General features: G+C 45.5%; 5 protein-coding genes across 12 annotated transcripts; 3 read left to right on the top strand and 2 right to left on the bottom strand.

The window, feature by feature from the left end:
- The first annotated feature begins 45102 nt into the window (after positions 1–45102).
- On the top strand, positions 45103–166559 carry ITGA11 (integrin subunit alpha 11). Its single transcript, XM_084816385.1, has 30 exons — positions 45103–45157; positions 46840–46951; positions 95851–95960; positions 97201–97292; positions 97968–98082; positions 99278–99405; positions 100828–100976; positions 103883–104027; positions 106776–106941; positions 107701–107771; positions 112336–112480; positions 113126–113274; positions 114264–114404; positions 118837–119040; positions 119690–119820; positions 123151–123317; positions 124332–124474; positions 126210–126320; positions 126986–127071; positions 127737–127944; positions 136334–136432; positions 148949–149025; positions 151075–151164; positions 151359–151449; positions 151555–151668; positions 157513–157599; positions 158422–158532; positions 159963–160058; positions 161905–162018; positions 164710–166559. The coding sequence occupies exons 1-30, from the start codon at positions 45103–45105 to the stop codon at positions 164779–164781; spliced, it is 3579 nt and encodes a 1192-aa protein (XP_084672511.1). The 3' UTR covers positions 164782–166559.
- A 3721-nt stretch (positions 166560–170280) lies between these two features.
- On the bottom strand, positions 170281–177009 carry FEM1B (fem-1 homolog B). Its single transcript, XM_084817536.1, has 2 exons — positions 176093–177009; positions 170281–173459 (listed from the first exon to the last, which is right to left on the bottom strand). Exons 1-2 carry the CDS (start codon positions 176338–176340, stop codon positions 171824–171826), a joined length of 1884 nt encoding a protein of 627 aa, XP_084673662.1. The 5' UTR covers positions 176341–177009; the 3' UTR covers positions 170281–171823.
- A 10516-nt stretch (positions 177010–187525) lies between these two features.
- CLN6 (CLN6 transmembrane ER protein) lies at positions 187526–201466 on the top strand. Of its 6 annotated transcripts, none has more exons than XR_014785428.1 (8): positions 187526–187696; positions 188787–188907; positions 191503–191601; positions 194594–194782; positions 194874–194929; positions 196995–197120; positions 198620–199929; positions 200010–201460. XR_014785428.1 is itself a non-coding variant. In XM_084817537.1 (7 exons), exons 1-7 carry the CDS (start codon positions 187638–187640, stop codon positions 198909–198911), a joined length of 942 nt encoding a protein of 313 aa, XP_084673663.1. In that variant the 5' UTR covers positions 187526–187637; the 3' UTR covers positions 198912–201466. The 6 variants fall into 6 exon arrangements, 4 of the variants coding, with proteins under 4 accessions (XP_084673663.1, XP_084673664.1, XP_084673665.1 ...); XR_014785429.1 differs by having other exon boundaries at positions 188790–188907; positions 200010–200274; XM_084817537.1 differs by having other exon boundaries at positions 198620–201466.
- Positions 201467–203280: 1814 nt separating this feature from the next.
- CALML4 (calmodulin like 4) lies at positions 203281–218805 on the top strand. The gene is made up of 5 exons (XM_084817542.1): positions 203281–203369; positions 203491–203521; positions 205528–205668; positions 213357–213545; positions 214700–218805. The coding sequence occupies exons 1-5, from the start codon at positions 203367–203369 to the stop codon at positions 214795–214797; spliced, it is 462 nt and encodes a 153-aa protein (XP_084673668.1). The 5' UTR covers positions 203281–203366; the 3' UTR covers positions 214798–218805.
- Positions 218806–219348: 543 nt separating this feature from the next.
- PIAS1 (protein inhibitor of activated STAT 1) lies at positions 219349–287938 on the bottom strand. Of its 3 annotated transcripts, none has more exons than XM_084817534.1 (14): positions 287545–287938; positions 258492–258936; positions 239051–239135; positions 237561–237608; positions 235404–235494; positions 234683–234817; positions 230642–230747; positions 229784–229857; positions 227590–227750; positions 227250–227380; positions 226901–227075; positions 224082–224224; positions 223145–223182; positions 219349–219864 (listed from the first exon to the last, which is right to left on the bottom strand). In XM_084817534.1, the coding sequence occupies exons 2-14, from the start codon at positions 258931–258933 to the stop codon at positions 219571–219573; spliced, it is 1923 nt and encodes a 640-aa protein (XP_084673660.1). In that variant the 5' UTR covers positions 258934–258936; positions 287545–287938; the 3' UTR covers positions 219349–219570. The 3 variants fall into 3 exon arrangements, with proteins under 3 accessions (XP_084673660.1, XP_084673659.1, XP_084673661.1); XM_084817533.1 differs by lacking the exon at positions 287545–287938 and adding an exon at positions 287160–287191; XM_084817535.1 differs by lacking the exon at positions 287545–287938 and adding an exon at positions 271582–271604.
- Between the last annotated feature and the right edge of the window lie 420 nt (positions 287939–288358).

Below are 288358 nucleotides of genomic sequence, written 5' to 3'. Positions count from 1 at the left end.
CGTGAAGGTCTGGCAAAACAACCCATCATGGAAATACATCTGTTGCCAGGGATCGGTTTTAATTCTTGTGTTGGCAGTTGGCAGCTCAGAAACATGGGATAAACTCTTCAGCAGGAGAAGGCACTCACTTCATCTTTTTGCTGCACTTTGTCCCAGAGAGGAACAGGCAGAGAAGGAACTACCAGAATGCAGGATGATAGTTCACTGGGAAAGTCTAAGCTGGAGACTGTATTGGCTCATGGACAAACAGGAGCTTGGAATCTCGAATGGTGGTTTCTGGAGAGCCCTGGGTTTCCTTGAAAGCTTATTGGTGGGGTCGCAGGTAAGATCAGTGATGCAAACCAGCTGAAAAGCAGCATGGCAGCCATTACCCATTTCCTCCTGCCATATGTTGACCCAGGACCATGTGAGATAGAGAGTCACCATTTTCTTTTACTGCTCATTTCATTCATTTGTGCTTCGATCACACCCTTCCTACAAGGAGCCAGGGGTGTCCACACAGCTTCCCCCCCCTCCCACTTGAAGTTTTATCCTCACAACACCCCTGTAAAGCAGGTGACGCTGAGGGAATGTGACTGGCTCCATGAGGATTTGAACCCACATCTCCCCAGCCTAACCACTACACCTCACTGATGCACATGACCTGGCATGCAGATACTAAGCAGACAGAGCTTGTCCTGCCCCATTATCCCCATGCTAGGGATAGCTTCACCCAACGCATTGCTACATGTCAGCATGGGGGTTTCTCCATGATAATGGAAGGAGAAACACATGGAGGATTACCGGATTTTTTCAAGGAATTGGCTTTGGTGCACTTTGGTCCATGGAGGGCACCACGAGTGAGTGCACTGCACCGGTATAAGTCTCTTCACAGAACATACTTCCAGGTAGGGTGGGGATTAGAGTAAATATCGTCAGATTGGCAGGGGCTGCTCAACGAATAAGAGAGTCCCCCCCCCAATCCAGGCTGTCCTTTCTCCTTTCACTGATATTCCCATAATGCGATGGATTGAAGCTTAGCACTCATTACTTCCTTACACCAGCAAAGCAAACAGTAAGGAAACACAGCTGCAGATCCTTTGTTACTTCATAAAATCCTGAGAGGTCTCCTCCCATGAAAGGGTCTTGCCAAAAATCAATCTATTTCTCTTCCCCCCTGCCCATTAATTACTTCCTTTCAACATAGCAAACAGTAAAGACACGCAGCGTGGATATTTACGGAACAAGCCTCATTGACCACAATGGGAGTTACTTCTGAGGAGACACCTGCTTCCCCAGGCTATGCCCGATTCTGCCACTTTCTTTACCCCGCTTCCCTAAAAGCGCGATCTCACTTTGTCACTATTGTGCAGTTGTCCAGCAACATCTACACACCTATCTCGTTATGCCATTATCACAGAATTGCTCTATCATGCAATTGCTCCTCCATGCAATTGCACAATTGAGCAATTCCATGATAGAGGAATTGCGTGATAGAGGTATAGTGAGATGGAAGAAATCACCCATCCTGAAAGGAAGTAGTTAAACAAATCACACCTACAAAGGGGTTTTGAATGTCACTGTGTCACTATCATGCATTTGTCCAGCAGTACCCATACCCCCATCTCACTATCTCATATTTGCCAGCTATTCCTATACCCCCTATCTCACTATCGCACAATAGGTATTGCTGGACAAATGTGCAATAGCGAAAGAGTGAGATAGTGAGACGGGGTGTAGGTATTGTGGACAAAAGTGCTATTTCGCTTTAATGCTTTTTAAAAAAGTTGCAGGCTGCCTGGAGCACACCTATACTTTGCGGGGATGGCTACCAGAGTTTAGAGGTAGGCAAGGTGAAGTAAATGCCATGAGGTAGCTCAGAGCTCTGACAGCCAGCCGTGAAATGGCAGAAACATCAGGGAAACACAGGCGGGGAAAACATTAGGGAAACACCCCTTGACTGGGGTCAGTGAGGTCACTGTGAGGTGAAAGACACACCCCTGGGCAGATCTATCATGCCGGAGTGAATGCAGAGAGTGGTGCACACCACAACAGAAGCACAGACAAGCCAAATTCAGGAAAACAATTGGACTAAAAATAGTCTCAGAAGAACCGTTTTTCTGCGATAAGCTCTGGGGTGGCTGCGGGATGGCCACGATGTCATGTATGCCTAATGACCTCCAAACACAGCCAGCTCGGAGTCAATTGCTCGTGGAGATACCACCCCTGCTGCTAAAGGCACAGGAGCTGGCTAGTAGGGAAAAGGGGAAGCCCTGATTTGGATATGTTTCAGGGGAATTCTCAGTCCACAAAGGTGATGGAGAGGGTGGATGGGAACCAGATGGGTGTGCATCCTCGCATGTGCACCAGAGATGCCACATCAGAAGCACAGAGACTCTGCAGCCATCAGTGCTGACCTCGAGCTCTGGAAGGATCCTTTAATTAATGTATCCAGTTTACTTTATTCATTAATGGGAGTGACTCTCTATTTCATGTGCATAACACACCGACCCACCTTATGAAGGGCAAAAACACACCGTAGAAGTCAATGCACATTGATCTGGCCTGGGAGGGCTGCCCTTAAGATGGCCGTCTGAACTGAGATCTGACCCATGCTCAGCACTTCTGGGCATTTCTGACCATGAGGATTGTTAGAAAGACTTGAACACTGACTGTATTAGCAGCTAGGCTAGAGATCTCTAAGCACTGAGAAACACAGAGGAGCTCCACATAGGGCTTTTATGCTGCCATCGAGATTGGCTACTCACAGAAGTTTACAGGTCCTTTACATGACGTCTTCAATCTCCAGGGCATCTCCCATGCTAACTGACCTTTGTTCTGTTTTTTTAAAGATCGGAGATAATGCAGCAAGGAACTGTAATCCGCTATATTGGCTGTGTGTAAATGTGCAGTACCACTGTACCACAGCACCATCTAGTGGCTGTATAATGAAACACATAGATCTTGAAGACACAGGAATCAAATTACATGTTCACCTGTGTAAAGGAGCCGATCTTAATCCCGCAAAGAATCCAGAAGCAAAAGTCCTGGTAAAGGTGTGGGATTTTAGGCTCATGTAGAAAAGCTCACAGATTCACTTTAATTTCAGAGAATGAGGAAGCTTGCTCTAGTGGACAAATCTAAGCAGCTATTTCATGTACTTTATTGTGTGACATGGAATGGCCACTTTAGTTCCCATTCATATCATATGCTAAGAAGAATCTGGCAGTGCAACTTTTTCTTCAGGTTTCACACCACATCAAGAAAGGATGTGATCTCCTCTTGATATTCAGGCACATGGGTTTCTCTTTACCTACATATTTTCTAGAAAAGTGTACTGTTCTTAGGATTTGGGGGCTTTGTGATGCCACTGCAAGTGGCAACAGCAGCAAATGTGTTGGCAGTCCCCATTTTACATCCTTCACCATGCCCCATAGCTTGTGTCCTCCAAAGGCATTGTGTGTGTGTGGGGGGGGCACCACAAAAACAGTGAGGAAAAAGTGGTGGTGGCCAGGGCCCCATCTACCCAGGGGATTACTCCGGTGCTACTGCACTTCACACACTGTCGGAGCGGAGCACATGATGTTCCCCCCTCCACATTTTTGCAAGGTGTTTTGCGATGGATGTTCCTGCCATGCTGGCCTCGGCGCCTTTTGGGAGTCTGTGTGACCTCAACTCGCAATACTGGCCTCAGTGCTGGGGGTATGGTGCAGCACTGATAGGAGGAAGGGGAAGCCGCATCATATCCAGAGGAACAGACCTGCGCAGGATCGAGCCTCAAAGCCAGCCCTTCCATCCTGAAAACAGCCCGCTAAACATGTCTACTGTGACGTAATTCCCACTGACTTCCACTGCGCTTACTTAGCACAGCACAGAGTGGAGAGCGCCTATTGTCTTAAATCTGTGGTTTTCTGGAGGAATGTACCTCTGCATAAGCTTACTGACTTTAAAACGTGATTGTGCTTTCTTTCTCCCCAAATGAGCCTTAAAGCCAGCATGTTGCTATGGGATGACATTTGTTCTTTTGAAATCTCCACCTTTGCCCTGAAAACAGCCCACTAAACATGCCTATTCAGAAGTAGTTCCGACTGACTTCCATTGCACTGTGCTTTTCTGGAGGGGCGGACCCTAAGCCTAGCCCTAACCCTTCGCATAAAGTTAGCTGCTGCTTCTTTAAAGGAAGCTTGTTGATGCCGCAGGACTCCACTCACATATGCCCAGAGCAGTGCTGTTTCTCGTGCAGTCCGCCATGCAAAAGTAGTTAGAATCATAGAATAGTAGGGTTGGAAGGGGCCTACAAGGCCGAGTCCAACCTCCTGCTCAATGCAGGAATCCAGAGCATCCCTGAGAGATGGCTGTCCAGCCTCATCTTGAATGCCTCCGGTGTGGGAGAGCCCACAACCTCCCTAGGGAATTGGTTCCATTGTTGTATTGCGCTTACAGTCAGGACGTTTTTCCTGATGTTCAGCTGGAATCTGGCTTCCTGTCACTTGAGCCCATTATTCCGTGTCCTGCGCTCTGGGATGATCGAGAAGAGATGCTGGTCTTCCTCTCTGGGACAACCTTTCAAGGACTTGAAGAGCGCTATCCTATCTCCCCTCAGTCTTCTCTTCTCAAGGCTAAACATGCCCAGTTCTTTCAGTCTCTCTTCATAGGGCTTTGTTTCCAGTCCCCTGATCATCTTTGTTGCCCTTCTCTGAACCCTCTCCAGTTTGTCTGCATCCTTCTTAAAATGTGCTGCCCAGAACTGGACACAGTACTCCAGATGAGGCCTAACCAGTGCTGAGTGGAGGGGAACTAGTACCTCCCGGGATTTGGAAGCGATGCTTCTATGAATGCAGCCCAAAAGAGCATTGGCCTTGTTTGCAGCCACATCCCATTGTTGGCTCATATTCAGCTTGTGATTGACAACAATTCCAAGATCCTTCTCGCTTGTAGTGTTGTTGAGCCACGTATCCCCCATCTTGTCACTGTGCATTTGGTTTCTTTTTCCTAGTTGCAGAACGTGGCATTTCTCTCTATTAAATTTCATTCTGTTGTTTTCTGCCCAGCGCTCCAGTCTATCAAGATCACTTTGAATTTTGTTTCTGTCTTCCAAGGTATTAGCTATCCCACCCAATTTTGTGTCATCTGCAGATTTGATCAGCATTCCCTGTACCTCCTCCTTCAAGTCATTAATAAAAATGTTGAAGACCACTGGGCCCAGAACTGAGCCCTGCGGTGCCCCACTCGTTACCTCTCCCCAGTTTGAGAAGATCCCATTGATAAGCACTCTTTGAGTCCGATTCTGTAGCCAACTGTGGATCCACCGGATCGTTGTTTCATCTAGCCCACTTTGAGCCAGTTTGCTCATCAGGAGATCATGGGGCACTTTGTCAAAAGCTTTGCTGAAGTCGAGGTATATTGTGTCCACAGCATTCCCACAGTCCACAAAGGAGGTGACTTGATCAAAAAATGAGATCAGATTCATCTGGCAGGATTTGTTCTTGACAAATCCATGTTGGCTTCAAGTAATCACTGCATTGCTTTCAAGGTGCTTACAGATGGATTGCTTTATCATCTGCTCCAGAATTTTCCCAGGGATTGATGTCAGACTGACTGGTCTGTAGTTCCCAGGTTGTTCCTTTTTACCCTTTTGGAAGATAGGGACAACATTAGCCCTCCTCCAGTCATCTGGCACTTCACCCGTCCTCCATTTCTCAAAGAGAATAGACAGCGGTTCTGAGAGTTCTTCTGCCAGTTCCTTTATTACTCTAGGATGCAGTTCATCTGGCCCTGGAGATTTGAACTCATCCAAAGTAATTAGGTGTTCCTTGACCATATGCCTATTGATCTCAAGCTGCAATCCTGCCCCTTCAGCCTGTACTTCGCCTTAGCCAGGGGGATCATAGACCCTCTTTTGGGAGAAGACTGAGCCAAAGTAGGAATTGAGCACCTCTGCCTTTTCTTTGTCATCTGTTATCGTTTTGCCATCCTTATTTATTAGCTGAACCACCATTTATTGCCTGTGTCTTTTACTTTGCACGTAGCTGAAGAAAGCCTTGTTGTAGCTTTTAGCGTCCCTCGCTAACCTCAGCTCGTTCTCAGCTTTAGCCTTCCTGACGCCATCCCTGCAATTCTGTGCTACCTGCCTGTACTCGTCCTTTGTTGTTTGGCCTTCTTTCTTTGTTGCTTGGCCTTCTTTCTTTGTTGCTTGGCCTTCTTTTGTACATGCCGCTTTAATTGGCAGTGTGGGCCACGGGAGGAGCAAATTCATGCTGATTTTTAAACAATCATGTTGGAAAGCTTCTCCATGTAGATGGGACCCAGGCATGCAGGGTGTGTTTCCTCTTCCTATTATACATCTCTCCATAGCTTTGCAGCCTCCCTGTACTTCCTGATCCTAAAAAGGCCCATGAGATGAATTACCTCATGATGTCTTCCCCTAGGCTTTAACTGAAGTGCGGGAAGCCAAGGCGGCTGCTGGCTGCCAGAGAGATGGATGGACAATGACAGACAGGACACTCGCACCACCACCCCAGCCACGTCATCAGCGAGGGAAGCACAAGAACATTGAACCCACCCCATGAGAATTTCTCTCAGATTTTCCTCTTCAAATTTCTTCTTGAAAGCAATTTTTCATCTATCAAATTGAATGAGAACTGTTGAAAAAAATGTGGAACACCTTTTTGGCACAGCACTAATGAGCAGCTTTTGACCGGCAGACCGTGCTCAGCCCTAGTCCAGCCTCTTGGTGGAGAGGTCAGGTTGCTGTGATGACGGGGCCGTGTGGGAGTGGCTGTGCAGCCCAGCATGACTGAGTGCTGTGGGGGAAATGGGGATTTGTCTGTCTTGGGAGGGGTCTGGGAGGGAAATGCATGTTCTTTGGGGGAAGTGGTTGAAGGGGAGATAAATATGGGGAGGGATCTGTGTGGTAACTGAATCCTGTATATAGAGAATATATTTTTGCCGATGTGAAGCATAAGAGTGATAATTGAGAGTTTGGCTGTTGCATGAAATGTAAGCAGATCAGATCCCTGCTGGGTCAGGCAGAGGTCCACCTAGCCCAGCGTTCTGCTTCCAGCCAGACGCCTCTGGGAACTTACAAGCAGGGGATGCAAAGGATGGCCTTCCCCAATTGTTTATCCCCCGAATGATCCTGCATTCTGGGGTAGATCACCTCATCCATGGAGTTTTCATTGAGTGACCATGGCTAAGAGCCATTTCCATGAATCTGTCTACTTTTTAAAGGCCTTCTAAACTAGTGGGCATCACCACCCTTGTGGCAGTGAGTTCCATAAGTCAATTGGGGAGCAATCCTATGGCCCCAAGAGATTGTCCGAGGGGACATAGGATGTGGCAGGAAGCTCCAGAGCATGGGCACCACTACAGAGGAGGCCTTTCCCCACATCCCTGCCAAACATACCTCTGATAAAGGTGAGACACAGAGGAAACCTCTCCAGATGACCTCAGAGACTGGGCCATTCCTATGGGAGAAGGGAGCCCCTTAGGGCTTTAAAAAGGGATAACAAGCTGTCAGGGGTTAAATTATATTGCCTTAAAAAGGGTACGTTTTTTGACATTTACTTCAGCTTGGTCAACAAGGCCCTCACGTTCCTCCCTCTCTCCCTTCCTGAGTGGGGAATATCCTGATGCAGAGCAGGGCCACTATGCCAGCTTCACAGGCAGAGCTTTAGAATTGCTGGACCAGGTTTTGTGCAAAGGGTCTTCAGGTAGAGTTTATTTATTTGTTACATTTCTATACCACCCAATAGCAGAATGTCTCTGGGTAGTTCACAGAGTTAGCTGGGTAGGCTACATGAAATCTATGACATCCATGGACTAGAACAATTTTTGTATGTTTGAATTGATTGCAGTGTTGTGTAGGCTTGTTAATAAGTCAAAATGGTTGTTTAAAATGTAGCTTGTGTGGTTCAGTCCAAGTGGATTCTTGTTGGAAAGTCTGGTGTGACTTACAGCAGAGTTGTCTTATACAAAGAAAATGTGGTAACACATCTTTATTATTAGAGGGAATAAACACAGGCTAGAGCCAGGCTAGAAGAAGTTCAAATCAACTTTTATACACATCATCAGAGAAGGCTATCTGACATTGTTCAACTACCAGCACCCCTAAAGCTGGTGAGTGAATGTAAGTAAGCAAAGCCATGAGATATGGTTACTTGCTTCCCTTGGGGAGAGTGCACATGTTGCCGGCTGCAGAGGCAAAGAGGAAGAGGAAGGGGGGGATAGGAGAAAGGAACCAATCAAGTTACAAGATGACAAGGGGGGCGAACAGGACAAGCGGCTGTTGATACAACATGCTCTCTATCGCCCCCCAGTGTCTGAAAGCATGCGGACTTGTTCCTATTATCCAACAGCAAGAAGTGCACGACGGAAGACTCGGCCAGTCCTGGGAAGAACAGCCACTTTCCCCAGCGCTGAATCTCCCGCTGCCCGTATCCCTGCTATTATCTCCGATCTCAAGAGTGGGGATTCCTCCAGGGGGTGGGGCTTGCAGGCCAAACCCTTCTCCCTGAAGAAACCCAAGGAGACTTCACAGGCCAGATTGGGGGCCCAGTGGGTTCTACACCCCTGTACCAAAGGATCTGCTCTGCTCAGCAATCTTGTCGCTGCATTTTGAGACAGCTGGTGTTTCTGGACACTTTTCAAAGGTAAACCTATGATGAACATATTAGAAATATGTTTTGTAGCTAACTAAATATGAAACACTATGGCCAGATGTGCCTTTTCAAGGGGCAGACAGAGGTGGCACATCAGGCTTAGCTGGGTGAATGCGGAAGAGTTCGTAGCAAAAGCCAAGTCAAGAAGCACTTCCAAACTGAGAACCCAGTTCTTCAAGGGGAGTGCAGCCCCATCCCAAACAGGGTGAAACCCTTTCCCCAATCTGCATGTTGATGGACCAGGAGCACTTCCATCTTGTCTGGATTAAGCTTCATTTTTTTTTGCTCCACATCCAGCCTTTCACTGATTTCAGACACCAGTTCAGACCTTCCAGTTTCCCTGGTTGTTGTTGTTTATTCGTTCAGTCGCTTCCCACTCTTCGTGACTTCATGGACCAGCCCACGCCAGAGCTTCCTGTCGGCCGTCGCCACCCCCAGCTCCCCCAAGGCCGAGTCCATCACCTCCAGAATGTCATCCATCCCTCTTGCCCTTGGTCGGCCCCTCTTCCTTTTGCCTTCCACTTTCCCTGGCATCAGCATCTTCTCCAGGGTATCCTGTCTTCTCATGATGTGGCCAAAGTACTTCAGTTTTGCCTTTAATATTCCCTCAAGTGAGCAGTCTGGCTTTCTTTCCTGGAGTATGGACTGGTTTGATCTTCTTGCAGTCCAAGGCACTCTCAGAATTTTCCTCCAGCACCACAGTTCAAAAGCATCTATCTTCCTTCACTCAGCCTTCCTTATGGTCCAGCTCTTGCAGCCATAGGTTACTACAGGGAATACCATTGCTTTAACTATGTGGACCTCTGTTGTCAGCGTGATGTCTCTGCTCTTAACTATTTTATCAAGATTTTTCATTGCTCTCCTCCCAACAAGTAAACGTCTTCTGATTTCCTGGCTGCAGTCAGCATCTGCAGTAATCTTTGCGCCTAGAAAGACAAAGTCTGTCACTGCCTCCACGTTTTCTCCCTCTATTTGCCAGTTATTAATCCAGCTGGTTGCTATAATCTTGGGTTTTTTGAGGTTTAAGTGCAACCCAGCTTTTGCACTTTCTTCTTTCACTTTCGTCATGAGGTTCCTCAGCTCCTCCCCGCTTTCAGCCATCAAAGTGGCATCATCTGCATATCTGAGATTGCTAATGTTTCTTCCAGCGATCTTAACTCCAGCCTTGGATTCATCAAGCCCAGCATGTTGCATGATGTGTTCTGCGTACAGGGTGAATAGGTAGGGTGAGAGTATACAACCCTGCCGTAGTCCTTTCCCAATCTTAAACCAGTCCGTTGTTCAGTGGTCTGTTCTTACCGTTGCTACTTGGTCGTTATACAGATTCCTCAGGAGGCAGACAAGGTGACTTGGTATCCCCATACCACCAAGAACTTGCCACCATTTGTTATGATCCACACAGTCAAAGGCTTTGGACTAGTCAATAAAAGAGAATTAGATGTTTTTCTGAAGCTCTCTGGCTTTCTCCATTATCCAGCGGATATTGGCAATTTGGTCTCTAGTTCCTCTGCCTTTTCTAAACCCAGCTTGTACATCTGGCAATTCTCGTTCCATGAATTGCTGGAGTCTACCTTGCAAGATCTTGAGCATTACTGGCATGTGAAATAAGTGCCACTGTTCGATGGTTTGAACATTCTTTGGTGTTTCCCTTTTTTGGTATGGGGATATAAGTGGATTTTTTCCAATCTGGTGGCCATTCTTGTGTTTTCCAAATTCGCTGGCATATGGCATGTATCACCTTGACAGCATCATCTTGCAAGATTTTAAACAGTTCAGCTGGATACCGTCGTCTCCTGCTGCCTTGTTATTCGCAATGCTTCTTAAGGCCCATTCAATCTCACTCTTCAGCATGTCTGGCTCTAACTCACTGACCACACCGATAAACCTATCCCCGATATTATCATCCTTCCTATACAGACCTTTCATATAGTCTTGCCATCTTTTCTTGCTCTCTTCTGCTTCTGTTAGGTCCTTGCCATCTTTGTTTTTGATCATACCCATTTTTGCCTGGAATTTACCTCCGATGTTTCTAATTTTCTGGAAGAGGTCTCTCGTCCTTCCTATTCTATTATCTTCTTCCACTTCCGCGCATTGCTTGTTTAAAAATAATTCCTTATCTCTTCTGGCTAACCTCTGGAATTTTGCATTTAATTGGGCATATCTCCCCCTGTCAGTGTTGCCTTTTGCTTTCCTTCTTTCTTGGGCTGCTTCCAGCGTCTCGGCAGACAGCCATCTTGCCTTCTTGGTTTTCTTTTTCTTTGGGACGTTTTTTGTTGCCGCCTCCTGAACAATGTTGCTAACTTCTGTCCATAGTTCTTCCAGGACCCTATCTACTAAATCTAGTCCCTTAAATCTTTTCTTCACCTCCACCACATATTCATTAGGAATATTAGTGAGTGCATATCTAACTGATCTGTGGGTCTTCCCTATTCTCTTTAGCCTGATTCTAAACTGTGCAATAAGAAGTTCGTGATCTGAACTACAGTCAGCTCCAGGTCTTGTTTTTACCGGCTGTATAGATGTCCGCCACCTTTGGCTACAAAGGATGTAGTCAATCTGATTTTGGTGTCAACCATCTGGTGAAGTCCATGTGTAAAGTCGTCTTTTAGGTTGTTGGAAGAGAGTGTTTGTTATGCACAGTGAGTTGTCTTGGCAAAATTCTATCAGCCTATGTCCCGCTTCATTTTGCTGTCCCAGACCATGCTTGCCTGTAATTCCAGGTGTCGTTTGACTACCCACCTTAGCATTCCAGTCTCCTGTAATGAAAATAACATCTCTTTTGGCGTATTATCCAGTAGGTGCTGCAGATCCTCGTAGAACTGATCTACTTCTGCTTCTTCAGCATCTGTGGTTGGGGCGTATATTTGGATCACTGTGACGTTAAGTGGCTTACCCTGAATTCGAATTGAGATCATTCTATCATTTTTTGGATTGTATCCAAGCACTGCTTTAGCTCCTTTATTATTAATTATGAAGGCTACTCCATTTCTTCTGTGGTCCTCTTGCCCACAGTAGTAGTTCTGGTGGTCATCTGATGTGAAGTGGCTCATTCCAGTCCATTTCAGTTCACTGACACCCAGAATGTCTATATTTAGTCTTGACATCTCCCCAGTAACTACATCCAATTTGCCCTGGCTCATAGATCTTGCATTCCAGGTTCCTATGGTCTGTTGATCTTTAGAACATCGGATTCGTCATTCACCACCAGCACCGTCGGCTGCTAGCCGTCCTTTCAGTTTTGAGCTAGCTGCATCATCACATCTGGGGCTAGTTGAACTTATCCTCTGTTCCTCCCCAGTAGCATTTTGACCATCTTCCGACCTGGGAGTCTCATCTTCCAATGGTATACCGACATATCTCTGGTTGTACTGAACTATTTAGTTTTCATGGCACGAATACTGGGGTGGGTTGCCATTACCTTCCCCAGGGATCGTATTTAGTCTGATCTCTTTGCCATGACCTTCCTGTCGTTGGTGTCCCTTCACGGTTTAGTTCATGGCGTCATTGAGGTGCTCAAGCTCCAGCACCACGAAAAGGTAACAATCTCCTTTGCTGGAGAATTTCCCTGGAGTCAGATGGAAAAGAGAGCGAGAGGTGAATGTTACCAGCCTACTGATGGCACTGCACTCAAAATATCCAGACGACATCCCTTAAGAATTCCATGTAGATGTTAAGCAGCCAGCATCCAGAAAAAATATCAAACCTTGTAGGGTGCTGTAGGCCAAGGCCACAGCCTGGAGCAGAAGTCCTAAATTCTGGAATCTACCCTTCAGGAAGAACTGGAGCCACCATAATATGAGGCCCCCAATTCCCATCTTGGAGATATGGGCCAGCACAATAACACAGTAGATGGTGTCAAAAACCACGGCTGTTTAAATCAATCCAAAAACAGGGCCAGAAAACAGACTGAGAAGGATCCATATAATCCAAATCACCAGTTTCACCCAGAAATCCCACATGTTGGCTCACCGTGTGTAGTATCCCCACTTATTCAAGGCACCAGCTGCCCTTGGAAATAACTATAAGATGGTGGCAGTGTCTGATCTCCTTACTCAGTTTGGAGGTGCATGGTCTGAAGAAGATAAGCTCCCTTCGAAGTTGAGAATTCATTGAAGAAATGCCTGCTGGGCTTTATTGGAATGCAGATGCTTCCACAATCTTCAGGCCATATGATAAAGGTTAAACATTTTTAATTTCTCCCTCAGATTCCCAGGCATATGCGTTCTTGCATTCTCTGTCTTTCTCTCTCTCTCTCTCTGGCTGAGTTCACACAACACACTAATCCACAATGGTTTATTTTTCAGAGTAACCCATGATGGGTTAGCATTTAATCTGTGAGCTATTTTTCCCACCCATGGTGGGTTAGTTCCCCTAAATAACCCACCTTGAGAACCCACCTTGAGATCTGCCTAGCAACAGATTGCACTGCCCTTTCGCTGCCCAGCGCCTCCCTCCCCCTCCTTCGGTGATGCGCTCTGCAAAGTTCAAACGTTTCTTTTGCCCACACGGTTGCCAAACAGTTTCACCTGCGATTCAATCCTCACTTTTCCAAGGAAAAGCAAAGCCATTATCCAGTAGTGCATTGGGGGTCTCCCCACGCAGAGACCCGGCATATTAAATTTTGCCACATGTCCGCTACGTTTCGAGGAACTGAAGGCCTACCAACCCTTTTTGTTGCAAATGAATGCATTTTTAGAAAAATTAAATCTGGCAATTTAGAACTTGACATGCTGTTTTTCTTAAAAGGGCACACAATAGACAAAACTCAACAGCACCTATTAATGCATTATATAGTGCTGTATAATTAGGAGGGATTTTTTAAAAGCTGCATGCAAATTTATATTGGGAGAACTGACTTGAGATATCTTTTTTGCTCTTAAATTTTTGTTTGCAGATCTTGACAACCAGGGAGGGGGGATCCCAGCTCTTGGGGTGGCCCTTCAAGGGTGCTGGGAATTTGCATCTCGCCTGGCCCTCTCTCCACTCCTCTGCTGCTGCTCCTCCTACAACTTATTCCCTCCCCCTTCCTTTCAAGGAGCTGCTTCTGTCAGGGAGTTAGGAAAGGGCTGTGGGATCAGCAGAAAGGGTTTCCGAGAGTTGGGCTACCAACTGCCTTGGTGCCTTTAGCGGATGGTTTGAGTAGGATACTGCCAGCAACCTTCAGGACTCACATGGATTTCTCCAGAGGGCTGGTGGTAGCCTGGGCTCTCAGCCTCCTGCCAGGTAAGCCTGCTTCTGCTTCTGAAGCATCTGCTGAATATCGCAAAGGCTGAGCCACGCAGCCTGCAGCTGGCGGGGCAGCGGTTGCAGCGGGGGGAGCAGTATTAGGGAGGGAGAAAGTGCTATGTCAGCAATAAGATGCAGTTGCTACGTTCTTTATGCAATGAGAGATGTACATCAGACATAAATATGAGGGTCGAGTAGGGATGTATTCTTTTCTTAAAAGGTGAGACGAAATCTTGCAAAGATTTGAAGGAAGGAAAAAAGTTCTATGTATCTTACGTACTCTCAGCCCTCCTCAAGTTTTGGCACAGGGACCCAGTTTTGAATTTTTTAAAAATTTGTTTCCTTTTGTGCTTTCTTTGGCACAAGGAGCAAACTGAAGAATTTCTCAACACAGCTTTGTGTGAGTTTTCCTAGTTTCGGAATCTCTGTTTTTGCAAAAGGGATGAGAAGGGGGTTAGAGTGGAACTACGAACCTTTCGATGCCAGCGTTCGTCGGTGCTCGTTCTGTTTTTTAAAGATGCAGCCTAGCCCCCACATATGGTTTGATGCGTGGCTGAAGGCGGTGTATTGAGTTACAGGGAAGGAGGGAGAGGGTGAAATCTCAACTTATTATTGGCTGCATTCCTGCACATTTAAACTCTATTATATAGCGAGGGGGGCTTCTGGAACTAGACCATTTTGCTTCAGTTGTGTTTGACATCTTTCTGTGCCCAATTCCAGCTCAGAAGCAGAGACTGTTCTCTGAGGTTTTAGAACAAAAGGGAAATTTTTCTTGCTCGTGAATAGAACACTCCTTCTGTAACAAACTAAGCGGTCATCATCATGCTGATGCTTTGGGAGGGTTTGCAATCCATGAATATTTCTGGGAATGTTTCGAAGGTGATGTGCACCTTACCCCAATTGAACAAAATTGGAAGGCAAAGTGAGGCGAATTGTGGCTTAGGGAGAGAACTGCCTGGTATGTGCCCCACACGTGGACACATCGCTGTGTTCTGCCTGCAGCCAGGCTGAGCACAGCAGTGGGCTGGCCCTCTTCCTCCTGGAGGAGGCATTTCCGTATAGTCTTGGTGCTGTTTGGAGCAGTTGCATTGTCACTCCAGCACACAACAATAATAACTGGATCAAGTTGCACTGATGTTTTAAACTGTTTGTTTCTTCATGCGTGCTTAAAAGTCCATAGCCTCATTTCAAGGGATCAACTTACAGAACGTAAGTGGATTTGCATCCATCCACCCACCCACCCACCCACCCACCCATCTATCTATCTATCTATCTATCTACCTACCTACCTACCTACCTACCTACTTATGTCCCATTAGTTAGAATTGTAGCCATTCTGGAGGCTGAGTAAAGAGCTGAATCTGATGGATTGGTAGAGAATCACCCAGGACTAGCCAGGACCCTGCCTATGGGCTAGGAGTGAGACTGGTCCCTTTCAGACCCATCATTCTATGACTGCTGGTCCAGAAGGTACCTGAAGGTCATCCAGTCAGACCTCCTGTGAAGGAGGCAGGATAATCTGGGCCCAAATATTCCTATCTGGAGGCCTTTTGTTCCCACGATTATCTAGGGGGTGCAATACCAGAATTTAACTCCTTAGAAATTTAAATAAATAAATAGCAGAACCTCCTCCTGGATCTGCAGAGCACAACAGTGCAGGCAACTCACAGCTTCTTCCTCTTTCTCCTGACAACACATAGTGAAACAAAACATGCAACATGGAGTCGTGGCATCCTGAGTTTCCCTGCCCCCTCCACTTCACTGGTGACAGTGGTGGGAAAACCCAGGGGCACAATGATATCATGTCATGCATGTGGGGGAGAGAGGAGGAAGACATCTGGTGCTGATGCTTTTGGTGGCCTTATCCTAGAGCTGGAAACTTTTGGCTGAGGGAGATTTGAGGACTGCTTCATTATAGCTGTTACCAACATTAGATGGACTCCTCTTCTGAGAGAGAGAGAGAGACAAACACACACACACCATCAGAGGATGATAATCAGTTAGAGAAAGGGTGTTCGGTGCCCCCTGCCCCCATTAAATTGCCTTCATGATGTGGTAAGTGAATCATTTAGAAAGTCTCGCCTGAGTGAATGGAGCCATCACAGACAGAACTTTCATGTTGCCTGAGATGTAATATTCTCCAAAAGAGGCAGTGCACACCTTCAGCTGGATTACCTCCCAAGCCATGGGATATAAAATGGTACCACCTACCTATGGCAAAACGGGCAGCAGCACCACTGAACTGCTGCCTACCTTGCCCCGGTAGTGGAGCCAGGTAGGGCCTGCCACTGACCCCTGCCCTATCAGCTCTTTCCTCCTGCGCTTCATTTCCACCACAGAGTTTTCTTTTAGCTGCGCCTTTGAGTCAACTTCATGGAATCCTAGAATCATAGAGTTGGAAGGGGCCAGTAGGCCATTGGTCCGATGCCTTGCTCCGTGCAGGAATCCACTTTAAAGCATCTTCACTAAGGGCATCTCTACACCAGCCTAAAATCCTGCATTTAAAATGGGGCTTCTGGCTTCCGTTTTAAATGCAGGATCACCACTGACTCCCTTTACGCACGCTTCCTTCCCTCCTCCCCTTCCCCCATCCTTCTCCCTGTATCGGAGTCTTTCATTGATCTTGCTCCTCTTCTTGCTGCTTTAACTCTTTTCATGGAGGAAACTGAAGCCGAACACAACGGGGTAATTTGATAGCTCATTAACTGCGATCTATTTAAACATGGAACAAAGGGCATCTAGTGCAGGAGACGCCTTGAATGATCACAGCGTTGTGTAAAGAGCCCGCTACCTTCCGTGAAGGAGCCATCTCAATTGCAGGATAAAAGCCCCATGTGAAGGAGCCCTCAGTCTTCTAGTAAAGGCATATGTTAAAGAACAAATGATTTCCTGTCACCTCTTTGATAAGTGAGTATTAGGTATGAGAGGCTAGCAAGACACTCTATCAGGGTTTCTTTAAAAAGAATGGAATATTCTTATGAAACACCCCCATCCTCCCCACAAAAAAACAATCAAGCATAAATCACGAATAAAATCTGTCTCTGCTACATTGGCCTAGAGATTAAATCAGTTTGTAAAATACATATATTTATCTGTCCCATCTATTCAACGGTCAAAACCAGCATTCCACAACCTCACACCCTCCAGATGTGTTGGACTACAGTGCCCATGGCCATGCTGGCTGAGGATGATGAGAACTGTAAAAATATCTGGAGGGGGCCAGGTTGGGGGAAGCTGCTCTAAGCTAACTACAGCAGGTTTTCTTACATTACCTATCTTTATAAACGTAACTTTAACCATTTCAGCTGTTACAATGGGGACCTTCCAATTTAAACTTAGTCATAGGGAAAACAACAAAGAGAGGGGAGGGAGGGCACACAGGGAGCGGGGCAGCATGTGAGGCTGGAGTGGCTGAAGCCCAACATGGGAAACCGGGGCAGGGGAGGCGCGGCACTCAGGGGAGCGGGAGGCAGCTGTTTCAGCGGCACGTGCTCCGGCAGAGTGACGGGCAGCCACTGGGACAAGGGGGCTGGGCCCAAGACACCACAGAAAGGGAGGCCAGAGAGATGGCATCACATAGGTGTTCCAGGAGGCAGCTTCAGGCCTCTGGAGCAAGAGCGGAGAAAGGGCAGAGTCTTTCGAGGGAGGAGGCGCCCTTCAGGGAGCTGCCGGTGATGGAGCAGAGATCACAGGCACAGATACACTGGGATGTGACCTGGGCGGGAGGGCAAGACCGCGGCGGTCTTCGGAGGCAGGGACAAGGAGTTTATGCTGGATCAGAAAACTGGTTGAGGAGTCCAAGGAGGAGGCATGACGTGATGAGAGCAATGAGAGGGTGGATGATTTCACAGGAGAGTGTTGGGTAGACGTGAGGAAACCACAGAGGAGAAGGCTGCAGCAGTCTAGGCGAGGGATGGCCACAGTGTGGACCAGAGGGGACAGAAGGAAGGGCTGAATTTGTGCCGTGTTGTCAAGGAAGAAGCAACACAACTTGGCTATGGACTGAATCTGGGGAATAAAGGAGAGAGAGAGAGGCATCAAAGATAGAGCCACAATTGCCCCCTCATCTCCATCTTCCTTTAATTTTTACACCTTTCCACTAACCTTTTGCCACCTAACCACCCATGCTTCTGCCTGGGGCTGCTCCAGGTTTGATGGGGCTCCTGCCAAATTGCCCTGTCAGGGGCCCTTCCTATGTGGGTGAGTCCTGGCAAGCTTACTGGACAGTGGTAGCAGCACCAGGCAGTAGCAGCTCTCTGATAGCACCAGAAAGCTGTGAGCCACTATGGACATTTCCCACTACTGCCCTTGGCCATTGGTGTTCAGCTGGTAGGGTGGGAGCCTCAACTGGGTCACAGTCTAACCTAAGGTGGGCTGCACCAGCAGCACTACCACAATATAAATGTATGGCAAACAATTAAGAAGTGAGTCCAAAGATGCATGCTTTGGCTAATGGTGGGTCTCAGATCGGAAATAGGGTGAAGACTTGCCCGAGAGTGATGTTGTTGTTTATTCGTTCAGTCACTTCCGACTCTTCGTGACTCCATGGGCCAGCCCACGCCAGAGCTTCCTGTCGGCTGTCACCACCCCCAGCTCTCCCAAGGTCGAGTCCGTCACCTCCAGAATATCATCCATCCATCTTGCCCTTGGTCGGCCCCTCTTCCTTTTGCCTTCCACTTTCCCTGGCATCAGCATCTTCTCCAGGGTATCCTGTCTTCTCATGATGTGGCCAAAGTACTTCAGTTTTGCCTTTAATATCATTCCCTCAAGTGAGCAGTCTGGCTTTCTTTCCTGGAGTATGGACTGGTTTGATCTTCTTGCAGTCCAAGGCACTCTCAGAATTTTCCTCCAACACCACAGTTCAAAAGCATCTATCTTCCTTCGCTCAGCCTTCCTTATGGTCCAGCTCTTGCAGCCATAAGTTACTACGGGGAATACCATTGCTTTAACTATGTGGACCACTGTTGTCAGCGTGATGTCTCTGCTCTTAACTATTTTATCAAGATTTCTCATTGCTCTCCTCACACAAAGTAAATGTCTTCTGATTTCCTGGCTGCAGTCAGCATCTGCAGTAATCTTTGCGCCTAGAAAGACAAAGTCTGTCACTGCCTCCACGTTTTCTCCCTCTATTTGCCAGTTATCAATCCAGCTGGTTGCCATAATCTTGGTTTTTTTGAGGTTTAAGTGCAACCCAGCTTTTGCACTTTCTTCTTTCACTTTCGTCATGAGGTTCCTCAGCTCCTCCCCGCTTTCAGCCATCAAAGTGGCATCATCTGCATATCTGAGATTGCTAATGTTTCTTCCAGCGATCTTAACTCCAGCCTTGGATTCATCAAGCCCAGCATGTTGCATGATGTGTTCTGCGTACAGGGTGAATAGGTAGGGTGAGAGTATACAACCCTGCTGTACTCCTTTCCCAATCTTAAACCAGTCTGTTGTTCCGTGGTCTGTTCTTACCGTTGCTACTTGGTCCTTATACAGATTCCTCAGGAGGCAGACAAGGTGACTTGGTATCCCCATACCACCAAGAACTTGCCACCATTTGTTATGATCCACACAGTCAAAGGCTTTAGACTAGTCAATAAAACAGAAATAGATGTTTTTCTGAAACTCCCTGGCTTTCTCCATTATCCAGCAGATATTGGCAATTTGGTCTCTAGTTCCTCTGCCTTTTCTAAACCCAGCTTGTGCATCTGGCAATTCTCGTTCCATGAATTGCTGGAGTCTACCTTGCAAGATCTTGAGCATTACCTTACTGGCATGTGAAAGAAGTGCCACTGTTCGATAGTTTGAACATTCTTTGGTGTTTCCCTTTTTTGGTATGGGGATATAAGTGGATTTTTTCCAATCTGGTGGCCATTCTTGTGTTTTCCAAATTTGCTGGCATATGGCATGCATCACCTTGACAGCATCATCTTGCAAGATTTTAAACAGTTCAGCTGGATACCGTCATCTCCTGCTGCCTTGTTATTCGCAATGCTTCTTAAGGCCCATTCAATCTCACTCTTCAGCATGTCTGGCTCTAACTCACTGACCACACCGATAAACCTATCCCCGATATTATTATCCTTCCTATACAGACCTTCCGTATATTCTTGCCACCTTTTCTTGCGCTCTTCTGCTTCTGTTAGGTCCTTGCCATCTTTGTTTTTGATCATACCCATTTTTGCCTGGAATTTATCTCCAATGTTTATAATTTTCTGGAAGAGGTATCTTGTCCTTCCTATTTTATTATCTTCTTCCACTTCCACACATTGCTTGTTTAAAAATAATTCCTTGTCTCTTCTGGCTAACCGCTGGAATTTTGCATTTAATTGGGCATATCTCCCCCTGTCAGTGTTGCCTTTTGCTTTCCTTCTTTCTTGGGCTACTTCCAGTGTCTCGGCAGACAGCCATCTTGCCTTCTTGGTTTTCTTTTTCTTTGGGACGTTTTTTGTTGCCGCCTCCTGAACAATGTTGCGAACTTCTGTCCATAGTTCGTCCGGGACCCTATCTACTAAATCTAGTCCCTTAAATCTATTCTTCACCTCCACCGCATATTCATTAGGAATATTAGTGAGCTCATGTCTAACTGATCTGTGGGTCTTCCCTATTCTCTTTAGCCTGATTCTAAACTGTGCAATAAGAAGTTCGTGATCTGAACTACAGTCAGCTCCAGGTCTTGTTTTTACCGGCTGTATAGATGTCCGCCACCTTTGGCTACAAAGGATGTAGTCAATCTGATTTTGGTGTCAACCATCTGGTGAAGTCCATGTGTAAAGTCGTCTTTTAGGTTGTTGGAAGAGAGTGTTTGTTATGCACAGTGAGTTGTCTTGGCAAAATTCTATCAGCCTATGTCCTGCTTCATTTTGCTCTCCCAGACCATGCTTGCCTGTAATTCCAGGTGTAGTTTGACTACCCACCTTAGCATTCCAGTCTCCTGTAATGAAAATAACATCTCTTTGGCATATTGTCCAGTAGGTGCTGCAGATCCTCGTAGAACTGATCTACTTCTGCTTCTTCAGCATCTGTGGTTGGGGTGTATATTTGGATCACTGTGATGTTAAGTGGCTTATCCTGAATTCGAATTGAGATCATTCTATCATTTTTTGTATCCAAGCACTGCTTTAGCCCCTTTATTATTAATTATGAAGGCTACTCCTTTTCTTCTGTGGTCCTCTTGCCCACAGTAGTAGATCTGGTGGTCATCTGATGTGAAGTGGCCCATTCCAGTCCATTTCAGTTCACTGACACCCAGAATGTCTATATTTAGTCTTGACATCTCCCCAGTAACCACATCCAATTTGCCCTGGCTCATAGATCTTACATTCCAGGTTCCTATGGTCTGTTGATCTTTAGAACATTGGATTCGTTGTTCACCACCAGCACCGTCGGCCACTAGCCGTCCTTTCGGCTTTGAGCTAGCTGCGTCATCACATCTGGGGCTAGTTGAACTTATCCTCTGTTCCTCCCCAGTAGGAGTCCCATCTTCCAGTGGTATACCGACATATCTCTGGTTGTACTGATCCATGTAGTTTTCATGGCAAGAATACTGGGGTGGGTTGCCGTTTCCTTCCCCAGGGATCGTATTTAGTCTGACCTCTCTGCCATGACCTTCCTGTCTTGGGTGCCCCTTCACGGTTTAGCTCATGGCGTCATTGAGGTGCTCAAGCTCCAGCACCACGACAAGGTAACCATCTCCTTTGCTGGAGGAGAGTGATGTACTGGAGGAAATTAAAATGGCAGCTCCCAGAGCTGGCCACCCAGCACTGATTGGTGTGCCAGGAAACAAAGTAAGGGGTGGATCAAGGCTTCTGCATGTTGATGCCAAGCCTGCTCTCTGCCCCAGATTCCAAAATTATTTTCCACCATTGAGTGCAGGACTATTACATCTGCCAGTCAAGGGCAATAGTCTAAGTTATTCCCCAACCCATAAAATATCTGCATATTGGGGGGGGGGGTTGAGAGGCAGTGTGGTGTAGTGGTTAGAGTGTTGGACTGGGAAGACCCAGGTTCTAGTCTCCCTCCACTAGCCATGAAGCTCACTGGGTGATTTTGGGCCAGTCACTGACTCTCAGCCTAACCCATCTCACAGGGTTGTTGTGAGGATAAAATGGAGAGGAGGAGGATCATGTATGCCACCTTGGGCTCCTTGGAGAAGAGGCGGGATATAAATATATTAATTAATTAATTAATTAATCCTACCAATAGAATTGTGAATCCCTATCCTATGTGCATATTAACAAATTAAAAGAATCATAAGTCAACTCAATCATATTTAAAATCAACGCAGAGTTCACTTTGTCACAGGGAGTGCTAGCAAAGAGGGAGTTTCTTGTCCTGTGCAGAGGTCATTCACTTCTTTCCAAGGCAGGAAGGAGGGCCACCTCAGGCTCTCCTCCATGAGCGATAAGAACTGGGGTGGGTATGACATCTGGGGCCTGGCTCTTGAGGCAGGAGAGGAGCCCCTGGCTGACCCCAGGAAAGCGGGGATGACATCTGGGGAAAGTGGGGAAAGTGGGTATGACATCTGGGGCCTGGCTCTTGAGGCAGGAGAGGAGCCCCTGGCTGACCCCAGGAAAGCAGGGAAGCAGAGCTCCTGCTGTGCCTTTCATTGTGGGGAAGAAGAGGCGGCTTGGGCGGTGCTTGTTCTCATGTTCTGGCACATGGCGTGCAGTGTCACGCAGCACCCCTTCTTTGAATCTGGTCACCTCCCTCTGAGTTCCATTTTTCTGCCTCCATGGGAGAGAACAGCCTCCATTTCTTCACTAGTCCGCTGTGTCATCACAGCCGTCTACAGATGGATTTGCATCTGTGCGAATGCCTTGTGTGTTTAGACACACCTGGGTCGGAGCGTGAAGGCATGCACGTGCCTGAGCATGAGAGAATAACAAGTGGCATAGACTCCTCCATGTCTTAGGGTGCAATCCTATGGGGATAGGCGGCTGCCTCTGAACTTGGAGGCGACCGCCTATCCAATGGAGAAGCATGGAGGGGATCACTCCCTCGGCGCTTCTCCTGCCCTGCATTTGCAGCTAGACAGCCAATTTCAGCTGTCTAGCTGCAGGAAGGCGGAGCAGGAGAGGAGGCTGCTGGATGACATATAGGATGTGTTGTATCGGCATTTCCGCCTTCCCCACCCCAGAACACCCCATTTTGGCTGCTCCGCACTCCTCTTCTAAGCGTGGAGTGTGGGGCGGTTCCATGCTGCCTAGGAGGCAGCGTGGAAGGGAGGCAAAGGTCAATTCTCCAGGAACTGACCTCAGAGTGTGGGCTCTGAGGTTGATTCCCGGAAACCCACATATCCCATGGCCATCTAGCTGCTGACTACCGGCCATAGGATCGCTCCCTTAATCTCTCTCTGGACCTTCGCACACAACCGCCAAATCCCTATCTGCACCTCCTCCATGTGTGGCAAAGGGGAGGGGCAACAGGATTGTTTGGCTGCCCCTGCCCCTTCGGCATGGTGCATTCAGCGATGGGGCGTCTGCTCAACTACAGCCATATATGGGCACAATTAGTCCATATGACTGGGACTGCTGAACAATTGGGGATTCCTGGTCACATGGATCACCTCCATTCCTACAGCTGTATGCAAGCAGGCACTGCTCTGAAGACACTGTGCTAAATACATGCACATCAAAAGAGTCGGGCCAGAGGCCCAGCCCTTCTCCGCAACTCCCTTCTCCACGCAGTTAACATACCCATGGAGTAGGTCAAACAGGACTTGACGGTGCACTCAACTGGGAACCAGAATCAATGCGGGATGGTGTTCAACCAGTTCTGAACAGGGCTGCCCTCCCCTGGAAGGAGCACAGGGTTCTCCTGGCCTCAGTGTCATGGGGTGCCCTTTATCACCTTTGCCTCTGCACCCATGGAACTCCCTGCCCCTGGAAATTCATGGGGCTCTATCATCAGTTTAAAAACAAAAAACCTCTCAAGACATTTTTATCTCAATCTGCATCTTATTAATTGCTGTGCTTTGGATTAGTTTATACTGTTCCTTTTTAAGGGTGTAATATGTTTAAACTGGTGGCTTTATATATTATTTTTATTATGGAATTTGTAGAATGCCTTGTGAGGACTATTATGCCCTGAAAGATGACCTAGAAATCCATCAGTACAAACAAATACATAAATGTGCTGATTTGCCAGCTGCAGCCTGTCTTGGGCAGAGACAGCCTGGCCGCAGTAAATCTGGCATTTAGTCTCAGGACCGGAATACTGCAGTGCTTTCGATGTGCGACTGCCTTTAAAGATGGTTCCGAAGTGTCAGTTGCTACAAAACAGAGCTGACAGAATTTGACTGGCACAGTTTATTCAGATCATATCTTGCCAATGGTGAAAGAGTTCCAGTGGCTGCCTTTCCACTTCTGAGCCCAATTCGAAGTGCTAGTATTAACTTATAAAGCCCTGAATATCTTGAGGCACAGGCAGCTGAAGCAGCACCTTCTCCCATACATCCTGCGCTCTGAGATCATCTTCTGAGGCCCTTCCTGCTCTGAAACAGTGACAGCCAGAGGGCTCTTTCACCTTATCCCTTGGATACCTTGCCAAGGGAGACTCACCTGGCGCCAGCACTGCTTTCTTCTAAAGGCCGGGCAACCCCTTTGTATTCTCCCAGGTCTATACAGTTCATTTGCATTTTTAAATATTATTAATAGCTCTATTTCATCTACCAGGTTTTTTTATAATATAATTCATTGTATTTTGGTATTTTTAACTTGGTCATCTGCCCTGAAGCCAAATTCTGTCAGTATAATTTGGCAGTATATTAATATTTCAAAACAATCCATCAGTCAGATTCCTGGTTGCCTACCTGATGAGCCAACCTGTTTGTTGCATTCATGTTTAAAATTTTACTAAAGAGTCATAGGCGGAGGAAAATTCTGAGAGTGCCTTGGACTGCAAGAAGATCAAACCAGTCCATACTCCAGGAAAGAAAGCCAGACTGCTCACTTGAGGGAATGATATTAAAGGCAAAACTGAAGTACTTTGGCCACACAATGAGAAGACAGGATACCCTGGAGAAGGTGCTGATGCTAGGGACAGTGGAAGGCAAAAGGAAGAGGGGCCGACCAAGGGCAAGATGGATGGATGATATTCTGGAGGTGACGGACTCAACCTTGGGGGAGCTGGGGGCGGCAACGGCCGACAGGAAGCTCTGGCGTGGGCTGGTCCATGAAGTCACGAAGAGTCGGAAGCGATTGACCGAGTAAACAACAACATAGGCGTACACCTAAAAATGCAGTCTATGAAGAGGCCCCCTTTCTCTGTGGCTGTCATGGGACCAGCTACACCCTGGCTTATGAGTAGAAGGGAGACCGGGCCAAATAGAGTGTTTGCCCTTTCCTTCCTAGTACTTTCCACTAGCACCAGGTGGAAGTCTTTATTTTCCACAGCTGCTCCACCAAACAGCCTTAAAATCCTCTGTGTTTCTTATAAACACCTTTAGGTAGTGCAGAGTTTGGCTTAGGTGTGGGAGTGGGTGCCCCAACAAGGAAAGGGACCACAAAGTTTAAACAACATATTTTTTTAAAGATGACTGAAAATATATTATTAGAAAAAGGTTTTCACACCTGAATAATTACAACACACGAACACCTACCTGTGAGAGCAAAAGGGTAAATGCATCCAGCTAAGCCAAATTAGACTGCGTCTCTGTCTTCCAAGCTTTACCCAGCAAACATCTTACTGTCTCAGCTTTTCCAAGCATTTGTTTTCTCCCCAGCATTCAGCTTCTCCCAAGCAGTTCTCTTATTTTCTTTATCTTTCTGATCCTTCTTCCCATCAAACTTTCCTTTCTCGAAAAACTGCCTTTTTTACCTCAACTATTTACATGTTACAGCCAACCTATGCTCTTGTAACAGAGCAATTGGGAGGGCTTACCTTTACCCTAAATTCCTTCTGCTGAGCACTGCACACATTTTTGCAAAAGGCCATCCTTTTCCCAGAGCAGACATTTTGGCTCCAAGAAGCTGAGCAAGGGTCCTCACCGGAAGCTGAACCTCCTGTCCCCTTCCTTGCTGTCTAGACTTACTGACAACTGCCTGCAATTTGGACCTTTTGATTTTTGCAACCACAAAAAAGGAATTCACCACATAATATCCAAACCATACACAACATTATAAGACAATTCTGCTCCGTCACAGTGGCTAATTTTAAAAATAGCCATGTCGTTTAGCCTAGAAGTATCATTATCATCCTTTGTGATTAACAGTCTACATAAAGATTATGTGTAGTCTGGATAACTGGAAGTGGTATAATATTTTCAGATTTCAGGATATGCCCATGAAAGGTACATGTCTAAGCAGAGCTGAAACAGGTCTTGAACTAAGGAGTCATTTCCCACAGTAGTTCCAATATTTGCAAGTGTTATGTCATAAGGAATATTAACTTGGGTAAACTAAATACAGACTTACCAAAATTTGAGGGAGTGTTATGTAAATGTTTAGTGAGGAAAATCTAATATCCAAAATATATGACATGCTACTAAAGTTGGATGAAACTTGGGAAAATATGGATTACACTGATGGAACCAGTGTGGCCATTTATTTTCACTGAAGGGCCAAAATTATTGAATTGTTTAAACATTACAGAAAACCATTACGAAGTATCATATTATTGGTATTTAGCATTGGCTCGCATAAATACGGTCTAGAAGAATGGGCTATTCTGAAGATGTGCTCAAAAAGTGCACATTTTTGGCACATTTGGTGGTCATATCCATGTTGCCTTTTGAAAGGAGATCTAGTATATAATTAGTTTAGGCCACAATCCTATGCATGTTTAGACAGAGAAAAGGCCTACAACTCCCAGGCAGAGACATTTTCTCTGTCTAAGCATGCATTGGATTGTGCCCTTAATGATTGAAATATACAATAATGTCATATCCTTAAAACTACACTGCTATACAGGCTTACCTGGGAGTAGGTTCCATTAAACTCAGTGGAGCTTAATTCTGAGTAGATGTGCATAGGATTGTGCTGTTAGTCATGATATTAAGTTACGTAAATGATGAGGTGAAGGTGTGAAATTATGAATTAGTTGGAATTTCCTGGCAGCAGCAGAAATTTGGTATTGCTAACAAATGGAGAAATAGTAATATATCCTCCCTAAAATGCGATTATCTAAGGTGTGGTGTATTGCAGAGAAGGAAAAAATGACTGAATAGATCCAATTAAGGGAGGAAAGGCAATTGATAGGAACATTTTATGAGAATTGGCTGCCATTCAACAGTTTTATGAAGAGAAGGTATAATCTGGGCATTGATAGACACTGTGCATTTAATCTGGTATGAAATGTTGTTGGGTGAAGGGTTATTGATGAGTTGTGTATTTATCTTGGATATATTATGTGCCTTTTAAAACATTAAAAGATTTTATATGTAATAGTTGGTATTTAGGTATGGAATGTAGTTATGGTATTTATGGTATTTATTGTCAGTAATGTTATTTATATTTGTGTGGGCTAATTTGATCATTTGAATTAATGAAGATACATCCATTTTTCTTTCTCAATAGCTATTTTCTAAATATTTTCTTGTAGTGATACTTTTGTAATGTATTGAATGTTTGATTAGCAGTATTTATGGTAAATTTTGTACATTAAAATAAAACGTTAAAAACAACATTGTACCTTTTAGAGCCCCAAAGTTTCTCACTCCTAATATATGATTTTGCAGCAACTCCCAGCTACAAACAACTGTGCAGAAGCCGAGCTGCTGCTGCCGCAGCATTGAGCATCTCCATCAGTCTCTCCAGCCTGGGGCCCTTTAGATATGTCACACTACAACTTCCAGCATTCCCCAACATGTCCGCATAAATTAATCCCTCCAGAATTTCCACCAGCTCGCCTGGCCCTATGTGAAATCTAGAACTCCTGATGGACGAAGTCATTGTCCATAACGGTGTCTGTTCCTTCCTACACTGTGTGCGGTTCCTCAGTAGCAGCATGTACTTGTGGCTGAAGAGTTGCTATGGTGATTGGTTAATAAATACTTAAGTTCCAACAATTACGTAGATACTATTTAAGAAAGGCAAGCAACATCCCCCTTTTCATAAGCTTAGTTATTTACTCCATTAAATTGTAGGCGTTTTCTACTGAACTGTTCAGAATTTCTGAAGGAAAACAAGAGATCTAGAAAGGGGAAGGATGATTCAGATTCACATAGGGAAGTCTATGAGTGAATTGGAACAGAGGGAGCTACCTCCTACGGAGTCCGACCATGGGTCCATCTGGCCCTGTATTGTCAACACTGACCGGCAGCAATGGCTCTCCAGGGATTCAGGCAGGATTTTTAATAGCTCCACCTGAAGATGCTGGAGATCGAACCTGGGACCTCCTGCCTGCCAAGCAGGCGCTGTACCACTGAGCTACGACCCCTCCCCTATTTCAGCACATCAGATTGAAAGTCACCGGATTGGAATTCTGGTGATCAAGATATAAATTATTAATTTTAATGAGTTAGATTCAGTGGGTGTCCTTAACATTCCTGTAACTTTCACTTTCGAATGACTGGAGGTGTGTCAGTTTTATATGCAATTTACTCCTGAGTGCAGAGGACTAGGCCCCCTGCAAAGCCGCCACGGGGGTCTTGAACCAGGGATCCTGGCTATCCATGGCCGCACTGAGAAAGCTTGTCTGGGGAGGGAGTGGCTGGTCTGCCCTCAACTGTGCTTAGGTGCCTCCAGTGCTGCGGGCCAGAAGGCAGTGGTGCAGCGATAGCTCAACAGCTATCAGGTGATACAACTGGCCAAGAGGATTCCACCCAGCCCTATAAAGCCCCGGATGTAGGGCTGGCTCCTTAGTCTGAGTTTCTTGTTGCTTGGGTGGAGACCAGGCTGCTCTCAGAGCGTGCTAAGTTTTGCCTCCAGACAGCCAGACCTCTTGTGACACCCGCCCCAACCCCTGACTGACATGAATGTAAAATAAGAATGGTTAACCACTTGCTTCTCTTTGCAGCACAGTCGCCGCTTGCTCACTCACCTGCCTGCCCAAGCAGGTGAGTGAATAGTGCCTCAGCTCATTCACCTGTCTGCTCTGCTTGGCCGGCGTTAGGGACCGGAGCCAAGCAAATGAAAGCAGGACGGTGGCAAAGAGCAGCTGCCTTCTTCAGGCATTCACTCCTCTGGCCTCTCCCTCTGCTGGGACAGCCCTATCCCTGCCCAGAGGGCAAGACCGGGTGAGTGGACGAACGGAGGAGGCAGCTGCTATTGCCACCATCACCCGCCCCTCTGCTCGCTCACTCAGGTGAGAGGAGGAGGAAGAGGAAGGGGCCTACCAAGGGAGCTCCTGAAACAGGGAACCAGCCCTGTCTGAAAGCACAGAGCACGGTTTGGAAGTTCCTTCATGGCTATAGTCAAGCGCAGTCATAGTGATCCACAGTTCAATGCCTCTGTGCTATTTTTAAGCAAACAAAAGTTGTGCCTGTGGCATACATAGCTTGCAACCACGCAGGCCGATGTATGGGTTTTGACAAAAGTCATTCCGTGTGGAGAAGCAGAAGCGGAGATGCTCCTGGGAAAAATAATCACATGTGATCTGACGAAGCCCAGGCATGGGGCTGCCCATACCCAACCTCTGCAACTCTCCCTGATCTCTCCACCGGAAGGGAAAGGAAGGAGAGCCCTTGTTGCTTAGGGTCAGAAGCTGCCTCATACCAGTTGAGAGCACTGATCTAGCCCAATATTCTCAAAAGTGACTGGCAGCAGCTCTCCAGTGTTTCATGCAGGATGTTTTCCAGCCCTACCTGGAGATGGTGCCACAGGCCGAACCTTGAGACCTTCTACATGCAAAGCAGGTGCCCTACCACCAAGCTACATCCCGTCCCCTAGGTGGGGCAGGCAACTGCTCACCTGGAGAGGATGGCAGGCTCTCCCTGCAAGAGAGCGGGTGGTTCCCTGGCCCTTTAGACAGGCCAGCCCCATTCCAGAGACCGAGGAGGGGTTTCAGAAAGTCAGAGGAAAATATACAGGCTTATCCTTGTGCTGACTGCCAATTCAGCTGCAGTTTAACCATTCTCATCTCTGAGCCAAGTCCATTCTGCTTTGACAAAGACCAGGCACTGCTTTGGTCTCTTTTATTTCCACTATATTATAAGACTGCAATGATACATGGCAGCAAACAGCCAATCCAACATTCTTTTGAACCTCTTCATCCATTGTCAATGCTAACTGCTTTAAAGATAACTGGAGGAGGAGGGGAAGGGCAGGGCAATATCCCCAGTTTCTCCGAAATGATACACAATCTGGAATGATACAGTGGCGAAGTGTGTAAGCTGTGAACCACACAGGCCCTGGCTGAGATCTCACCAAGGCAGGAGCGAGGGGGGCATTAATAAGGAACTCTTTTCTCATCCCCCTCCCTCCATATGTGCAAACGGAGTGGGGATAGGGAATGCTGCTGCTGCTGCTGCTGCTGCTAACACTGGAACACTTACAGGGTTTTGTAAAGATTACTGGGATCCTGTGGTGCCAGGAGTGCTTTTACCCAGCTGCTGCACCAGCTGTGTGTATTCCTACTAGTATGACCAGACCTGGCCATGGTCCTACATGCATTAGTCACATCCTGACTGGACTATTGTAATGCACTCTATGTGGGGCTGACCTTGAAAACCACGTGGAAATTGATGCAGAAGGCTGGCGGTATAGTCTTTACTGCAGTGAAGTGTCAGGATCATGTGACCTCTTTGTTGTACCAGCTGAACTCATTGTCAGGTTGTTTCCAAAGGCAATTCAAGGTGGTGATTGCCTTTAAAGCCCCTTTAACCAAGCTACTTGAAGGACTGTCTCCCTCCTGTGAATCTTCCTGTCGCTTAAGATCAGCTGTGGTGCTCCTCCTGTGTGTGCTGAGGCACAAGCAACAGCCAGTGTGGTGTAGTGGTTAGAGTGTTGGGCTGGGACTCAGGAGACCCAGGTTCTAGTCCCCACTCAGCCATGAAGCTCACTGGGTGATGTTGGGCCAGTCATTGACTCTCAGCCTAAGGATAACATGGAGAGGAGGAGGATCATGAACTCCGTCTGGGGCTCCTTGGAGGAAAAGGCAGGATGTAAATGTGACAAATACATAGATAGTGGCAAGGCTGAAGAGAACTTTCTCAGTGCTGGCACCCTGTATGTGAAACTCCCTGTCTCAAGAGGTTCCCTTCCTCTCCATTTGTGTTCTGCTGGAAACTAAAGGCATTTCTCTTTAAACAAGCTTTTGATTCTGTTGTTAGCTTGGACTCTTTGTGCTCATTCTTTTTGATGCTGCTTTTAGTCTGGTAATTATTTTGATGATGGATCATTGTTAGTTTTATGCTTGTTTTTATATTTTCAGCTCCCAGAAGCCCCTGCCAGCCTGGCCAATGGTCAGGAATGCTGAGAGTCCTACAGTCTGTTATCAACCATTCAAATTAGCCTGACTGGCACATGAAATGGCAGGCTGTGCACTGTATGACAACTTAATGCTCGCACACAAGCATTTACATGGGTGTGCATTAGAGATAAGGGCATGCATTACCTACTCAGACAAATGTTTCAGTTACAGCATTTAAAGCAGACTTCTCCAATGGCAGTCAATGGCCATGCTGGCTGGAGGTGATGGGAGTTGTCGTCCAACACATCTGGAGGGTACCAGGTAGGGATGGGAAGAAATTTGTTCAGTTCACATTTTAATGCTTGCCTAATTTTGCACTTTCAAACCAAGACCTAGTAATCCTTTGAAATTTGCTATTCTCCACATTTTGCAATGGAGTTCTCCAATCAAAAAATGTGTATATTATGGAAAATGCTGAAAATGCATTACATTAGGAAACATGTTTGCAAAAAAAGGTGTACATTAGGCAAAAATGCATGTATTCGCAGAAATATGCACCAAAATGTTAATGCATTTTCATGCAGACTTTTAAAGTTCAGGACGAGCTGGATTTAAGACTGGATAAATTCTCAAAGTTTGAGACAAATCAAACTTAAGATTGGAAAAATAAGAGACCCAGGGGAGAGGGCTTAACCCTGGAAGAAAGACAGCTTAAGCAACTGATCATGAATTTTAGGAAGGCATTCTCCACAGGGACACTGGGTTGTTCCACACTACAGCACAGCTGTGGAATTGTTTTTCTGCTGTTAGTTGGACCTGGAATTAAAACAGGTTTCACACAGCACTTAATATATCCCAGTATCATCCAGCAATTCCCTCCCCATGGCCAGGATCCTTCAATTATGTCTACTCACAAGTAGTTTCACTCAGCAAATAGCCTTTCTTCAGATTATTGAAACTCTTTTGTTTGCAGTTTCACCCCATTTTATTTCTTTCTGCTTGTCCATGTTGGGGGATTAGTGATAAACAGCCTCTGATTTGTCCCTTGAATAGCCTTTCAGAATTGCCCCAATGTCAGTGTGTTGTCAGTTGGAGGCTTTAATTACAGATTTCCTCCCCCCCTTTCTTTTCTCATTGGTGAAATAGCACTATTACATCACTAAAAAAAAGAAAGAGAAAAAGACTAATGAGAAATAATAAAGGTTCCCCCTCTCCCCACTTTTGGAAGAAAAACTGAAATTGGGGAACTATCAGAGAGCCTATTCAAGGGGCACATCAAAAGCTATTCATCTCAAATCCCCCAGCCGGACAGTGACACAGGGGGAACACGCAAAGAATGTTCAACTCAAAGGCACAGTTGCCCCAAAAACCTCACTGCCACTTTGCCCATCCACAGAGAACAGCCTGGCACTGCAGTGGCCTTTGGTTACCTTTTGGTCTGGCTCACAAATCAGGTCTGAACGGGATTGTCATAATTCAGTTCCCTAAATCCTTGCACATTTTTCAAATTATATACTAATTATGCAAATTGAGTGGTTGGTTGGGAAAGGTTAAATATTCCACCCCTCGTTTCCCACCCCAAATCACTCCTTTCAAAATTGCTTTACATGGAGGAACAGATGGTTGGGTTTTATTTGGGACTTTTGCATGCAACATGAAACCCTCAATACAAATTAGGACAATTATATATTGTAAGAAGTCTAAGACTGTATATCCTTGCACACTTTCCTGAAAGTAAGCCCCACTCAACACAGTGAGCCTTACTTCTGAGTAAACATGGGAAGGATTGCACTTAGTCTGATAAAGGAACCCTCAACTGACTTGCAAAGGCTGCAGGAGCCTTCATAATATGTCCTCCCTTTTCTTATGCACAGAAATTCCTAACTATATTCCTCTATGCGTGCAGTTTGGTTTGTTCTTTTTTTGTCAGTCTTAATACTTTTAGGTGGCATTTTTATCTCTGAGTCTGATACCTCTGTCGTATGAGTCGTAATAGCGATAATAATAATGTTACTAAACTTGATGCAAACCTTCCCCTTGCCTTTTAAAACTATTATTCCTCCGAGTACAGTGTACTTTAGGGCTGGTGGTTAGGATGGAGGGAAAGTGAGATCTTGGGTTAGGTGGGAAAGAATGGTGTTGGAGATGAGGATTGGAGGGAATGGGATCTGGGGGGAGGAAGAGGGAGGCAGAGCGTGTGCCTTCCTCGGGCGTCTGGAAGAGCAAGCTGATCTGGGGAGTCAGCCAAAGGCTCTCTCCCTGCCCTCCTTGCAGAGCACGCAGCCTGGACACCAGAAAGGGAGCCTGGTGTCTCCTGAGTCCCACGGAAGAGCCTCGCCAGAAGACGAAGCTGCACATCTGGAGGGCCTTTCCTGTGAGACGGGGGCCGGGGCATGACCTGCCCTAGGACATTGGGCAGGAGTGAATCAACAGTCCACCATGAATAAGCAGCTGCCACTTTTGCCCCAGGAAGGCATGTTGGGGGTCTGTGCGAAACAAAGGTCAGCTGCAGACCCCCAGACCATAGCGGTCTTCACCACTTCACCTACTGCATCCCTAATATTCTGTGACGGAAGTAAAACAGCTTATCACAACAGAAGTAGGAGAAGGCAAGGGTGTGACACTGCTCAGTTGAAGGCTTGACTTGGTGGGGCAAAAGCGCGACGTGGCTGCGACTGCAGGCAAGCCAGTGGAGGCTGAGCCTTCTGCATGCAGCTGGGGGCTGGATTTGGGCTGTGAAGGGGCCTGAGGAGGACAGTCAGACCAAACTCCTCTGTGACGCGTGGTCTGTTTCCTCACCATGGTTGGGAAGGCAATTAATCAGCCTTCTCTCTCCTTCAAAGCTGCTCCTACAATCCTCTTCATGGCCCCCGCCCCAACTGCACTTCCTTAAAAAGACTCGGCATGCTGGGAGACTGGATAAGAACACTGGACTGCAATGCTGGGTTGTCACCCACGACTCTCTCCGAGTCCCCCCACGCTCCAGCAGCATCATGACGACAACTCTGGGCCACTTTGCAGGGCTGACATAAGCCAAGCTCAAGCCCAGCCCCCCAGCCCTACAATATGGATATACTCATGGGGGACTTTATTTGCATTGGTGGGGTAATTTTTGAAACGTTTACAAGCTCAGGAAAAAAAAACGTTTATTTTCTTCTTCTGGCATGGCATAAGACATAAGCCGGAAAGAATATGAACTCTTGTATTTGCTGCTACCTTTTGTTTTGGGGTGGCCAGTCACACCTACACTTAAATTCTGGATTTCTCAGTTGTTTTCTATGGAAAGAAATCACCTCCACCAAGAAAGACAAAAACGAACATTGGCTCAAAATGAGCCAGGAAATCTTTTTCTACAGACAATGGGTGTGTTGTATCCTTATCTCTCTAAATGACAATCATAGCTGTGGCTTCACTCATTGGCTAACAATGCTGAAAGGTGGTAATCAGCTTGTTTCTCACAAAAGAGTTGGGCAAAATAGTGATTGCACATTTTGCCTCTATCTCTGGTTCTGGTCCAAAGGCTAGACTCCAGCTTCAACCAACTTGCAGATAGATAGATAGATAGATAGACAGACAGACAGACAGACAGACAGACAGATAAGCTGGGAATCCAAGACAGCTAATGATGCAAATTGGCACTGGGTGGCATAGCTAAAATCCAGGTGAAACCCAGCAAGCCGGACAATATGGCAGCCCTAGTGCCTGAAGCCATGTGAGATGATTGCATTCCAGCATTCTCTAAGTAATGGACTAACAGTGGTGCCATATGTAAAAGAGAGTGAACAAAGGATGGCAATTCCAGAGGATGCACCCTATGATTTACCAGGCACAGGGACCGGAAATAGGGTCAGTTGGAGTATATGGGAACTGGGATGCTGGCAGCCAAGAAGTTGTTGTTTTTCCGTTATAACATAGGAGCTTAGTCCCAGGTAACCAGTAGGAAGCAGAAAAGTATGGGGATGTGGAAAGGGAGGGCAAGAGGTGGAGTCTTGGAGGGCCAGTTGCAGGGGCTCAGCAGGCCACCTGCTGTGCGAGTTGTGCATTCAGGCCCTTTGCTCCACGTCCCCGTGTGCTTAAACAGATGGCAGACATGAGCAGTGTGCACAAGGCCTACTATTACGGCTCCCACTGGCAGCTTTCTGGCTGTTTTCATCCTATGGAGGCTGGACTATTGTGCTTGCTTCTGAACATGCTACATCTAGTACTCTGCTTATTCAAGAACCCCGTTAAATAGATGCCGGCTGTTACCAAGATCAAAATCAAGAAACCTCCATCATGCAGCAGCTGCCTCTGATCGAAAAGCCTCACAGCCAGCTCAGTGTTCTTCCTGTGCAGGAAGGAACCACACGCCACGAGCATCAAATAATGGCGATAATGCCGCTCTACAAAAACAAAATGGATAAACCCCAGATTTCTGAGATTCCCAAAAGACAATCCTGGCTCTGTTTGATTCAGAAAAAAAAAATTCTGATGAAGCAACCCCCGCCCCCCAAAGGAACTTTATCTTCTATCCAGTGAAAATTCCATTCTAGATTTATAGCACTAGCTAGACCAAAAATACTATCAACAGCCCTTCTTTTTCAAGTTGCAAGAATTATCCTTTTATTTATCACCAGTGTCTAGAAATGCGATATGCACAGAAGGGGAAAATGGTAGAAACTGAGTATAAACAAAGCCAAGTAGCACTCCCCCCCCCTCTCTTTTTATATGCTTGCTAAATGATTTGGCACAGATGAGGACTTTTCAGGGTCTGGCCAATGAGAAAGGAAAGAAGGTATTGTCCCATCCCGTTGGAGTCCCATTCTGTTTACATTCCAGCCCTCTTTCAGGCTTGTACACAACAGTGAACCACATCTGAGAAGAAAATCATGCAGTGCACAAGGCATCAAGTGATTTCCTCACATGTAGTCGGAAAAAGTGGTTCCCTTAAGCGGGCACGGCCAGAGTTTGATCATCCAGTTCTTAGTGCTTTTATGAACTACCATTTTTGTGCAGCTGAGCATCTGTGCATGCCTCTGCAGCTGTTGCACACTTTGTGGCATTTAACTACATTACTATCTGTACACTTGCCTTTGGGAATCAGTGCAGACGCTGGGGGCTAGAGAGCTGGAAATTAAGACCAAGGGAGAATCTATACAACAAATGTAAACCAAGTCGAATCTTGTTTGACCACTGTGGCTTTCCTCAGAAAATCCTAGGAAGCAGTAGTTTGGCAAGAGTTCTTGATGTTCTGTTGTAGGGCTACAGTTCTTCGTGGTCTCTATAGAGTCCCGCTATTGTAAGTTGAATCCATCACCTGGCTCAGATCCTTTGCCTGGATGACTCCTCTCATCCCCATGTTTGGGATCAAGTGAACATAGTTTTAATTGGAAACCATGTGACAAATGCAGCTGTCCTGCCCTTTTTCTCCAGAGATGTGTGCTTTACCACAGATGGCATTCTGCCACAGCTTGCTGGAATGATTGCGATGAAGGAGATTGGGATACTTACTCACAAGCAAGCTTGAACTGCCTCCAAGAGATACCTGCCAGTTCTGAGACTCCATAGAGATGGAGTTCTCCCCATCATCCTTGGCCCCAGAGTAGCATTCCTCTGCAGCCTGACCTGGGCCACCACTGCTACATCCTTGAAGGTGCCTCTCCCCACCGTGTTGCCAACCCCAAGGTACCAGCGCCTGAAGACACTCACTGTCTTTTCTGCACCAAATCCAGCATCCATTCTTCAAGCAACTTTGAATCAGGTTTGGAGGATGATTCTGGATCCTCCCTTGATGATGCAGACCTCAGGCCACATTGTCAATAATACTAAGCCATTATCTCCATCAGTAGAGTCTATGGGCTTCTTCACATGGAGCTTTTATCCTGCTGCTAAGATTAGCTACTCACAGAAGTTTGTGGGTCCTTTAGATGATGTCATCAACCTCCAGGGCGGCCCCTGCACTAAATGACCTTTATTCCATTTTTTAAAATATTGGAGATAATGAGCTATCAAATTACAGTGCTTGAGCTCTGCTTGAGTGCCTTCTGTGGAAACAGGAAACCTGCAATAAGAGGAGCTAGACCACAGCACCATCTAGTGGCTGTATAATGAAACATATGGAAGACTCCGATAAGGGGGGAAAGGAAGCGTGTGTAAAGGGAGTTTGTCGTGATCCTACGGAAGCAGAAAGCCCAATTTTAAATGCAGGATTTTAGGCTGGTGTAGAGAAGCTGTATTTGGGATGCTACAATCTCTATTTGGGATGCTACAGGCTACAATTTCAACAAGCTCCACTACCTATTAAATAATGATCCAGTTTTCCAACTAATCTCATCTGACCCAGCAACTCCTGAAGGCACTGAGATGGTAAATCTGGGTTGTGCTATGTCATCTGTGCTTCCATCTGTGTTCTGGTACAGCCAAGGCATAGGTTTACCACCTTGGGGAGAACTTGGCCAAAGCTATGAACACTACAGGAAGCCAAGGACTCGTGGGACAAACCACTGTCTACTCCATCTATGCCCTACCAATGGAAAACATGTATAGGTTACCAGAAAGGATTGTGTCCTCCTCTTCTAGCATCCAGCTCCAAATGTGTTGATTGTGGAGTACTCACAAGGAATGAAATAGGCCTGACCAGCAAGGAGGGTAGGAAATTGAATGTGGTGACTCAACGTATTTTATTTTTTAGCTACTCTTGCCCTGCATATTTCAAATTTCCAGACAAGTACAGCACAGTGCCATTATTTTTTGTGGGAGGAAGGTTTCCTGCATTTTTAAATGTTCTTCATAGACCTGTCCTTACTCATACAGACAGCCCCCATCACCTATAAGTGCTACTCCCCAACAACAATAGGTTACAAAACAGAAACACAAATACAGGGACAAGATCCTGCAAAGCCCCATCGAGAGCATCTGGGTTAAAATAAATGGAGCAAAGAATAAAAGGAACCTGGTGGTCAGAGTCTACTACTGACCACCCAATCAAAGAGAAGACGATGATGAAACTTTCAAAAAGCAAATTGCCAATGTTTCAAGGAAGCATGATGTAGTAATGGGGGACTTTAATTTTCCCAATGTCTTTGTTGTTGTTGTTCAGTCGTTCAGTCGTGTCTGACTCTTCGTGACCCCATGGACCATAGCACGCCAGGCCTTCCTGTCCTGCGCACTCTCCCGGAGTGTGCTCAGGTTCATATTCATTGCATCGGTGATGCTATCTAGCCATCTCATCCTCTGCCGTCCCCTTCTCCTTTTGCCTTCAGTATTTCCCAGCATCAGGATCTTTTCCAGAGAGTTTTCTCTTCGCATTAGGTGGCCAAAATATTTGAGCTTCAGCTTCAGTATCTGTCCTTCCAATGAGCAGTCAGGGTTGATTTCCTTTAGGATGGACTGATTGGACCTCCTTGCAGTCCAGGGGACTCGTAAGAGTCTTCTCCAGCACCACAGTTCGAAAGCATCAATTCTTCAGCGCTCAGCCTTCCTTATAGTCCAGCTCTCACAGTTATACATTACTACTGGGAAAACCATAGCTTTGATTAGACGGACCTTTGTTGGCAAGGTGATGTCTCTGCTTCTTACTATGCTGTCTAGGTTGGCCATAGCTTTCCTCCCAAGGAGCAAGCGTCTTTTAACTTCATGGCTACAGTCACCGTCTGCGGTGATCTTGGAGCCCAAGAAAGTAAAATCTGTCACTGCTTCCATTTCTTCCCCTTCTATATGCCAGGAAGTGATAGGGCCAGATGCCATGATCTTAGTTTTTGTAATGTTGAGTTTCAAACCAGCTTTTGCACTCTCCTCTTTCACCCTCAACAAGAGGCTCTTTAGATCCTCTTCACTTTCTGCCATTAGGGTGGTATCGTCTGCATATCGGAGGTTGTTGATAATTCTCCCGGCATACTTAATTCCGACCTCTGATTCTTCCAACCCCGCATTTCTCATGATGTACTCTGCATATAAGTTAAATAAGCAGGGTGACAATATGCAGCCTTGTCGTACTCCTTTCCCAATTTTGAACCACTCGGTTGTTCCATGTCCAGTTCTTACTGTTGCTTCTTGACCCTGGTACAGGTTTCTCAGGAGACAGGTAAGGTGGTCTGGTACTCCCATCACATTAAGAATTTGCCACAGTTTGTTGTGATCCACACAATCAAAGGCTTTAGCATAGTCAATGAAGCAGAAATAGACGTTTTTCTGGAATTCTCTTGCTTTCTCCATGATGCAGCAAATGTTGGCAATTTGATCTCTAGTTCCTCTGCCTCTTCGAAACCCAGCTTGTACTTCCGGTAGTTCTTGGTTCGCATACTGCTGAAGCCTAGCTTGTAGGATTTTGAGCATCACCTTGCTGGCATGTGAAATGAGCGCAATTGTGCGGTAGTTTGAACACTCTTTGGCATTGCCCTTCTTTGGAACTGGAATGTAAACTGACCTTTTCCAGTCTTGCGGCCATTGCTGAGTGTTCCAAATTTGTTGGCATATTGAATGCAGCACTTTAACAGCATCATCTTTTAGGATTTTAAATAGCTCAGCTGGAATACTGTCATCTCCGCTAGCTTTGTTGTTACTAATGCTTCCTAAGGCCCACTTGACTTCACTTTCGAGGATGTCCGGCTCAAGTTCAGTGACCGCACTATCATGGCTATCAGGGACATTCAGATCTTTCCTGTATAGTTCTTCTGTGTATTCTTTCCACCTCTTCTTAATCTCATCTGCTTCTGTGAGGTCCCTGCCTTCTTTGTCCTTTATTTGTCCTTTGCACAAAACGTTCCCTTGAGATCTCCAATTTTCTTGAAGAGATCTCTAGTCTTTCCCATTCTGTTGTTTTCCTCGATTTCCTTGCATTGTTCATTTAAGAAGGCCTTCTTGTCTCTCCTTGCTTTTCTCTGGAACTCTGCATTCAGTTGGATATATCTTCCCCTTTCTCCCTTGCTTTTTGCTTCCCTTCTTTCCTCAGCTACTTGTAAAGCCTCATCAGACAGCCACTTGGCTTTCTTGCATTTCTTTTTCTTTGGGATGGATTGAGTTGCTGCCTCCTGAACAATGTTACGGACCTCCGTCCATAGTTCCTCAGGCACTCTGTCTATCAGGTCTAATCCCTGAAATCTACTGGGAGACAAATTCTGCAAAACATGGCCCCTCCAGGAAATTCTTGACTTGTGTCTGCATTCTACGTGGGAAAAACTGGCCACAAACAGGTGAACTGCTAGGAGACTGGTGGCAGGCAAATATTGTCTCCATTTTAAAAGGGGTTGGGGAGGATCCAGGCAAGTAACCACTGGTCAGCGTGGCATTTGTTCCTGGTCTTGAAAAGGTTCTAGAATAGATAATTAGGGAGACAGTCTGTGAGCATGTAGAAAAGAACACTGTGACTGCAAAGAGCCAGTGCAGGTTTCTCAAGATCCAGTCATGTCATTCTCTCTCTCTCTCTCTCTCTCTCTCTCTCTCTCTCTCTCAATAGAGATATGCATTTGGTAGACCAGGGGAATGCTGTGGATATAGCATAGATTTTGGCAAGGTGTTTGAGAAGACCTCCCACAGTATTCCAGTGAGAAGCTGGTAAAATGTGGGGCAGACGATATTCAGTGGATTTCTAGCTGGCTGAATGGCCATATCCAAAGGGTGCTCGGCAGTGACTCCTCATCAGCCTGGAGAGATGTGACCAGTGGTCCTGTCCTAAGCTCAGTGTTGTTCAACATCTTTATAAATGATGTGGATGAAGGAGTAAAGGGGATGCTCATAAAATCTGCAGATGATATCAAACTGGGAATGGTAGCTGTGATGTGCCTCGGGGGCCCATAGAAGGCCCTGTCCCCTAGAAATCAGTGGGTCCAGACTTTTCCTAGGACTTCCCAAAGCACCAGCTGCCAACAGCTACTGATTTATAGAGAGTCGTAGGACTCTCCTGTTTAGATCCTTAGCACATGGGATGAGATATGCCAATCTTCAAATCTACCCAGACCAGAACATAGGTATTTTAAAAAATAACACGTATGTATGTATGTATGTATGTATTTAACAGGTCATCTTTCAGAACAAACAATAATTGAGAAATAGAATCATAGAATAGTAGGGTTGGAAGGGGCCTACAAGGCCATCGAGTCCAACCCCCTGCTCAATGCAGGAATCCAAGTCAGAGCATCCCTGACAAATGGCTGTCCAGCCTCGTCTTGAAGGCCTCCAGTGTGGGAGAGCCCACCACCTCCCCAGGTAATTGGTTCCATTGCCGTATTGCTCTGACACTCAGGAAGTTTTTCCTGATGTTCAGTCGGAATCTGGCTTCCTGTAACTTGAGCCCATTATTCCGTGTCCTGCACTCTGGGATGATCAAGAAGAGATCCTGGCCTTCTTCTCTGTGACAACCTTTCAAGTACTTGAAGAGTGCTATCATATCTCCCCTCAGTCTTCTCTTCTCAAGGCTAAACATGCCCAGTTCTTTCAGTCTCTCTTCATAGGGCTTTGTTTCCAGTCCCCTGATCATCTTTGTTGCCCTCCTTTGAACCCTCTCCAGCTTGTCTGCATCCTTCTTAAAGTGTGGTGCCCAGAACTGGACACAGTACTCCAGATGAGGCCTAACCAGTGCTGAGTAGAGGGGAACTAGTACTTCCCGGGATTTGGAAGCGATGCTTCTATGAATGCAGCCCAAAATAGCATTTGCCTTTTTTGCAGCCACATCACATTGTTGGCTCATATTCAGCTTGTGATCGACGACAATTCCAAGATCCTTCTCGCTCGTAGTGTGGTTGAGCCACGTATCCCCCATCTTGTAACTGTGCATTTGGTTTCTTTTTCCTAGGTGCAGAACTTGGCATTTGTCCCTATTAAATGCCATTCTGTTGTTTTCTGCCCAGCACTCCAGTCTATCCAGATCACTTTGAATTTTGTTTCTGTCTTCCAAAGTATTAGCTATCCCTCCCAATTTTGTGTCATCTGCAAATTTGATCAGCATTCCCTGCACCTCCTCCTCCAAGTCATTAATAAAAATATTGAAGAGCACTGGGCCCAGGACTGAGCCCTGCGGTACCCCACTCGTTACCTCTCCCCAGCTTGAGAAGGTCCCATTGATAAGCACTCTTTGAGTCCGATTCTGTAGCCAACTGTGGATCCACCGGATCGTTGTTTCATCTAGTCCACTTCGAGCTAGTTTGCTCATCAGGATATCATGGGGCACTTTGTCGAAAGCTTTGCTGAAGTCGAGGTATATGATGTCTACAGCATTCCCACGGTCTACAAGGGAGTTTACTTGATCAAAAAATGAGATCAGAGTTGTCTGGCAGGACTTGTTTTTGACAAATCCATGTTGGCTTCGAGTAATCACGGCATTGTTGTCAAGGTGCTTCCAGATGGATTGCTTTATGATCTGCTCCAGAATTTTCCCAGGGATTGATGTCAGACTGACTGGTCTGTAGTTCCCAGGTTCCTCCTTTTTACCCTTTTTGAAGATAGGGACAACGTTAGCCCTCCTCCAGTCATCTGGCACTTCCCCGGTCCTCCATGATTTCTCAAAGAGAATAGACAGCGGTTCTGAGAGTTCTTCTGCCAGTTCCTTTATGACTCTAGGATGCAGTTCATCTGGCCCTGGAGATTTGAACTCATTCAAAGTAATGAGGTGTTCCTTGACCATATGCCTGTCGATCTCAAGCTGCAATCCTGCCCCTTCAGCCTGTACTTCACCTTTGCCAGGGGGGTCATAGACCCTCTTTTGGGAGAAGACTGAGCCAAAGTAGGAATTGAGCACCTCTGCCTTTTCTTTGTCCTCTGTTATCATTTTGCCATCCTTATTTAATAGCTGAACCACCATTTCTTTCCTCTGCCTTTTACTATGCACGTAGCTGAAGAAAGCCTTTTTGTTGTTTTTAGCATCCCTCGCTAACCTCACCTCGTTCTCCGCTTTAGCCTTCCTGACGCCATCCCTGCAATTCTGTGCTACCTGCCTGTACTCTTCCTTTGTTACTTGGCCTTCTTTCCACTTCCTATATGTGTCCTTTTTTGTTTTCAGGTCATCCCTAAGCTTTTTGTGAAGCCACATTGGCTTCTTCTGTTGTCTTCCTCCTTTTCTTCTTGTTGGAATTGCTTGTGATTGTGCCTTGAGAATTTCCTTTTTTAAAAGTTCCCACCCATCTTGGACTCCTTTTCTCGCTAGCATCGCTTGCCATGGGACCTTACTGATCATTGTTCTGAGTTTATTAAAATCAGCTTTCCTAAAATCCAGGGTACGCGTTTGAGTACACTCGGCTTTTGCTTCCCTTAGAACCAAGAACTCAAGTACAACATGGTCGCTTTCCCCCAGAGTTCCTGTAACTGCTACTTTATCCACTAAGTCATCTCTGTTGGTTAGGATCAAGTCAAGGATAGCCGATCCTCTAGTTCCTTCCTCTACTTTCTGTAGGAGGAAGTTATCCGCCACACAAGTCAGGAATTTCCTGGAGGGGCCATGTTTTGCAGAATTTGTCTCCCAACAAATATCAGGGAAATTGAAGTCCCCCATTACTACTACATCATGCTTCCTTAAAACATTGGCTATTTGCTTTTCAAAAGTTTCATCCTTGTCTTCTCCTTGATTGGGTGGCCGGTAGTAGACTCCGACCACCAGGTTCCTTTTATTCTTTGCTCCATTTATTTCAACCCAGATGCTCTCGATGGGGCTACCAAGCTCCTCCTCCTGTCTTTCTGTGCAGAGATATGTATTTTTCACATACAGTGCAACCCCGCCTCCCTTTCTGTTCCTCCTGTTCTTTTTGAACAAGTTATATCCTTCAACTGCTGTATTCCAGTCATGAGAGTCATCCCACCAAGTCTCAGTTATACCTATCAAGTCATAATTTCCCTCCTGTATTAAGAGTTCAAGTTCGTTCTGTTTGTTTCCCATACTCTGGGCATTAGTATATAGACATCGAAGACCATGTGCTTCATAGTCTGGCTTTCTTCCTACATGTGTCTGAAGACTATTATTGGACGCTATCAGAGCTGTTCTCTCCATTGCAGTGCATGCGCCTACGTCCATTGTTACCCCCAACATTACATCTCCCTTCCCCGTAGGATTCAGTTTAAAGCCCTCCTGATGAAGTTCTTCATGCTGTGGCCAAACACATTCTTCCCAGCCTTTGTGAGGTGCAACCCATCCCTAGCCAACAGCCCATCTTCCAGGAAGTATAGCCCGTGGTCCCAGAATCCAAATCTCTCTCGTCGGCACCACCTTCGTAGCCAGTCATTCACCTGGAGTATTTTTCGTTCCCTTTCTATCCCTCTTCTAACTACTGGAAGGATGGATGAGAAATAATAAAAATAGTAATAATAATAGTTCTGAAAACCTAACACTACATCTCTGCTTTCAATAACTTCTCTCTTTTCCTTCTCGTTCACATCCTGTCTCTGATTCTACTCTACTTAACTAACTCTGGCCCCTAATTCCTCTTACTGTCTCTCCATCCTAACTCAACTCCCTCCTCCTGAGACCCTTTCTAACTGTCTTCATCCTCCTTCTAACCAACTTCCTCCAACTGCTACTAACGCTACCCAACTTTCCATTCTGGCTTTGGCTGTCAAACTCACTCTTCTGTTACAGTAACTAATACAAAGATAGGATTCAAATTCAAGATGATCTTGATAGGACAGAGAACTGGGCCAACCTAACAAAATAAATGTAGACAGAGTTAAATATAAAGGTCTGCATTTAGGAAGGAAAAACCAGATACACAAATATAGAATGGGTGACACATGGCTTGACAGCATTACATGTGAAAATAATTTAGGGATTTTAGTAGACCACAGGCTAAACCTGAGTCAGTACTGCAATGCGGCAGCTAAAAAGGCAAATTCAATTCTAGGCTGGAGCAACAAAAATGTAGTGTGCAGATCGCAAAAAGTAATAGTACCACTTTATTCTGCTTTGGTCAGACCTCTCCTGGGAGTACTGTGTCCAGTTTGGGATGCCGCAATCTCAGAAGGGCATTAAGAAACTGGAATGTGTTCAGAGAGGGTAACAAAGATGGTGAGGAACTGGGAGACCAAGTCCTATGGGGACTATGGGTTGAAGGAACTGGGTATGTTTCACCTGGAGAAGAGGCAATTGAAATGGAATAGGACAGTCGTCTTTAAATATCTGGAGGCCTGTCATGCAGATAATGAAGCAAACATGTTCTCTGTTGCTCCAGAGGGGAGGTACCAAACCAGTGGGTTCAATTACAAGAAAGAGGGTTTTGACTAAACATTAGAAAGAATGTTTCCTGATGATATAGCTATTCAGCAGCAGAACAGACTGCCTCAGAAAGTGGTGGGTTTTCCTTCACTGGAGATCCTTAAGCACAGGCTGAATGGCCACCTATTAGAGATGCTGAAGCGGCAGAGTTCCTGTATCAGCAGGGAGCTGGACGAGATGACCCTCGTGCTTCCTTCCAACTCTATGATTCTATGCAAAAGAATAAATGGACACAAATGTGGTATTAGAAAGGGCAATATTCCGAAACCACTGGGAGAACATTTCAGTCTCCCAGGACACTCTGTCACTGACCTTATAGTAACCAGTCTTGAACAAAGGAACTTCAAAGGGAAATTCTAGCATGAAATCAAGAAGTTCTGTTCTATCACCAGTAGCCTGGATCGAGTTCATGTGTTTTTATCCCACTGCAGGTGTTAATTAATTGGTGTTAATTACCGATGCCAGAATGTTTGTGTTACCAACATTGCTTTGTTAATGGTTGCTGTGCTTATTTTACATACATTTACGTTTTAACATAATTGTCAGTCTGTACTCTTCATTTCCTCCTGCCAACCTAGCAGTTCGAAAGCAAGAAATTGCAAGTAGATAAATAAGTACTGCTTCGGCGGGAAAGGTAACAGCGTTCCATGCACCTCGGTGTTCAGTCATGCCGGCCACATGACCACGGAAGCATCTTCGGACAACGCTGGCTCTTTGGCTTAGAAACGGGGATGAGCACCGGACTCTAGAGTCGGACACGACTGGTTGGGGACACCTTTACCTTTACCTTTTACTCTTCATTTCTCTTTGACCTCCTTACTTACAATTTCCCCCATCCCTCTCTCACACACACGAACACGTGCCTCACAGTCTTGTGTATATATACCTGACAACATAGGATAACACTTCAAGCATGTGATGAAGTGGGCTCCAGTCCACAAAAACTTATGCCATGATAGTTTTTTTAGTCTTTCAGGTCTTGTCTTCGTAGGACTGCTAGGGATGCTGATAGAAATATTGGACATTCCTATATAGAATATATTGATTCTGAAGGCTGCAGACAAACTGGATTGGGTTCAAAGGAGGCAATGATAATTGACAGGGGTATTTAAAATGGATCCTATGAGGAAAGGTTGAAGGGACTCCATATCTTTCGCCTGAAGACCAGGAGCGGGGTGGGATGATAGCACTCTTCAAATACCTGAAAAGCTGCCAGATGTTAAGAGAACAAATATTTGTTCTCTCTGCTGACCCAGAGGGTGGGATTAGATCTAATGGCCATAATGGAAGGTACACTTTGGTTGAACATTGCAGTCCTAATTATTGCCCTACATTTTTTAGTCACTAAGGCCTGAGGTACAATTTTTAAAAGAAGTCCCTTGGATGTCAACATTGAAATTTCAAAAGTTAAATGCAAAATTCCAGACTTATTTTATTAATGTTTATTTTATTCATTTTGTCGATGCAGAATGGCCATCTTGCCCCTTCCCTGCACAACTTAATTCTGTTCATATTTGTTTGTCTCAGGATTCTGTGACGCCTTCAACATCGACACAAAGAAGCCACGAATTATACCAGGCTCGAAAGAAGCTTATTTTGGCTATACAGTTCAGCAACATGAAATCAATGGGAAAAAATGGTAAGTGAATACTATCTTGTTCCTATACTGAATGTTTATATTGTGATGTCACGTCCTATGTTTAGGGCAAATCATATGTCTTTTATGATTTCTTTAATGCTACTCTGAGGCAACACCTAATATATGGATTTTTAGTTACATCCTGAGATAATGGGAGGGTCACATCTGAAATATCAGTGCTAAGAGTTCTTGTTTTTCCAAACAGCACCAGGTATGCTTTAATGAAAGATGTAAAGGAAAGGCGCAAGTTCAGTTCATGTGCAGAAAAACATGAGCTACTTTTTAAGGAAAGGTGTAACTCTCATCCCAGAGTGCAGGACACGGAATCATGGGCTCTAGTGACAGGAAGCCAGATTCCAGCTGAACATCAGGAAAACCTCCTGACTGTTAGAGCAATATGACAAAGGAACCAATTACCCAGGGAGGCGGTGGGCTCTCCCACACTGGAGGCATTCAAGATGAGGCTGGACAGCCACCTGTCAGGGATGCTCTGACTTGGATTCCTGCGTTGAGCAGGGGGTTGGACTCGATGGCCTTGTAGGCCCCTTCCAGCCCTACTATTCTATGATTCTATGATAGTGCAGAGCCTTCCCACGTTTGGGGCCTTATTGCACAGAACAAAACTTGGAAAATAGTACTAGAGGGGGAAAGGAAAGGAAAGGAAAGGAAAGGAAAGGAAAGGAAAGGAAAGGAAAGGAAAGGAAAGACACAGGCTCAGACGCCCAAGAGGAAAGAAATCGAAGCTCCAATGAGGTGTACAATTGCCGGTTTGTAAAACCGCAGATGCGCATTCCCCAATGTTCTACCAGCTGCATTTTAAGCTTTGTGGTGGATCGCTCCACCACTTCGATAGCTTTCCAAATTTTCTGTCCCTACCTTTGTGCATGCGAAACAATATCGTCTCTCCCCCCCCCCCGCCTTTTCCCCTGGCACAGTAGCCCTACTACCTTCTCCCCTTTGTCAATTTGAATTCCCTTGCATTTCCATTACTTTTTTTAGTGCTGAAATTATCCCAGATATCTTATGTGCATCATATAAATATCTGTTGTCTTGGTTATATAAAATGACAAGCTGTGAAATCCATGAAGAATCCCAGACCATGTACCTGCAGATGCCCTCCACTAGGTTTGGGCAGCCTTCAGGTACAGGACGTTGTAGGTCGCTCCCTATTTAAGCTGCTGAGTCCTGCGCTACCACCTTTGCCCAGGTGTCCCACTTGCCCTGCTCTCTACCCACACTTATTTAACCCATGAATGGAATTTACTCGAGGAGGAGGGCCACCTTCAATGCTCCAGATGAGCAGGCTGTGCAGGGAGTGCTTGCTGGCTGAGGGATGCCTAATAGTTATCCCTGCTCCAAAATGGCGGAGGAATTTCTGGAAAACACTGAGGTGAGGGGTTGGGTCAATGAGGTCACTGGCAGGTGAGTGACACTCCCACAAGGGCTGGGCTAAGACAGCGAACCCAGTGCGATTATGGAAACAGGTCAGTAACGGAGCCACCATACACGGGAAAATTCGGACTATAAGCAGTCTCAGAAGAAGCCATTTTTCAGCGATAAAATGCATCACTGGGGCTGAATGGCCACGACATCATGCAACCACATAGACCCCACAGCGCAGCCAGGTTGGAGTAAATGGTGGTTGGAAACACAGCCCATGTTGCATGGGTGTTTGTGGACCTGTCTAACTTAGCCCTGGTTCACACATGCATTGGTAGCTGTATATGTGAGCTGACTATGTGACTAAAGTGTTAAACATTGTCTTTAAGGTAGTATGAAATGTTCATTCGGGATGTTAGATCTGTGGCAATGTTGCAGTCTTCAAGGAATGGATATCCATGTGTGAGCCAGCCCTGAAACTATTTTCCTTCTCTTCAAATGTCTAAAACAAATACACAAAAATAAAACAAGTAGCTATTTTCTTTTAATTCCACCCCCACCCCCCACCCCAAAAGAGAGAAGCTATTGTAAAGCCACCATGACTCATGCTGGTTAAACTATGAATCACTAAGCAAACAAGCCATCTATACTACAAAACCAACAGACGTATGTTGCACTACCAAAGAATCCAACTGCATTATGATTTGTGGTGCCCAGCATCAGCCAGCAATGCTAGGTCTGAATCTGGCAGACAGCAGACCCAGTGGAAAAAAAGCAAAAAGCACAACCACAATTTGATGTTAAGGGGGAAACTGGATGACCATCCCAGAATGTCAACCTGCAAAGATTACAGAATTCTAGCGAAAGGCACTGGGAAGGAAAAGTCACCCTGAGAAACCAATTGGCACTGTGAGAAATGCTGGGCTGTGTCAGAAAGACTGATATAATAACAGCCCTTACTAATACTGGCATCCCACCAAATATTTAACTAGGAATTTAAGCTCACTTAGCATCTTGGATTGTTTCTGGGTCTGTCTTTTTCCAAAACCATACTTTTTTTAGTGCTGAAATTATCCCAGATATCTTATGTGCATCATATAAATATCTGTTGTCTTGGTTATATAAAATGACAAGCTGTGAAATCCATGAAGAATCCCAGACCGTGTACCTACAACTGCCCTCCACTAGGTTTGGGCAGCCTTCAGGTACAGGATATTGTAGGTCACTCCCTATTTAAGGTGCTGAGGCCTGGAGTGACCCCTTCATGCCCATAGCCAGGTTGATGTTGGCAAGTGCCATTCCTGCCTTCTGCTTCCCAGCTGGCTGCCATCTTGATGATTACATCTGCCTCCCTTCTGCTCTCCACTCTGGCCCATACTTGCGTTTCAGAGTCGGGCACCTGCCTGTAGACTGGGCAGAGTTCTTTCACCCTGCCAGTTGCTTTGATGATCTTTATTCCCACCCAACTCTCATCAGAGGCTTCCCTCAAGACTTTCCCTGTCACCAGATGCAGGCTGGGGGCCAACTAGGTATCTCACTATCGGTCGGCATTCAAGCTCCCTGCCCCCATTCCTCTGGAATGCCCAAATATGCTTTAGTGAGATACTCAGAATTCAAACAATGTCCCTTCAAAAAATGAAACCAGAGCCGTGGCAACTATTAGCCCGAATTAGGGTCCTTTGCCTTTTGAATCAGGAATTGCCACTCCTATGCTTATTTTTCTGAATGTCTACAGGCAAAATTCAATATTCATTATTTAGTGCCAAAGTAGACATAGGCCCCATCTACACGAGCCTTTTACTCTGGGGCAGCTGCGAATCAAGGTCCTTCAGGACGGATGACGTAGTCGCCCCTTCGCAGCCATCCATGGTTTTCTCCCGGAAAATGCAGATTTCCAAAGAGGCGTTTTGCTGTGATGTTTTTTGTTTGCTGCGGGTTTCCCCACAGTTGTGAGCCATCTGTCCCTTCCCCAAGATGACTTCGCATTTTGCAGTGGGCATGTTGTAGGTGTGCGTCGTGTTAGCATCACTCTGTGACTCCCCTTTACTCCCCCCATCCCTTTGCAGCTGCGCAGTTACAGAGGCACAGAGAGGTGTTTTCATTTATTTCATCACACTTTTGCACATTTTTGCAGCTTCGTATCTTTGCAGTGGTTGCTTTTGGACTCAGTGCCCAAAGGCCGGGGGGGGGGGCTTGAGGGAGGACCAGCTTCGCTCCTGCCACCATTTTGGAGCGATGGGTAGGCACGTACTGCTCACGCCTTGTGAGTGTGAACCATCGCGAGAGTCTCAGGCTGGGGAACTGACAAACAGATGGTGTGGAAATGAAGGAGCACAGAACACCCACTTTTTACCTAACGAGGGATGGACAGACACAACAGAACCCCTAAAATACAAAACAGCCACTGAAGTGTCGCACCCCCATGCTCACGGGACTGCACAGCTGCGCATTAAAGTATAATGGCAAAAAAAAGGGCACGGCGGAGTCTGTTAGGGAAGCACACAGTAAATCATGAGTGTATCGCAGGAGAAGCTAATTCGAAGCTGCAATGCTGCACAGTTGCGACGGAGTGAAGCATGAAAGCAGTGCCATGTAGACAGGGCCTTTATGTCAGAGGTGCGTGAATGCATCGCTAGGTGATAACACTTTTTTCTTCTTTGCTTAAAACAGCCAGGGGTGTGGGGGAGGCACTGATTTGGATTGGGGCCACAGCATGGTTTAACCCTGCTGGTTCCCCAGTTCAAATCATCCCTCCTCCTGGAGCTCCTACTGTGCCTATATGTTTTTGTGGTTTTAATGTTCTATATATTTTAAATTGTTTTATTGTGTGCTGTTTGGTTTTAATTTTTGTGAACTGCCCAGAGAGCTTCAGCTATTGGGCAGTATAGAAATAAATAAATAAATAAATAAAATGTTTTCCTCTCCAGTCCCCCACAGGACTGCTTTTAGCCACCACAATCCCACCAAAACAAAAACAAAAAACAAGACATCAGGAGAAGTATTCATGCACCTCCAGGAAGGGGCATTTAGTTTGACCCCATATCATTGCAGTCTAGTAAGTGTCTTAACATCATATCCATGCACATAACCTGGCCAGGGGGCGATCAACATTGTGCCCGCCATCACAATGAATTCAGTGTCCCATTGGGTTAAATGCTCTCGCATTAAAATGTGATTATTCACACTCACCCATTTTCCCCGTTGCAGTGCTTCATCGAATGCGTGAGCTCGCTTCTCACTCGAGCGCTGTGCTGTTTTCCTGCTGTTTTCCTGCGCACGCTTGTCTGAACTCGGATGCTAAGTGGGGTTGGCCCCGGTTAGTAGTTGGATGGGCGACCACCTGGGAATCAGGCTTCCTGCACTGAGCAGGGGGTTGTTCTATCCCTTCAAATGAGACTAAGTTTTACCCCCTCCTATCCCCCGCTCCAGATGTTTTTTTTTTTTAATTAAGGCATTATCCTCGCGGAATCGGGGCTTCTCCGCCATGTTTTTTTTCTAGTTGAGGCATGATCTTCCAAGCTTCACAGCTTCGAATCTTGGAAGATCATGCCTGAATTAGAAAAAAAACATGGCGGAGAAGCCCCGATTCTGCGAGGATAATGCCTTAATTTTTTTAAAAAACATCCTAAGCGGGGGATAGGAGGGGGTAAAACTTAGTCTCATTTGAAGGGATAGAACAACCCCCTGCTAAATGCAGGAAGCCTGATTCCCAGGTGGTCGCCCATCCAACTACTGACCAGGGCTGACCTCGCTTAGCTTTCAAGATCAGACAAGCACACACACATCCAGCCCTTTGCTTGTTGCTGAGGAAATGGGGGCTGCTGAGGAAGCTATGCGATCGGTAGCCGGAATAAGACATGGGGCCATCAAGAGCTCTGATTGGACAGGAGGGAAATACAAACACCGCAGCATATGGACAGGCGAGGGAGGGGACTATGACCGGATACGGTAGCGAAGGCGGAAAATCAGAGCACATTAAGGGGAAATACCGGGATATCAGGGTATTGAAAGCGGGAGCACGGAAGTGGGAAATTCCGGTTCCAATTCAAGGCAGCTACTGCGTAGTGTGAAAGGCAGGTGGTGAATCCTCATTGGAAGCGAAAAAAGGCGGTAAGTGTAGATCCAGCCCAGGTTGCAGACAAATACGTGTTGATATCAATTTTGGATTTTCTAACCATTAGGCTTGTAATTAGGAGAAACTCTTGGTTTTAAATGGGTTAGTTTTTTGGTCAAAATGTATTGGGTTTCAGTACCACAGAAGAGGAATCTGGAGGAAGGAGGGAAGAAAGCTGACAAGTATATTTATATTCACTCCCTGTGTCTGTGTAAGTGTGTGTGCATGGATAAAGATCTGAGCAGGGCTGCTTTCTTCATTCTGAACTTTCAGGGCAGATGGCCAAGTGTCACACATTTGAGGGGAGCGGGCTTCAAGTGTGACCATGGTAGTGGAAAGTCTGAAAGGAAAGACTCCAGATTACCAAATTCCAAGGGGGGGGGGGAATAATTGACCCTGCTCTCAAATACAGCCAGGACATTAGATCATCCTCTCTTCATTGTCTTTCCAGATCAGCAATTTAAGCTCATTCTTTCCTAATTTAGTGAGCTTGGCTCCCCTTTTCCTTTAAAATAAGCACACATTTCCCTCCCTTTTTCTTTCACAGCGAGCTCATTGCTGGCTGTTGGTATAAAAGGATTGCATCAGACTTTTTCGTATTATTTATTGCTTATTTTTTATTTATTGGTTTAACTATTGAAATAGTCTGAAACTCTTTAGCAGGTGTGTTGTCTGTCAAAGCCTGAGTATTGCATTCAGGCTCTACACAGAGATTGGTAACTTGACAGCTTTATTTACATTTTACAATTCTCTGGCACGGATCCTAACACAGGCCTGCACAGGGCTTTCCCTAATCTAAAGCACAGGGGAAGGGGAAGAGTAGAGTGCTAATTCAATTGTGTGGAGATGAAACTTCTTAGTTTTATTTATTATTTTTTTATTTACATTATTTATATACATCAAAAATTTTGGAGCAGTGAACACCAAGATTAAAGAAAAAAGAATAAAATACCATATTAAAACAATTAAAACATTTTAAAAGAAACAGATTCTGAACTTAATAAACTGTGGCTGGTCACTCGGGGAAGGTCTCTCAAAATAGCAGTGTCATAGACTCATAGAATAGTAGGGTTAGAAGGGGTCTATGAGACCATCAAGTCCAACCCCTTGCTCAATGCAGGAATCCAAGTCAGAGCATCCCGGACAGATGGCTGTCCAGCCTCCTCTTGAATGCCTCCAGTGTGGGAGAGCCCACCACCTCCCTAGGTCATTGGCTCCATTGTCGTATTGCTCTAACAGTCAGGAAGTTTTTCCTGAAGTTCAGCCGGGATCTGGCTTCCTGTCACTTGAGCCCATTATTCCGTGTCCTGCATGCTGGGATGATCGAGAAGAGATCCTGGCCTTCCTCTCTGGGACAACCTTTGAAGTACTCAAAGAGCGCTATTCTATCTCCCCTCAGTCTTCTCTTCTCAAGGCTAAACAGGCCCAGTTCTTTCAGTCTCTCTTCATCGGGCTTTGTTTCCAGGCCCCTGATCATCTTTGTTGCCCTCCTCTGATCCCTCTCCAGCTTGTCTGCATCCTTCTTAAAATGTGGTGCCCAGAATTGGACACAGTACTCCAGATGACCCCTTCATGGATCACTGCCTTGTTGTGGCGAAGGGGCTTGCGTAACTCAGTGAAGCCATAAGCTATGCCGTGCAGGGCCACCCAAGACGGACAGGTCATGGCAGAGAGTTCTGACAAAATGTGGTCCACTGGAGAAGGAAATGGCAACCCACTCCAGTATTCTTGCCAAGAAAACCCCATGGAATGTATCACAAGGCTAAAAGAGATGACACCGGAAGATGAGCCCCTCAGGTCAGAAGGTGTCCAATATACTACTGGGGAAGAGCAGAGGGTATTTCCAAGTAGCGCCAGAAAGAGTGAAGCGGCTGGGCCAAAGTCGAAAGGACACTCAGCTGTGGATGTGTCTGGTGGTGAAAAGAAAATCCAGTGCTGTAAAGAACAATATTGTTTAGGAACCTGGAATGTCAGATCAATGAATCAAGGTAAGTTGGAGGTGGTCAAACATGAGATGGCAAGATTGAACATCGACATCTTGGGAATCAGCAAACTAAAATGGACAGGCATGGGCGAATTTAATTCATGTGACCATCATATCTACTATTGTGGGCAAGAATCCTTTAGAAGAAATGGAGTAGCACTCATAGTCAACAAAAGGGTGGGAAAAGCAGTACTGGGGTACAATCTTAAAAACGATAGAATGATCTCAGTACGAATCCAAGGCAAACCATTCAACATCACAGTAATTCAAGTCTATGCCCCAACCACTGATGCCGAAGAAGCTGAGGTTGATCGGTTCTATGAAGACCTACAACTCCTTCTAGAAGTAACACCAAAAAAAGATGTCCTCTTCATCATAGGGGATTGGAATGCTAAAGTCGGAAGTCAAGAAATCACCAGGATAACAGGCAAGCATGGCCTTGATGTACAAAATGAAGCAGGACAAAAGCTAATAGAGTTTTGCCAAGAGAACATGCTGATCATAGCAAACACTGTTTTCCAACAGCACAAGAGATGACTCTACACATGGACATCACCAGATGGTCAATATCGAAATCAGATTGATTATGTCCTTTGCAGCCAAAGATGGAGAAGCTCTATACAGTCAGTCAAAACAAGACCTGGAGCTGACTGTGGCTCAGATCATGAGCTTCTTGTTGCAAAATTTCGGCTTAAACTGAAGAACGTAGGGAAAACCACTAAACCATTCAGGTATGACCTCAATCATATCCCTGATGAATATACAGTGGAGGTGAGGAATAGATTTTCAGGGATTAGACCTGATAGACAGAGTGCTTGAGGAACTATGGACGGAGGTCTGTAACATTGTTCAGGAGGCAGCAACGAAATCCATCCCAAAGAAAAAGAACTGCAAGAAAGCCAAGTGGCTGTCTGATGAGGCTTTACAAGTAGCTGAGGAAAGAAGGGAAGCAAAAAGCAACGGAGAAAGGGGAAGATATATCCAACTGAATGCAGAGTTCCAGAGAATAGCAAGGAGAGACAAGAAGGCCTTCTTAAATGAACAATGCAAAGAAATCGAGGAAAACAACAGAATGGGAAAGACTAGAGATCTCTTCAAGAAAATTGGAGATCTCAAGGGAACGTTTTGTGCAAAGACGGGCATGATAAAGGACAAAGAAGGCAGGGACCTAACAGAAGAAGATGAGATTAAGAAGAGGTGGAAAGAATACACAGAAGAACTATACAGGAAAGATCTGAATGTCCCTGATAGCCATGATAGTGCGGTCACTGAACTTGAGCCAGACATCCTGGAGAGTGAAGTCAAGTGGGCCTTAGGAAGCATTAGTAACAACAAAGCTAGCGGAGATGACGGTATTCCAGCTGAGCTATTAAAAATCCTAAAAGATGATGCTGTTAAAGTGCTGCATTCAATATGCCAACAAATTTGGAACACTCAGCAATGGCCGCAAGACTGGAAAAGGTCAGTTTACATTCCAATTCCAAAGAAGGGCAACGCCAAAGAGTGTTCAAACTACCGCACAATTGCGCTCATTTCACATGCCAGCAAGGTGATGCTCAAAATCCTACAAGCTAGGCTTCAGCAGTATGCGAACCAAGAACTACTGGAAGTACAAGCTGGGTTCCGAAGAGGCAGAGGAACTAGAGATCAAATCGCCAACATTTGCTGCATCATGGAGAAAGCAAGAGAATTCCAGAAAAATGTCTATTTCTGCTTCATTGACTATGCTAAAGCCTTTGATTGTGTGGATCACAACAAACTGTGGCAAATTCTGAAAGTGATGGGAGTACCAGACCACCTTACCTGTCTCCTGAGAAACCTGTACGAGGGTCAAGAAGCAACAGTAAGAACCGGACATGGAACAACCAAGTGGTTCAAAATTGGGAAAGGAGTACGACAAGGCTGCATATTGTCACCCTGCTTATTTAACTTATATGCAGAGTACACCATGAGAAATGCCGGGTTGGATGAATCAGAGGTTGGAATTAAGACTGCTGGGAGAATTATCAACAACCTCCGATATGCAGACGATACCACCCTAATGGCAGAAAGTGAAGAGGATCTAAAGATCCTCTTGTTGAGGGTGAAAGAGGAGAGTGCAAAAGCTGGTTTGAAACTCAACATTACAAAAACGAAGATCATGGCATCTGGCCCCATCACTTCCTGGCATATAGAAGGGGAAGAAATGGAAGCAGTGACAGATTTTACTTTCTTGGGCTCCAAGATCACCGCAGACGGTGACTGTAGCCATGAAATTAAAAGACGCTTGCTCCTTGGGAGAAAAGCTATGGCAAACCTAGACAGCATAGTAAGAAGCAGAGACATCACCTTGCCGACAAAGGTCCGTCTAACCAATGCTATGGTTTTCCCAGTAGTAATGTATGGCTGTGAGAGCTGGACTATAAGGAAGGCTGAGCGCCGAAGAATTGATGCTTTCGAACTGTGGTGCTGGAGAAGACTCTTACGAGTCCCCTGGACTGCAAGGAGGTCAAATCAGTCCATCCTAAAGGAAATCAACCCTGACTGCTCATTGGAAGGGCAGATACTGAAGCTGAAGCTCCAATATTTTGGTCACCTAACGCGAAGAGAAAACTCTCTGGAAAAGACCCTGATGCTGGGAAAGACTGAAGGCAAAAGGAGAAGGGGACGACAGAGGATGAGATGGCTAGATAGCATCACGGATGCAATGAATATGAACTTGAGCACACTCCGGGAGAGAGCACAGGACAGGAAGGCCTGGCGTGCTATGGTCCATGGGGTCACGAAGAGTCGGACACGACTGAACGACTGAACAACAACAACAACTCCAGATGAGGCCTAACCAGTGCTGCTGAGTAGAGGGGAACTAGTACTTCCTGGGATTTGGAAGCTATGCTTCTATGAATGCATCCCAAAAGAGCATTGGCCTTTTTTGCAGCCACATCCCATTGCTGGCTCATATTCAGCTTGTGATCTACAACAATTCCAAGATCCTTCTCGCTTGTAGTGTTCTTGAGCCATGTATCCCCCATCTTGTAACTCTGCATTTGATTTCTTTTTCCTAGGTGCAGAACTTGGCATTTATCCCTATTAAATGTCATTCTGCTGTTTTCTGCCCAGCGCTCCAATCCATCAAGATCACTTTGAATTTTGTTTCTGTCTTCTAGCTATCCCGCCCAATTTTGTGTTATCTGCAGATTTGATCAGCATTCCCTGCAACTCATTAATACAAATGTTGAAGAGCACTGGGCCCAGGACTGAGCCCTGCAGTACCCCACTCGTTACCTCTCCCCAGTTTGAGAAGGTCCCATTGATAAGCACTCTTTGAGTCCGATTCTGTAGCCAACTGTGGATCCACCTGTTGGTTGTTTCATCTGGCCCACTTTGAGCTAGTTTGCTTATCAGGCTATCATGGGGCACTTTGTCAAAAGCTTTGCAATGATAACGCAATCGTACTTACTTCTCAGTAGACATAGGATCGTGGTGTAAGTCTGCAACCCTTGGCACTCTTACTTGGGAGTAAGCCCTGCTGAAGCTAATGGGGTGCTCTGAATCAACAAAGGACACTGATTCTGAGCTTGGTGGGGTGGATGATCATATCTATCTATCTATTTATTTATTCATTTCATTTCTATACCGCCCAATAGCCGAAGCTCTCTGGGCGGTTCACAAAAATTAAAACCAAACAACACACAATAAAACAATTTAAAATATATAGAACATTAAAACCACAATATAACAATACAACCACAATAAAACCTAGCAGCGGTGCAAGAGTTTAAAATACAGATTTAAAACAGCAAAGATAAAATTTAGAAATTTTTATCGTTGAAATTTAGAAATATCTCTCTTCCTTTGTTGCAGGGAGGCATTTTACCTTCTTCTCCTTCCAATTGGCCTGCAATTAGAAAAATGTGCTCAAGCATTTCCTTGGCATCACACACTGCCAGTATTGCGCCATTGACTTTTATTATTAGCTTATCTCTGATCTTTTCGAATGCGGGATTAAGGGGGAAATGTGTGGGATATGTCCTGGAGGTTGACAACGTCATGTAAAAGATCCGCAAACTTCTGTGAGTGTAGCACACCCTCGTTGTTGTTTTAAAATGAGATAATAAAAAGAATTAAATTACAAATTAGACCTGGGTTGAAAAGAGCATGAATGCCTGTCTTTGTTGCTGCCTTTCACTGGGGGAGGGAGGGACACTCTGCTACCCAATCACAGCTGTGCTAAAACCTTAGACATCTTTTTTTGTACAGATAGCTCTCTCCTCTGCCCCACTCTCCTGCTATGGAGGAGGAGAGAGGAGACCAAGCATGACTTCTAAAGTCAAGGCATAAGTTGAGCACTGTGTGTGAATCTAGCTGTGGTATGGGGGATATGGGGCATGGGTGATGGCTGGGGGCTGTACTTAAGGGACAGGGGGCAGTTCATTTCCTGTGGCCGAGCCCATAACATATTGGTGGAGACGTTCATTCTTAATGAGTTGGGGCTGCAAGACCCGGGAATCATGAAATATACGAGAGACGACTGTGGCACAGAGATTCTCTCAAAGGGACTGGCAGGTCCATGTTTCAAGAAGTAGCTCGAGACCTTTTTGGCACTCACGCAGGAGCTAAGCAAAGAGGGCGGGGGAGGAGTGGTACCATTACCATGTTAATTTTAATAATGCAGCCATTCCACCCTAGTTTCAAAAGGGATGGATTTCACCCCACAAAGCCAGATTCTCCCTTCCAAACAAGCTAAGTTTTATTTAAACAAAGCCTCTTCCACAGAGCTCTCTCAGGCTCCCTCTTCTCAAGCCAGAACCCATGGTGCTTGCCACATAATTCACATAACATGCAGTTAGACCCTTAGATCCCTTTAACTGGAGCTTCCAGGATACTGAAGTTGGGTGCTCTACAAAGCACTCACCTCTACCAGTGTGCTGTAGATCTTGTTGAAATCTCTGGCACTTGCCCAGTGCTCAGCCTTGTCCCAAGGCAAAGGTAATTCTTCTGCACCAGGCCTGACAGATGTTATTTATTTATTTATTACATTTATATCCCACCGTTTTTCCTCCTTAAGGAACCCAAGGTGGCGTACATAATCCCCCTCCTCTCCATTTTAGCCTCACAACAGCAACCCTGTGAGGTAGGTTGGGCTGAGAGTCACCCAGTGAGCTTCTATGGCCGAGTGGGGACTAGAACCGGGGTGTCCCAACTCCCAGTCCAGCGCTCTAGCCACTACACCACATTGGCTCTCCTGTTATAGATATAGACCTGGTTTGCACGTAACAACAGCAAATCATGAGTTAATTAACCCAAAATTTGCCTCTACCCAGAAAGTCTGCCCAGAAGTAACCCATTTCCCTCAAATGCGCTTTGCCTACAGGAGCAGAGGGGGCGGGAGAATTCCTTTGCCAGCCCTTTTTCTTAGAACTGCTCAGTCGCTGCCTCGCCCTCTAAATAGTCATTCATTGAGCGCTGGGCAATCGTGCTTACTCGCAAGTAGGGAGAGGCGAACTGAGCTGTACTTCACCAGGGCTTCGGGGCGCTGCCACAGCGGTGCCTGTTATCATCATCATTGGCAGGACTGCTGCAGCTGCCGCCAGCTCTGCGTCCCCTGCCCCAAACTCTTGTTTCTGCAGGAAAGCCGCCGCCTCCTCCCCCCACCCCCCAAGCATGAAAACCACACACACAACAGGGGAAACTGGCCAGTATTTCTGCCTGAAGAAGGTTAGTGCGCTCTGTCGAAGGGGCGAAACACCGCCATTGCAGGGTTGCGAATGACGGAACCGGGGATGTGATTGTGAATGGCTTAATCAGAGGCTAGTATGTATGAATGGAAAAGGCTAACTAAACCTTCACGGCCTGGTGAAGGGGAGAAAAAAGTGGGAAAGGAAGCCTGCGTCCAAAAGCACCCTGGGCATGTTTACTCAGAAGTAAGTTTCACTCCCCAGTAAGAAGGGATGTACGAAAGTCACTTACCTGTGACGAAATTTGATTCGCGGGGGGGGGCGCTCCGTCCCTCCCCCCGGAATTTTGGCCAGGGGGGAGGTACCTCCCGCCTCCCCCCCGAAATTCTGGCCGGGGGGGAGGCGCCCTGTCCCTCCCGCTGCGAATCCTGGCCAGCCGGGACTGCAAATGACGGCGGCCATAGCCACCGCCGTTTGCGTCCCTGCAGTCAGCTGTGATAGGCTATGTAAATGTTTACGTAGCCTATCATGGCTGAGTTAAAAAAAACAACAACGCGCGTACGCAAATGGCGGCGCCCATGGGCGCCGCCATTTGCGTTCCTTATTTTGGCACATTTAGTCTACGTAAACATTTACATAGACTACGGCGAAAATAAGGGGAACACAAATAGCGTAGCGTCTACGCTATTTGCGTTCCCCTTATTTTTGCTGTAGTCTACGTAAATGTTTACGTAGACTAGACGTGCCAAAATAAGGAACGCAAATGGCGGCGCCCATGGGTGCGGCCATTTGCGTATGCGCCGTTTTTTTTTTAAGTCAGCTGTGATAGGCTACGGAAACATTTACGTAGCCTATCACGGTATTTTTTAAAAATCTAGCCGTGATAGGCTACGTAAATCTTTACGTAGCCTATCACGTTTTTTTTTTTTTAACTTGGAAATGGCGGCGGTGGCAGCCGGTCGGAAGACCAGCCGCTGCCGCACCGCCGCCAGAGCCACCACCACCAGGGAGATTCGCCCAAGGTAAGTCCCATCCCAGGGGGGGCGGGGGGGCAGACTGTTTTGCCAACGATTTCGGGGGGCCAAATGCGCTGGCATTCGGCCGTCCCGAGATTCGTGGTGAAATTCTCGGACATCCCTAGTAAGAAGTAAATCTAGCTTCCGTGCAGTCTCAAGAAGGGATTTATAAAGTTCAGCTGGATCCCATCTTTCTCAGTGGATGCTGACTTGGAAGTAAATGTCACAGGGGCCAGTGGGACTTACTCCCGGGTAACTATTATGTTTAGGATTGGGACTGGGACTGGGAAGGATGAACCAAGGTTTGCTTTTTCTTGATGATACAGGATGGAGATTCACCCCAATATTGGATGAGAGGAGAGAGGTGTGGGGTAAACTACAGGGGCTTAATTTAGGACTTCCAGTAAACTTCCCTGAGCAGGGGAGTGTTGACAGAGGCAGGGAATAAGCCTCTCTCATTTGCAAAGTGGCTCCCATGGGGTTGGTGACGTTTTTCATGATGAAATCAGTTTTGGCCCATGAGTGGCACACCAAGCAAAAAAAAAGCTGGGTTTTCGGTAGTGCATACTTGGCTTTTCTTGCTTTGTGTGCCACTGACGGACCAAAGCCAATTTCAGCAAAATGCGGAGAAAAGCTGAACACGCCTCTTTGTGTTTCTGTGAAGACTGGCTCTTGGATTTCCTCTTGCCGGATGAGTGTGCTCCAGGAAAAGGGACAGGCTCCTTGGATTTTCTTCCTCGCCTATCCCTGAGCTTTCAATTCACATGTGCGCTTCTAAATGCTGACTTAACCATGTTCTAATTCTGGAAGATCATCTATTTTTTAAAAAAGCCAACTTAATTGCAGACTTTACCCTCAGATATTTTGCAACAGCCAGTGTTTCATCCCCAAAATGACATCTCCTCACCAGAGCAAAGCAGATGGTGAAAAAGAAACCCATCCTGACCCCCAGAAGGTCAACGGAACATGATCCCTAAGGAGTTTTTAGGCAAGGCTGACTAGCTGTGATTAGATTTCTGCTGCTGTTTTACAAAAATACCAAGATTGATACAGCAACTGGCCAAGGCATGAAAGGCTTATCCCCACCCCACCCCTCATCCACACCAGCACCATCTCCCTGAGCCATGTTGCACATTATACAGGAACCAACCTGGCTTGAGTGCCCACCGTGGACTCTTACAGGAAGCTGCAGCCAAACAGGGTCTCTGATGCGTGTGCCTGTGTATGTCATCTGTTTTCAGTTGCAAAATAGCCCTTTTCAGGCACTGAAAATCTGTGGATATTTAACATTCATGGGGTAGGGGCTGCTCATGACAGGCTCCAGGGGTCTTCCATGGAGATTCTAATGAACAAGTGTAGGCTGGGGAGGTCATGCCTTACTGCCCACTGCCCCTCCCTGTACACATACACATTCACTAGCCCAGGGTTTTGAACACCTGAAAAGTAAGGATGGATAAATCAGGCTACTTCCACTCCTTGCCACTTTAGCATGTGTTCATCCATAACTTTGTTCTGGCCCATTTCTGCATTAACCTGTAGCTTTTTTTATAGCTGCATAAAAATCACATTTTCATATGTATTTTAAAACATATTTTCTCTCAGAAAATATGCATTTCTAAACATTCTCTATAAATATAGATTTTGACAGGGGTTTTTGAGCTGAGAACTGCCCCGCCACATTCAGGAAGTGTGAAAGCCAAGAACTGTGACCCGATCTGCCTATTAGAGTGGGGGGTGGGGGGTGCCTCGGGTCAGTTTGCACAAGGGTCGAATTCATCAAGCATCCCTGCCGAAAATGGCTAATGGGGACTGTACAGAAGTCTTTGCAGTGGCTTGCATGAGTTCTGGGACCGTTCCTTGGCTCCCAGGGTGTTCAGAGCTGTGGAGGCAGCCATGAGGGGGAAAGAGGGGTCTGCCACTGAGACGTTCCCGGTATCACCTTGAAGCACTCATTTTGCCTTTGTGAATTGCCCTGTGCAAGGTAATGCACGAGTTAGCCCCTCAGAGGCTTCAGCTGCAGCTATTTCCACAGTCATCAGATCTCGGGGTCCTCAAGGCCCCTTTATCCTCTGTGCCACAGTGGCAGCTTCCCAGAGGCTGTGCTGAGGCGCCCCAGAGATGCAGGCCCCAGAGATGCAGCCCTCCAGCTCCTCCTTCCGCAGTTGTCAGGTGACACACCAGCAAAGCCGGGCTCTGTCGTCTGAGCATCTCATGCCTGAGTGGAAGCCAGGCTGGCGGTGCGCTTGCCCAGCCGCGCAGCGCTTGACCTCGCCTCCAGATAGTCGGACATCAATGCTGCCATGCCTAAAATCTGCGGAGTGAGAGAGAATATGTTGCTATACTTTGCAAGACTTTTCAGCCATCCCTAACACTACTCCCCATGCAAAATATTTCTATGGGTCTCTTGTCTCATTCGTGCTTAAAACAACCTGGTAAGGCTTTGTGGCTGAGCAGGAACCTGAAGGGGGCCTAATCCAGCCAAAGAGGCACAATCCTTCCAGCCCTGTGTTCTTAGTTACCACATGAGCGTGGAGAAGATGGCAGCAAACCCTTCTATACTTGGGGTAATAACACTTCAGGAGCAGACATGACGTTCTCCGTCTTACTGTAATGTGAAAGAGGGGAAGGACTCAGGGGAGGCAGCATCTGATCTAGGCTGAAGATTTACAGCAGTTCTTGTGCAGCTCTGGAAAAGCAGTTAGTCATTTCCCTCAGCGTTCTTGGCTGAGGGTCTTCGGTGGTCCAGCTAGTGGCTGGATGCACCAGTTGGCATCTGTTTGAAGGGGATGGGTGGTGGTGTGGGCCACTATACCAATTCCCCCCCCCCCACGCCCTGGTAGTCCTGTGAGGTGTTCTGGAGTGCAAATACAAGTGGAATTTCTAGCCCAGCTACATGTTCAACAAAACCACGCAGCAGTGTCCTTCTGGAAATGTACCACTGCAGATGGGGTGGACGGCATGTTGTTAATAAATAAATAAACAAACAAACAAACAAATAAAGCATCTCCAGATCAAAAACTCTCTGTATGTAGAAAACTTGTACAGAGACAGAAATTCTACCCTATCCCTTTCTGTGAGGGAGTTTATTTTGTAATGAGAATTTTTTAAAAATGCAGCATATGATATTGCTGAAAAAGCAGTCCAGCCCTTAGATTAGGACCAAACTTCTTATGCTATATTGCCAAAAGATGTTAATATGAGGAGAATTCAGAGAAGATGACACCAAGCTAGTCCACCTCCCAGTTGCTTAGCTGATTGTGACGATGCCTTTAAATACGGTTGGACCCACAGGGGAAATGTGGTGTCCGTCAATCAAGGATGAAGGACATGATCCAGAAGCTGGGTTTACAGTGTCTAATGTCCTGTATCCTAGATGGTGGCCAGATAAGGCTTAAAGCAATTCTTGCATCAGTTGTCATGTGAATGTTGGCCAAAAAGCTCATTGATGTCACAAATTCTTCCCTTCCACTTTCTCATGAATATTAATCAGACTTTCACAAAAATAGTGCAAAAGAAGCTGGAAGGCAATTTAAGCCTTGTGTATATTTATAAAAAACAGCCATAGCTCAGGGTGCTTCCAGACAAGGCTTTATTGCATTTCCTCTGCCTTATTCATGGAATGTTATGGATGAGACCACATTCCGCTCGTAATCTTCCTGTGTTTCCCACTGCTTCTCCCATCTTTTTCCTTACTGCAGAAAATTAGTTAAAGAGAAAAAAATGGAATAGCTGCACAATGGCTTCTGATTGGTAGCACTACGGGCTGTCCGTCTGGAAGCGCCCCAAGGGCCAATCCACACTTACGTTTTTTTCCGCTTCCGATAAGGTTTCACTGCTCGTCTTTCACACCATGCAGGACCCGCCTCCAATTGGGACCGGAACGTCCCACTTCTGTGCTCCTGCTTCCAATACCCCGATATCCTGGTATTTCCCATTCATGTGCTCGGCTCTTCCATGTTCATTACCTTATAAGGTCGTAGTCCCCTCCCACGCCTGTCCATATACAGCGGCATTTGTATTTCCCTCCTTTCCAATCACAGCTCTAGATGCCCCCATCTGGTCTTCCAGCAACTGACAGCATAGCTTCCTTAGCATGGGAAGTTTAATCATCAACCAACAGCAGGCTGGAGGTGCCAGCTCTTGTCTGATCTGGGAAGCTCAGCCAGGTCAGCCTTGGTCAGAATTCTGGATGGGTGACCGCCTGGGAATCAGGCTTCAGGGGGTTGTTCTCTCCCTTCAAATGGCGCTAACTTTTACCTCCTTCTATCCCCTGCTTTGCCTTAAAAAAAAAATTAAGGATCACAACTGAGTGCCTTTACACACACTGCCTTCCCCCCATTCTAGCTTAACTGGTGCTGTAATGTTTTCTCATGGCCCCAATCCTGGGCACTCACTTACTCAAGAGTAAGCCCCATTGAACTCAGTGGAACTTACTACTGAATAGACATAAGATCACCCTGTAAGTGATCTTTTTCTTTTTTTAATTAAGGCATTATCTTCAAATCCTCAAATCTTCAGATCTTCAAAACTTCGAAGAATAGTGGCTTCTCCAGCCTGATTTCCCCACACACAAGCATAATTTTTTTCACTGGGCAGTCTTCGAAGATGCAAGCAGCCCCCCCAACCTCAACCTGAGCATCTCCTGCCTCTGCATTTCTCAATCAGAAGGAGAAGAGGGTAAACTGCCTCCCTGCAATGAAGGGAGACACCTCTGATCCCTCACCCCACCAAGCTCAGAAGCAATGTCCTCTTTTGTTCCAGAGCACCCTATGGGGCTCAATGGGGCTTACTCGAGGCTTGAAGACTTACAGGGTGACCTTATGTCTACTTAGTAGTAAGTTCCATTGAGTTCAATGTGGCTTACTTCCAAGTAACTGAGTGCCACAGATTGGGGCTACGAGAAAACATTGCAGCACCAGTTAAGCTACTGGGAGAATGGGGGGGAAGGGCAGGGGAAGGCAGCATGTGTAAAGGCACTCAGTTGTGATCCTTAATTTAAAAAAAAGCCAATGTAAGGTATAGAAGGAGGTAAAAGTTAGTGTCATCTGAAGGGAGAGAACAACCCCCTGCTCAGTGCAGGAAGCCTCATTCTCAAGCGGTAGCCCATCCAAAATTCTGACCAGAGCCAACCCTACTGATCTTCCAAGATCAGACAAGAACATGCACCTTCAGCTGTTTCCTGCTGGTGATAAAGCTTTGAGTGCTGAAGAACCTATACAATGTAATCTCATGGTCTTCGAAGCTGTGCAGCGTTGAAGCTCCAAAGATGCTGGCAGCCCCCCCCCCAAACCTGAGCGCTGGGTGCTGTTGCCCCTCTTCCTCGCACTGGCTGGAAAGGGCTGGTGTGGGGAAAAGAGCATTTGCAGACACCCCGCAGCCTCTCGCCTTGGCCTCCAGCAGGTGGGGGGGGGAGGATAGGTGCCTTCATCTTCCCTCCACCCCTACTTGCTACAGCGGCGGCAGCAGGGGACAAGCTCTCACTGGGCTTTGAGCCCCAACAGGATGCTTGCACTATCCCTACACACACACACACACACACACACACACACAGAGGGATAGAGGAAGAGAGGGGCGGTGGGTGGGGAATCAGCAGAAACAGGAAGAGTTTCTGCTCCTCCAATGAGAGCCACCATCTTTAAGAGCAGGAAATCAGCACAGCTCTGGAGTGGGAACCGAGCTCGCGCATTCGACAAGAACTGCAACGGGGGAAATGGGTGAGTGTGGATGATCACGTTTTAATGCAAGTGCGTTTAATCCGACAGGACCCCGACTTCAGTGCAATGGCGGGCGCAATGTAGATCGGCCCCAAGTCTATTGAGGGTGGTATGATAAAGGCAACACTTCCTGCAGCAAATGTGCTCAATTCTTTTGTCATCTTTGGTCAAACAGATTTTTGAAGGGTTTTGGAGTGCTACCAACCCCCCCCCCCAGTGTCCCTCTTTGACCAGAGTCCATATCAGGAGGAGTTTCTGTGCCATGGGCAGTGATGCCTCTGCTCAGTGATGCCACAACTTTGACTCTAAAAACGACTCATGACGTAAGAAAAGCCCCAAGACTGGATCTCAACAAGGTGGGTCTGTCATCCACCCTTCTCAAACTTGGCACCCTCCAGATGTGTTGGACTACAGCTCCTATCATCCTTAGCCAGCATGCATTAGCCCTCTTGGCTGAGGATGATGGTAGTTGTAGTGCAGCACGTCTGGAGGGCATCAGGTTAGGAAAGTCGGGTCTAGAAGCAGCCCTCAGAATTCACCTGCAAAATCTAGTTCCACCCTCAGAGTCTAATGCATCTGTAATGTATAATGCATAAACCAATGGCCATGATAGTTGGGGATTATTGTAGTCCAGCTCACCAGGAGGGCACCATGTAGGGGAAGGCTGATCTAGTCCTACATGCTGTTCTCAGCATTGGCCAGCCAGATGCTTCTGGAGAGCCCACAAACAGGACACAAATGCAAACGCTTTCTCTCCACTGTCCCCCCTCCCCCTGCACTGGTGTGTCAGGCATACTGCTGCTGAATGTGGAGGTTCTATTTAGCAATTACACCTAATACCTATTGACAAACTTTATCCTTCTCTAGGAATTTGTCTAATCCCCTTTGACAGGTGTCTAAACCAATGGCTATCAACAGAGTTTGTGGCAGCACATTCTGTAAACGTGTTGTGCAAGAATTCCTTTCTTTTGCCAGTCCTGACCCTGTTGCCCTCCAGTTTCACTGGGGGTCTCCAGCCTCAGCTGAGGAGCCTGCTGGTGATGGGTCTTTATGAGTAAAGGGTGTGTTGCAAGGATGCCTCCCCCTCAACTTCAACTTTCCCCACTTGCAAGTATCTGTGGCTGTGTGTAATCTGGGTCTAACTTGCCCAGTTTTGATGCTTCATTCCTTGAAAATTCTGGACAAGCATGAATGGCCTGAGCTACTGGCTTTGAAAGCAGATTACTGAGTTGTCCAATGTAGAATCCTACCTCATCTTTCCGAAACCAAAACAAAGCAGCCTTTTCCTGGGGCCCATCTACATGAGCAATTTACTCCGGTGCTGCTGCGTCTCAGCTGCACTGGGGACACATGACACAGCCACCACTTCGCAGCGACGGTGTGGTTTCCTGTCTGAAAATTCACATTTTTACAAAGGCGTTTTGCGACAGTTTTTCTTCTTGCTGTAGCTCTAACGTGGTTCGTGCCACATGTGCCATGATTCCCCAAAATAAATCTGGCTCCGTATGGTGGGCATGCCTAGGGGTGTGTTCAGGTCTTATGTCACCACTATGAGATGCCTGTTTGTTTTTGTTTGGTTTTCCCCGCCTCATTCATTTGCAGCTGCATGGAAATTAATGCATTGTTTCCCCCAAATGAGCCCGTGTTTTGGCGTGACTGGTAGGGATGGACGGACGCTCCCGTCTGGGTTCTCCAGGCACCTGCCCAGACACTACCCCCGCTCGTGCTCCCCCAGGCCTGCTCACGCCCCCCCTGAGCTGCCAGTACCTACCTGGAGCCATTCCTGAGTGCTTGTTGTTCCCATGGTCACCATTTTTTCTGCAAAAAAAGGCCCTATCTATGCAAGACTACATTTACACCTACATTTACAGGTGTAAATGGCCCATTTATGCCTGAAATATTGCATAGATAGGGCCTTTACAGCTGCGATGTGCATAATATTATGTTTACACAAGTTCCCGAGTCACCATTTTGGGGAAAAAATGCCGACTGCAGGAACGACAGGCGCTCGGGAAGGGCTCCAGGTAGGTGCCAGCGGCTCAGTGAGCGGGGGGGAGCAGGGGGAGCAGCTCAGTGTAGGCAGCCCAGAGGGATGAGCTTGGGGGCAGGCATCGGACGCCCGGGCTCAGCCGTGCGCCTGCACCATCCCTACTGACTGTTGTTCCTTTGTGGTCTCCACTTCTGCCCTGAGAACAGCTGGCTGAACATGTCTATTCAGAACTAATCCTTATTGACTTGCACTTCGTAGCTACCGAATTGCGGAGGCATGTGTGGGGGAAGTAAAAAGAAAAGGGCTCGGGGGCTGCTGAATCCTCCTCCTCCTCCCAGGGAGGGGCCTCTGTGGAGCCTGGGGCAGCGCCACTGCGGGGGAGAGGGGCGCCGCTGCGCATCCTCCACTGAGCGCCCCTCTCCTGGCCCCCAAGGCTTGGCTGCATGTGCCGAGCACACTGCTTAGGGCTGCTGGAGGGAGGGAGGTACATGCAGGTGCACATGCACACATTCCTCCCTCACTCTCCCTGACAGATGAAAAGATCAGAGGGGAGGAAAGACAGTTGCATGCATAAGTGCTTTTCCAGACATGCACAGGAGCGAATGATCGGGGCTTTGTAAACATGTCTTCTCAGATGTATGGAGCTGAGACAAGGGGTGGAAGAAGAGCCCTGTTAGGAGGAAGGGAAAGTTGTGATCGCTGCTTGGTAAACATACCCAGATGTAAGGAGCAAAGGTGAGAAGGCAAGCAAAAGGGGCAGCGAAGGGGCGTCGTAAGGAGCCGCCATCCTGCCACCTGTCTTCCCCGCCACCTCCCTGCCGGTGGGGCTCCCGGCGCTCTGCCGCTGTCTCCTTGGTGGTGGTGGTGCTTGGCGGGGTGTCTTCCATTGCATTTCACCGAGCACAGGAGCAGGGAAAGGGGCGCGGTGCAAGCCTCCTGTTTTAAATCTCCACTCTTATGGGGGAGCAAAGGAATGGAAAGAATTAACCTTCGGATTCACCCTATAGTACCGTGGGTGGGGTGTGTGTGTACGTGCGTGTGTGCGCAAATGTGTTATCTCCTATCCACACACCTTCCAATATGAATGGACTGTTCTCTCCTTTCTCCCTTTTAATTTCTTTGCCTCAAGGAACAACAAGCTGGCATGGATAACCATGTCTACTCAGAAGTAAATCATGTTTTTTCCAATGAGACTTACTCCTGATAAAGTCAGCAGGGTGCTTTTGGATTCCTTTTGTAAACAAAAAAATCTCCACGGAGCATCGCCTCCGGAGACTTACTGAATGGCAAAAAAACGAAGGAAACGTTGATCCTGCCCCTACCCCCACCCTGCACAGAGAGTAGTTTTTCATTGATTCCTGCAATGCCCACCCCGCCTTCTCGATTCTCTCATTTCTTTGCCTCAAGGAACAACTGCTGAAGTAAATCACATACTGTTCAATGAGGCTTGCTTTTGGTATGAGAAAAATGCCACTCTTTCTTACCAAGCTTAAAGAATGTAAAACCCCTAAGGAAGGAAATTCGTTGATCACATGTTGTTCAGTTTTGGGACTGAAACAGTGCAGTTTCTACTGCTGACATTTGGCCCAAGACAATGGTATTTCCCCAGTATACACCACATCAGCTGGCAACACGTGCCATGGGAGGAGGAAATCTGAAATGGCGAAAATCCAGTGTTACATAGAATCATCTCTGAAAGCGTCTCCATGTGGATGGGGAAATGGACGCACTATCCGGACTGGGGGAGAGCCAGCTTGCCTGCCAGCGCTGCTAGTCCAGCAGCACCTCGCCCACCACTGCCCCTGCCAACAAGACCCTGAAGATGCCTCATGTTGGGCTTGCTTAATTTGCAACACACAATGCAGTATTATATTACTTAAATAATAGATGTTAATGTGCGTGTGGTGCTTTGCCCACTGTTTTTTGAAATGTGGACTGTGTCGTGCTTTGACACACATTGTTTTCTTGTCCATGGCAGAAGTGCGCGCGCACACACAGAGACACCTGAAAGCAAAAGCAAACACTGAACTACCTACAAGCAAAGGGAAGGTGAGGACTATAATCCTAACAGAAGAGAAAAGGGTTTTTTAGTTTTTTTAGAGAAAAGACAGAGATCAAAAATGGGAAGGGAAGGAATGCAGGAATCAAGGAGGGCGGGTGGTGGTGGAGGGGAGCCAAGAACAGGGACAAGAAAGTACTATATTTGTGTGTGTGTGTATGTTAAAAAATCTAGACAGAATGAAAGTAAGGGCAAACTAATGGTTGAGAGAGAATTGAGAATGGTGTGTGTGGGGGGAAGCTAAAGAATGAGGCGAGGCAAGTAAAGTTAAATTCTCTGGATTTTCAAATGAACAAACAAGAAGAATGAAAGGTAAAACCTATGAGAGAAGGGTGGGATAGGAGGAGACAAAGAATGGGGAGGAAGCTCAAGCTGAGTACTAAATGTTTGGTTTTTTAAATAAAGAATCTACAAAAGAAAGAAAGAGAATAGTTGAACTGGGAAGGAAGAAGAGCAGTACAAACACACGCATGTGTGCACACACACCTCTAGCCAAATAAGTTCAGACAGAGCCCTCTCCAGTAACACCACCAGAATGATCTTTGTCTCTCACAATGCGCAAACACAACCGTTTTTCTCCAGGTTCCCACCACCACCACCACCACTGTTACTGATTGGAGACTGCTAGGACTGTTCAGCCCTAATTTGGCAACTAGAGTTGCCATTCACCAAAGCTCCCTCCCTTCTCCTCCTCCTTCTGACCCCTTCCCCCCTCCCTCCTCCTCCTCTACCCCTTCCTCATCTTTCGCAAGTTGATACATTTTGGCACCAGGCTGTCTGGGCTGCTCAAAAGGCATCAGAAGAGCTTTGAACCTCCGAGGCGGAACAAGCCTCGTCGACGAGCCGCTTTGCTTTGGGGCACCTCGGTGCTGTTCTGATCCACCTTGTATCATGCCAAGGCACCTCCAAAGCAGCCCGCTTCATCTCATTATTTGGCTTTAGACCGAAGCGGTGCACAGCCCTAATTAGTATACTGTTTTTTAGGAATCCCTCATTGTGTGCTGATTTGCATAGATCAAGGGTGCAGAACCTCAGGCCTGGGGGCCACATCCAACCCGTCTGTGGTCCCAGTCTGGACTTCTGGGGTTCCCCAAGTGGACATGGCTCTTCCCCTGGCCCCACCCCTTTTCCCCTGACCACTGATCACTTGCTGGTTTCCCAGCTTTTGTGCAGTTTTTCCCCATTCCAAAGGTTGAAATGCCCCTCCTGAGTCTTAGCGACTGGCAGTAAGAGCTTGAAGCCACAATATGTTGGTATGTTTGATGTTTTTGGTATTTTGGTGCCACCCCTTTTGCCTTTGTCCTCACCCACCCTGGAATGCAGCCCTTGAAGCTTCTCGGAAATGGAGTTCAGCCCTTGAGCTGCAAGAGGTTCTGCACCCCTGGCATAAATGTATGGCTAAAAACACATACAATTAAAATGCTCCTTTTTCGAAACCTGTTGCTGTTTGCAAAAAGCATAAATGTATAGATTTGTTAAAATATGGGAACAGACCCCCTACAAAATAATAACATTTTCATGCCTTCTGACTGCCCTTCCTAAAGTCACAGAAAATGGGGGGGCACTTTCATAGGGGCACAAAAATGCTTGTGAACTACTCCCCAAGTTTTGCTCTGGACTAATTATACTCGATAGAAAGGAAATCCTGCAAAAACCAAGCTTGTTCCTGAAGTTGTTTCAAGTTGTGGGAATTAATGACACATTTCCCCCACTTTGGAAATTCTGATGATCCAAAAAACTTGGTTTTGTCTCCTTGGCTTTATTGTGATTTCAGTCCATACTCACCACAAACTACGATTCCCATCATTCTCTTAAAAGAAAGGGAATGAGGGTTCCAGGGCTTTGCTGGGCCTTGCTTCAGAAGTCAAAACAAACTAGGTATTTTTCATCACATTGGGACTGCACAGGATTCTTAGTTCTGTGACATGGATGCCATAATGTTGTACACAATTGTGGGTTCCTAGTGTTGGGTTAGGCAAGTTTCCCTATCATCAATACATCAAGTTGGCCCAGTGTAACTGGCAACCTGCTTTGGGGCTGTCAATCTACATTGCCCTGAAAAACCCATTTTATAGATCAATACTTTTCTTTAAAAGCAAGAGAGCGATGATTCAAACAAACCTTTCTATGCCAAGCTGTGAATTAGGAGACATGCTGCTTAGAAGATGCTATGTAATTAGAACTATCCCTTCCAGCTCCAAAGCCACAGTCACTGAGAACATCTGTTCAAATTACAGTTGTGTCAGATTTGGATGAGAGGGCTTGATATAAAACAGGAAGAAAATACTAATTATGATTTGGGGAAACAAAGCAAGATCACCTCATTGCTTGTTAAAGATTAAAAGGAATATTCCTATGGGGTATCCCATTGGGAGACACATTTTTTTAACCTATAGAATTTTCTAAGGAAAAATATGAGCCACTGGAAGACAGCCAGTTAGATCTGCACTCCAACGTGGTGCGCATGGGCACCAATGTGCCACGGACCTCTCTCTTGCTGCCTGTCAGGCTCCCTATCTCTCCTGATTTTATATATATATATATATATATATATATATATATACACACACACACACACACACACACACACACACGTGTTAACTTGGAAATTGGCATGCTGCAAAGCAAAGTACTGCCCTCTAGTACCATCTTTATTTGGGTTCTAAAGCGTGCTTTTGTATTTTGGAGCTCATATCCCTCCTCTGCCTTGTTCTTGGGCATAAGTTACTTTTCTTTTACTCTCACCCATTTGCATTTGGGGAAATGAGTATTTTGTGAGTGGTCATGACCACCATGGCAGCCATTTTATAAATGTGCAACCCTCATCCATGGCAGCCATTCCCTCAACATTCCAAATGTGCCCACGGGCCCAAAAGTTTGGGGACCCCTGAGCTAGATCCACTTGAGTTGTCACTGAAATGAGAAGAAAGAACTCTCATGTAATGGTTTGCACATCCTCTATAAAATGTCAGTTTTGTATGTAAACAACCCAAGTATGTTCAAAATAGAGATGCTAAACAAGCATCGAGCTGTAGTAAGGTGATACAAGCACTTATTGCTGTGGATGGGTATGAATGTAAGGTTGTGGCAAAATGCACTCCTCATCCTACATGCTTCAAAAGGCAAGATCAGAATGCGTTTCAGAGTCCTCTTCAGACAGAATTGCTTGGGCTATTTGTGGAGCTGGTGTTGATACTGTTGGTACCTCTTTTTTTCTTAGAATCTAACCACTGATTTCCCCCATTCTGAAATGGAAATAACTGCTTCCTTATCCATCAATTCTGGCTCCTTCTCGCTATCAATATGAGCCTAAACTTACTCGTGCCTGAACAAGGAGAGGCTAATGTATCTTCCACATGGGTTTGGTCTGGTTTCAAAGGTGTTAGAGCAGCTCAGACATTGTTTGCTGGATCTGTGGCAGTGAGACAGCCTGCAACCTTGCTCCCCTGCCCCAAGGCCTACAGCTCTTTCATCTTGTAAAACCCCAAACCATTTTTCCACCCCCTCCCAACCCACAAGTAGATCCTTTACTAATAACACTGCAAAATGTGTCAAGGACAGCAGGCTCCATTAAACTCAGTTGGACTTACTTCCAAGAGTTGGGCTCAAATACCATAAAAAGCATGGGCTTGAAACTGGAGCAAAAAACCTACATGATGGAAAACCAAACTGCTTCGAGCTTATTAGAAGGGGGGAAAGAAAGGAAGACAATGAGAAGCCATTAAAAAGGAGAGCTGTGATGGCTGCCCAATACACTGTGCATTTTCTGTGTATTAACAAAAGCTCTCCTTGAGACAGGCAGTAAGATGACTACTTAATCCTAATGCAATTGCCAGAGAGGAAGCTGTAGGGCCTCTTTCTAAAATTAATCATCTGTTTAAGAAATGGTTGCATTTGATATATTATCCTGAAAAGTAATATTTGGTAGAATAATACTCTATAGCAAATTAGACAGCACCTGCTGCTCCGGACAGATTTAAATGAAACAAGCACTTATGGAACTTCAAGTTCAAAACCCTAAATCACAGTGATGTACATTTTCTTAGGGGAGAACTTTGGGGAAAAGTGATAAATCCCAAATGCACTTTTGAAATCCATCCTGTGAATGCCGCAGAACATGATACCCTGCTCTGGGATCCTCTTTGCAACGCCCATTACAAGAATTTAATGTTCTGTCCCAGTTCGTTGATTTTTAGAAGCCCTGTATTCTGCAACTTCTAACAGTTCTTTTCTAGCATCACGGCCAAAGAGCGTGTCTTGTTCACCTGTGCTTGCTGTCCCTATTTTTGGCTTTGGGCGACGCCTTAAATGTTTCTGATTCTGGGTTGCTAGAGTTGTCGGTCTTCAGTTTTAGCTTCTTTGACAGGATCTCTTCAATCTCCAGTGGAAGTAGTGGATGCCTCTTGTCTCTAGTGCATACGGCTGTCAATGTGTGCGCATGAGCACTAAGACACCATGCAGTGCACAGCCTGTCATTTCACACGCTGGCGAGGCTCATTTTGAATGGCTGATAACCTGTTGTAGGACAAAAGCTCTTTCAGGTGTGTCTTGAACCAAAAGAACAAACGTCCTGAGATTCTCATTCAGTGTGGGACAAACTATTGCGGAGTAAACAAGTGCACAGGTGGAGCAGTCTTCAGCAATGTGTAGAAGTGTGTGGTGGGGACGGCGGGGAGCTCAGGCAGTGATCGTTGGTATTGGAACTGGAGTCGTACAAAAGTATCCCTGTATCTGTGAGATGTTGGAGGGTACAGCTTAGTAATCCAGTAACACTAATATTATTACTGTTCAATCTTTGCAGCAGTGTGATTGACTCTAACATACTACTTTGAAACATATTTCTTTCACAATTCCAAAAAAGAAAATATTCTGAAAAGAAATGGAAAATGAGAGGGTTTTTCCCCCCATTTTCACCCTAATCTCCATTCTTTTTCTGATCTTCCCCCACCCTTTTTTTCCATGGAGTGTCATACTGCTATATTGCTAGGTTCTACCTGGTAACAGATGTGTTGGCTTTTGAGAGTTGGCAGCCTTGTGACATAACCAACATTCACCCAGGGCTTAGGACACTGGTGAAGTGGCAATCTATTGTCACAAGCCTTATGCCACAGGCACGGACAGAATTCTCCCATCAAGTACAATAGAGTCAATCCAGTAGCATCTACCTCTGAATCAAAGGCTGGTTCGCAAACGCAAGCACATTGTGATTTTTTAATACAAAATGTGTGAATTTCTCCATTGCAAAACACTGGATTTGCTGTAATGTGAGATAATAAGCAACTTGTATTTATAGTACAGTAGGTCTGTATCCACACATACACACACATAGGAATGCAGAAGTTCCACCACAGATTATGAGGAAACACCAGTGAGCTTGATGCTGCCTTTTTTAATGTTTCCAGAATATCAACTAAAAGGGAAAGGTGCAGATCCACCCTGCGGCCAAACGCATGAGCTGTCTTTACATCTGGAGTTGGCACATCTTGCTAGCGGAGCCAATTTCAGAACATGGGGAGGCTGGGGATTAGCCAGGGCTGTCTATGTGCCGGGGCTGCTTGTTGTGAAAACTACAGTAGAGATTTTTTTTAAAGCAACATTGTCATTATATTTCATTAGCATAGAATTATAGTGCTGGACGGGACCGGGACAGTCCACAAGATCTTCTATTGTGTTCTAACAATACTCTTACAAGTGTGTCCTCAGCAAGCTGCTGGGGACACAATTTAACTACATTGACCTTTGCTGCAGCTAGAAATCCAAATCCGCCTCAGTCTCACCTCTGAACTGTGATACTGAAAGTGGACTACATTGCAGAGCTGTTGTCATCCACTGCCTCTCAGCCACAGCAGCCCACTCCCCGCCACTGCTTTATGGAGATAAGGGCTTTTATTTGCATTGCCATTTGCAAGGGCACTTTTTTTTTACTATAGGTAAGAGACATCTGGGGGTGATTTCGGGGAGGGTCACAGCTGGGAAGAATCACAGAATAGTAGGGTTGGAAGGGGCCTACCAGACCACTGAGTCCAACTCCCTGCTCAATGCAGGAATCTAAGTCAGAGCATCCCGGACAGATGGCTGTCCAGCCTCATCTTGAATGCCTCCAGCATGGCTGTTCTATCCCTTCAAATGAGACTAAGTTTTACCCCCATTTAAATGTTGTTGTTTTTAATTAAGGCGTTATCCTCGCAGAATCGGGGCTTTTCCGTGATGTTTTGTTTTTCTAATTCAGGCATGATCTTCCAAGATTCGAAGTTGTAAAGCTTCACAACTTCGAGGCTTCAAAGATCATGCCTCAACTAGAAAAAAAAAAAAAAAACATCGCGGAGAAGCCCCGATTCTGCGAGGGTAATGCCTTAATTTAAAAAAAAAATCTGGAGCAGGGGATAGGAGGGGGTAAAACTTAATCTCATTTGAAGGGATAGAATAACCCCCTGCTCAGTGCAGGAAGCCTGATACCCAGGCAGTCGCCCATCCAACTACTGACTGGGGCTGACCCCGCTTAGCTTCCGAGATCAGACAAGCACGCACACATCCAGCCCTTTGCTTGTTGCTGAGGAAATGGGGGCTGCTGAGGAAGCTATGAAGAAGAAGATATGGGACCATTGAGAGCTGTGATTGGACAGGAGGGAAATACAAACACCACCGTACATGGACAGGCGGGGGAGGGAACGACCGGATACGGTAGCGAAGGCAGAAAATCAGAGCACATTAAGGGGAAATAATGGGATATCAGGGTATTGGAAGCGGGAGCACGGAAGTGGGAAATTCCAGTTCCAATCTGAGGCGGGTACTGCGTAGTGTGAAAGGCGGGCAGTGAAACCTCATTGGAAGCGAAAAAAGGCGGTAAGTGTAGATCCAGCCTGTATTGTTTTCAAGGTGCTTACAGATGGATTACTTTATCATCTGCTTCAGGATTTTCCCAGGGATTGATGTCAGACTGACTGGTCTGTAGTTCCCAGGTTCCTCCTTTTTACCCTTTTTGAAGAGAGGGACAACATTAGCCCTCCTCCAGGCATCTGGCACTTCCCCCGTCCTCCATGATTTCTCAAAGAGAATAGACAGTGGTTCTGAGAGTTCTTCTGCCAGTTCCTTTATTACTCTAGGATGCAATGCAGTTCATCTGGCCCTGGAGATACAAACTCATTCAAAGTAATTAGGTGTTCCTTGACCATGTGCCTATCGATCTCAAGCTGCAATCCTGCCCCTTCAGTCTGTACTTCGCCTTTGCCAGGGGGGTCATAGACCCTCTTTGGGGAGAAGACTGAGCCAAAGTAGGAATTGAGCACTTCTGCCTTTTCTTTGACATCTGTTATCATTTTGCCATTCTTATTTAATAGCTGAACCACCATTTCTTTCCTCTGCCTTTTACTATGCACGTAGCTGAAGAAAGCCTTTTTGTTGCTTTTAGCATCCCTTGCTAACCTCAGCTCGTTCTCAGCTTTAGCCTTCCTGACACCATCCCTGCAATTCTGTGCTACCTGCCTGTACTCTTCCTTTGTTGCTTGTCCTTCCTTCCACTTCCTATGTGTCCTTTTTTGTTTTCAGGTCATCTCTAAGCTTTTTGTGAAGCCACATTGGCTTCTTCTGTTGTCTTCCACCTTTTTTTTCTTGTTGCAATTGTTTGTAATTTTGCCTTGAGAATTTCCTTTTTTAAAAGCTCCCACCCATCTTGGACTCCTTTCCTTGTTAGCGTCGCTTGCCATGGGACCTTACTGATCATTGTTGTGAGTTTATTAAAATCAGCTTTCCTAAAATCCAGGGTGCGCATTTGACTACACTTGGCTTTTGCTTCCTTTAGAACCAAGAACTCAAGTATAACATGGTTGCTTTTCCCCAGAGTTCCTGTAACTGCTACTTTACCCACTAAGTCATCTCTGTTGGTTAGGATCAAGTCAAGGGTAGCCAATCCTCTAGTTCCTTCCTCTACTTTCTGTAGGAGGACGTTATCCTCCACACAAGTCAGGAATTTCCTGGAGGGGCCATGTTTTGCAGAATTTGTCTCCCAACAAATATCGGGGAAATTGAAGTCCCCCATTACTACGACATCATATATTTATTTATTATTAAATTTATTAATCGCCCATCTGGCTGGTCACCCAGCCACTCTGGGTGATGTACAACATACAATAAAACAGTTTAAAACAATAAAATTCTACAATAAAAACATTTTCTAAAATACCCTAACCTACCCCAAATGCCGGCCTGAACAACCACATTTTTAATGCACGACGGAAGCTCATTAAAGAGGGGGCATGACGGAGTTCCCTAGGGAGGGAGTTCCACAGAGTGGGGGCCACCACAGAAAAGGCCCTCTCCCTCGTCCCCACCAGTCTAGCTGTCCTGGCTGATGGGACAGAGAGAAGGCCATCCGAGGCTGATCTTGTTAAGCGGCCTGTCTGGTGCTGCTGGAGGCGCTCCTTAAGATAGGCTGGGCTGGAACCATATAGGGTTTTAAAGGTCAAAACCAACACCTTGAATTTGGCCTGGAAAACAACTGGTAACCAGTGCAACTCCTTCAGCACTGGAGTGATGTAATCTCGCTGGCGGCTGCCTTTAATCAGACGAGCCGCCACGTTCTGTACCAGCTGCAGTTTCCGAACCGTCTTCAAGGGTAACCCCACGTAGAGTGCATTACAGTAGTCTAAACGAGAGGAGACCAGGGCATGTACTACCAATGGGAGCAGATGGTTGGGATGCTTCCTTGAAACATTGAAACATCATGCTTCCTTGAAACATTGGCTATTTGCATTTCAAAAGTTTCATCCTCGTCTTCTCCTTGATGGGTGGCCGGTAGTAGACTCCGACCACCAGGTTCCTTTTATTCTTTGCTCCATTTATTTCAACCCAGATGCTCCCAATGGGGCTACCAAGCTCATCCTCCTGTATTTCTGTGCAGAGATAAGTATTTTTCACATATAGTGCAACCCCACCTCCCTTTCTGTTCCTCCTGTTCATTTTGAACAAGTTATATCCTTCAATTGCTGTATTCCAGTCATGAGAGTCATCCCACCAAGTCTCAGTTACACCTATCAAGTCATAATTTCCCTCCTGTATTAAGAGTTCAAGTTCATTCTGTTTGTTTGCCAGACTCTGGGCATTAGTATATAGACATCGAAGACCATGTGCTTTATAGTCTGGCTTTCTTCCTACACATTTTTGAAGACGATTATTGGGCGCTATTAGAGCTGTTCTCTCTGTTTCAGTGCATGACCCTTCATCCATTGTTACCCCCAACTTTATATCTCCTTTCCCCGTAGGATTCAGTTTAAAGCCCTTCTGATAAAGTTCTTCATGCTGTGGCCAAACACATTCTTCCCAGCCTTTGTGAGGTGCAACCCGTCCCTTGCCAACAGTCCATCTTCCAGGAAGTATAGCCCCAGAATCCAAATCTCTCTCGTCGGCACCACCTTCATAGCCAGTCATTCACTCGGAGTATTTTTCGTTCCCTTTCTGTCCCTCTTCTAACTACTGGAAGGATGGATGAAAAAACTATCTGGGCCCCAAAGTTCTTGAGTTTCCGTCCCAAAGCTTCAAAGTCTGACGTGATTTCTTCGTAGCTCCGCTTGGCAGTATCATTTGTTCCCACATGGATGAGAAGAAAGGGATACCTGTCAGTGGGCTTTATGAGTGCAGGCAACTCTTCAGTCACACCTCTAATCCATCCTTCCAGGAGACAGCGTACTTGGCGAGTCCACAGGTCTTTGCAACATACTTGGGTTTCGATCCCACACACCAAGGAGTCTCCCACTACTACTACCTTTCTCTTCTTGTTGTTGTAGGCCTTGGTTTCATGGCCTCTGCTTGGCAGACCTTCAGCCTCTTGCTCGCTTTCATGCCGGTTCCCCTGTAATTCTTCCTCTGCAGGCTGTCCTTCAGTCTCATCCTCAAATACCTGGAAACGGTTCCCTAGTTCCACTGCCTCCACTGGTGCTGAGTGTCTTCTAGTTCTGCTCTTAACTGTCACCCTTTTCCAAGGGGTATCCTCTGCTGCATTTTTCCTCACCTTAGCATTTTCCTCTTCTGCCTCAGCTTGCTGTTGCTCTTCAAGCTTCTGTTCTTCACTTTGCTGCAGTAGTTCCACCATTCTGTCCAAGAATTCTTCATGTTCTTATTCCCTGGAGAGTCGACACTTGCCGCTCCAATCCTCTTACTTTTTCTTCCAGCAGCGTGATCAACTTGCACTTGTTGCAGGTGTAGGCCATGTTGTTCTCAGGCAAGAAAACAAACATGGCACACACCTTGCAGGTCACCACCACTGGAGAGTCTTGTCCTTCCATAGCCTCTTTTCCCTTTTTGTGTCTAGCTTTCTGGTTGTTCTAGAGTAGCCTGTGCCTGGTCCTCTACTCACTGGAGGTTAAAAACAGAGTCCCACTGGTATGGAACAAGACAAATATATATATATTTTTAATGTAAAAAAAAAGCTAAAATAAAATAAAATACTTTTTTAAAAAAATGTTAGAGGCCTCCGCCTTGACCTCCCCTGGCCAACTCTTGTTTGCTCTCCCTGTCCGCTTGCTCTGACTGCTCGCTCTCTGGGAGATTGCTTGCTTCTGTAGTCCCTAGACCAGCTGGAACAGCTTCCTCTGCTCTGCTCTGCTCAGCTGGGAGGCAGGAAACAGACTGAAGCTTCCTGCCCACACAGCTTCTGGGAGTACTCAGGCCACACACACCCAATTCATTCGGAGCTCTCAGGAGCACCTGGTGAGCTCACAGCCACTCAGCAGGAAAAGGACAGCCGTCTGGGCTTCCTCCAGCTTCCTCCAGCCCACTTACCTCTTTGCCTTTGTCTCCTTTGTCTCCTCTGCAACTGCAACTCCCCTGGCCAACTCCTGCTTGCTCCCTGTTTGCTCCCTCTGATCGCTCGCTCTCCGGGAGCTTGCTTGCTTCTATAGTCCCAAGACCAGCTGGAGCAGCTTCCTCTGCTCTGCTCAGCTGGGAGGCGGGAAACAGACTGAAGCTTCCTGCCCACACAGCTGTTGTTAACCAGGCCCATCTTGAATTAATTTGATGCTCTGAATTTGTGTTGGAGATTAACTGTTCCATTTATTGCAGAGAACTGTGTTGATTCCCTTGCCTTCTTTTTCCAAAAATACCCTTTTTCCCCCTGATGTCTTTCAAATTATCCAGAAAAATATTTATTTGGAAATATGATCTTTAAAAAAAAAAAGTGTAACTAGTTCCCTGGTAACTTTATTATTTCAGTGGGCAGCTGATTAGATGTAGAACTGAGAAGCCAATAAGTGTGTAAGATTTTAAAAATATGTTGATGAAATTCAGGACTGTTGTGTTCTTGCTGGTTTTACTTCACCTCATCTCTGGCAACTAGGTATCCAAATTTGTCTTCCTTCCTTCACATGTAAATAAAAGGAATATGTAAGAAGAATACTCATTGCGATGCAGCAGTTAACATCAATCAAATCTGCCCTCAGCAGCATAGGCTTCTTTTCCCAAAGCTCTCCTCACCCTCACCCTCCAAAGAGTAGTTATGAGCATGAATACATATCCTTGTCAGCCAGACATGGTGTTTCGGTCACTGTCACAACGCAGTCGTTGCAGCTTTCTGGCAGTGGTTTTAGCCAGAAGAACCCTCTATGGAAATGAACGGGAGCCTGCTCATGTGGATGCGCTGTGTGTGCACTGGAGTACATGCGAGGGTCTGGGTGGGTGACTATTGGCCGAGCAGTCCTGACCTGAAGGATCTCAGGCAGCTGGCAGCTTGTGCCCTGCCAGACAGGAGGGAACTGCAGAGAGTTCCACTAAGGAAGCTCCCTTACACCAGCAGGCCACACAGGTTAATTACTGGTCTTCAACTGATGGGTCGTGAAGATGGATCAGTAGTCAATATGTGTCAGTTGTCACAACAGCAGCGATACTGCTATACAAATATAGGGTAAAATATTAAGAAGTGAGTCCACAAATGCATGTTTTGGGGCTAAACGTGGTCCCCAGGTCTGAGAAGACTGAAGACTCCTGGGTTCCTCTAAAACAGATTAGACTCGCTCACTGGCCCACACAGCCACATCTGTGGCTCTCTGAACTGCCCATTGCCCCCTTTGCCTCTGTCTACCACTCCATCCACGACATGACAAATGACAGACTCAGATTTTGCTCTGTGTTTAAATGTGTCTCATTTGAGAACTAAACCAGGAGGTGAAAAAGTAACCAGTGCCTGCATGTTAGTGCAATTATACCCTGGCCTTTGTAGAATGAATCAATTTTTGTCTCGCGTTATAAGCCTTGAGTATTTATAAAATATTGCCTACAGCTTTAAAACATGGAAAGGTTGTGTTAGAATTGCATAGATCCTGCGTGAAATGCAGTCCTCTTGCTTTGAAGTCCAGAAATGCAAAATGAAGGAATGGTTTTTCTTCTGCCCCATTCCACATTGCAGCTGGAAAAATAGACCTAGCACAGCTGGTTTGGTCTTATTCTAGGTATTTAATGTTTTTTTTAAAAAAACTATGCTTGTTCTGAAAAAGCTTTAAACAGTAATGCTTTAATTTATTTAGAGCAAAAGAATATGGTTTTGTATATCAGACACTCTGAGGTGTCTAATTAGCAAGTGAGTTTTATAAATGAGCATCTTTTCTGTAAGACTTGCTTGGAAGATACAACAACCACTATTTTTCATCAGCAATCCACAACTCAAGCCTAAGAGAAATTCAGCAAAATGCCTAGCAGTCTCAGACTTCTAACTAGTTATCTACATTTGCCCAACTTTATTTTATTGTTCACAAGTAGTGCTATGATAATTTCTAGTCAGGGTTGGAAGCAGAATAGCAATATGTATTTATTATATATATACTGCATTTTCATCAATGATTTCAAGGCAGTTTACAAAAATTAAAACAATAAACAATTCAATAATCAAAAAATCTGCTGGTTTAAAAGATCAGACACTAAGGCTATCTCATGTTGGTCCAAACTCCACAAAGCCAGGGAATTGGAAATTAAGGCGGATGCCTTATCTGATGTGCCCCATGATCAGTCATGATGTTGTGAAATTTATTTATTTATTTATTTATTTATTTCATTTCTATACCGCCCAATAGCCGAAGCTCTCTGGGCGGTTCGCAAAAATTAAAACCAAACAACACACAATAAAACAATTTAAAATATATAGAACATTAAAACCACAATATAACAATACAACCACAATAAAACCTAGCAGCAGTACAGGAGTTTAAAATACAGATTTAAAACAGCAAAGATAAAAATTTAGAAAGCTAAAATGCTAAAATGCCTGGGAAAATAAAAAGGTCTTCAGCTGGCGCCGAAAGGAGTACAATGTAGGCGCCAGGCGAACCTCACTAGGGAGCTCATTCCAGAGCCGGGGTGCCACAACAGAAAAAGCCCTCCTCCTAGTAGCCACCCGCCTCACTTCCTTTGGCAGGGGCTCATGGAGAAGGGCCGCTGATGATGATCTTAAGGTCCGGGCAGGCACATATGGGAGGAGGTGATCCTTCAGGTAACCTGGCCCCAAGACGTTAAGGGCTTTAAATGTTAACACCAGCACTTTGAATCGGGCCCGGAAATGGACTGGCAGCCAGTGCAGCTGGAAAAGTACTGGCGTAATATGAGCTCGCAGGCCAGTCCCTGTTAACAATCTTGCTGCCCTATTTTGGACCAGCTGAAGTTTCCGGACCATTTTCAAAGGCAGCCCCATGTATAACGCATTGCAGTAATCCAGACGAGAAGTTATCAGAGCATGGATAACTGTAGCAAGGCTATCTCTGTTCAGATAAGGGCGTAGTTGGTATACCAGCCTAAGCTGATAAAAAGTGCTCCGTGCCACTGAGTTCACCTGTGCCTCAAGTGACAATTCTGGATCCAAGAGCACCCCCAAACTACGAACCTGATCCTTCAGGGGGAGTGCAACCCCCTCCAGAACAGGTTGAATATCACCTAGCCGGGCAGACGAACCACCCACTAACAGTACCTCCGTCTTGTCTGGATTGAGTTTCAGTTTATTGGCCCTCATCCAGTCCATTACCGTGCCCAGGCACTGATTCAGAACAGCCACTGCCTCACCTGGTTTTGATGAGAAAGAGAGGTAGAGCTGGGTGTCATCTGCATATTGATGGCACCTCAGCCCACACCTCCGGATAACCTCCCCCAGTGGTTTCATGTAGATGTTAAACAGCATGGGGGATAAAATAGAGCCCTGTGGAACCCCATGGCACAATTGCCATGGCACAGAGCAATAATCCCCCAGCACCACCTTCTGGAATCAGCCATCCAAGTAGGAGCGGAATCACTGTAGTGCAGTGCCTCCAACTCCCAACCCAGACAACCTATCCAGAAGGATACCATGGTCGATGGTATCGAAAGCCGCTGAGAGGTCCAGGAGAATCAACGGGGTCGCACTCCCCCTGTCCCTCTCCCGGCAGAGGTCATCCCACAGGGCGACCAAGGCAGTTTCCATTCCAAAACCAGGCCTGAAGCCCGATTGAAATGGATCTAGATAATCCGTTTCATTCAACAGTGCCTGGAGCTGTCCTACAACCACCCGCTCAAGCACCTTGCCCAGGAAGGGGATGTTGGCCACTGGCCTATAATTGTTAACATCCTCTGGGTCCAGGTTAGGCTTTTTCAGGAGTGGTCTAATTACTGCCTCTTTTAAAGCAGCAGGCACCACTCCCTCTCTCAAGGAGGAATTTACAACCTCCTGGACCCAGCCAGACAACCCCTCCTTGTTTGATTTAATAAGCCATGAAGGGCAAGGGTCAAGCACACAAGTGGTCGATCGGACTTGGCCAAGCACCTTGTCCGCATCCTCAGGCCTCAGTAACTGAAACTCATCCAATAAAACTGGACCAGACGGTGCTCTGAACGCCTCTACCAATGGAACTGCATTAATGGTGGTGTCCAATTCATGACGAATCTGAGCGACTTTATCCTCAAAGTGCCGCGCAAACTTGTCACAGCGTGCTACCGAGGGTTGCACCGTCTCTCCCCCTGGCCCAGAATGTAACAGGCCACAAACCACTCGGAAAAGCTCCGCTGGACGACACTGAGAAGATGCAATGCTGGTGGAAAAGAACTGCCTCTTTGCCACCCTCACCGCCACAGAGTAGGCTCGATAGTGGGCTCTTACCTGTGTTCGGTCAGACTCAGCACAAGTTTTCCTCCACCTGCGTTCTAGCCGTCTCCCCTCTTGCTTCATTGCCCTCAGCTCAGGTGTATACCAAGGAGCTGGCCGGGCTCTGCTCAGAGGGAGAGGGCGCTTGGGCGCGATCGTGTCAACCGCCCGAGTCATCTCTGCATTCCACAGAGCGACCTGGGCTTCGACAGGAGCACCAGCCATACCAGCAGGAAAATCCCCCAGAGCCCTCTGGAATCCATTAATCTCCGGGGGCGGACCATTTTAATAGGTCCCCCACCCTTGCAGAGGGGAAAGGCTGCCAGAAGTCTAAACCTCAGCAGGAAGTGATCTGACCATGACAAAGGGACAGATGTTAATTCCTCCACTTTCAGATCACCATCCACCTGCCCAGTTGAGAAAACCAGATCAAGCGTGTGTCCTTTTATATGTGTTGGGCCGATGACATGTTGGGACAGCCCCATGGTTGTCATGGTGGCCATGAAGTCCTGAGCTGCCCCGGATGCAGCGGCCTCGGCATGGAAGTTGAGATCCCCTAGGACCATCATCCTGGGGGTCCTCAACACCAAGTCCGAGACCACCTCCGTCAGCTCAGGCAGGGAGTCTGATGGGCAGCGGGGTGGGCGGTACACCAACAGAATCCCTAATCTGTCCCGGGTACCCAACACAAGGTACAAACACTCAAGATCTGCACTCGAATGAGCAGGAAGCCTGGAGAGGGAGATTGAATTCCTATAGACCACGGCAACCCCCCCTCCCCGACCCTCAAGTCGGTGTTGGTGCTGCACCGAGTACCCAGGAGGGCACAGCTGGGAGAGAGTGACCCCTCCCAGTTCCCCCACCCAGGTCTCAGTAATACATGCCAGGTCAGCCCCCTCATCCACAATCAAATCATGGATGAGGGAGGTCTTATTTTGGGCCGACCTGGCATTCAGCAGCAGCACCACCAGACCCGAGGGCAGACTGGTAAGGCTGCCAGGAACCATCAGGTTGGGGGAAGAACCAGAAGAGGGGACAGCTGTAAGGTGTCTAGCCCCTCTTCTCCTCAGCTGGCTTCATAAGATGCCTTATGAAGCATCTGAGCCTTACTGTACTGCTAGGGTAATCCTACTGTGAGGTGACCAATGCCTGTTTGTTACTTACATTAGTAGCTTGCAGAATGGGTTCAACAGTGATAGGGAGCCTTCTTCTTGCACCTCTCACCATCCTTATATTATTTTCTTCTGTCACTACAAGGTAAGACTGAATTCAGGTTTTTTATTCTGGATTTTGAATTGCACCTTCATAAATGAGACAATCGCATTTGTCTCATTTATGAGATTTCCATCAGCAGGCATGTTTTGGGGGTTGCTTTCTAATATGAGATGTTTGGTTGTGATAGAATGGATTTGGAGTCTGAAAGGAAAATATTCGTTCTCTACCACATTGAGATTTCCACCAGCACGCATATTGCAGGACCTACCCATGGTTGCTTTGGATCTTGAGATGCTTGTGCATGGTGAAAATAAACAGTTTTGGTGGTACGGTGTTGTAGTTTAAAAGAAGTGATAAGTGGAATCTTCCAGCATTCTACTTGTTGTTTCAAATAGCATCTTCCCAACATCACTTCAACCCAGAAAAGATATGTGGATTCAGGTTTGTGAGCTCAATTGTCTAACTTTATATTCTATGTAAGTCTCTGTGAGCACCTTTTAAAAGGCCGGCGGTACTGCTTTACAAAAATACTTCAATTTAATAAATTTAGCAACTTATGGGAGCAGTCGCTGTAGAATGTGGATCTGAAGGGAGTGGTGAGGCTGTGTCTTTGGCAGACCCAGCCAGGCAACTCTATGGCCTTTTAGGCCCTTCATTTGGTAACCTGCAGGAGCACCTGCCTCATGAAGCAAATGGGCACATGAAAAACAGCTATTATGGTCTGCCAGTTTGTTGGTCTATAGTAGTCTGGGGTCCAGACTTCTTCAGAAGGGGGAATAGTGTTATGTGGTCGGGATCAGTATAAATTATCTCCAGGGCTCCCTTAGTCAGTGCCTCTTATCACAAAGAGACTGAGGATTTCCCCCAGCTCTGTAATTCTTAAGTTACTAGGCCTGTTGAAAATATATTTTATAACTTAAGGAGGAAAACAGTGAATACTCTTTTAACTTATGAAATGAATGAAAACATGCCACACAAGCAGTCTTAAGATATGAATGGTTTATAAAGAAAAGTAAATGCAAAAGAACATCAGATACAGAAGGAAAATGTGAAACACGTAATGATTACAAAGAAAATCCATGTGTTCACTATGCAAAATACACTACAGTTTAACTGTTGCTAAGACCTATTAAAAAAAACAATGTTAGTAGGCCCAAAACAACGTTAGTAGCCCGGCAGCACTTTGAATTGTTACTTAGCTCTGCTTAAACTTCCATCACTCCAACTAGTTAAATGCAGTGTTCGAAGCTTTCAACATTATAGCAGTATGGTCCAAACTTTTAGAGAAAAGGAAGGGAGCGGGTGGGGGCGGGGAGACTAAAAGGAAAGCAGAGATCTGAAGACCTGGCCTTCATGGACCCAGAGGAAGTTTGAAAGAGACCTCTCTTAGAATCCAGGGTGTAGAACTCAGCAAAGTCCAGGTAGGGAAAATTAATCCAGGTAGAAAGTGAATAAAATATTTTAAAATATAAGGTGTTGTGAAGCCCAAGCTTCACCAGTGAGCAAAATAAAATAGCAGGCGAAAACTACACCAAGCTGCTGAGAGATAGGTGCCTGGCTCAGAGAAACTGCCTTGGCGAAAGATAGCCCAAAATAGTCTCAAAGCCAAGGGAGAACATGTTCAAAAAGGGAAAAGCAGACTCTTCTTCTCCCCAAAGGGAGGCAAGAACCAGGCTGAGTGCCAAAAGGCTCTCAAAACAAACCAAAATCTGCTAAAAAAAGTTCACAGTTAAAACAAAGGTAAAAATTAAGCAAGCCAGGTTGGAACAAATGTGGGTCTTGTGTTTTTCACAGGGTGCTGTTGCTTTCTTTAATCCCCTGACACCCCTCCGTTTTCTGCTTTTTGACTGGCTCTTTTCCCTAGTTGCTAACTGGAAAATTTGATTCTGGATTGAGGAATGACATATTGATGGGCAGAAACCTGCAGGGGCAGTTTCTCATTGTTTTAGGCAGCTGATGTTACTCTAAGCCTTATCAGGGAACATGGGAATACTCTGGACTCATGGAGTTGCTAGCTGCAGGGAGTAACAAATGTTGTAACCTTTTCTCATACTGGTCCATTGTTCCACGGCTTGACCACTGCTTTGTCAGCACAATTGCCTGCTTCTCAGACTTCAAGCAACAAAACGTTCTGCCCACAAGGAAAGACAGGCCTGCATATGAACCAAAGTTTCACTCCCATTCCATTCCCTAGCTTCCTTCTAAGCCCTCTGTTCCCAGCACTTGAATCCAAAAAGGGACCTTAGTAACACAAATTATTAAGGCGAATGGGTGGGAGCTCAGACCAGTAAACAGAAGTGGTGGGGTCCGGTCACACTGAAGGGATGCGTACACACACGCGTGTGTGCGCACACACAGGTCCACTGCTGCTGCAGCAGCTTTTCCTCCACGTGGTAGTTATTCCCCACCTCCACCGTCAACATTCTGAGCACCACATTATGAGACTCCCATAGACTTTCATCATAAATTTAAAAAAAATTAAAATTAAGTAAATTTAATAATAATAAAAAGAAATCCCATTCCACCAACTACAATATAAAGGGAAAACATCAATTTTTAAAATAAGGCGCCTAGAGTTTTTTCACAAATGATGGGCACAAAGAGTTGCCAACACATGTTTTCAGGAGCACTTTTGCGTAATTGAGTATTTATTTTTTTCTGTTAACTGCCTTTTCCCCCCTCAGTCTTTAACCAACTTCCTGAAATTTTCAGGTTATATAATATAGTAATTTATTTCTGGCACATGCAAATTGCAGGAAGTTTGGTGAAACCCTTTCAGTTTTATTAAGATTAAAACAACCCCCCCCCCCTTATTTCCATTTAACATCATGGAACCCTTATTCAACTGATTGCTTTATCTATTGGAGCCACAACTGTGCCTCCAATAATACAAACAAACAAAAAATAGCAGATACAAGCAGAGAGTTTTAAATACTTTAAAATGCCTGGTGAAATAAAAAGAAAAATTTTGCCTGGCAGCAAAAGAGAGCAAAGTTGGCACCAGGCATTTCTATATAATAGTGAAGCCATCTCACAACACCTGGTAGAGGATTGTAGTGACTGGCCTTGAGAATGTCCAGACATGTGGTGAGTCAACTGTTCACCTCATCTTAGTTCAACTCACATTCAGAATGTTTTCCAGGACCTGGTGATGAAGGTCAGAGCATTCACAAGGCCAGTCATTTACATCAAAGAAGTGATGTTAACTTCACCACTGAAAAATGTTGCATGGATTAGCTCTCTGACCTAGCATAAATTCGGGAGCCTGTAACAGGGGAGTGACTCAGGCCTTAGAGGGCCCAAGGAGGATGGACAGCACACTGCACGGGAGTGGTAGGAAAGCTGCACAGGGTGCAAAATATTATTATTTACATTTCTATACTGCCCAATAGCCAAAGCTCTTTGGGCAGTTTACAAAAGATGAAAACCTTAACAATACAATACAAAACATAATATATAAATATATTATTTACATACAAACTTCTTTTTAAACACTCGACAATAAAAATCCCAGGAACGATTAAAACCGTATCATATGCTGTCAAATGCCTGGGAGTAGAGGAAAGTCTTAACCTGGCACTGAAAGGATGACAGTGTTGACACCAGGTGGACCTCAGTGGGGTGGGCATTGCACAATGGGGGGGGCACCACCAAGCAGGTCCTCTCCCTTGTTGTCATCTTCCATATCTTCCTTGGAGGAGGCACCTGGAGGAGAGCCTCACATAACAATCGTAGTGTACAGGTAGGTTCATACCGGAAGAGGCAGGTGTTTTGGTCCAAGCCATATAAGGTTTTATAGATCAAAACCAGCACCGTGAATTGGGCTCAGAAACACACAGGCAGCCACTGCACACAGGCCAGAATTGGTGTTATATATTCAGACCTTCTAGTCCCCTCAAGCAATCTGGCTGCCACATTTTGCACAAACTGCAACTCCTCTTCTGAATGGTATTCAAGGGCAGCCCCATGCAGAGCACATTGACCTAACTTTTCTCTGGCTAAGCTACTTTATGAGACCCTGGGGAGTCTATTATCATCTTTAGCCTGCGTGTGTGAATATATGTGATAATAGTGATTAACAAGAATTACGATATGTAAATATGTACCCATTTAATTCTCCCACACCTTTATGCTAAGGCACAGTGGGATGGATACCCATCACAATTCTCTGGTTACTTCTAGAATTTTAATTACCCTTTCCAAGTAAACCTAAACATCTCCCACCCAGTTCCAATGACATCATGATTCCAAAGCTATATAAAGCATTAAACAACCCATCATTCAAGCTCAAAGCTATGGAGGAAGCCAAAATCATAACAGACAGGACAATGGAATGTGGTAAAATCTTGAAAAGAACAGAAGCTGCTATTTTTGTCTTTCTTGGATAATGACACATTGTTTTCCTTTGGGGTTGAATTTTAGATTGTTAATGAGCTGCAGCAATTGAGACTTATGGAAATTTGGCAGCTATGGAAATATTTTCCCAGTTACTTTAAAGGTGGATATAAGGATTAGTTATGGCAGATGTCTGAAAACTGACTACTCTCCAGAAGAGAAGCTCTCATGAGATGCAGCAACTGGCTTGTTGAAGGGTGGCTCTTCTCACCTTCTTTGGTTTCCTGAATGCACTATTTGCAATTCAGAAATAAGATGCCTTTTTCCATTATTACCTTTGTAGAGTTCTGGCATTTCAATTGGGCCTAAGATAAGGTTGAATGTACCTTCTCATTAAAGGTACTTAATGAGACTTGTCAAAAATGGGGCAGCCTCAATCACAGACCTGAAAGAAACCAAAATACTATCTGTCTACTAACCCCCTACCAACTACAGCATGTCGCAAGCACCAGACAGGCCGCTTAACAAGATCAGCCACGGATGGCCTTCTCTCGTCCCATCAGCCAGGACAGCTAGACTGGTGGGGACGAGGGAGAGGGCCTTTTCTGTGGTGGCCCCCACTCTGTGGAACTCCCTCCCTAGGGAACTCCGCCATGCCCCCTCTTTAATGAGCTTCCGTCGTGCATTAAAAACGTGGTTGTTCAGGCAAGCATTTGGGGTGGGTTAGGGTATTTTAGAAAATGTTTTTATTGTAGAATTTCATTGTTTTAAACTGTTTTATTATATGCTTTGTACATCGCCCAGAGTGGCTGGGTAGACCAGTCAGATAGGCAATTAATAAATTAAATAAATAAAATAAAATAAATAAAAAGCAGAGTGCTAGGGCATTTTCAAAGGAAATATATTCAGGGTGTCTCTACATTAAGCAAAAAATCCACATCCTTACCAGGGCTTTTTGCTTTCGGCTTCTTTGCCGAATTAGGATGGGCTCCTTTACATGGCAGACATGTGCTCCTTTACATGTGCCTCCCTCCCTCTCTGGCATGTGCGCAAAGGAGAGGGGTGGGGGGAGTTCTGTTTTCATCGCTTAACATGTGCTATAAGTCTGCAATCCTAGACACACTTACTTGGGAGTAAGCCCCATTGAACTTAATGGGGTGCTCTGATAAAACAGAGGACGTTGATTCTGAGGTTGGTGGGGTGGGAAATCAGACCTGTCTCCCTTTGTAGCAGGGAGGCATTTACCCTCTTCTCCCTCTGACTGGCCTGCAATTGAAAAATGTGCTCAAGCATTTACATGGCAGACACATGGTTTGAATCAAGGAAAGTCCTTCCTCGGCAAGTTTATAGCACTATGCCAGCATTACACACTGCTGATATGGTGCCATTAATTTTTATTACTAGCTTATCCCCGATCTGTTTGAAAGCATTATGAAGGGGAAATGTGCGGGAGATGTCCTGAAGGCTGACGATGTCATGTCAGCTGATATATTTAGATCCCAGACTTTTTTACTCTTGCCAGTTTTTGATTCGGGTGATTTGAAGAAGATCTCTGTTCCAAACAGGAATTAGTCATTGTTTAGATTTTCTTATGATTCCCGGCTGTTGTGGGGAGCTGCTGGAGTCGAATGAACTCTGTCCTGCTCCATGAGTGTGGTTGGATGCAGAGAATGAATCTCCATTCAAACACCCTCTATAGCATGATGTGAGGTAACAAATGAATCAGCAATAAGAACATGTCCAAATGTTAAGGAAATTGCAGACTCACCTGGATGGGATGCTCAGTGCACGGGCAAAATCCAGGCAAGCAAGTCTAGAACACTTGCTGCCCCCTGCCAGCAGTTTCCCTAGTAAAACCCCACAAGGTATTTTAAATTCCCCTCAGTTTAAAGAATAGTTTGGTGTTAGATCTGCTGTGCTGGAGATTGTCTCCAGGGTGTGCGCTCGCTGTTCATGTTTCAGTGAGTTTCCCACCTGCAGCTCCCACTGAAGAGCCCATTGGAGTTCATACAGAAATTTGTAGACTCATGGGGAGGGGACACAGCTCAGTAGTAGGGCCCACATTTTGTACTGCTGTGCCTGTGACTCTCTGCCAGTCAGAGGAGGCAATGAGCTTCTCCACACAGGCGTTTTTTCGTGTGGTTCTCATCCTCCAGTCACGGTATTTCCCGCATGCAATCCACAACGTTGTTGTCCTCCAGCAGCAGTCCTGCGTCTTCTCCCTGTTTTCCCTGTGACATTCTGTGGTATTTATGTGTGTGGAAAATGCCGTATGTTTTTCACGTCGTGCCATCACACCACCACCACCTGCCCTGTACTTCTGCCACGGTGCAACGAGCCACTTTGTGTGGGTAGTTGTGGTTATGGTGATGCCGCCAGTGGCAACCATGGGGTAGGAGTGTCGCCCCACCTCTTTACCATTCCGCTATGGGCTGCCTGCAGAGCACGACTTGGTAGGAGCGTGCGAGCGCGGTAGAGCAGCACTGCCTCCTCCTCTCCTGTCCGGCACCTTGGCTGCAGCTGCCGCCGCATCCTCCTCCATTGCTCCTTCTTGCTTGCTCCCACCTCCACCACTGATTTCCCTGGGAGGCCCAGCAGCACTTACGATGGGATTGGAGCCCATGCATCAGTCTGCTCTGCTCAGCAATTGCTGCTTCCAGGCAAATCGGCTGTGGAGGAGGAAGGCAGGCAGGCAGGCAAGCAGGCAGGCAGGCAAGCAGGCAGGAGCACGGGAGTGAACTGGCAGCGTGTGAGGGACAGGAGCAAAATGGAGCCCAGCTGTGCTCAGCCTCCTGTCTCAGGGATGCCTAAGCAGATGGGCAGCAGAAGGGAGGGTTGGTGGTGTTGCAGTGGCCCCTACATGATGCAGGCAAATGTGAGCACATGCAACCTCTTTCCACTCAATCCCCTCTCCCGGTACAGACTCCAACGAGGAAAGTGCTACTGCTTGCTTTTACAATGGCATACTGTCTTACACACGTTGGGTGGGGGGGAGCCCTTCGGCTGCAGCCCTTGCTGATCCCATCAAGGCAGGCTTCTGGGCAAACAGGTGGTGGCAGGAAAGAAAGTGTCATTGAGTTCAGTGGGCCTTCCCTCCAGATAGCTGGGAGACCGCTAGGCAGCCTTAGTGCCTTTCGCTCGGAAGTAAATCTCGCTGAGTTCAAGGGGCCTACTCCCAAGAAGTCCTATTGTCTCTTCCACAGTGGCCACCTTTACTTGGAAAAAAGCGAGGCAGGGATCAGAGCGGAAGTGAAAGGCAGAAGCAAGGAAGCTGAAATGGAAAAATTCCACTTCATGCTGAGAGCGGGGAGGGCCTACGCCAGAAGGGGTGGACAGTGGGGATGGAATGCTGCTGACATCCGGTAACATCCCGCCAGGCTCCACCCACCAGTGTAAATGGCAGGTGGCGTTATGCAGTAAAAGAAAAACCAGCTGTGTAAAGAGCCAATTTAAATCCCGCAAAGACTCTCGAAGAAGGAGATGCTGTAAATCGCAGTATAAAAGCCTCTATGTGGAGAAGCCCAATACTAGACTAGATAGATAAATGGTGTCACTTGGTTTAAGACAGCACCTTATAAGGTAATGGCTGTATATCCTCCACAGAAGTGAAGGAAATATTAGACAAATGTTCCTCTTCCCAGTATCCCCTTCAGCACTTGCATTCAGTGGTTTTCTCCATGGGGAACACTAAATCTTCATTGGGGGCACTGCTTTCCAAGATCTAGTCTCTACTCTCACCCTCCACATTTTTCCTGTACAATTTGGTAACTCTTGCTTACCACATATGCAACTTTTTGCTATGGTTTCTTCCATCTTTTCCTGTCTTTACTTTTACCAGGCCCAATTCCAGCTTCACATTATATTCTAGCTTCATTTTACAGTATATTATTCTGCCCTTTGCTGGGAAAATCTCTTTTTCAATATCTCCACCCCCACCCCTCCACTATTTTAAGGGAGCCTGTTTATTCATTCAGATTTTTTTTCTTGAAATCATCCAAAATGTTTCCTTCAACAGATCTATCATGCATGTCCTGTTGTTGTTGTTGTTGTTGTTGTTGTTGTTGTTGTTGTTGTTCAGTCGTTCAGTCGTGTCCGACTCTTTGTGACCCCATGGACCATAGCACGCCAGGCCTTCCTGTCCTCCGCTCTCTCCTGGAGGGTGCTCAAGTTCATCATGCATGTCCTACTTCCTGCTAAATTCTATGGTGAATACTTGGTGGGTTGGGGAAGATCACAAAGAAACTATGTAAAGAATTCTTAAGCTTCTGTTCAATGTGGAGCACCTCAATTTTTGTGATGAAATACATAGGCCACTAAAAGACCTGGAAAAAAAGACAATTTTTTCCCCTCTAGGCTGGTGGTAGGAGCCCCATACGAGACCAGTGGGCAACAGAAGACTGGAGATGTTTACAAGTGTTCGGTGGATGGCGAAGCCAACGGCACCTGTTCCAAGCTCAATCTAGGTAAAGCTGTGGGATAAAAGGCATCATAAGCAACTTCTCTGTGTGCCGCACTGAAATTATTAAGGGTTGCACAAAGGTACATCCATATTCAAATGCAAAACTCTCAGTAACTTCCTTATTCAGGTGGTTCTTGTCCATTGTTTGTAAGTGTTTTTTGAGGATGATGCCAATTTATAAGGACTTATAAAAAGTCAAACTCCATCAGAGAATGCTGTGTGACTCACCCAGAGCTATGGGGAGGTGCTGTAGTTCTGTGGTACAGCTTTCCGTGCAAAGATTATCAGTTCAGTCCCTGGCATCTCCAGTTAATGGAGTTAGGGTTAGCTTAGTTAGTTAGTTAGTTAGTTAGTTAGTAATGGGTTAGCCCTGCCATGGGTGGCAGGGCTAACCCAAGATAGAGTCATTGGCCTAGATGGACTCAATAAAATAGGGGTGGAAAATCTCAGGCCCGGGGTCCCAATCTGGCCCTCCAGGGTTCCTCAGATGGCCACACCCCTGTCCCCTGACTCCACCCTCTTTCCTCCAGTCACCTGTGATTTGGTGGTTTCCTGGCTTTTGTGCAGGTTTTGCGTATTCTAGAAGGGTGAACTGCCTTTTCTGAGACTGAGTTACTGGCAGTCTGAGTTTTAGGCTACAATACACTGGTATGTTTTGTATTTTGGCTCCACCCCGCTTCCCTTTGGCCCCATGCACTGCTGGAATGTGGCCCCCAAGAGTTTCTCCAAAACTGAGTTTGGCCCTTGGGCTGAAAGAGGTTCCCAACCCGTGCAATAAAAGGTAGCTCCTAATGACCATTAATTTTTATTTAAAAGCAAAGGACTATGTTATATCATCACAAGACCAGCTCTGGTTTGTCTTTCAATTTTCCCTTATAGCCCTGGGACATTGGACCATTTCTAAGTGGAAAATGAAACCAACTGGCCTGCATGAAATGGTGAAAAGCCAACACATGGGTGGCCTAATTGCACAGTGGAAACAGCTTTTAATGTTTATGTTAGGTGTCAGAATCTGATGTGTTACAGTTAATCGAGATCACAAGAGAATTGGGGAGAGTAAGGGAAGGTGATTTTCCCCTACAGACACACACACATACAAACCTGGAAAACAAAGCATTATAACTGCTAGTGGGAGAGGATTGTGATAAAAGTTGAGATGCTCTATAAATGCTGTATGAAGCAATCTGTGCAGCGGCTGATGCCTCTTTCTGCATCATGCTTAACTTTGACATTCTTTTCCCAAGGAAGAGTAACTCTTTCCAATGTGTCAGAACGCAAGGATAATATGCGTCTGGGGCTGAGCTTGACCACAAACCCCAAAGATAACAGCTTTCTGGTAAGAAATTATTTGCAGGCCCTTTCCATGCAAACGTACAGATGCTCTTTTGGCTGGTGTTATCTTCAGTCATTTCAGGCTTGGGACCCATTATTAACCCTAACCTCTAACATGGGATCTAATGTTTTGCCATTTATGCCCATCTTTTCCTTTCTCCTACTCTTTCCTCACTTTCTTAAAAACAAGTTTTAAAGTAAGTAAAATTATATATGGTGGTGACGCTGCAATCCACTTTAAGTTTGAATACAACCCACATATGGGCCTGACCCACCAGCTGAAGATTAGGTTTACTCATTGTACACCGTCCTGGTCTCTGTGAGGATAAAGGGCTGTTTAAAAAATATGTTTAAACAAATTGCCTTATCCTCATGACAAGCTATTTCCTCATGGTGTTCCTCATTGCCTCTGTGTAACATGACACAACTTGTCACGTGATTCTGCCACAATGCATGGAAACATTCTGCGCCAGTGACAGCCACCTTCCTACGCAAGGATTCTCTTCTGTATCACTTTCAGCTGTTTCTTCCTTCTGGATCTGGATAACACACCTAAAAGAGGCTTCTAGCATGCACATCAGATAAATGCCCTAGCTGCTGAAAGAATTGCCCAGGCAACCGTTGCAGTAGCACTCCTAAAACCTCTCCTGGTATTCCATTCTTTTCCCCCTTCACACAGGCTTGCAGCCCTCTCTGGTCTCATGAGTGCGGAAGTTCTTACTACACCACAGGAATGTGCTCCAGGGTGAACTCCAACTTCAGATTCTCCAAGACTGTGGCTCCAGCTCTCCAGAGTATGAGAAACAGCCCTTCTCTCTCCTGGCATGATATGGCAGCCAGAGAGAATTTTTGGTCTCTGATCACTTCAATCTCCCTTAGGGAAAACAAACTAGAAATCTGTGCTTGAAAGTAGGCGTGACAGCAAAGGGAATCCATCCAAGGGGTATTATATGCAGACAGTAGTTAAAATGCTTCCTTCTTGAATGACGGCAGTGGCAAGGCAAAAACACATTTTCCTTCCAGACAACAAGACGTGTGTTTGATCTGTGCCTTCCTGTCAATGTTAGGGAGCAAAGTGAAATTCAACCAGTGTTCTAGATTATTGATTAAATGAAAGGTGCCATCATCTAGAATCTCCCAAAGCTACTCAGGTTTTCAGTCTCCCTCTCAATGCTCTTCAGTTTGGGGAAAACTGCAGCAGCTCCCCCCCCCCCTTTAAACCTCGTAGGGATGGGTGCTGGGAGATAATTTGTCCTCTCCCCCTCTGCCCCTTTCTACTCCATGGGCTCACACATATCACAGAGGCCCAGTGCAGAGCCCTGATATCGCCTCTTCCAGAAGTTTCTAGAAGCCAGACATAGCCAGAGCAAGACACTCTCACTCTCTTCAGCTCCACAATGACCGCAGCAGCTGGCACCATCCCATGAACACAGGCATCGCCGCACTTCTCTTCCTCGGTGGTTGTGGCAGCTCTGCCATGGCTGGGGGCAGGAGGCAAGGCGAGCAAAGAGGCTTGACTGCACAGGCCTTGCTTTAGCTGTAGCTCATAGACAGGCCCCATGGCAGCCTCAGGCCTCTTGCCATTAGCTCACTTTAACTGCAAATAGCATTGCGTAGGATAGTCGCACTACAAGCTTCTACCAGTTTTCTATCAGTTTAACTGTCATGGCTTGAGGTGTTGGGAAATCTTGATCCCTAGCCTTTCCAGAGTTCCTGCAGGAGGAGTATGCCTATTTCTAAGCCAGTTAAATGTGTAGTATAGCTATATCCCTAGGGAACGTCGATAAAGAATAAACACACCAGATTTTGTGTTTATTCTTTATCTTTACCAGGGGAAAAATTGGAGGGAGAGCATTTAAAAGTAGGAGGAGAGAAAGATTGGCCTAAGCATCAGGACGCTCTTGCTCCAAGGGGAGAAATTGGCAGGCTCGCTCCCCTTCCTATTAGTAGCCAAGATCTCCTAATGATCTCTTACTGGTTCTGTCACAGGATGCCAGACATACATGGATATAATTATCGTACTGGATGGATCCAACAGTATCTACCCCTGGGTGGAAGTTCAGGATTTCCTGATAAAAATCTTGAAGAAGTTTTATATCGGACCAGGCCAAATACAGGTGAGAAAACACATGTGGGAGATTTCTCTCATATCAGCACACATCCTCTGTTTCATTTTGCAGCTTTCCCTTGCTGATTTGCCAGGACATCCCTCCCTTGCCAATCACTGTGCTTTTCTTCAATAATAAATCTACATGGCTTGTATTGTCGTGCATTTCAGGGGTTTCAGCACTTACTCAGTTTCCGTAGAAGGAGGTAACTGGAGATTTGTGGCATTTCTGTAATATAACATTTATTTACACATATATACAGACTGAGCATAAGATTACAACTCCAACAGATTTCTGCTCAGATGTCATGGGGAATCCATGGTTCCATAAATTTTCTGCAAAGTCAGCTCTCTACCTCCTTTTCAGATCCCCTTGCAGCACAGACTGACTTCCTGCAATATGCACAGCCCTCACTCGCCCCCTCTGCTTGGTCTAGTAGGATAAAAGGATGGGTCATCCCCGCCCCATCACCTATTTTTTCTTGGCCCATCTTAGCTCCCATTAAAACACATCATCAGAATATTATCACCTATCACATGTCTGTTATCAGGTCTTTGAGAAGTGTTGCCTAGCATCTACACTGATAACTCTACTTACTGAAATCTTAGAATAAAAAATTATGGAGTTGGGAGGGATTCTGATATCTTTGCAATCAGAGGCACTGGGCTGTAAGAGACCCCTAGAAGGTCATTTAGACCAGGGGCAGGCAGCCTCTTTGAGCCACCCTTGCTCCACCCCAAAAAAGGTTTGGCACCACCCCAAAATGACTGCCATGGGAGGTGTGACAAAAGACAAGTAGCCTGCCCAAAACATTGAGTGCAAGGCAGAGGTGCGGTCTGAGCCTCGACATAATAAACCCCTCCTTTGAACCCACAGCTTTCTGCACCAACAGAAATCTGCTTCACAGCCATCCCAACTGCCAATAAGAAAATGTGTTCACTCAAGAAAAGGTGTGTGAGTTGGGCACCTTAGGGGTAGAGCCAAGAAAGGTGTCAGGGGTGCATTAGTGCCCATGGGCACCTTGTTGCCTATCCCTGATTTAAAAGCAAAGCTGGCAGAAGCGATAAAATACATCGGACTGCTTTTGAGGGGCCTTGGCCTCTGACATGTGGTCCAAGTCACGTCTTGGGGCTGGAGATCACCAGCATTTAGTGGGCATGGTGACCTTGTTTCACCCTGCTGAACATGGTTCTTTATCGGGAAACCACCAGGTTATAAACAGTGTTTATCTTCTGGCAAGACAAGAGAGAGAAATGGTCTGTCTGACAGATTTCTTCAGAAGCTGATATATTATTAATAATCTGTACTATGCACTAAAGTTTACTGAATATGTATTGTATTAATGTTGTGTTGAAAAGAAATCTTGAAAATAACATCTACTAAATATATTTTTTAAGTGTTGTCTCCTCAAAAACTTCTTTTTCATCCTAGGTTGGAGTTGTCCAGTACGGAGAGGATGCTGTGCATGAGTTTCATTTGAATGACTACAGGTCTGTGAAGGATGTAGTAGAAGCCGCTAGACACATAGAGCAGAGAGGGGGTACGGAAACCCGAACAGCGTTTGGAATAGAATTTGCTCGGTGAGCATGCTCCCCAACATAGCACAGATGAAAAGAGGGTCACTCTTAGGCATGAGTGGATTGGGCGTGGGTGGACAGTGGTGGGCTAATAAACTGTGGCATGGACAGTGGTGGGCCAATACAATCAGGACTCATAAGAACATAAGAAGAGTCCAGCTGGATCAGACCAAGGGTCTATCCAGTCCAGTATTCTGTTCACACAGCAGCCAACCAGTTGCTCACAAGAAACCCATAAGCAGGGCATGAGTGCAACAACACCCTCCCACCCATGTTCCCCACCAACTGGTGCACATAGGCTCACTGCCTCTGATCCTGGAGGTAGCACATAGCCATCAGGACTAGTAGCCATTGATAGCCTTTTCCTCCAGGAATTTGTCTACCCCCCCACCCCGGCTTTTAACGCCATCCAAATTGGTGGCCATCACTACATCCTGTGCTAGCGAATTTCATATTTTAACTATGCACTGTGTGAAGAAGTACTTCCTTTTATCGTGCTGAATCTCCCACCAATCAGCTTCATAGGATGACCCTGGGCTCTAGTATTTTGAGAGAGGGAGAAAAATGTCTCCCTATCCACATTCTCCACACCATGCATAATTTTATAGACCTCTATCATGTCACTCAGATGTGCTATAGAGCTTTTCTACCTGAGGCATTTATTGTGGACTCATGATTTCTTCCTCATGGTTGTTTATGGGTTCCTTAGACAACGTTGTGACCCCCCAATTTTTAAAGAGCACTTTCGGGGGGGGGGGGTTCAACCTGGGAAAATGGAGTATTATTTTTGAAAGCAAAAGAAAAGGTATTTTCCTACTTGTGTAATTGCGATATTTCGCTACAGCACAGTGCCACCTAGAGGTTATGTAGCAGGAAAGGAAAAGCTCTTTGTATAGAGCTCAGATCACAATTCTGCAACAAAACCAAAAGTAGATACAGCGCCTCGTGTAGAAAACTCATATGGAGAAAGCAGTAACTAAAAGTGCATGCAAGCAGATGGCTCCAGAGTCCAGATGACAATAGCAGTAAGGTAAACCACACACTACAACACAAGGCAAACACTTTAAAATACATAGATATACGCTAATTATTTGTACCATTTAGAGGACGTTGATCCCATTTCGCAGCTGAGGAACACCAAGGCACAGTGATAACTTGACTAGCCAAAGATCAGTTAGTGAATCTGTGGCAGCCAATTCCTAAGCACAAAAGTTATACTAAAGACAATGCCCCCGAGCATATGCAGAGTGCTTTCCCTTTCATCACTGAACCCTACATCCCTACACACTCAGAATGAAGAAACAGAGCTTACAGAGTGATGGTTTGTCTCCCACGCAGATCAAAGCCCCAGCACCTCTTTCTTTAGAAATTAAACACCAGCTCTGTTGGGAGTTACTACAACCAGAGAGCAGAGACATTCTCTGCCTCTCCTCTCAACAATCCACTCTTCATTCCCCCCCTTCAGCAAATCCTTGCAAAAGCAGTTTATTTTTTTCTTTACAACTCCCCCTCCAGTGCGTGCGCGCGCGCGCACACACACACACACACACTTGTTATTGGCAAACTCTTAATGCCTCTCTCTCTCCCTGACTTAGCTTGTGCCAAGACTTCACCAGCCTAGGAATTTTTTTCATGAGCAGCAGTTGCTTCAAAATAATATCATTTGCAGGCTCCTTTGTGTCAGATCAGACACAAACTAAAACTGATGTTTGGCTTTCGCCTTATCTCCCATAAGCATGTGGGATGGGGTAGACAAAAGAGAGAGATAAATGCTTCTTTCCTGAAACTGGGATGTTTGGAGGATGGTGGTATCTCTGGGACAATTAGGTGATACAGCACCATATTATTCTTATGGAACACTTCTGTGGATCACATTCTGCATTTATTTTTATGTGTGTCATAAGCCATATATAATTGATATACTGGATTAAGTTGTCAGCCCTAACATATTAGCATAAGTCTAGAGTGCTCAGGGAAAAATCAACCAATGTAAGGCATGTTCCTTGTAGGCATCTTCTGTGGGCATTGACTGTTGTTTAGATAACAAGACTCCATATACATCTCATTCATCCCATCAAAACACAATTGCTTTTCAACAAGATTGGGGGGGTGTCACACAACCACCACCACCCGCATTGAAATAATGCATGAGGGGGGCTGTAAGGGCTAGCCCCACTCCCACTGTGCCCCACATGCCAAAGGCATTGGAAGGGGCTGTACGCACATAGTGGAAGTTTTTATTCAGGCAGGCCTTTGGCATGTAAGCTGGCCACTTGCCGAAAGGGGTTCTGTTGGATTGGTGCTGTTTATTTCTTTTATAGTTGTGTTTTTAATTTATTTGTTTTTTATGATAATTGTAATTAAGTTTCACTTTTAATCTTGGACTTATTATTGCTAGCTGCCTTAAGTATCTTTTGTGGGGGGAAGGTAAGATATAAAGTTCATGCAGAGTACAGGGTAGCATGACCACCGGGCACATGAGCAGCAGGCATGGCAAGTCCATGCAACCCTTTCCATGGGTGAACCCCCTAATGTAAAGACAGCAGGGGGCATTTTACAAGCAATGGGATATTTTTGTCTCAGTAAGTCCTTTGCTGCAAAGGACGTGAGCTAGAATATAAACTAGATCAAATAGCTAGATTAAAACATTTTCATTCTAAAATATTTGTTTCAGTGTTGTAGAAATGCCTTCTAGGTGTTAGATGATCTCTCTTTTGCCTCTTGCTCCCCTTATCTATTCCCAAGATGAAGACCCTGCTGCTTTAAAAAAAATCTCTATAGAAGCAAGACTGGCCCCTGAAACCAGTGTCATGGAGCACCTCATCAAATGACATTCTCATTTTATCTGCAAGGGAACATCTGTGAAATAATGTGTTGTTCACTCCACCTCTGCATCTCTTGAATTTCAGCTCAGAAGCATTTCAGAAGGGTGGGCGGAAGGGTGCCAAGAAAGTGATGATTGTAATCACAGATGGAGAGTCCCATGACAGCTTAGACCTTGAGAAGGTGATTGAAGGCAGCGAGAAAGATAACGTCACCAGATATGCTGTTGCGGTAAGTCACCTTTGGCTGTGATGCACCATGCACTTTTGGCAAAATTGCATTGAAATTAATGTAAAGTCACTGGTGAAATAATCTAGGGCAGCAGAGAGGTTTTAAAACTTGCTACGCTTAGGAAATGCTTTCGACATCTTTTGTCTGCCACAGAAACCCTGCATCTTACAGAAGACTCTGGAGTATATGCTAAAGAACACTTGATTTGCCTGAGTTGCTGGCCTCATTATTGCCATAGAACACACTCACCACTCCTCTGCAGTTGTGCATTTCAGGGGGAGATTGGCAAGGTGCAGGCCAGCTATCTTTCAGAGAAGCCAGCTTCCGGCTGAACATCAAGAGAAACTTCCTGACTGTCAGAGCAATACAACAATGGAACTAGTGACCTGGGGAGGTGGTGGGCTGTCCCACACTGGAGGCGTTGAAGACGAGGCTGGACAGCCATCTGTCAGGGATGCTCTGACTTGGACTCCTGCATTGAGCAGGGGGTTGGACTTGATGGTCCTGTAGGCCCCTTCCAGCCCTACTATTCTATGATTTTAAGCATGATTGCCATAACCAGTCTTTTCATTCAGGGGCTGCTGTGCTGATAAGCTTCCAAGGAACATCCTGGGTCCATGAGAAACTGCTTGTAAGGCACTGGCCTATGACACACCTAGGCTGCAGAAGGTGCTTTGTAATTAGCCATTGGGTGCTGCATGGTTCTGTGTGTCAGTTCTGGCAAAGAAAGCACCATGTCGCTTCCTAGCAATTGCAGCACATGCTCTTTAACCATTTCCAGGTCCAAGTTCTTCCTCTCTCCTTTCTCATCTACAGCATGCAATAATACTCGTCAGCTGGCCAAAACTGACAGAGGCATACACCTGGAGAGTAGGGATGCTCCAGGATTTCATTTGGTCCACATTGTGAAGTGAATCGACCTATTCTGCACTGCTCAGACTAATGTGCAGATTAGAATGCAGTTATCTTTCGGATTTTGCATTTCCCCCAATTCGATTATGCCATTCTCAGCTCAAAAAATGTACCAAAATGCATATACAAATGCATGTCTTAGGATAAAATGCTTTTAGAAATGCATACGTTGACAGGAAATACATTTAGAAATGCTTATTTTGTGAGAAAATAACGTTCTAAAATATGTTTTTAAATACATATTTAAATACGAATTTTCATGTGTGTTAAAAATGCAGATTAATCCACAAATGGAACAGAACAAATTTATGAATGAACACATGTGAAATTGACACAGACTGAAAATGAGACTGATCCATCCCAATTGGCAAGTGAGGCACAGACTCTGTCCGCGCTTCCTTTTTCAGGTCATCCAAGGAGTTCAAGCTTGCCCAGATCAGTGCTGTTCTCAACTTCCATATCACTGTACTTTGGTTGTAGACAGTCCCAGACTCAGTGCTCAGTATCTCCAATTAAAAGCCTCTTAGATGAAAGATACTTTTCCTGAGGGAGCTGCTGACAGTCAGCATGGGCTGTGCTGAGCTAGATGGCCCATTGGATTAGATCAGGATCATGCAGCTGCCTCTATGTCACATTGTAGCGCCATAACGCATGTATCAGAAAGCCATGGGCAGGATCCAAGGGGGGGCTCATGCCCCCACCAATCCTCTTGTGCCCCACAGATGCTGTTGCGCAAGTAGTGGGTCCTACTTATTCCGTTGCATGAGTGGGACCCTCCACTTGCCCAACAGAGTTTTGGCACTTCCCAGAGGGAGCCCTGAAAGGAACGGAAATGCTCGCTTCTCTATTGGGACAGGTGGGCAGAGTTCCCTCATGCGAGCTCTGCCGACCTGCCCCATTCCAGAAGTGAGCATTTTCGTTCATTTCCAGTTGCCCAGAAGTGCTAAATCTTCGTTCTGCAAGCAATTGGTGCCGCTTGCAGATGGGAATGGCAGGGTGCAAGAAAACTGGCAGGGGCGTAAGTGCCCTGTTGGATTCTGCCCCAAGACTCCTTCCATCAGAGCAAGATGAGTACTCATGTGCAAGCAGGTCCTCCCTCCCCAATTATACAAGGGGATTTTCTTTTAGTTAATTGAGTGTTGCAGGGAATCAAGAGGAGACTGGTCCCCTAGCTTTCCATCTGATTGGTTGGGTTCTCCCCCAGCCCTCCCAATGAATCTCCAGAGGTACCAAGGGTAAGTTTCCCAATGTTCTTTGAGTCTTCCTGGAATGCAGCCTTTCCGGTGCTGGGATGACCCAGGCTGTTCTGCGTGAAGTTACTATCTGCCTTGGATATCATATACTTCAATTACTGGATATATGTTTTCTTTCTTTTAATGAAGCTTAAGTGTTCCTCCATTCTCTTATAGTGATTAAATAAATCTGCTATTTTAATTTGAGTTCTGAAGTTGATTTTTTAAATACATATTTTTGCATAGCAATTGGAACTGGTTTTACTCATGCTGCCTTAGCCATTTTGCACATGCTCCAAGCTTTGAAGGAGAAGTCCTGGGAATTACAGATTGAACTCTGGCTGCCTATAAACCAGGCGGGAATTTATGAAGAATGTTCCCTCCTCTGAGATCACCATAAACACCACAAGTCTTTCCTGCCCAGACCTTGGTCGTTTCAATGGGAAATGCATAAGCAACTCCCCAGGTGTAGGTAACACAAAGAGCAACTCTTAGCCTGGCCAGTCTTGGAGGAGGGTGAACGTGCAGGCGCTCCTTCATCATTTTGCATTTGAAAACCTCACCCTTGTATGTTTTGGACAAATCTTTCTGTTTTCCCATCCAGGTTCTTGGTTATTACAACAGAAGGGGAATCAATCCTGAAGCCTTTCTGAAAGAAATCAAATATATAGCAAGTGACCCAGACGAAAAACATTTCTTTAACGTCAGTGACGAAGCCGCTCTTAAAGATATCGTAGATGCTCTTGGAGAAAGGATTTTCAGCTTGGAAGGTGCACAGCTATCCAACATCCCCAGTCCTGCATGCTTCTCTAAAGCGCCTATCCCATTTTCAAGGGCAAGTCACACTTCAATCCAGCCAAAGTTAAGCATTTTTAAGCCCCACTGATTTCAGTGGGGGAGTTAACCATGTGGTTAATTTTCTCCAACTTAATTCAGTGGAACTTTAAACTGCTTAACTTTGGTTAGATTGTGTCCTTAAAGAGCAAGATTCTAACTACAGTGTTCAGATTTGTGGCTTTCAGGTCCAAATACGTAGGCTAATCCAGAGATCCACGTGCACTCAGAGGTGCATCCAAATCCCTTATATATGTTAGGGTCCTCATTCATTTCAGCTGCAGGAGTTTAGCCCTCATATGTAAATGGCCAAGCTCTTTTCCTTGAGATGAATGAGGAAGTCACTACAAGAAGTAGGGAAATTTCATGCACAGAATTCCCATACCTGAAACTGATGATTGAACCGAGGTGTGTGAATTTATGTGCAAATTTGTTCCAACTTTTAAAATGTATACTTTTAGATTTGATTAATGAGAGTTTGCTCATTTCCTGTTTCTCATTTGCTGGGACCACACTGGATTCACAATTCTCCATACTAGATGGCATAAAGTTTGTATCAAGCACTGAATGCCACAAAATTACAATGGGAAGCAGTAGTTCATTATGTTTCCTTTGTTTTTTCCTTATTCGGCATCTTGCTGTTCTTCCTTAGAGAGGGTCTGATAATTCTTCAAATGCCTCCATTTTGTCTTCAGGCACCAACAAGAATGAAATATCCTTTGGCCTCGAAATGTCCCAGACTGGATTTTCATCACATATTGTTGAAGTGAGTGAATAACACTCTTGTTTTTGTCATTTCCACCCATGATTCATGTGTCTTTGGCGTGTGGCTGATATTAGTGAGCCTAGAAAGCTTTTGATTTCTGATGTACGAGTCCATCAGAAGACCTATTTATGGTAGCAGAAGATACCTGGATTATTTGTGTATCAAGAACTGGAGGCAATTCAAGATTCCCAACTCCTCTGCGGGCTGAGAGAGCTAATTTCCTGATGCAATTTGAAAGAAAAGCTATGAGCAAGTATCTAGAAACTCTCAAATGTGTTTGTATTCCACTCTTTATGGAAAGCGATACCAAGAAATGGCTCCTCCATTTGTTTTTGACAATGTGTTGACTGAAAATTGAGATGAAACCATTCTTTGGCATCTCTGGGCTAGATTTGTTGCTGGAAGAACTGCAGCACAGGCAAACCTTGCTAGGGCCAATTCTACAATGAAGCAGCACGTCAAGAGAAAATGCTTGGCTGTTTAATTTACTGTTTTTTGTTTGTTTATTAGGGGTGGGGAATCTCCATTTGGATTTTCAGCCACAACAAGCATCTCTTAGTAAACTTGTTGGTTGTACGCGTCCCTCAGTGCCTATTGGCAGAAAGGCAAGGTATCAATATAGTTAATTAATTAATCGATTGATCAATTAATTAATTACTACGAAGTGTCTTCCAGAGAAAGTCTGAATTCTTCTGAAGTGGGACCCCTCCGTCCTGTGCCACACATAGGCAAGGGTGCTGGGGAGCAACTCTTGAATCAGCCCTTGTAGCTGCATGACATGCAGAAATTCAGCTGGTGTATCTTTCCCCCATGACTGCATCCCTTTGATAGATTAAGCCATACTGGTGGCACTTTTGCCTGGCATAGTGCTGCTAAAGACACTGGAGTCCTGGCCATATTGACAGGAAAGGTCCCAGCCCTACTTTCAGCTGATGGTACGTTTTGGCCAGAAGAGTAGCTTTGAATTGAAATTGATTTACTTTGCTGTTTTCACAAGGACAAGGCTGCTGTTTTTTTTTAAAGTTGTGCTGCCAAAATTGAGAAGTCTAGGGGAATTGGCAGGTCCTGGAATATTTCACTTGCTGACTTGGCAAGGACTTCCTTGCACATTCCCAAAGCCCTTTAAATACTGGATGCTTTTCAAACTGTAGCTAAAATACAGATTATAGCCAAGTGTGCTGGGCAGTTCTAGGTAACAATACCAAGAGCAAATGCCAGTGGTTAGATGCCAAAGGAATCTATGCGGGTGGTTTTTCCTTTAGAGTGACAGTCTGAGACTGGGGTGGGGTCTCCATGAATGATTCACTCCGAGCCTGCTGCGTATTGAGGTCATTAGGGATACATGACGTCGTGGCCATCCAGCAGCTGCCCTGGAGCTTACCAAGGGAAAAACCAGATTTCCTGAGACTGCTTAAAGTCCAATTCTTTTCCTCAAGTCGGGTTCTCCCTGGTATGGTTGCTGTGTGCCCCAACCCCCGCGTTGACCTCGGGTATGCTAGCCCTGCCCAGGGGTGTGCCTTTCACTGTGATGCCAGTCAAGGGGTGTTTCCTGTTGCTATGTTTCCCAGCACAAACCAATTAGTGTCTACTCAGAAGTAACTCCCATTGTGATCAACGAGGCTTCTCCCCTGAATGCCCACATCAGAACTTACAGAGCTCCCCCTCAATTGAGATAGCACAGTTTAAAGCCCAAATTCCCTAAGTGCTGTAAAGCGTCATCTCGAGGCTCCGATTCTCGATTGTTTGGTTTATTGCCTTAGGAAGTAACTCCTTCACACCCTCGTTATAGAGATCCTGGGCAGCATCGGGGGCTGGTTTCCCATCCCTGTGCTCTCCCCACTCCCCTTCCCAGCACAAGCATTACTTCTCCTTGGAAGTAACTCCCATCGTGCTCAATGAGGCTTGCTCCTAAAATGCAGGTGCATCTGGAGCTTCAGGGGAAAGGAGAAAGTGGGGGAGAGCAAAAGCCTCTCTTATTGGTTGAGCAGCCCCTGCCAGTCAGATGATGTTCACTCCAGCCCCCACCCCCATCAGGAAGTATGTTCTGTGAAGCGATTTTTACTGGTGCGAAGCACTCGCTCATGGAGCCCTGCGTGGGCCAGAGTGCAGCGAAGCTGATTCCTTTTTAAAAATCCGGTACTCCTCCATTCACTTCTACTTCCGTTGTTGTGGAGACATGGTCTGGGACATGAAAGATTCAAGATAATTAAAGGAAAACTGCCCAACCACTCCCAGAATTACAGATCTGATTGTGTGTAGGATTTCAAGAAATTACAAATCTAATAATGCAACCACCTAAGAGGGTGAGGAGAGAAAGCTTTTGCATGGAAAGCCTTTGTGAGGTGTTGCCTAGCAACAGGAGAGAGTAGGCCTAGCTGGCTCCCTCAGAGGAGAAGGGTGAGCAGCTCGAGGATTGAGGAAGACAGCGAGCCCTGTTTTAGAGTTGTGCGTGGTTCATTAAACACGCCGACGACCCAGCCTCGCTGCAACTGCCCGGTACAGCTTGAATATTCAAAATAGGACGCGCCACGACCCCTCATGGCTTATTTAAGCCACTGTGGGCTGCAGCGATCGTGCGAACCTGGTCAGAGAGAACCTGCTCTACACAGCACAGTGAGGATGTAGAATTTCTTTAAGAAATCTAAACTCCACTTTTCCCCTCCAAAAAAGAAATCTCTCAAAACATCTTACAAAATATAAAAAGTGTAAAAACAACAACTGAGAATTAAAACACATTTACAGCAGCTGAAAGCAGCAGCAAAGACAAATTCCACAAAGAATGGCTACCAGTCATGATGCCTATATGGGACCTCCGGTATCAAGAGGCAGTACGCTTCTGTATACCAGTTGCTGGTGAGCACGAATGGGGGAGTTGCTGATGTCCTGCTTGTGGGCTTCCCATTTGGGCAGCCGGCTGGCCACTGTGGGAGCAGAGTGCTGGACTACATAGCCTTTTGGTCTGATTCAGCAGGACTCTTCTTATGTTCATAACCAAAACTAGCAAATAGTAAATAAAATTAAGCAGCAGCAGAGTAAAATGCTTGTCTTCATTTGCGGGCAGAACACAGATAAAAGGAAAACATCCTAACTTCTTAGGCAGGGAATCCCATGTATGGGGTGCTGCCGCCGAGGAAGCCCTTGTGCACATTCCCACTAACCATGCCTCTGAAGGCACGGGCACACGTGAGAGGAGTGCACCGGCTGATCTTAAAGGACAGGCAGGTTCACAGAATCTTGAGATGACTGAGTAGATGGTATCATGTCAGGCAGCAGGTGGGGGAATCACATTGCTCCTCTGTGTTTGTTTGTTAAAAACTCCCTGCAGTTAGAAACTAGAACAGGAGACCAAGCCTAGAACGTTTCCTTGCAGAGAGGTTGGTTTTGTTTTGTTTGCAAGGGAAAGCATTACAAAAAGGGATCCCTCACCTGCAGCCTGAGGTAGTACAGTCCATTCTACTAACTCAGGACTCTACCACCTCATTTGGCTACAGGTGTAAGCGAGGACTTCCCTGAGAAAGCTGAGGTGCTTGGTGCATTTCAGCTTGGGCTAAAGTGCTGCTCTCTGAGGAGTTGCCCATCCTGTGTCCACCAAGATAACAACCCTGGAGAAGGAGTTGTCATAATTCTTGCTGGGCATCCCTCCAAAACCATGATGACTGGTCCCAAGACACCACTCATCTCAGAGAGAAAGACAATTTGTCCCACTTGGAATGCTCCACCCGAGAGCACCTGCTGACACCCCCTCCCCCCATGGGGTTGGAAATAATGCCCAGAGACCAAAGGAATGACCTCTTTCTTCCTCACACCTTGGTTTTGGGAAGTGTTTTAGACTGTTGAGATAACCTCATGTAACATGGTTTTGTTTTGCCCGGTTGAAATATAAATACCTATTTCCAAATTAAAATCAAACCATTGGCTTGAAATGGCAGTTCTCATTTGGGGAACCAATTGCTTTGTAACATAAGAACATAGAGCAGCCATACTGGATCAGATCAAGGGTCCATCTAGTCCAGAATTCTGTTCACACAGTGGCCAACCAGCTGCCCACAGGAAACCCACAAGCAGGACATGAGTGCAACAGCATCCCCCTAGAAGTGACCACTAGAACACACCTGATCTGCTCTGCATCCTGGGGAAGATAGTTTTCTAGACACTAACACGCTAGGCTTCAGGAATGACAGAAGCCTCTCTAGAGCTTCATTTATCCTGCCACTGTTGTTACAACCATCGCCAGGTCATGCAAGTGAATGAGGAAGCGGGGCAGGGGTGGGGAGTTCTTTTCTGGTTCAGATTATAATCTAGGTTGGAGAATAACTGGGGGTGAGGGGTGGGATGGCGCTTATTTGGGGATAGTTTACAAGTTGGAAAACTTTGTATCTTGAACCACCATGACCCAGTTGTGAGTGGCATCTCTAGTTGAACTGGGAACATTACAGTGTAACGCCACTGTGATGCAGCAGAATTTTAGATTTGTATCATGAAGAAATACCCCTACAAATGTCTTAGGAACTGCCAGTAGAAGGTTGGCTCCTTGTCCAACTATCACCTTTTCCCCCATGAGTAGGATGGGATTCTGCTTGGAGCTGTAGGTGCATATGACTGGAATGGAGCAGTGCTCAAGGAGACCAGTAGCGGCAAAGTTGTTCCTCACCGAGAAGCCTACCTCCAAGAGTTTCCAGAGGAGCTGAAAAATCACGGGGCATATCTAGGTAAGAAGAACAGCTAGAAACTGCCAGGCAAGAGAAGAGTGGCAAGCTGCTGTACACAAGCAAGGGCTCCCCTTTGCGGCTCATGCCACACTGTTGCTTAGGCAGGGGCTGAAATGCCAGCAGTTTATTGTCCAGAGTACACAGGCCTCTGGATCATGGCGCCCAACATCTGCAGAACATATCCAAACATCTGCAGTGTCTGAGAGATGGAGCATCTATGTGCTGAGGACTGTTTGTTTATTTATCCATTTGTTATAAAAATGTATATCCCATCTGCTCCATACTGTTAGCCAAGCTTGCTAACAACTATAAAAACACAATGATATGTCATATCAGAAATATTGCAAAAATGTAGGAACAAATAAAAAACAGCAGCCAGTCATAACTAAAAGCTAATAAACAGAATAACAGAAAACAAATACATGACTCAGACTAAAACAAAGGCCGGCCCGAACAGAAAGTTCTTTGCAGCTTGGTGGAAGGCCTGTGAGTGCACCATACAGGCCTCCCTTGGTCTTGATTGTAGAATATAGACCAGGGGTGGTATTTTTTTAATTGTTATTATTTTGGTAATGGACCAGAATTACACTGTCTTTAGCTGACTCCCTCTGCATAATATGCTGTACTGTTGTCTGTGTGTTCCAGGTTACACTGTCACCTCAGTAGTGTCAACAAGACTTGACAGGATGTATGTAGCAGGAGCGCCTCGGTTCAACCACACAGGGAAAGTGATCATTTTCACAATGCACACCAACCGGAATCTCACCATCCACCAGTCACTAAAAGGAGAACAGGTAAAGAATGCCATTGGGGACCGTTGCTTTTGGAGTGGATGGGGCTGATGAATGGGACTGGGGTTCTAAAGGGTTCAGAATATCCAAACAGTTCAATTAGTCCGCTAAAAGGTGGATTGCTTCACAGGAGATGTGTCCACCATAGCAATTAAAATGCAAAGCACAGAATTTAACATCTGTAGAATCTGCAGTACCATTTTTAAGCAAGCAGATTTCTCGCCTTCATAGCTGCTGAGATAAGCTTGCAAATGTGTGGGCCAATTCCTGTAGTAAACGGGGGCAATGAGTTCCAAAGGTTAATTGTGGATGCGTAGTGGGAGCCACCAATAGGACCTGTCCTCCAAGTATTGATTTGATGGTTTTTAAAAAGCCTTTTATGTTTGTGGACATCACAGTTTCCTGCAGCAATGAGTTCAATTGGTAGGTTATGGGTTGTATGGAGAAATACTTCCTTTTGCTTGTCATAAGCCTGTTATTTTTAGGTTTCAGGGGGTGACCTTGAGGTTTTGCATTTTGAGAAGCTTGAGAAAGCGAAATTGGGTTAGAAAGCGGTGCCAAATCCTTCACATAATTCAGTATAGACACAATTTTGTCTCTAAAGGAATGCCACGCTGGAAGTCAGTCAAGAAATTGTAGACTTATAGACTGTCCTTTACTTGATGCAAATAGGCTTGAATCCCATTGTAAATAAATTAATCATTCTTGCCATAGACTCTGGGCAAGAAAAGATTGAATAAGCAGAAAGTAATATCATAGACAGAAGCAATGAATATGATCCTTAATCTTCCAGGATCAAATTTTAATCTATAACTTTTTTCCAGGAGAGATGTCTAGACAAGGCGATGATGGATTGTTTCCGTTTAGAAATACCTCTCGTTCCAACAGTATCATTCCAGATACCATTAATTTCTTGGAAGCATGTGAAAATATCGAAAGAGACAACACTCTAGTAGCACTCATTCCACACATATTTTTCTATCTTTTTTCAGATTGGTGCCTATTATGGAAGTGAAATCAATTCTGTAGATATTGATGGTGATGGGGTCACCGATATTTTGTTGGTTGGAGCCCCAATGTATTTCAGTGAAGGAAGAGAGAGAGGAAAAGTGTATGTCTACACTCTAAAAGAGGTAACGTACTTGGTCTTGTGCCCACATAACAATAAAAGTCCTTCTTAGATTTCCCACCTCTGTAATGTGAGGGCCAAACAAGACATGAAGTTACTTGCATAAATGCAATTAATGTGCACATTTTTGTAATATAGAGTGCAGTCTCTGGACTGTGGGGAGTGGAAAAAGGGGAGTTTCAACTCTCTCTCCTGCCTCTCCAAAGGTGTGATTTGCATTTCAAGGGAAACCTCCACTGCAAAAAGGGAACAAGTTAAACTCTCCCTCTCCATCTGCTTGATTCCAAGGCTGCTCAAGCTTCCCCACAACTATTAGTTACATAACAAAAAATGTGCACATTAACTGCATTCACCCAATTAACATAATGCCTACTTTGGCCCTGAATGTAAAAAACTACATGGATAGAATGAGTATTTCATTTTAAAATGTGTGTCTAACAATATGCATACTCCATATTAGGACAATACCTTTATTAGGCCAACTCTCAGGTCACCAAAATTATGCATCTTTAGACATTTCCAGATATTTTTATCAGATGTTAGAAAAAGCAGGGGCAGGGGGTGGGGTGGTATGAAGAGGAGTGGGGGACAGGCTGACTTGATGGTGAAGTCATGCAGCCTGCAGGGTCAGAGTTAAGATGAAATGTGGGAGGAGGCTGCAGACATTTAAATTAGAACTCATCAGGTGCTGTGATGGTTTCAGGATGTCCCTGGGACTGTCCCTAGGACTGCCAGGATGGAGAAGAACAAAAAAAACAATGGCTTAAGAAGTTGCCCCATTTTTTTAATTATAAAATCAGGCCGTCACTCAGAACTCTCTCCATCCTCAGGCAAAACACACTGGTTGCTTGGTAGGTAGAAAACAGAAGGAGAGAGCAACTAGAAACTAATTTTAGATGGTGAGCTAGCTAAAAAGTCTATAGGAACCACATTGGGTAGCTTTACCTAGTAGCTGCAGGGGATGAGACCTCAGAGCATAAAGAATCACCTTAAGGTGGTATAAAATCCTCTGCCTCCAGCGTTGGATCCCACTACTGAACAGTTACATTCTGCATTTTCCAAGTCACACCAAAAGCAAAGGCAGGTTATTGGCCATAAGAACGAAATCCAAAATCTGTATTATGGCAATACCTTTATTAGGCAAACTCAGAAGTCACCAAAAATGTACAAGCAATCTTGTATCTTCATCAGGCAAGGTGTTACCAAAAAATCTTCATCAGGCAAGGTGTTACAAAAAAATGAAATGGAGAGGAGGAGGACCGTGTAAGCCACCTTGAGCTCCTTGCAAGAGGAAAAAAGGTGGGATATAAATGTAATAATTAAAAAAAAAAAGACAGGTTCAGGAAGGAGAGGAGAAGAAAGGGTGGCAATGTTGAAGTTATGAAGCCTGCATGGTGAGAGTCTTAAGATGGAATGAGGGAAGAGGTTACAGACTTTCAAATTAGGTTGTACCAAGTGATCTGCTGGTTGCAGGTTGCATCTGGGGGGCTGTCTTCATGAGCAATTTAGTGCGAAATTAGAGCAGTCTGAGTTCCTTTGCAACAGATGATGTCATCACCAATCCATGCCAACCAGCTGCTTCCCTCTTGAAAAGCCGCATTTTTTGAAACTCCCTTTACTCTGAATTTTTTACTGAAAGAGGCTCTCTGGCGGTTTTGCCACAGTGTGCCACGTCCTTCCCACATTAAATCCAGGGCATGCCTCTGTGGCATGACAGTGACATGGTCAAGGGGGTGGGATGCCCCATTCCCTCTTGTTTCCCCAGTGGAAGCCATTTTTCCCATTGAGAAAATCCCCAGGAGTGCAGCAGCGACCCCTCACATTACTGCAGTACTGGGGATGCGCATTAACCTTAGGTAGCCTGCTTTTAATCTTTAACATATCGCCCCTTCTGTACATGTTTACTCAGAAGTAAGAAATAAATCTCGCTCCCCTGCAGTGAAAGGGTTAAAGGCTAACTTTAGTAACTCCCCCTAAAGCGCTATTTTGCTTTTCTGATGCTTTTTCTGATGCTTTTTCCCCCCTGAGCTTTTTCTTAAATCACTGTTTTGATGCTGTGCTTCTTTGACATTCTGTACTTTCTCTAATGTAAAGTCGTTTCTCTGTTATTATGTAAAGTCCTTTCTCCGCTTTATTGCAATCACAATCTTTCAGGATTAAAGGAGCTTCTCATAGCAAGCAGGGAGAAGGAGAAAGGAAGAAGGGGGTGGGGTGGGGTTGGAAGCAATAACTCCAGGGCAGAGTGCTGGAATGGGGCAAAATTGAAGGGCTGAGCTGCTCTCAGGAGGGGCCTTCAGATGCTGCATTCAAGTGCTAGAATGCGGCGAAATTGGGGTGGGGGGAAGCTCCCAGGGGAGCCTTCAGATACTGCACTGGAGAACTGGGGATTTTGGCTTCTTCGGGGAAATCTGCACACATGGGGAAAATTAGTTGCTCTCTATTCATAACAATGTAGTAGCAGGGGGGAGTCTGGAAAGGGGAGGGAAACAAGCCTCTCTCATTGGTTGAGCAGCCCCTGCCAGTTTGATGACATTCAGTTCTACTCCCCACACCCCACCCGGAAATATGTTCCTTTCAAGCGCTGTGTAACTCCTGAAAATCAGATTTTAAAGGTACGGTACACTCAGCTCATCTTGATACCGCCAAGCGGAGCTACGAAGAAATCATGTCAGACTTTGAAGCTTTGGGAAGGAAACTCAAGAACTTTGGGGCCCAGATAGTTTTCTCATCCATATGTCCAGTAGTTAGAAGAGGGATAGAAAGGGAACGAAAAATACTCCGGGTGAATGACTGGCTACGAAGGTGGTGCCGACAAGAGAGATTTGGATTCTGGTCCTTAATGTTTTATTTCTCCCTTGGCCTCTTGTGACTGCTCTTCCAGTTTGCAGTATACCTGGGCTTTCTTCACATCTAGCTTTTATCCTGTGATTGAGATTGCTCCTTCACGGAAGTTTGCAGGCTCTTTACATGACGCCGTGACCCTCCAGGCCATCTCCTGCACTAAATGCCCTTTGTTCCATTTTTAAATAGATAGCAGATAATGAGCTACCAAATCACCCCGTTGTGTTCTGTTCGAGTTCCCTCCATGAAAAGAGGAAAGGTGGCAAGAAGAGGAGTGAGAGCAATGAAAGACAATGGAAGACTCAGATACAGGGAGAAAGGGGGGGAAGGGGGGGAAAGGAAGCCAGTGAAAAAGGGAGTCATCGTGATCCTGCATTTAAAACGGAAGCAGGAAGACCCATTTTAAATGCAGGATTTTAGGCTGGTGTAGAGATGCTCCCGGACTTCCTTTTCTCCTTGGAGTTCCTTTCTACCTGGCCATTGGCTTGCTCCCTCCGCTGTTTTATTCAAGCAATGACTCAAAATGTCTGCCTTCAGTCAGGGTTATCCTGGTTGATCTCCCCATGCTTTTCTGTCTTGTCTGTTTTCAGTTCCTCCAGGGGTCTTAAGGCCTGACCTGTACAGATTATTTGGTAAAACCATTCAATGGACTGTAGCCCTTCAGACTGCCAGTGGGTAAGGTGGCCAAATACAGAGGAGGACAAGGTTCCTTTACCTTTAATAGTTGTTTAGAAAACTGGTCTATACAAACAGCAGATAACTTGGTAAAACCATTCAGTGGATTGTATCCCTTCAAGCAAGTGTAGCTTGTCAACAAGCAATGGTAGGGAGCCCTGTCCGCTTTTGCACTTAGCCACCCTGCCGGTGGGGGGATTGCAGCTTTGAATGGTTCCCCATCTAAAATAACCCTTCCTACACATCGATGTTTGCAAGAAAAGGTACAGCCTGGCCTTTGCTCTAACATGCTCTTTTTAGAGGTTTTAAAAATCTTATTTATGTATTCATTGAAATAATTATTCTCTGCCTTTCCATTTGAAAATAACTCAAGGCAGCTTACAACAAATATTAAAACAATACAACACAATAAGAGCATTTTAAAATGTCAGAAAAGGGAATAGCAGATAAAAAATGCCATACAAAAATTCATTATCAATAAAACAATTATCAATCAGCGGGCCAAACACCTGCTGGAAAACAAAACGTCTTCATGAGATGGCCAAAACCCACCAGAGAATGGGCAAGGTGAACCTCTCTGGGCAGGGAGTTCCAAAGCCTCAGCATGGCCACAGAGAAGGCTCTCTCGCACATACTTGCTAAGACCTCTTCACTTTTATGTGCTTTACAGCACAATCCTATGTTATTTACTCAGAAATAAGCTCCATTGCTTAGGACTGCAGTGTTATTATCAGGGGGCTCACTGCCCTGGATGCACCCCTTTCTTCATCTCTTGTCTGTTTTTTTCTGAGCAGAAACATAATTGCACATTTCATTTTGTACATTTTGGTTAGGAGATGGGGTAACTGTCAAGGGTGATTTGCGAGCTTTCCCACTATTTGCTGGTAACTTCTTTTCTTCATTTTGTCCTGTCTTTGAAGGACCGATTTGTTTCCAATGGGACTCTGAAAGATTTGCCAAGCTACCAAAACTCCAGGTTTGGTTCCTGCATTGCATCTGTCTCTGACTTGAACCAGGACTCTTACAATGATATTGTTGTAGGAGCACCTCTTGAGGAGGAACATCAGGGAGCAATATATATCTTCCATGGCTACAAGGAAAACCTCCTACGGAAATATAAGCAGGTAGAGTTAATCTGTAGGCTGAAAAGAGAAAATAATAATATTGTTAAGAGTTTGGGGGCTGGACAAGAGTTCATGAAATCCATGGCTTGTTCTAGGTGGCTGGGTGGTTTGTAAACCATCCTAGCTACCCACCCTCGCCAGGTTCGGACATCATGACAACCTGGGCCCAGTGAGGGTAATTATGCTAATTAGGTGCCTTGTGACTGGCACACGCGGGGAGGGAAAATAACCCACTGTCACTTATTTTCCCTCTATGATCATGCAAACCCTCCCAATATCTGGCATCGCCCATCAAAGGAGCTCAAGCAGCAGGGTTGGAAAGCATCTCTGCCTGAGACCCTGGAGACTGCAGTCAGTTAGGATAGTCAGCACTGGGCTGAATGGGTCAATGATCCACCCCGGTGCAAGGCAACGTTATGAATTAATGTATTAATCAAGTAGGCTTGGTTAATACCTACTACATACTTCCTACATGTTATATGCTGGGGGGCGGGGGCGCGGAATGCTAAGGAATCTTTCCTTCAACAGCACACAGATGAACATGCAGATGTATTTTGGATACACCCTCTTGTGACAACAAGCCATCACTTTTGTACAGGTATGTTTGTGTCAGAATATTGAACAGGTTTTTCCTTCTGTAATTTTGCAGAGAATAGCAGCTGCTGACCTTTCTCCAGGCTTAATGTATTTTGGGTGCAGCATCCATGGGAATTTGGATCTGAATGAAGATGGGCTCATAGACCTTGCTGTTGGCTCACTTGGAAGTGCCATACTATTATGGTTGGTTATGTTGAATTTATGGCTGGTTAGAGCAATTTTTGAAGTAAAACTTGTTTGCAGAATCTGGCTACCTCTCCAGTCTCCAGTCTCATAAATGTGCATTGTTGAGAATACACAACTCCAAGAGATCAGAGCAATGCCCTCTGCCTGGCTAGGCTGTACGGAGTGTTTTAACTGTTCTTATTAGGGCTGTCTCCCTGTTAACTCTTAGTTGATTAATCATATTAATTTAATTAATTAAATCTGCATATATTTTCCTATGAATATAGTAATAGTTTGGAAGAAAATGGCATTTTCTCTTTGGTTTTTGGTGATGCACATCTGTCACAGCAGGCACCATCTTAGAAGAGCCCTTTCTTTCCTTCTGCATCTCACTCACTGGGGGGTCTTTGGATGATCATGGGAGTAAAAGAAGCCATGGTGGCTTCTCCCCCTGCGTGTGGGGCACGCACAGCTGCGATTTGCATAATTACCTGTGCAGTGTCGCACAGGTTGTCAAGCCATCCAAACTCGGCATGGTGCACGGTGGGGGTGGGTTCTTACCCACACCACACATGTGTTGTGGTGTGGGTAAGATGCCACCCCCGCCGTGCACTGTTCTGGGTTCGGACAACATGGCAACCCTCACTACATCGCGCGGGTAATTACACAAACCGTGATCGTGTGCACAGCATGCGGGGGGGGGGGGGCAGAGGGAGAAGCCGTAATGGCTTCTTCTACCCCTGTGATCATCCGAACCCAGTCATTGTTTACATGTTTTTCTCTCTATACCCATATGGACATAATGACTGGGTTTGCACAATCACAGAGGGAAATCATGGTTGCTTATTTCCCCTCCCCACGCATGTCGGGGTGATAAGCATACTGCAGACAGCACATTTAAAAAAACACAGCCACTGAGCTCAGCTTGGCACCCCCCCTTCACATCAGTTTGGCACCCCCCGACCAGCTCATCACCCCAGGCAACAGCCCAGCTCTCCCATCCCTAAAGCTGGCCCTGTCTACTCAGAAGTAATCCCCACTGAGTTCAATAGGGTTTGCTCCTAGGTAAGTACATGGGGATGGGATTGCAGCCATAGGCTACAAGCTTATACTCATTGACCTGAGAATAAACTCTGTTGAACTCAGTGGTGCCTATTTCTGAGTAGATAGGTATAGGATTGCACTGCTTGTCTTTTAAGGTTCCACAAGACACTTGGTTGTTTTTGCTGCATCAGGCTAACACAGCTGTTACTGCCCTTCTGGAAATTCCATCCTGTGTGTGAGAGAAAGAGAAAGCCTTGTTCTAAGGGCCAGGCTACATGCTCTATTAAACACACTTTTATATTTTATCTTGAAGGAAAGGCAGCTGTGTAGGCACATCAATTTCCTGCTGAAAATTGCCCGCCCACCCATCGGCTGCTGTTTGCCCCTGAAGGTGCCAGTTATTGCAAACAGCACGTTTGGGGGTAAATAACAGCCAGGGGCAATGTTCAGAGGGAAACCAGCATGGGGACCCAGTCCAAATCAGAAGGACAATCCAGACTGGGGGCTTGTGAGGCAGCTTTTCCTTCATAATAAAAGTGGTCAGCTTATGCACACTTTTTAAAAAGTGTAAGGGAGCAATCCTATGGCTGCTAGACAGCGGTTTCATGGCCATAGGATATCTGGTTTTCTGGGAACTGGTCTCCCACCACTTCCGCGCTGCCTTGGAGGCAGTGCAGAACAGCCCCGTCCTCCATGCTCACAAGAGGAGTGTGGAGTGGCCGAAAAGGGACATTCCTGGAGGGCGTTCTGGGGCAGAGAGGGCAGAAATGCCTGTATGATACATCAGTGTGTTGTACAGCAGCCTCCTCCCCCGCTCTGCCCTCCCGCGGCTAGACAGCTGCAATCAGCTGTCTAGCTGAAAATGCAGGGCAGGAGAAGCGCGGAGGGAACAATCCCCTTCGTGCTTCTCCTGCCCTGCATTGGGTAGGCGGTCGCCTCCGAGTTCGGAGGCGGCTGCCTATCTGTATAGGATTGCGCCCTAACATACTGTTTACTTTGGCCCTAAGACGGCACTTGCCGTCTGCAGTTCTTAAAAGTACTCCCTCCCTCCCTCCCTCTCTCTCTCTCTCTCTCTCTCTCTCTCTCTCCACGCGCGCGCACACACACACACACACACACACACACACATTTATCAATTAATTGGGGAAACTTTTTAATCAGTTGAAAAGTTTTAATAGATTAATCAAACTGATAATTAGCTACGTGCTGTAACCCTAGCTCTTACTGTACTTTCTCAGTCATCCTCAGCATATCCCTGTGAGATAGAATAGTCTTAGAGAGTGCCTTGCCCAAGGTCACCCAGTGATCTTCATAGCAAAGTGGGGATTTAAACGTGGATTTCCCTCATCTAAACCAGAGGTGAAATTAAATTGGAGGGGAAATTATTCAGCAAGTTTTGGTAATGTTACGTCTGCTTGCAAAGATTTCATTTATATTCTAATTAAAATGTCATTACAACATTTCCAGCAGTGGATGATGCTGCATTTTAAATACTTTTGAAAATCAGGGTGAAGAATACTGACTTTTGCAAACTAATACTTAATGCAAAATTTGCCTTAATTCTAAAAATTAGCCAATTATGAACTGATGTGCACTCTAATCCAGACACATCATCCTATCCACTGTGCCATATATAATCACATTGTTAAGGTTACTGAGAAATATTTGGTGAGTAGCACAGGTGTAACTGACCCAATGCCTTTAGAATGCTCATGCTGGAATAACACTTCACCATGGTTAGCGCTATGGTTTGTTGCCTTATCCCTGATTAAGATTCCAAAGGCACCATAGTTTAGATGGCTGAGTTAAGCCCTGCCTTCAGAGCACATGTGTAGGAAGACCCCACTGAGATCTCCCTGTCCTCTTGCAATCAGAAAGCTTGGAGGGCTGAAGAAATTGCCTTAACCATGGTTTACTCATTACAAAGATAAGACTTTATCATGTTTAATATAAAGCCACTTCAAACCATGAAATAATTCAAAGGTTGCATTCATGATGAAGACTATGAATATGTATTCCATAATAAATGTGTTAGTCATGCTACAGGACTCTTTGTTGTTCAAACCATGGTTTCATGTATTAGTTTCCACTAAAGGAAAATATACCATGGTTAAGTGTTACATCTACATATAGCCTAGGTGACTTTTTCCCCGCCCAGTTCTGTCCTACACAACAAGAGCTTTAAACAACGCTGTGTATCTTGCAGTGGTGACTCTAATTGAAGTACCAACCCTGAGCCACATATCTGTACTGGTAATGAATTTCTGGGATGGCTCAGGACAGACTTTGCTTCTTTTCTGTAAGGTCCCGCAGTGTTGTCCAAATAAATGCCAGCATCTGGTTTGAGCCATTCAAAATCAACATCTTCAACAAGGACTGCACACGGAATGGAAAGGACGCCACTTGTCTGTCTGCCTTTGTTTGCTTCACCGCCATTTTCCTCTCAACTCATTTTCAGATGGCAAGTGTGGGTAAGTGACAATCCCTGCTCAACCACGTAGATTTTGCTCTCACCACAAAATGACGGTGCTGCTAGCCTCCAAAGAAATGGCGGTTTAATTTCTAATGCACCCCTGCTCTGGAGACTCAGAACAAGCAGGTAGCAAGAGACAAAACATGCACAGTTAGTTAAAACTCAGTAATACATCTATAAGAACTGGTATAGCTAAGAATGTGAGCTGGGAAATCTCTCATTCAAATCTTGCCGAGACCAGTGGTTTTAGGTAGCCACCATCTGTCAGCCTCCGCACTCCAGTCCCTGTCCCCACATCGGTGGGATGGGGACAATAATACTGGTTGCATTGATTTCAGTTGGAGCCCTCACAGCTCACACTCTTATTCGCTACACTACGCAAGATGTGTGAATGAACAGTGACTATTTATTCCCACCCACACCCCAGGAAAACAGGCAATTTAATCATAACTTGCTGTGAGTACAGACATGTTTTATTACATAAGAATATAAATGCTTCTAAAAGGCAGTTGTAACAGCACCAGAAATACTATCTTCCCACCGCATAGATGATGTCCGAATTTGCTGCACAGTATGCTGCACAGTTCCAGATGTATAGCAAAAGACAACTAGAGATGGAGTGGCTATTCCTCGTTTGTGCATTCCAAGCACCTGTGCTTCTTAGGGATGCAAGGTGCCCTTTGAGTATTAGAGAATATAGTTTAAAATGTGGATTCTAGGCTCAGAATGGTTCTGTAATTTACTGTGTTGTATATATGCTTTTGATATGCTTTTGTCCTGTGAGCTGGTACGTCGGGTTGGATGCTGGTTTTATTCTTATTTTTTTATTATTGTGCTCTTATTTGTATTTTTAATGCATTTGTTCTATGATTGTTTTAATTTTTAGCTTAATTTTTTACTTTTATTGTCGTTAGCCACCTTGAACACCATTTCCTGGTGAGGTATAAATTAAATAAATGAATGAATGTATGAATAAATATGTAAATATCTTTGAATCAATCAATTATTTCAGCATTGAATTACAACATCACCATTGATGAGCGACGGTATATCCCACGAGCCCACCTAGATGAAAATGGAGACAGGCTCACCCACAAGGTGGCCACATTGTTTGCAGGGCGAGAACACTGTGACAGGCTCAATTTTCATGTCTTGGTAAGTGCTTGGAACACTAAAAGAGGGACGTTTTGCCAGCATGGAAAGAGAAGAATAGATGAGTTTAAAATAAATAAGCAAATTGCTCCTATTTTGATGGAGGAAGAAAGATTACCTTTATACCCAGCTTTCTGTAATGTGTCCTACAAATAAGTCAGCAAAAGCTACTAGCTTTTTACTAGCCAGTGTGCCCATACATACTTGCGTTTAGCCATTTGTGACCTACAAGAAAGGAATAAGCAATATATCTCAAGTTTCCTGGGGGGTGTCTCCACGGTCAATTTGCTGCAAGCTGGCTCCATTTCAAGGTTGTTTGGGGCACATGACATTGTGGCCATCCCGCAGCCGCCCTGGAGCTTTTTGCAAACAAACTGGATTTCCTGAGACTGCTTAAAATCTGACTGTTTTCCTCAAGTCAGGTTCTCCTAGTATAGTTGTTGTATGCCCCAACCCCCACATTGACCTCGGGTATGCTAGCCCTGCCCAGGGGTGTTCCTTTCACCATGACCCCGATCAAGGGGTGTTTCCTGACCCTGTGTTTCCCAGCACAAACCAATTAGTGTCCACTCAGAAGTAATTCCCATTGTGGTCAATGAGGCTTGTCCTCTGAATGCACACTTCAGAATTTACAGAGATCCCCCTCAGTTGAAATGGCACATTTAAAAGCATATTCCCTAAAGACTGTAAAGCGCTTTCTCAAAGCTGCGATTCTCTGTTGTTCGGTTTATTGTTGTTCAGAAGTAACTAATTCGCACCTTCGACCCTGCACTGCACTGGGTTAGAAAGGAGGCTGGTTTCCCATCCCTGTGCTTCCTGTCCTGTCTTTCCCAGCACCAACATATGTGTGTCTACTCAGAAGTAATTCCCATTGTGGTCAATGAGGCTTGTTCCTGAAATGCGCACTCCAGAAGTTACCGAGATTCCCATGCATCGAAATAACACATTTAGGAGCCTTAATATTGAAGCTGCATGTCTTTGATGTTTGCTTCCTTGCCTTTTGGAAGTAATTAATTTGCAGCTTTGATCCTTTGCAGCACTGGGAGTTTCAGTGGAAAGGAGAAAGGGGATTAGAAAGGGGGCTGGTTGGAGCCACGGTGCTTCAAGTATTCAGGGGGTTCACTTTCCTAAAGGCTGCGAAGCACTATGTTGAAGCTGCTTTCTCAGCTGTAAGGGAGTAAGTAATGCAAGCTTCAAAGCTTCGATTGTTCACAGCATCAGGAGCTTCACGGGAGAAAGAAGGCTGCACCTGTGTTTCTTCAATGTTTGGTTTGGAGTAATTAATGCAAAGCTTCAAAGCTTCAATTGTTCGCAGCTTTGTCAGCTGTAAAGAAGGACCAGGGAAGCCTCTTGCATTGGCGAGGCAGGGGGGAGCCTCTCACATTGGTTGTTCAGCCCCTGCCAGTCTGATGATGTTCACTCCAATCCTTCCACCTCACCCAGAAATATGTTCCTGTGAAGGGACTTAGAATGGTGCAGTTCACTCGTTCGTGGAGCCCTGCACCGACCAAAGCTGGCTCCTTGAAAAATCCGGGTAAGCCACCATTGGCTTCTCCTTCCACTGTCATGGAGACACCCCCCTGGTCTAGTTGCCTGGGGGCAGTTCTTACTTGGCAAATACCTTTTTGCAAGCTTGATGTTTAACTTTAGCTATATAATATCCTTTTTTTTTTTTCATTACTGGGCTTGGCTCTTTGTCCAAACCGAGGATAATGATGATTACTTGTTCCTTGCCTAGGATACGGCGGATTATGTGAAGCCTGTGACTTTCTCCATTGATTATGCCCTGAATAGTCCTGACAATGGTCCAGTAATGGATGACGGGTGGCCAACCTCGCTGAAAGTTGCTGTACGTAAAAGTTCATTACATTAGAGTGAAGGTGGAGGCTTGAAAACATTGTGGTGAATCGTGTTCACTGACCGCTTTGAGCAGCATTTCCCATTGTCCAGGGCCAAGGGCTCTTTCAACAGAAGAGTTTGGCCTTCAAGAGCCAGAAGCCTGAGAGCAAGGATGGAGGTGGGCTGGTGGTGGGGGTGGTGGGGGTGCTGTTCAGGGATGTGTTGTGCACAAAGGAACGCGGGGCAGCAGAACAGGGGCCAAGGGGTGTCTTTTGTACAGTGTTAAGTGTACTTACAGGAAAAAGTGGCTTAACATTTGTATAAACCACGAAATAGTAATTTGGCAGGCTGCCCCTGAGCATATGAAATAAGGGTATGCCTATTTAGAGGTCTCCTGGCTCTCATTTTTCACTCCAAGGGAGAACTAACTAAATTACCAGTGGTCTTTACAGATCAGTTTGAGTAACCAAAAAGCAAGAAACATGCTTGGCCCCTGTCTTTGTGGGCAGATGACAATCCCAAATCTTTTGTACCATTTCAGTGTTTTAAGGGGTATTGCATCGCATTTTGCACTTTGGGTTACTCAGAGACGTTAACGATGCCTAGTTTATAAAAATCCTCTTCATTGTGCCATGTACAAAATGAGAATCGAAACATTTTCCCTCTATCCCATAGGTACCTTTCTGGAATGGATGTAATGAGGATGAGCACTGCATTCCCAATTTGGTCCTTGATGCTAAAACCGATATTCCCACTGCCATGTGAGTAGATAATCTGGATTAAGGATCCAGGAAATAATGCCAATGAATGTGAGGGATTGGGAAACCAGATTGCAGGTTTAGTTTAGGTCTTAGAGATTATTGTGAGAGGTCACCCTGAATTTGGGGATCTCTTTCTTTTCTCTTTGCCCCTGAGCAAGTATAATCTTGTTTGCAGTAAACAGCATATCCAGTGGCAAAGAGCAACATAGGAAGGGATTTGGGGTGAGAAACTGGACTGGAAGCACAACACTGTATCAGGGCCCCATAGCTGCTTTTCTTTCAAAATAAAAGTGGCAGTGTTAAGCAAGGTGTTTTTTTTAAAGCATTATTCATGTAATGTGTAGTTTAGGCTCATCTCGATATCCAGCTTGCAGAAATACATTAGGTACACCCTTCTAGTTAAAAGACCCCCAGGACCACAGCTTCATGTAGAATCTGAATACTCATACCTTCCTTGCTCCACTCCCACCCTGCAGCCAGCTGGTACTGCACCACTGCCCAGCTCCTGGGCATGCCCGTCTCTTGGTCATGGTGTGTGAGACCAAGGCACTTCGGGCATTGATAGGCTGGCCCTGACTGACAATGGGAACCTCCTTTGCAGATCGCTGTGGGAAGGGCAGGCACTGCTACTTTGGCTGCTGCTTTAATGTTTGCTCTTTTCATAGGGAGTATTGCAGACGTGTCCTGAGAAAGTCGCATTCGGATTGCTCCGCCTACACGCTGTCTTTTGATACCTCCATTTTTGTCATAGAGAGTACCAGGAGGAGGGTGGCTGTAGAAGCTACACTGGAGAACAGAGGAGAAAATGCATATAACACCGTTCTAAACATTTCCTTCTCAAGAAACTTACAGTTTGCAAGCTTGATCCAGAAGGTAAGGAAACCCTTAAATACTCTCTCACAGGGTATCTCTCACAACCCTTAAATACTCTCTCACAGGCTTTCACATTAGCTGGACGAAGGGCTAAACTAAATGTCATGTTATCTGCATCTTTCCATTTAATGACCGGGTTTGGACAATGAGTCACAACGCCCATGGGCGACAGATTGAATATGCAACCCCCACTTGGGGGTTGTCGTGTTGTGCGAACCCAGCGAGCATGGGTTATGCGAGGGTTAAACAACAGACCATGGGTTACGCGGGGGTTGTTTAATCCTCACATAACCCACGCTTGCCGGGTTTGTACGACATGTCAACCCCTGAGCAGGGCTTGCATATTCAAAATGGTGGCCACATGCGCCCTGCCTATCCTGTAGCCCCACCATGGGTTAAATAACCTATGGTGGGCTGTTGTGTGAACAACCCCATTGGGTATGTTATTAAAAATGCAAGTAACAACCAGTTTGGGGGCTGATAATTATCAGAATCACAGCAATTGAGGAGGGGACATTTAACCCAATAGTGCTGCAAACAGCAGCTTCAAATAATAAATTTTCATCAGGGTTAAATTTCTCCTCCCCACCAGCTGCAGTCTTGATATTTGCTTTTTTAACAACATGCACATTCACTGCAAAGATGCATTTAATGTCACATTCAGTTTGGCCCTGAATGCTTCATTACATATTACACATCAATGCATGGAATGAAAACCGAAAGGCCACGTCTTTCCCTCCACTCCATGGGGGAAAAGAGACAGGTTGGAGATGGTTGCAAGGGAACAATAGCGGGTGGCAAAAATATTAAGCTCCCCCACTACTGCGTGTGTGCAAATCACCCTCTTCTGGAGCTATTTTGTCCAGAATAGCCTTCCCCTCCTGGTGTGCATGGCAGGCAGCGTGGCATTGGCCAAGCTGGTTGAGGTTAATGGTAGTTGCGGTCCAATGTATCTGGAGGGCAACAGGTTGGGAAGGGCTGGTCTAGAAGAAGCAGCCATCAGGTTTTCATTAGAGGAATTCATCTGTAAAATGTAGCCCCACCCTCAGAACCTAAAGCATCTATAATGCATCAGTCAGCCCCTCTGCATAGTTCTGCATGTGGCACTGCTCTCGTACCAGAAGTGTTTGTCCTATCTTGTTCTTGAAGGAGGGTGTTGTCTCTGCTCTGGTGTAAGCATGTCCAGCAAGCCCAGAGGGGGCCTTCGCCACTGGTGTGTGTGTACATTGCCCTGACTTTCTGCAGTCTCTGGTCACCTTCAGGGTTACTCAACTTTGCCCCTCATTTTCCCCCACCCAACTTCATTCTTTGCCTATAAGCTGTGTCTCAGTTATCCAGTCCCAAAGAATAGATGGATCTCCTGGCAACTGACCTTGCTCAGCACTGGAAAAAAATAATTAGTTCTTCCCATGGCCTTGTGACTTGATCACAACTAATCATTAATTTATGGAATTCACTGCCACAAAATACAGCAGTGATTTTTTGTCAAAGGTTTGGACAACTTCATATGCCATATACTTGTCCCAGGAGAGTGCAACTTTCCTCATGAGAAAAGTCAGTGGAAATCTCTCATTACCCAGTGATCAGTCTTGGAGCAAAAGATCTTCATGGAGAACTAGTTTGAATGCTTGTTCATAGAGGCTGTGTTTCCACCAGTGATTTACTCCAACCTGCCTGTGCCGTGGGATCTCTGTGGTTCCATGACGTCGTGGCCATTCAGCCCCAGTGTCACATTTGATCTCTGAAAAACCACTGCTGAGTCTGACTTTTCCTGGTTATGGCGGCTCCATTACTGACGTGTTTCCACAATCGCACTGGGTTTGCTGTCTTAGCCCTGCCCGTGGGGCGTGTAGCCTGGCCTTTGTGGGTGTGTCGCTCTGACCTCAGAGACCCAACCCTTTCCCTCCCTGTTTTCCGGAAGTTTCATTGCCGTTTTGGAGCAGGATGCCGGGGGACCAACTTTTAAAACATCATTGAAAATAAGCACCAGAACACAGCCCATGACCCCAGTCAAGGGATGTTTTCTCCCATTGTGCTGAATGAGGCTTGCCCTCTCAATGACCATAGAAATGACAGAGAAGCCCCTCAGTTGACACGGCACATATCAAAGCCCTCAGTTCAAATGCGGTTAAGCGCGATCTGGAGGCTTCGGTCCATTGCCCTAGGACCTAACTCCTTCACAGCTTCCAAGTAGAGATCTTGTGCATTAAAATGGGGGCTGGTTTCTGTCTCTTTCCCACAACTAGCCCATTAGTGTCTCCTGAGAAGTAACTCCCATTGCTGTGGATGAGGCTGAGATTCCCCCTCAATTGAAATGTCACACATTAAAGCCCAATGGTTTACATGCATTTAAGCAACCAAAGACCAGGTGGAGGTCCGGTGAATTGCCTTAGGACAAAAGTACTTAGCAGCTTCGTTATAGCTATTCTGCAGGTTACAATGGGGGCTGGATTCTGTCTTTGTCTTTACTACTCTCTTTCCCACAACAAACCCATTACTGTCTTGTCAGAAGTAACTCCCATTGTGGTCAATGAGGTCCTCTGGGTTAAAATGGGGGCTTGTTTCCCTCTTTGTGTTCTCCTCCCCGCTTTTCCCAGCACAAGCATATGTGTGTCTACTCGGAAGTAACTCCCAAGCCGCATTTCAGGCTTGCTTGCTCCTGAAATGCGGGAGCATCTCGACTTTCAGGGGAAAGGAGAGGGGGCGGGGAGAAGGGGAAAGCCTTTTTAAAAATCCCGTAATCCTCCATTAGCTTCTCCTTCTGTTGTCCTGGAAAAACGGCTGAGGAGGCGGGAGCACTGAAGGTGTGTGAAGGAGAGGGGGAAATGATCCTGGAGGGAGCCGTCAGGCAGAGATGAACAGATGCACACATAGCACCATTTTAGGAGCAAGAAAGAAAGTTTAAAGGGGTGTGGGATGCTCCAGAACAGCACTTTGATTTTTCGCCACTTCATTAATGCACAATTGTGCTTTAAATCCCCGTTTCGGGGGCAACAAGGAAGGTTTAAAGGGGGGGATGCTCCAGACACAGTGCTTTGATTTTTCGCTCCTTCTCTAAAGCAAAACAAAAGGGCTGGGAAGGCAAGGAGGAGACTGGCCAGAGAGGGAAGCTTCAGCGTGGCAGAGGGAGCGAGGGAAGGAGGAATCGGAAACAGGATGCAGGAAAGCAGACGGGGTAAGCAGACCAAACCCACTCCAGAAAGGCTCCACCCAGCCATCAAGAGAATAATGCAATTAGGGCTCCATGGAAACCGCGCAGCCCGCCAGGGTACAGCGCTGATAGACCGGGTCCTTTTGGGACATGGAAGCACGTGCGAGAAAATGCGCTTGGGGAAACAGCGCAACAAAGTTGGAAAAGAAGTGAAGGCGATGGTGTGGAAACACACCCAAAGCAAATTTTGTTCTGTAATATCCATTCCGTTGAACATGTAAAGGACCCAGCTGCCTATCCTGGATCAGATCAAGGGTGGGTCTGTCTATTCCAGCGTTGGCTAACCAGATGTCTTTTAGAGGTACAAGTGGAGCATGAAGGTGGCGCTCTTCCTGTTTGTTCGCAGCATCCAGTACTGAAGTTGCACTTCATTAGGGACACAGAGCACTCTTGAGTATAACTGACTTTATGGCTGAGCTAATCATAGCACCTCCAGATCCATGTCATCCTCTCCAAAGCTTTACATTTTCTTCCCCTCTGTTGTTTTGTTCTTTATAAAAAAAGATGAATAGACTGCAGAAGTATTTCCTGTATCTTCTGAAGTCCCAGAGCCAGTAAGAGCCTTGCTTGCAGATGCATTAATTGAACAATATGGGACAAATAAAAAGCACAGCAGTCTCCAATTCCTATTTCTGCTCTCATGAATTTAGGCACGGTGCTCGCCCAAACTCCAGCTGTTTGTTCCTTAAATGCACAGCTTAAATGGGGCCTCCAGAGTGTGTCTGAGGTCCAAAGGGAAGAGAGCTGAACTGGCCAGGAAGACTGAGCCTCACTTTCAGACTCTGCTAGTGGCCTTAGGCAAGTCATGATGTCTAAATATTTTCCATCTATAAAATGGGAAGAATAGTGATTTGCCTCATAGGGTTGTTGTGATAGCAAACACAACAGAGAATGGCAATCCCTTAATAAATTCAAAGAGTGCTATAAGCGCTATGTAGTTACCAGGCATCCATATGCCCGTAGGTGTTTATGTATAGAATGGGAATGTGGCAGAAAGTCGGTCTTCAGATGTTTTGGACTTCAGCTCCCAGTATTCCTGACCATTGGCCATGCTGACCATTGGCCATGCTGGCAGGGGCTTCTGGGAGTTGAAGTCCATAAGGCACCTGTAACTACCTTATAGCAGGAAATTTACCTTGTGTGTGCATGAAATGGTCCTTAGTTTTATCAGCATGTGCACATTTGCCCCATGGGAAGCACCATCCACTCCAAGCACATTTTCGGTTGTTGCCCATCTCAATAGGTTGCCGCCTGACTTTCTGTTGTAGCTTCAACTGCATCAACTGCCACATTTTCCACATGCCCAAGTGAGAAGGCTTCCTGTGCTGTGGAAGGCGGAAAGAACATTGCTGCCCTCTGCCATCTCCACACTCTACCAGCCTTCCCACTTGCAACGTCACAAGATAGCTAGAGCAAGGTGTCTGGCATTCTCCGTGCCTCAGGAGAGTGTTTAACTCCAATATATTCAGATGATTAACAACTTCATCCATTTTACTTGTGGCTTTCAAAAGCATCTCTCCCTACTCCCCCCCCTCTCCCCAGCCACATATGCTATTATGGCCAAGTTTCAGTCAGAGGTGAATTTTTCCTGCTGAGTTATTGTTCCTCTGAAAATGAGAGGCTTAGACTGGAGAGTGAGCTCCGGTTTTGAGCTCGGCCAGCTGATGCCACAGCAAATGCTACATACTGAATGGAAGATGGAAGAAGGTGTGGGTTTGCCAAGCATCTGTTCAGCACTTGGGGGACAGCTAGGACTCTGCTGACAGCCAGCCCTAGAAGCCAGCCAACGTCTGGGAATGCTTTATTTAAAAATGTCTCTGGTTTATCATTTTCATATGGCACCATCCACGTCAGCTCCTTTGTCATCCTGGGTCTTGCATGTCTGGGCCTTGGTGAAGTCTGCCTTCATAGAATCATAGAATAGTAGGATTGGAAGAGGCCCACAAGGCCATCAAGTCCAACCCCTCATCTCTGGTTTGCATCAGACAGAGCCTTCTGTCCCAGCCTCAGCCCCGACGCGTTTGTCATTCTTACAGTGCTGCTGAAACCACACACGGTGCCTCCGATGCGGGTGTGAGAGCAACGAGAAGATGCTACAACAGCTAATTGCACTTCAAGGGGGCCGCACGAGGGGCTCATGTTTTCTGAGGAGGGGGCACCCACACATATCAGGTTGTGATGCTGAAGCTGCTAGTCAACAGCCTTCCCAACCTGAGCTAGTTTAGTGCTGTGCTGATTCTTTTCACTGCTACTTTTTGTTAGCATTACTTTTGTGCGAACCATGTGCCATGCACTGTACAGGACACAGAAGCGTCTGGCCCTTTCCCAGAGTGCCTAGAACTAGTCAAGTTAGCTTACAGCCGGATTCATGGCAATGTTACTGAACGCCATCCCATCTCCTTGGCTGCTGCGGATGTTCTTTGGGGAAGACGCTCCTCTGAGATTCTCTCATGCAAGAGACCTGAAATGGCTGTTGCCTCTGATAAATGCCTCTGCTCCTATATTCAAAATGCAGCAGACTTTCTGGAGTGCATAATAACAGGCATCACCGTACCTTTGGAAGCTCGCTTCTTGCGTGGGTGGACTTGGGCATCTCCTACTGCCCTTTCTCTTCAGCTGCGGTCCCATGGAAACACCACATTACTGCATCCTTGGTCTGGTATCCACCACACCCTCGTTTTGCATCCGGTTTTTCAACAGATCTGAAGAACATGGCTATGCCTCCACATGGGATGGTGGCTGCTGCCCCTGGAATCCCCTTTTTAGTTCGGCTTGTGATGCCAATGCAACAGCACAGGCTGTACTGTGTGGCAGTCAAGCTTAAACATAGATTAACTAACACACCATTTGGTTATTATCATACTCATATCTTGCCATTTTTATCAAATTCATGGAAAATTGACCCATCATTGGTTAATTAGCCATGATAGCCTATGATGGAACCCGAATGTGCAGAGCAGATGCTGGGGAGAAGGAGCGGGGGCAAGGAGGTGTCACCTTCAGTTCCCATTTGCGTGCTTCCCAAAGACACCTGCTTAGTTGCTGGGGAAAAGTGACTGCTGGACAGGACGGGCCCGCTTGGCCTGATCCATCAGGATAGTTCTTATGGCATTGTTATTTGCAGCCATCCTTTAAATCTCAGTTGTGATGACTCCTGGAGTTCTAGTCCTGGCCAGACCTCAGAAATATCCTCCCACTGTTCAAGCCTGAATTGTAGTAAATAGCGACGGTGCATGTAAGCATTTTGCTGCGTGGTTTGGACAGACTGTGCTTTCCATCCCTCTTTGTTAGTCAATATGTAGGGATGTACGAAAGTCACTCACCTTTACGTGGACTGTGTTCGTGGGGGGGGAGGTGCTCTGTCCCTCCCCCCAGAATCCTTGACAGGGGGGAGGCGATCCGGTCCTCCCCCCCCGGAATCCTCGATGGCCGGCTCTGCTCTGCAGCAGTTCCATGGAGCAGCCAGCCTGGGCCGTCCGCAGCTGGATTTCCGGCCGCGGACTGGCTAGTGCGGATGCAAATGGCAGCCGCTGTAGCGGCCACCATTTGCATCCAGCCAGGGAGCCGTGATAGGCTACGTAAGTCTTTACATAGCCTACCACAGCTGGGTAAAAAAAACACAAAAAAACAGCGTATGTAAATGGCAGTGGCTACGGCGGCCAAGATTTTTGTAAATAAAAAAGGAACACAATAAAATAAAAATAAAAAAGGAACGCAAATAGCGCCCACTATGCTATTTGTGTTCCCCTTTTTTTTCGCTGTAATAGTCTACGTAAATATTTACGTAGACTAAAACGGTGAAAAATAAGGAACACAAATGGCGGGCACCGTAGCCGCCGCCATTTGCATACGCCGTTTGTTTTTTTAATTGGCTTGCCGTGATAGGCTACGTAAAGACTTACATAGCCTATCACGGCAAAGACCAAAATGCAAATGGCGGCCGCGGCAGCTGGTCGAAAGACCAGCCGGAGCCGCCGCCATCCGGAACATCCTCCCCAGGTAAGTCTCGTCCCCAGGGGGAATCATTGGGGGGGCGGGGGGGCAGGCCGTTCCGCCATGGATTTTGGGGGGCCGAATGCCAGTGCATTCAGCCTCACTGAAATCCGTGGCGGAATTCTCCGCCATCCCTATCAATATGCTGAGCTTGCTGCTGAGGCCTCGCTTATCCACTGAGCATCGAGTGTCCCCCTTGTGTTGGTTTAAAAAGCTTGCCAGTGGAAAACTGCAGGAAGGGCTGCCTGCAAAACAGGGAAAGTGCAAAAGTTTCTCTCTTTGCTGACGGATTACTTCAAACTAACCAAAGAAAGACATTAGGAGATGGAACCAGAGTAAACACAAGGGCAAGGGATTAAAGGAAATATTTTGTCCATTTATAAAAACAGATTGGAGGCTCCTAGTTATTCCATATGAAGCAAGGACTCTCCTATAACTATGGGGCAGTGGAATTTCATGGGGGGAGGGGCACACAGTTCCAGAGAAGGGTAGAATCCTTCAACAGCAAACGCACTCTCCCTGCACTAGCCAGGCTTTGGTTAGATGGAATGGCCCCTGGCAAGGCGGGGTGGGGGGCAGCAGAGGAAGCGTCCCTGGTGCTCCATTATCCCAATGTGATTTGGGAAGGTGGATGCTCAGAAAGAGCTGCTGCTTTGCTATTGTGTTTCCCTGCGCATATTTGTAGGATCAAATCTGGGATCACATTTCCCATGTCGAAATGGTTGTATAAATCACCTTTTATTTAGGGAAGAATATAGCAGCTTAAGTGGCTTCTCACAAACATCCACTGTCATCATTGAACAATTAGAATCCAGAATTTTCAGATTCCACAACAAAGCTTTGTCATTTGAGTTGACTGGAGTCATCTTTTGGGATGTGATTAATATGGCCAATTCACCTGCAGGTAAAAAATATTATCAACAGGGTGCTGTTTCTCATGCCAATCTGTCTGTATGCCTTCTGGCAAGAGTGGTTTTCTGGTCCTGTCCTTCCATGGGGTGGAATTGGGGCTACAATTGTGTCTAGAAAAAGCAACCTAGTTTTGTGCCATACAAGAAGGAGTGACATACCAAGCAATGACACTCCATTTTGAGCTGCCTTTTAAGGAGAAGTTTTTGCAGTCTAGATTTCATGCAAGGCTTGCTGTAATTTGCAATCTACAACATTCTTCCACTTTCGTTTCAGGATGACCTGGATATTAACATAGAATGCATGTCTGAAGAGAAGCAACCAAACAGGAGGATTTGCAATGTCAGCTACCCATTCTTCCGGGCCAAAGCAAAGGTAGGGATGAGGGCACATAGAAGAACCCATGAAAACAAAGAAGCATCAGTCAGTGTGGAAGAGGGAGAAACCGGGGGGGCTGTCTTCACGAGCAATTCAGTGCAAAGTTACAGAAGTCTGAGTTCCTTCGCGGCAGATGACATCATCACCAATCCACTGCCAACCAGCCGCTGCCCTCTTGAAGAGCTGCATTTTTGGAAACTCCTTTTAGCCTGCCTTTTTTTTTTTTTTTTTTACTGAAAGTGGCTCCCTGGTAGTTTTGCCACAGTGTGCCATGCCCCCCCCCCGCATTAACTCCTGGGCATCCCTCTGTGACCTGGCAGTGACATGGTCAAGGGGGTGGGACACCCTATTCCCTCTTGTTTCCCTAGTGGAAGTAGCTATTCCCACTGAGAAAATCCCCAGGAGCACAGCAGGGACCCTCACATTACTGCAGTAGTGGGGACACTCGATCACCTTAGGTACCTGTTTTTAGTCTTTAACATATCCCCCCCCATGCATGTTTACTCAGAAGTAAGAAATAAATCTCACTGCCCTGCAGTGAAAGGGTTGAACTGTAGTAACTCGACCTAAAACACTTTTCTATTGTTCTCTTAAATCCCTATTGCATGTTGCGCTTCTTTGATGTTCTGTAGTTTCTCTGATGTAAAGTTGGGAGCTTCTCACTGCATGCAGGGAGAAGGAGAAAGGGAGAAAGGGGAGGTTGGAAGCAATAGGCGAAAGTGCACACATGGGGAGAAATGGGGTGGGAGCGATAACTCCACTGCAGATCGCTGGAATGCGGCAAAATTGGGGTGGGGGAAGCTCTCTGGGGGAACCTTCAGATGCTGCGCTGGAGAACTGGAGATTTTGGGTTCTTCAGGGAAATCTTCACACTTGGGGAAAATTAGTTGCTCTCCATTCATAATAATGTAGTAGCAGGGGGGAGCCTGGAAAGGGGAAGGAAATAAGCCTCTCTCATTGGTTGAGCAGGCCCTGCCAGTTTGATGACATTCAGTTCTACTCTCCACACCTAGAATTATGTTCCTTTCAAGCACTGTGTGACTCCTGAAAACTGGATTTTAAAGGTATGGTACACTCAGCTTATCTTGCTTCGTATGTCCCTTACGGACCAAAGCTGATTCCATTAAAATCCAGGTAATACTCCAATGTACTTCTCATCCCGTTGTCATGAAGATCCCCCTCCCCCCTGGGCAACCTGGGGTCACAGCATGCTTTAGGTCACTGAGTGGCAGAGAGTAAGCTGGGACACAGAAGAAATAGGTTCTGGCATAATCAGGAAAGCTAAGGGTAAATGGGTAGGGAACAGACATGGAAACCAGGCAAGATTCAGGGCAGATTCAAGGAGCATCAGAGCAAGGCAAAGGAAATGAAGGAAGCAACAAGCAAAATCCAAGGCGTACCTTTAAGGTGAGGGAAAGCCATGGAGCTCCACACAGGAGCTGCTGACACGCCAGCCTGTCAGCAGCCTCTTCCTGCTTCCTGTTAGAGGGGCTGCTGGGAGGCTGGAACCAACAGGAGCAGGGAAGCTCAGGTAGTCTAAGGCAGTGGAGGCTGGTGGCTCCAATTTCGGTGGAGCCATGAATCCATTCTGGGTTTCACTCAGAACCAGCCAGAACTCTAAGGGAGCTATCCAAGGTGCTGAACCAATTTGGGGGCTAGGGTTCAGCATCTTTGCTAGCCCCTTTAGAGTTCTGGCTGGTTCTAACTGAAACCCAGAATGGATGCACAGCCCACTGAAATCAGAGCCACCAGCCTCCACTGGTCTAAGGTGAGCTTGCAGGTTAAGTGGAGGTAGGGCTGAGGAGCGATTCCTCACACCAGGAGAGTGACCCCAAAGACTAAACAAAAAGCTTGAGAACAACACCACTGATGACCACCAGTTTTGAAAATCATTTTTGAACTCTCACACTTCATTAATTGGAGGGTAGGAGGCTGTGAAACGCTTGGCAACTGTTCATGCCTGTTTCTCACACGTTGAGAAACATTGGCATTATAGGTGAGGCTCAGTTATACGTCTCTGTTCCTCAAGAGGTGGCCTGTAAGCTGCATCAGACCCACAGAGCTGCCCCACCTGGCCCAGAAAGTCTCTCCTTCTCCATCCTACCTGCACTGACTCAGTGCCTTTCTCTCCTGGGCCTGGCCACCCAAGTCCAGAAACCTCACAGCCCTGGCTCCTTGCACACATCTCACCCACTTTGTAAGGAAGCATGGCTGCTAGAACTGGGATGCCAGCAAGCACTATGTGGCGCGTGCCTGTGTGTGGCAGATGATCACTCCAGAGCTCGAAGTTTAGAGAGTGGGTTGGATCTCCCCCAAACACCACTCCCCCGGTTTCTTGCACCATCCCGTCTTATCCCAGTTGCTTTTCCAGTGCAGTTTTTTGAGGGGCACACATGAATGATTGGAACGTTAATATTTTTGACTTTTCAGGTCTGCATAACAGTTCTGGAGAGTCAACTTAGGACATAATTGGTCAACTAAGAGGTTTCACCCCTTCATGGATCGCTGCCTTGTTGTGCCGAAGGGGCTTGCGTAACTCAGTGAAGCCATAAGCTATGCCGTGCAGGGCCACCCAAGATGGACAGGTCATGGCAGAGAGTTTTGACAAAATGTGGTCCACTGGAGAAGGAAACTGCAACCCACTCCAGTATTCTTGCCAAGAAAACCCCATGGAATGTATCACAAGGCTAAAAGATATGACGCCGGAAGATGAGCCCCTCAGGTCGGAAGGTGTCCAATATGCTACTGGGGAAGAGCAGAGGGTATTTCCAAGTAGCGCCAGAAAGAGTGAAGCGGCTGGGCCAAAGCCGAAAGGACACTCAGCTGTGGATGTGTCTGGTGGTGAAAAGAAAATCCGATGCTGTAAAGAACAATATTGTTTAGGAACCTGGAATGTCAGATCAATGAATCAAGGTAAGCTAGAGTTGGTCAAACATGAGATGGCAACATTGAACATTGACATCTTGGGAATCAGCGAACTAAAATGGACAGGCATGGGCGAATTTAATTCAGGTGACCATCATATCTACTACTGTGGGCAAGAATCCCTTAGAAGAAATGGAGTAGCACTCATAGTCAACAAAAAGGTGGGAAAAGCAGTACTGGGGTACAATCTCAAAAACGATAGAATGATCTCAGTACGAATCCAAGGCAAACCATTCAACATCACAGTAATTCAAGTCTATGCCCCAACCACTGATGCCGAAGAAGCTGAGGTTGATCGGTTCTATGAAGACCTACAACACCTTCTAGAAGTAACACCAAAAAATGATGTCCTCTTCATCATAGGGGATTGGAATGCTAAAGTTGGAAGTCAAGAAATCACCGGGATAACAGGCAAGCATGGCCTTCGTGTACAAAATGAAGCAAGACAAAAGCTAATAGAGTTTTGCCAAGAGAACACGCTGATCATAGCAAACACTCTTTTCCAACAGCACAAGAGGCGACTCTACACATGGACATCACCAGATGGTCAATATCGAAATCAGATTGATTATGTCCTTTGCAGCCAAAGATGGAGAAGCTCCATACAGTCAGTAAAAACAAGACCTGGAGCTGACTGTGGCTCAGATCATGAGCTTCTTATTGCAAAATTTCAGCTTAAATTGAAGAACGTAGGGAAAACCACTAAACCATTCCGGTATGACCTCAATCATATCCCTGATGAATATACAGTGGAGGTGAGGAATAGATTTCAGGGATTAGACCTGATAGACAGAGTGCCTGAGGAACTATGGACGGAGGTCCGTAACATTGTTCAGGAGGCAGCAACGAAATCCATCCCAAAGAAAAAGAAATGCAAGAAAGCCAAGTGGCTGTCTGATGAGGCTTTAGAAGTAGCTGACGAAAGAAGGGAAGTGAAAAGCAAGGGAGAAAGGGGAAGATATATCCAACTGAATGCAGAGTTCCAGAGAATAGCAAGGAGAGACAAGAAGGCCTTCTTAAATGAACAGTGCAAAGAAATCGAGGAAAACAACAGAATGGGAAAGACTAGAGATCTCTTCAAGAAAATTGGAGATCTCAAGGGAACGTTTAGTGCAAAGACGGGCATGATAAAGGACAAAGAAGGCAGGGACCTCACAGAAGCAGATGAGATTAAGAAGAGGTGGCAAGAAGACACAGAAGAACTATACAGGAAAGATCTGAATGTCCCTGATAGCCATGATAGTGGTCACTGAACTTGAGCAGGACATCCTCGAGAGTGAAGTCAAGTGGGCCTTAGGAAGCATTAGTAACAACAAAGCTAGCGGAGATGACAGTATTCCAGCCGAGCTATTTAAAATCCTAAAAGATGATGCTGTTAAAGTGCTGCATTCAATATGCCAATAAATTTGGAAAACTCAACAATGGCCGCAAGACTGGAAAAGGTCAGTTTACATTCCAATTCCAAAGAAGGGCAACACCAAAGAGTGTTCAAACTACCGCACAATTGCGCTCATTTCACATGCCAGCAAGGTGATGCTCAAAATCCTACAAGCTAGGCTTCAGCAGTATGCGAACCGAGAACTACCGGAAGTACAAGCTGGGTTTCGAAGAGGCAGAGGAACTAGAGATCAAATCGCCAACATTCGCTGGATCATGGAGAAAGCAAGAGAATTCCAGAAAAACGTCTATTTCTGCTTCATTGACTACGCTAAAGCCTTTGACTGTGTGGATCACAACAAAATGTGGCAAATTCTTAAAGTGATGGGTGTACCAGACCACCTTACCTGTCTCTTGAGAAACCTGTACCAGGGTCAAGAAGCAACAGTAAGAACCAGACATGGAACAACCGAGTGGTTCAAAATTGGGAAAGGAGTACGACAAGGCTGCATATTGTCACCCTGCTTATTTAACTTATATGCAGAGTACATCATGAGAAACGCTGGGTTGGATGAATCAGAGGTCAGAATTAAGATTGCTGGGAGAATTATCAACAACCTCCGATATGCAGACGATACCACCCTAATGGCAGAAAGCGAAGAGGATCTCAAGAGCCTCTTGTTGAGGGTGAAAGAGGAGAGTGCAAAAGCTGGTTTGAAACTCAACATTAAAAAAACGAAGATCATGGCATCTGGCCCCATCACTTCCTGGCATATAGAAGGGGAAGAAATGGAAGCAGTGACAGATTTTACTTTCTTGGGCTCCAAGATCACCGCAGACGGTGACTGTAGCCATGAAATTAAAAGATGCTTGCTCCGTGGGAGGAAAGCTATGGCAAACCTAGACAGCATAGTCAGAAGCATAGACATCACCTTGCCGACAAAGGTCCGTCTAATCAAAGCTATAGTTTTCCCAGTAGTAATGTATGGCTGTGAGAGCTGGACTATAAGGAAGGCTGAGCGCCGAAGAATTGATGCTTTCGAACTGTGGTGCTGGAGAAGACTCTTACGAGTCCCCTGGACTGCAAGGAGGTCAAATCAGTCAATCCTAGAGGAAATAAACCCTGAGTGCTCATTGGAAGGACAGATCCTGAAGCTGAAGCTCCAATATTTTGGCCACCTAATGCGAAGAGCAAACTCCCTGGAAAAGACCCTGATGCTGGGAAAGACTGAAGGCAAAAGGAGAAGGGGACGGCAGAGGATGAGATGGCTAGATAGCATCACCGATGCAATGAATATGAACTTGAGCACACTCCGGGAGAGAGCGCAGGACAGGAAGGCCTGGCATGCTATGGTCCTTGGGGTCACGAAGAGTCGGACACGACTGAACGACTGAACAACAACAAAGAGGTTTCAACTGCAGTAAGATGGCCCCCAAACCTAAGAGCCTTTGGGTGGATAAATTAAATCCAGGATGACTGAGCCCCAAAACTTCCATTCCAATCTGCTAGAGCAGCTTGACTTGGGTGATTGCTTCCTGTTGCTTCCTGAGTCACCTTATTCCTGTTTTGAGGCAATCGGGTTGTGGGGATGGGAAGGCAATTGGACTCATTCTGTCTTATTTTCAGCAAGGACATTTCTAAACCCATATTAGATCCTTGGAGCTGTCAGACCATCCTGTTAACTTTGTCATGGCGAGGAATTTTGCAGAGATGCGAGACTTCAGTGGTTGCTGGTAGTCGTGTCAGATAAATCCCCCCTTACCTTTTATGGCTTGTTTATGCCAAAGCTAGTTCATTTCAGTTGAAGATACTGGCATTCCAAAAAACCCAGACAAGATGTGACTGCAGTACAGAATGTTGTAACCTGTCCCTATGATGGTGTAATGAAAAGTAGATTTTATTGTTCCTTGTCATTCTCTGGTATGCAGATACTTTATTCCATCTCATAACAACCCTGTAAGATAAGTATGCTTGTGAGGAACTGAAGCTGAAAAATAAGAACCTGTTCAGGGCAGACAGTTCACATTCTGGGGATCAGCTGCTTATTATTCCAGGGCTTCTGGTCCCTTAAGGCTAAGCAGTCAAGGTCTTCTATCCCCTTGCCAGTCCAAAGATTGATAGAATGAGCTGTTGGGGAAACTCAGACAGTGCTGCACTTCAGGGGAGGTCCTCTGGGGAGGTCCTCTGGTGCTTAGCTCCAAGTGCTCTTCCAGCTGTACCAGCTATAGGAGACCCCCCCCCCTTCTGTGGGCAAACTCTCTTCCCCTGCAGACTCCCCAAAGTCCTAGCCTTTAGAAAGCATTGTTCCAGGGCCACCCTTTGGGACTCAAGGTTAAGTTGGCACATTTCAGTCTCATTTTTCTCAGTTTTGCTGGGGGGAGGGTTCTTTTTTCTTCTTCGCTCTCCTCCTCTCTCTGTTCAGGATAGATATGCCCACACTCTGGGTTTACCGTGCCATGCATCTGATGAAGTCGGCTCTGGCCCATGAAAGCTAATGCCACAATAAGTGTGCTAGTCTTTAAAGTGCCACATTCTTTGCTGACTCTTTTGCTTTTGTTGCACAGCTGAGCTGATATCTGAGCTCAGCTCTGACACATCCACCCCTAATATGCAGTCCAACATAGAGCCAAAGAGGTGTCTTCTAACATCTGTGACTCTCCTAGTGCCAACACTGGCCTTCACCCTCCTTTCAGAGCATCCCTGATTATCATCCTCTTCTGTACACAAACCCAGGTCCACATCCTGCAGGCCCAAATGGTCTAGGGAGGGCCTGTGGAGCCCATGCTTTACATGAAGAAGGCTCTTATCTGCCATCTCCAGTGAAACCATCTCAGTAGGAGGGCTGAACCTCTCTGCTTAACCCCCTAAGAACATAAGAAGAGCCCCCCTGGATAAGGCCAAAGGTCCACCTAGTTCAACATCCTGTTTCCTACAGTGGCCAACCAGATGCTTCTGGGAAGCCTGCAAGCAGGACATGAGGTTAGTAACCCTCTCTAGCTATTTTTCTCCAGCACAACTGGTATTCAGAGGCATGCTGCTTCTGATCTCAGAGGCAGTTATCATATAACCATCACGGCTAATAGCTATTAGTGACCTCGTGCTTGTAGAGCAGGTGTTGGCAACATGTGGCCCATGGGCCACATGCAGCCCCGTCTGCCCTCCAAGTTCAGTTAAAATAATATGGGGAGGGGAGTGCTGTTCGTAGCAACTATGGAGCACCAAGAGGGTCAAAATTAGCTTGTTTGCAAGCTAATTTTAACTCATTTGGTGCTCCATAACCACTATGGACACCATTTCAAAACTTTTTTTTTTAATTGTTTACTTTCTGTAACCAAAGGGAGGATTGGGGGAGGCAAAACTGGACCCCGGACCTCCCACAGTTGCCCACTCCTGTCACAGAGTCATTGATGGAGTCTTGCTCCCAGTCAGAGTAGACCAGTGTGACGTTTCACCCTTCCCCCACCTGTGACTATTATAAATCCCCACTCCTCATAAACACAACACCAACTACTGGTTCTAGCACCAGAATTTCAGTACCTCTATAATCTCTCACCCTCTCCCTTGAGGTGATACCTTGGAGTGTGTGTGTGGAAGGAACGCATCATCTATAATCTAAGCAACCACTTTATTAGGATGTTGCCACCACCCTCCTCCTCGTGAGGAGAGAACCTTCCATTTCAGTGTGGGTGTAGATTCATAGACCATGGCTTACCTCTTTCCTAGCTTCATCTAACCCTTTTACTGGTAACAAATGAGACCGAGAATGGCGTGGTTTGGAAGCACACAGTAAAACTGAAGCTTTATTTACATGGTGTGAGACGTTTCAATGCAGTCTGAGTTTTATGTGGTAAAAATTCTTGTTTCAGGTTTGTGTTAATTCCTTACCTACTCTACCCTTCCTAATAATAAGCCATCCGAACCATAAATATACCTCCCTCCACCTCCCAGGGGAATCTGACTGCCCCCCAAGCCGGAGCCCCGATCTCCCCTCAGAAAGCCAGTCCCGTCTCCCCCTCGAAAGAAGACCAAGCGCCTCTTATCCCCTCGCTCCCCCAACTGAAAAAGCCACAGCCAATCAGGAGACAACCTTCAAATCTGAACACTCTAACTCCCCTCCCCCCTACTTGCCATAGCCTATAGGAGAAAATATATGTTAGAACATGTCAATCAAGCAAACAAACACCGAAATATGCAATTAAACAACAAAAACAAAATACTATTTCATCACAACCAGCCTCCTCCACCCTGGTGACCACAACTCCCATCAGTCCCAGCCAGCATGGCCAATGATCAGGAGTGATGGGTGTTGTAATCCAAAACATCTGAAGGGCACCAGAGTGGGGGAAACTGGAGTAGGCAATTCTGGGCTGGAGAAATTTTATTTTCACAGTGACCTCAGTCAGCATTCTTCAGTGAACACTAAGATGTTCAAGACTTGGAACCACATTTGGCAGCTGGACCTTCCCATCCTTCCCATTTCACTTACTTGAATCTTTAAACAGAAAACATTTCACCAAACTGTCTTATATGATATACCTGGGAAATATATTATCATCCATGTAAGATAGGCTGGAGGGGAGAGTATTGGAAGATATACAAGCAGACTTTGTTCAAAAGAAGTAGAAGGCAGGGGGAGGCTTCCCAGATTCAAAACAGAATATTAGATTGAACTTTGCTTGGCAAGCAATTGACAGTGATGGATTTGATCTCATCAACGTGCTAGGATTTAGTCCCTGCAATAAAGCAACCCTGTGTGTTTGGGGGCTGTAAAATACTATCATAATGTGTCTGTATGGCATTGAATACTTACTGCTTTGCCAAAAAAAAGAGACGCTGAAAACGGAAAATTCAGCCCTGAGAGCCCAAGGAGAATTTTAATATTATAATCAGCTGTGCACAAGCCTGGGGCACTTTAAAAAATCCTCCTGTCTGTAGAGCATCACAATGCATTGTGGTTAGAACATACTGTTTTGCGGCCTCTGCACCCTACCCCTTTTCAACAGATGACATTTCCTGGGTAAGTAATTGGCCAACACCAAACAACTGATCCGATATGATAAGCATCTTCTCCAATCTCTGTTGCAGTCAAACATATTTTTTAAAAGGGCATCGTCCACATCATCTTTTGGGGGTGATGGACAGAACCTTTGGTTGGGAGTTTATTTCAAGTTGGGGTGATGGAAGCTTGAAATGGTGCAGTACATCCATCACAAGCCTGTCTCTGTTTCTGATGAGTGGTTGTGCAGTATTACACACAACTGCTTGTTGGTGTTCACTGGACATGTAGCAGAGGTATCTCGCAATGACTGGGTTTGCACGATTGTGGGGGTGAAAGAAGCCCTTGTGGCTCCTCCCCCCGCCCTGCGCACGCCGCATGCATGCCTGCTGTTTACTCAGTTACCCAGGCTGCAGCACAGTTTGGTGTGTTTGTTTATTTATTTATTTATTCATTCATTCATTTCTATACCACCCAATAGCCGAAGCTCTCTGGGCAGTTCACAAAAATTAAAACCAAACAGCACACAATAAAACAATTTAAAATATATAGAACATTAAAACCACAATATAACAATGCAACCACAATAAAACCTAGCAGCAGTGCAGGAGTTTAAAATACAGATTTAAAACAGCAAAGCTAAAAATGTAGAAAGCTAAAATGCTAAAATGCCTGGGAAAATAAAAAGGTCTTCACCTGGCACCAAAAAGAATACAATGTAGGTGCCAGGCGAACCTCACTAGGGAGCTCATTCCAGAGCCGGGGTGCCACAGCAGAAAAAGCCCTCCTCCTAGTAGCCACCCGCCTCACTTCCTTTGGCAGGGGCTCACGGAGGAGGGCCGCTGACGATGATCTTAAGGTCCGGGCAGGCACATATGGGAGGAGGCGATCCTTCAGGTAATCTGGCCCCAAGCCATTAAGGGCTTTGAATGTTAACACCAGCACTTTGAATCGGGCCTGGAAATGGACTGGCAGCCAGTGCAGCTGGAAAAGTACTGGCGTAATATGAGCTCGCAGGCCAGTCTGAACGCGGCGCAGTGAGGGTGGCTTTGTACTCACCCTTCAACTCACAACATGCAGTAGGCGTTGCAGGGTGGGTACGAAGCTGTCGCATCACGCACCAGGTTCGTACCGACGCACCAACCCGTGCTGCAGCGCAGGTGATTATGCAAACAGCGGGTATACGTGCAGCAAGCCCAGGGGTGGGGGGAGGAGCCACAATGGCGTCTTTGACCCCCGCAGTCGTGAGAACCTGGCCAATGACTTACCACATGCCAATTGAAACAACACTGGGGTTTTTTAAGTTAGCCCAGTCTGAAGTAGCTCAAATTGTTTTAAGAGCCAGTGGCCTGGTCTGCACAACATGAGGGTGGTTAATAAGCCATGGTGGCTTGTTAACCACCCCCATGCGCGTCGGTCACATGCTGGCTCATTTCTCTAATTACCTTTCCTGGGCGCAGGTTTCTGTGCCATGTGAACCATCCCAGCCACCACCCTCACTGGGTTCATACATCATGACAAGCTGCCATGGCTTACTAACCACCCATGCATGTAGAAAACCAGACATGGTGTGCTTCCAGGTGGACAGCTCCTAGCACTGAAACATTATTGCCCTTGCGCTAAAACCTACAAGCAGAATTGTATCGGACTTTCATCCCACAATTTTCTGTCCACACCAGCACCTTTAGTGCTACACTTCCATCTTTTTTATGAGCTATGAACCTATCAGTTCAGCACACATTCACTATGCCTTTGGAAGTAAGTGCTGTTTGTTTTTTTAATTGATCTTTTAAGTGGTGCCGAAATACGACTTATGTGGAAGAGTGCTAATGCTATAATTTTCTATGAAAAACCCCCATTTCCAGTCACTACCATTTTAGCAAGGGGATTAATGGAGGTGAATGGAAAGGTTTTTTAAATGGTTAAAAAAAAGCATTAAAGGGATATAGCGTTATATTATTATAATGCAATAGTTAATTAATTTAATTAATTGTTTTAATTAAAAGACCTTTCTGATCATTACCATTGACCACCTTGCTGAAATGGCAGTGAATGGAAAGTTGTTTTTCTCCCAACGTTTATATATAGGTCATGGTGCTATGACACTCTTTAACTTCAGTGGTATCATAGAATCATAGAACAGTAGGTTTGGAAGGGGCCTACAAGGCCATCGAGTCCAACCCCCTGCTCAATGCAGGAGTCCAAGTCAGAGCATCCCTGACAGATGGCTGTCCAGCCTCCTCTTGAATGCCTCCAGCGTGGGAGAGCCCACCATCTCCCCAGGCAATTGGTTCCATTGTCATATTGCTCTGACAGTCAGGAAGTTTTTCCTGATGTTCAGCTGGAATCTGGCTTCCTTAACCAGGTATTTACCAGAAATACCTTCCTGGTATTTTGCTTTTTAAATAATATATAGTTGGAAAAGCATACTATTAGTAGTACTTGTACGTTTTATTTTTTAAGTGATAAAAGGCGCTTACCGCAAAAGTTATGCAAAATGTGTGCTGAGCTATGATAGGTTCACCAGCTGACATCAAAAGAACATCTCTTTTAAAAAATGGAAGAGTGGTGCTGAAGACATCTACACATGTGATGATTGTGTTATTGTTCCAAACTTCTACAAAAAGTCAGACTTTTTGCAGTGAGGGAAAAAAGATAGCTGCAGCACTGGGAAAACACAGGAGGATTGCAAATAGATGCCAGTGTTATATGGAGTGAACAAGCCCGGTAAATGCAGAATAAAGGCCTCATCTGGGAGTAGCCATTTCCTCTTGCCAAGAACCCTGGGAATTGTGGCTTGATGGCTAGAGATGTCTAACCAGGAAGTCTTTCTCCGCATCCTCACCAAACTACAATTCCCAGGATTATTTGAGAGAAGCCATGGCAATGTGTTGTGAAAGTGATATACATCTCTAGTGCACATCAGCCCTTGGACAAAATTGTGTGCACTTTCTTCTTTGTAGCAAAATTGTTTGCCAGACAAGTAGGACAGAAGTGGGCAGCTATAACCTCTGGCCCAAAGAAAGGGCTCCATTGCAGCATATGGCAACGAGGCTGGGACTTTGGGAGGCTGCCTGGGATAAGGTGAACAGGGAAGGTTCTGGGGCAGAAGTGAAGTTCTGTCCAGGCAATCTATTCTTTGCTCCAGGTGGTTGTGGGAAACATGGTGGGCTGCATCTTTTGAAATGCTCCCATTTCTCTTTAATCTCTGCAGGTGGCCTTTCGCTTGGATTTTGCATTCAGAAAGTCTATTTTCCTGCAAAACCTGGAGATCTTTTTGACTGCCAACAGGTTGGCAATAACATTGTTTTCTCTCCTTCCTCTTTTCATCCATTCATCTTCTTTCTTTCCTCTTTTTTCCCTGACTAGATCTCTCAGCTCTGTTTATTCCCCCACCCACAGGAGCAATGCTACCCCAGGCTGTGTGCTTCCCTAAGGCTTCCCTTGAGTCAGCAGTTCATCGAGGTCACCAAAACCTATACAATTATCTGGGCATGTAGTCCGAGCATGTATTCCAAAAACTCAGGGGTATTAAAAAGAAATATTACGTGGTGTATTAAAAAGAAGGAAATGCAGAGTAATTGAGAAATTGCATATGCTAAAATCCTAACATTTTTTAGGATTTTTAGGATTTAGGATTTTAGGGGCGGGGGCACAGCTGGGGAGAGCCCAGACAAATAGACCTCAGCAGTCCTGTCTGGCTGCATAGAAATAATTGCTAAGAGGATTCTGCTGGATTATTAGAGGGGCTACTTTGGGCAGTGCAGAAAGAGAGGTTCAGCCGGAGGTTTCACAGTGGAAAGAAGTTGATACCATAAACCCTAAGTTTTAAAAGTTTTGAAACATTTTTTCTCCCTTTCTCATAATAGTGGGGCCATATGTGGTTTTTTGTTGCTAGGCAGTGCGCTCCTGGGCATTCTGAAAATGAAACTAACTCTGGCTGGTAGAAAATCTATCAAGATGCATGTGTAAATTACAACTCCCTCCAGTCAACATCTATGATATGGTGGAAACCCAGCTGCCAGCTTTCTGCCAACCCCTCTGGAGAATTAAAAACCTCTCCCTTTACAAACCTCTGTCCGCGAATTGTACCCAGTCCCAAATCCATTGTCTGGAAAGAAATTGCTATGAAAATGAAGGGACTTGGGTCCCTAAAAAATTCATCAAATCTACAAAACCCCTGAACGTAAATGTTGGCATTGTCACTCAGTTAAAAGAGGCCTTCTGCAGGTGTTCTCACTGCAACTGTGAGAGAGCAGTAAAATGTTGGAAAAGGGTAATCAACACCATGGTGAGGTTTTCCAACTGGCACAGCCGACCTCCAGCTCATGGTTGTGCTTATTGAGCGACATTAATAATATTCAACCAATAAATGTGCATAATCCCCTTTTAGATGTGTTAACAGCAGCCAGAATAATACATCACAATTTGGAGGGCAGCATCAAAAGCCAATAAAAGCTAAAAGTTAAACAAAACATGGGACTTATTCAAACTAGTCAAACTGACCACTTATCAAAAAAACCTGTTAACAAATATAAGCAATTTGCCTAACGTGGAGAGCAGTTATCAATTATCTTTTTGGTACAACAAATAAAGTAGCTGATCAATTTATGAATTTGATACAATTTCTTTCTTATTACAATTTTTTATTATAATAACTGTGCTTTCACCTCTTGTTTTGTGTATTTTTGCTAAACTAGGGGTGGCAGCGGGGAGAAAATGATTTATTTCAAGTAGGTGTGCCTAAGATAGGAGTGCTAAACTGCATTCACAAAGGCAGTGCTTGACATCTAAGGGAAGGTTCTCCAAACAGGGCATATATGAGCTTAGAGAATGCTGATACTTAAAGAGCTGTATCAACATTGGTAGTATCAGCAGTTGTAAAACAATCCAGTTTTCTCTTTGCTTCAACTCAGAGTAGATTAACTCTTCGCACAGTTCATGAATCGTGCACTGTCAACCAGAAATCCCCTTTTATAGGTCTATATATCCCACCAAGCCAACATCATTGGCAAACAGCAAGGGGAAAGTTCTGTCTTCTGCCAAAGTTGCCAGGGGTATAGCTGAGAGAAATTGCTACCCTTGGGAAGGAGATCAGTGCCAACGCAGGCATTAATTCCACAAAGGAAAAACTGAGCACTCTGTGTGTTTACAACTGCTAACAGCTCATAATCTGATCCAGTGGGGCCTTGTAAACAGCCAGGGCCCACAGTTCTTCTAACACCCTGTTGAGGCTCAGCAATAATTTTTTCTTCACTTCAATATTAGCTCATTGTCACTGTGTTAATCTGCATCATGTCAAGTCCCTTAAATGGGCTTCTGTGTTCTACTGTGTTCTAGTGACAGCGAGGAACAGGAAAGCACAAAAGAGGACAATTCTGCTCTCCTAAAGTTCCCACTGAAATACGAGACTGACCTCCTTTTTACCAGGTATTTTGGATGGGTGTGGAGAGAGGTTTTCATAGCAATTTGATTTGTTATACTGACATTTTCACTGTGTGCTTGTGTAAATGTTGTTTAAATACTACATGCAATCAGTAGCCAAAAACCTGGTTCCTTAGAAGCATCTCTGGTGTTGGGTCAGTCTCCTCCAAAGCTAGTTTCTCCTTCTTGCTGTTATGCAGGAGTTCCAGCCAGGACTACTATGAGGTCAAATCAAACAATTCCCTGGAGAGATATGACAGCATTGGCCCTCCTTTCAATTGCACCTTTAAGGTACATGGAGCTCTTGGTTCTAAAGAATTTGGAGTGGGGAAGGATGCCCCCTTTCAGAATGGTAGTGATGGTGTTTTGTTTTGTTTTGTTTGGTAACTCTTTCAGCTACAGAATCTGGGCCTCTTTCCTGTTGATGGGGTGGCTATCAAAATCACTGTCCCATTGGCCACACGAGGAGGGAATCGCCTTCTGCAACTCACAAATTTCAATGTGCATGAGGTAGCTTTTTTTGTTTTAAGTACATTATTCTAAAAACTCAAAGCAACCTTAAAAATGTGCATTATAAATCAGGATGCCCGCAGAAAAAAAGCCTAGCCACTGAAGAGTGAGTGAAACAAATCACAAGGTGGGGAACCTTTCCTCTCAAGTGTGATTGTGTAGTCAAAGTAACTGCCAGCACTACACTCAGACTTTTCCTGGCCCTTACAAGCAACTGCCAATTCCGGGATCAAAATCCTTTTATTTAAGAGAAGAGTTAAGGTGCTTACAACTTTACTCATGTGCCAAAAGGGATGGAAATCTGGGCTTAATTTCTGTGCCATGTAAGCAGTAAACACCTTCTGCAGTCTGCATATTGTGCTTGCTTACAACATAACCCCCATGCACTCAGACTTTCCCTTGGTCTCTCAGACACAATCCTCTTCCTTGGCAGATTGGAGGAATGCTGCAGGTTAGGACCCTATGGGCTCCTTCACACGTTTTTTTTTGTGTGTGTGTGGTTGTCGTTCTTTATTCACGGTATTTCCCACATGCAATACACAATATTGTTGTCCTGCAGCAGCTGACCCACACCTTCCCTGTTTTCCCCATGATATTTCTGTATCTGTAAAATCTGGTATTATTTTCAGCCACACAACAGATCCACCATCACTGCCCGTGTATTGCTGACATCATGCTACGACACACTTCGTGTAGGCAGGTGTTGGGCAGTGCAGTGTGGACGTCACCTAGCGTTGACAATCCGATGGGAGTGTCACCCTCCTGCGCCTGCCTTGATCTCCAGCCCCTTTGCCATTCTGCTCCTGGGAACAACACTGGGAACTTTGGAAGTGCAGCATACCAGCGTCTCACTAGTACAGCACAGCAGAGACCACTGCTGCTCTGAATTCCTGCAATGTTGCAACCCATCTCCACTCAATCTCCTCTCCCAGTGTATATTCAAACAAGAAAAGTGTGACTGTGTGCTTTTACAATGCTGACTTGGGCATGTTGAAGGCGGGAACTTTTCACTAGTACAGCATAGCGGAGATTGACTTGCGCACATGGGGGTGGGGAGAGCAGACTTCTGAAGTTGTGAATGTACTGTGGATTGTATATAGAAGTTGCTGAGGAAGGGATCAGAGGCAGCAGAAGTGAAAAGGGGAGGCAAGGGAGTTGCAGTGGAAAAGCTCATGCCGAGAGGGGGGAGGGGCTACCCCAGAGGGGGTGGACAGAGGGCGTTGGAACACTGCTGACATCTGATGACATCCCGCCAGGCTCCTCCCACCAGTGTAAATGGCAGGTAGCGTTCTGCAGTAAAAGAAGAACTGGCTGTGTAAAGAACCAATTTAAATCCCACAAAGAATCCAGAAGCAGAAGCCCCGATACATTGCAGGATAAAAATCCTGGCATGGTGAAGCCCTGAGGGCAGCAGCGCCCTAGGCACACACTGGCCACTATGCCTTCATTTGAGTTAGAAAGACTTCCATTAGCAATGGCAAGCTGCGTCATTACTAATGGCCAGGGAGATTGATGCAGAGCGGGACACAAGACTGGCAAGCAGATGGACATGGGGCAAGTGTCTCTTTCATCACGAGCCAGCGAGAGGCAGCGGGAGGTGAGTCCTACATACATGTGAATCAGTAGAACTCGTTTCCTGCTTACATGGCAAGGACGCTCGGGCATTGCAATTTACATGCCTTTTGGTGCATGAGTAATGTTTTGGAAAGGAAATCCACTGAATTGTATGAACCATTTGAGGGGCTGTAGTTCTATAACAGTTTCTAAAGAATTCTCCCCCTCCCAGTTCTTACAAGGTTCTTTCTCCCCCTCCCCCCCCCGTTTCCTTTTTTATAGGGTTCTTGCTCTTCCACCACATGAGATGATGGCCCCACTCATCTCCAGTCTGCTTAGTTGTACTTGCAACTGCAGCTAAAGCCACCTTCTTTTGGTTGCAGCCATCTTTGTTGTGGGAAGAGATTTCGGCACCATATTCTAACTGGGCCCACCCATGTAGCTGGTCATGCACTAGACCTTGTGTTTGTTTCTGGAGAAGCGGGGAGTGATCTGGAAGTCGGGGGTATATCCACCACCCCCTTGTCATGGTCAGATCACTATCTGGTGACGTTGGACTTCTTGGTTCCACAACCCCTCCGCAGGGGTGGAGGACCCATTAAAATGGTCCACCCCAGGCGTCTTATGGATCCAAATGGATTCCTGAACGCGCTTGGGGATTCTCTGGGGCACGCCAACGGCCACTCGGTTTAGACCCTGGTGGGTGGCTGGAATGCCGCAATCACTGGGGCATTTGATCAGGTGGCTCCGAAACGCCCTCTCCCCCTGAGGGCTCGGACTGCACCATGGTTCAGTCCGCGGTTACGAGCTCTGAAACAGGAGGTGAGACAGCTAGAGCGCCGGTGGCGGAAGTCTCGCTCCAAAGACGATCAGACACGGGCTAGAGCTGTATCTTCAGCCTATCACATGCGGTGAAGGCAGCAAAAAAGGAATATTATGCTGCCTCTATCATGTCTGCAGAGTGCTGTCCCAGGAGGCTGTTCCAAGTGGTCCAGAGCCTGGTCGGTCCTGTGGCTCCTGAACCACTGGAGCATTCTAAGGCCTCCTGTGAGGCCTTGGCAAGGCACTTTGCAGATAAAATTGATCAGATTAGGTGTGTTACTCTGCACGCTGTGGATACAGTTAGTGAGCAAGAGGCGGCCTGTGGCAAACCGGTTTTGGGGGATTGGTTCCAGCTTCTTCCTCCTGATGAAGTGGACAAGGTGCTTTCATCTGTAAGGCTGACCACCTGCTTACTTGATCCTTGCCCATCTTGGCTCATTATGGGCTGCAGAGAGAGACTGGGTGAGGGGATCAGGGCGGTGCTGAACGCCTCCCTTGAGGAGGGAGTGATGCCATCAGCCCTCAAGGAGGCAGTGATAAGACCGCTCTTAAAGAAGCCCTCCTTGGATCCTCAAGTTCTGAACAACTTTCGCCCAGTCTCAAATCTGCCATTTTGGGGCAAGGTGATTGAGCAGGTGGTGGCAATGCAGTTGAAGGCACACTTGGAAGAAACTGATTATCTAGACCCCTTTCAGTCGGGCTTCAGGCTTGGGCATGGGACAGAAACGGCCTTGGTCACCTTGGTAGATGATATGAGGAGGGCTTTGGATAGGGGTGAATGCTCCTTCCTTGTTCTCCTCGACCTCTCAGCGGCTTTTGATACCATTGACCATGGTATCCTCCTGGACCGCCTGGAGGGGCTAGGCATTGGAGACACCATATTGCGGTGGTTCCGGTCCTTCCTCTCCAGCAGGTACCAGAGGGTAGCACTGGGAGAGGTGGTTTCGGATCCGTAGCCACTCACTTGTGGGGTGCCACAGGGTTCCATCCTCTCCCTGATGCTATTTAACATCTACGTGAAGCCGCTGGGGGCTATCATCAGGAGGTTTGGGGTGCGGTGTCATCACTATGCAGATAACATGCAGCTCTACCTCTCGTTCAAATCTTCACCAAGGTTGGCTGTAGAATCCCTGTCCAAATGTCTGGAGACGGTGAGTGGCTGGATGGGGAGGAATAGGCTGAAGCTGAACCCTGACAAGACCGAGGTACTTTCGTTGGGAGACAAGAGGAGGCTGGGGGATCTTGACCTGGTGTTGAATGGGGTACGGCTACCCTTGAAAGACCAGGTCCGCAGCCTGGGGGTCATTTTGGACTCCCAGCTGTCCATGGAGGCTCAGGTGTCAGCTGTGAGCCGGACAGCGCTGTATCAACTCCATCTGATATGGTGGCTGCAGCCCTTCCTTCCCGACCATCTGCTCCCATCAGTAGTACATGCCCTGGTCTCCTCTCGTTTAGACTACTGTAATGCACTCTACATGGCGTTATCCTTGAAGACAGTTCGGAAGCTGCAGCTGATACAGAACAGGGCGGCTCGCCTGATTACAGGCAGCTGCTGGCAAGATCACATCACTCCAGTGCTGAAGGAGTTGCACTGGTTACCAGTTGTTTTCTGGGCCAAATTCAAGGTGTTGGTTTTGACCTTTAAAACCCTATATGGTTCCGGCCCAGCCTATCTTAAGGAGCGCCTCCAGCAACACCAGACAGGCCGCTTAACAAGATCAGCCTCGGATGGCCTTCTCTCTGTCCCATCAGCCAGGACAGCTAGACCGGTACGAGGGAGAGGGCCTTTTCTGTGGTGGCCCCCACTCTGTGTTCCCTAGGGAACTCTGCCATGCCCCCTCTTTAATGAGCTTCCATCGTGCATTAAAAACATGGTTGTTCAGGCAGGCATTTTGGGTGGGTTAGGGTATTTTAGAAAATGTTTTTACTGTAGAATTTTATTGTTTTAAACTGTTTTATTGTAGGCTGTACATCGCCCAGAGTGGCTGGGTGACCAGCCAGATGGGCGATTAATAAATTTAATAATAATAATAATAATAATAATAAATAATAATAAAATTCCTCAGGGCAGAGACAAGTCAAGCACAGAGCATGAGCTGCCAGGCTTGCCTTTAAAACAATGTGGAGGAGGGAGGGCGTTAAAGGCTAATAGCTTCACAATGATCCAGTGGATGGTCAGAAAAAGAATGGGCAAGACCCCTGTAATGCCCTCAAATTTTAGGATGCACTTAATGGGGCAAAAAAAGGAAGGTACATTACGGGTGGCAGGGAACAGTCATAAACAGCAGAAAGTCATTCAGGAAGAAGAAGAATGTTTGAACTGTTGTATCTTGGCCATTTCTCAACAGATCTACTTGATGTTTGGCTAGTGTCTGGCACTCAGCGCATCAATACCATGTCAAATTACAGAAGGCTTTAATCAACCATCTTCGTTTTATGAATGAGTAAAATGTTCAGGCTTTATAGTGTTGGAATGCAGTTGACTTAACTTACAGGCATTCTATACAGCAAGAAAATTCTAAGCATGATGATGTCACAGCACATGTCCGTTACTAGATGTCGACAGGGAGAAGTCATGAGGCTGCTGGTTGCAGCTGACGCCGCCACACACTCCTCATAATGCAAAGTTCGGCCCTCAGTTGCCAGCGGGTCTAAAATAAGGGGACATAATTATGAAAATTCTAAAAATAGGTGGGTTACAAATTTTAGAATGAATACATGAATAGAATTCGAGTCCTTCTTGGGGGAAAAGCAGGATAGACGGATCAAGCCAGGGATATCTGACTATCCAGGGCACTTAAAACATACTGCTTTGAAGATTATCTTAACAGGTGGTAATTTCAAGTCCAGCTTTAAGTCTGTTTATAAATTTGCCAAAGGGGCAAATTTGAAAGTCTCTGATGCTCTCCTATCCAGGTGTTGGGTCATCTCTTGATTTCCTCCCATCTGCAAAGGATTCTCTGCCAGTAGTCCTCCTCTTGCTTATATGGACCCAATTATTACACTTTTTGGCTCTAAAATGTGCCCCAGGAGTCCATTTCTCTTCCATATGCAGCTGGCTGGGAAGGTGGAAAACATTAGGAGCCAGCAGAAGAGATCCAAGAGTTTTCACAACCAAACCTCCCACTAGCATTTAATGATGGCTTGTAAGATCAAGAAATATTTTTTCTTCTAGAGGGATAGTTGCTGGATTCAGAGCATAATGTCACAGAGCATATTTTGCATGCCACCTTATCATGGATGGACAGGAATTAGTCTGATTGCACAAGCAAGCTAAGCAGCTGTATTTAGAGGAAGGAACAAAGCCGTGCACAATCAGAGAAATGTTCCAAGACCCCTGGCAGTGTTGCTTTTTTGGAAGGGAAAGTGGGTGCAAATCCCCAGATAGGCATATTTATATAATTCTTTATTTAGTTGCTTTGGATCTCCATTCCTGAAGAGTTATTCCAGTCCTTCTCTTTATTACAGGAAAATATGATGTGTAACATCGGGGGCAATAATACAGACTACCGAAGGACACCCTCAGATGAGGACTTGGGCCGCCACCCCCAGCTGGTATGCAGTGCTCACCTTCTGCACCATACAAACATGGTCAAGTTTGTAGCCCTGTGCTTTCGGACATTACTTGAACTCAGGGCTGAGTTCTGGTGCAATTTTTTTTAAGTGTGCAGTGTCACTGCAAGATGCTCCCAGTGACACTTTCCATACAATGTATATGACAACAAAATATTGCCATCCCATGGTTTTCCTGCTACAACATGCAAAAAGCAGAGAACAAGAACAGATGGCAAAGCGACTTCAGGTCGGTTCACTTGATCATCTGGGCATGCGGCACCTGCTTGAAATCGCTGCATATGTTAGGAAGATGGTCAGTGGTCTTTAAGTGTCTTGCTAGCCCCCACTTACCCAGTTGGAGGAGGTAGAAGCCCAGTCCTGCATTCTGCCTTGAGTCTGCAGAAGGCAGAGGTTCAGAATGTGTGCTGCTCCCCATCCCTGGCCAAGGGAGAGAACTGCAGAGAGATTAGCCAGACCAGCAAGGAAGCTCCAGTAGGCCAGAGCAAGTCATGTGATGTGGGGGCTCCCTTGAGCTCTCAGGTATCTTTGGGCTCAGGACAGGCTAGCTTAGTGGTCCGAGCAACAAGAAGGCTCTGCTGTTGTTGCCTGTGATGGATGACACTGGACCTCCGGTGTGGGAAGAGCACAAGCCGGCAAAGGAGTTCATGGGGGAGCCAACTCCATGCAGCAGTTCCACGTGGAATCCCAGCGGTGTCAATGGACCCCGAGTTCTACTTCCGAGGCTTTTGGGGGGGTGGGGGGAGCTTAACTGGCATTGCACTGTTGTGTCCCATGGACTTCTCTCTCATCTTTTCTTTTCAGAACTACAGCAATTCTGATGTGATATCAATAGACTGCAATGTGAACCTGGCTGCCAATGAGGAAGTCAGCTTTCTCTTGTATGGAAATCTGTGGATGAAGTCACTGAGAGCTGTAAGGGCAACTCAGCCAACTGCACAGCCATCACTAGCGCTTTACGCAGGCAGGGGATGACTCCGTTTGTGCGGCTGGTGTCCTGAGCTAGCCTCGGGCTCTGGGGAGTGCAAACTAGAGGTTCTTGACTTCCACTTTCCCCTCCAGCTTATCCAGCTGCTGGTAACTCCCCACCCTTTCCATACGGAAACCTCCCTTCATACTGAGCTGGGGGACAAGACCGTCAATCTTCTGAGTGCCACATCAACATAAATTGCTTAATGATACAACCCACGAGAGAATTGGGGCAAATCAGGAACAGCTGCCTCCTCCTTGGCACCGAGATGAGTGCTAGAAGGCACCCTCGAGGTGTGACCCCCAGCAGGTTTGAAGCACAGTCTGCTCTGAAGGCAGCATCTAACTGGCCTGTGAAATCCTTCTGCCACTAGAAATAGCAACAGCCAACAGCAGCAGGAGCTGGGCTCAAATTATGGGGGATCGTTTATGAAATTCACAGGCCCCCCCCCGCCGACTCCCAGCCAATTTCAGCCAAATCAATCCTCCCCCCACCCCGTACTCTTCTAAAACAGTAATGAAGGGGGTTGTCACAAAAGGTAAAGGGGTCAGGCATCTCTTTTCTCCATCTTATTCGAGCACTGAACAGGAGTCAAGGAAGTGGCAGCATGGAGTAAGTGATTGTATGCCGTGCTGCAGGGAAAAGGAGCGCTGGGAGCGCTGTAGCCGAGTGGGGGAGCCCCTGCTCTGCAGACAGAAGGCCCCAGGTTTGATCGCCAGCATCACCGGGGGGGGGGGGGGGCTGGGAAAATTCCTGCCTGAAACCCCGGAGAGCCGCTGCCAGTCAGTGCTGCCAGCGTTGGGCTAGATGGATCAAGGGTCTGACTCAGTATAAAGCAGTTCCCCAACGAACGCAGCAGCAGAATTCCAAAACTGATCAGACCAGCAGCTAGCCTGACCTGGAAGCGTCCTTGGCAGTCGGGCTGCACCACAGGACCTGCTCTGGCCTGCTGCTGTCCAGAGGTGTCCTGCTGCAGCCTCCAGCAGAACATTTCTTGGCACCTCCCACTTCTGCCACCTTCAAGAAAAGGTGGCTTTCCAGGCATTCCTCCATGGTCACGGTAAAGGCACCCCCATAGGGCCAGTTTATACTTTGTCATATTTTGAAGTTACGCCATTTTTAAGCGAGCTTTGGCCATGGACAGCATGGAGAATCTTCCATTTCAAGAACAGTTGTGCACATGCACATTTATTATAGCTCAATGAACAATGCATCTGCATCTGGTCACCCCCCCCCCATGTTTCATGAAGCAGCTGGAAAGGAGTTGGCAGTCTGCAGAACCTTTCATTTTATTATTAACTAGAATATGCCAATTGTGGCTAAGCTATGCTGGCTCCTGTGTTCCCACTGTGACTCCCTGTCCTGTCCTGTCCAGCTGAAATTCAAGTCGCTGAGATTCGTGATTAACGCCGCCCTGCAGAGAGGGTTTCGCAGCGCCTTTGTCTTCAGAGAAGAGGATCCAAGCCGGCAGGTAGGCAGCTTGACTACAGGCGTGCGTCATACTTGTTCCCAAGACCTGAGATTTGTGTTGCAGAGGCATGGGGTATGTGGTAGGGTTTGTTTTGATCCTGTCTTATCTGGTGAGTTTGGGGGAAGAAGAAATCCTTGCTGCTGAATTGCTGTTAATTGGGGTCAACGGCACCCAGAGTCCTACAGCCAGAGATAGGCCTGTCATTCCCACCCGGATGCAAACCGCAGGTCCCGCACGCCCCCGACTCTTCCTCAGCCCACCCGCCCTCCCACTTGGACAGCAACTCGGCTTGCCAGTGGGCTTGGCAGCCCCACGGTTTCATCCAAACACTCCAGAAAGGCACCGCTCTCGCCAATAGGTCCCTCACCCCCCCTGCCTACGCCCCTTTGTGCACATGTCACTCCCTCCTGAGATGCCGATTCTAGGGATTCTGCTGCCCGGGCCTCAGCATCAGGTGGAGAGCAGGATTTTGAAGCCAGGAAAACCAGTCACTTAGGAACTCGTGCAGCATGTCAGGTCCCAGCAGCACGCATCTTATTCTGGGCCCGTCTGGCCAGACGCAACTAAGCGTCAAGTGAACCAGTGAGAATGCACAGACTGTGCTTTGTGAGAGGTCAGCCCTTTGCTTGGTATTTTTCCAAAACCCACAAATGACCTTACCGCTCCAATGCATGTGTGTAAGAGTAGCTCCTAACACACCCCATGTTTTCAGTTATTACTGGCTGTTATTGTTTTACCCCATCTTCAAATCTAAACTGATTGTACAATGGCAAGGGCAATACAGTTTTTGAGCTCAGCCCAGCATGCCAGTCGTGGTCAAATGTGTCCCCCAGGAACCACAGGCAAGAAGTTCTTCTGGCTCAGCAAAAAGACTCCACAAAGGCCATAGGCCCCCACCTCCTGAATCCAAGCTCCATGCACCCCTCCTACCCTAGGCCCTTGAACCTGCCTGGCCCCTCTCTAAGATCAGCTCAAACCAGTCAGTGGCACCCAGATCTCTTCCTTCTGCCTTCCCTACTATAACACCAGGGCAACGTGAGCAGTGAGACTCCCCCCGTCCCCCCGCCCCACATGCACAGGGCCATCTACTGTCAACTGTCCTGGGACAAGGATTCGGGTGGGGGGGCAGGCGAGAAAGACATTTCCCCCTGCACACACACACACAGGGTCATTATTCCCAGCTGCCATGAGGGATCCTGATGACTGTTTATATATTAGTATTGTTTATTGTGAATTTATTAATATATTTTGGTGTTACTTCTAAGGTGCCTTGGAAGGATTTGTATCCTGAAAGGCGGGATAGAAGTAATTGCAATAAATAAATTAATTTAATTAATTAACACATTCAAGAGCTCCTTGCAAGTTTGCACCAACTACTAGAATGAAAACTAGGTATCTTTCAGTCAATCAGTTGCAAATCCTCACTGAATAACCCAGCAGGGGTAGCTTCTGCCCCCAGCACTTCTGATTAGAAATTAAACACTAATGAGGGGCAGTGTTGGTTTTGAATAGACTTGGGGTTGCAACCCTGGTGCTAAAATAGTAAACACATAACCCAGAGTGGAAGATTGTGCCTTGCACTTTTCTATGCGCACACCTTTAGGACACTCAAACCAAAAAAAAGTGGAACGCTAGTGCCCTCTCCTGGAAACAGCCAATAACTGACAGGAGTGCTTGTCTTGTGCATTCTTCTGCAGAGTCAGCCCAAGATGAACCCTAACCAAACCTTTTTCTTCTAGACTTCCCTGGAGATCACCTCCGCTGCCCTCGTCCTTCTTGGATACAATATAAGGCGAGTTCTACTGAAAAGCTGCTTGCTAATGCCCTTACTGTATTCCTCTTGCAGATCGTATTTGAAATCTCCAAGACAGAAGAGTCCCACATCCCCATCTGGATCATAATTGGGAGCACATTGGGCGGTCTTCTGCTGCTGGCGCTGCTTGTGCTGGCTCTGTGGAAGGTAAGCCTCCACCCCGCCCCTTGTGCTCGATAGACGAGGCTCGCTCTGCTACCATGGGATAGCTGCCCCTGCGGGGAGCAGGAGTCACGTAGCCACACGTCTCAGCTCAGGGGCCAGCTGACACTGCTCTTCGTTCACCGGAGCATAAAACAGCATGAACAGTGCACCGCGGGCCCTGGCACAGCCACGGCACAGCCACGGCCAACTCAATGTCTCTGTTGCATTTTGGAATGTGGAGCCGATCCTGCCCGGGCTCGGCTGCCTTGGTGCTAAGGGCATCCATCGCCAGACGGGCATTTCACACAGCAGATCCCCCAGACAAACACACAAGTGCGCACACTGTGGGAGGCTGCTGACTAGGGTGTGGGCACTGGGAAGTGGATGCAAGCTGTCAGCTCACAGCGATCTCCTTTTCACATGAGTTTCTAAATATCAAAAATGTGCAGGCTGTATTTCGTATTTCTTTGCTTTTTTTAAGGAATACACCCCTGAACACATTTACTTGGATGTACAAGAGAGGTGTAGTGCTATGACGTTAATGTCTCCCTTCAACATTAAAAAAAATCTTTTCTGATCACTGACAAAATGGTGGTGGTGGCTAGGAAGTTTTTTAAATCCTTTAAAAACATGTTTTAGCATTATTGTATTAGCATTATAACACCGTAATACAAAAATAACATTACAGCATAGTGCTGTTATAGTTCTGTACCCCTCTTTCATGAAAAAGGGAGGTATCGTGCTATGACACAATAATACAATAATTTTAATTAAGAATATTTTTTATCATTTTGGAAGCAACTGGAAATTTTTTGTTTTGTTTTTTAAATTAACATTATAGCATTGTGATGCTATAGTGCTGTACTTTTCTTTCATTTAAAAATATGTAATCAGAAACATTTTAACAATAAAAACCGGGTCATAAAGTGACATCCACCACAAGGTCATAATGAGTATGTGCCGAGTTGTGTTCAGTTCACTTTTCCAATACATCACTGGCCAAGTGAAGACCCCACCCTATGAAAAAGGTGAAAGAATAGCACTAAAGCCATCTACAATTGTGGAGATAGTACTCCCCTTCCATTTTTATGAAAAAAGCTCAGACTTCCTGCAATCTGCGAAAAAAACAGAAGAACTACAGGGAAAATACAGGATAACAATGATTGGATGAAGGCATCGTGTGGAAGTCCTGTAAACACTGAGTGAACAAAGCATGGCAATTCCACACTAAACCCATAGTGTGGAAGCACCCACAATTACAGGTAAATTACCCCCAAAACATGACAAAAGACCTTTTGATAGGCCTGGCTTTGCATTTGTTTTGAGTTGTGGGCACTGGTGTTCTGCTCCACTGTTGTAGGGGGCACCTGAGTGGTAAAATCCTTGCTTTGCATGTCCTGGGTTCAAGCCCTGGCACCTCCAGATCAGGATCTCAAGGAGCAAAGCTAAGAAGGGCCTTTGCCTGAGATCCTCAAATGTCACTGGAAGTCAGAGCAGACAATGGGGTCTTCATGGACCAAAGGTCTGACTCAGTATACGGCAGCTTCATATATTCATATATGAAAACATCTACCAAGTGCCCTTTTGATGGGAAGGCAAATTAGGGTTAAAACAAAATCTACACAACTGTTGTTACCATTTTCCCCCATTAAAGTAACAAACCCATTTCCACCAAAGTAGTTTTGTCTGCCACACCTAATAACGATAATCATTTGGTAGGCCAGCCCTGCCATTAGGCAGTCAGGTAGTCCCCCCAGGCAGCAGATTATGGGGCCGGCAGCAGCCACCCCCTGGCTGTTCCCCCTGTTGGAGGACAGAGCAGTGTGCGCCATGTGGCCTACCTGCAGCCCCTGGGCTGGCCTGTGGCCCTCAGGTGAGGTGGGGATGCTGCCCATCACCGGTGCTGAAGTGAGGTTCAGCTGCCAGTCCAGTCGACTTCTGCAGGTGGAATGTGGGGGAGGGGCGCCATCTTGTCCTCCACCTCAGGCAGCAAAAGACCTTGGGCCAGCCCTGCCTTTGCATCCCCTGACAACTACGGCTGCGATCTTGCTTAAGGACAGAGGTACAATGCCAAAAGAACGGTGGAACAGGCGGAAAATCAACTGATTAAGCTTTTGTCGGGTTTTGCCTTTTTATTGGCTCCTAGTTCATGGGTTGCTGTTTTCTGTATTGAATGTTTCCTTATTTAATTGGAAGCCGCAGTGAAGCGAAGGTGGGGTATAAGTCTGAATAAATACAATAACACAATTAAACTCTCTAGCATGAGTGTGCAGTGATGTCACCCAGACATTCCAAGAGCAGTAGTACTATTAATGCAAGCCATCAGAGGTACTGTTTGAAGTCTGAATCCACCCCCCATCAGTAGCCATGGATGTAGACACAACACACTCGAGTGGTGAGTTAAGGACAGACTTTACTTGAGATATTGCAGACTTACAACTCCAGGTACGTTGGCTGAGGTCAGCCTCATGGTCAGCAGCCCTTGCAGGAGGAAGTAGGAAGAAGTAGGAGAGTAGGGGGAGAAGGCAAGGAAAAGGCAGTACGACCTCCCAGAGACCCCTTCCACCCGACTCAGGTACATATTAACCCTTCACGTTCAGGTTAAGTGACTCATGGCCCGAGTCCCTCCAGCACTATTAATGCCAGCCAGTGAAGTATCAATGGGCTTTTCTTTTTATTTTCCTGTTCCTGCAGCTTGGCTTTTTTAAAAGTGCCAGCCGCAAGAGAGACACAGCCCAGGACCAGAACTCCAAAGAGTTGGACTAAGACATCCGTTCCCCCAAGCGACTCAGTTACCCAAGTTTTGTTTGGCATGGAGGCCTTCATTGGCATTGTTCAGGCTCCCTTCGTTGAAAGCAACCAAACTGCTACGCATTACCTGCAAGGGGCAAGATGTAGCCAGCTCGAGGTACTTCAAACTGGTTTTGTTTCCCTCTGCCTAAGACACTGGAAGCACGCAGCGAGGACTGGGAGGGTAAGTTAACAGGGATAGGGGATCCTTCAGTGGTCATCTCTTTAACAAGAAATCTGTGTGCCCCAAGGCAGACAAATATCATGCCAGAGGAGCTCTGGGGTGACATCAGACTCGTAGCTCCACTCCTTTTCTGTCTATGGCACAAGTACACCTCCTACTTTGGGGACACCCACTTTTTAGTCCGCATTCTCACTGGGAAAAGCTTTGGAATCCCTAGACCCACACAGATACCACCAACAGCAAACGTGGAATGAGTCTTCACAGAGTCTTTTTATGGCAGCTGCTTATCCAAGGTGTCAAGGGAGAATGAGACAGATTGGCGCATTCGGCAAAGGTGGCCTTCAAGGAGCTTCTCTTCAAAACAAATCAAGAGCTTTTACAAAATGAGGCAGCACTCAAAAGAATTTGAGGGACTGAGACTCTGAACAAAAGGACTCTGCAGAAAGTTGCTTTAAAATGAAAACTGTTCTCTAGCCATCCCTTGTCAGAAGAGAGGAAATGCTGCAATGATGTTACTTGACTGCGTTTACCTGTGAACCAGTAAAGTTACAATATCATTACTCTGATGCTGTTCATCAAACCTTGATGATGGGCCCAAGCAAAAGATTCTTCCGCACATGGAACTCCCATTCATTTCGAAGGGGCTGGTGCAGAAGAAGTGCCCAGGGAAACAGACACCCCCCCCCCGCCTCTTCCATATTTTAAATGGAACAATTGAAGAGCCCTTAATTGTCTTCTTTTAATGCACTGAAAACAGATACCAACAATTGTAAGCACCTTAACACAAGCCTGCAATCCTCAGCTGTATATACTTATTCTAAAAATGTTTACCTTTCTTATTTTTAAAGGTGATTTTAAGAGAAAAAAACCAGTTTGAAGTGTTGTTCCCCAAGTTGTGCAATTTCCAAAACCAACGAAGACAGGAAAACTGTATTATATGTATATACTTTTGTGTGGTGAAAAGGTTTTAATTTGACCCTTTTTTCTTTTGCATAATAGAATTATTTATACAATTGTTAATATTATTGACTGAAAATGAGATCTGTTCAGCTGAGTGCAGTAACATATGTAAAATGCTGTAGCAGTAGGGTGTTGTTTAGAAAATTAAACTTTTGTTTAAGTTAAAGGGTTTAAGATGTTCTCGGTTGTCTAAGGCGTTTTTTAAAGGAACTAAAAATGTTGCCTGTTTCATTTGGAGAAAATTACACACATTTCTGACATTCATTGGAAGGATCTTGTCACAAACAGGCAAGACCAGCTGCTGACAGATAGTATCCCATCGTAAATATTTTAGTACTCACAAAAGGGACGCTTTAACGAAGTGTTGGCCGTGTGAAATTGCTCTCACAGAAAGGCATGCAAAGACAGGCAGGGAACACAACTGGCTCTCGAAATCTTCCAGAGCACTTTGCTTTAGGAAAGTCACCTTCAATTGGATAGTTACTTAGATTGTAAGCCTGCCGGCAGGGACAGTCTCATTTAATTGATTATATGTCAGCTGATCTGGGGGCCTTTTTGGCTGAGGAGTGGCATTAAAACACTTCAAATAAATAATAACTATAATAAATCTACATGGCTGCTGGGTTAGAAATTCAGTTAACAAGTTCAAAAAGGTTGCCCTGATCTTACTATGCTCTTCCTTCCTTCCTTCCTTCCTCCCTCCCTCCCTCCCTCCCACCACCATTTCCTCCTTCACTTGCTCCTTTGAACCTGCTCAGCAAAAAACTCACCGGTAACCTTGAAACAAAAAGCTGTCTTTAAAGCCACAGGCAGTTAGTACATACTTGTAAGTCAAAATACCCAGTCAGCCTTGGGCTTTTGAGGGGGAAAAACCCTGACATTGTTTTCTTATTTGATCTTATGGTGGTTTTCTAGAGATTGGCAAAGAGACAGATGATGCCCAGCTTATAATAAAAGCTCCCATGTTGCTCCTTCCCTCCCACTCTCCTTTTAGTATTTAAACTCACAAGAGTGGGTGGAGTGTGTCAGTGCACATTAATCTACACTGCTAGCATACCTGAAGTTGCTCTTTCTGTGGGGACGTCTGTGCTCTGGGGAGGGAGCAGGTGCAGCTGAAAGGAGGACGTTCTCCATTGCAAAGGACTAGAAACTTAGTCACAGAGCAGTTTTGATGAGGCTCCAGTGCACTGCATCAACGGTGTGAGTGGACTAAAGAGAGGCAGAGTTAGGTCATTGCTGACGAGCCGGAGATGGACCGAATACACTCCTCCAATCCTCACAGGAACCAGACAGCAAATGCCTCTACGCGTATGGTACTACAGTTCACAAGGGAAGATCACAAGATCTCCCATCTTTTGAGGCTGGCTTCCCACGCTTGTATTCATCGCTGAATTGCCAACCCAAAAGCCACAGGAAAAATCTTATTTGGAGTCCAGTCTTTAGGGATCCCATTTAGACTACCTTTCTATGTGCTTTTGGTACAATGAAGTTGTCTTATGTATGTCCCCAAAAGGGCCAGGTGTACAACTCACCACAGCTGAACTTTTCAAAGTGGGACACAATAACCTTGACAGCTGCATGCTTCACTCTTAACATGCTTCACTCTTAATGCTGCTTCACTCTTAACATCACCAGGAAAATTTGCACGGAGCCCAACCATTTTGTTAAAAGCCTGTTATGTCAAATACGTTCCTAGCAAACTGTGAAAGTTGCAGAAAAGGGCAACCAAAATGATCAGATAACTGGAGCAACTTCCTTACAAGAAAAGGTTATGTTAGGGACTTTTCAGTTCAGAAAATAGATTATATGGGGGGAATGGGGGGAGACATAATAGGGAACTATAAAATTATGCATGATTTGCGGGGGGAGGTTTTTCTTTCATGATACAAGAACCCAGGGTCATCCAATGAAGCTAAATTGCGGGAGCTTCAGGACAGATAAAAGGTAGCATAGTAAAACTATGGAATTCGCTGCCACGAGGTGCAGTGATGGCCACCAATTTGGACAGCATTAAAAGGGGGTTCGACAAATTCATGGAGAATAAGGCTATCAATAGCTACTAGTCACAATAGCGATATATTACAACCATTATTAGAGGCTATATGCCAACTGCTGGGGAACATGAGTGAGAAGGTGCTGTTGCATTCATGTCCTGTTGTGGGCTTCCCACAGACATCTGGTTGGTTGGCCACGGTGCAAACAGAATGTTCAACTAAATTGCCTAGAATGGACGTTGGTGAGGAATACCAACACTTTCATATCTGGCCAGTGGGATTAATCCATATGCCAACACAAGATCCATTAATGGATCTAAAGACATCCATGACCTGAACTACTTTTTCTTCCAAAACTTATTCCTCCAATCAACCATCTTGAATCAGCTCACTATAACAAGTGTACTAACGCAGCCAATCCAAACATTTCTAGTAGAGTTCAAAATAAGTGTTCTTATTACAATGCAGTTAAATCATGCTCAAATCAGAAATCACCATAGCAAAGTTTAAAAGGCAGTACTGGAATAGACTGAAGGCAAAACTGAAGGCAAGACTGAAGGCAAAAGGAGAAGGGGACGGCAGAGGATGAGATGGCTGGATAGCATCACCGATGCAATGAATATGAACTTGAGCACACTCCGGGAGAGAGCGGAGGACAGGAAGGCCTGGCGTGCTATGGTCCATGGGGTCACGAAGAGTCGGACACGACTGAACGACTGAACAACAACAACAACTGGAATAGAGGATCAGGTAAGAATTGTACCAGATTCCATAGGCCAGATAGCTACAACTTTGCTGGTATAGGGACAGAGGACCAGTTTCCAAGTCAACAAGGGCCTTCATATACAGCATCCTTCTTATGAACAGCACTTGTGCAACAGCACACAGGATCAGGCCGTTAATTGGTGCATTTCATATCATGATCTATGTAAAGGGAATAGCCTATCCAATATAGCTTAGACCAGGGGTGGGGAACCTCTGGCCCACAGGCCAGATTCAGCCAGCCCATCTGATGAGGGGGCAGGGGAGCCACCAGGTGGCAACTTCACGGCTGCAGCTCAGTGGCTTCGTGCCTCCCTCATCTTCCCCGCATGAGGAAGGCGAAGTAAAAGCAATGCCACTTCACGCTTAGCCGACACTTCAAGGCACCACTTGAGTCCGCTTTGCTCCTCCCCCACACGGGGAACACAAAGGAGCAAGGTGGCGACTCAGTGAGCTCTGCTCTGCTCAGCCTTTCCCTAGCCAGGGAGCGCCTGGGTGGAGCACAGCTGGCTCCCAGGCTAAGCTCCAGGTTAGAGGAGCACTCCTCCAAGCCAGCTTCCCTCTGTGCAGGCTTCCCCTGGCTGGGAAAAGCCTGCACCAAGCAATGCCAGATCTCTGAGGCACTGGCTGGAGCTTCAGCCAAGGGCCTGATGACGTCAGGGGGTAGAGATCCTGAACATCATCTATCCTGTGGGTGGGGTTGGAGAGAATCTTCCCCTTGGCCCATAAAAGGTTTCCCACCCTGGCTTAGACTTTCCCGTGATGGATGTCTTTCTTACACTCATGAATTATAATTGGGCAATAATAGGATCTGCGAGTGTTAACTTCTGTGATGACTGTCACTGCACATGCTTTCTCTTCTCAAAAACAGAAGGATGCTAGGTTGGATCCAGGATTTGCCATCCATGGACAGAAGGCGCCCCTGCCCTACGTTTGAGGATCCACACACACACCATAGCTCACCCCATTCTACAGGGTCCCCCGACCCTCTATGTAGCACTTTCGGGGGGCTGTCAGGGCTGCCACGGGGAAGAGGGTGGGGTGTGGAAATGCAATTCCACCAGCCCAGTTGCATGCACCGAAAACTGGATCCAACCTTCTGGGTCTCAGAAACAGGTATCCCAAGTTCACATGGTAAAAAGGGACCCCTGGCCACTTTCAAATCCTTCGCCTCTCCCCAACCCTGCTGGGAGGGATTAAAACACACTTTGGCCATCCCTCAGTGCCTCATCAGAAATCTGCAAAACAAGTTGCGGAAACACAGAATGGCTCAACTCCAGATAAGCTGGCAAGAAGGCAAGCACAGAATACCAGAAAGGGTGACACCAGGCTTGTCCATTTAAGGAACAGTAGGGAAGACTTTGGCTGAGCATCTTGTCAGTTCTTCACACTACTGTTCAAGGTCCATTAGACACATTACAAATGTCTTTCTGACAGTTTGATTCTAATTGAGCAAATTTAAAAGTAAAATGCAGTGCCACTAAACCATTTCTCGCTGAACACTACTCAGGTCTGCTCCTGACATCCAGTGAGAGCAAGAACATGTCGCTTTGCAGCATAACAAATCAGAATAGCTAATTTCACATTCGTTTTATTTGTAATACAAACACACACCTGTGCCTGGAATGCCCCTTTTTATTAGAGCTCTCTTACCCATTTTTTAAAAATGACTGCAGAACATTCTTTCACCATCTGACAGTTAGAAAGTGGCATTTAAAATAATGGCAAGTATTTTCAGTAACCTGTCCAAAAAACATTTGGCTGCTGAAGTTTCTGTCAAGGATACTTTTCACAAGTCAGATATTTTTCATACAATCAAGATACTGCTAATGATTTAAAAAATGGCCTTTGTATAGGTTGTTTTGGTGGGGGGAGGATTTGGGGGTGGGTGAGAATCTATTTCCCTGAAGAATGCCATAATGAACGGACTGAAAAAAATATACTTATTCTTAGGGCAGGGTGCTGCCAACACAATTTATTATTCTTCCCTGATCCTTCCCTGCCAGGGGAATTTAATTCTAAAATAATATAAGCTCATAATTTAAAGGATCCTTGTTTGTTAGCTAGTTGGAAGGTATCAGGAAAATGCATTTCAGGTTAACATTTCAGGTGTGAGATTAAGATCTGGCCTTAACCACAATGGTTCACCTCAACTTTCCCGAATCTGGTGCCCTCCAGGTGTGTTGGGACTACAGTTCTTGTGGGGATGATGGGAGTTGTGGTCTGACACATCTGGAGGGTGCCTGATTGGGGATGGCTGCTTTAGCTGATCTAGGAAACACACGCTCACAATGATTCTCTCTCTCTCTCTCTCTATCTCACACACACACGATATTTGTGCACGCAACTTATTCTTTTTTAAAGCTTCATTATAAAGGAGAAGTGATTTAGAAAGGTATTATGCCTGTTTTTTTCTTCTCAATATCAACCAAAATGATACTAATAACTTAAGTAATGTTGGTGAGCCCAGTATCACATCTGAATTTTAACCTATATTTTCCTTTGTTTGCAAGGGAAATGATCAGTTATTTTTGTTTCATTGCAAGAAGAAATTAAAAATAAATGTTATTGACAACTTCAATAAGAAGTAAAAGGCATTAAAAACAGGCTGGTGAAGAATAAATTTCCCTGGATTGCTTTGCATGTTTTAGTAATATCCCAGCAATAAGATCCTTCTGAATTCTCTCTTCCTCCCTTGCTCCCATAAGAAGACTTTCCAAACTGCTGCATAGGTAACTTGCTGGCTCAACCAGTTAAATGCAAACCTCTTTGCAAGTAGCCGCTTAAAGCATTCTCAGCTGTCAATGGTAAAACCCGTGTGCATCATAGTATCAAAATATTTTACACCCATTCTAACTTAGAATTTGATTTCCCCCCACACACCATTTCATTAAGAGAGAAAACAGAACCCCATTCCTTCTGCCAACTGGAATTTCAGACACCAGAGGATAAGTTTACAAATCAGAGCAAGACAGCCGGTTTATGAGGAGCTGGTTGGAGTGTATTCGCTACTGAAAGAAGGGAGAAGAAAATGAAATTCAAAAGCTCTGCCTGCTTTTTTATTGACTAGAGTCTGACCCTTCGTGAAGGAAAAGAGCCCCACCATCTAGGTGTGGCCCTAGTGGAATTCTACAAATTCTTCCAGTGTTTTGGGGATCTGGTTGTGGTAGCTGATGTGATGAACACGCACAGCTCGAGCGGCCAGGCACTTTAGACTCAGCTTCATTTGAGTTTTCAGGAGTATTTCGGACACACCAGTGGTGCTTTTGTCAAGAGGAGTTTTCTTCTGCTTGTTAGTCATATCTGTATGAGCACCAGCCTCAACCAAGCTGATGATGATAGAATGCAAGGTCAAAAAATCACTGATGGGCCTGTTGTACTGGACTATGACATGCAGTGGGGTGTTCCCTTCATTATCCACAACGTTGACGTCGGCACCACAGTCCAAGAGGAGTTTGGTGACCAGAGCATTGGGGAAGCTGCAGACGTCATTGGTATGGAAGTCATCCACTGGTGTACCGGAGTTGACAGCATGGTGCAGCAAGCTAGACCCATCTCGTGTCCTGGGATCGAGGTGGATCAAATTATAAATCTGCTTGTTAATTCGTGACTGCTCCTCATCCCTGCACTGGGTCTTGGTGGAGATACACACCAAGTACAAGAAGGTGAAGATATTGCATTCATAGTTGTCCATGGCTGTGTGGAGCTCAGCATCCTGAGAGCTTTTGACCCTGGCCATCCCTTGCTCTATCTCCAAGACGCTACACCTCAAGACGCTCTCAATGTCCTTGGCTGTTACCGGCTCATTCAAGTGTATCATCTGAGAGAAGACTTGAGCAAAGCGGAGGAGGTCCTTATGGGTATTCCTACTGCCTTTCTGCCGTAAATGCAAGGCATGAAGCCAGAGCTTGATACACTGTTCAAACTGCATGTTATCTGCATAAACGGCACCACGGTAAATAATGGGGTGCGAGACATCAATATTGTCAGAACCTAGAATGCGCTCTCGGACAATGAGGCCCTCCATGTGCAGGGCATCTCTGTCCTGCCGAATGGATTCTAGTTCCCGAGGAGTCCGGCATTCAGCTCGGTTGCCATATGCTTCTATCCGAGGCAGGACTTCCTTTTCTATAATGTTCTCGCTATCTCTGTACCGCTCTAACATGGCTAAATATAAATAATGATAGGTCTTCATTATATCATAATTCTCTCGGTCGTTGGCAAACGAGGCACCCAGAAGTTCCAAAGCTTCTATCCTGCTCTTACGGTCGCAGTCAGCATGTGCCAGCAGCAGTTCGACAACATCAGCTTTACAGCTCTCTGCAGCCACTTTTAAAGGCGTCATCCCATGGCCATTCACCATCATGGCAGACTTCCACTTCACCAGCTCACGGACTATCTCCAAGTGACCAGCCTCAGCTGCAAAATGCAATGCTGTCGCGCCACAGTGTGCTTTGGCATTGGGATCAGCATGCTGCTCTAGAAGATAGCGCACCACATCCACGTGACCCTTGTAAGCAGCAATCATAAGGCAAGTGTTGTCGTACTTGTTGGCGATGCTGATGTTGGCGTTGTTCTCCACCAGGTATTTCACGATGTCGAGCCTGCCATCAAAGCATGCAGCGCGTAGCGGAGTCGAGTTGGTCACGGTCGTGTGATTGACGTTCGCCCCGTGGCTGACCAGGAGCTTCACAACTTCGAAGTGCCCCGCCCCAGCTGCACACCACAGTGCTGTGGCGCCATCAATGACATAACTAGAGAGGGAGAGGGAGAGACTGGATGTTAGAACTGGTGTGATTCTTAAAAATAGCTTTGAAATAAGGCCATCAAACAGGCAAGGGTTTCTCAGTGTGGAGAAGTATCTCACTGCACTGCCTATCAGGAGGGAGTATTCAGCAGCTTTTCAAACCGTTTTAACCTGTCATTTACATCTCACCAAGGTTGAATAACCAAGCAAAGGCTGAAAAGCTCTTCAAACAAGTGAGGCTACAGCAATTACAGCTTTAAGAGTCACATCTAGAGGGAGCTTCCTGTCGGAACATGTTAGGGCAACAATGCAGCATTCAGTTTTAAAGGTGGCTCAAAGGAACGAAAGAAAGTGGAAACTTCATCCGGGAGCATGCAAAGTGCTTATTATGAGGCTGGGAAGAGGATACTTTTACAACAGCTATGTCACGGCTGCCTTGGAAAGTTTTTGCTTTGACTACTATCAGTTTTAAAGAAAAAAAATGTTACAACCCATTTATTTTTCTCTCCTGACCTGTCCCGACTATGTAAAAGTGCTGCGGTTGTTTTAAAAGGGAGGCTCTGAAGTTGTTCCTAGTGACTCAAGCACCGGGCCAGGACACACTGCACCTACAAGCCTCTCCTAACTGTCTAGAATTGACAAGTGACTGATAGCAGGCCGCAGCAGGCTGATGCTATAGGGTCAGCTCTTTGCACCTAATGAAGTACTGTAGCAAAACTCGCTTATCCATTCATTTATGCAACTGATGAAGTGGCTGGGGCCATGAAAGCTTATGCTATAATAAACTGTTTAGCTTACAAGGTGCCACAAGCCTCTTGTCATTTATCCATACAAATCTTATTAAAGTCAATGGGATAGAAGCAGAGTAGGTGAGCTGTTGGCAGTAGCTGTCTCCTCCCCTTCCCACCTCCAATCTGAAGTTCAACTTTGACAGCCCTATTTGATGTTTCCTGGTAGTTTTAATGCAACAGGCAGTTGACTTCCTGTCTCCAACTGAGATACGTCCAACCGTTTAGTTTTCTCCAAAAGAAGTAATTCTTATATCGTTTCTAGAACTACTTTGGGATTACATGAAAATCATTTCCTGCCATAACTCAGTTTAGACTTTCCTGTCTAACTTGTCCAGAACCTGAAATGCCATCATTATACCTGGTCCATTTCAACAGGAGCAGAGGGCAGCTAGGAGGTCTGGCTGCACCATGTGGGCCAGTCTATGCTCCCCTCCTTAATGGTATGCCCCACAGCTCTCAGCAACCCAGCCCCTCAGCGATGTCACAGAAAGAAATTATCCAGTGTATTTGTCAAAGCGGTAGAAAAAGGATATGCGCCTGGGAAATGCTGAGCTTTATATGTTTCAGCAGTATGTGTTTGCCTTTGGTTTGATAGCCTTAAGAAAATGGAAGGAAGGATGAAAACTACTTCAAAAACTAAGAACTCCAGTTTTGCTCTTAAGACCTCCTGAGCACTATAGTGAAATTAAGACCCCCCCACCCCAATTAGCAATACTACCATCTCACTTGGAAGAACAGACAGAAGGAGAAGAAATGCATCTCATAATTTTTCAGGTGAGGCTTTTGAGCCATATTTCACATATATCCCAGCTTTTAGCTTGGCACACTGGAACTAAGACTGTCAATGGCGTCCCCTCATGAATTACAGTGTAATTATTACACAACGGAAGCTATATAGCTTCCGTTGTGTAAGTGGGGCCCTGCCCCTGAAGCTTCTTCAACTCTGCCCAAAACATCCATGCACTGAGCAAATGGAAAGCCGCTGCACAAAGATCTCTACCCAACTGGGAACCCTGCATGATCGGAGTCCCAAACCTGTAAAGATCAAAACACTTAGGCTTTCCTTTTGCAGTCGTCCATGCTCAACACATGGATCACAAGGGCAGTGGTATGGCCTGCTCCTTTTTAATGAGTAACACATGAAGGGGGCTAATGTGTCTAAGCAACATCTTCATATATGGAATTTGACAATGACATTGAACAACCCTGCAAATTGCATCTGGTAAATTAAAGCTAAATAACTCATGCCATAGTAAGTTCATCTTTACATTGTCATGGGACTCTTGTTTTTCCATGTGGGAAACCTATTTTCCCACATGTTTCTGCAGACCAATGCTTTGCGGGGTGAGGGGGGGGTAATTCCCAGCTCTCACAATTGCAATGCAGTTTGGAAAAAAATGATGGCAAAATGTAAAGGACCACAAATTAGCTACAGATTGGCTGGGGAGGTACTTATGTGCAACTGGAATTGTTGGTTAAGTTATCTTAACAGTTTTGGTCTACAGGTACCTTTTCTGCAATGTGTCTGTTCTTTAATTATAGTCCAGCATGGTTAAACTGATCCATGGGAGTGGGGCAGTGGATGAACAGTCTTCCCTCACAACAGGCAGCCTGGCCGGCCTTTTGGCTCCTTCTAGTTTTAGGCTTCTTCGACAACCATTTATAGAATCATCACGTGACAATCAAATAAAGGTATATGATGTACCTACTTCCTTACTTTCATTGAGTGAGCCTACCACAAGACCAGCCTGAACTGTGTCGATCCAAGGAACCATCCCGTTTCAAATTTCCCTTCTTCTTAACCAGAGAAGCTCACAACCCCGCTTCACTCGTGTGCACGCGTACGTACCCATCAAAACGGACAGTGCCGGTCTGCTGGGTCTGCACACGGTAATGCTCCAGAAGCAGGCGCACGACTTTGGCGTGCCCGTTGCGGGCAGCAATGATGAGCGGAGTCGATCGCTGCCCACCCTGGTGGGTGACGTAGCCCAACAGGTAGCGGATGTCGCTCTCGGAGCGGTTCAGGAGCAGGGCGGCCAAGGTCAGCACCCGCCCCTCGCTGGCTGCCTTGTACACGTAGCCGGCCAGGCTCTCCATGGCTGCTTGCTCCTCCCGGGACCTCCAACGCCCCCCGCCGCCCCCCCCAGCCGGCGCCAGGGCCGAGCTGGGCTCTTCCTCCGCCCGCCCCTCCGCCCCCTCCGCGGCTCCGCAGTGGGGAGGGGCATGCGGGCCGACCCCCTTGGGGCCAGGGGGGGCTCCGGGGCTTCTCGTCGTCCTGCCGTTCCCTGCCAGCACCACACACGGTTCAGGCAGGCTGGGCCTTCCCCAGGGGCCAGCCGTCGGAAGCCCCAGGCCCCATGCTCGCGGGGGGCGGCAGGCTGGTGCCCCCCTTTGCCTCTCCCCAGGAGGGCTCCTGCCGGGGGGACACTCTGCTTAGGCCACAGGCCCCCTGGGAAGGCCGAAGCTCCCCGCCCCTCCCCCAACTGCAGGAGCCCGGAGCAAGCGCGGTGGGGGAAAGAGGCGGCCAGAAAGGGCCGCCCCTCACCCCGGGTGCCCGGAAGACCTCCGCGGAGCGCCCGGGAAGGAGGGCCGGAGGCCTCTCGGCATTGCTACGGGTGCCCGGGAGGCTCACGGCACGCTGCTCTTGGCTGCGGCGGATGGCATAGGACGAGGAGGCGCCGGAGGCTACGGGCCGCCGCAGGTGCCCTTCCCAGCCGCCCGATCGGCTTTCGCGGCGCGCTCCAGCTTCCTCCCTCCCCGAGCCTCGACTCCCGGAAGCGGAAGCGGCCTCGTGTGTCCTCCGGGGATCGGCGTCGTACTGGGAAACTGCTCCCCGGAGAAAGATCGTTCCGGAGCCAAGCAGGACTTTTGGCCGCTTGGCGGGCGGAGGGCGAGCCGGGAAGGCGGGCGGCAGGGCGGCCTCTCGCCCAGGAGCCGCGCGCGCAAGCAGGCTGCTGCAGCCCTGCCTGGACCCGTTATGTTGGCGAGGATGGGAGCAAAACTGAGGGAGTAAGTCGCGGCGTCTCTGGCGAGGGCCTCGCCGGGTTTGCGCTGCTAGCTGAGCTTGGCTGACTGTGTATTTGTTATATAGTAGCAGCTGTTTTACACACAGGGTGGCGTTATTTGCAAGACAGCCGCATCTTTTGTTTCGTTTTTGGCTGAGACAAAACTGGTATTTGCCTGGAATAATTGTGCTTTCTCTCTGTGTTTGTTTTATTATTGTAATAATAAAACCTCCAGACCTTTAAACATGGGCAAGTTCATATGAGAGAAGACAGACCTTCAGATAACTTGCTCCCAAACAATTTAGAGCTGTATAGCTTAAATTAAACCAGCTCTTTAACTTGCTCCAGAAAAAAACAGGGAATTGGTGAAACAGGATGGCGAAGCCCACTTAACCCAAGGGAATAAGGAGAGGAGGTCTCAGGATGCTGAAAAAATATATGTAATTTTATTCCAAGAAATAGCCCTATGCGTTTTGGCCCCGAGTACGGGCCTTCTTCAGGGGTCAGTTTTAGTATAAATAAATGTCTGCCAAGATCTCTGAAAGGCCCCATGGACCAGAGCTGACAACCATGTCCATCTGAGGAAGGTTTCTGCCACAATCAATCTGTCAGTGCCACAAGACTCTTGCTTGTTGCTTTTGCTGCATCAGATTCATGCAGCACCTGCAGCTCCCACCTGAAAGCTTTTCTCCCTCGAGCCCCGAAAGTCTGGCATGTCTGTCTAACAAATCTGAACTCACTGAGTTAGAGCCAGGACATTTCTGCAGCAAACTGGAGGAGTGCAAGCCTCATTCTCGTTCTTGCCGGTCGTGTAGGCTGCAGTGCCCCCTCCCTCTCAAACTCGCTTCTGAATTTGGGGAGATTCTGTTGGGACATAGCTGGCAATGACCGGTGAGCAGCTTGTGCCACCCCCCATCACCACACTATGGCTGGAGAAGCTGCCCCTCATACATTTAGTATAAGGAGCTCCATCCTGGTGTAGCAGTTTTGTAGCATATTATTAAGCAATATCAATGGGATCTTCTCAAACCGGGGAGAGGTAAAGAGCGGGGTACTGCAGGGCTCAGTCCTGGACCTGGTGCTCTTCCACATTTTTATTAATGACGGAGGAGGAGGTGCAGGGAATGCTGATCAGATTTGCAGATGACACAAAATTGGGCGGGATAGCTAATACTTTGGAAGACAGAAACAAAATTCAAAGTGATCTGGATAGACGAGTGCTGGGCAGAAAACAACAGAATGACATTTCATAGGGATAAATGCCAAGTTCTGCACCTAGGAAAAAGAAACCAAATGCACAGTTACAAGATGGAGGATATGTGGCTCAACAACACTACAAGCGAGAAGGATCTTGAAATTGTTGTAGATCACAAGCTGAATATGAGCCAACAATGTGATGTGGCTGCAAAAAAGGCCAATGCTATGTTGGGCTGCATTAATAGAAGTATAGCTTCCAAATCCCGGGAAGTACTAGTTCCCCTCTACTCAGCACCAGTTAGGCCTCATCTGGAGTACTGTGTCCAGTTCTGGGCACCACACTTTAAGAAGGATGCAGACAAGCTGGAGAGGAGGGCAACAAAGATGATCAGGGGCCTGGAAACAAAGCCCTATGAAGAGAGACTGAAAGAACTGGGCATGTTTAGCCTTGAGAAGACTGAGGGGAGATATGATAGCGCTCTTCAAGTCCTTGAAAGGTTGTCCCAGAGAGGAAGGCTAGGATCTCTTCTCAATCATCCCAGAATGCAGGCCATGGAATAATGGGCTTAAGTGACAGGAAGCCAGATTCCAGCTGAACATCAGGAAAAACATCCTGACTGTTAGAGCAATATGACAAGTGAACCAATTCCCTAGGGTGGTGGTGGGCTCTCCCACACTGGAGGCATTCAAGATGAGGCTGGACAGCCATCTGTTGGGGATGCTCTGACTTGGATTCCTGCACTGAGCAGGGGGTTGGACTCGATGGTCTGGTAGGCCCCTTCCAACCCTACAGTTCTATGATTCTGTGGTTAATGTGCTGTGAGAAACAAGGCTCCTGCAAGTAAAGCTCTTATAAGCCCAAAGTCTCCACCCAGAAAGGAAGAGGTTGCCCACCACCTCTGCATGATTTGCTGATCTGGCCTTCGTGCTTTCCAATCAACCTCCATTGGAGGCAGGGAATAGGTGTGAGTAGATCATGAGAGTGCTCCCTGTGCAGAGAGGCAGCAACAGAATTTCTAGCCCTCTGGGGAGGGTGCCAGTTCTGTCTCTTATCAGGAGGCACAACTAGAGCAGTAACTCACACAAAAACACAGCAGGGGAAGTGGTGGGCTCCTCTATGAGCAGGTAACTCATTCTTGCAGACAAGTGAAGTGTGGCTTTCATTCTAATTCAGAACACAGTGTGCTACTGCAACCAAAAGTCTGGAAAACATTGATCTAAATGGTTAGAGATAACCCAGCAACTTTGTAAATTAGAATTAGGTAAAAGCTCCTGGCAGGTGAATCTTGGAAAGATCTTGCTGGCACTCCCCACTTTGCAATGCTGCAGCGTAAACTGCTTTTAGCGTCTGCACCTGTTTTTACCTGGGCAGGGTGGGTTTGATATCCCCTTCAACAGGCAGTGTTCTTTCTGCAGAAAACACCAGGCAGCATTGTGGCTCCTTCCCTCTCTTCTCTGCCTGTCTCTTGCCACAGGCCTTCAGGGAGACCCACCTATTGTCCTGACTAGTCATTTGTCAGAGCCGGCTGACACGGTCAGTAACACGATCTTGCTAATAGGACCCAAGGCCTGTTTGGTGCAATTGTTCTGCGGTGGTTTCGGTAGCAACAAAATGAATAGTTAATCCAGAGTCATGCAACTGGAGCTGCTGCCACCTGTGGAAACTGTACAAGGGCAAGTCCATCCATTATGCATCGGCCTGCTTCTGCCCTGTGGCTCCTGCCAGTGCATGCATGGAAAAGACAGCAGCAGCAATGGGCTGCGATCACGATTCCCCCTCCTCAAGCTAGCTGCATTTGCACACATTGTCCCCCCATGACCTATGGCTCTGCCTTCCAGCCCCGCTTCTCTCCCCCTAATCTCCCAGGATGGATTATCTGAGTGAGATTATCCATGAGCAGGACATGGGCATCAAATCAAGCATGCAAATGTTCTGCCTGGCCTGCTGAGATGTTACGCCACAGGAGCCGAGCAGAGAGGGCTGACCACCCCCACTTCTGATAAATGGAGATCACAGCTTCTCTGCCTAAAATGCTGTTTCTGATCACAAATCAGGCTGCTTCAATTCTGCACTCAGACTGCGCAAGCCTGTGTGTGGTGACTTAGCGTGCCATCCTCTGCATGTTTACTCAGAAGAAAGGCTCTCTGTGTTTTGTGACACACCCTCTCAGAAGAACGCACCTCGGCTTTCTTCTTCCTCAGTCTACTGTGTGTATAGGCCAGGCTTAAGTGAGGGCGCACCGGGGCCCAGGCCCAGCCAATTAGTTCTGTGCCTGGTCTCACCAGTGGCCTAAGCGAAGCTTCTCCATTAACTTGTGGGGCGGCTCATCCCATCCCCTAAACTGCTACCCTAGGCCAGGGTACCCTAGGAACTGCTGCTCCGGGCTGGCACTACAATGACTGTATGCACAGCACCATCACAAGATGTGTGAGACTGCAAGGGATGGAGGGTGAGGGGGCGCTGGGAGCCAATGTGGATTGTCATAGCGACGGGTAAAAGTAGGTAGAGACTAGCTGAAGAGTCTTGGTGAGTCTGGACTCAAATGTTGCCTACCTTGTTTTTTCTAGCAGAACTCTTGTGTCATTAATAGTCACCTGACACACAGAAATATAAATAGTGCAGCTTCCCCCACCACTGATCTCCACATTAGAAAACTCTTTACTGGCTAAAGTTCTGTGACAGGAGCAGGAGCAGAAAAAAAGGGGCAACCCTGTTTAAAAATCATGTCTGTGGTAAAAACTGAACCTAAGAAAACCTTTTAAAAATCATTTCTGAGCTGAATCACATGCTGACGTGGCATGTTACCAGAACCTGGTTGGATGAACAGGGAGGAGTCAGTCCTCCCAACTGTGTCCACCAGGGTTTCTCATGCAGCACCAAGCTCAACTTGAGGGGCAGGGGGTAGCCTTCGTCTATAGGGACTCTATTCCCCTAGTCAGATTCCCTATCCAACAATCAGCCAGTTTTGAGTGTCTGTACCTGGTGCTGGGCACCCGAGACAGGACCGGGATTCTGTTGGTGTACCACCCACCCTGCTACCCAGCAGTCTCCCTGCCTGAGCTGGCAGAGGTGGTCTCGATTGTGATGCTGGGGACGCCAAAGCTTATGGTCTTGGCGGACTTTAATATTCATGCCGAGGTTTCTTTTGTCAGGAGCAGCTCAGGATTTCATGGCTGCCATCTCAACCATGGGCATGCTTCAAATATATCTTGCCCAACACATGTGGCAGGACACACTTTGGACCTGGTTTTCTGTGCTGCGCTGGGAGAAAATGATCTGCAGGTGGGGGAGCCAGTAGTGACTCCTTTGGCATGGACAGATCATTATCTGATCAGTTTTGACATCCAGGCCACCTGTAATCTTTGCAAGGGTGCGGGACCAAATTTGATGGTCCACCCCTGGGGACTCTTGGGGACTTTCCTGCAGGCTTGGCCAGCAGTCCTGCTAAGGTCCTGGTCACTGCTTGGAATGAGATGACCCAGGTTATTGATATGATCACTCCCAAACGTCCTCAACCTAGTCGTAGAACCGTGTCAGCTCCTTGGTATTCCAAGGAGCAGAGGGCGATGAAAAGATTGTGTCAATGAATAGAGCGCAAATGGCAGAAGACTTGGAACAAATACGATCAAACACAGGCAAGAATCCACTTGCGATCTTATTCAGCGGCGGTGATGGCAGTGAAGAATTCCTACTTCTCCCCCACCATTGCATCTGCTCAGTGTCATCCACCAGCGCTCCTTTGTGTGGTTAAAGGCCTCTTGGTGAAGGTCTTGGAACAAAACAACTTCAACTCTCAAAGGCCCCCTGTGAACAATTTGCCAGACACTTTGCAAATAAAATTGCTCATATTCATGCCAACTTGGATGCCATTGTTCTGACAGAGTCTGATATAGATGGGGCTGGTGCACCATCTAGTCATGTTATGGATACCTTTTGGCTTGTGCAACCTGAGGATGTGGACAAACTGCTTGGAGGACTGAGGCCTACTACTTGCCCTTTAGACCCTTGTTCATCCTGGCTTGTGAAATCTGCCAGAGCTGGGCTGGATATCTGGACCTCCGAGGTAGTAAATGCCTCCGTGAGGGGCAGTGAGATCCCTGCAGCTTTGAAGAAGCTGTGCTGAGGCCCTTGTTGAAGAAACCAAATGTAGATCCCATGGTTCCAGGTAATTACTGCCCTGTGTCAAATTTGCCATTTTTGGGCAAGGTGCTGGTGTGGTGGCGTCACAACTCCAAGCCATTTTGGATGAAACTGATTACCTAGACCCATTCCAGTCAGGTTTCAGGCCTGGTTATGGGACGGAAACAGCCTTGGTCACCTTGGTTGACTTACGCCAGGACATGGATTGGGGGAGTGCAACCCAGTTGGTTCTTCTGGATCTCTCAGCGGCTCTCAGTACCATTGACCATGGTATGTATTTGGATCGTTTATCTGGATTGGGCTTGGGAGGCACAGTTTTAAAGTGGTTCCAGTCCTTTCTGGAGGAGCGCTCTCAGAAGGTGGTGCTGGGGGACTTCTGTTCCACCCCATGGCCATCAGCCTGTGGACTGCCATGAGGTTCTATCTTGTCCCCCGTGCTTTTAATATCTACATGAAACCACTGGGGGAAGTCATCAGGTGGCTTGGGCTGAAATGTCATCAATATACAGATGATACTCAGCTCTACCTCTTGTTTCCATCTGCACATTCCAGGGAGGCTGTGGAACTGTTAAACTCTGGAGGCTATTTTGGGAGGGATCAGGGTGAACAAGCTGAAAGGTGGAGATGCTAAAGAGCCTCTTGTTGAGGGTGAAAGTGGAGAGTGCAACAGCTGGTTTGAAACTCAACATTAAAAAAACTAAGATCACGGCATCTGGCCCCATCACTTCCTGGCATATAGAAGGGGAAGAAATGGAAGCAGTGACAGATTTTACTTTCTTGGGCTCCAAGCTCACCGCAGACGGTGACTGTAGCCATGAAATTAAAAGACGCTTGCTCCTGGGGAGGAAAGCTATGGCCAACCTAGACAGCATAGTAAGAAGCAGAGACATCACCTTGCCGACAAAGGTCCGTCTAATCAAAGCTATGGTTTTCCCAGTAGTAATGTATGGCTGTGAGAGCTGGACTATAAGGAAGGCTGAGCGCCGAAGAATTGATGCTTTCGAACTGTGGTGCTGGAGAAGACTCTTACGAGTCCCCTGGACTGCAAGGAGGTCAAATCAGTCAATCCTAAAGGAAATCAACCCTGAGTGCTCATTGGAAGGACAGATACTGAAGCTGAAGCTCAAATATTTTGGCCATCTAATGTGAAGAGAAAACTCTCTGGAAAAGACCCTGATACTGGGAAAGATTGAAGGCAAAAGGAGAAGGGGACGGCAGAGGATGAGATGGCTAGATAGCATCACCGATGCAATGAAGATGAATTTCACGACCAGGCTGGACTACCATAATGCACTGTATGTGCAGCTGCATTTGGAGATGGTTCAGAAACTTCAGCTGATGCAGTCGCTTAAGTATTGGTGGGGGTGAGGCGATTCAAATCACATGCCTGTACGGCACCAGCTGCACTGGTTACCAGTGTGTCTCCGAGCCCAATTTACAGTGCTGTTTTTGACCTTTAAAGCCTTAAGCTGTTTGGGACCAAGTTACCTGAAGGGTAACCTTCACCCTTATCAGCTTGCCCACACTTTAAGATCAGAAAAAGAGGCCCTTCTCATCCGCCCACTCATGAGAGCAGTTAGGTGGGTGACTACATGTGAGAGGGCCTTCTCTGCAGTGGCCCCACACCTTTGGAACAAGTTGCCATCAGAGGTCTGCCACACTCCATCATGGCAGGCTTTTAAGAAGGCCTTGGAAATGTATTATTTTCCCATGGCCTTCTCTTGATATGGTTGCTGCTGTTGTTGGTTTTATTGTCAGTTTTTATTGTTAGTTTTATTGCTATTTTATTGTGTTTATGTTTTTATCACTTTTAATATTTTAACTGTTTTTATGTATTTTATGGCTGTGAGCCACCTCAGGAGGGCTTCTGCCCAGAAAGGTGGCCAAGAAAATTTTAAAATAAATAATAAAAGCCCTCCTTGGATCAGACTAGGAGTCCAACTAGACCAGTTCCCTGTTTCCAACCATGGGCAGCAGATAGATACTTCTGGGAAGCCCAAGAGTAGGGCATACATTTCAAAACATTTTTCTTTGTGTGTGTAATATACTGCAGAATAAGGGTTCCCTCCCATTAATTAATTAAAGCCAGCCAAGGATTTAATCCATGAAAAGCCCAGCAGCACTATGTCACTGTGAAAGCATTTGTTATGATTTTACTCTGAACATCTGGTGGGGTGTGGGGGTAATAGTGGCTCTAAGCCTCTGCATGTAGCAGGGACACAGGAATCACACATCCAATGAATTCCAGCTTTCTTCCTCTTGAGCCCCCAAAACTGGGCTTGGTTGCCAGTAATAGCTCATGAAGTCTGCATGGATTTCTTACCAAGGCTACATTTGGTTTGTCTGCTCATTTCAAAGCCTTTCTTTAGAAGATACAGTTGTCCTCCTGCTGCTGTTTTGTGCTGCCTTCAACTGATTTAAACGTCACCCAAATGCACAGACCTTATTAGGGAGAATGAGATACCAACACGTGCATTTGCAGTTAACATGCATGCAACTTTTATTGAGGGGATTTTACACAAAAGGGTTAAAAGCAATTCTGTTCCGTAAGCTATTGTCTAGATAGTTGCTTTTATACTTACATCCACAGAACCTGGAATGGCCAATTCCAAGGAATGTGGTCGAGGTGGGTGGGTGAGGAGAAGCCGTGCTGTGTGCGCTCGCAAGTCCCCTTTGGTTGCAGATGGAGGCTCCCCTCCTCGTTGCTCTCGGAGGCCCTGCGTTAGACTTTTCTGCTCCTGCTTTATGCCTCCAATGTGCTGCAAAAGACGATGACGCCCAACATCTTGTGGGCTGTTTTCCAGCCTCACTGTGTAGCACTCACATGGGGGTCACGCGGTGCCATGGGGTGTTCTCATGCCCTTCAGCGTGCTTCAGTCTTTGCCTTGCCTTTGTCAGGAGGGGCCGTGGGGCCAGGACAGCATTTTGCCAGAACATCTTGCGCCTTGCTTTGGAGTTGTTCTAATGTCATCTTGTTTGCAGCTCATTCCTCTTGGTTCCCCTGAATTCTGCCTTCAGCCAGTAATACTATTTCACTTTCAGTTATTGCATGCATTCTTTCTAAGACAACAGGCTGATGTAGCTACACCAGGTTACAGCCCTAAACACAAGTTCTAAGCTTTAGGCCAAACACTGCTGGGCCTAATGTCGTGGGAAAGAGATTCCCTCCCTCCAGGACCAGGCTTTTATGTTTTCTAGGCAGCTTGCCTCCAAAGAGCCTCCTGGCATTCCCCATGAAACCCGTACATGCAGGGCATGTCAAAGCTGGGCACCCGCCGAGGGCCCTCACCCACAGACAAGAGCCGCCTGGCCTGGCTCCTGTTCTTCCAGCTTGCAACCTGCTGCTTGTTCACCTGCCTCTTGCTCCGGCCCCAGAGATGGCGAGGCCCCTGAGGGTGGGGCTCTCAATAACCAGCAGCCAGCATGGTCTTCATGTTGCAGAGGCTTCTGGGGGTATGTGGGGCTCACGCTCGGCTCACGCAGGGCCCCAGCATTGGCCAACCCTGTTGAGCCTCCCTGCTGTCCCACATCACCAAAAGAACGGTCTCACATACTCTGTTCTCCCCTTTGGATGCATGTGGCAGGGAACGATGGGGACTGGGGGCACATGGCTGCAATCCTCCTCCTAAGCTTCCACAAACAAACAAGCAGTCCCCGCAACGCCATGTTCAGATCCTGCCCCAGAACCGCAGGGATCGCCCTCCCTAGGCAGGCAGCCCATGCAGAACTCTGTGCCCTCCCCTCTGCTCCTGCACATCTGGGCTGCCTCCTCACAGCAGTGGAAAAGCAGCTGTAGCTGCACAAATTGCGTGGGGACAGGCAGGGAGCGTGCGAATGCACAGCAAGGCTCAAAATCAGCCTGTGGCCTCCCTGGTCACAGGAAGGCGCCTTATGCCGCGTCAGGGCATTGGTCCATTTAGCTGGGTACTGTCGGCCGGCAGCAGGCAGGAGAGGCCAGGGCCAGACCCGGGGCCTTTTGCACGAGGGCAGGAGCTCGGCCGGCAGCTGCTTCCCTCCCCCAGATGTCATCTGACATCCCGTAAGCAGCAGCGGTCTTGCGCTTGTGGCCCGAGGGAGGCGAGGCGGGCCTTCGGCCTGCGCCTGGCCGCCTCGGGGGATAGTCCCCTCGGGCGAGGGTTCCGCTCGCCCGGCTCTCACGTGGTGACTCTCCCCGCGGCCAGCCCGGCTGACCGCGCCGGAGGAGGCTCCCCAGCGCCAGCCCGGCGGGGCGACGGACGGGAGCAGCTGCCCGCACCGACGCGCTCGCTCACACCACGTCTCTGGCGCGCGGAAGCGCGAAGGGAGCTTGCGCAGGTGCCCCGCGCGCTACCCTGCGGCAGGTCATGATCCGGGCTTCCGTTTTGCTGCCCGGCGTGCCGGCGCTGGCAGCTCCTCCTCGGGCGGGCCAGCCGGCTCCAGGGGCCGCCGCGCCCGGATCCTGCGCCCCGGCAGCTGTGGGGGGCACGGGGCCCCCGCGCGACGTGCGGGAGGGAGAGGGCAGGGGCGTTCCGCGGGTTGGAGGGAGCCCGTCAAGCGCGGCCGTCCCGCCTCTTCCCCGCGTCGCTAACTCCGCACGGCGCTGCGCGTGCAGGCGCGCCGTCAACAGAGGCGCGTCTCCGCTGCGCGCGGCGGCCCCCGGGCCCGGAGTCGCGCCGCGGCTTCCTTCTGCAGGGCGGCGGGCTCGGCCGCCTGCCGCGTCGGCGCCGGCGCCGCTGCTGCTGCGGCCGGAGCCCTCGCGTCTCGCGCCCCTCCCGGGCATGTGCGGAGCTCCTCGGCGCCGTCTCCGCCTCGCTGGGCGGGGCTTCCGGAACCGGAGGAGGCGCCGGCGCCGCCGGCTCTCCGGGCGGAGCAGCCGCCGTGCCCGGCCCGCCCACGCGCGCCCTCGGCGGCCGGCCCGGCCCCGCAGCCAGGCAGGGGCGGGCACCCCAGGGCGCGCGCCGGAGCGGGGCGGAGCCGAGCCGAGGCGCGGCGCGGCGCCCGAGCCCTGAGGCGCGCGCAGGAGCCGCGCGAGGCCGGCCGGCCAGTCCAGGCGAGGCCGCTCCGCTGCGCGCATGCAGGGCTCGTCGGTGCGGAGGCGCCAGGCGGCCGCGGGCTCCTCGCCGCCGGGCAGGTGAGCGAGCGCGCGAGCCTCCCTGGCTGGCCGCGCAAGGGGAGGACGGGACCCCCGATCCGGGGACGCCCCCGGCGGGGCACCGCGCGCTCCGGCGACCGCGGAGGCGCGGGCTCCTGGGCGCCTCCCGGCGCGGCAGCGGCCCCCGCCCCGAGGGCGCCGCAGCCCTGCCGCGCCTTCCCCGCGCGGGGCTGCGGAACGCCCGGGAGTCGAGGACAGCCTCGGCCGGGCGTGGAAGAGGCGGCAGCGCGGGCGCCTGGCGCGGGCAGAAGCCCGCTTGCTCCCAGGGAGCGCTGGCAGTGCGGCGCGGGTCCCGGCCCGCTCCCCGGACTGGGGCGTTGGCGCCCGCGCGCAGCCCGACTCGTTCCATCCTTCGGCGGATTGGCGAACTGCCGGCTCCCGCGTAGTTCGGAGAATGTCTTGTGAGGCTAGTTGGTTGCATGGAATCGTTTAGCCGCGGTAGGAATCCGCAAACTGCCTGGTCGCTCTCGCAAGGACGATTCTAGAGGTTGGTTATTCTCTCCGGTTAAATCCATACTTCGAAAAAGCACCTCTGTGAACAGGCGTGTTCCTTCTTCCCCGGCCTGTCTGTATTGTGCGATGCATAACTAGCCGGATTTCAGGAAAGGCCTCGTATAACCCCTGAGGGTCAAATACTTCCCTGTTGGGTTTTTTTAAAATCCTGCCGTTAATCCCTGTTCCGAGAGGGTCATCATGGTGAATCTTGTAGAAGAGAATCTCATGCTTCCCTAAGTCACATTTGTGCAGCCCATGTGCAAAGTGCAGCAGAATTCCAGAACAATGTGGAATACATGTTGTTTTGCCATGCTTTGCCCGCTGATGGAGATACAGGTTTTATCTGTGTGGGTTCTTGAAAAAGCCTCTACAAAAACAACATCTTATCCATATTTCTGATTTGGGGGGAAACTTCATCACTTTGGTATTTTGGCATTGTCTTGCTGCCTTGCATGTCACGATTCACATGGGGGTCAGGGGCTGTATGAAAACAGAACTTCCTTTTGTGTGGGTGTTTTTCACTTTACAGTTGATTTAATATGGATTGCTCAGTTTGCTGTTCTGTCCTCATTAGCAGGCATCATGGAGCAGCCCAGGAGGATGACGCCTGCAAGAATTCCCGCTTTCATTTTGACCTGTGGTTTTATTTCACTCTGCAGAACTGGGTGCTGGATTTTGGCCGCCCCATCGCCATGGTGAGTAGCATAGTGGCACTTTTGTAGGGATGGGGCTGAAATTCATCTGGTGTATACTTTACTACAAAATAACCCAGTTCACGCTTCTTCCACTAATATGTGAACCGGAATGCAATTACCCTTTGGTTTTTGCAAGGGATAAAATTCTCTGAATTTTACGCTGCAGGTCTCTGATAAAAAAAACACATACATTTGGGAAATGTGTACAAAAATGCATATGAATTTTTATGCAGACTTCTAAAAAAATTCACAGATGAATGCAGTAACAGGACAGAATGCCTGTGAAAAAAAATGCAAATGAAAACAGTGAAAACATGCAAATGTTATAGAAAGCAAAACAGATTTGGCCACCCCAAAGTTTTTGTTGCTATCCGGTTTGTGTTAAAAACATTGAGGGTGAGGTAGAGGAGCAGAGACAGAAGTTTGCTAGCACCATGTGACAGAGCACCATGTCGTCTTGCACACATGCTCTGGCAGCTTTCTATTCCAGAGAGATCTCTGTATCACAAAAGCATTTCCTCACAATTGAGTCGCGTGATGGGATATCAGCTGACCTGTCAGGAACATTAACATTCTTTTCTCAAAGCAAACCCACCACAATATTTTGTGGAACATTATACTTACTGTAGCTTTCAATTCTCCCAAAGTTACAATGAGTCTTAGTATCACAACTTTGGAAAGGGGGAGGAAGCATGTTGACTCACCCAGTGGCCGTGTTAGTCTGTTGCAGCAAAAACAACAAAGAGTTTTGTGGCAGAAAGTTCTTGCGGCTTTATAAGCTTTTGTGGGCAAGAGTCTACATCATTCAATGCATGAAGCGCTATCTGCAGTTGGTAGGTGCATACAACATGAGTGTGGGCTCTGCAAGAGAAACAAATATATAAGAACTGAGATCAGGGGGGAATGAAATGCAAAAAACACAGACTGTGACTAAGGATGCAGAAGAAATTCGAGACGGACTAAAACGAGCTTGGATTACTAAGAATCTGACCTGCAGAATCCACTGCAGAGCGACCCCCTCGGGCTGCGTGGAGTCGTGGTCTTTCGGATCTTTTTTTTTTAACTTTCCTGAAATGTACGCATATACATTTGTAGGAAAATATGCATGTTCCTGCTCAGGAAATGTTGAATGGAATGGGGGACAATACGCTAAGGGCGCAATCCTATGTAGATAGGCAGCTGCCTCCGAACTCGGAGGTGACCACCTATCCAAAGTAAGGCAGGAGAAGCACGGAGGAGATCGTTGCTTCTATGCTCCTCCTGCCCTACCTTTTCGGCTAGACAGCCGATTGCAGCTGTCTAGCCACAGGAGCATGGAGCGGGGAAGGAGGCTGCTGGACAGCACATAGGATGTGTCATACAGGCAGCTACGCTCTCCCTGCCCTGGAACGCCCCCAGCCATGCAGACGACGGAGCTGTTCCGTGCTGCCTCGGAGGCAGCGCGGAAGTAGGGGGAGGTCGGTTCTTCAGGAACTGACCTTGGAGCACAGGCTCCAAGGTCGGTTCCTGGATAACAGCATATCCTATGGCCATCTAGCCACTGTCTAGCGGCCATAGGATTGCTCCCTCCATGTTACTTACGAAGGTAAATTATATAAATACTTAAATAGTTACGTAATTATTTGCGTATTTTTCTGCATGATGAAAAAAATATTTGCATCCGTCTGTGAGCGGACAACGGAACAAAAGGTGCCTGACAATCCACAAAACACAGACAGAGCGGATTTTACACAGTCCATACATCCCTAATTGTGACAGCTATGTTAAAGCATAAATATATGTTAAAATAAGCACTATGACAATTCACAAAGCAGTTTTAATGATAAAACAAACATCCTAGCATTGTTATGTTAATTAACACCTGTAGTGGGATATAAACCTGTTATCTCATTTCAGGCCACCATTAATAGAACTGAACTTCTTGATAAGTTGTAATTCAAGTTGTAATTGAACTTCAGCATAGTTGTTATTCAACTATGGAGTCTCATAGTTCGTTTTTCATTTGTTTCATTTCTGTCCCACCTTTCTTCCATCATGGAACTCAAGGCGGTATCGGAGAGGTTGGGGCTTACCAGCCAGGGGCTGCCCAGCCAGACACTGACCAGACCCAGAAGCACCCTGGCTGAATTATCTGCCTTGAGACACCAGGCCCTTTTATCCTTAATTAGCAAACTCCATTCACATGGACCAGGAATTTAAGTGTTAAAACCTCTGAGTCCGGGTCTGAGGGTGGCGCTAGATGTTGCACTATCACAAACGTTTGTGAACACGCCTGCTGGTCGATACACATGTAATTGTGAGGGACTGGGGTGCATAATCTTCCTGTGCCTGCTGATTCTCCCCTACAAAGCCCCCTCCGCACCCCTCATTTGGGTTACAAGAAAAACCCAGTCTTGGGATCCTTGTGTTTCCTTTGAAATGTGTAGTTCCACCTTCAGTTTACTCTAATCTTTGGATTTGGCACATGTAAGCAGGGACAAAATGGCTTCTGTGGCCAATCTTGACAAAAAGACCATGCAAAAAATCCACAGGTTATTGTAGACTGCTGATGATGGAACTCCTCCCCTTTTCTCTTTTTGGTTACCCATCCTTCAGATCGTGCTCCCACTAGAATGGTTTCCACTGAACAAACCGAGTGCTGGAGATTATTTTCACATGGCTTACAATGTTATCACACCCTTTATTCTTCTGAAGGTAAACCTTTTTTTCTTTTTGTTAAAATCATCTGGGAGGGGGGTGTTTTTGTTTCTTTCATATTTTGGGGGGATTTTTGGCAAGTCAGATGGCAGGAGTGGCTGTCAGATGGTGGGAGTGGTTAAAAGAGCTGAGAGTGAATCTGAAAGGTTAAGGTGCAATCCTAGTCATGTTTAGACAGGAAAAAGTCTTACAATTCCCAGCATGCCCCAGGCAGCCATGCTGGCTGCAGAGTGCTAGGAGTTGTAGACTTTTCTGTCTACACATGCCTAGGATTGCACCCTAATTCTCTCTGGGACAGTCACACTCTGAACAATGCCTGATGCACTGGACTCTCGCAGACCACAAGGTCTTGCTTCCCAGTTGTGACGAGCACCATTGGTCAGTTTGCTCATCGTTGACCAGGACTGATGTTGCAGCCTTCCTCAACCTGGTGCCCTCCAGATGTGTGGACAACAACTCCCATCATTGGCTGCTTGGCTGGGGATTATGGGAGTTGGAGTCCAACACATCCAGTGGGCACCAGGTTGTGCAAGGCTGATACCAGGATGTCATAACTGGAAGAAGCTTGCTGTAATTTCAGTAGCTTTTCTCTGGCAGAGGACTGGGCCCTTGTAATGAATAATACTAAGCATTTTAGTAGTTTTTGAGAGAGTCCATGATTGATCTTCTTGTAATCCTTACACAGCAACTGTATAAGGCAGGCCAAATGATTCAGCAAAAACAGCTGTTGGAGCAAGTGTGCTCTGCGTGTGTGTTCTCAAAGATGCGACTTTCACTTAACACCATGTCATGATAGGCATACACAAATCTCACGTAGCAGAACAGGAGAGTCAGTACTTTGCATGCAGGATTTCCCAGTTCAAGTCCAGGGGATGGCAATGTTCTCTCCCTGCCTGAGACCCTGAGCTGCTGCCATTCGGAGCCGGCCACACAGGGCAAAGCAGACACACCATCCGCCCTGGACAAGGCAGCCTCTTGTGTTGACTTGCGCACACAACTCCCTCCGATGTGGGCCTCCAGGCGCGACCGGGGGGCTTCCCTGCGGTGAACATTCCCCCTGGAGGGAAGCACGTGCTGCTTAAACTAAGCAGAAACAAATACCTATGAGGCATGGGTGGCTGTGTCAGGGCTCTCAACTGAAGTTCACCTGTAGGATTGCAGGGCTGGCCGGCCTTCCGCAGTTTTTGCTTCTGAGGATCTTGACTCTTTTCTCCCTGACCTGGTTCACATGCTCACTGCTGCCCACCGTGGCTTGTTTAAGCCACAGTGAGGTGCGGCGTGAGCTGGAGGCTTAAATAAACCACGGTGGGCTGTTCAGTCATGCAAGCCAGCTCAGAGAGTCCTCCATTCTCGGGAAGAACAGCAGGAGCCCTGGTGCTTGCCTGTCTGTTTCCATGCCTTGTGCCCCGCCTCCCTCCCCGTGGCGGCTCCCACTTCAGTGGCTGCATTCATGAGTCCTTAAGGGGTCCTGGGTCAATGGGGCTGTCGTAATCAATGGGGCAGGGAAGGAATCACCCCTTGTCAGGTTGGGCTGCAACCAGCAGCGTGTGTGTGTGTATAATAGTTTGGGCTCCAGATTCTGCCTTTGCAACAAGATGGACCAGAAACCAGTGGGTAGTTGTCATAATTTTCTTCATAAGCCTTTCAAGTCTTTGGAAACTTGTGAGAATGTTTTGCTGCCAAGATTATTCTAAGGAGGCAGTTCCAAAATACCAGGCTTCCAAATTATAGGAACTCAGTTTCCTTTTTTTCCCTAGCTTGAACTCAAGCCTAAATTAATTTAGGACCAGTGTTCGTGAACCTTCAGCTGCCTCGTATCACTTGTGGGCTGCCATCTCCTTTGATTTAGACATGGATTTGGTTTGTTCTGTGTTTTAAGACCATTGCTGGAGGTGACATCAGCTGCGGGGTGGGGGCACAGGGATGCTCTGAAATGAAGGGGGCTGAGCGGAGGCCACAGAGGGCTGCCACTAATGAATCGTGCTTTTGATCTTCCTGGCGACTACATAAAAATCCATTGCTCTGATATGCAAAGAGTGGTTGAGTTAGTCACAGTTTACATCCAGGCCAGGGGAAGCTGCCATTTGGGGGGGAAAGGAGAAAGTGAGAGACTTTAGTCTCATCCTTTAGGGAAAATACACAAACAAAGCCAGTAGTTCAGAAAACAGCAGTGGGGCTGTGCAGCTGAATTCCTGGCCATAGATGCAAATGAGGATCCTCTGTGTGTGTCTTCCTGCCTCCTCCCTCCCCTTGTCCTCTGTCGTCACATTGCAAAGGAGGAAAAAGCCCACCTCACGGGAAGAAACGGGTGGAGAGAGCAGGGCTGTCGACCCCCATCCCATGAAGAGCTTGGTCCATTGCTACATTCTCCACACCTCTGTTGACCCAAGGCTGGCAATAGAGGGCTAACTGACATCCTTCAGTGGTCCAGAGTTGGCCCTGGGGGCTCCAGTTGCTCACCCCTGGTGTGAAGCAAGGGGTGTGTGAATGGAGGCCATCTTGGAGGCGGTGCCTTGCACGCTGCTCTTGGCCTGGCCAGTGCTACCTCTTGAGGAAGCTCTTTGCAAAGTGACTCTGCCAGGCCAACAGCAGCTTGAGAGCTGGCTGGTGCCTCTCCTGGTGTGAGAGGGGCAGATGCCCCAGAGAACTCCCTCTTGTTTTGCACAGTGTGGTGGGGAGGAAGCCTCTCTGAAAGTTTCTCAGCCTGGCAGAGTGCTCTCGTCGCTGCAGATTGTCTGCCTCCCCCCCCCCCCAAACAGGAAGTCTCATGTAATTGGCCAGCCCCAGTGCGATGTAAGTAGATTATGCCATTGAAATGCTTCGTATCAATTAATTCCAGGAACAAAATGTTGCTGTTTTCTGGGAGTTAAATTTTGTGTGGGGAAGGGCTGGGACTTTCCCAGCCTCTGCCTGCTGAAGGAATGGGGGTGCAGGGTCCAGGAAGGCACGCTTCTCTTCCCATCCCCTTAAACACAGCTTTCCGTTGCAGCTCATTGAGCGGTCGCCCAAGACCCTTCCCCGGTCCATGGTGTACATTTGCATCATCACGTTTGTCATGGGAGCCAGCATCCACCTGGTGGGTGATTCTGTTAATCACCGGCTGATCTTCAGTGGCTACCAGCTGCACCTGTCTGTCCGAGAGAACCCCATCATTCAGAACCTGAAGCCGGAGACGCTGGTAAAGAAAGACCTTTGAGCCCACCCCACCTGTTTGCCTACCAGCTGGGCCCCTTTCCCTTTCTTAACTCTCCCATTTAATTCCTTTCCAGATTGATTCCTTTGAGTTGCTGTACTATTATGATGAATATCTGGGCCATTCAATGTGGTAAGTAAATTGTTCTTTTCCCTGCCACTTCTGAAGTTCGGGAGGAGGGGTGTTTTTTAAACCAGAAATGTGGCCTGACCCACTAGGTTTAGGGATGCTTCACATACTGTGCTTTTAGCATGTACGGATAACAACAAAGCATGTGTGAGGAGATAGGTAGTCATTTTGAAAGACATACATGCTCCAAGAGATGGGATCTTTCCCCACTACCTCTACACATCTTTTCAAAAAAGGGATGTGTCTCCTGCTGTGTGAGAAGCGGTAAGCGGCAGGTGGGTGGGTTTCCACTGCACGGGTTGCCGAGTCCACATCGCGTCGGCCGTGCTGCCTCTGAGCCTTTCCGTGCTGCTGTCCTTCAGGCTCCTTTGACTCCTCCTCCTGCGGCCATTCCCGTCATCAGAGTCACACAGTATCATTCCTCCTCTCCAGATTGTCCTCCCCGCCACAGCTTGACTGGCACCAGCACTGCTGTCGCTTTGCCGCCAGGTTAAAACTTGCTTACTTGCCCGGACGTTCTCAAGCGTTCTGCTGACTTGCTTGGTCTGCACTGCTGTGTCTGTGCTTTCTGGCAATTATGCCTGACTAACACCAGGCAGAGTTTGGCCCAGAGAGACTCTGCCTTTGGTTGTACTTACTGTCGGGTGATGTTCATGGCTGCCTTGTGCCACAGAAGAGGCAGTGAAATTATCTGGATGTGTCTTAAGTCTGCACAAGTCCCTAAGATGGTAGCTTGTGAGGGTTTTTCCTTAAGCTGTTTTTCCTGTCTCCGATTCCATACGGCCTCCCCCCCCCCCCCCCGGCAGCTGTCACCTCCCCAGAAGCTCTTGGGTCAAGTGCAGAGGCTTAACTTCCAGATCAATTGTGCTTTGGTTCACTTGGTTGTGGGTAGCCTCCAGCTGTAATTACATAACATGTAGCGCATCTAAGCCAACTGTGTTTGTGTAACTCATTTGTAATCGGGAAAGAGGGTTGCTTTCTAGTAGTGGGCTTAAAACCCCGGTCTTAAAAACAGATTCCCAGGATTCTTTTGGGATGGCACGGTGGCATGTGGTGATCTGCCATATGCAGAGTGCTGAATTTGCAGCTAAATGGCTGCCTTGTGACTTCACTGTGTCTTTGGATGGTAGTTTGCTCCATGTATCACCCAGCCTGCACAGAAGTATCTGCAGTGGGAATGGTGTTGTGATCCAAGCCTGTAGTAAAATAGACACCTGCTTTCTTGTCCATTGAGTGTGTGCTCTGTGTTTCCAGTAAACCACAGCAAACCTGGCATGCCAAAGCTGTCATAGGAATGGGCTCCTAAAAACATTGCCAGCACCACTTTTGAATTGTCCGGAGCGATGTCTGTCCTATGCCAGTTTCACTCTGGACAAGCTTTGTGGGGGATTTCAGAGGCCAAGGGATGGGAGGTGTTCTTTCCAAAGCAAAATGGGCACGGAGGCAAGGTGTGCACTCTTACTGAGCACTGCAAGGTTTCATGGGACCTCTGAGTTCTTGAGGATCTTGGTATACGTTTCATTAGAAGCAGGGCTGTCACTATGAACTAATTGAATACACTTGCATATTACCAAAACCACAGTATTTTTTAGATAGTGCAAGAAGCACAGGGTAATTTGCAGTTTAATAAACAGTCTCCCATTCTTTCTTAGAAGGAAAGGCCATCTTCAATACTTTCTTTTTCATTTTTCCTATTTATGAGAGCTGAGAAAGTGTTCCCTTACATACATGATGTAAAATGTCCTGTGTAGATTCAAATTGGCCTCCAGTTTGCAGATTTAATTTATGGAGCTGCTGATCAAAGCTTCTAGCAAGCTCGAAAATGTCTGGGAAATACCTGTTACAATCCCTGGGGGAAAAGGCAAAGTGCAGGCAGGCACCCACCCCCACCCCTGCGCTGCCTTTGTGCGATGGCGTCACCCAGTTGTCACACCGCAAGAGTGGGACCAGAGAACGCAGCAGGGGTCTTTTTTGCCATAACACTGCAGGTAGAACCTGGGGTGGGCGGAGTGGCCCTTCCTCCCCACCCAAGAGTCCATTTAAGTCCTGTTATAACTTTGTTCCCCAGGTATATCCCCTTCTTTCTCATTCTGTGCATATATTTTTCCGGCTGCTTCATACCCCGTAAAGAAGAACAGCAGAGAATACCTGTGGCTGCTTTACTCCTCATTGGGCCCAGTAGTCTCTATTACTGGTAAGTGAGCCAAGCTGCTTTTGGGAGGGGTGAGGGATGTGAAGTCACTTCTGTGTTGCATGATTGAAAAGATACACATGGCGCAATAGATAGTGGATAGGCAGCCATGGTTTTAATTAAGCAGGACCACGATTGTATCTTCTGTAGAATTTGTCACTGTATTAATCTTCTACAGGGTGGGGGGCGGGGGTGAGGCCGAGTCAGATGCTCTGCCGCTGGACCCCTGTTCCTCCAGCCTTAATTTTCCAGACTGCGCTGCCCCAATAAAACCCTCAATATGGACTGCTGAAATTAGTTGCTGGCTGTTTTCTAATATGGAGGCAGCTCTTTTATGGGAACAAGCCAAGAAGCAGCGGGCAGGTTTTAGGGTCCAGGCTAAATGCTAGGCAAAATATCCTCAGTGTAGAATCAGCCCAGCAATTGAACAGGCTCTCTGTGAGACGTGTGGGGGCAGAGTCCCCACGGGGGCCTTTTAAGAAAAGGACAGGAAAGTGTTAGCTGGCAATCCTTTACATATAAAACGTTCCATTGGGGCAAAGGGGGTCCATGAAGGCCCCTGCATACGCTTGGTTTATGAAGTCGTACGTTTCTCTCCTGACGGTTTTGAACTTCAAAACTGGCCACTTGAATGAACTGGGGAAATGCCCACAGGCCTTCCATCAGCTTCCTTTCTCTGCTCTGGGGGAAAAGCCGTCCCCAAAGATGCAGAAAAAGCTGCCTCGTTCCTTGGTTTATCTAGGCCGGTACTGTGCGCGCGGAGCAGCAGTGGCACTCCTGGCTCTTGGGCCCCCTGCCCGGCCCGGCCCGGCTGTCTGAGACTGGCTCTTGGGCCCCCTGCCTGGCCCGGCCGTCTGAGACTGGCTCTTGGGCCCCCTGCCCGGCCCGGCCGTCTGAGACTGGCTCTTGGGCCCCCTGCCCGGCCCGGCCGTCTGAGACTGTCCTTTGCCTGGGAGCTTTGCTTGGCCTCGGAGGGCCTCTGCTGGGTGCCTCGCTGCCAGAGAGATGGTGTGCGGGCACCACAGAGGAGGGGGCTTTTTTGGTTGTGGCCCCCAGAATGTGGCACCGACTCCCTCGCGCGGTTTGCTGGCCCCATTGCTGCTCCTTCCCGTCCCTTGGAGACAAGCAGCGAAGACGGTTCCATTTCAGCGGCCATCCTGCAGACAGCTTCCCTTAAGGATTTTAGTGCTGTTGCCGCTTTCAGTCTTGTTGTGAACTGTTCTTGATCATTTAAATTGTTGTCATTGACTGACTACTGCTTGAACCTGCCTTGATGACATTTTTACATAGTGGGGCAGGTAGAAATGTGGGAAATAAACGAAAGATACTGGGATGGAACCTGGGGCGCCAGGCGTGTCTTCCAGCACTGCACGGCAAGCGCTTCTGCCCCCCCGAGCGCCACCTTCCCCCCCAGCTAGTGAGCCCCTGCGCCCTTTTCCCTGCTGAGGGTGGAGACGGTCCCTGGAGGAGAGGCTCTGACCAGAATCCTTCTTCCCTTGCAGGTATCTTGTCACGGAGGGGCAGATCTTCATGCTCTTCATTTTCACGTTCTTTGCCCTGATGGCTCTGGTGATGCACCAGAAGCGCAAAGGGCTGCTCATGGACAGCAACGGCCGCTTCCTCTTCTACTCGTTCATCATCACACTGGGGCTGATTGCCCTGTGGGTCAGCTGGCTCTGGGACGACAAGATCCTCAGGAAGAAATACCCTGGCATCATCTACATTCCAGAGCCGTGGGCGTTTTACACCTTGCACATGAGTAACCTGCAGGCTGCAGAGGGGGAGAGCATTTAACATTGAGGCCTTTTGCAGCGGCGTGGGGGGGGTGATTTGAAAATGCAGACCTTGGGCTCCATCTGCTGGCAATGTCTCCTGCACAAGCCCCATTGGAGTGGATGGGATTTGCGTGGTGGATTGTGCCCACAGTACAGAGGAAGAGGGGGAGAGGTGTTTCCTTCCCGGAATCAGTGGCTTATCTTAACCTAGCTCAAACGAGGACAGCAGCCCAATCCTATGCAGGGTACTTGGAAGCAACTTCTACTGGGTTCATTGGGGCCTTCTCTAAAATAAGTCTTCATTAGGCTCGCAGCCTTAGTCTGTAATAAGGGAGTGTTTGAGTTGTAGGGAAAATATTCTGAAGCCGATAGACCCACCGCTGAACTTGAAAAGGTGGGCTGCTTGAGAATTATTCCTGCTTCCGGCCCCCTATAGCTGCAAAGGGAACCTTATCAGTGTGTCTGCAATGTTAGTTACGATCTCAGAAGCCCGGGGGGGGGGGGGGGTGTCTAGCAGCCCACTGGTGGCAGGAGAGATTCAGGGCTGTGCATGTCTCCTTGCTTCCCTTTTTCCTCCCTGTAGCTAGCGGAACAAACTATATGACAAGAGGTGGGTGTGCTTGCTCAGTACAGCGCAGTCTAGCGGAGCAGGGGAGGCCTGCTGGGTTTGGCTTGCAGCAAATCTGCTGATGGCTTTTTGATCTGCTGCCGCAGAAAACTTCAGTGGGAGTTTCTCTTTTAGTCTAATGAACGTACATGTGCTCTGATCCTTTTGCAAGAGAGAGAAGCAAGCAGTGGGAACTTGCTCTTGTATCACTGTGAGTAGACTCATTCCCTCCTCGTCCTCTGCACTGTGTGGCATGAACAAACTGTGTCGTGACTGGAAGGGTCTGGGATGGTCATTCAGGGCTGGGCTTGGCCCTGCATCACCAGATGTAAGCGTGAGCTTGTGGCTACTGAATCTGCATGTGGGTGAGCCCTCCGTTGCATAGGGTCGCCGTCTCTCCTTTAGTTTTAAAGCAGCCTTCTCCAACCTGGTACCCTCCAGATGTGTTGGACTACAACTTCCATCATGCCAGCCAGGGGGATCGGAGGCAGAGTCCAACACATCTGGAAGCCACCAGGTGGGGGAAGGCTGCTTTAAGGGAATGCTTTCTATTCCTGAATTTTGCAGAGTTTAGAAACCGAAGGGGAGGCTCCTGACTTTGAAGGTGGCTGTACCATCCACTTATTCTGGAAGCTCCCACCACTCAACTTGATCTACTACCAGCAAGCTATACAAATTGTATCCCCAAAACAGTTAAGCCAAGCAACTTGGAGTGAAGCTGACTTCAGGGGGACCAAACCAGGGCTGTCAACCAATTAAAGAATTTTCATCAATGAATCACCTGCCTCTAATCATTCATCTTTTAAAAGCTGAACATGACCACATCCTTGAGATAGTTATCCTGAGAGCTTGAACAAAATAGAAGGTGAGGTAATAAGCAATTCTTTTTTGGAAATGAAGGCAATCTTTAATCCCTTTTCTTCTAATAGCATACTGAAGTGGCAAAATAGGGCTCCCCAAAAACAGAGGTAGTGGTTTCTACATACTTGGGGGAATTCCCAGCGATACTAAGAAGTGTAGGACTTTGTAAATTAAAAGAAAAAAATGTCTCAAAGCCAAAACCCCAGCCTGACAAGGATCTGTGAGCGTCTGGGGTGTGTGGGGGTGGGGTAGGGGACACACGAGGTGGGAAGAGGGAATTTGCTCTACTCGGGCCTTTAACAACAGTTTATAGTAATTATCCTAGAAGAGGGGGACATGTCGCATGAGGTTAAAAAAACCCTTCACTTTCTCCCTGCACTACCCAGAGATGATTCCGGAGGAAGGAAAGGGGGAAATGACAACTTTTCCCCCTCTAGAACCACTGCCCCTCATGCCAGTTGGTCTGACAGTTGGCCCCAGGCTATATAACACAGGAGAGAGGAAGGTCTGGGGGCAGGTTTAGAGAGAGTTTACATAGCATCTTATCTCAGGACAGCAGTCCCTTAACTTCATTAAGCTTTGTTTACATGATCTGAGGCTGTAGCGAGTACATGGATGAACTCATGGAAGAGTTGATGCCCCTGCCTTGCCCTTTGGAAACAAAGGATTTAACCCAAAGCCCACCATTCTGAGAGGAAGCGGGCAGACTCGCACTCAGGCAATACAGGAGAAGCTGTGCCGGGAACCTTATCCAGAAACCATCTGAAGAACTGCAATAAAGCTCTGCTCACACTGCGACCAGCGACTGTTAGTGAAAGGAATGCTTCCTGTTTGTAGCATGCCTTCTTCAGCCTGGTGTTCTTTCTGTGCTTTTTCTCTCCCTCCCCTTGAATACTCAGGTAGAAAAGTTTAAGGGATGTGCAGGGACATTTGTTAAACTGAAGAACTTGTTGAGTCCAAGGGGGTGGGGGGGTATCCTGGAATTTTTGAATTGAAACTTACCATCCATGACTTTTCATAGTGTACATAGCCTGAGTGTGATTCAAATCACATGTATGTGACATGTTTGTTGGTACATAAAATAAAAGTTTGATAAAGTCTTTCTGGACTGAGTTGTTGTTGTTTTTTTAACTTTATGAATAAAGATAAGTCTCCACATTTTTTATTGTTACACGTATCCCACTTTTCCTCAAAGAAACTCAAAACAGCATACGTGGTGCTTATTTTATCCTTACAACAACCCTGCAGGATAGATAAAGCTGAGAGAGGCCAAGGATCATTCACAGCTTTGTGGCTGTGTGGGAATTTGAATTCAGCTTCTCTGCAATCCTAGTCCAACAGTCTAGTCTAGTGCAAACCTCTTTGTCTCTAAGGTTTGCTTGTGCCAGAGGCAGCTGTCAGGGTTCCTCTTATAACCTGGACCCCTTGAGCAACTCCTTGAGGATCTCTTGCTTCCTTAAGAGTCCCACCTTCCATCTTTTAAACTTCTCCTATGCTGTAAGATCGCATTTGGGCTGTATATGTGGGGTGACTGACGCTCTAGGCACAGGGTCTAGACACAACTGTTTACTGGTAAATTAAAGCAAGCAAATCACAACTAAAGGTATTTACACAACAGAGCTGAGTGATACAAAAAGCATTAAAAGAAAAGAAAATTTGCAAAACGGAAGTTCCTTTATCCTAGCTGACCTTAGATTTTTCTAGGCTGCTTCTTCCTGTTTACTCCTCAGACTCTGCTCACACATCACGGTCTGGCTATCTGCTCTTACCGGCTCTGTCACCCTCCTCCCTCAAAACTGAAAGCACTGCTGCAAAACTGAAGAAATTACTTTTAAGTGGAGAAATTAAACTATTCCTCTCAGGGTTAGCCCTTCCCAACAGAAAACTCCAGGCTTCTAAGCCTGACTTTTTTTTGCCTTTGCTTCTGTAGTCCTCAAACCTTCACAGCAGCCATTTTAAAGGTTTCTGCAGAGTCACTAAGAATCGTTTTAGACAGTAGCGGTACATGACTTCCTTTGTATCTAGCAGGTTGTAACATGGTTTGAATCTCTTGTTATTTATTTATGGCCAGATTTTCATGGCTTCCTTTATTGCATTTGTCAGTCAAAATGAGTGTGTATGCTGAGAGAAACTGCATTGGCCCAAGACATTTTTTGGTGCCTGAAAGGGAAGATTGAAAGGGTAGCCCTCGCGTCGCTAATGGACAGGGGCCATAACTCCCTGGTGAGTCCTCCTTTTCTGCTCCCATTCACTCGATGGGCTTGTGTGGGAGGTTGCCACAAGGGTTGGGTCTCCCCCCCCCCCCACCGCCCCCAATGCTCAGGATGCCTCTCCTGACCTCATGGCTAAGCTCCTGCCCACTCTGGAGAAAAAGTTCTTGAATTCTAGCAACACTTCCAGGACCAAATTTGAAAATACTGAACCCTTCACATTTCACCATTTCCCGCCTCCAGCCCTTCTACTACTAGGTGCATAAATGTTAACTTGTAGTGGGTGAGCGACCTCTGTGTGGCCTCCTTGAAACCATGGCATTACGCATTAGCGAATGGGCACCACTTGTTGGTATTTACACACGGCATAAGGTGTCTTGCAATCTATCTGGGATTACTACGCATTTGGGTCTCTAAGCAGTTGGGGGATTCCAGGACCGCAGTTGCCGCTTTTGTGTGTGTTAGGGTTTCTATGCTGTCACACGGCTTAAAAAAAAAAAAAATCCTACAAAGCAGAGAGATGAAAAACAATGGCTACTAAAATGCAATTTCCATGGCCTACTTGCTGCCTGGCTAGCAGCTGCTGCTCCTGCTGAAATCTAACACGCAGCATGGATCCTGTCCTGTATGTATGGCAGTGAAGAGTATTTATTACATTTGCCACTACTTGCCACTGTTTGGGACTGGTGGACTTTAGACCTTGATCAAACAGAAAGCTGGAGGCGGAAGACGACAAGAGGAGCAGGCTGCCCAGAAGGACCTTGTGCCTCGCAGAGGAGAGCATAAAAAAACAGCAATGGTGAATTAAGAAAAAGTCTCCAGTGTCCATGTGTATGGAGGGCAGGGGAGTGAGCGGGTGCAGTGTTTCTCTCTGCAGATTATAACTTAATTTAACATTTCCTCTCTTTTGTGTATTGCAGGCAAAATTTCTATCCCAGGATCAAATCAATGGTATGTCTCTTTTAAATTATATGTTTAAAGCAAACTAACTACATTTATTTCTTGTTTTTATGACCTGCTCTTCCTTGGGGGGAACACTAAGTACCTCCTTACATGTTTTTGCTGTTCTTTCAGATTGCCTGCCCCACTGATGCATCTAAGTAAATAACTTATACATCATAAAAAATATTTTGTACAACTAAAGCCACAAAGAACTTCAGCCCATTCTCAGCCATAAAGTTCTTTCCCCATATAAACAGTCCACCTAGTTTCAGAAGTGGCTGTTCTGTATTTAACTGGCTAATTGCTGTTAGAATTCTTGCCTTTAATTATAGTGTCATGTAAGCACTATAATGCAATTTTCTTGCTATGTTGCCAACTGTTTTGAAAGTGTTGCTATGCAGCAGTTATATCAATCTGGAAAAAAAAACAATGACATGATTGAAAGGGCCTTTGGTTCCTGGAAGCTAGCTAGGCTCTAGCTTTGATGGACCTCCGAGAGGAAGTTCTAGTGGTGGGGAGCCACTACCAGGGATGTCTCCATTTTATGGCCTTGAGCCTCAGGCCTGGTGCAATGAAGGTCGAGGGACTACTCTTTATGCAACCAAATGAGATCAGAAAAGAAATCTGTTTCTCTGTAGGGTGAATTCATACGGCTAGATGGTGAACATGGAATGTTAAACAAGTATGCTTACTCAGTTTTGATTTTTAAAAATGAGAATAGTTTCAAATGTCTTAACACATTCATTACCTATTCTGAAACTCGAGGATTGGAGAGGCTTAAGGAAGTATCTAAATATCAGGAAAATTGGTGCTGTCCATTGGGATTTAAATTGTGTGTGGGCCTTAGAATGATCAGCTGCATGGACCAGTTTGTTGTTGTTGTTCAGTCGTTCAGTCGCGTCCGACTCTTCGTGACCCCATGGACCATAGCACGCCAGGCCTTCCTGTCCTGCGCTCTCTCCCGGAGCGTGCTCAAGTTCATCTTCATTGCATCGGTGATGCTATCTAGCCATCTCATCCTCTGCTGTCCCCTTCTCCTTTTGCCTTCAATCTTTCCCAGCATCAGGGTCTTTTCCAGGGAGTTTTCTCTTCGCATTAGGTGGCCAAAATATTGGAGCTTCAGCTTCATTATCTGTCCTTCCAATGAGCACTCAGGGTTGATTTCCTTTAGGATGGACTGATTTGACCTCCTTGCAATCCAGGGGACTTGTAAGAGTCTTCTCCAGCACCACAGCTCGAAAGCATCAATTCTTTGGCGCTCAGCCTTCCTTATAGTCCAGCTCTCACAGCCATACATTACTACTGGGAAAACCATAGCTTTGATTAGACGGACCTTTGTCGGCAAGGTGATGTCTCTGCTTCTTACTATGCTGTCTAGGTTGGCCATAGCTTTCCTCCCCAGGAGCAAGCGTCTTTTAATTTCATGGCTACAGTCACCGTCTGCGGTGATCTTGGAGCCCAAGAAAGTAAAATCTGTCACTGCTTCCATTTCTTCCCCTTCTATATGCCAGGAAGTGATGGGGCCAGATGCCATGATCTTAGTTTTTTGAATGTTGAGTTTCAAACCAGCTTTTGCACTCTCCTCTTTCACCCTCCACAAGAGGCTCTTGAGATCCTCTTCGCTTTCTGCCATTAGGGTGGTATCGTCTGCATATCGGAGGTTGTTGATAATTCTCCCAGCAATCTTAATTCCGACCTCTGATTCATCCAACCCGGCATTTCTCATGATGTACTCTGCATATAAGTTAAATAAGCAGGGTGACAATATGCAGCCTTGTCGTACTCCTTTCCCAATTTTGAACCACTCGGTTGTTCCATGTCTGGTTCTTACTGTTGCTTCTTGACCCTCGTACAGGTTTCTCAGGAGACAGGTAAGGTGGTCTGGTACTCCCATCTTGGGTGGCCCTGCATGGCATAGCTTATGGCTTCACTGAGTTACGCAAGCCCCTTCACCACAACAAGGCAGATGCACTAATTAAATTGGACTTCTTCCCTCCTCCCTTTTTCCTGACCAGAGTTCAAGGAATGTTTTTCCCTCTATGATAAGAAACAAAAAGGCAAGATAAAGGCCAGCGACCTTATCACGGTTATGCGCTGTTTGGGGACCAGCCCTACCCCAGGAGAGGTGGCAAGACACCTTCAGCTACACAAAGTGGGTAAGTAAAGGGAAGATGTAGTCTATGACTTCATAATTACTTTTAACAAAGCCCGCTGTGAAAAACAATGGCTACTAAAATGCAATTTCCATGGCCTACTTGCTGCCTGGCTAGCAGCTGCTGCTCCTGCTGAAATCTAACACGCAGCATGGATCCTGTCCTGTATGTATGGCAGTGAAGAGTATTTATTACATTTGCCACTACTTGCCACTGTTTGGGACTGGTGGACTTTAGACCTTGATCAAACAGAAAGCTGGAGGCGGAAGAGGAGCAGGCTGCCCAGAAGGACCTTGAGCCATGCAGAGGAGATAACTCCTTGGGAATAAATTTATCAATTTTTGCAGCCAACACTGTGTCTCTCTGAATCTGAATGGTGAACAAAGCTTCAGGAGGGTTCAGGATTGAATTCGGTCTATTTTGGAGGAGCCCTGCTTCAATTTGGACATTTCCCAAATTTAACCCAACTCAGTCTGGGATTCGGCCAAATATGAAGCACATCCCTAAAAGGGACTAAATAAACAAACATATAGTACCTGGATCCCTCCTAGTAGCCAAGAAAAATGGCAAAACATTCAGGGAAAGTTAAGGACCAGGATTTAAAGTGACCCAGGCTACCTGCCTTTTAAGTAGAAGTCTTGGGTGTGCTCAGTGCAATGAGCTTCTGGCACATCTAACCTGGAGAAGCTGAGAGAGGCAGAGAGGGACTTAAATAAGATCCCCAGGGATGTGGTGGAGGCATCCCACTCCCATGATGTTAGCTCCTCTTCTACGGAGAATGAGGATCTTGCAGGCGGGATGGTGTCAAAATGAAGAAGGCATCAATATATTTGAAGTGACCAGGGATGACCTGAGACCCTTTGAGAGCAGAGTGGTCCTTGTATGGGTGACTCTTTAATTAGGAATTTAGGTAAGATTGATTTGTGACAGATACCCATGTGTGGGTAAGGCAAGGATGTCCAGAGAAGGAACTTAGATAGGTAAGGTACATGGGAACACTTTGGGACAAGCTGAGCCTGTACAAAAGAGGCAGCCTCTTACTTAAACCACAGTACACCTAGCCTTGGTGCATAACACCAAAAAGGACACAGCACTACTTTTAAGTTGACTTATTGGGGAGCTGATGGCAGTAGGGGACCACTGAGTGAGTGACAGCTCATCCCTCCACAATGATGGCATAATCATCAGGTCATCTACACGAGGTTAAGGAAACTTGGTGCTGTCCAAATGTTTTGGACTACAACTTTCATAAGCCCCATCCAGCATGCCCAATGGTCAAGGATCATGGGAGTTGTATTCTAAAACATCTGGAGGACACCAGGTTGCCTACCCCAAGGTTTGCACTTGGCTGTCCGCTATACTTCCTGCCATTTAGAGATCAAAGAGTCATTGGAAGAATTGTGCACACCAAAGACATTTGGAGAGGGGCAACCTCTCTGGGTTTTTATCTGCCCGTAACAGTCACCTCCATGCCAGGGTGGGAGCGCTGGAGTGCTTGGTGCTAAAACAAGACATACGATGCAGGAGGCACATCAGAAACTTTATGGAATGGAGAGAATTGGTGAGATTCTGTTAACCCTGTTATCTAAACAGGGAAGAGCATGGGGGAGGAGGTGTCCATCTGTACACTGGAGCATAATCCAATACATGAAAAAATGTAAGAGGAATAAAGTCCTCTACAGAATCACTCTGGGTGAAAATAGTAGTACCCAGAAAACAGTGGGTACGTACCTTGGCCAAAACTCTGACAATAACCTTGAGATGGGACAAGAAATCAGGAAGGCAGCCAAAGGAGAATGTGACTGAGTAAATGTATGTTCAAGGTGTAATGCATTTTTTAGACAAGTGACTTGAAACACTTGGATAGGGAACCAACCAAAGGTGGTGGTGGTGGTTATTATTATTTATATCCCACCTTTTCCCCAGTATTGGGTTCCCTAGACAATCCTGAGTGGTGCCACAACAAAGTGTTGAACTGCTCACCAACAGTGACCATGGTGCTAAAAAAATTCAGAATATATACAAATAGAATGTTGTCTAGAAAGTCCATTTGATATCAACAGATTTTTTTTTCTAAAAAAAGAAAAGAAGAAAGTGTGGGCTTAGTTGAGAAATAGAGTCAAGGGACCCAAGTCTCTCACTTGGCTAGAATGTAAACTGCAGATTTGTTATGATACAGATAAGTCCAACAGGATGCCAGCATGGTTAACCAGTACAATCAGTGGAACTGCAGAAGGTCGGAGCTTCCTTTTTTAAAAGTGGAAGCTGTCCCAAAGGAGAACCAACTCTGACAAGAGAAATGCAAGCAATTGCTAAAGGAAACGAAAAAGAATGAGTATACTTAAATGAAGCAATACACATTTCTTTTAAATGAATCAGAAGCAAGAAACTAACCAGTGAGGCATCAGACTATTAGACAGCAAAGGAGAGAAAGGATGAAGAGAAGCAAAATGAATATTTTGCATTGCTCTTCCCAGATGATGAACAGATACACAGACTGATTTGGGGGTGCAGGGAACCGGAAGTACTAAGATGGAGATGATGAGAACAGATGAAGTTCTAAGGTGTATTGCCAAATTAAAAACTAACAACATATGTGCCTACTGTATACCTGAGAGCTCAAATAAATAACAATATGAAATTGCTGGTCTTATAAACAAGAATATGCAACTTGTCACTAAAATCAGCCTTCTTCTTGGAAAGTGGAAGGTATCCAACCTAATACCTAAGGGATTGGGGGCGTAAGAATTTTGGAAATTACAGACCTATCAACTTGTTCCAGGTACATTGCGGGGAAAGCATTATTAAAGACAGAATGATAAAACATAAAGAACAAACCTTGTGGAGGAAAAATTCATAGGGCTACTACAAAGGGAAGTCCTGCCTCTCCAAGCTTTTGGAGTTATTTGAGTAAGTCAATAAATATCTACCAGATCACCCCTGTGTACATATGTATGGTCTTTCAAAAAGCTTTTGTCAAAGCAAGCCCTCCCCACAGGTTCTTGAGTAAACATACCAGTCATGGCATGGTACAGGTCCTCTTGTAGATCTTTAACAGATTAAGGAATAGGAAGCAGAAGATAGGAACAGACATGTTCCATAATGAAAAGAAGTAAGTAATGAAAATCCAGTAAGTAATCAAGTAAGTAAGTAAGTAAGTAAGTACAGAAGTAAGTAATGAAAATCCATCCTCTTCATGGATCACTGCCTTGTTGTGGCGAAGGGGCTTGCGTAACTCAGTGAAGCCATAAGCTATGCCGTGCAGGGCCACCCAAGATGGACAGGTCATGGCAGAGAGTTTTGACAAAATGTGGTCCACTGGAGAAGGAAACTGCAACCCACTCCAGTATTCTTGCCAAGAAAACCCCATGGAATGTATCACAAGGCTAAAAGATATGACGCCGGAAGATGAGCCCCTCAGGTCGGAAGGTGTCCAATATGCTACTGGGGAAGAGCAGAGGGTATTTCCAAGTAGCGCCAGAAAGAGTGAAGCGGCTGGGCCAAAGCCGAAAGGACACTCAGCTGTGGATGTGTCTGGTGGTGAAAAGAAAATTCGATGCTGTAAAGAACAATATTGTTTAGGAACCTGGAATGTCAGATCAATGAATCAAGGTAAGCTGGAGGTGGTCAAACATGAGATGGCAAGATTGAACATCGACATCTTGGGAACCAGCGAACTAAAATGGACAGGCATGGGCGAATTTAATTCAGGTGACCATCATATCTACTATTGTGGGCAAGAATCCCTTAGAAGAAATGGAGTAGCACTCATAGTCAACAAAAGGGTGGGAAAAGCTGTACTGGGGTACAATCTTAAAAATGATAGAATGATCTCAGTACGAATCCAAGGCAAACCACTCAACATCACAGTAATTCAAGTCTATGCCCCAACCACTGATGCCGAAGAAGCTGAGGTTGATCGGTTCTATGAAGACCTACAACACCTTCTAGAACTAACACCAAAAAAAGATGTCCTCTTCATCATAGGGGATTGGAATGCTAAAGTAGGAAGTCAAGAAATCACCGGGATAACAGGCAGGCATGGCCTTGGTGTACAAAATGAAGCAGGACAAAAGCTAATAGAGTTTTGCCAAGAGAACACGCTGATCATAGCAAACACTCTTTTCCAACAGCACAAGAGACGACTCTACACATGGACATCACCAGATGGTCAATATCGAAATCAGATTGATTATGTCCTTTGCAGCCAAAGATGGAGAAGCTCTATACAGTCAGTCAAAACAAGATCTGGAGCTGACTGTGGCTCAGATCATGAGCTTCCTGTTGCAAAATTTCAGCTTAAATTGAAGAACGTAGGGAAAACCACTAAACCATTCAGGTATGACCTAAATCATATCCCTGATGAATATACAGTGGAGGTGAGGAATAGATTTCAGGGATTAGACCTGATAGACAGAGTGCCTGAGGAACTATGGACGGAGGTCCATAACATTGTTCAGGAGGCAGCAACGAAATCCATCCCAAAGAAAAAGAACTGCAAGAAAGCAAAGTGGCTGTCTGATGAGGCTTTACAAGTAGCTGAGGAAAGAAGGGAAGCGAAAAGCAAGGGAGAAAAGGGAAGATATATCCAACTGAATGCAGAGTTCCAAGGAGAGACAAGAAGGCCTTCTTAAATGAACAATGCAAAGAAATCAAGGAAAACAACAGAATGGGAAAGACTAGAGATCTCTTCAAGAAAATCGGAGATCTCAAGGGAACGTTTTGTGCAAAGACGGGCATGATAAAGGACAAAGAAGGCAGGGACCTAACAGATGCAGATGAGATTAAGAAGAGGTGGAAAGAATACACAGAAGAACTATACAGGAAAGATCTGAATGTCCCTGATAGCCATGATAGTGCGGTCACTGAACTTGAGCCGGACATCCTCGAGAGTGAAGTCAAGTGGGCCTTAGGAAGCATTAGTAACAACAAAGCTAGTGGAGATGACAGTATTCCAGCTGAGCTATTTAAAATCCTAAAAGATGATGCTCTTAAAGTGCTGCATTCAATATGCCAACAAATTTGGATCACTCAACAATGGCCGCAAGACTGGAAAAGGTCAGTTTACATTCCAGTTCCAAAGAAGGGCAACGCCAAAGAGTGTTCAAACTACCGCACAATTGTGCTCATTTCACATGCCAGCAAGGTGATGCTCAAAATCCTACAAGCTAGGCTTCAGCAGTATGCGAACCGAGAACTACCGGAAGTACAAGCTGGGTTTCGAAGAGGCAGAGGAACTAGAGATCAAATCGCCAACATTCGCTGGATCATGGAGAAAGCAAGAGAATTCCAGAAAAACGTCTATTTCTGCTTCATTGACTACACTAAAGCCTTTGTGTGGATCACAACAAACTGTGGCAAATTCTTAAAGTGATGGGAGTACCAGACCACCTTACCTGCCTCCTGAGAAACCTGTACGAGGGTCAAGAAGCAACAGTAAGAACCAGACTTGGAACAACCGAGTGGTTCAAAATTGGGAAAGGAGTACGACAAGGCTGCATATTGTCACCCTGCTTATTTAACTTATATGCAGAGTACATCATGAGAAATGCCGGGTTGGATGAATCAGAGGTTAGAATTAAGATTTCTGGGAGAATTATCAATAACCTCCGATATGCAGACGATACCACCCTAATGGCAGAAAGCGAAGAGGATCTCAAGAGCCTCTTGTTGAGGGTGAAAGAGGAGAGTGCAAAAGCTGGTTTGAAACTCAACATTAAAAAAACGAAGATCATGGCATCTGGCCCTATCACTTCCTGGCATATAGAAAGGGAAGAAATGGAAGCAGTGACAGATTTTACTTTCTTGGGCTCCAAGATCACCGCAGACGGTGACTGTAGCCATGAAATTAAAAGACGCTTGCTCCTGGGGAGGAAAGCTATGGCCAACCTAGACAGCATAGTAAGAAGCAGAGACATCACCTTGCCAACAAAGGTCCGTCTAATCAAAGCTATGGTTTTCCCAGTAGTAATGTATGGCTGTGAGAGCTGGACTATAAGGAAGGCTGAGCGCCGAAGAATTGATGCTTTCGAACTGTGGTGCTGGAGAAGACTCTTACAAGTCCCCTGGACTGCAAGGAGGTCAAATCAGTCCATCCTAAAGGAAGTCAACCCTGAGTGCTCATTGGAAGGACAGATACTGAAGCTGAAGCTCAAATATTTTGGCCACCTAATGTGAAGAGAAAACTCTCTGGAAAAGACCCTGATGCTGGGAAAGACTGAAGGCAAAAGGAGAAGGGGTCGGCAGAGGATGAGATGGCTAGATAGCATCACCGATGCAATGAAGATGAACTTGAGCACGCTCCGGGAGAGAGCGGAGGACAGGAAGGCCTGGCGTGCTATGGTCCATGGGGTCACGAAGAGTCGGACATGATTGAACGACTGAACAACAACAACAACAAAGTAGCAGGATTTCCCAATGGTCTACAAACTTACATTATTCACAAAATATCTACAGGAGCCAAAGATTGCAGATGAGACCAAATTGTTCCAGATGTGAAAAACCAACCCAGCTTGGTTCCTAAAGGATCTCTCCAAACTGGGTGAACGGACAACAAAATGATGAATGAGAGTCAAAATACATATAAAGTGATCCACATTGCGGCAATTTAAAAAAATCTAACCACTGATGGGATCTGGTTGGTGACTAACCAGGGAAGAGACCCTGGCAGACAGCTCAATAAAAATATCTTGAATAGCTTAAAAACACCATTTCTACTGGAACTCTATTCTCTTTCTGTTTTACTGATATTTCAGTTTCACTGATAATGTAACTAAATTCCTTTTATTTTCAGTATGGATTAGGAAGCAGATAGCAAAGTAAGAGCTTCCTTCTGGCTCCTCTGAAAATTAATCTGTACTATGTATCTTATTCTGTTTTTTATTGGTCTGTGATTGTAATGGATTAAACTTGAAGTGCAGCAGCTGTGATGAAGGCAAAGTTCAGATTAGGGATTATTAGCAAAGGGGTTGAAAACAGAACTGGATCGCAATATAAACTTTTCAGCACCTGCATTGGAAATGCTACATACAGTTCTGGTTAGCCCATCTCTAAAAGGATGTTGGGTAACTGGAAAAGATGCAGAGAAGGGCAACCAAAACTATCAGGGCATGGAGCATCTTCCGTATGAGGAATGTTCCAATGTCTGGGGCATTTTAGTTGAGAAGAAACTTAGGAGGGGCATGATAGAGGTTTATAAAGATATGGAAAATGGACGTTCTCTCCCTATAATACTACACTTGGGTCACCTAATGAAACTGACTGGAAGCTGATTCAGGACAGGCAAGAGGAACTCTCTTTACACAACAAAAGATCAGTTGATAGAATGCACTGGCACAGGGAATGGGAATGGGTTCTGGGCTGGATGGCTGAGAGAGACATGATTAGATACATGCATGGAGAAGCAAGGTCTGCCAACAGCCTTTGGATAAGACAATTCTTGCTGAGACTATGTACTGTTTAATACTGCCTCTTGGGGAACAAGCACTAGGGGAGGGCAGTGTCTTGCACATGGGCTTCCTGGAGGCATCTGGCTAGCCTCTGGAAAACAGGATGCTGGATTGGACAGGCTTACCTCCGTCTGATGCAGCCGTGCAAGTAGAGTTTTAACAAGGCCCAGCTGGTGAAATTTAACAGCAGCACCTTGTTTACACAATGCAGGCCACCCACCCATTCCTCCTCTTTGTTTCCAGATGGCAATGCAGAACTGGATTTTTCCATTTTCCTGACCATCATGTACAGGCAAATGCAGCAAGAAGATCCTAGAAACGAAATCCTCTTGGCCATGTCAATGGCTGACAAGCAGAAGACTGGATTCATCACAGTGGCAGAACTGAGGGCCAAGCTGATGAACCTAGGAGAAAAGTTGTCCAAGGAAGAGGGTAAGAAACTTTTGCCAGCCATTTGGGGAAAAGGATTGGTGTTTGTCAAATGTCCCCTTGTCCCAAGATTGCCTCTGGTAAGCAGGTGTTTGTACTGCTACCTTCCCTGGCCTGGTGCCCTCCAGCTGTTAAGACTACAACTCCCAGCTTGGTCAGATTGAGGAAGGCTGCTGTATTGTCTAAGAAACAATATTGTATTGACCAGAGGCAATAGAGGGAGAAATATGTGTATGCTCTAGGAAGCAAGTGTATGCTCTAGGATCACTGTAAGCCACCTTGGGTGGGCTTCTGCCCTGAAAGGCAGCCAAGAAATATTTTAAATAAAGCGAAGTCTCTCAAACCACTCAAAGTTATGTCCCCACCTCTAGCCTTTAGAGGGTTAATTTTCAGCATGGCTTCCTTTAAGTGGTAGAGGATTCTGCCTTGAAGGCAGAGTGTGTTATACTTAAAAGCATCCCTCATCTACGCAGCCCTTTCTTGAAGTCTCCAGGAAGGTTCTGTAATGCCCATGGCAGCGTCTTGGTTTTAAAAATGAGACAGAGTGACCTCTTGTGCCGGCAGCACCTTTTCCTGAGCCAGGGTAGCCGGAGCCAGGCAGAGGATGTGTGCAACAGTCAGTTCTGGGTTCCAGTGGGATTGGAGGGGAGGAGCACCTATGTCATGGCTGGGGAGAAGCACAGAGGGTCTTCTTTAACTAAGCTTACCCCTCCTGCTTGACAGTCAAGCATTTCCTTATTTCAAAACATTACCCTACTTGATCCCCCAGCTCAAGTCACTTGGCTCTCCGTTATTTCAGGCAGGGGTCTTTCCCAGCCTTTCCTAGAGACACTGGGTATTGAACCTTGGACCTTTTGCATGCAAAGCATACGCTCTACCCTGAGCTACAGCCCTTTTCCAAATAAGAGGACCGCAGGGACACAAGACTCAAGTCTGCTTAGCTTCAAGAAAAGTTGGTGCATCATGTGTCTTTGGACCATGCTATGGGGCCCACCTATTCCATTAACGGGAAATGCTCCTTTCAGCTGCTGTAACACTGTTACTCTTCCTGCCATCCCACCCCTGACATACAGGTTAAAAATCTAAAATAAAGACAGTCTAAATATCTAAACATCAAGTAAACTGAAGTGGTTCAGTTATTGTGCAATTGTTTACAGTGGACAACCTTTTGAAGGATGCCGAAGTGGGACACAATGGAATAGTAAAGTACAAAGACTTCGTCCAATCAATCACCCTTCCTGTTGCTGACTACTGAACTATGGAAAGATAAGAACCGGGCTGATGGCGCTCACGGTGGCTTGCGGTGTTCCTTAAGGCACTTTTGGAACTGGGATCTCTACTGCTTACTTGCATTAAAAAATAAATGCTTTGCCTTATGAAACCTGAGCTATTTAAAATGCACAACCAATATTCTTCACAAAAGTTAAGGTGAAACATGGTAAGCAGTTAAACTGCACTATTCCAGCAGGTGGATATGTTGACTCAAACAAACCAATGCAACTGTGTGTGTAAAATGGATCACATATTTCACTTTGATTTCAAAATTTTCAAGAATGGGGTGCTTATAAGTTGGAAATATTTTTCAGTCTTAAGTGGGCTAGTGTCCAAGAACTTTCAGGTAGCACATAAGTATTTATGTTCTATTCAGCAGTGTTGTGTTAATTGAACTGGTGTTATACATATACAGTTTTTCATAGTGTTAGAGACAGCGATTCAAAACCATGGATTTTCTTACCTAGCACATATTCAGCAATACTTATTCCAGAAGAGACAACATAATAATGCTTTTTATTACATCTAAAGATGTTTTACATAAACAGGTAACATTCAATAGGGTAAAACATTTTTTTCCAATGCATGTAATAAATATTTCCACTTGTTACTTTTATACAAACTGACATTGGTCTACTATACATTTTTTTTAAAAGCCACTTTAAAAAACTTGTTTGGCATGCTGTATGGAAAACTAAGAGAAAGTTTTAAGGCAATGAATCACAGGTTTGAGTTTATGGAATTAATAATCTTTTTTAGTTTTATGTTTATATACATAATGTTTTCCCTTTTGTTAATTAGAGCAATTAACAGCAGCACGTGCCGGGGCCTCTGGCAGTTCTCTCTCAATAGAAATCTATGCTCCCATTGGAAGGAAAATAAAAACACAATAAGAAACTATCTTTTAAAAATGTATTATGGAAAACCCTGAATGCTTAATGTAGTGAACAAGGTTAACCACATTAAGAGAAAATGGCTAACTAGTTCGATGGAGGATTAATCAGCAATACCCTCCTCCAAAGGTTTACAGTGTCTATATTTTGGCAGGGTGAAGAAGAAATTTGGGAATGCTGTTGTGAAAATACTGCAATACTTTGCAACCAGCAATCAGTTAAGCTTTAGCAAGGTTTAATTTTGGTTTTGCATTGAAGTTTTTTTAAAAACACAAACTACGCACCCAGTAATGCCCACAGAAGTTATTCAAAACCATTCTACCCTTGCTATTATACAGGTATCTTGCATCTGTGTGTACACGCAGTCAGACACACTGACTGTACAAGAGAGACATACATGCAAGCAGTACATGTACATATACACACCCATCCATCCCTCTCTGTTGAAAAAATAAGGCGCAAGAACATGAGCCAACAAGTTATGATATACATAAAGTATGTCTTACATAGTCAAATTTAACAGGATGTCAAAGTAGCCAAAACTCCATGATAACTCCATGTTATAAGAAAAACTCTGCAATTCTTCAACACTAGTTTGCTTTTAAAGAAACTGTGATGGCTGGGTGAAGTCAAAGCTGAACCTTTTGCCAAGTAAATTCAACTACTGCTATTGGCTGTAAAAAAAAACACCCACATACACACACACACATCAGGAAATACCTTTTCACAAAAGGCTCCTGGAGTTACATACATCAGATTCCCAAAATACAAGTCAAGGGAGGACTGGGAAGTCTGTTTACCTTGAATTAAGAAGACTCCTTGTTCTTGTTTATTATGAAGGACTTAAGAGGGAAAGACAAGGGCATATGAACCATAGCTAGCTATCTTACACTTCCAGAACCCTCAAAATTAGATGTTCTCTTTCATTTTTGATGCAGCCAGTCCCATCTAGAATTGATGAGACATATCAGAGAAAAATCTGAGAAACAGAGGGGAGGGATCTTTAATTTCACATTGCACTGGATTGTTTTAAAATTGAGCCAGCCCCACACAGTTCTTCAGACAGAGGGGAAGATAAGGATCTTTATCAGACACCCACAGACTAAGAAAGAGGATGGGCACAATCCCCCCCAACACTGAGCACAATCATGCTCTTGTGAAGTTACGCAACTAATTATTTCCAGCAATTTTTTGCCAAACAGCACTCAGACCAGTGTAGATGTTCCTGGTAAACTGTTGAGAAGTAGTTGGAAAGATTTCTGAATCAGACGTAGAAGAGTCTTTATAAATATGCAGATCACAAAACTATTTGAACTATCGTAAGAGGCAACGAGCGGAAAGCACCTCCCTCAGCAGCTGTAGCCCAACGCAGTTACACACGCTTACATCCATTCACAATAAATGGTTCTTAAATACACCTGATTGCAGCCCATCATCTTTATATACTCTGTGTGCCACATTCTGCCAGTATAGGAACTACAAGACCTGCATCTGCATATATTTAGCATGTCCAGAAGTTACCGAGATGTGAGTATAAATATCTAATAAAAGCATTTACCTTCAGCTGAGCCAAGACAGCAGATACAGGGCCACAGGTTTTCATCAGAATACTGCCAACTTTGGCTCCAGCAGCCACATTGCCACTTCTGAAAGGCTAATCTCAATTTGCTTTTCAGCATTTGCAACAGTCCTTCCGTTTAGAATACAATGAGGCCACATTTCCAATTTAGTTATATGCATCTTTTGAGCCAGTTTCATTCTGCTATTTAAAAATAACAGTAATCACTTTTGATGCCTCCAAGCTAGATTGAACTTAGAAAGGATTCCTGTTTTCTGTCCTTTTATTTAAATTTTACTGACAATAAATTATAAACTAGCTGAAGGAAACATATCAGCCAGACATTAATGGAATACACATGCATGGAACAGACACACACACACACCTATAAATACATACATATATACACACACACATATACATATGAACAAATATTTTCAAAATTCAAGTCAGACTTTAAATGGCAAAGGGGACACATTTATAGAAAATCCACTCGAACATTTATGTGGTCTTCTCAGTTGGTTGAAAAAATGGTAATTTATGATTAAATGATGGTGGTTTGTTATCAGTGTAAGGTTTCACTGAATGACTGATTCAAAAACAAAGATACTAACTTTTGCAGACATGGTTCAAACAACTAGCTAACACATTTTTGGTAAAATGTAGCAAAAAACCCTGCTTGATTTGGTCTCCCTCTGTCCAATCCATTCCTGATCCTTTTGTAAATCTAGATTTTAAGAACTAGCTATAAAACGTTTTCACACCAGAGAACAAATACACACTCCAATGAGGGTTTGGGGATGTATCAAATTCGCTACCTGGCCCTCCCCTTCCTTCTCCTATTTATTTTTAAAGATTCTCCTTTCTATTTACATGCTTTATTTTATTTGGTATGAAAGTTTAAATGAACAGCCAGTTTTAGAGACAGACTTTTCTAACTAGACATGCCTGTTTCAAGGTAGGGAAAAATACGCAAATTAATAAAGGGGGTTTAAACACAGCTTGAGAAGCTTGGGGGGATGGCAAAATAATTCAGTAACCTTTGAAGCCAGTAATAGTGTGGGGTGGGTGGTGAGATTGGCTCATGTAGAGAATTTATATTACAGTTGAAGCAAGAAAGGGAAGGAGTTTTAAAGTAATAATTTTAAAAAGTTGTGTAGAGATGGCTCACTTACACAGCCCAATCCTATGCATGTTTACTCATAAATCAGTCCCATTGAATTCAGTGACACTTACTCCTAAGCAGAAGTGCACAGGATTGGACCATGTGGTTCAAATACACTTGCAGAAAAGAACATGCTGTGCTTTTGTCATTTGTCAGCAGCAAAATATACTGATTTTAAATCACAATTCCCATGTTTTAATAGGCTTATTCTGATTAGCACAGTAAGAAGCAGGAATTTGTCAAGTAAGCAATTTTCAAAAATCCTAGGAAAGCAGCATTTAGTACTTAAACGTAGTCTTAAACTTAAGTGTTACGCCAGTGTTGAACCACCAGTGTTGAGTCTTGACTGGCAGCTAGATTCTAAGAACCCATTTTTTCTCATGCAAAAAGCAGAGAGACCTTCCAATGGCAAGGCTTTCACGTGCAGGAGGACTGTGGAAACTGATCTGTGAAGAGAACTGATACATGCCAATAAAACAGTATTGGGGCTGATGAAGAAGCATGTCGAGTTCTGTACAGCCTTTCAGAACCAGAAGTAACATTTCAAAAAGCCACATCCAGCTGACACACAGAAAATGCAGTGGAATTTATGCAAATTGATGAATACATTTTGAGCTTAAACAAGGAGGATTGGGAAAGGGTGAAGGCCCAACCCCCTGGGACAAGCACATTCCCTTCAATGAGGCTTGTGCAGGAAAACATTCCCAGCAGACTGTGCCTAAGGGAGAAACAGTCCCCTTCCATTATTGTGGGTTCTGCCACCTCCTGAACCAGAAATCCTCCCATAACTTTCAAAACTTCAAACATTCAGTCTCTTTGCCATTAGTATCACTGTGAACAAAGTTATGCAGTTAAGAGTCAAAGCTTTAAAAAAACAAACGCTACAGACAAAAAGGGAGGTGTAAAATCTTCCGTATCCAAAAAACTAGGTTGGGAGTTCTTGATTTTTTTTTTTTTCATTTTACCAGTCAAACCATCTTCTATTTATATACAAAAGTACAACTGAAAATATAGTTTTGTTCTCTGTACATGTCTTAATATTTTTTCCCTACAAAAAGGAAAAGGTTGTCTGCAATTCTAAACAAAATAAAACAAATCAAAATCTCTCCTCCAGCAAGTCCGGCAACAACTCAACAGAACTCAGTCCAAGGAAATAATGTCCGGGATCACGCCAAAGAGAGATGCTGGGTCTGTACTCCTGTTAGCGACAGGGTGGCTGTGAGTCTCTCGCAGGCTGTTGGAGGACACAAGGCTACTGTTGCTGCCGCTGTTGCTGCCATTTGCGACCGGGAGGGTGGTGCTCCCTCCTGCGTTTAGCTGATCCAGGAACATCTGGGATGAAGTGTAGGGGAAAAAACGGGAGTGCAAGAGTTCTTGATCGTCTGAAGCAGACACTGCAGCAGCTGCAGCAGCCAGAAGGGAAGTGCTGTAATGCTGGGGGAAGGAAACAAGGCAGCAATGAGGCACTGACAAACAGATTTTTACAACTGGCACCAAGGCATAGTTCTGCTACTAGACCCAATCCAGGAGAGAATTACATGTGCCCTCCCATGGGTTCAGCAGAACTCCAGCATAAAGAAGCTTCCAAAGTAGCACAGAGGGAAGACCCATGTGTATAGAGGAAGGGATTTACTAGGGTCACAGCCACTGTTTGAAATCTACATGGCACTTTGAACCATCTGCACCACCAGGAAAGACACAGTGGTGTGTTTGTGTGGTGTACTACCCAGACACAGACTGGGGTATACGAGAATATCAGTTTTCTGTGGTCACAGACTGGGAATAGAGGGTTGAAATTCAAGGTTTCTGTCAGGGTTCCCCTTATGACCTGGACCCCCTGAGCAACTCCTTAAGGATCTCTTTTTTAATTTAATTTTATTATTTATTATTAAATTTATTAATTGCCCATCTGGCTGGTCACCCAGCCTCTCTGGGTGATGTACAGCATATAATAAAACAGTTTAAAACAATAAAATTCTACAATAAAAACATTTTCTAAAATACCCTAACCCACCCCAAATGCCTGCCTGAACAACCAGGTTTTTAATGCACGACGGAAGCTCATTAAAGAGGGGGCATGGCGGAGTTCCCTAGGGAGGGAGTTCCAAAGAGTGGGGGCCACCACAGAAAAGGCCCTCTCCCTCATCCCCACCAGTCTAGCTGTCCTGGCTGATGGGACAGAGAGAAGGCCATCCGAGGCTGATCTCTTGCCTCCTTAAGAGTCCCACCTTCCTTCTTTTAAACTTCCCCTTCCCAATAACGTGGCTTTTAGGTGGGAGATGTGGGGTGATTGACACACCAGACACTTGGGGTTAACCACAACAGTTTGCTGGTAAATTTAAAGCAAGCAATCACAACTTATAAGTATTTACACAATAGAGCTGAGTGACACAAAAGGCCTTAAAAGAATATAAAGGTTGCAAAATGCAAGTTCCTTTACCCTAGCTGTACTTAAGACTTTTACAGGCTGCTTCTTCCTGCTCCCTTTTCACGCTTTGGTCTCCCCAACTCTGCTCTTGCTGGCTTTCTCGCTCTCTTTATATACCCTCCTCCCTCAAAACTGAAAGTACTGTTTCAAACCTGAAGAAATGAAACTTAACAGGGGAAATGAAACTACTCTTCTCTGGGATACTGCCTCCCAACAAAAAACCCAGTCCTCTAAGCCTGAACACTTTTCCCTTTGCCTCTGTAGGCCTCAAGCCTTCACAGTTTCATTGAGAGAACTGCTGAATCAGAGGGGGGCGGTATTGGGGAGGAAATGGGACCTGGGCAGGGTGGAGGAGTCCTGTTTCCTGGTTACTGGACTTCACTGGCAAAGAACATACCCAGTCCTTCAGCATTTCCTCTAGAAAAACATTTCCTCTAGAAAAGCATTTCCTCTAGAAAAAGACAACCTTTTGCAATGCGATCTTTGCTGTGCCCAATTCTAGATCCCCTCAATGATGGGATATCAGTCCTAGAATAATATATTCTAGAATAGATATTATTCTGGAATATAGAGAATAATTTATAATCATGTTTATTGATTTCAGAAATCTGACATTTTCATAAACTCCCTGCTGGATCAGACCAAAGGCTGATGTAGTCCAGCTTTCTGTTCCCACAGTGTCCAAACAGATGCCCAATGGAAGCCCACAAGCAAGACATGAGCGCAAGAGCGCCCTCCTGCCTGTGTTCCCCAGCAACTGGTTTCTGAGACATACTACCTCTAATACTGGAGGAGGTACTCGATTGCCTTCGTGACTAGTAGCCATGAAAAAAAATCAATTCAAAACTCAATCTGATTTAAATCAGCAAGAAAAAAGGTTGTTTTTAATTAAGTTTCCCCATTGAAACTTTTTTATATATTTCCTGAATGGTGCAGATCTGACTACTAAACTAAATAGATTATTTACATTATTTCATTCTTACAAGCAGGTTTTGCCTCTCTTCGTCACTTTGTATATTTGGCATGTCTTCCTTTCTTACCTATAGAGGAAATGTCTTTAAAATACTTCCATGTAAGGTCTTATGACCAGCACCCATGACAGTTTAAGGTTAAAAGTGTACTCCTATACACTGCCTACTCAGAAATAAGTTTTGCTGAATTCAATGGGGCTTACTCCCAGGCAAGTGGTTCTAGGACTGGAGCCTAAGAGTGCAATCCTATGCATGTTTAGACAGAAAAAAAGTCCTACAACTCTCAGTATTCCTGCTGGGAATTGTAAGACTTCTTTCCTGAGTAAACATGCATAGGATTGTGCCTTAAGTATGGGAATACAGATGCATATTGGACAATTTTGTCTTTCTTTTCTGGTGCTGCTCCTTTCTGCTTCACTCTGCCTAGCCTTACCCTTAGAAAAAACTACATAGGAAACAAAAATGAAATGCCTATGGTAGGTTGAAGCAAGGTTTGATAGTTACTGGGCAAACTAGAATAGCTTATTTTCATCACGTGAAAATCAAATGCTTATGTTTGGTTACAGTGAATATTCATATTTCAGAAATGATTAGACTGGCTAGTCATCTGGATAGAAAAGCTTCCTTTAACCCAATGTATCTGGTAGAAATGTTGATTCAGTACACAAATTAACTATATGGCTAACATGCTTATATCCAGATTATTTAATGTTAGCCTAGTTATTACTTAAGAGAAACTATTTTCTAATCTGATTTTTCTGGGTTTTTAAAACAAAATCACCATTTTTATCTATCATGCTGTATCGTCCTTCTGTTTTAACTAACTCCTCTGCTTCGCTCGGTCCAGTTACCATGTAAGCGCCGAAGAACAATCCTATCCAGACCGCATCTTGCAAGACACAGTCTGGATAAGAAACCAAAACCAAAAGCCCAGATCTTTCAAGCAGCAAAAGCTGGTAGTTCGACCAGACAGAGGCATTTTTAGGAGATGAAAAACTAAAATGAATGCTCACATTTAACTGAATTTCCTACCAAAGTGTATGTGTGTAACAGAGCCATTCATTCGTTTTCATGACACTGCAAGTGTAGGCTTAGCATAATTATGAGACTTAATTGTAACTATGTTATTTTTTAAGTGTGAGAGAAATGTAGTATTTTACTTATTTTTTAAAAATCCAAACGGAAAAAACCAGATTTTTTCTCATACACGCGTGCGCACGCGCGCGCACACACACACACACAGAGCAAGAGAGAGTTTTATTCACCCTGTTTAAAACTGTTCTTGCATTATTTACCCCCTCCCACCAACACTTACCTGATTGTCTCCTGGTAAGAAAGAAAAGAAGTCCAAACCTGTGGAAAGCCAAATGAAAAGATCATCATTTTCTCAAAAGAAATACCCAGAAATAGCTTTAACCAGAGTACATCACAGAGAATTGTAGCATTCAGGGCTTGACCAAACCATAGTTTGGAGATTTTCCAGCATACAGCAGACTTATCAGGTGGGAGCATGACCACATAAAGGTTCCAGCCTTAAAGGTGGCCTAGAAATCATTTTAGATAGATTTTAGATAGACAAAAAATAGTCTGTGGAATTATTTTTGATCCTGAAGTATAAAAAGTGTATTTTGAGGGATTGATCTATTCTCTTTCAGGGACAAAGCAGTCAAACATATTAACTGCAGCCTCTAAGCAGGCAGGAAGTCCATGGGTATCACATCCCTGTATTAACACTGATCTTACCATGTGACCAGAGGAGGCAGTGGCTGCACCTCCACAATCACAACCACAACATGGTATTTTAAATGGCAACAACATATGGTGTTGCCACTTAATCTGGCATCTGTTTTCACTCTAATGTATCTTTTTCCTCCTCCCACTCTCCACAGGGAGAATGGACAAACACTTTCTCTCTTCATTCCTCCTCTAAAGAACTTAGCCACAGGTACTTTTCTTAAACGAAAAACCAAACAAAGTGGCTCAGGAAAAAGAACATTTAGGTTTGGCAACAAACGTTTTGTTGAAAGCCTCTGCTTTCATGGAAATGGGCCACACTGTAGGGTGTGTGCTTTGCACACAGAAGATCCTGGGCTCAATTCCTAACATCTCCAGCTAAAAAGGACTGCAGCAATAAGGTTGGGAAAGGCCTCTGTCAGTCAGTGTAGACAGTACTGAGCAGATGGACAACTAGTCACTCTCAGTAATGTGGCAACTCCTCTATTACTTTCAGTCAATCGGAGACAGGAACCTACCTTGCAGGTCATAAGGCATGGGTGTCATATGAAATGGGTGCCTGTAGTCTTGTATAAGTGATGTGTTGATGTAGTTTGTGTCAACAGCTGGCAGGCTTGGGGTTCTTGAAACAGGAGAGACTTGGTGCGGCAGATTTAAAATGCTAAGAAACAGAAGCAGAAGTCTGAGATTGGAACCGCCAAGAGAGTGAGAGGAGGGCTGAAGGCTCCTCCTGCAGTTTCCCAAAGATAGACGCCATAAACAGAACTGGGAGGGGACAATTCGTTCCTTAGAGCCCCAAAGCTAGTAACTTAAAAGCCACTGGCACATCTCTCTTCCAGCCTCAGAACAGACTGTAAAAGGGAGAGTGTAGCCCCCATGTAGAATGTCTGTGGTGCAGCCCTGTGTCAAATCTTAAAACTGGCTCTTCAAGGTGCGAAGGGAGAATGGGAGAGCATCATTGTGGCTCTGTTCCCAGACCTGGGGATGGTGAAGGATTAGGTAACTTAGTGGCAATTTTTACTCACCAGACATGATCAGGTAAATGGTCAACTGCAAGCCTCTCTTTGTAGTTCAGATATGAAATAGTCAACTAATTAGGATATTTGTGTACACTCCTGAAAGCTATGGTTTCAAATCTCCCCTGGTTTCACGCTCCTAGTCTACTGTCTCCATTCTCGGCAACAGTAAATGGGAGCAGTAAATTGCGTGGGGCAGGGGGGAGCTGACTGGTTCAGGCTACCTGTTCATGAAAACCCAGACAAAGGCATAGAATGCCTTGCATAAGTATTCACCTCACTTTGACTTTTCCACATTTGGCTGTGTTACCACCTGGAATTGAAATGGATTTAATAGTCATTTTTACCACTTGATTTACACAACAAAGTTAATACTTTGAACGTGCAAAATATTTTTTATTGTGGCACAAAAGAGCAATTTTGCCAAGAATGGGCAAAAATTGCGGGATCCAGCTGCGCAAAGCTGGTAGAGACTTACCCAAAAAGACTCAGCTGTAATTGCTGCCAAAGGTGCTTCTACCAAGTATTGATTCAGGGGGGTGAATGCAACCAGCAAATGCCAGTTTGTTTTTGTTTAATTAATCTCTGTCCGGTTGGATGGGGACCGCTGGCGAACAGCAATTTTCAAGTCTTGCCACAGATTTTCAATTGGATTGAAGTCTGGTCTTTGACTAGGCCATTCTAAGACATTCAAGTTCTTGTTTTTAAACCACTCCAGTGTAACTTTGGCTGGTGTCACTGTCCTGCTGGAAAGTGAACCTCCACCCCAGTCCCAGGTCCTTTGCAGACTGAAACAGGGTTTCCTCTAGAGATGCCCTGAACTTGGCTCCATCCATCTTGCCCTCAATCCTGACCAGTTTCCCAGTCCCTGCTGATGAAAAGCATCTCCACGACATGATGCTGCCACCACCATGCTTCACAGTGGGGATGGTGTTCTCAGGTCAATGAGCACTGTTGGCTTTGTGCCACACAGTGTGTTGTGATAAGGCCAAAAAGTTCAATTTTGCTTTCATCAGACCAGACAGCCTTTTCCCACACATTTGCTGTGTCTCCCACATGCCTTTTGGGAAAATCCAAATGGGATTTGATATGGGTTTTTTTCCCCCCAGCAATGGTTTTCTTATTGCCCCTCTCCCATAAAGCCCAGCTTTGTGGAACATCCGGGTGATAGTTGTCCTGTGGACAGTGTCTCTCATCTCAGCTGTGGATCTCTCCAGCTCCTTCAGAGTTACCACTGCTCTCTTGATTGCTTCTCTAACTAATGCCCTCCTTACCCGGTCACTAAGTTTTGGTGGACAGCCTTCTATAGGCAGTCACGGCTGTGCCATATTCTTTCTATTTTGTAATAATGGATTTAACAGTGCTCTGGGGGATGTTCATAGTTTGGAATTTTTTTTAATAGCCCAACCCTGATTGGTGCTTCTCCAGAACTTTATCCCAGACTCCCTGGTCTTTGTGATGCTGTTTGTTTAGATATGCTCTCCAACAAACTCTGGGGCCTTCCAGAAACAGGTGTATTTAATCTGAGATCATTTGACACTTGAATTGCACCCATTCAGCTAATTATGTGACTTCTGAAGGCAGTTGGTTGCACCAGAGCTTATTTAGGAGTGTCACAGCAAAGGGGATGAATACTTATGCAATCAAGACTTTTTAGTTTTTATCTGTAAATCATTTTGTAAAATATGTAGATTCCCCCCCTCCCCTTTTCAGCATTATGGACTATTTTGTGTAGAGCAGTGACAAGAAATCCCAATTATATCCATTGTAATTCCAGGTTGTAACACAACAAAATGCGGAAAAGTCAAAGGGGGGTGCATACTTATGCAAGGCACTGTATATAGCAATAACCCACAGCACTCCCACATGCAACCTAGCCAGAAAAGATTTTGGAAATAACAACTATGTCCTTAAAGCCTGGTTTTTGAAGTAGTGTATTTCAGTAAGCACACATGATTTGCAAAACACACACACAATTATATTACACACACCAACACCCTACTGTACTATGGTGAGTTAATCACCTTGGTGAGAATTTCATCTAATTTTCATAATAGCCCCTAATACTTCTGGCTCCACAAAGAAACTCTTTCTTTTTGTCATAAGAGTAACACCAACGTCTTTTCTTATGAAAAAAGAAGCAGCAATAGCAGGGCCTATATATTAATTTGCCACCAAAATGCCATGCTTTTAAGCTGAAAGTGTTTTGTGACCTAAACGTTTCCTAAAGTGAAGCTGAGAGCGCCACATATATGCACATCATATATGGGGCTCCGGACTGCAGCATGTCTTATTGCCAACACATGTAACCACCTCCTCACCTCTTATTGTTAATGGGCGATGCAGGAGACAGGGATGGACAGCTCCTCTTGACAGCTGGTTCCTCCTCCTCTTCATCTGATGAGCTGTCAATGGTTAAGTCAATCACCTCAACTTTCTTATTTTTGTTTGACTGATGAGAAGATACCTGATGATCCACAGAAGAACTTAAGCAGCCTAGAAAGATACCAGTCAAATGCTGAAGTCCCAATTCACACATCCAGCATACATCAAGATGGAGACAAGCATCACAAGGTGCACAATTATGAATCATGCACTTACCAAGCAGAAAAATGATCAGCCAGAATAAAAAAGTTAGAAGTAAGAACAACAGTTCAAATCAAGGCTCACCTTCTGCTCCATTGAAAGATGCAGTCACCTCTTGTGCCTCTTTTTTTGATCTCATAGGAGCCCATGACCCATCTTCTTTAAATTGAATTTCATCACAATCTGTGCAATACTTCAAGATTTCCATAAACAACCTAGGAAAAAGGCCTCCTTAGAAATCACACAGGAATGCAGAGGAACTTGCATATAATAAGGAATGTTTGGCATCTGAAACCTATCATGGAAAAGTGGCACACCCAAGTACAACCGCAGTGGTTTCAAACCTTTACAACAAGGGCAAACACATCTTCGAACTAGTACTTGCCTCATTATACCCAGCTTTTGGCTTCCAAAAAGTACTCACCCATCAATTATTAGGTGTTCGTAGGGTGCTTTCTTGTCACAGACAGGGCAAACCCAGGTGGGTTTCTTCTCATTCATTTGAATATACAAAGTGGCATCAAAACACTGCAGGTGTGAACAGGTCAGGGACCTACAGGGTATCGCCAGCCGCATTTTACCAAGCTTTTAGAAGAAAAACAAGCAACTGTGAGTGAAAGCATTTTTATTCCTGAAATGCAGAATGCTGTTTTACAAGGAGTACAAAAGCCTCTGTTTAAAAAGAGACATTTCCAAAATATTTAACTCTAGATAAAGCAAGCATGTGCACGGGACAGTGGAAGGCACACTCTCCTTCCACAGTCTGCACAAACATAACCATTCCAGCTTCCCAAAGGCAGATAAGTAATATCTTCCCAGTGGAGTCTTTTTGCCCAGATTTCTGGTGTAAATGTCTAAAGTCACAATGTGCTCCAAGTCCTAGGCCAAAACCTATTAACTGCAGGGCCATTTCAGAGCCTCAAAGTTCACAAGTTTCATTTTTTGGTTACTGCTATTTATCTGTCAGAAAACACTGTCACCTCACTCCGGATACGCAGCGATTTGGGGGTTTACCATTATGAAATATAGCATAAAGGGTCAGCCTTTACTACATTTGGTTTATTTCCCTGCCCCGCTTACAGTTTCAAGCACTGGCCATGATGACCCACCATCAGATAGCAGGACAATGAGGTTGCTTCAGGAGATCAGCCATCAAGGAGCATTACATCTTCGGCAACATTGCCTCTCACATTCACAAAGTCCCATCCTTCTAAAGCTTGACTCAAACCATCTCTCCTGCCCTAGCCTCATCATCTCTCTACTCTGGTATCTCTAAGATGACAGAACAGTCATTTCTTTGTCCTTTGGGCACAAGAGTAGGAGTGGGAAACACTATGAGGAGGAAGCAGGATAGCAGGAGAAGTACCTTTTGTTGTTCAGAACTCAGAAGATGAAAACAAAAGCTGCCACATTGATAAAAAATACAAGGAATTACGTACCTATGCAGTAGTGACCTTTAACTATCATTGCAGTAATGATTATATTGGACATTCTCAAGTGGGGATAAAAAGTGCAACTACACACTATATTTAAGGCTGTGTGTAGATTTGGCACTAAAACCTATGAGGTCAAATCCTCCAGTATACCCACATAATTCATGAAGGGATAAAGCAAAGGATAGATGAACCTGCAAATAAATATTGCAGGCTATCTCCATAAAAGCACAATTTTGTCCCCTCTTCAACAACCTTTCCCTTAGTCTTGTTGGTTGCAAATGCTTTTTTGGTGGCTACCTTAAGGAATAAGGAGGAGACATTTTTAAGTTTCCACTGCTAATGGTCCAGCTCCCCCAGTCCAATGTGGAATTGGCCTCAGCAAACGAGCTACTTCCTCCAAATCCAGAATACAGTTTGGGAGAAATCTAGGTTCAGCTCGCAATGTGGCATGGAACTCCAAACACTCCCATTTCCATATTCTTTTCTGTCACTAACTTCTATCTTGGCTACACAGCAAAGTATAATATTTCAGAAAAATGAGAAGCTATAACAAATACCCAAAACATAGACAGACATTGGGGATGAAAGATAGGAACACAGCTCTGGTAGAGGAACAGGGCAATGAAGCCATACCTCTTGATCATTAGAAGGGCCTGCTCAACTCACTGGGCCAGTTTGCGGGGACTGTTGTGTGGTTATTGAACAGCTGTTTTCCCTTCCAACAAGCCATGCAGCCCACGTTCGGACAACACGACAAGCCACACCTGGGCGGGTGATTAGGCAAATGGCGCCCTGTAAGCATCACAGTTTAAACAAGCCACCGTAGCTTGTTTAACCCACGGTGACTGTGTGAACCAGGTCACTGAGTAGAAGTTTCCAAGTTTCTCTTTCAGAATAAAAAACACACCCCACAAGTCTTAGATATCAAGATATCAAGATGGCAATGTCAACAGCTCTACTAATCAAATGAAAGTCTTTCGAGAGCTTCAAGGTGTCTCATCTTACACAAGGAGGAAATAATCCCACTGAAAGTTCTTTTGGTAGATCACTCTTGAACACTAAGGACCTTGGCTTCATATTGTTTACACCAATTAACTTCAGGTCTTTAGCTTCTGTTCAAATTGGCATTGCTATAATAACTAACACATTACAAGGAAGCCATTTTACAGAAGTTGCACTTACTGGACACAGAAGAGAAACTCTTAAACTTGTTGTTGCTATTTCACTGTCAGGATCCGCTGTTAGTTTCTCTTTGACTGTCAAAGGAAGAAAGACAAAAAGAAAACACAACTAGAAGTACCATTAAAAGATGTTATAAACTAAGGCAGAACAGGAAACAAGGCTGGCAAGATGAGCAACAGGGGAATCCTAACTACAGAAACCTTCACATATTCAGAGAGAGCTAGCACCATGGTTGAAAGTCTATAGCTGAGCTGACCAATGGAAGATGAACAAGATATCAGGCATGGACAACTAGCTATTCCCCATGGGGTACTGAAGGCATGAGAGACAGAAAGAGGAGGTGCCCAAGAAAGACACAAGCTTCCCAGTTGTGAGAAGAATACGAAAGGAAATGAAGGTGCGGTAGACCCAGTCCCGGACTGAGGCTGTCTTCAGAGCAAGAGGAAAAATGATTTTGAAAGAGCACACACAAACCCAATATGTGGTCTCACACACTTGCTCCCGAGTTATAGTAGCCCCCAAAAGAGCATGGACCTCAGCCCTCTACAATTCAGGAACCTTCCGGGTAAGATGGTTTCTTACTCAGCAGGGGAAACTGGAGCTGGGCTTCACAGAAACTGGGGCCCCTGGCTTTGGTGCAGTTATTCAAGAGTGGAAAGCATGCACATCCTGCCCTTCATTCGAGATACCTTGAAAATGACAAGCCCTCACTACATGAGGCAGCAGTGGCTAAGTTCTCAGCTGCAGAAAGCCACCAGCACGGGTTACTCAGTGCTGCTAATACTAGCCACTCAACCAGTCCCCATGTCTTTTTCCCTCAATTGTTTTACACTAGAAATTTGCATACAGCAGGCATACTTAGTGCTCTAGAATGGTCCGGATTCCTTATGCCTTTTGCTCGTAATCTCTGCAACAACACGGTAGAAGACAGCTGTTTGACAAGATAGACTGCCATAGAATAAGTCTGGGGAAAAACAAAACAAGAAAAAAATAGAATTAGCTTGTGGGTGTCACAAATCCCTTGGCCCCCTCTATCCTTAAGCACTCACACACACACAAAATGAGAGGCTTCAGTCTCACGCCTTTAATTCATTATTCACAGGTTCATTACAGATGCAAATCTTCAGAGACTCTCTGGCTACAAAGAATCCAGGGGATTCAAATGGGATCACCGAAAGTTGCCTGCAGTTTGAAAGGGAGGCTTTCTGGCTAGGCTAACTTAGGGAGGGAGGGAGGTCCCTCCCCTCGCATGATGCTTCCCTGTGTAACCTCTCACGCATCGCTAACTGGGTCGACCGTCTGAGCTCCGCCCCTGATGTTTCCTTCTTAGCTCTGCGCCGCCGCCTTGCATCTCTTAGGTCACAGTCCTCAAGCTCCTCCTCCTCCTGCTCGCTGCTTCTCAGAGAAGGGGGCAAGGAGGAAGCTTCATGCCAGCCCATCTGGGAGTTGGTAACTTGAGAAGCACACCTGCCCATATCTGAACTGGCTTGTGAAAATGCCTCCCTCAGTTCTGGCTGCTCCTCTTATGAATCTGAGCTGCTAACTACCTCCCTGTGCTCAGAACCAATCCTGACAGTGGGTTCCTGGTCGACAGCTGGTTGGCCACTGTGTGAACAGAATGCTGGGCTAGATGGACCCTTGGTCTGATCCAGCAGGGCTCTTTTGATGTTCTTATGTCAACTGAAATGCACCTTATTTAAGATTTTCAAATTCCCACACAGTTTTCCAGACTTTATGAATCAGAGGCAAAGTTTGCTGCCAACATCTACTGCATGAGGCTCTTGCACAACTCTTACTCTTGTCAATGCAGTTCATGCAGGATGGATCTTGGATGATTTGGCACACAGTGAAGTCATTGTCACTTTTTCCCACTCCATGTCAAAGGTACAGAGCAATGCAATGCATGTACTATGTGGACTCTTTTGCCCTTTTAGTTTCTCAACTTACATGTAGTTGGCACTGAATTCCGGTCAAGAGACCCATAAAAACAGCCCACAGGAGACAAATTATTAGATTAGAGCAATGGTAACGGATAGTAATGATTAATTCAACATTTATGATAATTAGAGAAACTCAGCATGCTCTCCCTTATAATCCAAAACTTACTGATTGATCACAGCATGGTAGGGAACGTCTGGCTCAGCATGCCGTCTCAGACTGGCAGTTCTGGGTTGCTGCACCCCTTTCAAGCCAGAATCGCAAACTAGGGTTTGTTCTTGATTTACAATTCCTAGCTTGTTTGGAAGCAACAAGCCAGGAAGCCATGGTTCTGAAGTCACCGGAGGCTTTGTAGTTTAAAATCTTAAACATCCAAAAACAGATGCATAACTACTATCAGACTATAACAAACTAAACAACTAAAAACATTATTGTCTGTTAGGTAAATCTAAATATAGAAAGCAGACAGCACAGCAATATGCCCCCTTCCAAAAGCAGAAAACAATTATGCATGACCCCCATTTCACACGCAAATGGATGGTCAAGTAAATAAATGACTTTCTCTTCAAATGCATTAATATACAGTTAACTACATCTGGAGCCATGAATAATTTCATTCCAGTACTTTCGATCTGCCAATACAGTCTCAATAAATTAGAAAAAGTTATTCTTCGAAACAAATCTCAGCTAGTGATACACAGAGACATATTGGTGGGATATCCTCATTTGGGGCAGGGATAGAGATTTTTTGGGGTCCACGTTTTTAAGCAAATTAACCTAATTCACACTTCAGCAACTAATATGCAGATCAGAACGCAGTTGTCCTTTGGACTGTGCGCTACTCTGAATTTGCAATGCAGTTCTTGGCTCAAAATTATGTAGAAAAATGTTTATACAAGGGGAAGTTACATATGAAAATAAATGCACATTTTCATGTAGCTGAATTCCAGACTGATGCGGAAATTGGACAGGATCAACTTATTACTGAACCTATGCAAAGCTGATATGGACCCTTGGTCCCATGGCCATTCCTTGTTTTCAAGACGCCTTCTATGACAACATTCCACAGATGGAGCTTCAAATTTTAAAGAAATTTTAGAAGTTTATTTACTTTTATGTTTTAAGTTTGTGTTCTGTGGATTCCCTCAAAGAAAACAGTCAAAACTTGTTTTCTGTCAAACTGTAGGTGCACTTTATTAGCTTTTCCTGTTATTGGTGTATCCCCCTTTGCATTTGCCATGAAACTTTGACCAACAGAAATTATATTCCACACATACTTGCTCACAGTAGCAGAAGTTACATTTAAAAACTTCAAACAGGAAGTAGAAGAAGTTACATTTAAGAACTTCATTTTTGCATGCAGTTAGAGCTAAGTGTCTTTGTTGCCCAGCCTCTCAAAATCTCAAAACAAGTTGTAAGTAGAAGAGGGTGGCAGTGGTTAATTTTTTAAAAACTGGTTTGCGGGCTCAAGGCTGCCCAGAAACCACATACATTGATCTAAAAGCCTTGCTCTTCTAAGCCCAGCTCTTTCAAGACAAAAGTCTTAAACAGTATGAAGGATCCTGCCTCAGTCTGATTCCAGTTCTGAGCAGCTACATGACTCTACAATGATAAACATCATAGTGAGGAAGCAGCAGCACCAGGTATAACAGAACCATTCATTCCTTTATTTATTAGCATTGCTCGCTAAGTTATTAGAAAATGTTTTTCATCAAACCTGCAGAGAGCTGCAATATGTTTATTTAATGCTTCATTTAGAACAAAAGACAGAACTGCTAATTAACAGTGTAATGTTATTTACTGACAACTTGAATCTACACAGGGGAAACTTACCCAAATGAAGTTTTACAGAAGTCTGATAAAACTACATAGTCTGGAAGCCAGGATAACAAGTTATCTCATTATCTGAACTGGGATGATAAAGACTGGAAATCCAGTGTTTTGAAATCCCAGATGGAACTGCAAGATTAGTAAATATGGGACATGACAGAATTAGTGACTAATTCCAGAGGGATGCCCAGTTTAGCCTGTTGCAGCAAAAGCCAATATAATCTTGTAGCACCTAGGCTACTAGTTTTACAGCACAATCCTATGCACATTTAGTCAGAACTCAGTCTCACTATTTTCAAAGGGAGTTACTCCCTAGTAAGTGAGTTTAGGATTTCAGCCTCAATGTGCCATACAATCCTTTGGCCTTTATAGAACTAAGATACAGTGTTTAGGGAAGCCTCTTAGCAGGCTAATAAAAAAGAACCTGCCTTCTACAAAGCAGAGTGGCAGGGGAAAAATTCCATGCAGGTGACTAGGCTGGTGGAAGGATAGATCACTTTGTCCCTCATCCACCAGCCGCGAAGGAAGCAACTTGCATTCTTCTAAAGCCAGCACAGAAATAAAGTGGGCTGGCAATTAAGGAATGGAGTGATCCTTCCCTCCTCCATCAGGCCACTCATTCGCCTATTGGGCCCACCAGATGTTTTGGCCCACAACTCCCATCAGCCCTAGACAGGATAGCCAAAAGTGAGGGATCATGGGAGTTGTAGGTCAAAACATCTGGAGGGCCACAAGGTGCCCCACCCCTGACCCTAGATGGGATTCCTTACCGCCTATGGTGACCAGGTCAGTAGTTAAATACAACTTTAAGCTCATAGAGTTACAAAGAAATAGCATCAGGACCACCTTTTCCATTGCTTACCTGTATGACTAAAGTCTTTGGATATCCAACCTTCACATCCCCTCCCTACCCAGTTATCTAAGCTCTCCATGTCCATATCCTTCTATATCCCCTCACTGCAATCAGATTCCCTGCTCAAAAGTATCAAGTTGGACTAAGACATAGCCAGCACATAAAATGCCTGAAAAAACTATTACAATTCCATGAGTGTACATGCCTGCCACATCCTAAGGGTGCATTTGCTCTTCTTCTCCCCCCCACTGAACCCAGTATAGAAAAACGTTACTCACTCTTCCTATTTCCGCAGTCCACGAGACAACAATTGTATTTGGTACCGTCGTGGACAGTCGCACAAGTGAGGTGATGTTGATTGGTCTGCTGGGTCGCTTTGGTTCAACCCCATTTTTAGTTGGTGGAAGATAGCCCTGGAACACCACACACACATCGCCATTATGACAACAATGAACATGGAAAGCCACGTCTGTTCTTTTACCATTTTGTGCTCACAGCAACCTCCAAGGTAGGTCATTATGCCCCTCTTATTGATAGGGAAATGAGGCTGAGATGTAGACAATTTGCCCAACGTTCAGCACTCCTTCCCCTCATCTCTTACTGCTCATCTCCCACCATGGAGGGAAAGCCATATCCAGCCCCATTCCATACCCCATGATGATCTTATCTCCTCCCAGGGTAGGAGAAAATAGGGCAAGTAGAATGAGGCCAGGTCCCTCTCAAGATCTTGCATTCTTATTCTCTTTTAATTTCCCCAAATCCTAATCCATATACAGGCAAGGCTTGGAACAGACAATGACTGAAACACTGTAAACGGAAGTCACAATACTTCTCCTGTATGTCACTTGTTGCATTTTTCAACTACAAAGACACCTATAAGACTGCTTTGAATTATTCAATTCAGTTCAGCTCACCATTAATTACTTTGATATCCCCCCTTTTTTTTAATGAAAGAAAGCATTTTTTACTATACTACAATAAATTTCTGGAGATACTCACAGGAAGGCTACATGGTTTTCCATTAACTTTCACACAAAGATTTGGTGGGAAGTGATCTTCCTGTGGGCAACTGGTTTCAGATAAGCAAAACCTAAAGACAAGACAGGTTTAGTGATGTTTTATATGAAATTTTGTACAGTCACTTTTCTTCTCAGATGACAGGGAGATGTGCCTTTTATGCACATCACAGTTATCTATGTGCCAGTGGGGTGTAGTAGTTAGAGTGTTGGACTAAGGCTGGAAAAGACCCATGCTCAAATCTCTTCCAGACATAAAACTCACCGGGCGATCCTGGGCCAGTCATCATCTCTCAGCCTAGCCTACCCCACAGGGTTGTTGCACAATAAAATGGGGAGAAGGGAACCATATGCCATTTTGAGCTCCTTGGAGGAAAGGCAGGACAGAGCAGCAAAATATAATGGAGCACCTTGCTTTTGGTATGGATAGTATAAGCTGTATAATAAGCTGGCAATCCTTGCCATAGGTGAACATGATAATATCTGTGGCTGCCCATATTCTGAATTATGTAAGCCAGTAAGACTATACCAACCTCACTTTGCAACCAACTGCTAAATGTCTAGGGCATAATCCACATTCAACAAGCTCCATTCTCTGAATAACTAATGTTTTTGTAAAGACACTCTTCTTATCCAGAGCTCACTGAAACACCTATAAAGGATTCCCCATTCACTTTAACAGAGGGGGACAGCAGTACATGTGAAAATAAATGCCTGTGTGATACAATCCCCTCCACAGCAGCAAGCGGTGCCACTACGGGCAGGACGGCTTCACGGAGGCATCAGGACCCCGTGTCTCCAACCAAGCGCTGGACCAGGGCGACCAGACACTTGAAATGTGTCATCGCAGTCAGGAAGAGACTTTGCTGAAAGCCCTCGAGCCAAGTTCTGAGCCATGCCGCAGATTCAACAACAAATCCTGCATAGAACAGCAGTGGCTAAGGCGAAGGATCCAGGCAGCCTGCTGTGCCTCTTCCACCCAACTTTGCCCTGTGAAAACTGCTCAGTTTGTTCAACCAATGATATTCCTTCCCATTGTTCCCTCTTCCACCTCCACAGCTGCAGCAGCTCTCCCTAATTATTGCAGTGCCCACAGTCAGAATGTCAAGCTTCAGTTTAGCCACACTCCAATTACATTCATCTCCCCATGATCAACGCTTGTTGTTCAACAGAGCATGAGCAAGAGTCTCCTCTACAGGTCTGGGGCACCTGCCAATCCAAGGCGCTGGCCAAAGAAAGGTCATGTATCAAGGGACATGAGGGTGTTGCGAAATTCAGGGGGAAGGGGTGCCACTACCCTTTCATAAATATTAGTTGACAGAATCAAAGTAATTACATGCCCTAAACAAAGTTAATTATATCCCCATAAACAATCGACAACTGGCAAATTGCAGGAAGGAAAGAATGTTAAATTTTCCCCCAATCACCAAGTATGAAACTTTGGCATGAATTTAAGGGCTGAAGTAGCTATGCTGAGGACAGAATTACATGTGAATATGTTAAGCAGAAAACAGCAGCAGCAGACAAGTTTTCCTATACCTGCTTTTCTGGAGTCCAGTGAACACGGGCATTGATTCATGGCGGAAATAGGGAACAGGAGTTAGGAGAGGAAGCACAACTGAATCAGGGGCTAGTAATGTGAGGAAGAATGTCAGATGCAATTAATTTACTAATACCAAGGAGGCAGAACCACTAGAATAGGGCATCCTTCTGGGGTCTCTGGATGGATCTCATTGCTAATTTACAAATGGCCACTTGGCTGCATCAGACACTCCCAATACATACATCCTCAAACATGGTTTTTGAGGAGACAAACATGCATAGGTACAAGCCCTCCTTCAGCGGATAATGACAAAATTAATCAAAGCAGCAGCCAGTTCTTCTGCCGCAGGCAAGTAAAAGCGGCAACAGAAGTAATGAAGAGTTTCCTTTCTTCTGTTTCCCTATCCTTTTTTTGGCGGGGGGGGGGGGGATTCCCACAATTAGGAGAAACAGAATAAAAAGTATGCAATATATGTTTATATATGTAAGTATTCACAGTCTGCATAGTTTATACAGGCTGCAGAGTTCTGCTTTTCTTGGTACAGAAAAGGAAGGGTTGCTGTACTAATACAGATATTACATGGAAGGAAAACAATACCTTAGCTGGACCTGCACAGTGAAGTCACATTTTGTTCCAGAAATGTCCCTGGCAAAGATATTAGAGACTGATTAAAGATAGTACAACAGCAGATTTGAACACTGGAGGCTTGAAATGCTGAAAACGCTACCAGCAATCTATGCTGAAACACTGCCCAGGCAAGCGCACTGCAGATTGTACCATTTATCATACCTTCTTGTCCATCCCACCCTGCAAATCCAAACTGTACAGGATGTTGGAGCAGATGGATTGTAGGCATGACCAAACAGCACAATTCACTGACAAGTAACCTCTGCAGTGCTTCCTGTGACTTACAGTACTTTGTCTAATTATGAAACTACAACATATAACAGCAATTTCATAAAGTATTCAAGTCAGCTTTAGGCCTGCCCTTATTCACCAAATCAGGCATAGCTCTGGAGATTTGAGGGCAATGAACTCTAATGGGCCCATCATGTGTGAGACATAAGGCACAGGCTCCAGCACAAACACCTGGGACTTGCCTTGGGAGATTTGGCAGACACCTATTTTGCTGCCATTTCAGTATCTGGTGAAAACCTTTCTATTTTCCCAGGCTTTTTAATACAATCCATTTAGTCTTTGCTGATTGCTCTTATGCTGCTCTTTTAAACTGACCTGGTTCACACAATCACTGTAGCCCACCATGGTGGGTTGCAGTGCCCACGAGTGCCAGGTTGTCAATTGACGTCCCCGCCGCAGCTTCTCATGTCTTCCAAACCTGGCAGGGATGGCATGAATCCATGACCCTACCATGGGTTCTGGATGGTTTGTTAACCAGCCCACCATACCACCCTTGCCAGGTTCGAACGACACAAAAAGCTGCATCCAGCAGGGGTAATTATGCAAATCAACCGCACACAACCAGCACACACAGGGTGGTTAACAAGCCATCCTGTGATCATGCAAACTGGGCCACTGTGTTTTGTTTCGATTGCTTCTTTGTTAATTAGCCTCACTGAAGGGCAGGGTATAAATCCCTAAAATAAATAAGACACTGACACACAGACATATACACCAGACTCCATCTCCAAATCCCTGCTGATTCATGCATACAGTAACACCCCCCACCAACTACTGTAGCCTTACCTTGCTTGCACTTCTACTGACTGGGTTCGCATGACCACGGAAGGGGAAATAAGTCACAGTGGTTTATTTCCCCCTCCCCCTGTCATAATTAGTCATGGCAACAAGCCATCCTGGCCAGGTTCATACAATACGACTAGCCGTGCTGCCCCCAGCACATGACTGGCATGTGCGGAGCAGGAAAAAAGCCACTGAGGCTTATTTCCCCCTCCGTGATCATGCAAATTGGGCCAGTGTAACCTGACTACCCTAGTCCACCTCACTATGTTAAACCCCTAATACTTGCTAAACATGATTTGCAATCCCACAATTACATACATGTTTCTTAGCACATGTAACACATTTCAGATCCACTAAAAGATATTTAAAAAATCACAACCACTTACATGGAACTGCTGATCTGCTGCACTTGCTGCGGAGTCAAGGCAAATGCAAAGCAGGTTTCCCGAAACCGCTGGCTATTATCTGATGCTATGGGAAGACAAGAGGAGATTGAGTATATGAAAGAAATAAGGACATCAGAAGACATTTATTCAAACAAGAGGAAGAATCATTCTGCCCACCACTTTTGGAAAATAGCGATGGGAGTCACCACATCTAAAAACCCATGGAGATTTAATGTCTGGTCTAGGTTTAATTTATAATTAGGGAAAAGATACACAGCCTGACATATCTACTAGAGATAGATGCTTCTCTCAAAGATGGATCCTTACCTTTCCTTTCAAAAGAAAAATAAAATACTTTCCACGGCTCAGAACAGGAATTGACAAGGAACTGGTATACCTAGCCATTCAAAAAGTGACAATTTGACAAAGATAATTTAGAGAGCAATCCTATGGCCCCTAGACAGAGTCTGGGGGGCCCTCATATACTTTGGATTCTTGGACCCGAGATCAGAGACACCGCTTCAACCCTGGACCCAGGAGTCTGAGGTCCTCTCCCCCTCGCAGCTGGTGCAGAGAGAACTGCGAAGGGAAAGAGGGCATGCCAGTGGGCAGGGAGGGGAGAGGACAGCTTACGCTGTATCCCCAGGCCTCCCCAGGGTCCTTTCATCCCTCTCCCCAGCACCACAGCTAGACAGGCAAAAACGCCCATTTAGCTACAACGCAGAGCAAGGGGAGCATGGAGGTGAAGCTCGCCTCCACTGCTCCTCCCACTCTGTACTGGACGGCCACAACCCTCTGAGTTTGAAGGTTTACAGCCATCCCCATAGCATTGTGCCCATAAAGAAGAGAGCTCTTAAGAATAACAGAGATGAGCCTTAGGAGTATGCCCACACAGTGAACTTTGAGAACAGCCCGAAGCATCTCAAAACATCAATATAATTGGTAGTTCCAGGCTTGATGCCACCAGGTAACATGAACAGTTCACGATGGATGGATCTAAATCATGGCAATTTAAATTACTGATTTAAATCAGCAAGAAAAAAGGCTGATTTTAATCAAGGTTTGAATTGATACTTGTTCATATATTTCCTAAAGGATGGTGCAAATCTGACACTATACCATGTTAATTTACAACTAAACAGGAGTATTATTTACACTATTCCATTCTTAGAACCAGGCCTTGCATCTTTGTCTCACTCTATACCTTCTGTGCACACTTATTTGTTTACCTATAGAGTGAATGTCTTTAAAATGTTGCCATACAGGGCAACTTTCTCATTCATTTATTCACTTACATTTCTATACCACCCAACAGCCAAAGCTCTCTCGGTGGTTCACAAAGATTAACAGAATTTAAAAAAATTAAAATTCTTATAACCAGCACCCATGACAATTTGTGAGGTTTAGAGGCTGCAATCCTATACATACTTACCTGGAAGTAACCCTCACCGAACTCAGTGAGACTTACTTCCAAATACATATGCACGGGAATTCACTGTTACACTGCAATCCTATGCACACGTACCTCAGAGTAAGCTCCACTGAAAACAATGACACTTCAGAGTAGACATGTATAAGATTGCACTGTATGTATGGAAATACAGGAATCTACACACTGGACAAATTTGTCTTCTTTCCAGTGTTGCTCTGCCTTGGCTCAGCCCCACAGTAAAAAAAAAAAGGAAGTTCCAAACAAAGATGAAATGTCCATGACTGATAGGTAGAAGTGAGGTACAACAGTTACTGGGTGGGCTAGAGCAGTTTATCTTCATCAGTTGAAAATGAAATGCCTACGTTTGGTAGGTTGTAATAAGAAATAATCAAATTGGTTCTTGTACATAGAAAAGGTTCTTTTAATTCCATTTATCTGGAAGAAGACACAGATTTGGTTTAGAGATTAACTGTAAGGTTAACATGCTTATATTCAGATTTAATATTAACTAAACTATTCTTAAAGAGAAAGTTATATTTACTTTTTTAAAAAGTTAAACATTATGTTTAAAAAAATTAAATCACTGATTTTTATCCTCCTCGGCACAGTCTGTATGACATTTAACATTTTTAAACCAGTCATTTTCTTAAGCTGTATTTTTCCCCATGAGAACCATTTTAAACTTCAACTTCTGGGCTTATTAATTATTTCAGCAATTTTATTCACTGCATGATTTAGAATGCAGAAACCTATCAACTCATTCACAATATGTCGATTTGCATCCCAAATTCCCAGATCTTTTGATTCAGTGTGAGACTTGAAGTACATCTGTTCTAATAACTGTTAAAACAAGTGGTTGTAATACAAAACAATTAAGAGTTAGCTGTACAAAAAGGAACTATGTAAAATCAACCGAGTATTTTAATAAAATACAAAAAAGGCATCATAGGAAGAGCAAAAGCTTTACTGTTCATTTCTTAGCTAGCTTCAGTGATTGATGCAATAATACAATATTAAATAAGCCTCTCTTTTGGAGCCAAATCTTTATTAGGCTACTCTCTCCAATTTGTCACAACCACCAAAATGCTTTACACCCTGCACCGCAGAGTCAGAGTCCATCTTTCCACAAGCACACTGTGTGGGGCAGGAAATGTTCAGAGAAAGCCAGGCTGGCAAGCTGCACCATTTACAGGAAGTGAAAGCAAAAACAATCTTCCTTGTTGTAAGGAGGAATTGAAAATAAGCCAAATATATCACTAAAAATATATTATTCATCAAGATGGAAGCTGGCCAGGATGCTAGAACCAAAACCATTCTTCTTGGGAAAAAGCCTGAGAAGTCCTTTCATAGCCAAGGAAAAACAATAAAAGGATTCTGGCCCAGTTATTGCTTATCCTTTAACACTGCAGACTATTCTGGGGCTCTGGCTTATAAAAACAACATTAAAATGCAGAATTTCTATTAGCGTAAAATACTTATCTGGGGAGGAAGACAGCGTTTATATAATTCAAGGAGCTTCCTTGGGCAGCAACACAAGGGTCATCCCATGGTACCTTCGCGACTGCCCTGTGAAGTATATTCGGCTGAAAGAGGACAACTGGCTCAAGGCCACCCAGTGAGAGCTGTGGCTGAGTGAACCTACATCTCCCTGGCTCAAGTCTAACATTATACCCACTATATCACATAGGCTCTCTGTTTTAGGCACAGTAAAATATACATATGTGAAAAATACAAATACACACATGCTTTATATTGTGTATTAAAGATAATAGTGTTTGACCAAAAGAAGATGTTAGGAGAGGTGTATGTAAATTTATGTAAACTACATACATTTAAGGTTGGGGTTAAGAGATACAATTACAGCTATAGAAGAAAAATGCCTGAAGCCTAATTATGCATGTAATATGAACTATGGGGGGAAAATCTTTGAAACCATGCTTGCCACAGCTACTGAGGCTATGCTGGATGTCTCCATTTCCTTCAGCTTTAAGAAAATACATTAATATGCTCCCCCTCTCTCTTGGTAGTAGCCTGAGGCTAAATATAGCACCGCAATCTTTCTCCTGTAAAATATCCTTGCTGTGTTAGAAAATGTTCCCCTCAGATAACCATTCAGGAATGTCCTCCCACTGCCTTTGATGAACTTGGTATGATTCAGCTTACAGCAGGCAGCACCACTCAATTTCAATGGTCATCAGCTCAGTTTATTAGTTAAGAATGCTTTCCATCTTCTTAGCAAATTGGACATTGCTAAATAATTAAGAGCTCACTGCAATGACTAAGGATAAGACGTATCTTGAAGAAACTATTTGCTGGATAAGTTTCATGGTACAATAAACTCTGCCCTATTTAAAATGAGAAAGTGTTTTCAACTGAATTGATGCACTTCTTTTCCTTAGAAACTTATATAAAAGCAACCACCTAGAGACAACACAACATTATAACACATCTATTCAAGTAACAGATGCACTGATCTGAGGGAAGTGCAATCTTGCCAGAATTAACACACATCGCCTGCTGCACCCAGATATATTGTATATGCATTGGCAAGGCATATTCACCAGCACTTGCTAACTACACCAAATCTATCAGACTTAATAGGAAACAAGAGAAGCCTAGTGCTTTTAATGTATACTAATATAAACTAGTTTTGTTAGTTTGTGCTACAACTACTGTTATCTGTCATGGAGCCTTTGGGAAGGGTTGGCAATACATTAGAGATTCCTAAGCACTCTACTGAATGAAATAGCTCTTTCTAGCAGAATCCGGCATTTGTGAATAAGAGCCTTGAACAGGCATCAACTCTAAGAAATGGCCAGAGATGGTAGTATTTTTTTAGGGTATTCATACCACCGACAGTATACTGAAAGGCAAATGTGGGTGACATAAGGCACATGAAGCATCTTTGCAGTATGGCTCTGCAGTCTTGTTTTAATAGCAAAAGTTCCAGATTTCGTTTTGAAGATATGAGCCTACATGGTTATATAGGGGCCTCAATATTGTGGCTTGGCTTACTAGCCAGCCTCTATTTGTGCTCACACTCACCCCTCTTCCAACTTGGCCCTCAAGCCATACTTGGGTATAGAGATGGTAAAAACAAAAGTAGGGATAGACTCTTGCTGTTTCTTTTCTTCAAATGAGATTAACAATCCACCTTTTTTTAGGTTTTTATATTACTTGAAATTAAACTCTTAACCTTTTTCTTATCCCAGATAAAGTCATTACTCATAAACTGCCACTCTTTCATATTAAGCTCTGTAGCAGCATTGGGAATATTTTGTAACAAAAAATATTAGTGGAAGTATACTCATCTTAATGGCTATAATCCGCCCAAACCAAGAAAGGTTTAATTTTAACTCCCTATTCACTTCAGCTTGTATTATCTTTCAATTTTCCATAATTAAGCGATCTAAAGAGCCTCTTGTTGAGGGTGAAAGAGGAGAGTGCAAAAGTTGGTTTGAAACTCAACATTACAAAAACTAAGATCATGGCATCTGGCCCCATCACTTCCTGGCATATGGAAGGGGAAGAAATGGAAGCAGTGACAGATTTTATTTTCTTGGGCTCCAAGATCACTGCAGATGGTGACCGTAGCCATGAAATTAAAAGACGCTTGCTCCTTGGGAGGAAAGCTATGGCAAACCTAGACAGCATAGTAAGAAGCAGAGACATCACCTTGCCAACAAAGTTCAGTCTAATCAAAGCTATGGTTTTCCCAGTAGTAACGTATGGCTGTGAGAGCTGGACTATGAGGAAGGCTGAGCACCGAAGAATTGATGCTTTCGAACTGTGGTGCTGGAGATGACTCTTACGAGTCCCCTGGTCTGCAAGGAGGTCAAATCAGTCCATCCTAAAGGAAATCAACCCTGAGTGCTCATTGGAAGGACAGATACTGAAGCTGAAGCTCAAATATTTTGGCCACCTAATGCAAAGAGAAAACTCCCTGGAAAAGACCCTGATGCTGGGAAAGATTGAAGGCAAAAGGAGAAGGGGACGGCAGAGGATGACATGGCTAGATAGCATCACCGATGCAATGAAGATGAACTTGAGCAAGCTCCAGGAGAGAGCGCAGGACAGGATGGCCTGGCGTGCTATGGTCCATGGGGTCACGAAGAGTCGGACACGACTGAACAACAACAAAAGTTCCTTAAGGTCCTGTGAAAACCTAATCCCCTGATACTGCATAGGTTTATTTTTTTATTACAAAACTAGTAACGTGTTGAAGCCATTCTTGCTGGGAATTTTGAGAGTTGTAGTCGAACACATCTGGCAGGCACCAAGTTGGAAAAGGCTGCCTTCAGGATTTGAAACTAGAATTTTCATTCTAAAACATATTCAATTGTACATTAATTATGGCTGCCAAAAGCAGGATGTGAGTGACATTAGAAGAGCATAATTGCCCTGTTCCTCTGAAGCATTTTAATATTAGCCACTCTTAGAGAGAAGAAGTCGAGGTAGAGTGATCAAACTCATCTAACTCAGAATGACATGTTTCCACTTGCATGTTCTCAGCTGTTTATGCTTTTAAATCTAGCCTAGATCTTCATATACCAATATTAAGATGCCTCCGAGCCACACATTGTTGCCTACTCAGCCATCCAGCTCTAGAACTCTTTCATGTAACTTGATGATGCAAATAGTTAGTTTACAGTAGAATCAAATACAACTGAATATTTTTATAGTTACTTTAGACAACCAAAACCAAAAGCCAGGTCAATGGCCATCGGACACTTGGGAAGTTCCATGTTCCATATTAGCAGATAAAACAAGTTAGCCAAGCAGGGGAGTTGCTAGGTTCTTAAAAGATCTGGGGCAGAGGCCCATAACACAAATTTGCATGTGCATAGCCTGAGTCGAAGAGGCAGGAGAGTCAGTGCACATCTGTATGTGTGTGCGCGCGCACGCAACATGTGTGTATGTAGGGAGGTAAATACATACATGCATAATAAGTGTGCACTGACCACCACCACCACCCCTTTCAACTCAGACCCTAATTCAGCAGTTTGGAAAACACCCCACTTCTGCTTGGACCAATTTGGAGTCAGTCCACTTCAGCTCAGTACCAAACCTGAGTCAAGGTTTGGAAAACTGAGTCTTTACGCTTCCTGTTGACTGTCATAGGAAATTTAAAAAACAGTGTAACTTCTTTCTCTTAGTCAGAACTGGATGATAGTTGCAGGCATAGCTGCCCCTTAGGAGGAGATTACACCTGCCCAATGTCAGAAAAATAGGTGCAGGGTTTTTTGTTTTGTGTGCCGTTATATTTTGATTTTCATTTAAAGGGAACTGCCAATAATGTTTCTATTCCTTGGAAGAATGGATGAAAATTTCAGGATTCGTAGCCCCATCAGAGGAGGTCATGTCTGCTAAACTGCAGAACAATAACTCCAGGGGGTTTTGTGCAAAGGTAGCCGTGACATTTTGAGGGTCTCCAAAAGAGGACATAGATCTACCTATATTCCTTGAGGGCCATTGTTCTGAAAATTACAGACATCCTAGAGATGTCCCTAAGTAAGAAACTAGCAAAGTTTCAGAAGGATAGGTGCAGCAATTCATGTGGAAGAGGAGTTTTCCAGTTTGGGGGAGGGAGTGATTTGGTTTCCCTTCCCTTCACCCCTGCCCCCCATAGTTTTGGGGTAAATTTGTATGAAAATGCACAGGTCATTAGAGGTGTCCCCCAGAAAACCTGCAAAATTTCAGATGGATAGACGCACAGGCTAGGGAATTATGATGCTTGAAATCTAGTTTAAGGCTGTTTCATAGTTAAGTGTGCTGGCATTGGAAGAATGGCCATCTCATGGTCTCATCCTTGCCCTTCCCCAAAGCACAGTGATGGGAAAACATGATAAAATGTGTCTTGGGATTGGAAGATGGACCTGTGATTCACTGAACCACACGCCCTCCCTCCTCCTCCAGCTCTTAGTGAAACTAAAGCAAAGCATGTTTCCATAAAGCGGTGCTAAGGGACAGCAGTCCAACTATGGCCATTTGTGTATAGCAGGGATAGGCAACCTGGAGCCCTCTAGATATTTTGGACTACAACTCCCATAAGCTCTAGGCAGCATGGCCAATGACTAGGACCTATGGGAGTCATAGTCCAATATTTGGAAGGGCCCAGATGTTACCTACGCCTGGTGTATAATATCTTGCAGGGTTCTATCTTGGCCCCTCTGCTATTTAATATCTACATGAAACCACTGGGAGAGATCATAGAATCATAGATTAGTAGGACTGGAAGGGGCCTACAAAGCCATCGAGTCCAACCCCCTGCTCAGTGCAGGAATCCACGTCAGAGCATCCCTGACAGATGGCTGTCCAGCCTCATCTTGAACTCCTCCAGTGTGGGAGAGCCCCCCCCCCCCCGGGAATTGGTTCCATTGTCGTATTGCTCTAACAGTCAGGAAGGTTTTCCTGATGTTCAGCCGGAATCTGGCTTCCTGTCACTTGAGCCCATTATTCCGCGTCCTGCACTCTGGGATGATCAAGAAGAGATGCTGGCCTTCCTCTCTGGGACAACCTTTCAAGGACTTGAAGAGCGCTATCATATCTCCCCTCAGTCTTCTCTTCTCAAGGCTAAACATGCCCAGTTCTTTCAGTCTCTCCTCATAGGGCTTTGTTTCCAGCCCCCAGATCATCTTTGTTGCCCTCCTCTGAACCCTCTCCAGCTTGTCTGCGTCCTTCTTAAAGTGTGGTGCCAAGAACTGGACACAGTACTCCAGATGAGGCCTAACCAGTGCTGAGTAGAGGGGAACTACTCTAGATCATTCAGGGGTCTAGAGTTGGCAGTCACCAACATGCAGATGATACCGTGCTCTATTTCATCACTACCATCTCACACTAGGGAAGATGTAGAAGTCCTGAACCATTATCTGGAGTTGCCAATTAGTTGGCACTGCACTCCACTTGAAAGGCCAGTTTTGCCATTTGGGAATGTACCTAGACCTAGCTTTGCTTTTGGATGTTCAAGAGGCAGCTGTGACTAGGAATGTTTTTGCTCAGCTTCAACTTGTTCATCAAGTTGTTCATACCCCTTTGAGGTATATGGGCATGGTACTCTCATTGTATCAGCTGCCCTGGCCTTTGGTCGGTTTCCAAGGGCAATTTACAGTACTGGTTATTACCTTTCAAACGTTTTAACAGCTTAAGACCACAATATCTAAAGAACTGCTTCCCTCCATATGAATTTGACCTCCCAGAAAGGTCACCTAACAAGACCATCCTGCAAGTCCGTTTACCATCTGAGGCTTGTCTGGTTATGACATAGGAGGCCTTTTCTGCTGCGGCACCCAGGATGTGAAACTCCCTATGCAGAAGTTTCAGTTGTCTCCTACATTTATTTATTTATTTATTTATTCATTTCATTTCATTTCATTTCATTTCTATACCGCCCAATAGCCAAAGCTCTCTTTACCAGTGTTCTGCTAGTGTCTGAATATGTTAGTTTTCCAGCAAGCTTTTAGTCATCTCCCACTTAGTATTTCATTTAGTTCTGTCTCTCTCCAGTTTGTAAAGTGATGCACGTTGGGGCAAAAAAACCCAACTTCACATATACGCTGATGGGATCTGAGCTAGCAGTGATTGACCAAGAAAGAGATCTTTGGGTTGTGGCGGACAGCACGATGAAAATGTTGACCCACTGTGTAGCTGCTGTGAAAAAGTCAAATTTCATGTTCAGCATAATTAGGAAAAAAATGGAAATAGAACTGCCAAGATCACAATCTCCTTATACAAAGTTGTGGTGCAAAATCTATGGTATGATCACACTTGGAATACTGTAAACAGTTCTAGTCACCACAGCTAAAAAGGGATATTGTAGAGTTGGGAAAATTGCAGAAAAGAGCAATTAAAATTATCAGTCGGCTGGAGCAACTCCCCTATGAGGAAAGTTACAACATCTGGGACTGTTTAGCTTAGAAAAAATGAGCAAGGGGAGACATGACAGAGGTGAACAAAATTATGATTGGTGTGGAGAAAGTGGATAGGGAGACATTTTTCTCCATCTCATATTATTAGAACTCAATGGGGTCATGTAATTAAGATGACTGGTGGGAGATTTAGGACAGATAAAAGGAAATACTTCTTCACACAGAGCATACTTAAACCAGGGAATTTACTTCCACAAGATATAGTAATGGCCACTAATTTGGATGGCTTTAAAAGGAGATTGGACAAATTAATGGGGGATAAAGCTATCAAGGGCTACTAGTCCTGATGTCAAGATGCTACCTCCAAGATCAGAAGCAGTATGGCTATGTACATCAGTTGGTAGGGAACATGGGCAGGAGAGTGCTGTTGCACTCATGTCCTGCTTGTGGGTTTCTTGTGGGCAGCTAGCTGGCCACTGTGTGAACAGAATGCTGGACTAGATGGACCCTTGGTCTGATCCAGCAGGGCTCTTCTGATGTTCTTATGTCTCTTGAGTAATCCTATGCATGTTTAGATAGAAAAATGTCCTACTCATCCCAGCATTATTTATTGTTGCTTTTGTATGGATTTGTTTTTATTTCTTAATTAATCATATTGTTATCAATTTGTTATTGTGTGTTACCTTTAAGTGCCTCAGTGGCTCCTTTGTCAGAGCTGAATGCACAGGGTATAAATATCCTAATAAAGACAAGTACTTCAGTGCCCAGAAATCTGAATTCTTCTTCCAGGCCCTTTACACAAAGCCTGAGGAGCATTTTTTGTTGTAAGCAGAGAACATTCCTTAGCTTTATGAAACCTTTTTGATTAGAGAAGTCCACTTTAGGCAGATCAGCCCGAGTTTTTAATCTTCAGGAATGTAAAATAGGTTTCACTTCCATTCCTGCAGTCGAATCAGTGTTAAGTGGTTTAGACCAGACCATTATCAGAAGGCAAATATCCAGATTTGACTAGTCCAGATTACTTGGAGCATGAACCAAGGAGATTCACCTCAGTTTGTTTTAAACAAGCCATCCCATGCAGTGCGTGTGCATATCTGGGCAGCTCAAAAAATCCAAGAAAAACAAATTAGGATTTTAGGGGAGAGAACAAAGATGTCCCTTGAAAGGTCTGGAGCAGAATCTCATGCCAAAATATGCTTTCCTTTAACCACACTGACTTTGGAGGCACCTAAAAGAGCAGTATGTGCACTGTTTTTTCTACAGTTAGTTATCTGGGATTTCTTCAAGACAGGAAAATGGATGTACTACTTAGTCTGTTTTTACCTGCAATAGTAAAACTGTGTTGTAATGTTTTTATTTATTTATTTATTTTTAAAAAATTCTTGGCCACCTTTCAGGGCAGAAGCCAACCCACGGTATCTCACAGCAATAAAATACACAAAACAGTTAAAATATTAAAAGCGATAAAAATATAGACACAACAAAATAGTGATAAAAGCAACAATAAAAGCTGACAATAAAACCAACAGCAGCAAAAACAGCAACAGCAGCAATCAAATCAAGAGAAGGCCATGGTAAAATAATACGTTTTCAAGGTCTTCTTAAAAGCCTGCAATGATGGAACATGGCAGACTTCCGATGGCAACTTGTTCCAAAGGTGTTGGGCCACTGCAGAGAAGACCCTCTCATGTGTGGTCACCCAACAAACTGCTCTCATGGGTGGGCAGATCAGAAGGGCCTCTCTTTCTGATCTTAAAGTGTGGGCAGGCTGATATGGGTGAAAGCGGTCCTTTAAGTAACTTGGTCCCAAAGCACTTAAGGCTTTAAAGGTCAAAAACAGCACTTTGAATTGGGCTTGGAAACACACTGATAACCAGTACAGCTGGTGCAGCAGAGGTGTTACGTGATGAAATCGCCTCGCCCCCACCAATACTCAGGTGGCCGCATTCTGCACCAGTGGAAGTTTCCAAACCATCTTCAAAGGCAGCCCCACATACATCACATTACAGTGCGGGGATAACTGAGGCAAGGTCCGTCCTCTCTGGATAGGGCCACAGCTGGCATTCCAGCCTAGGCTGGTAAAATGCACTCCTGGACACTGCAGCCACCTGGGCTTCCCCAGTTAGCTCAGAGTCCATGAGGACTCCCAGACTGCGCACTTGGTCTTTTAGGGGGAGTGCAACCCCATCTAAGTCCAGTTGTAAACCTCAATCTGAAGTAGTTGGGTTTCCCAACTCAGAGTACCGCCATCTTGTCTGGATTAAGTTTCAGCTTGTTCACCCTCATCCATCCCAAAATAGCCTCCAGACACTGGTTCAAGAGTTCCACAGCCTCCCTGGGATGTGCAGATGGAAACAAGAGGTATAGCTGAGTATCATCTGCATACTGATGACGTTTCAGCCCAAAACACCTGATGTCATCCCCCAGCCATTTCATGTAGATGTTAAAAAGCATGGGGGACAAGATAGAACCTTGCAGCACCCCATAGTCTAATGGCCATGGGGTGGAATAGAAGTCCCCCAGCACCACCTTCTGAGAGCGCTCCTCCAGAAAGGACCCATTTTAAAACTGTGCCTCCTAAGCCCAATCCAGATAAACAATCCATGGTTGATGGTATCAAAAGCTGCTGAGAGGTCCAGAAGAACCAACAGGGTTGTACTCCCCTCATCCATTCCCCGGCATAAGTCCTCAACCAGGGCAACCAAAGCTGTTTCTGTCCCATAACCAGGCCTGAAACCTGATTGGAATGGATCTAAGTAATGTTCACCATCACTAGCTGTCACCATAGAACAGGAACAGGATTTGTTTGAAAACAGGTCCTTTATTCACTTTCTGTGGTAGACAGGGAAAAACCTTTCTAGCCATGCAACCGAACAGCACTTACTTCACACAAGCAGGCAATTATGGGGTAAAGCTAGGACGAATCAACTTACTCAACAGAACCTTTGGAAAAAGAAGAAGACTGCTTCAGTGTATGGTAAGTGACATTTTCTGCTGCATAGTTTTGAATACAAATACCAATGTGAATTATAGGAGAGAAAAGCAAGCCCATCTAGGGTCTTATGTAAAGTATTAAACATGCAAACCATTAATCTGTTTGCATCAGAGAGGGATGCCAGAAGTACCTATAATTTTGCTACAGTTAAATAAATTGTCATACAGTTGTGTCCCAGATACTATGGTCCACCAAATCAGGATTGTGTATCTTGCCTTCTTATTAGAAAACTGGGTCTATCAATAGCTCTCCCGGGGCCAAAAAGAGCGTAAATCCCTCTAAGTTGATTGCAGTCCATGTAAACATGGCCTTTTTATCAACAGCAATACTAGGTGCAGGGGAGGCGGGGAGAGGGGAGTTCTATGCTGCAAATGTTTTAGACAGAATTTAAAGCCAAGATTAGCATGGAATTAATTCTGTGTCATCTTAGACATTAAATAGTGATGTGATTATCTTTCAAACAATCAGAGTTTCTTGTGTGTCAGTGTCCAAAGACACTAACAATTGCACAGTCATCAGAAAAGGTAAATGTTTTGAGTTAGACTGTTAATTACATACAATTTTAAGAAGTTATTCACACAGCGTCATTCAAAATATTAGGGCAGAACCACTATGTAAACCTGTTCTAGACTTCAAAGAGCACAGTATTCTCCCACCCATCCTAAAGGGCACATCCTCATATATGTATAAAACAGAACTCCTAAACCATTAACAATTGCTACTACCAAACATGGGGAGGGGGGGAAAGACACAATGGAAGCAAATCTGAGTAGTTATAAAGTAGAAGGGAAGCATTGTCCCAAAATCATTTAATTTAAATGACAAAAGAAATTCTACATTTTAAGGGGGTGGGAGGAAGGACATGGTATCCATTTTCCAAGAGGCCAGGAGCCAACTCTTCTGGATCTCACCAACAAGCCACCAAAATGATAGCATTAAGTAAGTTTGGAAATCAAAATTCTGATTATGCTATGAAGGGGCCCAGAGAGAAACAAAGAAAGAAAGCCAGAGGCCCTGTAGGGCTGGCTATAATCCAGACAGGAATAGTTACAAGTGACTGGAATTTACATCAGCCATTTGGAAACTGAACAAGTATTCCCCCACAAAATTGAGCAGAATCAAAATACAAAGTATTTCAGGCCTTTCTAATAGAATACCTTGCTAGGGTATACCCTGCTAGCCTAACACATTAACACAGGGGTCTCCGCTGCCTTTTTCGGCACATTTGGGAATTTGAGAAACTGCTGTGGGCACCACCACAAAATGGCTCCCATGGAGGAAGTGGCTAGTCACATAATGGCTGCCATGGGGGCTTGGCTAGTCAAAACTGAGCTAAAGAGGTAGGGGGAAAGAGCAAGGCTAGAGGCTGGGAGAGAGGGGGAAACAGGAAGGCAAAAGGATAGAAAAAAAGCAAGGCTGGGGGGCGGGGAAACAGTGATCTAAAGAGGTGGGGGGAGAATTAGCAGAAACTAGAGGCTGGGCGGAAGGGGAAATAGGGGAGAGAAAGACCAAGGCTAGAGGCTAGAAAAGAGAAAGAAGCCTGTCCTAACATTTCCCAAGGGTTTTATTTAAAAATATTTTTTTTAACTTCCTTTCCCAGAAGAGAGAGGACCCCAACCAAGAACAACTGCAAGGTGGAAGGAGAGGGAATCTGCTGCTTGCTGCTACCTCTGCTTCTGCCTCTGGGACTCCTGATCCACCACATCACTGTGAGTGCTGCCTCTTCGCAGGATTAAGGCCCTGACTCAGCAGCTTCTCCCAGGACTGCCACCCCCTCCCAGCCCAATTGTGTCATCTTCCTGGGCTGGGGGCATAAAAGCTAGGCTCCTGCAGGGGTGGGACCACCACTGGCAGGACGGCCACCCAAAGGGCGACACCAAAAGGGTTCGCCCCTTTGAGGGAGCCACTTCTGGGGAACATGAGGGCGAGGGCCCTGCCCCTTGTCAGTGGAGGGGTGGGGGTGTATTGGTTGCACATCTATCTTTTGAGGGACGTACTTAAAAGAAAAGGAGATGGAGGGACACAAGGAGGAGCCATCACAATTACACAGGGCAGAGGGAGATATGGTAGAGGGAGATATGGTAGGGAGAGACGGTTGCTTGTTCAGGGGAGCCAGGACCGTAACAGAGTCCTGGTTCTCCCCAAGCGGTCCCTCAAAAACAAATAACCTGGATAGCCTTGGCAGCAGTCCCCCTGGGTTGAAAATACTGTTGGTGAATGCCAGGTCGGTGAATGGTAAGACAACAGCCATCTAGGACTTGATCCTGGATGAGCGTGCCGACCTGGCATGTATTACAGAGACATGGTTGGATGAAGCTGGGGGTGTTAATCTATCTCAACTTTGTCCCCAGGAGTTTTCTGTAGAACAGCAGGCTAGACCTGGGGGGCAGAGTTGCAGTGGTCTATCATGATACTATCCCCCTCACCAGGTGCCCTGGCCCACAATCTACTGGGTTTGAGTGCATATACTTAAAAGTGGGTGCCCGGGACAGAATAGGGATTCTGTTGGTGTACCACCCACCCGGCTGCTCAACAGTTTCCCTTCCTGAGCTAGCCGGGGCGATCTTGGCAGCAGTGATGGCATCCCCTCAGCTTGTTCTCCTGGGAGACTTCAACATCCATGCTGAGCCTGCCCTGTCGGGAGTGGCTCAGGACTTCATGTCCTCCATGACGACCATGGGTCTGCCCCAAGCGGTTTCTGGCCCCACTCATACAGCAGGTCACACTCTAGACCTAGTTTTCTATGCTGGGCAGGATGACAGTGATCTGGGTGTGGAGGAATTTTCTGTTGTTCCATTGTCATGGGTAGATCACTACCTGGTGGAGTTTAGACTCACTGGAACTCGGTACCTCTGCAGGGGTGGGGGACCAATTAAGTTGGTCCGCCCAGGAGGCTGATGGAACCAGATGGTTTCCTGATGGCTCTTGGGGATTTTCCTGCTGCCTCGGCAGGCGATTCTGTCGAAGTCCTGGCTGATCTCTGGAATAGGGAAATGGCCGGGGCGGTGGACAGAATCGCTCCTGAGCGTCCCCTCTCAAGGAGTGGAGCAGTTCCACTCCCTAGGGAACTGGCGGTGATGAAGCGAATGAGACAGAGACTAGAGCAGCGTTGGCAGAAAACTCAGAACGAGTCTGATCGAACACGGGCTAGAGCTTATCTGAAAGCCTACTCCGTGGCAGTGAGGGCAGCAAAGAAGTCTTTCTTTTCTGCCACCATTGCATCTGCAGGGAGCCAGCCAGCAGAGCTGTTTCCAGTGGCCAGGGGCCTTCTACAGTCTGGCCCATGTGATGAAAATTCTGACTACTCAACAGCCCACTGTGAACAATTTGCCCAGGACTTTGCTGATAAAACCGCTAGGATCCGTTCTGACTTGGATGCTGTAGTTTATGCAGATCCTGTGGATGTCACTTTGGCTCCTGCTTGTTCAGTGTTCATGGATTCTTTTCCATTTGTGCAGCCCGAGGATGTGGACAGGATCCTTGGAGCGGTGAGAGCCACCACATGTATGCTGGATCCTTGCCCCTCCTGGCTTCTTAAAGAGGCCAGAGGAGGACTGGCTGAGTAGTTAACGGGAGTGGTTAATGCCTCTTTGGAACAAGGTATTGTTCCATTATGCTTAAAAGAGGCAGTTGTGAGACCTCTGTTGAAGAAGCCTTCCCTGAATCCCACCATACTAGATAACTATCATCCAGTCTCTAACATACCATTTTGGGGCAAGGTATTACAGCATGTGGTGGCCTCCCAGCTTCAGGGGTTCCTGTATGAAATGGATTATCTTGATCCATTTCAATCTGGTTTCAAGCCTGGGTGTGGGACGGAGACAGCTTTGGTCGCTTTGGTGGATGACCTACGCCGGGAACTGGACAGTGGGAGTGTGTCCCTGTTAGTTCTGCTGGACCTCTCAGCGGCATTCAATACCATAGACTATGGTATTCTTCTGGGATGCCTCACTGGGATGGGACTTGGAGGTCCTGTTTTACAGTGGCTCCATTCCTTCCTAGGGGGGCGAACTCAGAAGATGGTGTTGGGGGATGCCTGTTCGACTCCGTGGCCGTTAGCCTGTGGGGTCCCTCAGGGTTCTGTTCTGTCCCCCATGCTATTTAATATCTACATGAAACCACTGGGAGAGGTTTTCCTGCATTTTGGAGTTCGGTGCCACCAATATGCTGATGACACCCAGCTCTACTACTCCTTTCCACCAGATTCCAAGGAAGCTGTTTCTCTCCTTAACCAGTGTTTGGCATCAGTAATGGAAAAGATGAGGGAGAACAAATTGAAACTTAATCCAGACAAGACAAAGGTGCTCCTGGTCAGTTGAAAGGCAGATCAGGGAATAGGGATTCAGCCTGTGTTGGATGGGGTTGCACTCCCCTTGAAGACTCAGGTTCGCAGTTTGGGGTGCTCCTGGATTCGGCCCTAAGCCTAGATGCTCAGGTTTCAGCGGTGGCCAGGAGTGCTTTTGCACAGTTAAAACTAGTGTTCCAACTGCGCCCATTCCTGGTGATGTCTGATCTGGCCACGGTGATACATGCCTTAGTTACATCCCATTTGGATTACTGCAACGCGCTCTAAGTGGGGCTGCCTATGAAGAGTGTTCGGAAACTGCAGCTGGTCCAAAGGGCTGCTGCCAGACTGTTGACTGGGGCTGGTTACAGGGAGCATACAACTCCCTTGTTAAAACAGCTTTACTGGCTTCCAGTCTGTTTCCGGGCACAATTCAAAGTGCTGGCTATGACCTATAAAGCCCTATACGGCTCCAGTCCAGGTTATCTGAAAGACCGTATCCTCCCTTATGAACCTGCCTGTGTCCTGAGGTCTTCTGGGGAGGCCCTTCTCTCAGTCCCACCACTGTCAAAGGCACGTCTGGTGGGAACCTGGGAGAAGGTCTTCTCAGTAGCTGCCCAACGGCTGTGGAACGCCCTTCCCAGGAAGGCTAGGATGGCTCCCTTCTTGATGTGTTTCTGGAGGCGGGCTAAAACATTCTTATTTCAGCAGGCCTTTGGGACATACTTGGAACCTGGGGATAAGTTGCTAAAATACTGTTTTAAAATAATTTTAACTGTATTGTTGTATAATTATATTTTAACTTTTGTATATTTTCATATGTTTTAACTGTATATGTTTTAATGTTTGTAAGCTGCCTTGTGTCAGTACTGGGAAAAAGGTGGAGTATAAATAAATATAATAATAATATATTTTTGAAGGGGCAGGGAGTAGAGAGCTTCATGGGTGCTGTTGAAGTTCCCTGTGGGTGCTGCGTTGGGGACCCCTGCAATAACAGAATGCTAACCAATACTCATGAACAAATATTTCAACAACAGCAGTATTGAGTTCCAACATAAACCATGGCAACACAGTATTAACCTTGAGGAATGGCTTTCTGCACATAAATTTTTTAAGAAGCACCTTTTCAAGCCTGAGGTCACCATGCCAGATCTGGACTGTCTGAACTAGTGCTGCTTACTGACATCTTCAAAGACAGTATTAAAGGTTCTGTATTATAATTCTATCTTGTGCCTTTCGAAGGGAATTCTTTTAGATACTATAAACTCAAGAGTTTAAATTTTACTACTACCCAATCCTGGCCAATAGCACAGAATAGTCACCAGGCATCAATTTCTGGTTGCCATTGGCAACAGGCAAGTTGAGTGCCCTAACAGAAGAAAAAGGAAAAAGCGAGTTTAGTCTCCTCACTCCGATAAATAAAGGAATAGACTTGTGTGGGTTTCCTATCTGTCTTCCACAGGAAAAAATTACATATATACAAGCTGAAACTTGCAAAAATTTTTAGGATGCTCTTGTCAGCAGGCTGTAGCCTCTGTGACATTATCTGAAGGCTGCACAGGTTTTTCCAACAGCTCAGAGGGAGAGATTATCCCATTAGGGGCCTGTAAAGCTCCACAGCAGTGAAATTCTGCTTAAAACAATGGAACTGCTGTGAGATAGACAGGTTCTATATAGAACCTTTGATGTAAAAGGAAAACCTGTAAAGATCGTCTTGGGGACAAGATTGCGGTTTTAAGCACAACCCCCATGAAAGTTATTAATTAAGGCTTGAAAACAGACACTTTCCCAGTCTCCTATGGTACCTGGGAATCTCCTCAGGGTGACATACTGGGAAGTTTTAATACACTGGAAAAGAGGCCCAAATGACTAAAATAAGTTGTGTGGAACAAGAGGGCTAGTTAACATTTGTTGTGAATAGTAAATTTTATGAGTCTATGTTGTTGTTTATTCATTCAGTCGCTTCTGACTCTTCGTGACTTCATGGACCAGCCCATGCCAGAGCTTCCTGTCAGCCATCGCCACCCCCAGCTCCCTCAAGGTCGAGTCTGTCACCTCCAGAATATGAGTCTATATGCAAAGGTAAATTAATGTATTCACAGACTTCAAATGATTATCAAAGTTTTAAGAACTTGGCCACTTCCATCACTTGGACTAATAGAGAGTACCAAACTACTTCAAATAAAACATTCCTTGGAGAATAGATGGTACATTTTACATTTGTAAATGAATGACTGGCAATTTATTCTGACAAAACCGCGTCTTCATATGTATTAAAGAACAGGCATTTGCAAGAAGCACTATGATATGGTATCCAAATAACTGCTTCCTTGAAATCACCTCTGGGTGAAATGTTTGTTGAACCCATAGTGACTGGGTTCGGACGATCCGATCACGTAGGGAGAAGAAGCCATTGTGGCTTTGCCACGCATGCAACCGCCATTTACATAATTACCTGCGCTCCAGTGCAGGTTGGTGTGTCATCTGAACCCGGCACGCAGCACAGCAGGGGTGGCTTCGTACCCACCCTACAACCCATGACATGCAGTAGAGGATTATGTAAATGGTGGTCATGGGGGCAGGGGAAAAGGCACGATGGCTTCTCCCTACGCAATCATCCGAACATGCCCCAGTAATTTAAAAGCATTCAATTACATATGCTGCCAATGTTCATACTTCCTGCAAGGTGGTATATGTCCTCGGAGGCCCACCCCCTACATCTTCAAATCATTCTGACAAAGGCTAGACTGCAACAGACTTGTGAGCCTGCTTTCCCAAGGAAGAAAAGTATAAGATCTTACATTTATTCCCTCTATCCCCATGCATAATGAAATTTGTAAGAGTGACAAGCACGAGAACCTTACCTAGACTGGTTGGTTTAATCAGTTCATCCAACAAGTCATAAAAGGGTAACTTCTGAAGCTTTATGTCTGGATGAACAGGGTGGAGTGCTGATGTAAGGTGGGGTAAATCCAGTTCATGTTTAGGTCCCAGGAGAGAAACAGGGAGCAATGGTGATGTTGTAGGGTGGCCATCGTAAGTAAGCTGTGGAATGGTAGATGGTGACAAAGTGGCCGATATGGAACTTGAGTGGACACTAGGGATGGACAATTCTGCAGGTGTCATTATTTTCTGTGGGAACCGCCGCCTGTAAAGTTCTTTGATTTTCATTTGGACAGCAGGACTGCAGCCAGCTTTGAGCAAATGCAGGGCTTTAGTAAGGAGTTCGTGTTTGCGGCCGTGCTTGTTCCTTCCTGCGTATCCCAAAAGCACTTGCAGCTCAGAAACTCGGAGGCTCATCACCATTTGCTTGGAGACAAATAAAAGGCAAGATAACTGTTATTAATGTAGTGTCAACAGTGTATATGGTGCTTTACAAAGTAACATCAGCAAGACAGAGCCTTTCCCCGAAGGAACATACAGTCTACCATTGGGGGTGAGGGGAAAGAGTCCAGCCAAGATTACAACATCTTGGAACCTGAGTAACTTAAAGACCACCTTCTTCCATATGTTCCTCCTGCAAGCTCCAGACATTATCTGAGACGCAGCTTTAAGATATCCCAGCCTCATGAAGCTAGGCGGGCAACTAACCACAAAGTCTAGAGCCTACCCTGTGGTTGTGCCCACCTTGTGGAATGCTCTGCCAACAGAAATTCATCAGGCACAGACACAATACTGCTTAAGCTTAATGTAAAATTTTGGCTCTTTAAGAAGGTAGATGGTAAAAAGTTTTAATAGCCCTTGAGCATTTTTAGTGTTTATAATTAACTGCTGCTCTTCCAAACTGTTCCTACTGTTGTTTAGTAATGCCGATTTTAAGGTAGTTTTAAATATTGCTGATTTTGTCTGTTTGGCACCCGGAGTTCCACCTTAGGGAAATAGGTCAGGTATCTGCTTTAAAAAGAAAAACAAATACAAAGAAATGCAGTTGCACACATTTAGGCATCATTTAGGTTGCGAATGAGAACTAAAGAATTAAGTCAAAGGCTAAACAAAAGAGGTGGATTTTGAAGGAAGGGGGTGGCACCATAGAGTTGTTGTGCAAAGGTGTATGCAAGGCTGCAAGAGAGAATGGGCAGAGACATTTTTAGAGTGGAAGAGATCTAGACTTGGGCAAGTTAAGACTTTGTTTATGGTGCCAACAGTGTACTTTTGCTTAAAGAGCAGTTAAATGAACTTCTCCTTTGCCATGAACTTCTCCTTTGCAAGTCTCACCAAAAATTAGTGGAACAGTGCAAGAACATGGAAGTTTTTTCCCCAAAAGGGCTTCCATAAAAGTCTTTCTTGCTGGTTGATGTGCCTCTGCTGTTGTTGAACTCCCATTCATCTCAGTGGAGCTAATACAGGGGAAGCTCCTGGCCACTGAGTTAGGACCTGAAACAAACATCTTGAAAGAACTACAAGTTAACAACTTCCCCGAAGTTTCATTTTTAAAACTTAAGAGCTTTCCTCAGGGTTTGGCAAGAGTAAGGGTTCGTCACAGTAAGGGGCCAGCTAGGCTCTGGAAAACAAGGTAATCCAGAGGCTTCCTCCAAACCCTGAAGCTACAGAGGATAGGGGATAAACCCTGCCCTCTCCCCAGTCCCAAAGTTTGGCTGGTGTGAAATTTTGTTTTGGTAGGGGGGAAAAATTGGTTGGCCAGCAAAGCCAGCCAAAATATGTTGACCACTGGCTAATATAAAATGCATGAAAAAACCACATCGAACAAAACAAAACAATATCAGGACTGTGTCTCTAATCTGAACAAGCAGCATAACCCAGAACAAAAAGAAAATTCAATATATGAAGTAACAGATTAAGAATATTGCTACAACCAAAGCCACATCATTTCCAAAATAGATATGTCAGAATCCAAAAGCATTTTAACATCCCCTTCAGCTCTAGGAAAGACCACAGTCTTAAAGAATTGCTGGGAAAGAGGAGAGAACAATTACTCAAGGCAATTCACAGCTACTGAATGGTAAATATCAGATGATTAAATACAAACAAAATTATGCATTGCCATGTTTTAGGCCATCAATTTAAATGTTTACAAAATGGCTATTCCATTGTCTATGATACCATGCTTCTTTCAAAACAAGAAGCTATTTCTCTTACCTCCAATTACTTTTCTATGATTCCATTTTTCTCTACCTTAAAGTTGCATGTTTTATCACATCTGCATAATATCTGAACTGTCAAAAGATAGTTACAACAGCAGAGGTGAGTGCCAAAGTAATGCTTAAGTGCTCCTTCCCCTCTTGAGTGCAGTGCCATGACCCACCACAGTTAAGAGACTGGGAGCATTATATCTGCTCTAGCCCCTAGAAAATTGTTGTTGGTGACTAGAATCCTTAGATTCCTAGGTGACCTTGTGCAGGGCCTAGCACTTATTAAACTTCCAAAACTGACTTCCAGAAAAAGGTTAGAGCCCACTGTTTGAAACATGTTTCCATCTGCAGAAGTATTTTAAACACCCAGAAAGGGGGGGAGGTTAAGCTCAAAATGTTATGCACCCTCAAATTAGCTAAGCAAACAGAAAGCTGGTCTCTAGAAACTCTTCCCAATACATCTATTCCCATGTATAGGTTATGGTGCTTTAAAATGTTTTTAAAGTGCTATAAACAATTTGCCACAGGTTATTTAAGCAGCAAGCCCTAAATAGGTGACAAGATCATTCAATTCCTACTGGAAAAAAACACTTAACTATTAATACAATTGTCCAAGGTATCCTTGAAAGCCTCTGGAATCAGTAAACATGGACTGCATTTTCTACTTTTTTCTTTTTTTTAAAGCAGCCAGTTTTGACGATTTTGAAAACACAACTGCATCAAAATATCTATTCGGTATTAAAATTCAGGCACAAAAGGAAAGGAATTGAGATATACATTTCCTTTGGACTGTATATGGGGCAGAGGATAGTAAGACAACCCGCCCCCCAACCCAGTCACCTACTTCTCCAACTCCAATATATTTATTGTGTTGGCTAGGAATAAAATATTTCCTCCATTCTGTACACAGAATATCCATTAAAAAAGCCATTTTCCAGCCTTAAATATGACCATTAGAAATTCCTTATGTTTCGACATTGCTCAAAAAGCCATTCACAGCTTGCTTTCTTCCCACTACATATAGTGTAAATGGCCTGTTAATTGTGTTGTTTATTCGGTCAGTCACTTCCGACTCTTCGTGACTTCATGGACCAGCCCACGCCAGAGCTTCCTGTCGGCTGTCGCCACCCCCAGCTCCCCCAAGGTCGAGTCCGTCACCTCCAGAATATCATCCATCCATCTTGCCCTTGGTCGACCCCTCTTCCGTTTGCCTTCCACTTGCCTAGCATCAGCATCTTCTCCAGGGTTTCCTGTCTTCTCATTATGCGGCCAAAGTACTTCAGTTTTGCCTTTAATATTCCCTCAAGTGAGCAGTCTGGCTTTATTTCCTGGCGTATGGACTGGTTTGATCTTCTTGCAGTCCAAGGCACTCTCAGAATTTTCCTCCAGCACCACAGTTCAAAAGCATCTATCTTCCTTCGCTCAGCCTTTCTTATGGTCCAGCTCTTGCAGCCATAGGTTACTACGGGGAATACCATGGCTTTAACTATGCAGACCTTTGTTGTCAGTGTGATGTCTCTGCTCTTAACTGTTTTATCAAGATTTGTCATTGCTCTCCTCCCAAGAAGTAAACGTCTTCTGATTTCCTGGCTGCAGTCAGCGTCTGCAGTCATCTTTGCGCCTAGAAAGACAAAGTCTGTCACTGCCTCCACGTTTTCTCCCTCTATTTGCCAGTTATCAATCCAGCTGGTTGCCATAATCTTGGTTTTTTTGAGGTTTAAGTGCAACCCAGCTTTTGCACTTTCTTCTTTCACCTTCACGATAAGGTTCCTCAGCTCCTCCTTGCTTTCAGCCATCAAAGTGGCATCATCTGCATATCTGAGATGGTTAATGTTTCTTCCTGCGATCTTAACTCCAGCCTTGGCTTCATCAAGCCCAGCACGTCTGACTTGGATTCCTGCATTGAGCAGGGAGTTGGACTCAATGGCCTTGTAGGCCCCTTCCAACCCTACTATTCTATGATTCTACGTCACATGATGTGTTCTGCGTACGGGTTGAATAGGTAGGGTGAGAGTACACAACGATGCTGTACTCCTTTCCCAATCTTAAACCAGTTCGTTGTTCCATGGTCTGTTCTTACCGTTGCTACTTGGTCGTTATACAGATTCCTCAGGAGGCAGACAAGAGGACTTGGTATCCCCATACCACCAAGAACTTGCCACCATTTGTTATGATCCACACAGTCAAAGGCTTTAGAATAGTCAATAAAACAGAAATAGATGTTTTTCTGAAACTCCCTGGCTTTCTCCATTATCCAGCAGATATTGGCAATTTGGTCTCTAGTTCCTCTGCCTTTTCTAAACCCAGCTTGTACATCTGGCTCTCGTTCCATGAATTGCTGGAGTCTACCTTGCAAGATCTTGAGCATTACCTTACTGGCATGTGAAATAAATGCCACTATTTGATAGTTTGAACATTCTTTGGTGCTTCCCTTTTTTGGTATGGGGATATAAGTTGATTGTTTCCGATCTGTTGGCCATTTGTGTTTTCCAAATTTGCTGGCAGATGGCATGCATCACCTTGACAGCATCATCTTGCAAGATTTTAAACAGTTTAGCTGGGATACCGTCATCTCCTGCTGCCTTGTTATTAGCAATGCTTCTTAAGGCCCATTCAACCTCACTCTTCAGAATGTCTGGCTCTAACTCACTGACCACACCGTCAAATCTATCCCCAATATTATTATCCTTCCTATACAGATATTCTGTATATTCTTGCCACCTTTTCTTGATCTCTTCTGCTTCTGTTAGGTCCTTGCCGTCTTTGTTTTTGATCATACCCATTTTTGCCTGGAATTTACCTCCGATGTTTCGAATTTTCTGGAAGAGGTCTCTTGTCCTTCCTATTCTATTCTCTTCTTCTGCTTCCGTGCATTGCTTGTTTAAAAATAATTCCTTATCTCTTCTGGCTAACCTCTGGAATTTTGCATTTAATTGGGCATATCTCCCCCTATCACTGTTGCCTTTTGCTTTCCTTCTTTCTTGGGCTGCTTCCAGTGTCTCGGCAGACAGCCATCTTGCCTTCTTGGTTTTCTTCTTCTTTGGGACGTTTTTTGTTGCCGCCTCCTGAACAATGTTGCAAACTTCTGTCCATAGTTCTTCCGGGACCCTATCTACTAAATCTAGTCCCTTAAATCTATTCTTCACCTCCACTGCATATTCATTAGGAATATTAGTGAGCTCATATCTAACTGATCTGTGGGTCTTCCCTATTCTCTTTAGTCTGATTCTAAATTGTGCAATAAGAAGTTCGTGATCTGAACTACCATCAGCTCCAGGTCTTGTTTTTACCAACTGCATAGATGTCCGCCACCTTTGGCTACAAAGGATGTAGTCAATCTGATTTCGGTGTCGACCATCTGGTGAAGTCCATGTGTAAAGTCGTCTTTTAGGTTGTTGGAAGAGAGTGTTTGTTATGCACAGTGAGTTGTCTTGGCAAAATTCTATCAGCCTATGTCCTGCTTCATTTTGTTCTCCCAGACCATGCTTGCCTGTAATTCCAGGTGTAGTTTGACTACCCACCTTAGCATTCCAGTCTCCTGTAATGAAAATAACATCTCTTTTTGGTGTACTATCCAGTAGGTGCTGCAGATCCTCACAGAACTGATCTACTTCTGCTTCTTCAGCATCTGTGGTTGGGGCGTATATTTGGATCACTGTGATGTTAAATGGCTTACCCTGAATTCGAATTGAGATCATTCTATCATTTTTTGGATTGTATCCAAGCACTGCTTTAGCCACGTTATTATTAATTATGAAGGCTACTCCATTTCTTCTGTGGTCCTCTTGTCCACAGTAGTAGATCTGGTGGTCATTTGATGTGAAGTGGCCCATTCCAGTCCATTTCAGTTCACTGACACCCAGAATGTCTATATTTAGTCTTGACATCTCCCCAGTAACCACATCCAATTTGCCCTGGCTCATAGATCTTACATTCCAGGTTCCTATGGTGTGTTGATCTTTAGAACATCGGATTCGTCGTTCACCACCAGCACCATCGGCTGCTAGCCGTCCTTTCGGCTTTGAGCTAGCTGCGTCATCACATCTGGGGCTAGTTGAACTTATCCTCTGTTCCTCCCCAGTAGCATTTTGACCATCTTCCGACCTGGGAGTCCCATCTTCCAGTGGTATACCGACATATCTCTGATTGTACTGATCCATTTAGTTTTCATGGCAAGAATACTGGGGTGGATTGCCGTTTCCTTCCCCAGGGATCGTATTTAGTCTGACCTCTCTGCCATGACCTTCCCGTCTTGGGTGTCCCTTCATGGTTTAGCTCATGATGTCACTGAGGTGCTCAAGCTCCAGCACCACAACAAGGTAACAATCTCCTTTGCTGGAGGGCCTGTTAATTACCACTTCAGTTATCCAAAATTCCATGGATTCCAGAATTACTGAAGGAACTTCAAAGCGTAAAAGAACGTTTTTCTAAAAAGAAAATCTGTCGTGAGTGAACAACATGTATTAGAATAATAAAATCTAGCTCTTGAGAAAAAATCACTCCTCCACCCATGCTCCCAGTTAATATAAAGCCCCACCCATTTCTGTCCTATGATATCACAATATCACTCACCATGAATGTCTGGTAGATTACCAAGCTTGCTAAGCAAACCTATTGGCTATTTTTAGTGACCCTCATTTTATGCAATGTGCCATAAGCAAAACATTTTGTAAATATTTAAGAAAATGAACTGGAAAAGAGTTGGTAAGACGGAAGGCGATTTCTCAATTAGAATGCTAATTGTATGAACTAGTTCTTTCAATCTAGCTGAAATATTGCTTGTTTACACTCAGTCATTGCCTCATTAAGTTAAAGACTACATTTAGCTTGTAAGCAAGAACCTAATATTTCCTGTTTGGCCACATAACTTCATACAACACAAATTCCCATGTGGTGGTTGACTGCATGATTCATGACCCAAATCTCTTCAATTCTAGAACCATGCTCTGCCTTTCTACACTGCACTCCCCTCACCCCTGAATGGATTGTGCTCATCTTCTCCACTGTGCACAGATTAAGTCAAATCCTGTAGCATCGCTTTTCTCTACAACCCTGTCTGTGATATATAGGGTTGCTCGTTTAATAACTGAGATATCTAAAGTACCAGACCAACAGAAGTATTGATCCTGGATTTATTATCTGTACCAGTCGGGAAGTACTCTGTTCTCTTATTTCCTCCTACATCTTTAAATTTCAGCACGGAAACAAAACTTAGTCCATTGTGCAGTCACAATCTTCAAAAGTAATGTTGCTCTGCCTATAGCAAAAAGTTAGCTTCCTTTCCATTTTGCCTGGTTATTATTTATTTGATTTATACTCTACCTTTCAAAAAAATGGCACCCAAGGAAGGTGATGGAAGAGTTGTGTTGTCATTCAAAAGCTTACATCAAGAGGCACTACTTTGTTGCAAATTGTGACAGTTTAACTAGGTCACAGACAGAAGCATGACCCTTACATCCAGATTCTTGCAAGCAGAGAAAATGAAAAACTTAATAGTTATTTGAAAGCTATGCCTGACTGCTACTGACTCCAATGCTGCACTGCAACACCTTGCAGTAAAACACATTTTAAGGCCAATATAGGCTACAGAAGTCATTATTTTCATATAGCTCTATCCAAACTGTAAATAACTAATCTTAATGAAGCAGACAGAATGTCAGGATACTGTCTAGAAAGTGCAAGCTCCAGATAAGGAATACTCCAGCCATGCCATCTTTGAGCCACAAGGTACACATCCCCATGATGAGGGGGTTATCACAGCAGTGTATGTGTAGAGATGGAATTACAATGGGACCAGTGCAATGCTGCTCTGAGCAAACAGCACAGCCCTCCCAGCAGCTTGTTTATGGCTTTGTAATGGGGCTGTTGGGGTGGGACAGAGGCAAGAGGAATTTCCTGGGGTGGAGGTACCGAACTCCTTGCAAAGTGTGAGATTTTTCCTTACTGAAAATTTTTCCTTACATCACAACCAACAACTGCCTGACTGCAGGTTGTTAATTAAAAGTGGAAGTGGCATGCAAGCAAGAGCAAATGTGCTTGCTCCTGCTCATTATGAGCAAACTGGCCCAAAGTCACAGGGCAACATGATAAAAGATATTACTTGTAGCAAAACTTTCTACAAAACTGTTCCATTTCACTAACATTTGCTCCATCAGTTATTGTTTTACAAGACAAACCGATGGAAAACCAGGTTCATATTAAGTCCACAGAGAACAGAAGTAAATGGTTCATGAAGAATAAGTGTGAACCTTTGCTATTACATGCAGTTTCACCTTAAATCCTATTTATAAGATTATAACCTATTAGGAAAATATTATAAAAATCACCCAGCTGCTGAAGAGTTGTAAAGGAAAGCAGGACAAGAAAAAATTAATTTGCATTATGTTTCTGGAATGCTTAAACCTGGAATTGTTATAAGTAATCAAGGAAGAGAATTATGGAAATACATCACATATCTTCACGTTTAAGGACTGTACAGTTAGCTGAAGATAGAGAAAATATTATTCCTTTCAGATTATGTATACAGAATGCAGGAAGACAGCAAAAACAATTTCCCTGGGATAAGGCACAATCACAGATTTTTCCTTCCCAAATGACACGACATCTTCATCCAGTGAAGCCTTGAAGTGTGCCCACAATTATAAGAGCTAGAACAGAACAGGCCAATCTGTTCAGTGCTTTGGCTGGCTGTCTCCTAGGAGAACTTCTGGGAGTGGCCACAAGTCTGGAAGCAGATTTCCTATTCCAACGTCTTAGCTCACATATAGCAGAAAATATTTGTGACACTCTGAAAAGGAGATAGGCGTAAGAGCACCAGAAGAGTTCTACCAACACAGCAGATCCCAAAATGGGCACCAACGAGTGAGCCCACATGTCAGCTGGGGTTCCACAAGCAGCCCAAGGGCTGATGAAAAGAACATATGAAATCTTAGGGTACTCAGCAAGAGGACATGTTACACTTTGGATACACATGTCTCCAAAATTTCTGTCCCTAACTGAATCCCTAATTCAGCACCCAGGACAATCTTTTCAGCATGCCTCAAGATCAGGCCAAACTTTTTGCCACAATCCACCTAGCATCACTTCTGCTTTAAGCTTCATTTAAAATTAATGGAACTTTTAAGTTCTAGCATTACTCCCTTTCATTCAATGGGGCTGTGTAAAGAACACTCTCCCCATTCCTCTAAGATGCAAGAGTGCACGCCTGTATAAAGCTGCAAGTGAAAGATGTTCGAGATTCATTCACTGTCTGAACTTTATTGTTATTTTTGGTATTAAACAAGGTTGTGGGATATAACAGTCTTCTTTATTTTAGTGCTAGAAAAGTAATCTATGCTGCCATTTTCAATCTTTATTACTCCTGTTGCATTTAGCCATGCAGATGGGAGCTGTTTTACATTGCTATTTGTTAGCCTAGTTTAAAGACAAGTAATTGTAGAAAAATATATGAGCATTAGGCTCAGTCTTGGTGTACACCATGGAGTGTCAGTGTGGAGAATTAAAATAGCTTGCAAGAATCAAGACAAAAGGCAAAAAAATAAAGATGACAGACCTCCAGGGAGTTCAGATAAGCTTGTTAGATAAATTTTCCTTTTGTTACTTAAAAAAAGCTTTTGCTCCCAAGTTCCCCTCCATTTGACTGGGGGAATAATGTCATTACTTAGGCAACCATCACTGGAGTCTACTAGTCCATAATTAATTTAAAGGGAACTAGTTTCAACACAGTTGCCCCAATCCTCCAATCACCACAGGTTACAAAGCACATTAATGGTGCTTTCTTTGCATCCAAATACATAGAAGGCAGTTCAATGTTTAGCATTTCTTGTGTCTCTGCCTCACCTATGAGGCTACCTGTAACTATGCAATGGCCAGGTTCCAAAAAGCTGCTTCAGTCATGCCCAACAGTCATGCACCCAGTTTAGGATGGAAATTCAGGATAGTGAACAGAGACAGCTTGTTCAAGTACTCTGAGGCAAAAGAGAAGGAAGGAAAGTAAATATTATTGTCAGAGGGAAGGAAATTAAGGGAAAGGATTTAAGGAACAGAAGTGGATGATGTACAGCAGAGAAGGTGGGGCGAGTGTTGTGGTTCTGTTACGGACAGGAATAGAGGGGCAGGTAAATGGTTTCTAAAAGGAAAGAGTTTTTATTGGCGGATAGGGTCATTAGGTAAAAAGGAGAACTCCAGACACATCCAACTTGTCCTTATAAAGGAGAAGAAACTGGCAGGGGTTGTGAGACCGGCAGCTAGCAAGAAGTTTTGCTTGGCAAGGCAGCAGAGCTACTAGCAAGGGGAACTTGCACTGATGGCAGTCAGCAAATGTGGGGACAGACTTCCGCCAAAGACATTCACAGCTGCTCTGAGCGAGAGCAGAGGAAGCAAACAGAGGATGTGAGCCAGCACCAAGTATTAGGAGGGCAGATGGAACTATAAGAAGGGGGATGCAAGTAAGGGAGGTAAAGCTGGAAGCAGGCAGAATCAAGGCAGGGAGAGGAAACAGAGGAGCCAGGGAACAGGAGAAAGACTGGGGGCAGGGGAAATAGACTGTACAGTAGGTGGTGCAGTGAGGAGAAGGGAGAGCAAAACTGAGACAAATTCAGAAGATCAACATGTCATCAGATAGCATATGAATCTTTTCCAGCTCACAACTGCAGAAAGCATCTTTAAACTGATCCTAAAACCAAGCTCTTCATAATCAAGAATCCTCTATTACGCCCCGAAGTGCTGACAGTTTTCTGCTAGCTACAAATAAGAGCCAGATGCTGAAGACATTTTACAGTCTGTTTAACCTGAAACAAGTTGACTACATTCATTTTGAGCATTCCACTCTGATATCAACATACTGTGAGACCACTGAGATGTACACCATTTCATCCTGTGGTATTTGCACTCCAATATGGGTGACACACAACAAATACGGTCTGGTTTTAGAAATGCACCATTCCATAAAACTAACTTTAGTAACAATGGCAGACTAAACGACAAGACAAACTTGGCGACATAATGGATACAACACTAGTCAAATCTAAAATCAACATTATTATTTCTTTCCAGATGATTCTCCCAAGAAACTACATATATTTGTGGGTATAGCTCCTCAGGCTTTGGGTTTATATGCAATACTAGAATTAGTGTTGAACAGTAATCCGTACTATCACTTTTTTCTTTAAAACTAAGTGAAGTGTAAAATATTTACAAGTATTCCAATAAAATATTTTCCAAATACAGATTTGAATTTGTTTAAATATTTAAGTGACACTAAGTGCACATTATTGAATTTTATTTATTTATTTATTAAATTTATTAATCGCCCATCTGACTGGTCACCCAGCCACTCTGGGCGATGTACAACCCACCATAAACAATAAAATTTTACCATAAAATTTTTTTTAAAAAAATACCCTAACCCACCCCATTTTGTTTCCTTATCAAGTATCTGTTCAATTACTTTTGGCTACTGGAAAAACTTTAGATATTTATGCCATGTAAAATGGCATACTTTTTTAGTTTTGTTTAACTAAATTAAGTCAAGCATGCTAAATAAGATATTCATTGCTTTAGGGCAGTGGAAAATTTTCCAATTCACATTTTTCCAGAAAACCCAAAACTGTCCCCAGTACTTCCCTAGCCATGTGTTTCTATGCATAGTGATTCTGTAGAGTTTGTTCCTCTTAAGTTTTCTAGTTTATTGGACTCTTTGCCCTTTTTGATATACAAAGCACACACATACCAGTATACCCTTCCCAGTCCTTTGTATAGATGTCATATCGCAGGATAACCATATCCCACTGACTCTCTCTAGTCTACTAAATTTTGGGTATTTATTTATTTTATTTTTATAGCGCCCAATAACCGAAGCTCCCTACGATACTGGAAGTAATATAATGCCATCATGACTTGTAGCCATTAATAGACTTATCCTTAACTATGTACTGGGTGAAAAAGTATTTCCCTGTATCTGTCCTGAATCTCCCACCTTTCAGCTTCATTGGATAACCCTGGTTTCTAGTACTGTGAGACAGAGAGAGAAAACTTTCTCTCCACATCATGCATAATTTAAACTATAATGTCCTGCCTTACTCACCTCTCTTTTAAGCTAAAAACCCACCATCATTTTCATTGTTCCTCATAGGAGCGTTGTCCTCATAGGAGAGCTGTCCCTGAAACACTTGTGGTTGCCCTTTTCTGCACCGTTTCCAGCTGTTATGCACAAACAGACTAGGTCAGCAGTATGCAACCTGGTACCCTCCAGATGTTTTGGACGGCAACTCCTATAATCCCTGCCTATTGGGTATGCTGGCCAGAGTTCAAGGGAGCTGTCATCCAAAACATCTCTTCTGTATAGGCTCAGCTTGTCCCGAAGTATTTCCATGTGCCTTACCAGCCTAAACCTCTCCTCCTGACATCCTTGCAGGTAATGGCAGCAAGTCATGAGCTCATTAACCCACAATTTGCCAGGTTTCGATGAAGAACTAACCATAGGTTAACTTTAGGTTATTTATCCCAAGAACAACCCAAAGTGTCCGGGTTCACATGTCATGAAGCAACCTACGATCTGGCTGATCCGAGGTTCCATATTCATATCAGAAGCAGCTCACACATGGCTGGCTGGAAACAGCTCTCCAAAGTCTCATAAGGGACTCTTTTCTAGCCAAGAATCGAATTTTCACAAGATGTGTGCTCTGCTCCTCTACCACTGAGTTTTGGAATCATCATTTAACAGTGCAACCCTAAGCATGCATACTGAAGACTATGTCCTGCTGTGTTCAGTGGGTCTTACTCCTTTGTAAGTGTGTTTAGGATTGCATCCTAAATATATATCACTGGGCTATATCCAAATTCTCGCTAGCACAACAATGACAACCTGGAATACCCTGGAAGACAGAAACAAAATCTGAAGTGATCTTGATAGGCTGGAGTGCTGGGTGGAAAACAACAGAACGAAACGTAATACGGATAAATGCCAAGTTCTGCACCTAGGAAAAAGAAACCAAATGCACAGTTACAAGATGGGGGATACTTGGCTCAACAACACTACAAGCGAGAAGGATCTTGGAATTGTTGTAGATCACAAGCTGAATATGAGCAAACAATGTCATGTGGCCGCAAAAAAGGCAAATGCTATTTCGGGCTGCATTCATAGAAGTACAGCTTCCAAATCCTGGGAAGTATTAGTTCCCCTCTATTCAGCACTGGTTAGGCCTCATCTGGAGTACTGTGTCCAGTTCTGGGCACCACACTTTAAGAAGGATGCAGACAAACTGGAGAGGGTTCAGAGGAGGTCAACAAAAATGATCAGGGGCCTGGAAACAAAGCCCTATGAGGAGGGACTGAAAGAACAGGGCATGTTTAGCCTTGAGAAGAGAAGACTGAGGGGAGATAGGATAGCGCCCTTCAAAGGTTGTCACAGAGAGGAAGGCCAGGATCTCTTCTCGATCATCCCCGAGTGCAGGACACGGAATAATGGGCTGAAGGTACAGGAAGCCATATTCTGGCTGAACATGAGGAAAAACGTCCTGACTGTTAGAGCAATATGACAATGGAACCAATTACCTAGGGAGATAGTGGGCTCTCCCACACTGGAGGCATTCAAGATGAAGCTGGACAGCCATCTGTCAGGGATGCTTTGACTTAGACTCCTGCATTGAGCAGGGGATTGGACTCAATGGTCTTATAGGCCCCTTCCAACCCTACTATTCTATGATTCTATGCAACCCAGCAAATTGCCATTATGTATGAACCGAGTCATTGAAATCACAGCTCTGCCAGTCTAGCTGACCTTGCATGTGGAACAGGTAGCATTTCTTAAAATGCTATCTTGGAAGTCCTGGACTGTAGCATCCTAACAACTTTTTTTTCTTTCAAGACTGCAACACTGTATTTCCCAAGGTCACTCATACATACGTGCACCTTGATCCTAAATCCTCCCCCACAATTTCAACAGGGTACTTGATATCTGCAACTTTTGCATCAGGTAGACAAGTAACTTTGTGGTTGCCATGTCCATCACAAACCTATCTAGATTCTTAAATAGTGACCTAGTTCACATGTAATGAGAAGCCACCGTGGATGAATTTTCCTGTGGGGTTTCTTGTTGCAGCGTCTGTCATTTTGAATATTCATGGCATGGTGGGGGTATGCCATAACTTCTCATTATGTGGGAATCTAGCAAAGGTGAGTTGCTGTGGTGGTTAACAAGCCACCCAGAACCCATGGGTTGTTTTAGGGTTATGGGTGGCTTGTCAATCACCACAACAACCTACCCTCGCCAGGTTCACATGTAACCTACCACACTCCAATATTCAAAATGGCAGCCGCCATCATGACAACAAGCCCCGCAAGGAAATTCATCCAAAGTTCACAACACAACAAACCATGGGTTCTCTTCATGGGTTGTTCGTGGTTAACAATCCATGGTTTGTTAGAACGGACAACACAACAACCCATGCTTCAATGACAGCCCACTTTTCAAGGACAACCACACTCAACCCATACTCAACCTTGAGTGTAGGTTATTGTGTTATGTGAACCCAGTCATTATGTGCGAACCAGGCCAGAGAGTCTCCCACTACCAGGATCCTCTTATCCTCTGAGGCATATCCATGTTATAAGATATCAGTTCATTACTGGAGAAATGGTCACTTCCAAGAGATTGATGTTCTTCCTCATTATGACCACCTTCTGTGCCCAAGAGCCCCCTCCTCCCAGAAAGAAGAAAAATTGACACAAAGAGACTGGGATGTCTCCACCATGCTCCTGAAGTTCTCATCTACATATTTGTCTCTCAGGTTCTCCCCTTCAGCCAACTTAGCCTGAAGAAACAACTGATTTCCTAAGAGCCAGAAGCTCTTTGCACCAAACACACACCCAGAACGTCTGCCCAGCAGGCCAATTGTCATGTGTGGCACTCTGTGCAAAACACTGAATACACCTCCCCAAAACTTCTACTGGCCTTCTGGCTTTATAAAGTTGTCTAAAATGCTTTCTATTTAAAAAGCTCTTTTTTATTTTAAGGTTTGTGTTTTCAGATACTTGCAACATAAAATATCTTGATTTTAACTAAAAGCAGCACACAAACCTATCACAACTGCTGCAACTACAGTAATGCTAATTATTGCCTTTAAAATGAATGCAAAACACTTTAAAATGTTAGTCTAGAACAATTTGGTTCAGTTTTCAGAAGAAAAGGCAAGTACAGCATAACACTTGTACGGCTGTAAGGAATCTGGATCAAGAAATAAGGGAAAGACAGTACCAGCAGCCTTCATTAAATTTTGCTTATAGGCAGCTAAATTATACATTTCCTAATCTCCCCTGTCAAATTCCTACCTCATTCAGCATAAGCAATAAAGGTATTTCAGTGAAACAACTCATTGAGATTTCTTACCAGCCTCATTAAGAACTCTTCTATTTTACACCTTTTGTAGTGGTTATTAATACTATACCTCTTGCAATATTTTCTCCTCGTATCCAGAGTTCAAAAATACAGACCAGCAACAATTAAATGATGTCCTCAAAATTCATGAAAACAGTCTAACAGAAGAACAGCTGTTGCCTTGGTGCCTCCCACCCAAAAAAAACCAGATCAAGAACGACCACTACAAATTAACAAGTTATTCTGTTGGCATAATATATTTAGGCTTTCAGTCTAGAGAAAGTTTATGTCCATCAGGCAGACTGGAAGGGTGGCCAGTTATCAGTTAGGGAGAGCTTACTAATGCTATTAAGGCTGCAATCCTACACACATGTACATGGAAGTCTCATTTCACTGGGGCTTACTTCCAAGTAAATCTATTCCAGTGAAGGTGTTAGTCTCTTCAGAAAGACAGCAGCCCTACAAACATAAACTGGAACACATATACTGGTCAATATGTTTAACACTTGCTACATAACAAATGATACATTATTATATTGCCTAGCTGTCTTTATGGCTGAAAATTTGTTCACTTTCTATCCTGCCTGATGTGGACAATTCAAAGTGGTATTATTGAAGGGTTGCCAATGTCTATGCTAAAGATTCCCAGAATATTAACTAGTTCTCTAACCAGGTTTCCTACACTACAGGGAAAATCAATACTAATAAGCTACAAATTATCTCTTGCAAATCTCTCATTCCATCTTCAGCTGTCTTCTACTCTAACACCTTGGATGAGTTGATATAATCACACAACACGACAATCCACCATGGACAGCCAGCCATGTGGGGTTGCCGGGTTGTCTGAACCTGGCTCGTTCTCCGAAGGGTAGCTTATTTTTCTTGAAAAAGCCACCCTAAGCCACAGCTTCCTCATACCCATGGTGGTTGTCCTGTTGTCTGAACCCAGGAGAGTGAGTTTATCATGGGTTGCTGGGATTGGCTATAGAGCTGCTTGGCAAGAGCTGCAAAAACCCCAACACACCACTCTTCACAATCCTGCCAGTGTTACCTCCAGCCTCTCTCTGCAGTGACTGCTCCTCCAGCAATGCCCAAATGGCATTTTGGAGGGACTGTCACTTGCTCGTCATCTTTTTTATTTAGGGGGGCTTTGGGAGTAGGCAAATGGGGCTATAGTTTTTATAATTATTATAAAGTATTATTATTTTCCCATTCTTTCACAAGTGTGCAAGAGCACAAATTCACCTGACTGATACGTGCAGCCTTGCCTTGTCAATTTCCTTGTATATTTCAGCTGTCAAAAGGAGCCTGGAAGTCTCCAACAAGTCCAGAAAGGGGGAAATTGACTCACCCACCCCACCCCCAAAGTACAGTAACTGCAGCAGTAACTTCTCCAAGAAGGAGCTATGCAAAGTGGGGAAGCCAATCTCTCCCCTTTCTGGACATGAAGACTCGGGGAAGATTGGAATGGGAAGACATTGACATGCGTTTGTTCAGCACTTAATAGCAAAAGGCATTGCAAAGTGGGATATATTGCATCCCCCACTGCTGTCTTTCTGGTGTACCTACTGTTCTCATATTTTTACCTTTCTCACTGCTTCGCAATTGTGCAAATAATAAAAAATATTATTCTTTCCCAGGACCTTGGCAACTCTGCGCAAATTATCTGCTGGCTCACCTTGTCAATTTCCTTATATGTTACCTACTTCACTTCCAAGGAAAAGGGGAAGGGATAGGAATGGGGAGGGGACTGGGAAGAGGAGACAAGGTGGGTTTTGCTGCAAAGGTACCTGGGATACATGCTGGAACCAGCTGGAGGACTGAAAGGGAGAATGAACCATGGCAAGCCTGACTGTCTGTCAGGCATACCGTGGGTTGCTCTGTGAACAACCAGCCCACTGTGGCTTATTTGCAGGATGGCTTAGGATGTTGTGTGAACCCAGCCAATGTCGTGGAATGTTCACAATCATTTTGCTACGGGGGAAACCTGTCAACTATGGAAATTTGGCCAAAAAAAAATGTTTGACTTGAGCCAGCCTGTCAATCCTAGACTGCAAAACTCACTTCTGGATGGAGTTTTTCCCCCTTGCGAAGAAACCTAATTTTGAAATCATATTTTTCAATCTACACCTTTACCACTCCTCAGGAATAAATTTCCTGAAAAGATCTAAGAAATATTACCTTTTACAAAGGGAATATTCATTGTCCAACGTCTGGATGGACATTATCTGCTCTACTTACAGTTTTATGTTCTCCCACACCTTTGCGGCTCTTATACGCCATTAAGCCTCCACATTTGGCAAAAAATTCTGTGATATACAGTGACATGCCCTGAAACCATCTAACGAAATTCACTGCAGCCAAAGGTCAAGAACGCTCTGTAGACTTCTTCTGGGCTGAGCAGTAAAGAATCTGACACCAAGAAAGTGCGTAAGAGGGAGTGGTCCCAGGCTGCCTCAAAGAGACAGTAGTGAGACCACTCCTGAAGAAATCCTCCCTGGAGTCAGAAAATCTTAATAATTACAGGCGGGTAGAAAAATGTTCCACACACTCTTGGATGAGCCTGATTATCTGGACCCATTTCAGTCAGGGTTCAGGCTGGGTTTTGGCACGAAACGGCCTTGGTCACCCTGTATGATGACCTATGTCGGGAGAAAGACAGGGCAAGTGTGACCTTGTTGATTCTCCTTGATCTCTCAGTGACTTTCGATACCATCGACCATGGTATCCTTCTTTGACACCTGTCTGAGTTGGGAGTGGGAGGTACTGCACAGCACTGCAGTGGTTTCGCTCCTACTTTGAGGGTCGGCTCTATAAGGTGGTGCTTGAAGAACATTGCTCGGCCCCATGGATTCTCCAGAATAGGGTTACGCAGGAGTCTGTTTTGTCCCGCATGCTGTTTAACATCTACATGAAACCACTGAGTGTGGTCATCCAGGGGTTTGGAATGTGTTGTCATCAGTATGCTGATGACACTGCATGATGACACACAGTCTCCTTTTCACCTTCATCAGGCGAGGCTGTGGATGTGCTAGATCGGTGGCTGGCTGCGACAAAGGACTGCATGAGGGCTAAACTGAAACTCAGTCCAGACAAGACTGAGATGTTAATAGGTGGGTCTTCTGACCAGATGAGGGTGCTCAACCTGTTCTAGATGGGGTTGCATGCCCCCTGAAGGAGCAGATTTGTAGCTTAAGGGTTCTCCTACAACTATCTCTGTCATTTGAGGCTCAGGTGGCCTCAGGGGCACAGAGTGCCTTCTACAACTTTGGGTGGTGGCCCAGCTATGCCCCTATCGGGACAGGGATAACCTGGCTTCAGTTGTCTATGCTCTGGTAACCTTCAAGTTAGATTACTGCAATGCACTGTATGTGGGGCTGCCTTTGAAGACGGTTCAAAAGCTGCAGATTGTGCAAAATGTGATGGCCAGATTGATAATGGGGACCAGAAGCTCTCAACATATAAGATCAACTCTGGCCCACTTGCATTGGTTGCCTATATGTTTCTGAGCCCGATTCAAGGTGCTGGTTTTAACCTATAAAGGCTTACATGGCATGGGACCACCACAACTAATGGAGCGCCTCTCCCTGTGTGAACATACCTATACACTACGCTCAACATCTGAGGTTCTCCTCCAGGTACCTACTCTGAGGGAGGCTCGGAAAACAGCAATAAGGGAGAGGGCCTTCGCAGTGGTGGCCCCCCAATTATGGAATGATCTTCCTGATGAGGCTCACCTGGCACGAACATCGTTATCTTTTCAGGGCCAGGTCAAGAATGTTCTCTTTTCCCAAGCATTGGCAGCACGTGATGAGTGTTAACTGAACCTGGATTTGTTTTATGGTTTGGCTGATTGCTTAACAGTTGTTTTTAGACATACATTGTCTCTGTGTACACTGTGTGTTTTTTTATGTTTTTAACCTTGTAAACCACCCACACAGCTTCAGCTCTGTATAGAAATGTCATTAATAATAATGTGAACCCAATATCTAAATATTGCAGATAAATGTGAAATCTTTTTCCTACCCAGAGGCCTTTGCCTGGGAGCTTGGATGCTCTTGAATCGTGCTATTGTTCTTTCTTTCCAAAAAGAACGAAAATCTAAGATTTACTTCCCAGAAATAGAGCACAATTACATAGTAGAGCATGTCAATGGTGCTTAAAAGAAGAAATACAAGCATAATCAGCTGTGGTCTTACTCATAAACATAACTTCAACCAACAGGGATTACAAGAAACGCTTAAGGGACCAGAACTGGATAACTCTCTCAAAATACCATTACATGAATACTTCAACTTTAGGGAGGTGTTCCCCCATCCCACCCCAAATCCTACTCACAAAAATTGTGCAAGTGTAACATAGGAGTCCAAATGCAACAAAAATGAACAGATCACAAATCAGATTCAGAGGTTAATCAAAGGCTAACACAATATTCTGCATTTGAATGAGGCAGGGATAGGGAACCTGTAGTCCTTCAGATGTTGTTGGGACTCCCAATTCCCATCAGCCCCAGACAGCATGACCAATGGCCAGGGATGTTGGGAGTTATTTATTCATTCAATTTATATCCCGCTGAGTTGTACTCCAACATCATCTGGAGGGCCGCAGGTTCCCTGCCCCTAGAATAAGGAGAAGCTTAACACCAACACCCTGTTTATGGGTACACAAGCACCTTTTCATACCCTATGATGGAGACACATTTTTTTGTAATCAATGTGAGAACAGGGCAGGCCACATCCATCCAGTGTAGATCTTTCAGGTCTACAGTGAACGCAATTCCTTCCTTCACCCTTCCTGGAGATAAAAGGGGGAGTGGAGGAGAACCAGTCTGACTCATGTGTGCAGCCTGGGAAAGGAACTTTTGTTCAAATCTATGCAAATTAGGTTGCCCTGGCAAGTAGTTCAACTCTTTTCTCTGAAGAGTCACCTAATCAGGTAAGTATATTGGAGTTCATGGTACAGCATCAGTTAGGCCATATTGTGCCATTAGTCCTACTGGAAATGCAGAAGTTTCTTTCATTAGGGACTTGTTCCCAATAATTCAAACACTCTTAAAATAAGGCAAGCCAACCAATTCAGGTAATTCCAACCAATTCAGGTAAAATAAGGCAAGCCAACCAATTCAGGTAATTCCAACCAATTCAGGTAAAATAAGGCAAGCCAACCAATTCAGAGTTCAGGAAGCTGAATAAAGGTTGTTGGTCATCATTATAGCCCAGACTAAGGCTAAGTTTGGAACAGGGGAGTAGGTATGCAGAAAGGCCTGCCATGTACTTGAAAAACATGGATACTCCAACAAAATACATTTAACAGTGAGGGGAACACTACAAGACATGCACATGGGTGGAGATCTTTCACAAAAACATATTTACCCTAGCAGAGAATGTTTAGCTTTAAGAGTCTGTATCAAGGGTTCTGAAATTCTCATAATGCAACTCAGGAAGAGAAGTCTATTTGTCCTGCACCCCCAAGTTTAATTCTACATCAGAAGCAAAAAATGGACACTGGACAAGAAGGCAGCACCATGCAACTATCATGAAGCCAAAAACCCATGAAAGCAGAAGATTTCCCACTAGCCCCCTCCAACACCAACAACTACATTAAGGAAAGAACAACAGACAGCTCACACAGCTATCAGAGTTGCTAACTAATGGTAGAAGGGTATTCTCAAACCCAGTCCCTTTGGGGAAAATGTCTTTATGTGCACAAGTCCCAAGATTTCCTACAATTGCCATCAAGCCTTCTACCTTATCTTGCATCTTTAACCATCTACCTGACATTTCATTCTGAGTGAATAACTTCCAACTAAGATCTCCAGGGAAAAATCCTCCCACTTCTCCTATATCACGGTGGCACAATCTGATAATGTGATCTCCCTTGTCTACTGTACAGGCAACCTTTGCATAATCTTCAGCTGCTTCTTTCTCCCCCCCCCCCCAACATCCAGGCTAAGTATTACTACTTTATTGTTTTTACAATACCTCAAATTTGCCCATTTCATTTTACAACTAATGCTACATCCTTGGTTTTCCATCACCTAGATTTTTTCCATACCAGCTTTCCTTCATGTCTCTTCAGTCTATTCCAAATGCCTCTAGAACCCTCTCTCCTCTAACTCACCTGACATAGCATGTTTGCACAATACAAGCATAAAGCCACATTAGGTTAGCACTTTTATTAGGCCCAATTAAATGTCACAAAATAAATAGTAAACAAGTTTTCAATGTCTCCAGAAGAGTTCTGGAGAAACTGAAAGTGTACTCACTTTTTTGTGACATTTTAGGTGGACCTAATAAAGATACTATCCTACTGTGGCATTTGGATTACCTACAACTTTTGTATGTTTTTTACATACACATGCTTGTAACTCTCCCACAAAAGAATTCTGGAAACTGTGATTTTGTGGCTATCTAAATACCATCAAAAGTATAATTCCTACAATTACTTTTGGAAGGTAGTTAAGTCTTATTCACTCTTAAATGTGCCAAAGATATCTACACTGGCTCCCAGTTGCTTCATGTGTGACTTCCAACTTCCTAATCCTCTTTGTTTAGACTGTTACACTTGGTCCTTAAACCAAACTTTCTCAGTCCTCAGTTATTCCTTCACTCCCTTTGTAGTTTCTCCTCTCCATGCAATCACCTGCTTCATTTTCCGACACTCCTATGCCTTCCATCCTATGCTTCCCTTTCCATCCATCCATCACTCCCCTCCCTCTTTACACTTCCATGGAATACCACAGCTTCACGAATTCTGCCATTTGTTAATCTTCCTCTGTGCCTTAATCAAGCCCTGCCATCATCATCTTCCATCTCTTGAAAAATATGCCTTGATCCTAAATGCACTGCATGAAAGCCCAAATGACATCAACAGGGCTTATTGATGTAATGTATTTAGTACTGAAAGCTGTTATTTCTGTTTAGCACCAAATCTGCAAAAAGCTTTAAATAAATGTTAAAATAACAAATGGTTATAAATAACGCATACCTCCTGCAGCAATCACCAGTGACTCTTTGGGTTTATATGCAATACTTTTATGCCAATGAAACGTTATTTTAAGAAGAGAGTATGTAATCTTTATTAGACAATAGTTACCAGTGTATCCACAAATAAAATTTCCACCCCCATATCCCTGTAAATATAATTGATGAGAACTCCTAATGAAGTGTAAAAACCCTTCACAAACAAGTATGCATACACTATTCATATTTATGTGTGCATGAGATTTGCAATCTAATTTTTATTGGCAAACATACTGAAGTACTGAATTATTTTTTTACACTGACGCACAGCTGCTTATTTGATCTCTGCCGCTTCAACGTGAAGAAATACAAACTTAAAGATTACCTCTCAAAAGACATGCAAGAACCACAACACATTGCAAAGTTATAAATAGGAAGATGCAGAACTGCACAGGGAAGACTGTTCATTAAGACAATTTGAATTCTGGAAGCATACCATACGTATGTAACTTTGAGATTAAGATAGATCTCTACAACAGAAATGGTGTAAGCAAAATAATAAATCAAAAGCTGAAATTGACGGTTTCTGCTTATTTGATTATCTTGCCAGTGCTATTATAAAGTTACATTTCCCCATCCTTAGAGGCCCATTCATCATAATTACCACCACCTAAAATGCTACTAAGTACCCTTCTTGTTAGCAGCTTCCTCACACCAATTAAAACTATTATTATTCTTTGATTTCTATTGAGAGATAAACCACCACCCATTCACCTTTGTAGAAGACACACCATTAGATATTTTAATTCAAAGTAATGGTTTTGTTTCCATTACCACCCCACTTTAAATGTATGCAATTGAGACTTTAGCATAAACATCACACATAATGCCCCAGAGTTACTAGTTTATTTATATGCCTTCTCATTAATAAGAGCTATTTCAAGACCTTATTAAGGTATGGCAAACACCCAAAAATATAGCTGAAGAGTAATTAGGAATAGAGAATGCACCCCCCCCCCCCAAACACTAGGTAAATGAAATTAATGCTTTCAGAATCTGTTGTATAAAAAGCAGATACTGGATGATATTTTCAGACCAGCCAGCACTGAAACTATGAAATATTTCAAGACATTTTAGTTTGAATATATAGATAAGTAGAAGCTGATATTTACTAAGAAAAATAGCAAAACAGAAGTTCACATCTCCTTGTAATTTAGTGGTTTTTAGAGCTTGTTTTAAACAGAATCGGTTAGATACAGACTTAGTTGAACTTTGGTCCCATTGAAATTAATGGGGCAAGTTAGTCATAACTTAAGTCCTATTTATTTCAATGGAAACAAAAGGACTGGATAAAACTCAGCTAAAATCTGATGTGTGTGCATGTGAAAGTATTGTGCACAACCGGAGAAGTCAGCAACTAGTTTTAGATTTCCAGAAAAAGTTGGAATAAGAAAGCAAAGGCTAGCATCCATGTCAGGCTTTATTTTAAAATTTGCAGTGATCTTACTTTAAGACGTATGCTACGAACATAGCAAAATATTTCAATTTAGACGGCTCACAAGTATTAGCAGTGGGCAGCATTAGTTTGGTATAAAAATGATCCTACAGGGCATGGAAAGCTATAAAAGATAGAAAGTCCCATTCTAGCCTACTTTCTTTGGGAATTGCAAGCCACTGCAATATTAGTGCTTCAACAATTTATTGCTGGGCACAGCCCCTACCTGTCATTCCTCAATAAAGAATTTTCTCCAGCTAATATTTCAAATAGGATTTCTCAAAAGACCTACAAACTAACCTGTAATATTACCATAACTTAGGAAACAGTAGAACTGGACAGTTCCTGCATCACAGAACTGCAGTTTTTGGTTCACGCTGTGCCAAACAAAGCGAAGCAGAGAAAGTGAAAACAAACAAACTTCAACCGGGCAAAATATATTTTCCTCCAGACTTGGGTCAGGGTTGATTGTTCATTTATGAAAAATCCCAAATGTAAATAAAAGTTACTCATCACTCTATCTAAAACTATCCTCCCACACTAAAGAAGGGAAGGCAGTTTTTTCAAGTCCCTTCATCATGCCAAGCCCTCATGTCCCTCAAGCAGAAGGACAACATTGACAAGACCAATCAGTTTAACATTTAGGGTGTAATCCTTTGCAGGTTTAGACAGAAAAAAGTCCTACAACTCTGAGCATTCCCTAGCCAGCATGGCTGCCTGGGGAATGCTAAGAGTTGTAGGACTTTTTTCTGTCTAAACTTGCATAGGACTCCACCCTTAAACACTTAGGGGCTTCTAAATCCCACCTTGCTTCTGAATGCTCAGGCAACGGCCACGACCAGGAGTGCCTTTGCACAGCTTTGGCTGGTGTGCCAGTTATGTCCTTTCCTGGAGATGATGGACCTCAACATGGCAGTGCACACCTTGTTTCCTGTTGCGATTACTGCAATGTGTTCTATGTGAAGAGTGTTTGAAAACTGCAGGTGGTACAAAATGCTGCAGCCAGATTGCTTTTAAGAGCACACTATATGGATAATCTTACACTGGTCCTATTCCAGGTGCACCGGCTTCCAATTTCTTTCCAGGCTCAGTTCAAAGTGCTGGCTCCTACCTTGGGGCCAGGATATCTTTCCATATGGATCTGCCCATAATTTACAGTCTATGCCAGAGACTGTTATATGTCTCACCACCAAAAGTGGTTAGGTTGGTGGGAACACGGCACAGGTCCTTCAGCTGTATCCAACTGTGTCTGTTCACCAGCAGAATGGAAACCACTGGTGGAATAGATTCCCTCTCCCCTCTGTGCACCTCTCAAATCTGCTCCAGATGGCAGCATCTGGAGCAGCAAACTGATTGTGGACTTCCCCATCCCAGGGAGGTTAGATTAGGCTCTTCACTTTTCAGTTTCCATCAGGCAGTAAAGACATTTCTGTTCCACTCGGCATTTGATGTTTTTAAATAGAGGTCAATAACTGGTTTTTAATCTTCCTGAGATTTTATTGCAGTTCTTAATTTGTTTTGCTGTGTAAATTGTTTTTAATATCTGTACACTGCCTTGAGGGATTTATGGCCAAAAGGCGGTCTATAAATATTTTAATTAACAATGAATTATGCTGATGTTGGAGAAAGCAATGGGAATCAACAGAAGAGGCAGGCACTAAGGGGAAAGAGGAATAGTGGAGGAGGGAACAAAGGCTTCCCCCTAGTTTGAAAGGAGAAAGAGAGTAGAAGACAGCCAAAGGTACTCATAATCCAGTTAAATTTAAGGTATTAAAAAGAAACAAATCCCATAATGCCATGCTTTTTGAAAAATCATCTAGGAATTTTCTCAAGCTCAAAAGGAAAAAGATTGCACATCTCACGTATGAATTCCCTCTCTCCACAGGGGCATGGAAGGAAGAGGTAAAAGAAGGAGGTGCAATCTTTTTGCCATCTAAATCAAGCAAGCTTTAAAACAACTGCTCTCTAATAAACATATCATCCTGGCCATTAAGAGTCAGTTACCAATACCTTGCTGTATTTATCGCACTAAGATTAATGAACCAACCCCCAAGTGTGAAGGAAAACAAATAAACCTTTTTATGCTTTACAACTAAGCTGCTGCATAAATGGGCACTAGGCTTCTTCAAGTCTCCTGCTGCAAAACCAGCAAGATTCCACCCCCATCCCCAAACACAAAAGGCAATGAAGGTTATAAACAGGATCTATTCATCTTCACCTCACAAAGCCAGCTGCCATCAATGTGTACACAGACCCCCAAAGGAGCAAAGCACCTTTTGAAGTCAAAATGAAAAAAAAGGGGGGGGGTATATAGAAAGGCAACATGTATGGTTTTTCAGAATCATTAATACATCAAGCAGATAAAATAATCCCTTGCTAAGTTAATTCTAACAGGAAAACATTTGGCATGAGTTTTAATATTTTATCTACAGAAAGAGTATAATACATGTGATTTTTTATTTTGCCTTACAAAAACATCATCATTAAAATCTACAGAACATAGGAAAAAAGAAACACCCTCCATGTGTCCTAGATGCATTCCATTATTATTCAATGTTTAATGTGTGACTTTCATAACAGTTGTTGAATTTCATGGTGTTTAGACAGCCAGGTCCTCAAAACAGATTAAGCTTTATGAAATGTACTGAGTACTTCCAAAAATTCCTTTATGTTTACCAAGGGTGGGTATGTTGAGAAATAAAAAAGAAATTATGACTTATTCCTACGAAGTCTCCTGTGTATTCATAGCAAGAAACTGGAATTGTAGGCAGCCAACAAACATATCAAACTTCACTCATTTTGAAAGAAAACTCCTTTTCAAGACATTCAGGAAGGTCTTTTTAAAATATCCTTCTTGGGATGAAAGACTGACTGCAAATTTGTCTCAGTGAGACTTTTAAACTCACTTTCTAATATGAGCTTTTTTTTCAAGCTGTCATGCCTAAAGACTACTGAGAAAGAGCAGAGCAGAAAACGGAACAAATGAGATTCAGCACTTCTAGTTTCCTCTCACTTTAAAACAGGAAACCAAGGTGGTGGGTGTTTCCTTCTATCTACTATTCCTCCGGAGAGTTCAGAAAGCTTTAACTTTCGACCGGAGAGAATGTCAGCTCAGGAAATGAGCTAAGAAAGATTCTTAAGCTTTGTGATGGCAAAGCAAAGTACAGCCCAAGTTTCTACTCAGTTTCTTACTCCCACTCATCTATGATTCTGAATAAAATTCAAGTTCGACAAAACTCTTGGGAAGTAGAAAAATGCATGCACACACCCTAGTTTTATTTACTTCCTCACAGAAGTAGTGGTGTTCACACCCATAATTTGAATTCACTGTATATTGCACAAATATCTTTGGCTAGAGTAATAAAGCCTTTGCAACCCAGGCCACGTATTACAGAAGAGAAGGAAGGATACTTGACTGCAACCAACATCAAAATAATCCACTAAAACTAGATTCCACATTTTAAAAATAAACATTCATTTCTGCCTGTTTCCACTCCCTTTATCCAACCCTTCTCTACCATCTTCCCATACTAAGCATGTTAAAAGTCAGGGACTGCTGTTGCTACTGCCTTAAAGAAAGAAGAAAAATACATGCTTTCCTTGTTGCAAGCCCAACACTACATTTTTCTGCTCTTTGCACAGTTCAAGACAGGTAAGCAGCAAGAGCCATCCTCTTATTCCCTAGCCTTTGGGTGGCAACCTGAACATCTATTAAACCCTGGGGATTAAAGAACCAGCCCCTGACCCACCAGGGACCACAACGGATGCTGGAGAAGTTGTACACGGGGAGCCACGATCAACTTCCAGAACACCCAAAGAGACAGGGGAGGCTCATTCCATTATCCTCTGGGGGGGGGGGGAGGCGGCGGGTCAGGTAAGGCCAAAACTCCTTCCACATATGGAGAACCGTAGTTTGGGTAGACGAGGCGGAGCAGCTTTGCGTGAAGGGGCCCCTTTACAGGAAGCTGAATCTGGACTGGGGGAGGGGGAACCGAAACACACGAGCTCTCCGCCGCCCCCCATCCCCAATAAGTCTTGCCCTGCCCAGGGTGTGGGGGAACGAGATGGAGACTCCCTGATGGAGGGAGTGAAGAGTCACCCACAACTCAGGCTGAGAACCCTGCTGTCCTACCTAGCAGGGAATGTGGGGGGAGAAGATCTGGATCCTTTCCTCCTTCGGAGGAGCGGCGAGAGAAGAACAACCGCAACTACAGAGGGAAGTGGGCTCAGCTGCCTCCCCCCAACCCTTTCGGGGCGACTTTCCGGGGATAACTCGGGGGGGCAGGGAGGAAACGCGATCCCTCATTCGCACGGGGGGAGGGCAAGCTCCCCCCGCACCGCAGCGGTCCAGCGGGCTTGCGAGAGGCGCCACCCCGCACCCGAGGGTCCTTTGCCCGTGAAGCCGACCGAGGGGGAGGACGAAAATCCCCCTCAATTCTCCCTCCCCCACCCCAAGAACGCCGCCCGCCGTTTCTTCCTCTTCTCCTTCCGCTGAATCAGCCGACCCTCCACCCGGGCCGGTTCCGCGGAGAAGAGGGACGGAACGCGGGCAGAGAGCAGCCGCGGAGGGAGAGAGGGGGAAGGCGGGGGGCTTGAAACTGCGCCTTTACCTTTAGTTCCGCACTGTCCGCCATCTTGAATCGCGGGGCGCAGGCGCAGTGAACCCCGCCGAGAGGCCGCCTCCCACCACCTCCGCCCCGCGCGCTGCGTTTGAATCAACGGCGCGCGGCCGCCATTTTGTTGGGCCCTCCTCAGGGCCGGGCGGCGTGCGCGAGGGCGCCGCCGCCGCCGCCCTTATTGTCAAGGCGCAACGCGCTTCGTCGGAACTGGTTGTGTTGTCTTTCCCCGCAGCAGACCTGAGGGATGGGTCGGCGACGGTTATGACCTTCCGGGGAAGCAGGCCTGAGGGCGCTTCTCTGCGCCGTGCACGCTGACGCCGAGGTCGCTTGCGCTTCCGAAGTGCGCGTGTGTAGCGGAGGGCCGCCCAAACCTCACCTTGCAGGAGTGTAGCGGCCTCAGCGGTCAGCGAGGCGTCGTGGCTAGTGCGCTTGTTCCCAGTAACCCGCGTCGCTTCTTCACGCCCCATGCCATCAACAGGGCGCTGTAGCCCGGCGGGCTGTACGGACGATTCAAGCCCTGTACTGTCGGAACGATCGGAGCGTTCCATGAAGTCGCAGCCGCTCCCGCGATGGCCGGGGGGGATTGTTTCAGTAGGCAGAAGACAGGCGCCGCGGCGTCACGCCGGTCTGGTAGGCTTCTAGATGCATTGGCAGTTGACGGCCTGGGCTTGCTTCGTCATCGTGAGACCCGGGTAACAGTTTAACACCAAGTGTACCCTCTCAGTGGCCATGTGGTTTCATCTCAACGTAGTTGTGCTTGAAGCAAGCCCGATAGGCCGGAAGTTAAGATCTTTTTCAGGGACAAAAGAAGTGGTGCTCTAAAGTAAAAATTGCAAGACGAGTCGGAAAAGAGTTCTCTGCGGTTTTGCTGTTTTAACATGAAAGCTCAAATAATTGGTAGGTTTTTGTATACTGCGCTGTGTTGATCCCTATTTTGTCTAAAAGCAAATGACTAATTTTCAGTTTAATTCTTGTTGCTAGCTGAGAAGCTAATAATATAGAGGGGGTGGGGAGAATAAAACACTCTTTTAAAGTGAAAGCTGTAGCCCAACCCATTCATTTAGAGGTATGTTGTTAGCTCTTTCGCAGTTAGGCATAATCTTACATGCTTATCACATACACCTGACTAGGAAAAACAGTCACTACCCATGGATGAGAAGGAATCTGGCATGACTGGACAGCTCTAATTC

Source organism: Heloderma suspectum, chromosome 11 (assembly GCF_057233095.1).
Source record: "Heloderma suspectum isolate Gila_16-S chromosome 11, 16-S_ref, whole genome shotgun sequence".
In the NCBI taxonomy this organism is placed as follows: Eukaryota; Metazoa; Chordata; class Lepidosauria; order Squamata; family Helodermatidae; genus Heloderma; species Heloderma suspectum.
This window is presented reverse-complemented; position numbering and strand designations above follow the sequence as displayed.

Excerpts from the sequence above, each read along its gene's own strand:
- ITGA11 (XM_084816385.1), top strand. The coding sequence starts at position 45,103 with ATGGTGAGGAACTGGGAGACCAAGTCCTATGGGGACTATGGGTTGAAG. Across the intron at positions 151,669-157,512 it reads CAAATTTCAATGTGCATGAG|GAAAATATGATGTGTAACAT; the intron begins GTAGCTTTTTTT and ends TCTTTATTACAG. Across the intron at positions 162,019-164,709 it reads TTGTGCTGGCTCTGTGGAAG|CTTGGCTTTTTTAAAAGTGC; the intron begins GTAAGCCTCCAC and ends CTGTTCCTGCAG.
- FEM1B (XM_084817536.1), bottom strand. The coding sequence starts at position 176,340 with ATGGAGAGCCTGGCCGGCTACGTGTACAAGGCAGCCAGCGAGGGGCGG. Across the intron at positions 173,460-176,092 it reads GGCACTGTCCGTTTTGATGG|TTATGTCATTGATGGCGCCA; the intron begins GTACGTACGCGT and ends CTCCCTCTCTAG.
- CLN6 (XM_084817537.1), top strand. The coding sequence starts at position 187,638 with ATGCAGGGCTCGTCGGTGCGGAGGCGCCAGGCGGCCGCGGGCTCCTCG. Across the intron at positions 187,697-188,786 it reads GGCTCCTCGCCGCCGGGCAG|CAGGCATCATGGAGCAGCCC; the intron begins GTGAGCGAGCGC and ends TGTCCTCATTAG. Across the intron at positions 194,930-196,994 it reads TATCTGGGCCATTCAATGTG|GTATATCCCCTTCTTTCTCA; the intron begins GTAAGTAAATTG and ends TTTGTTCCCCAG.
- CALML4 (XM_084817542.1), top strand. Across the intron at positions 203,522-205,527 it reads ATCCCAGGATCAAATCAATG|AGTTCAAGGAATGTTTTTCC; the intron begins GTATGTCTCTTT and ends TTTCCTGACCAG. Across the intron at positions 205,669-213,356 it reads CCTTCAGCTACACAAAGTGG|ATGGCAATGCAGAACTGGAT; the intron begins GTAAGTAAAGGG and ends CTTTGTTTCCAG.
- PIAS1 (XM_084817533.1), bottom strand. The coding sequence starts at position 287,183 with ATGGCGGACAGTGCGGAACTAAAG. Across the intron at positions 239,136-258,491 it reads GATTAAACCAACCAGTCTAG|CATCAGATAATAGCCAGCGG; the intron begins GTAAGGTTCTCG and ends GTCTTCCCATAG. Across the intron at positions 223,183-224,081 it reads CATGCCTTATGACCTGCAAG|GTTTGGACTTCTTTTCTTTC; the intron begins GTAGGTTCCTGT and ends GGCTTTCCACAG.